A 286,655-nucleotide genomic window follows, 5' to 3' on the forward strand; every position below is an offset into this window, starting at 1 on the left:
GTGCTAATCTGGATCCTGAGTTGGTTTGTCGTGTGGTGGGTGAGGCACTGTATATCAGTGCATGCTCCTATATTGTTTCTTTGTATCAGTATACTGCTGCTGGATTATGTGAATTTCCCCTTGGGATTAATAAAGTATCTATCTATCTATCTATCTATCTATCTATCTATCTATCTATCTATCTATCTATCTATCTATCTATCTAACCTCCTCCTCCTTAACAGCAGAAGTACGTAGTGCCGAGCTCAAGGTTGCTATGATATCTGTAACCCAGCAGATGTCACTATTTTCGAAGCTTCGAGATTGGGTAGCGACAACCACTTCCATCTTTTTCTATAAAGGCGGGACTCTCAGATTACGTCACGTGCGCGGATCTGTGCGTTTGTTATTTACTTCCGGTGTGGAGAGGTTCTACCGCCACTTCCTCCTTGTTGTCGTAATCGTGTGTTTGTTAAAGAAATACATTAAGATGGATTTGTTTTTAAGGGATCTATTTAACCAGCTTCATTGTATTCACGTGTCGGAGGGTAGTTCGGTGCGAGATTTAATACGGTGCGTCGACCAGAATCAAGTGAGTAACGGGGTTATGACTTTATTTTACAAGAAGTGACTGAAATCGAGTGATTATCGGCCTTTTCTTTTTAGTGCTCCGTTAGATACCCGCTTTTCACGGTGGTTTTCTTGCAGTACGCATGTTGCTGGAATATGTTGTGCAAGTGGCTCGCACGTTTATTCAAACAGAGACTTGTTTTTCTTTTAAATTATACCTTTCTTTAGTCACCTCGTCTTTTTTCTTGTCTTGTTTTGAATTCAGAAAATCACAGTAGTGTGGTAGTGTTTACATTTATAAAAAAAAAAGTAATATTTTTATGCCATAGCCTTACATTCTTAACTCTGTCATTTGTCCTGTTCACTTTTTTTTTTCTGCGGGATTTTAGAGTTCAGGACAAATTACTTTCAGTGTTAAAAGGGTGTAGCTACTCTAGTGTCGGGCATACTATCTTTGTAATCCGGTAAATCGCCAAAACGCCTCTAAAAACCGCCCCTCTTCCCAGCTCTTATCGTCCAGTCCCTTTTATTTCTCTTAGCAGTCCAATGCTGATAGTAGCTGCGTCTTTTCCAGTTTCCCAAAATCGAGCTGCTACTGACTTGGCAAACGAGTAACAAAGGAAATTTCTCAGTCCAGTAAAGTTCGTTTTAAAAAGGCTCCGTGCAAAGTCAAAGCAAAATAATTCATACAAGAATAGAGAAAAAAGTTATTACACACGCAGGATAAAAAGTAAACATGAAAATGTTTTTCTTGTACAAGCTTAGCTTTTTCTTGTTAAACTTAAGTTACTCTCTATACTGAAAGTAGGTTGCATTATTTTTCAATTGCAGACTCGCCTATGCTTTACCTGTTGCATTCAGTGTGTTCAATGCGTGCGGCACATTTAATACGGTCAATGGGATATGATATGAAAGATGTTTGGTGTCCATGCCTTACAATTTGCAAGGCAGATCATAAACTGGGACACTCTATAGTTACAGGGACAAGCAATAATTTGAAGATTCCATTTCATTTTAGCTTGTGTGTATTGGCATTTACGTGATTCGAACCGGCAACCTTCCGATTGCCAGTGCAGATCTCTAGCCTCAGAACCACCACTCCGCCTAACTAGGAAAATACTTCTATCTATTTAACATAACATTACTAAATAACAAATGGCTCTTACACAGATGATACCCAGTTGCACCCGTTGTTCCCTCTGGCGTACCACTTGTTATCCGCTAAAATCGCTGCATGTCACACTGATATTGCAAGCTGGACGAATGAACACCTTCTCCAGCTCAACCTGCCAGAGATTGCCCACCTTGTTATCCTAGCTTGACCGTTTTCTCTGCACCCCATCACTATTCAGTTCAGCTCATTATCACGAACGCCTGCCAAGTCAGTACGCAACCTTGAGGTGGGGATGTCTGTCCTGCACTGATCATATTGAAATGGTTTATGTGTGTTGCAGGTTAACTTTATACAGTATTTGCAAGCTTGGACTATATCTGAGTATGTATCGCATCTCCTGGTCCAGGCATTGGTCTTATCACAACAGGACTACTGCAATTTGGTCATGGCAAGAGTACTGGCATGTGCCACCAAGCTGCTGCAGATGATTCACATCACAGCAGCATTTCAGGCTAGCACATCACTGCTGTCTTCACATCATTACGTTGGTTATGTTGGCTTCTTGTAGCAGCACATATTAAATTGGAGACCATCATGTGCTTGAGCTACTGAAACCTTCCACTGCCAGATGACTGTCCATTTTTAAACCTGTCCTTTGTTTGTATCAGTTAGGGCAGTTGCACCTTTCCCATGTTATTAATGTGTTCAAAAACCATTTAGCTGCAGGATGATGTCAGTTTTTTACAATAATAAGCAGATAATATTGTTTAATCAGCTCAGTCTTATGTATGCTTGCATAATTGCTTTCCCCTTCCATTTATTATTTTTTTTGTACTCTATTAGTTAACTTATCTAAAGCAGCAGGAGAATGGTGCTTCTGTTGTGAGGTGTTTCAACGTGTGCAGTCTGTCCTGCATTTCACTCAACTTGCATTGGGCATCCGAGCAACTGTCAGACGAGTAAAAGATGACAGTATACAAAATTATATAACAAGTTCAAGCAGCCGCTCTCAAGGTTAAATTTTGAACAGGTAAACTATTTCCTTGTTGAAGTCGTGCAGAACATTCCTCAGTTTTAACATTTTCAGGTTTGTAAATTTGCCAGTGCTTTTCATTGGAAAATTCTAAAACTTTTTGTTCAGTGCAATTTCTTTAAGATATCTGAATGAAAGTGTCTGACACATTTCTTTGAACACGAAGTATGCTCAACAAAATTGGTCTATGGTGACTGAGTAGTTTCATGCAGACAGACAGAGCTCAGCTTTCTCAATAGGTGCTATGCACAACACATGCAGACACGCCAAAAGAAAAGAAAACACTTGTGTGTTAATCATGTTAGTAGTTGTCTTAAGTCCTACTTCATTCATATATTCTCAGCTGCCATGATTCTCCCACATAGGTGGCAGAGTGGTGGCGCTCTTGCCTCGCAGTAAGGAAAACATGGGGTTTATGTCCTAGATCCTCCCTGTGTAGAATCTGTAAAGCGCTTTGAGTAGTGAGAAATCGCTATATAAATGTAAAGAATTATTATTAAGACATATGTGTGGTGGGTGTGGCAATGCACTGTGTCAGTGCATGCTATAACCTCATCCTCCTTCATATGCATTTGCTGTGTAGTGATTAGTCCTGTTACAACAAAACTTCAGAAACTCTGGTTCAGCTCTTAGCCTGGCTCACTTTTATGTGGTATTTTCAGTTTACCCTTTTTGTTTTTATGAGCATCCTCTGGGTAACCCCATTTCTAGGGCCCTATGGAATCCGTTTTATTTTCTCACAAATTTTTTTTTTTTTTTTGGTTTTCAGTTTTCACGGTTTTATTTTTCCTTGATTCAGATTTGATTTTTTTTTTTTTTGTAAACTGTAATTCATCAGGTAGGAACCCAGATCCTCCATGATGCTGTATGCTGCTAAATTTTCATTAAGATTTAGCTGGTGGTTGTGAAGGGACTGAAGTGCTGCCTGCGAAAAGGTGGAAAAGTTGCAGCTCTTCATAAAGATATCTGCCAAAAAGTACTGGTCTCCAGTACCTGTAATTATGCAAATTATTTCAAATTATTATTAAAAGTTAAATGTTTTCAGATTGAAAACATGCATCATTACATCTGTAGCTTCATCTACGGCATATCTTAAAAATAGTTTGCTTTTGCTTTGTAATTTAATTAATCTACAAGATGCTAAATCCGGGAATTAAAAAGAGAGACCCGCTTTTAAGGGTTCGAGAAGCCTGCTCTTCTGCCCAGGTTTGTAGGTGCCGAGTGTTTAATGGAAGAGTCAAATGTGGACCTTGTGTGCCTCGTCACCACGAGGCAAAACATTCATTAAATCCAAGAACATTGTTCTTTATTAAAAGGGATCTCGTTAACAACCAGTGCCGTTCACTAATAACATTTTTCTATGGGAAACACTTAATACCGGTTAAATATAATTTTCATGTACAGTTAGAACTGCCTACATAAAAGAATTACCATACAGCCAAATGTTTAATCACATATCAATATTCTGAGAACTATGTGTTCTTGGCTACCGGTGGTTTCATCAACTACAACATACATTTTATTGGCCTGAATCTATCGAAGAACGGCGTCTATATGTTGTTGAAAGACATGGGACAAATGAGTTTGAAGACTGCTCATTTTCTGGAAGCGTGCCTCTTTGTTTACAATGCTTAATAAAGAAAGGGCACATCTTTGTCTTTTTTTTTTTTTTAGAGCCTAATGTCTGACTCGCCAAAGTATCTTGTGTCCAGCCTATGGTATGTTGGCAAAACTTGTAGAAAAGTTCGTAAAAGTCACCGGGATATTGTTGTGCCTTCAATTTTGCAGTTAAGCTCTTGTTTCTTAAATTTTATTTATTTTTTTTATTTTTTTAACATAGAGTATCTAATACTGCTCACTTCAACATTTCTGTCTCATACAGCTGACTAGTTCATGTGCCCTTAACGAGAAAACATACAGGAAACACACAAACAGATCGAGGCTCGACCTGAATTTCTACGAAGAATTGCATTTGATCGCAAAACAACAAATTAGAAAATAGTATCTGGATGATAGAACTACATATTATTCAATCGTTTAATTTACAGTATTGGGAAGTTTTGTAACAGTCACCCCTTCATTCTCTAAATTCCACACATTTCCGCTTTTAAATCTAAAATCCGTTTTTAATGCGTCAATTCTGTGATTCCGTCCATGCTTTCCACATTGCGGAAATCATTGGGCCCTACGTTTTCTACACATGTGAAATGTTTGTGGTAGGGTGAGTTGAGTTAGTGGTCATATCTTGGTGAAAAAGAAAATTTTGAAAAGTTTCTGTACAGCTGTAAATATGATATACCGCCCCAAGATTCTTCTTTCTTGTGTGATGGTACCTGGGAAATGAGAATTTTAAGTTTCATTCCTTCCATATAACTTACCTTAATCTGTTGGAGTCCTAAACAATCAAAGAGTATGCACTTTGAAGGTCTATTTAAGTTCCTTTTTTAAGTTTATGGGGTCTTTATTGACATTTTTGACTGTTTTTTAAAATTTAATGGGGTATTACTTCTGAGATCATTTTATGAAAATATAAACTTTAAAATTAAGTTCTGTGTACAGACTAAGACATAAGGTATGACTTTTTTTGATTCAAAGTTTTAATTTTGCAGGTTATTCCAGATTCGGATTTTTATATTAAGCGCAATGGAAAACTTGCAGCAGAAGATGAACAGGTCCGGAGAGGACAAGTATATTCTCTGGAGCCTCGAATATTTGGTGGAAAAGGAGGTGAGCTAATAGTATGCAAGTTATAATGTTTAAACTTTTTTTCAGTCCAGATTCAGATCTTGTGGTTTTATTATTAAAAAGTAATGTACAGATGGTTAATGGAAAGAGATAAAAAGTTGCATTATTCTGAAATGTCCTTTATTTTTGGAAAAAAAAAAAAAAGTTTTAGTAGTTGTGTAATCCTGATGAGTTTTAAATTAACCATCACATAATTGTGTTTTCCTGCCTCGAGTTCATTGCTGTTAGGAAAGATTCCAGTCCCCAGTGAACATGTATCGGAATAAACTGGTTGTGAAAATGAATAAACAAATAGATTCTTTATCTCCTTGTTCCAGGGTTTGGATCAATGCTTAGAGCCTTAGGTGCCCAGATTGAGAAGACCACCAATAGGGAAGCTTGTCGTGATCTCAGTGGTAGGCGTCTCCGGGATGTTAATCACGAGAAAGAGTAAGTAAGAAATTAAATTAATGCACCAGCTTTGTTTCTGCTAGCTTACTCTGTTTTATTGTAGTACGGTGCATCTTACTGTCATGACTGATTTATGTTGATATTCTGGGCAGTAGCTCAAGAATGGTGGGATTTGTAGCAGCTCCAGTTTGTGATAACTCTGACTAAATGCTATGTTAAATTGCTTTGTTCAGTTTTGCTGCTCCTGAAATGGTAATTTCAAAATTCTAGTTTGTGTTTAAGTATAATGTATTTTTAGCCAATATGCTTTATAATTGTAGGTTTGCACAAACTATATTTCAGCAGATAACCTGAAATGTCCTGAATTTTTTATTTATATATTTTTTTGTACTCTATGGTAAGGGGGTGTCTGAATTCTTTACACTTGGTCTCTTGGTATGAAAAAAAAACTTATCATAAGCATAAATAAACATAACAGAAAAGTTAATTTACAATAATGAACAGCAAATATGTTAGTTCAGCAATCGGTAAGGTGGCACATGCACACTAGATGCTCTTCTTTAAGCCCCCAACTCTTAAGTGTCTCTATAGTATAAATTTGAAGCTTCTATATGGTTCATTTGTAGAGCTTGACCATAAATCTGTTGTATGTGAAAAATTGATTTAACCCTTAAGTCTTCTGGTCAAATATGACTGGTTTTTGTGTTTGAAATAAATAAAAACAATCTAAATGTATTCTGTTTATTATTCTTTGATGTTCCCTAAATTTCCTCAAAACGAAAAAGTAAAATAAATGAAAATCCCATAATTTAAGCTGCTTCTAAAAAATTTTTACCTTGCTATTTCTTTCAGGTAAGTTTTGACCCATCGTTGACTTTATTGGACTTTCAGTAGCATTTAGAATAGCTTGTTTACAAACCTTAAACATCTCAAATTTCAGATTTTTGTCAAGGAAATGCGAAGGCATTTAGCAAACTGGCTTAACTTTTTAAAAAGCAAAAAATTTGGCATGCCTTTTGAGTCAATATTATAAACAAGGTTTGAGGTGAAAAATTTGATGTCCAGGACACCTAAAAAAGGGTGGCAGAATCTGGTCAAAAAATATCTGGAAGGCATGTCAACACATTTTAAGTGTTTAATCTTGGGCATCTGTTGGTGAATGAGTTGATACTTGTAGATTAGTTTTAAATTGTTTTTTCTTTTGAGTTTTATTTCATGTCAAAAGTTGTCACAGCTCCCCTCCTGAATTCAGTAGTGTTGCTGTTCTTGAGGTAATCAAAAGGTTGCTTGTGTTGTCACTCTTGGCAGTGACATTTTGTTTACACAATTTACAAATTATATTAACCTGAGTTATAATTCACCTTATTTAAAATTTATAGTGTAACTAAAACCATTAAGATGGAGTTTTTTTTTTTTTTTTGTAAATATTAGAAGTGGCTACTACTTCAGGGCTGTCCGAATGTAATAAGCTCTTAATTTGATGGACTCCAAATAATGTTCAGCATATCCAGATTTCAAACTTGCAGAATAATGTAAAAGTGTTTCAGGTTTTCTTTCTCTAGTCAGTGCTACAAAAAGTTGCTTTTTGTTCTAGGATGGCAGAGTGGCTCAAAAAACAAGCCGAGAGAGAGGCTGAGAAGGAACAAAGAAGACTTGAACGTTTGAAACGCAAATTGGCAGACCCCAAACATTACTTCACAGATTCCAGCTACCAACAACAGTGTCATGATTTGTCAGAGAGACTAGAGGACTCTGTGCTAAAGGGTAAACGTGTATTCATTGTTTGTTTAGTTTAGATTGTAGTCCTTTGAGTTTTGAAACTGCATAATATTTACATACACAATACACCTACATATTTTTAACAAATTCTGCATAGCTTTGTTAGTTGATTCCTTTATAAAATATTGTATTGATAAGTTTCTCAAATTTAGCTAGTTTACCCTTTAATAAAATTTCAAAACACCCCTACTATATTGTTCTGCGGACTTAATTTCTTAAAAATTCTTCAACCCCAAACGTAGAGGCTTCAGTGTGCAAGTAGTGTTAATCTTAATCAGAATAATTATTTAGTTTCTATTAAAAAATATTACAGTTGCTGTCCTGTGGTTGTTTGCCATTTGTATTTTGCTGTATACCGAAAGTCTGTATTTTAGTACAGAAAAATCCAAAACTTGTTAGGGATTACAATTATTAGAAATATTTAGGTTGCATGTTCGACAAGGTATTATTTTGTATTTCTTTCTTTTTAATCCCACAGACTATAACCATTTTTTGCCTGTTAAAGTTGCATGTATATAATATGACACACAAGCCGGATCGGACAGTAATATTATGACATTAAAAATAGACTTTGGTGCAGATATTTACAATGATTTATAAAGTATCTACCATGAAGTCTTCAAATTTATAGTGATTCACCCAGACTTAAATTTCAGGGTTTATGATACAATATGAATTGTTAGAATATTCTGTGCTTTCTAGTACATTTCTTTCATTCTTATTTTAGGCCATCATTACAGCATCTTGGTGGTTCATAGTTGGACACTTAATAAAATGACTGTGTCGCATACAGTGAGAAAATTTTAGTCTTTGAATTTGCTTAGCAGTCTCTTGTGATACATTTGTGGATTGCTTAGCGATCAGTTACTTTTGTTTAGCAGTTGAAATTGTGTTGTTAATGTTGCTCTGTTTTTTGCAATTACAAGATGCCAGTTGCAGAGAGAATGTTGTAATGTAAGAAAGTTAGTTGGCAATTATGTGCATAATTGTGCACTTTGTTTTGCATTCTATGTATAATCTTTGAGACAAACTGGATGTAGCATCCACTCAAGCTGTTACATTTCAGGTAGTGTAAAAGCAAAAATTAGACATCGTTTTTTATTTTGACAAACTATTCATTTGCAAGTAAGTGAAAATTTCCAGTCATTAATAAAACATTACTAATTTTTAATGGTCAATCGGCAACAATTTAAATTATTGCATATGAGATAAATGCAAATACATGGTGGCTTTGTGCTAGTAACAATAATTTGCAAAAATGAAATTAACACTGGCAGCATTCCAACATTAATAAGATTCTATGTAAAACTGAAACATCCTAGTTTACACACAAGTCACTTTCCAAATGTATTGTCTTGTGATGCACTTTGCGCAAGGAGTGTTCTGGATATTGGTTTTTAAGTCTTGACTCCTTACAGCCCAACACACAACCACACACACACACACCCCGAACATTATTGTTAATATTGGAAGCCATTCAGCATGCTATTGTCTAACGTGGCCCCACACCATAACCAGCGATGCTACTTATGGGTCTATGCAGTCAGGGTGGTTTTGAAATCAAGTGCCATCTTTAAGGTAAACATGACTTGAGAACACCTAATTTCATTTGTTAAACCTGTCCTTGTGTAATCCTTTTACATATCAACTTGTACACACAAATTTGAATAGAACCTATATTAAATCACTTTTTTCAGTTGTTTCACAACTTACAGAATAATTTTAAATCAGAATTGCAAACTGTGATGCAAAACGGGCACTTGCATAACACCTTCTAAACCAAGTTGTTTATCAATATAAAAATCTTTTCATGGGTCTGTTTTTAACAAAAAACAAAACTTTTCAGATTATTTTAAAATCAATAATGTTTGAATGTTGCTGAAATTACAAGGTGAAATATCCATCAGATGATCAAAACCATGGTTTACATGTACTGGATGATTTCTGTGCCTTAAACTGTGAGTTTTTAATCGGTCAAGGCCGTTTTCCTTCAAATGAACTTGGTAGTTGGATGTAAATTAATGGTCTTAACATTGAGAGCAGTTTATTACCAAAATAAATATCTGCCTCATAGCAACTGTATATACACAAGCTATATCTTCACATTGCCTCCTTGTTGCAGTTATATTCATAGTTTAGGCTACTAAAGATACACTAAGGGTAAGTTGGAAGGGGACAGTTGTTCTGAGTAAGCCTGTGCAGTTTTATAGCACATTTTATTTGGCATATTTAGCAGTGCATTGAAAATGAATATAATCACAGGCCACTGGTGCTTTTGTTTATATATGGGTATGCTCAGGCAGACTTAAAAACATTTCTAATTTTTGCTAGAAAAAAATAAATAAGTTGTTAAGTGGTATTCATGTAGCAAGTAAAACGAAAGCAAAATGCTGAAGTTGAGCGTGCTCACTCTAAATTATTACGTTGAACCTCTTCTTTCCCAGAGCTGCTTGCCAGTTTACATGCCCACATGTTTCCGGTGAATTATGTTTCTTTGTATGAGCCTCAGTTACGATTGACTGACTGACTGTGTTTTCCTAGTTGCGATAATCTGATTTTTTTTTTTCCTGTTCCAGACTTGGTACTGTAGTAAATTAAACGCCAAGAAGTTGCAAATAATCACATAGCAATTCAGCATTATGTAATTTGAACAATTGTCACGTTTTTCGATGGATTGATTTTTAGTTTTGTTTTTTAAAACCATCTGATTGTAGGCATGCAAGCATCCTCTAGTCGTTTAGTAATGGCAGAAGAAGGACCAAGCAGAAAGAAGCCAAACCTCGACAAAACAGAGAAACCAAGCAAGAATAAATGTTCTTGGTAAGCATTTATTTGGAGAAGTGGGGAAAGTGTTATAATAAATTGCTTATTAAAATGTTAATAACAGTGTGTGGATGACCCAAATGATGCAATTTTTTTTTAACCTTTTAAAGCATTGTTTTAGGTTATCACTTGTAAATCTCCAATAATTAATTAATATACAAAGGCTAATACATAAATTATGTTCAACATGGTTCTTTCAGAGTTATGTTTCTGTATCTATGTTTAAGTGTGTTCATTTGTGAGATTTATACCCAGTTCTGTGGCTACCTAATGTAAAGTGCTCCATATAGGAGACACTCATACAGAGGAATTTGAATGTGAATTAAAATGTGCTTAATGGAAAGTTGGTCCTTTTTGAGATCTTAAAAATATTTCTTATAAGTTGAAAGGGTTTATATGAAAAGCATTGTTTCAAATTCTATTTTTGAAAGTTTAAAAGCTAATCTGTTTCTTTAATTGTATTGATTTTATTGTAATCATTACATACAGATCAATTTTTATGAAAAATAGGATTGAAAACAAATCAACCAAACCCCCACCCCGAGAGAGCATGGCCAACGAAGTAAAACTTAAAGCTGGTCAAAATGCATAAATTGATAAGTTTAATAGACAGATAAAAAAAGGAAGATATTCTATTTCCTCAGTGCTTTAAGAGCTTATTCTAAAATATTATTGATTAGATCCTGCCAGGTTTTGACAAACTTCTACACAGATCCTCTAACTGAGAATTAAATTTTTTCCATGACTTAAAATCTTTCTATAATATGTTTGTACTTATTCTTGTCGGTGGATATTTCACATCTTTCATTAATATTTCTCAGGACAGGACTTGATGGCCTTGAGGATTCTGCAGGTTCAGATGATAGCCTCGGCAGTGACAATGAAGAATTTCCCTCAAAATGTAGGGCAAGTCTGGGAGAAACAAGCCCAGAAAGTAATGGAACAGAAAGTGAGTGTTCACTTAAAAATGAAAGTGAGGCTGAAACATCAAGCATGCCATGTAGCTCCTTGGCAGAGAACTACTTGGAAAGTAAAACAGAAAACAAAGACTCGCCTGAAACAATAACAGAAGAAACACAGCCTGATGAAGAACTGCAACATGTTGTAAAAAGCGAGTCACCGGTTGTGCAGGAGGAGAAAGATGAGGACCAAGTCAGCCAGGTTCAGAGTAGTCAGAAAAAGGAAGAAGCTTCCGCATCCCTGCCTGAGGTGAGTATTGGTCAGATATGGTAGATGCACTTTAATAGCTGGCTTTAACCAGTTTAAGATCATGGATGTTTTTCCTTTTTTTCTCTCACTCAGATCATAAGCAAGGCTGCTTCAGTATATCAAAGTGATAAAAGTGCAGTTGCTACCAGCACAGGGCCTGAAGATATTTTGAAAATGGTGGTAAGTAACTGCTAGGTGTTTAACACTCATTTTTTTTGTTGCGCCCTTCAGTGTGTTCCTGTTGTTTCAAGTAGCTACCCAGAAGAGTGGGCCATTGCTAAGAATCTCATTCCAGAAAGTCGTACCTCTTACTGTGCCGTCTCAACAGTGACAAAATAATCACAACACAGCTTAATCATGACACTACTAATACAAGTTTATACTTGTCTTGTATTAAAGAGTCATCTTACACTATACATATCCACAGTGAGGCTTTTTGGATATCCTAGACAAGTTCACAGTGTAGCAGTTAGCCGAGATGTTCTCTCCAGATGTCGTAGGATGTGCAGCATGTCTTCCTTGGATACCACAGCTCTGAGCATGTGGCAGGATTGTGTGCATTTTGATTTGTTGGGAGGATTGGATAAACCAACTATGTGTTACATTGAACTGCTAATTTACCTTTTTCACCAAAGGTAACTGGCTGATATCACTGCAGTAGGTGGAGATAAAGCTGATGACTGGCTATGGTGGCACTCGCTTCAGTCAAGCGAGGCTAATTAGTTTCATAAAGGTGGATTGAGCAATGAAATGAAATCAACATTGACACAAGCTGGAGACTGGCGTGTTAGTATGAAAGAGGCATGCGCCGCTAGCCCATATATTTTTTTTTTTTCCTTTGCACCTTGGAGTCTCTATTTTTCAAAACTATAAAACATTCATACCTTTACTTATGTGGATTTAAATGTCTTTTTCTCAGTGCATAGTTTAAGATCAGGGTTGGCACAGTTTTTTTAAATTTTGCCAGTTGAATAGTGGAATAGCATTATGTCGCTGCTAAAATGAGTCTGAAGTGCTTTATTATATGGCTTCAGATTAATTTTCTGAAATGTAATATTTGGTGATTTGAGTAAAAGTTGCAGAGTAAAAATTACATTTACATATTCTATTTTAATTTCTGTTTTAGACTGATGCCCCCCTGGACCTAATGACAATAAGCTCCGTCTCAGACCTGGAATCCTTGGGACTGGAGAGACTCAAGATGGAGTTAACGACACTTGGACTGAAATGTGGAGGGTCTCTGCAGGAGAGGGCCGCCAGGCTCTTCTCAGTCAGAGGGCTTAGTAAGGACCAGATCAACCCAGCTCTTTTTGCCAAGTCTGGAAAGGCGAAAATGAAGCAAAACAAATAGCCGGCCACCATATTTTACCCAATAGATTTATATTTTTAAACACATTACAGGTGCACAAAAATAAAGGACCGTCTCCTTTAAAGGTTTTTTTTTTTTTTGGTTTGTCGCTGGTTAGACTGAGGGGAAAAGTCGGTGTCTTTGTCACAACTTGGCGAAATTGGGTAGCACTGTTCGATTTGAATTCTGCGTTTTGGAACCCTACCTTTAGAGGATGTTCATGTGAAATTTCTGACTTGCATTTCTTGTCCGTCTTACCGCAGGAGAATGCAGCATTAGCTGTGGTGGTCTCGGTATTCTAGTTTTGCAAGTGCTGTCAGAGCCTGAAGCAGTTTGAAGGAGGCCTGAAATTAAAAAGCCCCAGGAATGAGTAGCTGCACAGTTGTGGTGCTTCTCTGTGTCTGGGGTCCACCAGTGATGCCCGCATGTTATACATTTTCATGGCTTATGATTTGGGACAATAACTAAGCGGTGTTTGACTAGGAGACGCATCGCATTTTCTAGACATCCCTTTCTCTGTGAACGACGCACTTGTCAAGTGTTTTTCTTATCCAAGCCAGATTACAGATACAGGGTGGTCCAGATCTAATTATGAAGATCCAGATCGGCTGGATGACTGATTTATGCGGGGGCGATTCCAGTTCGGCGTGAAGACGGTTCTTCATGTCATCAGTTCGCACACTTCTCTGGTCCTGGATTTTGCGGGTGCTTTTGTATGTAATAACCTTAAGTTATAATGTAATGAATATTGCATAATTATATCTGGACATAATAATGAAAACAAAAAGCAAGAAAGTATAATGAGAAAAACAAACAATGCAACGTAATAATACAGGTCGGTCCTTGCAATTTGCAGATCCACCTCGTTGTAGGTTTGTCATAAATAAATGATGAAAATTAGTCTGTGAGTTTTGCAACCTACTAAGGAAAACCGCAGACCTCACTGAATCGGCGCTACTTAAATGGACTGCAACTTCAAGAATACACTGGGGGGAGTGAAATAAGATGAAGCCTAACTGGTTAACCAATGAATTTATGATTCCCTTTGTCCTTTTGTTTCAACACTACACTTACACCCATCAGATTGGACTTTTCCCTGGATTAATGTTTATGTTCTGTGTCCATTGTTTGTTTTTATGTCTGGGGACGTCTGCAAATCTTCATTTTCTGTACATTGCCATCACGGTAAGACAAAACTTTATATAACGGTCAGGAGGCTGTTACTTAGGATTTTCATTTCATCATCCTATACATGTATGAACCTGGACTGGGTCATGTTTATTGTTTTGTGTGAATTTCTTTTGTATCTGTAATATTAATAATTTGTATAAACATGCAATTTGTTACATTTTGTATAAAGTTACAGTTCACTAAAGAGCTGTGAGCCTGAGAGAACAGCACACCTCCTTCCCTTGGAAGCCCACCTCACCCAGAGCCATCTTACCAGCATCATAGGCCCCTGGGCAAAGCAGTGTGCTTGGGCCCCTGTTTTTGACAGCAAAACATAACGTAGGCATTGGAAACATTGTAAGGTCCATAGGCTCCTGCATCCCCTTGCCAGTGCCCATTGTGCCTATACATTAAGACGGCCCTGCACCTGATTTGCTGTGACCGTTCTCTTAAACTTGCTTGCTCTCGTCTTAATTAAGTATTAAATGGCAGTTAGTGCCCTCTGTTTGAATGACAAATATTATGCACTATTACTACTACTATGTTTGATGGTATGCCCTCTGTTGGAATAACAGAGACATACCAACTGGAAGGACCCCCAAATACACAGACCCTTGTCCTTTTTATTAAGGTGAATTACTGTCAGTGTCTGGTGAAATTCTTCTATGCATGCTGTCATCAACATGCAACAAGTTGTCACTGTCCAGTGGCATGTTCAGTCACTGCTATACCTAGAAGCTGCCACCTTCTCATCATGAAAAACTCGGCAACAAATGAAATAGATGTTTGTGATGAGCCATCTGTTGGAATAACAGAGACAGCAACTGGACAGAAGGAAGTGTTCACAGACACATTTTGTTTCATTACGATGAATGTGTTACAAAGTGCATTCCAATAGATGGTGCTCTGAAGATGTTATGTGTTAGCTCTCTAGGTACAGGTTAGGAGCACACGCTGAAACAGCGCATTGCCACACCCAGCACATGACAAACCAACTCCAGATCCCAAATTAGGAACAGTGCAGCCATGCAATGGGTGACACCTCAGCACCACCCTAGTTCAAATGGAATGGAACAAGTGTGAGGTTTTTTTATTGCTTAGCACAGCTGTAAATATTTAAACCTATCATAATCAGCCTGTTTTAAATGCCCAATGAAAATGTTAAAATGCAAATCAGTATTGTCCTATAAATCCGGGACTTCTTATCGTCCATCCATGACTCTGTTCACTTACTTTGTCTCTGCCAAGAATATCAGGACCCAGGCGGCACCAGCAGCCCGGCAAGCACAGGGAGCCCTCACTCACAATGGCCTCATTTATGAACTCATACTAATCTAACCTTAGGATGTGGGAACAAGTCAAAGGACCTGGGGGAAACCAGGTGGCTTCAAAGAGGTGCAGATGTATATGTGGAGGGCATGCTAACTCAATGCAGATCATGATGTGGTGTGGTGAAGCTGATGATAAAAAAAGCATGAACACTGCAAATGCCCATAAAAATCCCATCGAGAGCAATTCACAGTGTCCAAAATGAGAATTATGACACGTGACCGACCCTTCAGCCCATCTCACTTGAGTTCTGGGGCTGTGACCTGCCGTGGCACACACGTATGGAGGAAATTATACTGTATGCCACCAAATTGTACACAACTCAATCCTGATGTTCAAGAAAGGTTTGGTTGTGGGTGTTGTGATAAACATTGGGGTATGGAACACAACATTTTAATAGTAAAGCACTTCACATTAATTATTGAAATAAGGAACTGAATGATGTTATGCAGATTTTAAAAAAATGCATTATTGTTTGGTGGGTCCAAAACAATGGGGCTGAGTTTCAAGAGTTAATTGGGCAGCAAATTCTACATGCTGGCCCTGCCAATTGGTTTATCATCAGGGTCTCATTTGAAACATAAAAAACGACCAACATGAACTAGAAATTCGGTTTTTTTTGTGACCTAGAGGGCCAAAAATGGAGGGGGGTGGGCAAAAATGTCGATGTCTTGCATAACTAGACATCAAGACTCGTCCAACGGCACGTTATATTTGGAGCCAAAAAAACAGGTGAGTTCAGATGGTTCATAACACAAATACTTGAAACTTTTTGGTTTATATAAGGCGATTAATTTAGACCGGTTGGATGTTAATTTAACAGAGGAGGTTGTGTACTGTATGTATACTGTATGTGTATGTAAATGGTAGGCATTGCGTTCATTATCCTGACTCTTCTACTCACTCCAATCAGTAGGTAGCGGTAAAGCACCTTTTCAGTTGGTTTGCCCGCCGCCAATAAAACATGAAGAAGAAACTTCCTTTACTTCCGAGTTCAGAGGTCAGGAAGAGAAAATGGCTGCGCTGTACAAAGCGATGCCCGTTCGTTTTGAAGCGGGCCGGTCGTCACTCCGTCCTTTTCTGTTGAGTTTCAGGCGGCTCTGCAGTAGCGGTGTCAGCGAAGAGCCCGGTCCCGGGCAGACAGCCGAGGCGGTTCAATCCGAGGAGAGAAAACCCAGTGGGTTTGCGGCGGCATTCGAACTTCATCGCGACCTGCAGCAGAAACAGAAGCCCTCGGTCAAGACACGCGAGTCATTCGCGTCCCTCCTGCGGCGCTCACCGCTAGTGCAGATGGGACCTGCCAAGGATAAAATCGTGCTGGGGAAGATCTTTCACGTCGTCGAGGACGATTTGTATATCGATTTTGGGGGCAAGTTTCACTGCGTGTGTAAAAGACCAGCGGGAGAGCCAGAGAAGTACCAGCGGGGCGTGCGAGTGCGGCTGCGGCTGCTCGACCTGGAGCTCACCTCCCGCTTCCTGGGCGCGCATACCGACACCACGCTGCTGGAGGCGGACGCCGTTCTGCTGGGACTGGTGGAGAGCGGCGACCCCAAGGCGAAGGAGCAGAGTTGACTTGGACGTTTACACGGAAATGCTGGCAGACTGGACTCGTGGAGTTTGGTGTGCGTTTATATTTAAATTGCCCTCCAGTAAGAATGACATGACAGCGCGGCGTCACGGCTGTCTGGACAAACGCCGGGGTCGAGGTAAATGAGAGCAGTGGGCGCATCGCGTCGCCTTTCAGTTGCACAACTCGCAAAGTGTAAAGAATCCCAATTAAAAAAAAAAAGACGTTGCGTGGTTTTGCTAATTTTTGTGATTGTGTCATTAAACGTTTTTATAGACTTAGGTGTTCAGTTATGTAGTAGAGAATTTTTTTCGACCTTTTACTTCAACGTAAATAGACGTTTTGGTGGTGAGATCAAAAAATCAACACCGATTTAAGCTTATAGTGTGACGCCTTGATTTGAATACGATGTCACGGTGTGGAAACCAACGTGCAATGCGAACCTCCAGGAGCACAGCTGGCTCAGTGGCGGTTTGTCCATCTTCTGCACCTGCTTAAGGTAGTTTAGTGTCGTTGGGGGTCCGTGTCCCCCGCATCAGGAACAAGGCAGGGTCCATCAATGAGTACCCTCAAGGTGCCAGTGTAGATCGGCCAGTTGGCCCAAACATCCGTTGTGTTCACTAAGGGGCAACACAGAGACCCCAAACTTAACTGCACGGCCACAGTGCCAGGCACAAATGTCCTTTTATTTTTTGCATAATATATCCAATATGGGTTGCTTCTTCCACAGTCCAGAATACACAATACTTTTGTTTTCTTCCTCCTACCAGGTAAGCTTTGTCCTCCTACGCTCCCTAATCAGACTTGCCTGAGTAAGGCGGAGGGCTCCATTTAAGAGCAGGGGTGTGTCGGCTCTGTGCTGAGGAGGCACTTCCAGCTCGGGTGGAATCTCCTTCCAAAAGCACCCACCAAGGACCTCACTTGCCCCCCTCCCATGTTGCCCTGCGGGTGTCCAAACAGGAGCTACACCACAGGATTGCTGCCCCCCAATTGTACTTGGGGAAACACATGGCACATGGGAGGTGGTCATCCCCTGTTCTTCCATTAGGAATCGATGGCTGGAATGGCCATCTGCTGATGTTCTCTATCCATTATGTGTGCCTGCTGGCCCGCCCAGCCATCCCCTATTCACAATGTCTTTGGAAGTGGGGGGGAAGACTGAGCCAATTTTGAAATTGAGTCCATGTTCTTAAAGCTATGAGGTGCTCCATATGGAGACACATTTTTTAGAACCTGCTTGTGTCACTCAGCATTGTGAGGATCCCACACCTAATCTGACCGCATTGTGGCCAAAGCAGGACGGGGTACACAAGCTAACGCTGGGGCGATTTTTGGGATTCAGTGACCTCCCTGGTAGGTGAAGGCTGGTCCATAAACCTACAAGATGATATTTGTAGTATTAGTTAACCTAATACGCTTATCTTTGAGATGTAGGTGGAGATCTAAGAAAGCCCCCCATGTCAATAAGAGAGAGGGAATGCCCACATTACACAAAGGCAGTAGCCAGGTAAGAAATCAAACTGGGATGTAACTAGTGTGCTTAACTACGTTAAAATATCACCCCTTTGACTTAAAAAGTTAAATTCAGGACTTCTCAGATTTAGTCCTGAGTGCCCCACCTGTGTTTTTCCCAGTTGATTCTGGGATTCGTCAGGGGTCTGTTCTTAATCCTACTCTGTTTAGTGCTGGCATGGACTGGGCGTTGGGCAGGGTCATGGGGTCCAGTGGCTGTAGGGCATCTGTTGGTGAAGAGACATTCACAGATCTTGACTTTGCTGACGATGCTGTGATATTCGTGGAGTCGATGGAGGCTCTGATCGGGGCGCTCGAGAGACTTGAGTGAGGAGTCTGAGTGTCTGGGCTGGCGAGTGTCCTGAATAAAAACCAAGAGCCAGGCCTTTAATGACCTCATGGGCACGGCCATCAGCAGTATGTCTGTCTGCAGAGGGACTGTCGACCTCATCGAGAGGTTTACTTGCCTTGGCAGTGACATTCATGTCTCTGGTGACTCTTCCTATGAAGTCAGTAGATGGATTGGGAGAGCATTGGGGGGTCATGAGGTTGCAGTAAAGGGGCGTGCGACACTCCCGATATCTCTACAAAAGGACGAAGGTCCAAGTCTTCAGAGACCTGGTGCTTCCTGTCTTGCTATATGGTTGTGAGACATGGACGCTATCCAGTGACCTGAGACGAAGACTGGACTCCTTCAGTCCGGTGTCTCTACGGAGAATCCTTGACTTTGTGTTGCTCACGGAGTCTCGAATGAGGCCCATCACCTGCATTGTGAGGGAGCGTCCGTTACGGCACTACGGCCATGTGGCGCGATTCCCCCGAGGGTGGTCCGGTTATCCTCGTTGTTGAGTATCCCTGCAGATGGACCAGGCCAAGGGGACGGCCACATAACACCTGGCTGCAGTAGATAGAGGGTCATTTCCGGAGGGTGGACTGGACTGGGGGGCTGCCACCCAGGATCCTAAGCTGTTTCGTCGTGTGATGGGATACGCTGGACCAGCACAGAGCTCCCTAATCTTTTCCCCCTTGGCCGCAGGTTTTTGTTCCAGCGAGTTTTCTAACTGATCTCCTTTAACTAGCGGGTCGTCTTTTCTCTGTTGTGACTCCACATTCAGCAACGCACAGCACTGGGATTTTTTTTTTTTGTTTTGTGTATAAAACATTGTGAAATATTTGTTTTTGCTGTAGTTTTAAATGCTTAACTCTCTTTTGCTATTTTCTTATTAATTTGCCTTTTTGTGTCCTAGTAATGAGTAGCGTGGGTAAGCAACACTGACAGGCTGCGCCAGCTTCATTGTCGGCCCCGCTAGTAACTCCATGGTGTTTAGAACAAAGACCCATTTTCTGTGATTTCCCTCTCTGCTCCACTGTTTAAAATTACAAATTGAATAACTCAGTCGTTGTGATTAAAGTGCACACTGCAGATTTTCATTTAAGGGGGTTTGCATACCTCTCGGTCACACAACGCTATCCTACGCAGTCCTCCCGTTTCAGGACACCGTCATGTTTGGACACAGCAATGGCAGGTCTACGAAATCCGTCATGTTGAAGACTTGATCGCATATCCTTGGCATGCCACGACTGCTTGAAGTTTGTGATTCCCGGACATCAACCAGCAGGTGCTGAGGATCTTCTCCGTGAGGCTCTGCCAAGCCTCTAAAGCAGCCATCTTCAGCTCCTGCTTGTTTCGGGGGGCTCGTCCCCTTTAGTGTTCTTTTCAGCATATGGAGGTCCTGCTCGATTTGGATTTGAATCGGTTTACTGGCTCGACTCTCCCTTTATCTATTACCCCAAACTGTTCATTTCTGTTCAGGGCTGTGGGTGATGGCAGGGCATGCATTTGCAGTCACAAATCATTGTAACCTGCATGTGTTTGCCTTGAAGCTCCTACCCACCTCATCCCAAAGTGGGTCAACTCACTAATGGTGCCAGAGGGGCGATGGGTTGATGCCGATGTTGATTAGCACACACAAGTAAGAATTTCGTTGGGCTGTAACAACGATGACTGTATGAACCTATGCTGACGTGCTTCCCACTTTTGCTATTTATTCTTTTTTTGCTGTCCTGGGTATCCTAAGAAGACAATTATGTGAATTTCCCCTTGGGATTAATAAAGTATCTATCTATCTATCTATCTATCTATCATATAGTGCCTTTATCTATCTATCTATCTATCTATCTATCTATCTATCTATCTATCTATCTATCTATCTATCTATCTATCATATAGTGCCTTATCTATCTATCTATTATATAGTGCCTTTCATTTCTATCTATCTATCTATGACAAGACTATCACAGTATTCACATTGCAGTGCAGGAAGCAACAGAAGATGCAAGGAGGTCCTGATTGATCGCGTTATTCAGTGCCCAGTCAGCAAGCGCAGCGGCCAAGTGGAACACATTAGGAGTCAGAGAGGGCTTGAGAATAGAAGTGGCTGATACAACCACCCATTTTCCAAATCCACTTCTCCAGAGTAGGGCTGTATGAAAGCTGAAGTCTATCCCAGTACACACTGGGCACAAGGAAGGAACAATCCCTGGGCAGAGTGCCACTCCTGCCTGACGCAATACCAAGAGATCTGAATAACTGAACAAGAGGAGTGGAAAACCGTAGAGTGGACTTGAGAGTCTGAGTGAAGTGAATTTACCCACAAGTCTCTGCCCTAGGGATAGACTCCACCCCCGCCCCGCCCCGCCCTTGAAGTGGCATCTCTTTGCCCCGGCCACACACAGAACCTCGGAGACCTGGTTGCGTTTGGTCCTTCATTGGATGATGTTTCTTACAGCTGTATTTAGTTACCCGACACTACACTCCGTAAGTACGCTTTCATCCAAACGGCTACACACTTTTTTTCCGGCTCTCGATCATTAATGGCTCTCATTTTATCCAATTATTGTAAAACCAGAATTCAAAATCCCACCAAGATCCTCGTCAAATCCAGTGCTGTCTGCATCTGACACGCTTGTCTGTGCTCTTTGAACCCAACGTCGCCTGCACAAAGCTTATCGACTACCCGATGCCCTGAAAGACTGCAGAGTGTGTTTTTCTTTTCTTTTTATGTAAAAGTATTTTATTAATACGGAGGCTCCCACATCTCCTTGAGTAATGTGCCCATCACAGGCTTGTCGTAAAGGTGCACCAGGGTCGCTCCCAGACATTTCAGCGTGGGTACCCGTGTTGGTGTGCTCAGCCCAGGAGTGGCGTCTCCTCCAAAGCGGGCCCCTTAGTTGTGCCCAGTGCTGCCAGTCTGGATTCAACCATTCGTGTAAGAGTGAGTCCAGAAAATGGATGGATGGGTCATTCCGAGAGAATGGATGGAGTGAAGACTCTCAAGTCGTCGTCTGGAGCTTGCAGTTCATGAAATGACAATTCTGTGGGGAACGGAGGCTGGCGTCGTGTAAGGTAAGAAAACCAAACCCAGGCTGGAGTTTTATGTTTTTCTCCTTCTGAAAGCAGTTTGGCTTTAATCAATCCAGAAAATGGATGAGTTATGAGGGAAAATTAAAAAGAGCTGAGCCTTTTCAGTTTAAACAAAAGGAGATTAAGAGGAGACCTGACTGAAGTGTTTAAAATTATAAAGGGGAATTAATTAGTGCAGTGGACCGAGACTGTGACTTTAAAATAGGAAACTTGTTAAGGGTAAATTTCACACGAACATTAGAAAGTTTTTCTTTACACAGAGAACCACAGACACTTGGAATAAGCGAACAAGTCGGTGGTAGGCAGCAGGACTTTAGGGAGGTTATTTTAGAAGAATTGAGTGAATAGGACTGGTGAGCTTAGTGGGCTGAACGGTCTGTTCTCATCTATCCATCCATTATCCAACCGCTATATCCTAACACTGGGTTACGGGGGTCTGCTGGTGCCAATCCCAGCCAGCGCAGGGTGCAAGGCAGGAACAAACCCTGGGCAGGGTGCCAGCCCACTGCAGGGCACACTAGGGACAATTTAGGGTCGCCAATGCACCTAACCGGCATGTCTTTGGACTGTGGGAGGAAATCCACGCAGACACGGGGAGAACATGCAAACTCCACACACAATTCTTTCTAAAGTTCTAAAAGAACATTTCTGTTTCTTTAAATCGCTGTCATTCGCATTTCCAAATTCTGTTCAGTGGGCCAGGCTAGTACGACATCTCCCAAATTCCACTTACTGTTGAGGGCGAGCTTGTTTTCATTCATAAATTTTCAGGTAAGTTTCTAAACTTCTTCATTTTTTCCACATAGTTTGTAACAGACATGACTTCCTGCCTGTTCGTTTTCAATGTCAAATTTCAAAATAAAAATTTCTGGAGTTGTCATTTGTTGACTCCGCCGAAAAAGATTTAGCAATGAAGCTTGTGTTGGGAATCCAGAATAAGCTGCTGAAAAGCTGTAGGCACACAATTTAGGTGTCCACTAGAGGGCACACTTTCAACCTTTTCAGACATCTGCCTTCCCCTCCACTGCACACGACCACAGGCTTCTGTGGGGTCACAAAATGTTGGTAAACCTCCAGAATGGGCGGCAATCTGTCAAGTGTCAAGAAGAATCTACTGGCTGAACACTCGGTGCAGCATCATAGGGGCTGGAGCCCATCTTGGCACCACTAGGAAGAGGCAGGAACCGGTCATGCCAGTCTCACATTGGGCAAACTCTCTCTCTCACACACACACTCACTCAATTTGGAATCACCAGGTAATGCTGAATTGGATATATGAGGTCACATAACCCCTCGTTAGTCACCATCTGCAGTTGTGATGGGCCACTTTGCCACCCATTGCACCTTTATACGCTATATATGTGTGTGCAAAAAGCGGGTATTGTGTAGAATGGCAAGCCATTCGATAGAATGTGTGATGTTTTTAGGCAAAGCATGAAATAACTGTGTTACTTGGAGTTTCCCCAGGCATACAGAAATACAATCTATTTGAGAAATTCCAGTCTGGCTTTCGCACTGGCCATAGTACAGAAACGGCACTAACACGGGTTGTAAATGACATTCTGATATCCTCTGATGAAGGAAATTCCACTGTAATTATGTTGTTGGACTTAAGTGCAGCGTTTGACACCATTGACCATTCTATTTTACTGCACAGGCTAGAAAACGATGTTGGACTTACAGGCCCCGTGCTCGCTTGGTTCAATTCTTATTTATCAAATCGATTCCAGTATGTACAGAAATGTGCAGACAGGACTCCATCATTATACACAGAAGTTGAATATGGTGTCCCGCAGGGCTCAGTACTGGGACCTTTACTGTTTTCACTTTACATGCTTCCACTGGGATCTCTCATTAGGAAACATCATGTTAATTTTCACTCGTATGCAGATGACACCCAGTTATACCTCTCATTTAAATCAAATGAAGTTTCTCCGATGTTGTCTTTAATTAGTTGTGTTAGTGAATTAAAGGAATGGATGAATGAGAACTACTTGTCTTTAAATACAGATAAAACAGAGATGTTAATTGTTGGAGGGAATGACGCTGATCACAGCAATATTTTGTCGTCATTTAACTCAGTTGGAATCCCAATTAATTTTACTGAATCAGCCCGCAATCTAGGAGTTATCTTTGACTCTAGCATGTCATTTAAAGCACATATTACAAAGTCGTCCAAAACCTGTTTTTTCCATCTTAAAAATATTAGGAAATTAAGGCGCTTTCTAAATAAACAGGATTGTGAGAAATTAATTCATGCATTTATCTCTAGTAGGATTGACTACTGCAATGCGGTGTTCACTGGCTGTTCAAACTGTTCTCTATACAGCCTCCAGTTAATCCAAAATGCGCTGCAAGAATTATTACAAGAACAAGAAAATATGAACACATAACCCAGTTCTTAAATCTTACACTGGCTCCCAGTTAAATTTAGGGCAGATTTCAAAATCCTCCTTTTAACATATAAAGCATTAAATGGCCAAGGTCCGCTTACTTGTCTGAACTTATCATGACTTACAAACCTGAGCACATAAAGATCTCAAGATGCCGGTCTGCTTAGGATTCCAAGGATTAATAAAATAACAGTGGGAGGTCGAGCTTTTAGTTACAGGGCCCCTAAACTGTGGAATGGTCTTCCTGCTTCCATAAGAGATGCCCCTCGGTCTCAGCCTTTAAATCCCGGCTGAAGACTCACTACTTCAGTTTAGCATATCCTGACTAGAGCTGCTGATTAACTGTACAGACTGCATCTCTGTTGTTAGTCATTAGCACTATAACATAAGTAACATGATAATTATATTTGAATACTAACCCTCACCTATTCTGTTTCTTTTCTCGGTACCCAAATGTGGCCATTGGTGCCACGGCCCACCTGCCAAGTTGTTTGCCTGCCTATGGTAAAGTCATCCCTGATGGAGGATCACAGGAATCATGGGAAAGAGGGTCCTTTCATCGGAGCAATGTTTCAGCCGTGGCATGGCCAAATGGGGAGGCAGCTAGATGGATGAGGTCTCCAGGACTCTAAAAATATCCAAACCTAATTATGTCATATCATCTACTGTTAAACCATACTTCTAAAATTTTTATTATTATGCTGTCTTAAGGAATTGTTCTGTTGTGTATATTGTATTGTATTGACCCCCTACTTTTGACACCCACTGCACGCCCATCCTACCTGGAAAGGGGTCTCTCTTTGAACTGCCTTTCCCGAGGTTTCTTCCATTTTCCCTACAAGGTTTTTATTGGGAGTTTTTCCTTGTCTTCTCAGAGAGTCAAGGCTGGGGGGCTGTCAAAAGGCAGGGCCTGTTAAAGCCCATTGCGGCACTTCCTGTGTGATTTTGGGCTATACAAAAATAAACTGTATTGTATTGTATTGTACTTGCCGGTTTGCCTTTCGGCATTGCACATAATGCCTAGGGAATATTTGAAATTTTAACTGTTTCATTCTTCCATGTCCCAATTTTCAGCATTCTAGAAATCTCCTAGGTATTCTACACAATGCCTAATTTCACATATTGATGAGAACATATATACTGTTTGATAGCCAGCCAGTTGCGTGACACTGTCATCCCACCAGCTCACCGCTGGACGGACCCCTTAGTCCACTAGTTCATCTTCTTCTTGCCGTACTTTTTTTTTTTTTTTTCCTTCGTGGTATGAGAGCAGGCATGCGTTACGTACTATGAGACCGTCCTTCAGTGAGATTGAAGCTACGGTAATGGCTCACAGCACCAGAGTACGAGTGCTGAGCGTGTTTATTTTTTTTATTGCTTTGCATTTTCATCTGTTTAAGATATTTGTGCGCTGCCGCCAATAGAATATTTATGCAGTATTATAAAATGGTTAATAATGCTGCCTTACAGCCACTGCGGCCCAGATCTGCTGTACTGAAGACCACAGTTCTGAGTGAGTGACCCAGGCCCGTCGCGACAAGGCAGGCAAACCAAGCAATTGCTTGGGGCCCCGAGCTGGCCTGGGACCCCAAGACAACGACTGGTCAAGAATAAAATGCAGCGACAAACTGTGTGAGCGCCCCATTGATAGTGAATGCAGTAAAGTGCAATTGACACTGTTATCGGGACCCCCCTCAAGGGGGCCCCCCTCGCTGACAGCAGCCAGCCAACCACGCGATCTCTGCTGCCGGCAAAATACAAAACTTCCTCGGCAGTCATGAAGCGGAATTATGCTTCAGGAAGCCAAAAAAGAAAGAAGAGAAAGGAAGAGGAGGATAAGAAAAAACAAGACAGTGGTAAGTGATAAATTACACACATAAAATTGCTCTACTTGTCTTGTACAAATGGTGCAATTTTGCAGCAGGTAGGCTAGCAGAAATATGTATGGCTGTGCTGTGGTTCCTTTGCGTGCGTGCGTGCGGGGGGCTTCCATGTCCATTTTGCTTGGGGCCCCCAAATTCCTTCAAACGGCCCTGGATTGACCCCTGTGGTGGACGGGTGATGCTTTCTGCTCGTTTCCAACACCAGTATGGCCTCATTGTAGGAGTCTGATCCGCCGTGGTCTGGCTGTCCGGATCAGCCACAGGTTTGGGGTGGGACGCAGCGCTGCTGCTCTGGTAAAGTTCTATCCTCCAGGACCACTGAGTGGGTGGAAGACGCTGCTATTGGTGGTGAAGGACCAAACACGTCACTCTGATTGTTGTCCACCACCATAACAGATATTAGCCAAATACAATATGTACATTATTAGAAAATTACAGGAAATGTCTACCTGAAGCAACAAATACTGAAGTGTATGATGGCAGTTTGTTTTTTTTAACATGAACACTGCTGTTTTTATTTTATTGTGTCATTCAGAGTTTTTAAATGTGTGGTCACCATCCTTATTAATTTTTCTCCTTTATTTTGTTCAGAAGAAAACATTAAAACAAGCCGAGCGGAGTGATGAGCTTATTCTGTGATCGTTACCTTACAGCGAGCGACTGTCTACAAGTCGATACTCCACCCACGTGGTCTGACACGATAAACAAGATGGTGGACTGTTACTATGGCAACCAAACACCGTGCCAGCGACAGGAGAGACGAGACAGAGCAGCTGACCGGGAGAAGCACCACTAGGTGGCACCAAACCGCTCCGATTTAGTGGCCATGTTCAGCCTACACCTACCTGGTCAGGGTTGTGCTGGAAATGTAAAGTGGGGTGAATAGAAAATGATTGGGCTTTTACTTCAATTCAATACAAAATCATTTCTCTATTTGTGTCTGTCTGTAAATCCCAACAGAGTTGATACTTGAAAAGTACTCGTGCTGCACTTTCCTCATCTTGAAGGTTTGAAATCTTTTGAGGCATTTTCTTCTTTTTCTGGCTGTTTCAGGAGACGATGATCCCAAGAGTAGAAATGACAAGTGAAGTCGTGGCTCTTTCTTAAACTTTTATTGTCCTTTGTTCTGGCACTTTTTGTTTTTACTAATCCTCACTCACTCATATACAATAGAGGGAGCGAACAACAGAAAATGTTCATTAAAAAGCAGCCAAATGAAACACTGAAGTTTTAAAAAAGTCAAACAGAAATAATAAACTGTAATTATAAATTTCTATTGAATCATGTGAATGATCTGGACACGCACTACAAGCTGTCGGAACGTAAGCAGCTCTATACAGAGTGCCGTATTCTTGGGGGTCATTATCCTTCAGGTTTTGAGGACCCCTTACGTTTCTTTATGTTGCTCACAGTACACGACTCGCACTTTTCACACTTCTGTATTTTCTCCTGTGGGGGGGTTCACTTTCATCCGGTTATCCTAAACAAGGGCAGAATCGCAGAAGAAGAGCCTCCGTCGTGTCCCTTTGTGTTCAAATTCTACTCAAACATATGCCTGCCTGAGTTTCAGCTACTTTTTCACTGATAAGCAAAATGGATCCATGGAATTGAAAGACAGAAAGGACCTCATCATGGCAGCACCTCTGTTTGTAGCCGGCGCATACGGTACTGCTTCGGGGTCGCATTGACACAGAAATCGCAAATGCTTGTCCTGGAGTTAACGCGAGAGTGTGCGCTGATGGCAAAGACCAATCGTTCCTGGTCAGCATATCTAACTTTATTATTTTGTTCTGACTAACAATATGAATTGGGGTGCCAGACGTCCCTTATATACGGGACATGTCCCATATTTGATCATTTTGTCCCGTATTTAGTTCATTTCCAAATTTCGTAATAAAAATATATTTTTACTACCTTCTTACGGTACTTAGTTGTAACTTTATAAGTAAGTATACTTTCTGTTCTCGGGGCAGCAAGGTGGCGCAGTGATAGCACCGGCAGTTAGGAGACCCGGGTTCGCTTCCCTGGTGTCCCCCCTGCGTGGAGTTCCTCCCACAGTCCAATGACATGCAGGTTAGGTGGACTGGCGATTCTAAACTGGCCCTTGTGTGTGTGTGTGTGTGTGTGCATGGTGTGAGGGACAATGTGTGTCCTGCAGTGGGTTGGCGCCCTGCCCACAATTTGTTCCTGCCTTGCGCCCTGTGTTGGCTGCGATTGGCTCCAGCGGACTCCCGTGACCCCGTGTTAGGATATAGCTGGTTAGGTAATGACTGACTGACTGACTTTTCTCAGATTTTCTTGATGAAAATAACTCAAATGTAACGAGGAAATGAGTGTTTGCTGCCTGTTTGCAACTCGTTCAGTTGCTGCGGTTGGCTGAGGACATCGACACTCTTACCGTTTTGCTGTCCAGCCGCGCTGCTGTGCAGTTTTGGATCAGCATTACAACATACAGCGACTGTCGACAAAGTGTGTTGGTCCTACTTGTCACGGCCCTCTTTTCTTAACTTAAAAACTCATCCATCCATCTTAAGATGCCAAAACGTGAGTGTAAATTTCGTGAATATTCCAGAGAATGGACATTTATCAAACAAGGCAGAAGCTGTTTTGAAGCAAACTGTGGTGTGTATGTAATTGCACTTTCAGTAAATAATTTTCAAATGATTTTACTTTTGTTTTCCTCATAAACCATTAAAATCCTTGCTTTATGGTTTTAACTGATGTCTCTACTTTTATATAATATATTGGTCTGGGTGTGTAGGGAGCATTTATACATATATATATATATATATATATATATATATATATATATATATATATATATATATATATATATATATATATATATATACAGCAAAAAAAGAAACTTTCCCTTTTTCCAGGACTGTGTATTTCAACAATAATGTTTTAAAAATCCAAATAACTTTACAGATCTTCATTGTAAAGGGTTTAAACAATGTTTTCCATGCATGTTCAATTAACCATAATCAATTAATTAACATGCACCTGTGGAATAGTCGTTAAGACCTTAACAGCTTACAGAAAGTAGGCATTTAAGGTCACAGTTCTAAAAGCAGGACACTAAAGAGACTTGTCTACCGACTGTGAAAGACACCCAAAGAAAGATGCCCAGTGTCCCTGCTCATCTGCGTGAAGCGTGCATTAGGCATGCTGCAGGGAGGCATGAGGACTGCTGATGTGGCTAGGGCAATAAATTGCCATGTCCGCACTGTGAGACTCCTAAGACAGCACTACAGGGAGACAGGAAGGACAGCTGATCATCCTCGCAGTGGAAAAGCCGGATCTCAATCCCATTGAGCACGTCTGGGACCTGTTGGATCGCAGGGTGAGGGCTAGGGCCATTCCCCCCAGAAATGTCCAGGAACTTGCAGGTGTCTTGGTGGAAGAGTGGGGTAACATCTCACAGCAAGAACTGACAAATCTGGTCCAGTCCATGAGGAGGAGATGCACTGCAGTACTTCAAGCAGCTGGTGGCCACACCACATACTGACTGGTACTTTTGATTTTGAGCCTCCCTTCATTCAGGGACACATTGTGAAACATTTTTAGTTTATGTCTTATGGTGTTGACTCTTTTAGTGTTCATACAAATATTTACACGTTAAGTTTACTGAAAGTAAAAACACTTGAAAGTCAGAGGACGTTTCTTTTTTGCTGAGTATATATATATATATATATATAGTAATATCGAGAGAGATTTGAAGAGTGTCCCATATTTGTAATTTTCTAATCTGGCAACCCTAAATATGAATCATTAAGTTTTAATGCTGTATGTCTGCGTGCAGGAAGGTAAAAACTCACAAACAACAAACGTGATCAAAACGTTTGGAAGCAACGTAAAGATAAATGGTCGCCAGGTAAACACTGGTCAAACACGGTTATTTTATACGATTACCGCTTATCTGCTTTGTTTATTCTATAGTTCAATTCACTGACATTTGTCGAAAAAAAACCCGAAACAAGTTCGATGAAAACGCTCGCACACTGGCTTAGGAAGGTTAAACTTACCTTGGTAATTATGAAGGAACTCCCGTACAAACGTTTTCTACTGTTTGCCCAGTTCTGATGCTTTCGCCGTGTAGCGTTTTTCAACAATACTTCTTACATTGCAAAAAATGATTTTGAGACGTGATCCATTATTGTACCCATCGATGCGTCACCTCCAAATTTTTTGGAGAAGTGGGCCGATTAAGCCAAGGTTTCCCCTTGAAAACGAGTCCACAAGAACCGACGGGAACTAGCAAAGGGTGACGTTTAAACAAAGGTTTGAATGTTAATCTTCACGCAGGTAACCACAGACATGTAGAAAAAGTTACTGAGTAGTAGGAAGTCGGGACGTTCAACTCTCGACTTCAGTCGGCGAATGGGATCGAGGAGCTCAGTTAGGCCTGCGTCTGTCAAAGTTGCCCCACACGGTAATTCAGATTAGGGTGCATAAAAGCTGAAATCGTCACATATTTGGGGTTAGGCCTCCCGTTTATTGCTGGCAAAAGAATGACGATAATGACAACAATTTATGGACGTAATACAGCTGGCAATACTTGTTCTGCATATTTCTGAGTAAGAAAAAAAATACTGCCTTTTTGTATTTAGTGTGAACTTCTTCAAAATAATAAAAACTCTAAGAGGCTGAAAACACTGTGAGGGTTTAAAATAAAATAAAATAAAATCAAGTGCCGGACTGGACATTTCAGTATTCTCCCCGCTGGAGTTCCCTGAAGTAACTGACGTGTTCTACTAATGCTACTGAACGAATGCCACTTTTTTTGCAGAATAATTCAGCCCTAGTCTTTATACACACACACAAATGCACTGGCAGCTCGTCCTCCCGAGTGTGATGTGTGGTCAAGTGCGGATGGCCGTACGGCACTGGGACCCCAGGTCCTCACTACAGTTTCGCTACATATGGTTTGGGTTCAAGTGCAGGCAGCTACAACATGCAAAAGAGGTACTTGATTTCAAATTCAAGGATGCTACATGACGACTAATATGGGGGGATACCACTTACTGCTGCACCTTCTACAGTGTATGGAGGGGAGTCTTTAGTCTGAAAATACAAACTGACTGGACAGGTTGTGTGGGACTCATTAAAATATGGCTTACAGGTGGCTAGCTCTGTGTGGTCAAACATGAGGCCTGCTGCAGCACCATGCGTCGAAAAAGTATCATACATCCGAGGATTACAAGGAAAGGCAAATTTACTGGCAGCAAAACAATCACATTCGCCCTGAATTGTCTGTAGAAAACATAAGGCCCCAACTTCAAGTCCCGTTTGTCAAGTTTAAAGGTTACGCAGATTACTTTGGGTTAGTAGCAAGGTACAGGAGTGACGTGGCGTAGCAGGGAGGCACTTGCAGGGTGGACAGGCGGTTCGTTTCTTCTCTGCTTTTTCTTCTCTAACCACACATAGTCATCATCAGCCACTGAAACAAGAAAAAAAACAAACGTTTGTTTTTAACTGAAAGTTGCGAGGGAACATTCGTAAAAGCATTAATTCACTCACTCACTCGCTTACTTACAGTGGAACCTCGGTACATGAACAACTCGGTTTACGACCAAAAAGTTCACCAAACTTTTGCTTCGGTTCACGACCACGCACTCGATATACGAACAAGCCAGTTTCCCTTTCAGTTTGTACGTGTTCAGTCTCTCCCTGTGCAGCGAGCAAGACAGACAGCGAGAGAGCGCGACACACACACACAGGTAGTGCGAGAGACACACACACACACACACACACACACACAGTGCGAGAGAGACACACAGGCAGCGTGAGAGAGAGAGCTCGACGCATTAAGGTAGGAAGGCAGTTAAAGAACGCACTGGGCTTGATTTTGTTTGCACTTCTGTTTCCAGCGATCTGTTCGTAGCGTGCGTTGTTGCAATGTTACTTTTCTTGGTTGTTTATTAAATTACGGATTTTTTCAAATGTTCATTTTTTTTCCCTGTGCTTAAAACTCTTTTAAAAAGTGCTTTTAGCTGGCGGTTCGTAGCGCTATACTGTAGCGCAAACTCTTGCAGTGTTAGTTTTCTCTGTTATTGAATGTTTTTACATTTAGTTTACTATTACGCTGTACATTCCATGGTGTGATTAACTATATTTGTGCTTAAAAATCTTTAAAAAATATATATTTACATACAGTTTGTATGGTCTTGAATGGATTAATTAAAACGTCCTATGGGGGAAGTTGCTTTGGTTCACGACCAGAGTTTTGGAACAAATTATGGTCGTGAGCCAAGGTCCTACTGTACTTATGTATTCAATCAGTACTCTCCCAAGTCTGCTTATCCCAGTTAGTTTGTCTGAGACATGCTGGGCAGAAGGCAGTACCAACTCTGGCTGGGTGGTCGGTCTACCGCCGAGCATTTCTTTAAAATTTAAAGACGTATTCACACTACTAGGCCGTTTGCTTTGCTCCAAATTGGCGGACATTTGTTTTAAATCCCAGTTAGTTTGTTTGTGTGTCTCATTGAGAACTTCCAAACATGGCAATGACCACCCCGGATTTCTTTCATTGGGCAGAAACATTTTTTCTTCTGAAAAAGAATATCCAAGCGGGTATTGGGGCCCCACTGTATTTTCCATAATTATTAACTGGAAGACTACTTCGTCTTGCAAATGCGTACCGCCTTCACCCCCCCGCCAAACTTCATACAATGGGTGACTGAGCCTTTGCAGTCGCTGCTCCACGGCTCTGGAATGGCCTACCAGAGAACCGGAGAACACAGCAGATTGTGGCTGTTTTTTAAAAAGCAGTTAAAGACTCTTCTATTTAGGAAAGCATATTAACAAAAATTGCCTCTAATTATTGTTTCATCTTGTTGTGTCTTTGTTTAAATTTTTTTATGTGGCACTTTGTGGTTTACTAGAAATGTAAAGTGCCGTATAAAAGAAATGAATTATTATTACTTGAAAATGATGCACTTCTGAGTTTCTGCACTGAAGGACACGCTTCAAACAGAAGTCGAGCTCTGCTGACGGCCTACGCCGATGTGCTTCAGCTTCAGTCACAAAATCTTCAAATAACCGCATGATGGGATGTATTTTCTAGTAACCTCAATTTAGTTGATCTCTAATCACATGTCTACAGTCTTGATTTTCGCACAGATTTGTTATAAATGTTTAACATTTGTTTGTTTAATCTGTGGCAGAGCGACAGGCGCTGAGCAGACTCCTGTCAGTCATGGAGAATCCACTGAACAGGATCATCTCCAGACAGAGCAGCAGCTTCAGCGACAGACTGCCGATCACCGTCCTGCTCCACTGACAGACTGAGGAGACGCCACACTATGCGACTTTTCAATTCCACCCGGGGGGTAAACGTTAACATTATACAAAGTTATTGTCTGTTATACCTGCATTGTTATTACTCTTTAATTTAATATTGTTCTTTATCAGTATGCTGCTGCTGGAGTATGTGAATTTCCCCTTGGGATTAATAAAGTATCTATCTATCTATTATATAGTGCCTCTCATATCTATCTATCTATTATATAGTGCCTCTCATATCTATCTATCTATCTATTATATAGTGCCTTTCATATCTATCTATTATATAGTGCCTCTCATATCTATCTATCTATCTATCTATTATATAGTGCCTCTCATATCTATCTATCTATCTATTATATAGTGCCTCTCATATCTATCTATCTATCTATTATATAGTGCCTTTCATATCTATCTATCTATCTATCTTGAAATGCTTGACTAACACGTCAATGAATGTGTGCCTCACTTGTGCGTTTGGTGTAATCATATAAGATTAGAACGTTTGATCGGCGGTCTCACAATGCACTGCTGTTTGTTTCTTGCCACTTTTGTATGCGCTCTGATTGTCCCAAACACAAGAACATTTCTACCAAACCTGCTGAGCTGCAGTGTGTGTGTGTGTGTGTGTGTGTGTGAGGCTCGGAGACTGAATCTACTGCTGCTCAGATTGAGCGAGGAATTGTGTGCATATTGTTTGATCTCTTTTTTGTTTTTAATGCTCCACATTAACCCCGGACTGACTCCTTGTGCTATGAATGAGATTCTCAGATGCTCAGCATGACTACCATGACACACAAAATGTCCCACATAATGCACAGCACTTCATGTAGTTAAATCAGTCCCGTGTCGTATGACGTTCAGAGCTCATGTGAACCTCTCCAGGGTTTGCTTGGCACTGCGCAGAGACCACCCTTGGCAAAGAGTCTCGGGCCAGTTGTTTTGGTCCACGCTTGTGGTGTTCACATGTACCTAAACAAACTGGACCTTCATGGAATTTGCACCAGAGTTTGAAAAAAGAAAAAAAAAAAAAACACCTTTAAATATTAGTGTAGATCATAAGATTAATCATAAGTTGCATTTGCACCACAAAGGCAGTGTGGCAGAGTGGTTAAGGCTTTGGACTTCAACCCGTGAGGTTGGGTGACCCTGAGCAAATCACTTCACCTGCCTGGGCTCCAAGTGGGAAAAACGAAAAAAATTGAACCAGTTGTATCTCAAGTGTTGTAAGTTGCTTTGGATAAAAGTGTTGGCCAAATAAATAAACGTAAATATAAAGTGATCCCCACGCCCTGATCAGGCCTGGTGGTGCAGTATAACAGAAAAGCTACACCACCACAACACTGACGGGTTTACAGAAGTTAACTTGACCCACCCAACATGAAAGGCCACCCCGAGATGATCTAGACAAGTCCAATCACCTTAATTGCAGCCTGCGTGTCTGAGTGAGCAGATATGGATAACAGGATTCATGTGGCATGGCCATACATTTAAATATAAATAAATATTGCTGGTGGGTGAGTGGATTAACAAACAGGTACAGTGCCTAAAAAAAGGATTTACCCCCTAAGAAGCGGTCACATTTTATCTGAACCAGGGACGCTTGGGCACTGAGACCCTGTGCCGCCTCAACCGTGGTATTAATCTTTTTCTCTCCCAGTCCAGTTTGTTACAGGATTAGTTCCCTCTTTCCTGGCATGGGCTCTGGTCCCACTACTCACCTCTGTTAAGGTCATTTCAGCAGTGCCAGTTCCATCCGTGTCAATGTGCTTAAAAAATCCTAAAAGTGACAGATCAACAGTTTAGTCACACATGTATCCATACTGTAAATACATGTAACATAATAGTGGTTAATGAAACAAGAACGCCATTCTAATCTGCGGCTAGTGCGTCCCCTCTTAATCGTCTTCGTCCGTTTCTACAGTCTCGGAATTTCTAAGCTCATTTTACCCCGGCCATCATATTTTACAGGTTATTTCTTTCTGTCAGTATTACCTCATCTCGTCTCATGTCATCCTATGGCCCCCGCTTGTCCTGTTAAGGTTGCGGTGTCAATATTATAATTTACTTTTATTTCTAGAGATGACATTTCTATCCAAAATGGCTTACGAGTCATATAAGTGTGCAAAGACAAAACCACGGGGCAGCAGTCTGACACTAACAGACATATAATAACCAATTTTGCATACTCAGTTTTTCGTTATCCTTTTAACATGTTTTTTTTACCCCCACTAAGCTCCTGTATAACCAGGTGAGTAGAAGCCTTTTATATTAAAGTGTTTTTATAATTGAACAATTTAAATCAAGAAAACTAGGGGGCTTCCCCGCCTGCTCGCTTCGCTTGCCAACCCGCCGGCCACTTTGTGTCTCTGCCGCTCACGTATGTGGATTTCTCTTTCACTAAACAACAAATCTTTTAATTCTCACGGATACGCATCGCCATTGGGAAGAAACACCACTTTCCTGATGGCAACACAAATTAGACGATCTACAAGTCTCCGACTTAAAGTTTAAATCCGCATAATTTGTTCAATCTCTTTTTTCGCTGTTCCGTTATTTGACTGAGTAATAATTTCCATTTGTTTGCGCTAATGCGATCTTTACTATCAGTTTTTGGAGACTTTCAAATTTGAGTACTTCCATTATCTCTAACCTGCTCTGCGTGTGTATCACGCCAACGTTTTTGAATTCTTTACGATGTTCTACTTTGTCATCTACTCTTTGTCTTTTATTTCCGGCCCCGGGCTTAGTTAAATCTCTCTGAAAAAAAAGTCTGAATCTCGCCCCAAGATTTATTTTATTATAATATAGAGGCCTATTGTTCAGTAACCATAAAACGCTAAAATAAGCACATGCCTCTTAAAATATGTACTTTTTAAATTAATAAAACACAAAATAAGTATCCATGATACATATGACATAAAAGAAAATAATACTTCTTATAATTAAAAGGCACAATTTTAATATTCCTAAGATGTTTATCAAGCAAATACAAATGTCACACGTGTGTCTGGGTGACAACTTAAGGGCTCATCAAATAGTAATTCCACGCGGGGTCATGGGTTGGCGCTGTCCCATAATGCCCCTCCTCTTCCTCCCCCTTCAGAGTGGAAGATTGACAGATGAACATCCATGACTTCCCGATTCTGCCCCCGTGTCCCCAACGAACCCGCATCTTCCACCTGAAGACAGCTTGACCAACATTTTCTGGCCATCTAATAGAAGACTTGTGTCTGAAAAGACGTCTCTGCAGTATGGCATGCTTTTTAATTTTGTTTTTAAAAGCTCTTTTGATTATTTGGGGAACACCTGCTGGTTCTCCAGCTCTTTCTGATCTCTTTACATCTGCTTAATGAATTTACATGCAAAATACACAAATCAAGCTAACGGGCCTACTGTTTACTAAGTTACGATGGCAGTTAAGTTAAGTTAAATATGAGCTGCTGTACTGAACACAAACTCGTTCATTACCCAGACTGAGACATTTTATTTTACTGAACAAAATGAAATGGTTTGAACTCATTTAGGCAGCTTCTCTTTCGATTCCTACTGAAGACGCACCTCTCTTTCCTTACACTCCACACATGTCTGCCGTTCCCCCTCCAAGCACACGATGATCCCTTACGTTCTCTTTTCTCAGTTTCTTTCTCTACCTTCTTTAAAGGAAAATCCCAATATTCTGATATTCCCTTTCCTTTCATAATCTGCCTGGCTGCTCTCAGTTTATGGGGCATTCTGGTCCCAAAAAAGACACGTGCACTTCGTCAGGTACAGAGCACATTGATTAAAGGATCATGACAACAAAATCACCGTAAAGCTTACAAAAAAAAAGGGACTGAAGAAAAGCTATTTGCTGAGGTTGGCCAATTAACCGATCACCAATCAAGTCATGTGGAGTAAAAATTGTACGGTTTACATCAGTGGTCAATCGATTGGATAATTGAAAGGTTTCTATCATGCAAATACACAGAAATGCATTATTAGACTTACAGTATAAACCACTGCCTAATAAATGGGACCAATATCAACTCCTTTGCAGGATTTCCACTGATAATGCCAAATTGACGTGTGTGTAACTGGGACGGTCAAGGGCTGTTTCCTACCTTGTGCCTGATGTATCCAGGTTAGGTCCCGGCCCACCATAACCCTGAACAGAATTAAGAGGGGGTTGAGGATGTTGGTTGAAGGTTCCAGTTTATTGTAACAGTTAAATCACATCTAATGGTTTTAATATTTCTGGTGAGCATGATGGTCATAGATATTACAAACTGGCCAGGTGAAAGTGCGCCCCATTCAGTGTTGGTTCCTCGTTTGCTACCATAGAGATGACAAAGACCCGAATCCCATACAACCGTGAACTGGACTTAGTGGGCTTAAGAGTTATGTTATGTTATAAACTACCTGGGATTAATAGAAGCCTTAGCATTTGATACATACTTTGATTACAACATTCAGTATGTTCAGGGACACACATTTTTAGGAAGTCACTGTGCACTGGAGAGATTCCGAAGAACAATGGCAAATATCATCCCATTATATAAAAAGGGTGACTAGGGATCTACACTGGCAATCGGAAGGTTGCCAGTTCGAATCCTGTAAATGTCAAAAGGGACTCTGCTCTGATGGGCCATTGAGCAAGGCCCTTAACCTGCAATTGCTGAGTGCTTCGAGCAGTGAGAAAAGCGCTGTATAAATGTAAAGAATTATTATAGGCTAGTAAGCTTAACATGCATCACAGGAAAATGAATGGACAGAATTATTAAGGATAAGATTGAGCAACACCTGGCAAGGACAGGAGATTTTCTGAACAGTCAGCATGGGTCGGGTTCAGAAGAGGGAGGTCGTGTTTTACTGACATGCTGGAATTCTATGAGGAGGTAACAAAAGGATACGATCAAAGTGGAGCTTATGATATTATTTATCTGGACTTTCAGAAAGCATTTGATAAGGTGCCACATGAGAGGATGGGCATCAAGTTAAAAGAAGTGGGAGTTCAGGGTGATGTTTTTAGATGGGTGCAGAATTGGCTGAAACACAGGAAGCAGAGGGTGATGGCGCGAGGAACCTCATCAGAACTGGCCGATGTTAAGAGTGGTGACCAGCAGGGATCAGTGCTAGGGCCGCTGATATTTTTAATACATATAAATGATTTAGATAGGAATATAAGTAACAAGCTGGTTAAGTTTGCAGATAATACCAAGATAGGTGGATTAGCAGATAATTTGGAATCCGTTATATCATTACAAAAGGACTTGGATAGCATACAGGCTTGGGCAGATTTGTGGCAGATGAAATTTAATGTCAGTAAATGTAAAGTATTACACATAGGAAGTAAAAATGTTAGGTTTGAATACACAATGGGCGGTCGGAAATCGAGAGTACACCTTATGAGAAGGATTTAGGAGTGGTAGTGGACTCCAAGCTATCAACTTCCTAACAGTGTTCAGAAGCCATTAAGAAGGCTAACAGAATGTCAGGTTATATAGCGCCTTGGTGTGTGGAGTACAAGTCACAGGAGGTTCTGCTCAACTTTTATAACACACTGGTGAGGCCTCATCTGGAGTTCTGTGTGCAGTTTTGGTCTCCAGGTTACAAAAAGGACATAACAGCACAAGAAAAGGTCCAGAGAAGAGCGACTAGGCTGATTCCAGGGCTACAGGGGTTGAATTGTGAGGAAAGATTAAAAGAGCTGAGCCTTTACATTTTAGGCAAAAGAAGATTAAGAGGTGACATGATTGAAGTGTTTAAAATTATGAAGGGAATTAGTATAGTGGATCAAGACCGTTATTTTAAAATGAGTTCATCAAGAACATGGGGGCACAGTTGGAAACTTAAGGGTAAATAAATTTCACACAAATTTTAGGAAGTTTTTCTTTACACAAAGAACGATAGACACTTGGAATAAGCGACCAAGTAGTGTGGTAGACAGTAAGACGTTAGGGACTTTCAAAACTCGACTTGATGTTTTTTTAGAAGAAACAAGTGGACAGGCCTGGTGAGCTTTGTTGGTCTGAATGGCCTGTTCTCGTCTAGAGTGTTCTAATGTTCATTTGTTCATTCGTATTCCAATCAGGACCTTCTGGTTAAGGGTCACAGCAGGCTGGAGTTTATCCAACCACTATTCTGAACATGGCTGACCCATTATTGGACACACTCGCCCTCAAGCAGGGTTAAAGCAGACCTGATAAGCAACCTAACCTTCAAATGTGGAAGGATACTGGGCTACTTCAAGATATCTGTGCATATGTGCAAACTCTACGCAGGACATGCATTGGGTAGAACTTGAACCCAAGATGGTGGAGCGGTGAGGCCGCAGAGCTGATCACTGTGCCACCCCCATAGTAACAACCAGTCCTTGTATTTTTATTACGACACAACATCTGCTGTGAACAAAATAAATTCTGCACCACGAGGATGTGATAAAGAAGCACATGGAATTAACACAAGAGAAGACAAAGAACTGAACTGAAGAGAAATTCAAAAATCTTAAGGACACGAATGGAGAAATCATTGAAAAGGAGAAGGAAATAGCAAATGAGCTGAATAAATATTTCAGCCAAGTATTTATAAAGGAAGACACAAGTGGAATGTCTCATGCAGAAGTAAAAACAAATTCTAACTTCATAAATTTTAAAATCGAAGAGTCAGATGTGCCTCACGTCCTCAACGCACTTTAGACTAATAAAACCCTCGAACCTGATGGTTTGTTTTTCCCTTTATTGTGTCATTTTGTATTTAACGTCTGTGTTTGTCCACCATCTGCCAAGGGAAGGGAGTCTGCAGTTTAATAAAAGGCGAGGCGCCACAAGGCTGATCACTCAGCAAGCTGGAGATTTACCAGAAGGCTGCTTAACAAAGCGCTGGTGTTTACCAGGAAATTTGACTTTTATTTTCAGCGAAATGCTGCTGTAACCGCACAGAGTAAGAGGAGGATGCTTTTATCCAATTACTTATGTATTTTAATCTCAATATTTACGGAGGCACAGTAGTAGCTGTGACACACCATCTTGCTAGTGAAGCGGCTGAAGCCTTGACAACCTTTATAAGGCATCTGGACGAGATATTGGGACAGCTTGGCCGTTATCTCTTAAGACATTTTAATTGGAGGACCCAAATAAGAAAATGGATACCATACTGGCACCCAAGAAGAGGATTATCGTCATAAATAGACAAACAATGGCCATATAATAATAAAAAAAAACAGTAATCACTTTTGTTTTCTTTCAAGTATGTGACAGTTTTTAAAAATGAGAATTCTTAAATGTAAAAAATTAATAGATTCCTTCAGACTCGGGTTCATTTAACAAGAGAGAGAAGAACAATGTACGGTCAAGATCTTTAGATAAGATAACTGTCCAACAAAGTCCTTTGAAGTTTGTGATGAGTTTTTCAAAACAATGTGGGTCTGTGGTCAGGTTGTCTGTGTCAGTCTGAGAGATGCAAACAGTCCTCATACCTGGTTATAAAACTCTTGTCTCTGTTCAAGCCATGTTGTAATGTATTAAATTTTAACATGAGTTTGACTTCCCATTCTTTTCTCTCTTGCTGTGTTCTGAAGTTGCCCATAAGCACTGTGACTTTAACGTCCCTCTCACGGTGTCCATGGCTGTTGAAGTGGGCCGCCACAGGAACATCTGTGTTGCTACGTTAAACCAAAGATCTTGACCATACATTGTTCTTCTCTCTCTTGTTAAATTAACCCTAGCCTTAATGAATCTATTAATTTTTTACATTTAAGATTTCTCATTTAAAGATTTACCAATGTTGTTACTGGTCTTAGTGCGTATATAAACACAGGGAACTCCAGTTTCTGTATTATATACTGCTCAAAAGAATTAAAGGAACACTTTTTAATCAGAGTATAGCATAAAGTCAATGAAACTTATGGGATATTAATCTGGTCAGTTAAGTAGCAGAGGGGGTTGTTAATCAGTTTCAGCTGCTGTGGTGTTAATGAAATTAACAACAGATGCACTAGAGGGGCAACAATGAGATGGCCCCAAAACAGGAATGGTTTAACAGGTGGAGGCCACTGACATTTTTCCCTCCTCATCTTTTCTGACTGTTTCTTCACTAGTTTTGCATTTGGCTACAGTCAGTGTCACTACTGGTAGCATGAGGCGATACCTGGACCCTACAGAGGTTACACAGGTAGTCCAACTTCTCCAGGATGGCACATCAATACGTGTCATTGCCAGAAGGTTTGCTGTGTCTCCCTGCACAGTCTCAAGGGCATGGAGGAGATTCTAGGAGACAAGCAGTTTACTCTAGGAGAGCTGGAGAGGGCCATAGAAGGTCCATAACCCATCAGCAGGACCAGTATCTGCTCCTTTGGGCAAGGAGGAACAGGATGAGCACTGCCAGAGCCCTACAAAATGACCTCCAGCAGGCCACTGGTGTGAATGTCTCTGACCAAACAACCAGAAAGACTTCATGAGGGTGACCCAAGGGCCCCATGTCCTCTAATGGGCCCTGAGCTCACTGCCCAGCAGCATGCAGCTCGATTGGCATTCGCTATAGAATACCAGAATTGGCAGATGCACCACTGGTGCCCTGTGCCTTACAGATGAGAGCAGGTTCACCCTGAGCACGTGACAGAAGTGAAAGGGTCTGGAGAAGCCATGGAGAACATTATGCTGCCTGTAACATCATTCAGCATGAGCAGTTTGGTGGTGGGTTAATGATTGTCTGGGGAGGCATATCCATGGAGGGTCACACAGACCGCTACAGGCTTGACAAAGGCACCTTGGCTGCCATTAGGTATCAGGATGAAATCCTTAGACCCATTGTCAGACCCTATGCTGGTACAGTGGCTCCTGGTGCACGACAATTCCTGGCCTCATGTGGTGAGAGTATGCAGGCAGTTCCTGGAGGATGAAGGAATTGATACCATTGACTGGCCACCACACTTTCCTGACCTAAATCCAATAGAACACCTCTGGGACATTATGTTTTGGTCCATCCAATGCCACCAGGTTGCATCTCAGACTGTCCAGGAGCTCAGTCATGCCCTGGTCCAGATCTGGGAGGAGATCCCCCACAACACCATCTGTCATCTCATTAGAAGCATGCACCGATGTTGTCAGGCATGTATACAAGAACACGGGGCCATACAAAGTGCTGCGTACAATTTTGAGTTGCTGCAATTAAATTTTGGCAAAATGGACTAGCCTGCCACATAACTTTTTCACTCTGATTTTTGGGGCGTCTTTGAATTCAGGGCTCTGTAGGTTGATCATTTTCATTTCCATCAAACGATGTGGCATCCTTTCGTTCCTAACACATTACCCAGTCTATATCAGTATAGATATCCAGGAGGATTTCTTTTTCCCATTGAGATCTGATGTGTTTTCAAAGTGTTCCTTTAATTTTTTGACCAGTTTATTTTGCCTGAAGAAGGGGCCTGAGTTGCCTCGAAAGCTTGCATATTGTAATCTTTTTAGTTAGCCAATAAAAGGGGTCATTTTGCTTGGCTTTTCTCTACATTCATAATGGCACCCTAGTAAAAAGACAGTATAAATGATCACTAAATTAAGTTCATTGATTCATGGCACTGCCTAAGGAATAAAGTAGTCAAAAAAACAAACTGATGCAGTTTACTGACTTTGCCTGACATAACATTATTTTCAAATAACGTTTTTCGAAAGGGATGGCATGGTGGCGCAGTAAGGAGGCCAGGGTTCACGTCCCGGGTCCTCCCTACGTGGCATTTGCATGTTCTCCCCGTGTCTGTGTGGGTTTCCTCCCACTGTCCAGAAACATGCGGGTTACGTGCATTGGCGACACTTAATTGCCCCCAGCGTGTGATTGGTGTGTGTGCGTGCATGCGTTTTCACCCAGTGATGGACTGGCGTCCTGTCCAGGGTTTGTTTCTGCCTTGCTCCCTATGCTAGGTGGGATAGGCTCTGGCAGACCCCCACAACTATGTTCAGGACTAAGTGGGTTAGCAAATGACTTACTGACTGACTGACCTTTTTCTAATGAGCTCTACCATTAATAATATGTTGTTCTAAATTAGTTTGCAAATAGATCGACACATTCCTAAAAACATACGCACGGATTGGACTTTATACAGCAAATCTTGATGAATAATTGTAATGCTGTTGTTTAATGCTACTGGCTGACATCGTGCTGAATGTCTATAGCAGGGGTCTCTAACTCCAGTCCCGGAGAGCTACTGTGGCTGCAGGTTTTCATTCTAACCCTTTTCTTAATTAGTGACCAGATTTTGCTGCTAATTAACACTTTGCCTTAATGTTAATTGATGCCCAACTTAAGACTCAGGCCACTTAATTATTTCTTTTTTCCTTAATTAGCAACCAAACAATATTAAGACACAAAATGTACCAACACATAAACAACAACCTGCGTCCATCACACAATAACTGGAAATCAAGAAAGGTGAAGGCCTCAGTAATGTTGATCTGTTCAGGTCCATAAAACATCTTGACGGCGCTCTTAAAAAAGAAAATCAACAGTTTTGGAAATGTCTGCCATGGCAGAATAAGCGCCCTGGAATTAAATAACGGGTTTAATTAGCAACAAGAATTAGCTTCAAATTAAGAAACTGAATGAAGTGAAGTTGGTTGGAGTTTGAGGCCCCAACTTACTTGCTCCTCTGTTGGCTCACTTCACATCAAATTTAGGTTTAGGTGCCGTTTAAGGAAAAAAGAATCAATTCAGTGGTCAAAGTCTCAAGAAAAGTCAATTAAAATAAAGGGAAATAGTTAATTAGCAGTAAAAACTGGTCACTAATTAAGAAAAGAGTTAGAATGAAAACCTGCAGCCACAGTAGCTCTCCAGGACTGGAGTTGGAGACCCCTGCTCTATAGCCTGTCTCTACCTTTGACTATTTCTTAGTATTTCTAAAGTTAAGAAGGAACTCCTTACTCACTGATGAACGTTAAACTTCAAGTAAAATCTTCTTTTCATCTGTCAGAGACTTAGATTCAATGTATGCCATGACAGTGAACACACGATGAAGGACAGACCTCTTCTTCATGGCCACTGAAAGTTTGTTTTAGTAGAGAACACATATTCCCCAACTCTAATCACTCAACCTTCATAACATCCCAAAAATCTTCACCTCCATGTTCCACACTGAATCTTAAAAAGCAAGTCATGTAAACAGACAAAAGTGTGTCCCATTCACAAAATGATTTCATCACTAATTAAGAAAGTGGCTGGAATGAAAAGCTGTAGTCCCTGCGGCCCTCCTGGGTCTGAGTTATTGTCGGCCCGGCTCTAGGGGGTCCCTTCGGTCTCAGCAGCTCTCTTTTGCTAGGCTTGTTACGTCTCACCCGCCATTCCATTATTCCGTAGTTCCCAGTAACTTAGGAGTGTTTTGGCTTTGCATTCCAACTCTGCCAATCATTTTGTGAGCAGTGCTCACATCTCGTGCAGACAAATTAAATCCTGAAAAGCCCATCCAGGCTGATAACTGCTCATTTCCTTATGTTGTCGACACTCTGATATAAATTATGGATATTTTTAAACAGAAAAAACATTTAAAAATGGAAAGGGCGAAGAAGTCTCAGTTTTCTGTGCCAAATACTTCACCCACAATCATTTATTTTAAGTAGAGTTTATGTTGCTCCATCTCATCTTTGTTCATAAATTTTAGAAACTATGAAAAAGTGTCAGTAAACTGAAAGTGGTACTTAATGGCTCTACATCCTTTGTGTTTAATTATAGCTGATCAGATCTCATCAACAGAAGTCTTAAATACACAATGAATGGCGACAGACGCATAAAGTAAAGAAAAACATTACTTACTAAACATGACTTCCAGTTTCACTATGCAGCTGATAAAATTGTCAAAATCAATCATGTCCTTATCTGCATACCTTGCAACAAGAACCTGGTTTATTTTATTGTTTAGTTTGAAACCTGAAAAAAGAGAAAAACATTAAAATAATAAAGAATGGTACACTGAAAGTTAAAAAGTATTAATTAAAATAATGTAAGCAATGAATACAAAGAAAAGTCTGCATGTCAATAGTTTATTAATTTCTACATTGTGCCAAAAACACAGGACTTGGAAAATAACAACCCACTTAATTAGGCTAAGAGTCCAATTACAAAGAGAAGGTGGCAGGAAGGAAAACCTGCAACAACAGACTGGGGTCTCCAGGACAGAACCACTGAGAGAGACAGAGAGAGAGAGATAGAGAGATAGGAAAGGCCCTATATCAGGGGTGCCCACACTTTTTTGGCTTACAAGCTACTTTTAAAATGACCAGGTCGAAATGATCCACCTACATTAAAATTATATATATATATATATATATATATATATATATATATATATATATATATATACATACAGTACAGGCCAAAAGTTTGGCCACACCTCCTCATTCAATGTGTTTTCTTTATTTTCATGACCGTTTACATTGGTAGATTCTCACTGAAGGCATCAAAACTATGAATGAACACATGTGGAGTTATGTACTTAACAAAAAAGGTGAAATAACTGAAAACATGTTTTATATTCTAGTTTCTTCAAAATAAAACATGTTTTATATTCTAGTTTCTTCAAAATAGCCACCCTTTGCTCTGATTACTGCTTTGCACACTCTTGGCCTTCTCTCGATGAGCTTCAACAGGTAGTCACCTGAAATGGTTTTCACTTCACAGGTGTGCCTTATCAGGGTTATTTAGTGGAATTTCTTGCTTTATCAATGGGGTTGGGACCAGCAGTTGTGTTGTGCAGAAGTCAGGTTAGTTGGACGATCATTGATTTTTCAACAGGACAATGACCCCAAACACACCTCCAGGCTGTGTAAGGGCTATTTGACCAAGAAGGAGAGTGATGGAGTGCTGGAAATGGTCATGAAAATAAAGAAAACACATTGAATGAGGAGGTGTGTCCAAACTTTTGGCCTGTACTATATATATATATATATATACTGTATATATACACTGAATATACTTTATACATAAAATGTATGTTGTCGTACCTTGCATAACTGAATAACCTTTATGGCACAATAATTCAATACATTTATGGTCACTACAGTATTTGGATTTAATAATCGTCATGTGGGAAAAGGCTGACTCGCATAAATAAGTAGCGCAGTCAAGGAGCTTTTGAATTCAGCCGAGTGCTGTCCGATTAACTGCGATTTTAGTTCCCTCTCCTTTCTCTTTCTCAGATTGCTTTTTGGAAGGACGTCAGTTTCGCAGTTTTTATGAACAGTTCGAAAGTGCCTTTCCACATTTTCCTTCTTTGGAATAGCAATGACAGATTGACAGATCAGACAAACACACTTCGATTGTGACATTGTGAGAGAAAAAAAATCCTCTTCCAATTCCACATCCAGCCCATACTCTCCCCAAACAACTTTTTTAAATCCTATCTTTAGTCGATATAAATTGGAAGGCTAACTAGATCATAGCCAGAGTTTTGCAGTAGCTCGCTCGTTTGATTGTGCGTGCGGGATGAGCAGTGTGTTAGAAGAGAAGAGATCTCAGACTGGCCGTCCTGTATGTCAATCAAGTGGCAAATTCCATAGGGAGGATATATGATAGACTAACATTTAAAAAAAAATCTTTTTTGAATGCAACGCGATCTACCGGTCGATCGCAATCGACGCATTGGGCACCCCTGCACTATATGATAGATAGATAGATAGAAGGGCACTATGTGATTGATAAATAGATAAACGTGAACAGCACTCTATGATAACTAGATAGAGAGATGTGAGGCACTATATAATAGATATGAAATGTGTTCTACAGGTGCTGGTCATAAAATTAGAATATCATGACAAAGTTGATGTATTTCAGTAATTCTATTCAAAAAGTGAAACTTGTATATTAGATTCATTCATTACACACAGACTGATGTATTTCAAATGTTTATTTCTTTTAATTTTGATGATTATAACTGACAACTAATGAAAGTCCCAAATTCAGTATCTCTGAAAATTAGAATATTGTGAAAAGGTTCAATATTGAAGACACCTGGTGCCACACTCTAATCAGCTAATTAACTCAAAACACCTGCAAAAGCCTTTAAATGGTCTCTCAGTCGAGTTCTGTAGGCTACACAATCATGGGGAAGACTGCTGACTTGACAGTTGTCCAAAAGACGACCATTGACACCTTGCACAAGGAGGGCAAGACACAAAAGGTCATTGCTAAAGAGGCTGGCTGTTCACAGAGCTCTGTGTCCAAGCACATTAATAGAGAGGCGAAGGGAAGGACAAGATGTGGTAGAAAAAGTGTACAAGCAATAGAGATAACCACACCCTGGAGAGGATTGTGAAACAAAACTGTGGGGGAGATTCACAAAGAGTGGACTGCAGCTGGAGTCAGTGCTTCAAGAACCACCAGGCACAGACGTATGTAAGACATGGGCTTCAGCTGTCACATTCCTGGTGTCAAGCCACTCTTGAACAAGAGACAGCGTCAGAAGCGTCTCGCCTGGGCTAAAGACAAAAAGGACTGGACTGCTGCTGAGTGGTCCAAAGTTATGTTCTCTGATGAAAGTAAATTTTGCATTTCCTTTGGAAATCAAGGTCTGGAGGAAGAGAGGAGAGGCACAGAATCCACGTTGCTTGAGGTCCAGTGTAAAGTTTCCATAGTCAGTGATGGTTTGGGGTGCCATGTCATCTGCTGGTGTTGGTCCATTGTGTTTTCTGAGGTCCAAGGTCAATGCAGCCGTCTACCAGGAAGTTTTAGAGCACTTCATGCTACCTTCTGCTGACGAACTCCAACAGGACCTGCCACCTGCACACAGTGCCAAAGCTACCAGTACCTGGTTTAAGGACCATGGTATCCCTGTTCTTGATTGGCCAGCAAACTCGCCTGACCTTAACCCCATAGAAAATCTATGGGGTATTGTGAAGAGGAAGATGCAATACGCCAGACCCAACAATTCAGAAGAGCTGAAGGCCACTATCAGAGCAACATGGGCTCTCATAACACCTGAGCAGTGCCACAGACTGATCAACTCCATGCCACGCCACATTGCTGCAGTAATCCAGGCCAAAGGAGCCCCAACTAAATATTGAGTGCTGTACATGCTCATACTTTTCATGTTCATACCTTTCAGTTGGCCAACATTTCTAAAAATCCTTTTTTTGCATTGGTCTTAATTGATATTCTAATTTTCCGAGATACTGAATTTGGGACTTTCATTAGTTGTCAGTTATAATCATCAAAATTAAAAAAAATAAACATTTGAAATACATCAGTCTGTGTGTGATGAATGAATCTAATATACAAGTTTCACTTTTTGAATGGAATTACTGAAATAAATCAACTTTGTCATGATATTCTAATTTTATGACCAGCACCTGTATTATAGAAGGATAAGTATGAAAGACACTGTGTGATACTGTAGAAAGATAGATATGAAAGAAACTATATAATGGATAGATAGACAGACAGAGGGTACTATATTACACAGACAGTGTGGCGGACGGCCAGGACCCATGCCCAGCTGGGATGCCTAGAAGGACCAGGAGAGGGATTATACCTCCCTTGGGCCACAAGAATGGATCATGGAAGCTCAACCCCATTGGGTCCCGTGGCCACCACAGGGAGACGCCCCGAGGATTGCAGAGCCCTGGGTGTCAGCACTTCCACCACACCCAGAAGTGCTGTCGGAAGAGATTCCAGGGACACCCAAAGTGCTTCCGGGTGCTCATGCAGCACTTCCGCCACACCAGGAAGTGCCACTGGAAAATCATCAGAGAGCACCTGGAGCACATCCGGGTGATTATAAAAGAGGCCGCCTCCTCCAAGTGAGGGAGCCAAGTCAGGAGGAAGAAGGCAACACTCATGAGGAGAGGTGGAAAGGCGGTAGGAGAAGTCCGGAGAGGTGAGAAAAGACCGGAAGAAAGGTGTTTGGTGCAGGGACACTGTGTTGTGTGCTGGACTTTTATTAGTAAAGAGTGTATTTTTTGGAACATCATGTCTGTGTCTGTCTGTGCTGAGGCTGAACTACCACAACAGATAGACAGACAGGAGAACAGATAAAGACATCAATGATAAAAGGATCAGTGAAGGTTGTTGTTACAGATAGATGGCACAGTATAAATGATCAAACTGTGCTATGATAGACAGATTGATGATATGACGATTGTCAGCAATCATGAACGTTGTTAGGAACCAAAGCAAAAAACTCCTTGATGCTGAATGCCGACAACTTAAAAACCCTAGAAAATGTGCCTTTCTTTTTTTTAAATTTTGAAAACATTTGCAGTCTCGTCAAGCGCCCAACAAAATTTTTTAATACATGATGACCATTGATACTTTACTGATTCCAAGTCAAAATTGTAGAATTATTGTTGAAGTTCATGACTGAACCATTAAAACCTAGCAAAGCTGAACCTCTTTCTGTACAAACTGAAGTTTTTTTCCTTTGTAGAATTGCATCCTAATAAACTGCAAAAGGTGGTGACAGTTACCTGCAGATTCAAGAGCAAGACGCATTTCATAAGAACTCATGGTTCCTGATTTGTCCAAGTCATACTGCCTGAAGATACCCTGGAATTAAAACAAAAAAGAAAAACAAATCCAGAGTTTTTTTTCTTTCAGTTCTCCCCACAGCAACATCATTGAGCATTTAGCACTGTTATGGTATCAGCCCTTAAACTGTCTCAAATCAGAATATAAATCATTCTAACTAACTGAAGTCGTACTTTACCAGAGCTGTAATGGTCTAGTGCTCCATCCCTGGCTTGTTCCTGCAGGGTGCCACATGATGCTGGCATAGGGTATGGTGCCACAGAGAACTTTAACTGAATTACGGGTTTTAGAACGTTGTATTATTTTCCCACTAAATACTAGTTAATTGTGTCCTTTCCACTTAAGGAATAAAAATGTTGCACCTTACACATAAACTTAATCATGGCAGCCAGATAAACTACATTTACTCTACAGGAGACACTAAACTTGTACAAGACAGAGAAAGGGTCTGTGATGGGCTACAGAGATGTCTACAATCACAAAGACAAAGAAACCCCCTTAGAGTATTGTGGTCAGATAATAACAACTAAGAGACCGACAGAGAAAAAGAGGACTCTCTGTGGATCAGAGGGAGGCCGTGGCAGCTGCTACTGGCCAAAAGGGGGCAGCAAAGTCACAAAAAAGAGACAAGTCTGCTGTACAATTGGAGCAGACATTTTGAACTGGCCTTGCACACTTGGTGGATAGCAAGACTGTTAGTTTGTCTAGAAAGCACTGATGGGCAGGCAACTCCGTATCTGGAGGTCTAAAAGTCCTGTCAACATTCCAGATGACTTTGAAATTTAGGGAGACATTTACGAAAGGGTCATTAGAAAGAAGAACAGGTATGTGAAACTGAGCAAGAGAGACCAGGGTAGAGTGTTTTGTGGTACACAGGTGATGGGTTTTATACCGAAGCCAGGCCACTGAATGGGCTGAAATGCCTGTTCTAATCTATATTGTCTACTGGATACCAAGGGATGACAGCTGTCTATGGAAGCCTGGTGCAGCAGTAGGTTTTTTGCAATACTGTGTACTTCAGATATATGAATGCCTTTCTTTTCTGACTAGCCAGCAAAGTGACCATATAGTAAACTCAGGGGCACGTATCTGACCAACAGTAATTGCAGTAAAAATCTCTTCCATCAGGTATTCCAGTTCATTTCCTAATACAATAAATCCAGTGCCTTTCAAAAATAAGTAAATTTGACATGAGAGCAACCATCCACATCTGCCTCGCTGTACTTTTGGAACTGGCTTAATAATTGACAAGCAAGTGTCACAATGCACAAATCCAATGTACTACTGCCATAGGACGGGCTTCAAAAGTCAAAGTATTTACTGTTGCCAGGTTCTGACTTAAGGTAAAGTAAATGGGTGCCAATAAATAATTTTGCAAATAGATTTCAATCAAAATGCTATTCTAGTAAACGGCATAGTATAACACAGCACTCAACAATGACAGGATGTGATTTTTCTGACAAGACTGTCAATGGGAACTTACCAGCCATTTTCTGATCTTGTTCCAAAGAATCTGAAATTCCACCAATCCCAAACGAGCACTGCCATCTTTCTGAGAATAAACTGGTTAAGGAAATTTTTGCAAGAATGCCAAGGCTAAATAAAGTTAAATGTAGCTGATCTGCCTTCTGTGACATCAAAGTGGATATCAGTTAATTTACACTTCATTTAGTAATTCAGTGTAATGATGTAACATTCTTACCTAGAGAGGTTCAAATGTAGAAAAGGGTCAACATGACCTTACCTCATCCATTGGTATTTCAACACTCAGCTAAACTTGTGATACAAATGTATGTATAGGGTGGTCTAGATCTAATTATGCAATTTTCATTACGCTATAACTTCCATCCATCCATCCATCCATCCATTATCCATCCATCCATCCATTATCCAACCCGCTATATCCTAACTACAGGGTCACGGGGGTCTGCTGGAGCCAATCTCAGCCAACACAGGGCGCAAGGCAGGAAACAAACCCCGGACAGGGTGCCAGCCCACCGCAGGGCACACCCACACCCATCAACTAGAGATTGCACCTAACCTGCATGTCTTTGGACTGTGGGAAGAAACCAGAGCGCCCAGAGGAAACCCACGCAGACACGGGGAGAACATGCAAACTCCACGCAGGGAGGACCCGGGAATATAGTGAACCCGGGTCTCCTAACTGCGAAGCAGCAGCACTACCCACTGCGCCACCGTGCCACCCACGCTATAACTCTTAAGTTTATTACATAGAGAATTCACAAAAAATTATTTTTGTTGCCGATAGATGGCAGCACCTGCCCTGCATTCCAAAATGGCAAGGAGACGGTTGTCAGTCGAACAGCGGGTGTGATATGTCCGCCTTTTCATAATTGCATAATTAGATCTGGACCACCCTGTATGCATGAACGGACCATTATTTCCAGTCTAAAATAGACATCCGCGTTATGCAAAAAATGGGCTAACAAAGAAATGTATTTTACATTTGTTAAGGGTTAATTAACATTATGTTTACACTCAAATAATCAGTAATGTTGAACCATATTAAACTCTGCACGACAATTGTTTTCAAACATTTTGCTTACTGAATGTTTTTTGGTAATTCTGATAGATGGCTTCAAGCTGAACACAAATATATTTTCAGATTGACTGAATTACATAGGAATGTTGGGAAACATGAAATTAACTTTTATTGAATGTAGTGTGTTTAATCACTTAATGGTGCTGACACAATGCATTCGTTCAATTGAACTAAACATGTTTTGTTGCTGATTTTCATTTGTACTCAGCATCTGATGCTTCAAGTTTCAATAGTCAGCCAGTATTGACAGATTCCACTTGTCCTAAAAGATTTTCTATCGTTGCAATGCCCTGGTGAAACCTTTCTCTCTGTTCATCATTAACTACACCAAGATTAGCAGGGAAGAAGTCCAAGAGTGAATGTAGAACATGAATATTAGCAACATGTTGAACTTTATGGTTGGTATGTTTGATGTACTGTATGTTTTTAACCAGCTGGATCTACTCTGGTGCTCTGTAGTAATCAAAAAAAACCTTAACAACATCCTTGAATGCCTTCCATGTGATTTCACCTGCCCAAACTAAAAGAACAGCAAGTCACCTGTCAACAATGATTTGTGTCCAATTTGTGGACTAACAAACATGCCTTTCTTAAACTTGTCATCAGCTATTGGTAGAAACATTGGTCTCTAATACCAAAAATCCTACACCTTCCTTGTTCATCGCTTTCAAAAAATGTTTCATCGGTCTATGTTTTATATGAAGAGGGGGCAAAAATATCATTGTTGGTTCGTTTCTTTGTTTCTGCCCTTACAGTGCAGCCAGTTCTTTTTAATGTAATGAGGCTCTTCAGCACGGCTATAACTTTCACAAATGAAACGACAGCATTTGGTGTATTTCAGCTCCATTCCTAGTATCATTGCCACATTTTTTGATCAGCACACATGCTCCAGTAGTAGTTGTTGTACTGAATATGTATACACTTATGAGAGAAATTACAAAAATATGTGACTGCATTAAAACAGTAGGCAATAGGAAAATGCAAAGGTGACTTTTGTGATCAGCAGGCCAAAATCTGCCAGATACGCCCCAAAAATGTTCAGAAAGCAAAATCTTTGTTGTCCTGCAAAATTAAAAGAATACTTTTAGAAATGGGATGGACTATTATCATCAATTAAATCAGAAGAAACCATCCACGGGTAGTTATACATACTAAACTGAACAACTGGCTTCAATTACTGTTGTTTGAAAGGTGCTGGCTGTGCCCTTGCCATTCCCCACGCCCCATAAATGGTCAAGAGATGCCATGCTGATTTACAGTTATAAGAAAAAGTTTGGGAACCCCCTCTCAGCCTACGTAATAATTTACTCCATTTTCAACAAAAAAGATAACATTGGTATGTCTTTCATTTCCTAGGAACATCAGAGTACTGGGATGTTTTCCAAACAAAGATTTTTAGTGAAACAGTATTTAGTTGTATGAAATTAAATGAAATGTGAAAAACTGGCTGTGCAAAAAGGTGAGTCCCCTTGTAATTTTGCTGATTTGAATGCCTGTCACTGCTCAATGCCGATTACTTGGCTGGATGAGTTTGTTAAGCCTTGAACTTCATGGACAGTGGTGGTAAAAGGTATTTAAGGTGGTCAACTGCAAGTTGTTTTTCCCTTTGACTCTCCTCTGAAGAGTGCCAGACAACATGGGATCCTCAAAGCAACTGTCAAAAGATCCGAAAACAATGATTGTTCAGTCTCATGGTTTAGGAGAAGGCTACAAAAAGCCATCTCAGAGGTTTAAACTGTCAGTTTCAACTGCAAGGAATGGAATCAGGAAATGGAAGGCCACAGGCACAGTTGCTGTTAAACCCAGCAGGTCTGGCAGGCCAAGAAAAATACAGGAGCGGCATATGAGCAGGATTGTGAGAATGGTTACAGACAACCTACAGATCACCTCCAAAGACCTGCAAGAACATCTCGCTGCAGATGGTGTATCTGTACATCGTTCTACAGTTCAGCGCATTTTGCACAAAGAATATCTGTATGGCAGGGTGATGTCAAAGAAGCCCTTTTTGCACTCACGCCACAAACAGATTCTCTTGTTGTATGCAAATGCTCATTTAGACAAGCCAGATTAATTTTGGAACAAAGTGCTTTGGACTGATGAGACACAAATTGAGTTATTTGGTCATAACAAAAAGCCCTTTGCATGGCGGAAGAAGAACATCACATTCCAAGAAAAACACCTGCTACCTACTGTCAGATTTGGTGGAGGTTCCATCATGCTGTGGGGCTGTGTGGCTAGTCCAGGGACTGGGGCCCTTGTTAAAGTCGAGGGTCGGATGAATTCAACCCAAATTCAACAAATTCTTCAGGATAATGTTCAAGCATCAGTCACAAAGTTGAAGTTACGCAGGGGTTGGATATTCCAACAAGACAATGACCTGAAACACAGTTCGAAATCTACAAAGGAATTCATGCAGATGGAGAAGTACAATGTTCTGGAATGGCCGTCACAGTCCCCTGACTTAAATATTATCGCAAATCTATGGAATGATTTAAAGAAGGCTGCCTGTGCTTGGCAGCCATCAAATTTAACTGAACTGGAGAGATTTTGTATGGAAGAATGGGGTCAGAAATACCTTCTTTTAGAATCCAGACACTCATCAAAGGATATAGGAAGCGTCTAGAGGCTGTTATATGTGCAAAAGGAGGATCAACTAAGTACTGATGTCATATCTCTGTTGGGTGACCAAATTTATGCACCTGTCTAATTTTATTATGATGCATATTGCATATTTTCTGTTAATCCAATAAACTTAAATGTCACTGCTGAAATCCTACTGTTTCCATAAGGCATGTCAGATATTAAAAGGAAGTTCAGCCAATGATAAACAAAAATCCAAAGAATTAAGAGGGGTTCCCAAACATTTTCATATGACTGTATCTGGTTGAGCAGAATAATTCCATTTCAAGTGTCTTTTCTGGAAGTGGTTTATTGAACAATATTTCAGCAAAAATACATGTTTAAAACACAAGACTACAACTGGAAGACTTAACTTGTTGATTACCGGGAACTTCTGGTGCTACCACAATGCATAGAGGAAGTACTTCCAGGTCAGGGGAAACCTCGCTAAAATGAGCTCCCTCTGGGTGGCCCCCATGAGACCCAGCAGGGCTGGCCATTGGAACTGCGATTGTCATGATACCCTGCAGGTGTGTACATAAGGGAGACCCATTTATGAATGTAAAGCAGTCATACGCTGCCCTTAAGAGTTTTCCGCATTAATCTGAATCAGCCTGAGTGTGTTTATGTGAAACTGTTTGTCTAGAGGTTGTTTGAGAATGGTGGTCGCTGTTTTTCTTAAATTTTAAGCATGCACTAAACTTTTATTTGTATAAGCTTCACCAAGTCAAATTCAATGAAAATGACAAAGTTATATCAATAAAATAAACTTTACATTGGCACTGGCAATCACATTTTTCCTTGTAGTGGCTGAAAGCCCAGTGTTAAATGTTGGCTGCTGATCTATATTGCTCTTGATTGAATTTATTATTAACAAATATTATCTTGGTGAAGCTCGCAAATGCTCAGCAGGGCTGGGGTTACAAAGCTTGGATATGAAATTTTGTTTTAGAGTATTGGATCAAACTGAAAGACTGGGAAAAGGTATGAAGAAAATTAAACTATTGCTGTTAAGTGCCTCCGGTAGGAATTAAATTCAACACCCAAGAACTAACAGGAAACACCCAGATTGTGTTCAAATGAATTACTGAGCTGCATCAACCTGGACATTGCATCTTTGCTTACAAAGAGCTCTGATGAAGTAAAATATTTATCCTTAAAATTTTAAAGTGAATTTTCCAATATTGTTAAAAACATGCTTATATATAATAAATATATTATATACTGTGTATTGCCTGACATGCCCCTATAGAGTTGTCTCTCTCTATATATTAATATATTAAAAACAGGCTTCTCAACAGTAGTGATGATGTTTCACTTTGCCAAAGGATACATCCATAAGGTTGACCATACTTCTGCAGGACTCCATGCTGAAGCCGTCAGTCTTTAAATCCTTGTCTGGAATGAAGTAAGAAGAGGATGATGTATGAGAGGAGGCCATTCAGTCCGTCTGACTCATCTGGTTACTTAGAGGGCTACGCTGTCCCAGTATCTCATCCAGATCATTTTTAAAAGTTTTCACTTCAATCACACAATTCAGCAAATTGTTGAAGACTCCCAGAACACTTTGTGTGATAAGTGCTGCATGGTTTGCATGTAAGATGTACTTCCCCTTATTCTCCATTTGGTGAACATTATGTAAGTAATTCACTTTTTAAATGAAAAGACTCTGCTGGATTGTTTCTACTGATGCCTTTCATAACACTGTCGCCTGGATTAGGCCCTCATGCAGCTCTCTCTGCTCAGGACTAAAGAGAGGTACTTCCCTTGGCCTGACTGTGCAGGATATTCTTTAGTTCCAGGATAGACTTGGCTGTTCATTTCTACATAGCTTCTAGACCAATTATTTTTCTTATAATCCTCTCTATTAAAGGCATAACTAATAAAAAATAATTATGAATTTGACACTACAGAGCAGTATTTCCTCAACTTGGTCTTGGAATGCCAGGCTGCACCTTCTGGTTTTGGCTCTAACCAGTGTATTAAACAGTGGCAAACTTGTTCTGCTAATTTCAGCATCCATTTACAGGGGCATTTTGTTGGTTTTACATTTAGTTTGTAAATATAGAAATTTAAATTCTGAGGTGGGCGGCATGGTGGCGCAGTGAGTAGTGCTGCTGCCTCGCAGTAAGGAGACCCGGGTTCGCTTTCTGGGTCCTCCCTGTGTGGAGTTTGCATGTTCTCCCCGTGTCTGTGTGGGCTTCCTCCGGATGCTCCGGTTTCCTCCCACAGTCCAAAGACATGCAGGTTAGGTGGATTGGCGATCCTAAAATTGTCCCTAGTGTGTGCTTGGTGTGTGTGCCCTGCCCAGGGTTTGTTTCCTGCCTTGCGCCCTGTGTTGGCATGGGATTGGCTCCAGCAGACCCCTGTGACCCTGTGTTAGGATAAAGCAGGTTGGATAATAGATGGATGGATAAATTCTGAGGTTAGTTAAGCTAGGAATTGAGTTGCAAACTTGCGAGTAACAAACTGGCCGGACCTAAAACCAGATGACACAGGTGTAATCCAGGACTCACTGCCCCACAGGAATGCTGTGCTACTTTTGAAGTGTCACATTGTAGTACAGTAACGAGTAAAATGAAATAAGTAAGAAACGGCTCAAATGTCAGGCATGTGCGGTTTCTCTAGCTATAAAAAGATATACAGTATGTGCCACCGATGTGAATGAATGAAACTCTTTCAGTGGCTGGGATTAAAAATTCCAACCTACTGTACAGTTTGTTATAAAATTACTTTACAAAAAAAAGACAAGCTATCATTTTCTTAAATACTTACGTCGGCCCACAACTCTGTTGAGAATGGTTCTAAGTTCATGCACGCTGATCTCCATGTCCTGAAATTAAAAAAAAAACAAAAAACTTTTACTTTGGTTTCCCTGTGCAAACAAAATGTACAACTTGCATAGTTTACTGGATACACAAGAGTGTATTTAACCCACCAAATTCACTTTGGGTAGCTTTGGGTGCTCCACAGGCTCTTTTCTGGCATGCACTTCAAACTTTTATGTGACATTGTGGAAAAGAAGAACTGTAGGATGCATGCTTAAGCCTACTTCTAATAATGTCATCGAGATAATGAATACACATTACCCTCAATGGTGCACTGTCCAAGGTTTGTTCCTGCTTTGCGTCCTATGCTAGCTGGGACAGGCTCTGGCAACCCCACCTTAGGGGACAGAGCAGGTTAGACAATGACTGACTAACTGACTGATTTCCAGCAGGGGTGCACCTGCTAACAATACATACATAATTGTTTGCTACCTTTCAATACAAATTTAGCAAACACAGGTTTGGACCTTCTGCAAGGAAAGCAAAACACAAAATGTGTGAAATAAGAGCTTGCTTAATTAATGTGGGAGTCGCGTTAAAAGCAGAAGTTGATTCAGATGAAAGCTTCCAGTCCCACAGGACTGAACCTGAGAACCAGTGATTTAGACAAAAGCACACTCAAAATATTGAAAACTGTAAAGTACCTCTCCAGCTAACTGCTGGAACATGGCTTTAAAGGAGTCTTCAACATCATCCTCTGTCATTTCCTCCTGAAAGAGAACGTGTCATATTTTAATTCACTTCACTGTATTCTCAAATGTGACAAAAATAGTACTTCACCGAAACTGTTAACTGTTTCAAGGAATCTTCCCAGGCGTCACTTTTTTTTAACTGAAGACAGGACTTTTGATCAATTAATTAAGGGCAGAGGTGGATCTTCAGTTCAAAAAGGCAAACCCATGATGCTCTAGTTTCCTGTTTATGACATGTGTTGATTTTTCCGGAAATACCTTAGCAACAAAAGTATGAGCTTTGATCAGATGACTGGATAAATGACATGGGGATTATATGACAAATGTGATGTGATATTATTTTTTTCTCCCCCAAGGAGTGGCTTCAGGACAACTCTGTGAATGTCCTTCAGTGGCCCAGCCAGAACCCAGACTTGAATCTGATTGAACATCTCTGGAGAAATCTTAAAATGGCTGTGCACCGACGTTTCCCATCCAACCTGATGGAGCTTGAGAGGTGCTGCAAAGAGGAATGGGCGAAACTGGCCAAGGATAGGTGTGCCAAGCTTGTGGCATCATATTCAAAAAGACTTGAGGCTGGAATTGCTGCCAAAGGTGCATCGACAAAGTATTGAGCAAAGGCTGTGAATACTTATGTACTGTACATGGGATTTCTCAATTTTTTTATTTTTAATAAATTTGCAGAAACCTCAAGTAAACTTTTTTCACGTTGTCATTATGGGGTGCTGTGTGTAGAATTCTGAGGAAAAAAATGAATTTAATCCATTTTGGAATAAGGCTGTAACATAACAAAATGTGGAAAAAGTGATGTGCTGTGAATAATTTCTGGATGCACTGTACACCTCTTCATTGGGAGGCAACACTACTTTTTCCTGATGGCAACACGAATTAGACAATCTACAAGTCTCTGACGTAAAGTTTAAAGCCTTACAATATCTACATACTTCTGACATATCACTTATGTCCATACTGTATATTCGATCTGTTCCGTTATTTCACCAAGTAATAACTTCCATTTGTATGTGCTAATGCGATCTTTACTGTCTTTTTTTTTGATACTTTCGAATTTTACAACTTTCATAATCTGTAACTTGCTCTGCATGTGTATCGCACCAAAGTTTTTGAACATCTTTATGAAGTCTTTTATTTCTGACCCCAATTGGACCTACGAGGTTTTCAATTCCACTTGGTCCAGGCTGATTATTACTTTCCTTATTCTCTGAATTTGCAAATAGCTGCTCTTTCTTCTTCACTTAGTCGTTGACGTGCCATCTAGAATGTATTTAAGAGCTGGGAGCACATGAAGTGTGTCTGCCAAAAGCATTCCAACAACTGAGAGGTTAGATGTCCGTGATCTTGTTTTAAATTATTTGTAAGTAAGCCGGGACGTGCAAAAGTGACCATCTCACAGGTCTTGCTTCCAAAGGTTGTAAAGTCTAATCTCGCGGGATGTCAAAATGTCTTTACGAGAAGATCACGTCTCGACCCAAGATTTTTTTTATTATAACAGAGAGATATATAAACGCTTTCATGTTAGTTTTGTAATCAGTTTACCAACCTCATCCTCTAGATCAGCTGTGACCTGTTCATCTAGTTCTCTGTAAAAAGAAAAAGAAAAACACAAGCTTATTAGCTGCAGTTGACAAATTTAGAGATCAAAATGTCATTAACAGTATACATATTCGTTTTTGTCCACTCTAACCCATTATGCAAGCATTTAAATATTACATTTAAGAGGACATTAATATTTAATAAAATAACACAGTAAATCCTTCCTGCAGATTTGTTTATCCGCTATTAGAAAAGTGTAACCCATTTCGCGACTCCCATTGTCTAATTTTGCCTATTCATGGATAAGGTTCTCGCTGCAGGCCACGGGATGGGGCAGGGACCGACATTAGGGGGTCATATTCATAGCCATGTGTAGCAGAAATAAAAATGATGAAAGGCCTATCGTGCATGAGCGACAAGTAAGAAAGAGCAGTGGGTAAGCCATTGAACCCCATTTGTGATGGAGACTGGGGCTTGCAATTGTTCCCCACAAATGTGGAATCCCCAGTAAACTCACATTGATTAAGTCCCTACCCTTTGTACACACCACCTGTTGTTACTTCTGACTGAATGGTTTAGAGAGGTCCTAAGATCAGCCCTGCTGACGTCATTCGTGACATCAGGAAAAGCAACTAGAATACAAACTTGACTGAAGAGGAAGTAAAAGTCGTAACAAGATTTCCATAGGTGAAACAGTGGAAAATTCTTACTGAGTCTTGAAGGGTGAAAGTGGAGGGCCAGTCATGCAACCAACCCCATTTCCCATTAGTGTTCCTCCCTGCGTAACCAAACTCCATTTTCCTCACAGAATCAATGCTTCAATATCTAGGTTTCCTGTATCCAATAAGTTATTTTTGTGTATGTGAGTTTTTGATACAATTTTAGGTATTCATGACCTTTGGAGGTCAGAGTGCAGGGTCAGCCATTGTAACGCGCCCCTGGAGCAAATTTCAGGTTAACGGCTTTAATCAAGGGCCCAAGAGAGTAGGATCCCTTCTGGCAGTGATGAGATTTTGAACCGACAACCTTTCAGATACCAGTGCAGATTCTTAGTCTCAGCGCCACCACTCCGCCTTGTGTTAGTTAACGTTTAGTTAATATTTTAGTTTTATTGTGATCACAATTCATACTTACTCTGTCTCAGACTGCTTCTCTGTGAACACCCTCAGGACGAAGTCAGCTTCCTTGCTTGGTTCAAATGTAGATGGAACAATTATGTACTCGCCTGGGGGCAGACGCAAGCGCGTGCTCACCTCCCTTAAGTTGATGAATGTTTCTGAGCGAGCACAAGAGCCATGTGTCAGGAAGAAGTCCTTCTTCAAGTGGACATTCTGGCAACCCTTGTACTGAAAGACACATATATGCAATTAGAATATATCTTATTATTCAATAGAAAAAGTAGAAATATTGTTAATTTTAGAAGGAATCAGCACTAACAATATTGTTCTACAAACTGAAACAAACATTTGAAAACTTTCAATCAAATATGGCTGCCATCCATTATGTTGCTGTTAGAATTGGCTCCAGATTCCCCAAAACCCTGAATTGCATGAAGCAAATTCACAAAATGAACAGCAGACACTCCCTTTGCTACTTTTACCAATGCTTGACTATGGTGACAGTTATTACATACAGCCCTAACAACACGTGTCACATGCTGTCCATCACAGAGTATGGACACATCTCTTATGTGTCTTTACTGCCAGTAGGATTTCAAAGGCTTGTTTGCTTTATGTGGTTTACTTACTTCTATTTATAACATTTGAATTGCAAAAATCCTACATGAACTTTGCAGACTTCAAGTTGTATAAATCTAATTATAACTTACATTCAATGTAACATTGTTTAATCTATCATCATTAATGGGGTTCAGAAAAATAGCTTTTACCTGTTTTGCTCTTTTATTTGGAAAAGAACAGCTAAATTTGGTGTTGAACAATAATATTTCTTAAAACAAGTATTGTTAAATCCTTAAAAATGGAAATTTGTGCATGTTTTATATGATTCCTTGATCTAGTACTGTTGTCATTATCTGCTTATTTATTTGTATTGTTTATCTGCAGTTTGCTGTTTGTGGACTGCTTCCTTAAAAATAGCGAAATATCAATAGGAATCCATCTGCATAAAAATATAAAACTGAATGTAATGTAAAGGTTAATGTCTCAAGAAAGGCTCTTATTAGGCACATAAAGAAAAGCATTTTGTGTTAGTAATTGTAAGAATGGAGGCTCTGACCTGTATGAGTTTAAATATTGTAGATGATGTTATGTACATACCTCGTCAGGAACCTGTGAAAGGGTAAAAGAAACACACAAACATTAATAAATTAGTAAATCACGCATCCAGATTCTTCACTTTTTTTTTTTTTTTACAACAATGTGAATTGACTGTAATTAAAACTAATGGAACGCACTAACTTAGAGCCCCTAGGCAGAGTTTAAGATTACCATGAACAAAAACAACGTTATAATAGCTTAGTCTTTCAGCTAAGAAGTTTTACTGTTTTAGGGCAACAGCTTAAAAGTAAAATGTACAATTATCCATGCTGGCCTTATTTTACTGTTATTTTAATTACAATCCTAACAAACAACACTTGGAAAAGTGTATCTATTCCTGCAGCAAGCACCTGGATATACACAATATGGCCAAAGGTATGTGGACATCCCTCCAAATCACTGGGCTCTGCGGGTTTACCCGGACCCTTGTTAACAGGTTCATTAGATCAAGAACATAGCCATGTAATCTCCATTGACACACACTGGCAGTAGAATGAGTCATACTGAAGAGCTCAGTGACTTTAAAACTGGCAATGTCATAGGATGCCACCTTTTCCAAAAGTCAATTTCGGAAATTTCTGCTCAGCTGATCAAACATTTGGCCATACAGCATACATACCAAGCAAATACATCTCCCCTGAAGCATATACTGCCGATAATAATTCTGCTATAATTTTTATGGGTTAAATTGAATAATGTTATGCAAATAATCTTTATATGGGATTCCTGAAGCAGCAGTGTTTTATAATGCAGTTAAATATTAATTTAATGGACCACAACTCACTTCATAAACAGCAAATCCAATGGTGTGCATATCCTGTCCTTGGCGTCTATACCTTCGCCTGTCTTTTTGCATCAAGGCAACTAGAAAGCTACAAGCAAGTTCATTATCATCAGGGTCATCATCTTCCTCCAGCAATGTGATTTTGTACTGAGGGTTAATCCAAAACGTGTCTACGGAAAAAAATAAAATAATAAAGAAATATCTTCCTATTGACATAAACACCTGTTTTTTAAACAGCAACTTGTGGCTATTTAAAATTCATCAGTACATTCTCAAACATAAGAACACTGATGTGTCATTAAATATTCAAACACACTCTTCCCCAATACACTTCATAAATATTTACATCCATCCATCTATTTTCCATTTCTTCTAGTCAAAGAAGGTGGCCACCCAAATCCCCTTACTCTTGTGGGGGCTGCACACGAGCCAAATCATCAACAATCCCTCTTTACAGACAGATATTTAAATATTTTAATAAAGTGATATATAAGACTCATAGTGTTACTAAATCCATTCTCTTCTGCCATTTTAAAGGTCAACCTGTTAATGCTACAGAAGATCTTCCATCCACCCATCCAATTTGAAACCTTAAAATTGCATTTTCCAGCAAATTCTCATTTCCATTGTTTCTTTCAAATGCTGATGAAATTACTACTTGAACTATGCTAAAAAAAAGAAATGGACAAAAATGTGTCCTATTTTCATTATATTTGTGTAAGTGCGTAGAGATCATACTGATTTCTTGTCCAATGATAAAGACTGCCATCTGTCGATTTACATTTCCAAGAGATATCCTCTTGAAGCTGCGTGCTGAACTAGGACTGGCTTTATAAAGTTAGACTTTGAGGCATTGTGCTCTACCTGCACCTCTGCAAGTTCTGTCCACCCTCAGGTTTTTAACGACAGGAGCTTTTCAACGTGAAGTAGCTGACCGATTGGGTATTTCTCAGTCATCACTGAGTCATGCTTTGCCAAGTGTATGTGTTGATATTATCCATTTATTATCTAGATATTTTTGTATTTTAGTTTTGTTTAAAATGTGTGTTTTATCTGTTGTTCGGTGTCCTTGAGTGTTTAGAAAGGCGCCTACAAATAAATAAAATGTATTATTATTATTATATATAAGATTTCCTTACACTGTGGTTGAACAGGCAAACATCAATGCACAATTCGCAGCAAAGTCAGGTTTTCCAAATGTAATCACAGTGGTCGACTGTATGCACGTTGCTATAAAGGCACCTTCAGAGAATTAATTTTCTTATTTAAATATAAAGCATTTCCACTCTATTTACGTGCAAATTATCTATGATGCAAAAGTGCATCTCCCCTTTGATCAAAATTGCAAGTTCTCTGTATGATGAAACCATATAACACGACTACTTAAGTGACAGCAGGTACCAGCTAAAGGCATGGCTTCTCACCCCACTCGCCAACCCACTGACTGAGCGATGTTAAAATGCTGGCTATCAGTGTCTAGGCCAATAACTGCGGAAACGGTGTGAGCCCTGGAATTCTGCTACCTCCTCCAGTGGTATTGACACTCAGATGGTGGGCTGTGATTTGTCATTTCATGTTGACTTTGATGTCTGACCACCTCTTTTTTATTTCAGGCACCGTGAGACTTTCTAAACTTAAATTTTTGAATGCCTCCATCATGCGGTGCTACTCCATCAATTTCCTTCTGTTGCTTATTGCCCTGCTTAAGCCACCAAAGGTCAGGTAGGTTTTCCCTGCCTCCACTTCACTGAGCAGGACCTCCATTTCGCATTCACTGAAATTCTTCACTTTTTACATGTGCTTTTGCTATTGTCTTTTAACAAAACACTGAAAGGAAGGGGCTATTTATATTGATTTGCATATTCAAATAGACGGCGGCACTGTGGCGCAGTGGATAGCGCTGCTGCCTCGCAGTAAGGAGACCCGGGTTCACTTGCCGGGTCCTCCTAGCGTGGAGTTTGCATGTTCTTCCCGAGTCTGCATGGGTTTCCTCCCAAAGTCCAAAGACATGCAGGTTAGGTGCATTGGCGATCCTAAATTGTCCCGTGGGTGTGTGTGTCTGCCCTGCGGTGGGCTGACGCCCTGCCCGGGGTTTGTTTCCTGCCTTTCGCCCTGGGATATAGCAGGTTGGATAATGGATGGATATTCAAATAGACAAAATTCTGGGGTGGTGCTGCAGGCTTGTGCACTTGTGTTAAAAATCATGTTGTTCATGTTGATTGGGATTTATAAAGGGAAAGTGCGTAGAACTTTGATTACTCACAGTTTTATGTATTTGAATTTTTTTGAGTGTATGCACATTTCTGGTTTTATCCGTATGCCATGTTTTAGTGTGAATTCTATGGAAGGCATTATACATGGGGCTTCTGTCTAAGGTTTTTGATTTAATATTTTGTACTGAAAGTTGTTAACTTTCAGATTGCTTCTTTTTTGCATTTTATTATATTTTCTGATTTTTGCAAATGAAACTCCTTTCAATAAGTTTTTTTTCTCTCACTCATCTTTCTACAGTAATCCCCCCTCTTGGGTGATCATTTTGATTATATTTAGTGACTTTACATATATATTTTGTAACATTTAAATCCAAAGCTCATTTTGCCCAATATATGCCAAATCCAGCCTGGAAAATTCAAACTCTGTCTGCCCTACAATGTGCCTTTTCTGGGTAGATGGAGTAGAATTGTGGCCCATTTGGTTGCTATATTTTGAATGCCCCATAATACTTTGGCCATTTTGTGTGCTGCACTTATAATACTAAGATTTCATATTTAGGACATTAGGATACCCTTGCTGAATCTCTTTCTACTTGTTTCCAGATGAGAAAATCACAATGTGCAGACACTGCTACTAAATTATAATAAGTAATGTTTTAGTGATAAAAAAAGCAATAGTATTTGAGAAGTTACGTAGTACATACTGGGAAATAACACAACAAAGGTATTATTAAGAGAAACAGTTTTAGGGAAAAAAAAAACAATTAATGCACTTCCAATGCATTACACCCCTTTGCAAGATAATAATAGTGAACAAACTGAATCAGAACAATCCCAGTTTACCTTTATTCTATTTTTGAATATTAGTTTAACATGCAAAATGTGCTGTGCAATAGTTAATATGAAACTTTATAAAGGATTTGATATTTATTCTTTATCATTTTCTTCTTACTGGGGTTATTTCTGCAGCCTCCTGCTGTGCTGCCTCGCCTCCAGCCGCCATCAAATTTGATTGTGTTCCAGTAGCTAAGAGCGTCTTCTGTTAAAGCATCAGGCGTTAGGTTACAGATCTCAAGCCTTGAATACTGTGTCAGAAATTCTTTGAAAGCCATCCTGTATGGATACAAATGAATGCATTTGGAATAAATTATGATACATTCATTAGTCTTCAGAAAACAGCCAGGTGGGTACAATATTCACATCAATATGTTTAAGTTGTAACAGTTGATAAAATTTAACATGACTAGAAATATACATGCAATAAAGAACTATTATGGGCACCATAAATGCAGAAACCAGAATTTTCATAATGGCATGTTATGCTATTAACTTTTAAATTGAGAAGATATAACCCCAACTGACAATTATAAAATCTCAGATAACATTTTAGCCAATTATGGCCCACCTTTATTTTAGACTTTTAAACATTTTTAGGACAACAGATTAAATAGAGAAGGAAGCAGCCAAACTCAAACATATAAACCATGCCATCATTCCTGTCAGAGGGATGAAGAACAAATGAATAAATAAGAAATCCTGTCAAAACATATTGTCATTTTCAAAGTTAGAAGATGCATTTACTACATTTTGCAATGCTTAAATTATTCAACATACTAAAGGGAAGCACGGTGGCGCAGTGGTAGCGCTGCTGCCTCGCAGTAAGGAGACCTGGGCTCGCTTCCCGGGTCCTCTCTGCGTGGAGTTTGCATGTTCTCCCCATGTCTGCATGGGTTTCCTCCGGGTGCTCTAGTTTTCTCCCAGCGTCCAAAGACATGCAGGTTAGATGCAATGGCGATCCAAAATTGTGTGTGTGTGTGCCCTGCCCGGGATTTGTTCCTACCTTGCGCCCTGTGTTGGCTGGGATTGGCTCCAGCAGACCCCCGTGACCCTGTAGTTAGGAAATAGCGGGTTGGACAATGACTGACTGACATTCATGCCAATGAAGTTAATTCCTGAGGTCTTCCTGTGCACAGTGAAGTACATCCACACTACATGCGTTACATGCTGGTTTATCACGTGTTCAGCTCAAGAACATAAAGCCCTGCAGAGCGTGAGCTCTGGTAGCAGAGAATATGACCTGTACCCAGTTGCCTTCTGTTCAAGACATGTATAACAGGATTAATAAAGACCTCAGTAATCCTGCACACCCGCTTTTTCTCACTCCTCTGGCATACGGTACAGGACCACTGGCACTCATAACAACAACAACAACATTTATTTATATAGCACATTTTCATACAAAAGAATGTAGCTCAAAGTGCTTTACATAATGAAGAATAGAAAAATAAGAGACACAGTAAGAAAATAAAACAAGTCAACATTAATCAACATAGAATAAGAGTAAGGTCCAATGGCCAGGGGGTACAGAAAAAACAAAAAAAACTCCAGACGGCCAGAGAAAAAAATAAAATCTGCAGGGATTCCAGGCCATGAGACCGCCCAGTCCCCTCTGGGCATTTTTTTTTTTCAGTGAGAAGCCAATGTTTCATTACAGGAAATCCATTAAACATAGACAATACAGAACCTTGGCTTTCCAATAGCCCTTGTGATCACAATATTGACTTTAACCACCTGCATCATGGGTTGTACAAAATGACACCCACAGTACTTACTACAAAAAAGAAAATAGCATTACCTGCCAGAGCATGTTTTACAAACCAGCAGCATCAGGTTTTATACATATATATATAAAAAAAAAGTTATTCCTAGAATGGTCACCACCATACTAAACAAGTTAGCCACTTCTGTTAATTCATAAGTTTGTGCCCCTTTATTAGCTCTAACCACACCCACTGCAGCAGCATTAAGTGGCATATATACAGCAAATCCACTGCTAGCCCAATGCCTAGACTGTTCCAATACTAGATCTTGGCAATAATTTAGCCAAATGCACATTGCCATAGCACAAGCATCTAGCCCACTTAAGTTGGCCTGTAGAGTCTGGACAAAAAAAAAAAAAATCTAAAATAACCCCAGTTGGAGGTGGGAAAGGAAACAAACGGAGCAGTAAAAACCCTCACTCAGACAAGGTGGGTTAGCACGTACATTCTGAGGCACAATGAATGTTGGAGCTAGACGGCTTTTTCCTTGAATTTTAAAATTCAAGATGCCAATCAGGGTTATGTGAAACCATCCATATCCTTTAGTTCAGGATGGAGTGGACAGATGGTACAGTAGCAACACCACTTTACTGAAGTTATCAAACCAAAGGCAGAGAGAGAACCTCAGAGATCATTCAGTCCTCACTTTGGATCAGAGTTGTTGTAGTTGTCATTTAGACATTGAACCTAAGTCCAAATGGTCTACACATTGTTGTACCATTGGGGTAGAAATCTTGGTGTTAATGACCACCTTCTGTCTAGAAAGGAGGATTTTAGCTTCTAAACACTCTAGAGAATAGATACAGCCTCTGGAATCAGTTAGTTAAATAGAAAACGCCAGGCATTCCTTCACTTTTGTAGTTTTATTCATACAGGAGCTCAAAAAAAGCATCTGATTAAGATTACACAAAATATGATCATCTATCAAATCCTAGCTCATCATAGCAAGCTCCCATTTCAGTTTGAAACTCCTTCAGCAAATTCTTCATTGCTGTTTGAGCATCAGGACCAAAGCCATTAATCTTCTCTGCTGCCACTATGACAATGACTTCACTGATGATCTGAAAGTTGACCCGAGGGATCTTGTGCTGCTGGGCATGACTTTTTGCCAGATCACTCACAAGTTCCTTGTGTTCCTGTTTCTTTTTCAGAAATTCTGTCAGCTTGCAGACAACAATTCCCCCATGGGTCTGGAGGTCAGGATTGTTCTGCAGTTGCTCCTTGGAAAGGGCAGCAAACTTGGGGAACAGCTTCTGAACATCTGGATTGGCTTCAAACAAGCGCTGAAGAATAATCTCTCCATAAAGTTTGGGATTAGCTTCCAGGGGAGCCCAGAAATTTAGCACCTTGTTATAATCCTCAACACAGGCACACATCGTGGAGGAGCAAAGAAATAGGCACTACTCAAACTCGGTTAACAAAACAAGAACACTAACAGCTAGCGGTAACGGTAGACTCAGGGATAGCTTCAACCCACAAGTTGTGAGGTTGCTGAACATTCAATTACAAGAACAAATACTACAACATAACAAACATGGTATATATAATACTTGTTTCTTGAGCCTCACACTTAGAAAGGCAAACTGAATGAATGAAAACGTTAAGTTAGTCAAAAATCGTAACAAACAATCAAGCCTCTCTTTCATCTAATGAAAAATCGTAAGCCAAAAATTAAAGAAACAGAAGCCCAAAGTCAGAAATTATGAAGTTTACATAGCACTACTATACAAACCCACACACAAATTTGTTTTAGATACCTGCAAATCTTGTGTCTTATGCAACGATCTTTACAGTGGCGCTCCTATGATGTTTATTGTGCAACTTCAGGGACTGCACTCCACAGCACAAAAAAAATATATGTATATATAATGGGCCTTTAAAATTCATTGGCTCCACTCTCAATTTTCAATACCACAAATCAGGACTATATTAAGTACTTACTATATTTATATGTTTTATTTATTTGCACTTTTTTGGCATTGTATTTTTATCAACTGTTCTGAGGAGTTGTACAAGTAAGAATTTCATTGTAGTACGTATATGACAATAAGCTTGACTTAAAATGACTAGTGAGTGGATCTATTGCATAGATTCAGATGTAAGATTTCAAAAAGCATTCAAAAAATAGAAAATATGTTATAAAATAAATTATTATTAGTAGTTGTTGATAACTTAAAGATAAAAAAATCTTTATACATTTATTTTTCTCTATTGGAAATCTAGCTATATTTCACAATAGCCTCTAATAACAAATAAGAGATGGAGGACAGCTCAGATTTGTGAAAGTCGCTCACAAACAGCACATTTTATCCTTACTGTATGAAGATCTGAAGTTTGAGGATCTTGGTCAGCTAAGGTTGCACAGATAACCTTGATGACTATCATTTACATTTTCAGGAACTGAAGATTAATCATGTAACAACAGAAGACCTATATTCTTGAAATATGATCAGAAATATAGCAGCCTTTGTTCTGGAGAAACTTTTAAAGACAGAAGTTTAATGTTAAGTAACACTAGAGTGTTCCTTAGTTGAGAGAACATTTCTCATCATCTCTGGATGACAGCACTTGTGACAACAAAAAAGCCAAAACATGTACACATTTTTTTTACCACATTGTAAAGACTCATAAGGATGGACACATTTTTCAAAGATACCAGAGATTCTCCAGAACTTTCCAGGATAAAAACATAGCTCTGGTGAAGGTGTGCATCTCCACCTCGAGTACAAAATATACTGTAAAAGTACATTCCTTGCAGAGGAAACAAAAACTAAACCTAAATTCAACTTTACTGTTAGGTTAATTTAAAACAAGCTTTCAACAAAAAAATCCTTTTGTAGAATGCTCACCAAAATTCTCCATCTTCCATTTTTAATTGGAGATCTTCCCTTTCAGAAGGATCAACATGATTCCATTCAGAAGCACTGATAAAAAGAAGCAAGATGCATTAAAAAAGATACAGTAACATTTCCAGGAATCAAATCTCGTGTGGCATTAAGTTAAAAGACAATGAAATTTTAAGATGCTTACCACGCATCCAATTTAGAAAAGAAAAAAAACATATCTTTGATACACAATATTCAATGACCACTACAGTTATGCGCCAACTTACGTCTCTGTTTTGTACCGGCCATTTGGACTTATGTTGAATTGGCTGTATGTCTTTCACAAAGTGTACAGGTCATTGCAACTGAGGCCCTGTGGCTCTGGTGTGAGTCATCAGTATGCATACTTTAACTGTCAGTACTGGAGTAGCACAAACCGATCTTTGAGCCTCTGCGACTGCACACTGGGTCCGTTTAGGGAAGGCAGTGCGGGCTAAATCCATAACTATCCTGTTGGAGCAGCAGTGGTTGGATCAAAACAAAAATCTTGAAGGGCCCTTCAAGGGTCAGAAAATAAACAGTATGAGACCCTGTGAAATAATAACAATAATGAACGATGTATTACTATTTACAAGGCAATGCTATCTTCTTGAATGAATAATAAAGTAGAAACCATCTGCAGAGATCTAAAACAAAAAGGACATGCCAGCTGCATGAAGCGTTACTTTAAAAAAAAAATGCTGCATGGCGCGACCACTCAGTGTCTAGAAGACTGGTATTCTGTGAGAGCAATAATATGTATTTTTTTTACTTACAGTATTACTAGTTTGTGGCCATTTGTTGATAGCATCATCAATACAGGAAGGAAGATGAGAGACTGGTGCCCTGCAGCTACACCTCTGCTTCTCTCACTGCTTCTATGGAGTACGTATCATTCTAGAGCTGGCAACACTGCCACAAACACACGATAAACAAAAGCCCTATTATTACCTTATTGTTTTCCTATGACACTTGGCGGAAAAGGTGAATGGCCTCAATTTGATTGTCCATAAGTTGGCACATGACTGTAATCACTTCATTGAACCATCAAGTTAACACACATAAGCAAGGGCAGATATGTATTGTTTATGTAAGGGCGCCATCAGTAACAATATCTGCATGAGCATCAGCAATAACCGTGTGGGGCTACAGAAGGCAGGAATCAATAATGACTTGAACCAAATATAGCTAATGCATTGTGAGGCTGAGGAGGGGCCCATTAAAGCAGTTCTGTACTGAGCACTGACATGTATAATGATGCCTCTGTACACATAGGCTTTGTTTATTAATAGTGTAATTTACAAAGCCAAACAGCAAAACAAGTGTTAAATCTCCTTGTGGATTTAGTTACAAATGTTTCAATTATAATAGCCTGAGTTTGCTTAAGCAAGTTTAGAAATTTACTCAATACAATATCCACAAGATCAGATGGCATCGGATGGAGCACGTACTCCTGGCTCTGGCTTTGATCTTGTCACCACTGCAGTTCTCAGCTGGTATGTGTCACCAAGCCACTGCAGATCGTTCAAAATGCAGCGCCATGTCTTCTGTTAAACCAGCCGAGGCGGGCACACATCACTCCTCTTTTAAGATCACTATATTGGCTCCCTGGATTAGATTAAAAATCTTGGTGCTTCCGTACAGAGTAAGTAGTCAATGTGTCAAAACCTATACAGTATACAGTATGTGGAGACAGTTGTAAGGTTCTATGCTCATTCTTGACAACTCAAGTTTGCTAATGAATGGTTGGTTTCTCAATCCAGCCTCTTTTCATTGTGTAGCTCCTAGCTGGTGATATGAGTTGCACAAGTCCATTTGAAATTCAGACTCCCTCAAAGTTGTTTTAGAAGTGTATTAAGACTCTTTTGTATGTTGAATTTCAGTCTAACGTAGCTGTTAGGTTTTTGTAACCAATGAATTATAACTCGCTTGTATTTTGTTCTGAGTTCTTCACCTCTGATTACCAATTTTGTCCCCTTTTCCTGAAACACTTGTTTTCAAATAGCCCCCAAGACTGATGTTTACTAGATTATGTTGACCTCTTTTGCAATCTGCAAAAAGTATAAAAAAAAAAGATATATAAAGGTAGCTTTGGAAAACTCAATAAAAACAACAACATACCTGTCACTCCAAGCCCCAGTCCATTCCACCTGACCCCATGGGTTCCTGATGCGAATCAGTCGCTCTATACCTCCACGATAGTTTACCTACAAAATAAGACCGTGCTCCTGTGCAGTATTCTTCTTGCTTTTTTTACAATTGATCAGTCACTATCAACAAGTCAGTCCATAAAATAGTAAATTTCCTATCAGTCATTTACTAAACACAGTCCAACACTGCATTTACAAAATATACAAATAATCATTAACATTATATGTAGATAGCTAAACTTATAATTGACTGTTTTTTTCTGAATAAAGTCAATTATGCCTGTAATCCTGTATTATGTATAAATCTAAATATCTGAAATGAAGATAAGAGATCCTCTGAGAAACTTTGGTCTATTGCTCTTCATTAGGTAATTTGATGGTCTCAGAACTGTTAACATACACCAGTCATTGTATCACAGGTATCGTTTATTGATTATTCTTTATTCCATGGCGTCCATCTTTCATCATAGTAAGAACTAATTGGAGTCTTTCAAGATATACATAGAAATGTTTTGACAATTCACTGAATTTGTACTATTGAAATGTTTGCATCAGAGCTGCTGAAACCAATGTACAGGTGTATCTCAATAAATTAGAATATCATCGAAAAGTTAATTTATTTCAGTAATTCAATTCAGAAAGTGAAACTCATATTTTATATAGATTCAGTACACACAGAGTGATATATTTAAAGCATTTATTTCTTTTCATGTTGTGGATTATGGCTTACAAGTAATGAAAACTCAAAATTCAGTAACTCAGAAAATTAGAATATTACATAAGACCAATAAAAAATGGATTTTTAATACAGAAATGTTGGCCTACTAAAAAGTATCTCCATGTACACACTCAATACTTGGGGGGTCTCCTTTTGCATAAATCACTGCATCAATGCAGCGTGGCATAGAGGCGATAAGTCTGTGGTGTTATGGAAGCCCAGGATGCTTTGATAGCGGCCTTCAGCTCATCTGCATTGTTGGGTCTGGTGTCTCTCATCTTTCTCTGTATCAGGCTTAGGTCAGGCGAGTTTGCTGGCCAATCAAGCACAGAGATACTACGGTCATTAAACCAGGTATTGGTACTTTTGGCAGTGTGGGCAGGTGGCTAGTCCTGCAGGAAAGCTTGACCACAGAGGGAAGCATGAAGTGCTCTAAAATGTCCCATGAAGTGCTCTAAAATGTCCTGGTAGATGGCTATTCTGGCTGACTTTGGACTTGATAAAACACAGTGGACCAACAGCAGCAGATGACATGGCTCCCCAAATCATCACTGACTGTAGAAACTTCACACTGGACTTCAAGCAACTTGGATTCTGTGTCACTCCACTCTTCCTCCAGACTCTGGGACCTTGACTTCCAAATGAAATGCAAAATTTACTTTCATCTGAAAAGAGGACTTTGGACCACTGAGCAACAGTCCAGTCCAGTCCATTTTTTCCCTAGCCCAGGTAAGACGCTTCTGACGTTGTCTCTGATTCAGGAGTGGCTTGACACAGGGAATGCTGTGACAGTTGTAGCCCACAAATTCTTGAAATCCTCTCAAGGCTGTGGTTATCCCTGTTGCTTGTGCACCTTTTTCTGCCACATTTTTTCCTTCCACTCAACTTTCATTAAGGAGGGTGTCAATGACTGTCTTCTGGACAACTGTCAAGTCAGCAGTCTTCACCATGATTGTGTGGCCTACTGAACCAGATGGACAGACCATTTAATAAAGGCTCAGGACACCTTTGGAGGTGTTTTGGGTTAATTAGCAGAGTGGAATGTGATACCATGAGTCTACAATATCGAACTTTTTCACAATATTCTAATTTTTTGAGATACTGAATTTTGTTTTTTTTTTATACCTGTAGGCCATAATCGGCAAAATGAAAAGAAATAAACACTTGAAATATATCACCATGTGTGTAATGAATCTATATAATATATGACTTTCACTTTTTGAGTTGAATTACTGAAATAAATTAACTTTTTGATGTTATTCTAATTTATTGCGATGCACCTGTATTTAAAGTACACAAAAAGTAATTTTATTTAAAACTCATAAAGACATCTTTAATATTTCACTGACCTCTTTAACTCCTGTCACTGAGTAAGCATGGCCTTTTACCAGCTTTTTGAATGTCACAGACTCCATATCAAAGGCACTAGTGATCTGTAAAACAAAAAAGTACTGCAATTAGGAAAAGAACGAGTTTTTTGAGGCATTTTAATTTTTAAGATTGTTTTCATATTGTACTTTATAGAAGGGGTCGAACCTGGTTACTAAGCAGTAAGTCATGACATTGAAGGAGGGTGGCTGGGCTAAACAAACAATCGTTTTGGCTCAGCAGGCTAAGTCACTTACTTTACTCAACTGAACTGTGTTCAATTAATATTTGTGTTCTTGCCTTCAGTTACATTTTAATAGCACAAGATGCCCAGCTCTGTCAAAACTGTCTTCATATTGTGAAACTATGTCAAGCTTGCAAAGTGATATTCACCCTAAAAAGGGTTCAATAGATGGGAGGCTTACAGGGCACAGCTGCTGTTACATGCCTTGCATATGGATACAAAATATAGGGAGCCTACAAAAGTGATAAGAGTCAGAAGCTCTTGGATGACTATTTGCCCCACTGGTTTAAATATTGCTAAACCAGTGGTTCCCAAACTCGGTCCTGGGGACCCACCGTGTAGGTTTTTGTTCCAACCACCTTCTGTTTTTCATTGAACTCTTAGTCTAATTAAGTGAGTCATCATTTCCCAGTTTCTGTGTTTTGGAGTCAATGTAGAAATTACATACCAAGTTTGGTAGATTTTTATTAAAAAGTAATAAGCAGTTATATGGGAATATGTATTTTTTTTAGTCATTAACAGTATTTTCAATGTAATTGTCATTCTGTGTGTTTTGGTTATTTAATTGATTATTTACTAATTAGCGGGTCTGACTCTGCAGTCGTTGCTGCTTTCATCATCCTGGGTGACTGCTGTGCTGGTTGTTAATTGTCACTATTAGGGTTAAATGAAGGGAGCAAACTACACAGGAAAAAGGGAAAATAATAGGAAAACAACAAAAGAGAGTTAAAGCATTTATAGCTTTAGACAAAAAATAGAAATATTTCTAAATGTCTTATAAATGTAAAAACCACACTGTTGTGTTTTTCTGAATACAGAATAAGAGAAGAGTAAAAAAGACCAGGTAATTAAATGAGACCAGTTGTTATCGATTATTATCACCGATTGTGAATCTGGCTGGAACAAAAACCTGCAGCCACAGAGGGTCCCTAGGACCGAGTTTGGGAACCACTGGTCTAAACTATCTACTTCATTGCTGCTCATGCAACAGAATGTTTGTGTATAATGATTAGGAGGCCAACAGCATGTTTGCAGTCTGTGAGTTGCAGTACAAGGCAGACTAACATGGTGTAACTGGGACTCTTATACTTGTGTTGACCAGGCACTGGACTAAATATTCAGGGTTTCTGGCCCTGTATCTCTGTCAAGGATCACAGATGAAAGAAATTAGTCCCGTCACTGTGTATTATGTTTTACTCAGAATGAATTTAATGACGCATTAGATGCTTCCTTTATCAACGTTAAACATAAAATGTTACTGACAGTAAAAAACTTCACTCACATCAATTGAGCAGCCCATCAGAGAGCCCCTATCCAGGGCTTTCTGAATAATTTTGAAAAGATCTTTTGGTGCACGGCGTAATTCATACATCTCTGAGACACCACCTGTAAAATCCTCAAAACCTTCAGTTGTACTGCCTCCAGAAAGCGCCTCATAAGACCCATTCAACCTGTAAAGACAAAAAGGCAATTCAACATTTCAGTGATTACATTAAAGCACATACGTTTACATTTCATAGGTAATAAAATAAAATATTAAGAAAAGTCTTAGCTTTACAGTTCTGCATGTCAAATTCTTAAAGTAACGTTTAGGTAATGGTCAAGTTATTCTGTGGTGAGAAAACCAGCTTCCATAGTTTTTGTAATGTCACTCTGTCTCATATTATTTTAGTTTATTCTAGCTGTATGTAGTGTTCTTCAGCACGTACAGGTTCAAAGTAAATAACCAGAAGACATTTAAATACCTACTGTAAATGTACAGTCCATAATAACACCAAGACTGGCACTGACAATGTTTTGACTGTTTCTATTTACCAGGCCTTATTTAACAGCAATATACTGTAGAATGAATGTTTTCCTGACACTAGAAATATGAATTCTGTGACTTTTGTATGTTTACTTATTTATTATGCTTTGTTTATTTTTATCAGTTGTTTCACATAATTTTGTGTTCCAACAGTTTAACAACTGCAGCCATTTTGTGGTTGTTTTCCATGGTCATGGCAGTTTTGTTTATAGTAATTATGGCTTACAAAGTCATTGCACCATCATTATAAAAGATAGCACTACACAGTACATGATATGTATGTTTTTTAATAATTTCATTGAATCAGCGATGATGTGCAATTCTAATATAGTTATGGAAAGGATCTTTAACTAGTTCAGGGCTTCGGCTATTCATTTTTTGACATTTCTAACTAAAAGTAGGTCTTGGGTACTTGCTTGTTTTGATTTTTTTAGCTCAGACCTTTGTTTATCTTGTTGAATATTCCTTTTCTTAAATTTCTTGGCTCTTTGTCACTTTGGCCTTACTTAAAAGTATGTTCATATGGACTGGCTTTTTTTTAACAATCAATCAGGAATAAATAAGAGGCACTTAATAAGCTGTCATATTCAATAAAATCCTTATCTCATTTTTGAAATTCTGGATATCCTGAGGACTTATCCCTAAATGTTTAAAAGGTTGGCTCTGTAGTGGACTGAATTACTATTGGATGGCATAAAATTACTTTGACGCATGATTCCTGCACAAATCTATTGTCACTATTATAATTTAACTTCTTTATTTCAACTGTGGTCCTGCAAATTATTCAGTCAGTTATCCATTTCAGCTTATTTTAACAGTAGTCTGTCTGTTTCCTATTATCAGCAGTATGAAAGGAGCACTAAAAGAATACTGCTATAAAAAAAGAGGTTACTTACCCTATGTAGTTTGTTGTGATGAAAGAGAAAAATTTTAATCTCATTTTTTTGTGTGAAACTTTTTCAAAAAACTGTACTGCAGCTTGTTTTTCTTCCTGCTAACCAGTGTAATTCTTTCATTCTTTTTTTTCTTTTTCAGAACACTAGGAAATTAGTTGCTGCATGCTGCCATCTTATATTGGCGGAGCGTGATGACAAGGTAAGTCACATGGCAACAGTAAACAAGGCAGCCAAAGCCATCAGAAACTCCACAAAATGACCATGAAAACCAGCCATTCTTAAAATAGTGTTAGAGTAGTGTCACCACCAGAATGATAAAAATGTTAATGTTAAAAATGCTCAGAAATCTTCTGAAAATTAGACGTACAACATTCTGAAGGATTCAAAACAACAACAGCTCATTTATTAACATCTGTTACTCTGTAAACTTCTTTACAGTAGTGCATGCTTTTAATGCTACTGTGTGGTATAAAGACTGACTCCCAGAATTTTTACCCATAATACATACTTGGCATAAGCCTTTTCTACCAAGGCACTCCAGAACTCATTCCCTTCTGCAGAGTGGACAAACACCAGCTCTCCATCCTTTACCGGCAATCTGTCATCAATAACCACATCTACCCATTCTCCAAATTGCCAGAACTGAAAAATAAAAACAAAATTACATTTCAAAATATGGCCAGAGGGGATATAAATGTCTTTAAGTAATGTGAAGATAACATCTCTGTACCTGAAAGTGAAATATTCCACCATAGTCTCCTTCAAATGTCTGCCCATGGGGAACTACACGATGCAGTAACTTATCATTGAGTGTGAGAGATGCGATTGCAGCCAAGAGCCAGCAGTCACCTGTCACCAGAAAGAGAGATAAAGATAAAAAGCTGAACTCTCAAAAGGATTTACAAGTTGCGTAAATTACATTTTGCTTTCTTTAGCAAACCAGCACTCATTATTACCACACTTTAAACACAATATGTCATTTAATAAACCTCAAATCATTGTTCTCTACCTGATTTTTAACCCCTTTTAATTATTTTGTACAGTGTTTATTTATATCTTAAAAAAATATTAATATATTCATTATCTATACATATAAAGGAGAGTTGGGATCCGAGAGGCTGTGTTTGTGGAGGGATGGATCGTTAAGGCGGGTGGGGAGTCACGTGATCATCTCCCCGCCCAGTCACGTCATTTCATTCGCTTCATTTCGCTCCACTGAGCTCTGCAGCTGACGCGCTCTTGCCGTTCTTTCTCCTTAGTGTTTAGTCTTCTCTCCTTTACTGATTTACTGTTTACTAGACGCAGTACTTACTGAATACTATTTTTTCCTTTAGTGTTTCTACTTAGTGTTTAGTAGACGCAATGTGCCGGTGTTGTGGTTTCCTGTTACTTTCTACTTCGTTTTTGTATTTTAGTGTTTAGTAAGACTCGTACTACCAAAAATGTTGTATATAAAGAAGCTCTATAAGTCACATGTAGATACATAATTATTCCAGCTACAGCGACTGCAGCGAAGCGCACGTGGTCTGCTAGTACTTAATAAAATAAAAGGAATATACAAAACAATAGTTAAGCTAAGATTTTAGATGTAATATTTTGTACAGCCAGTCTACTATTTTTGTTAGTAATTGCAAATTTAGAAGCAAGTAAGCCTTAAGGTTTTCTCATTTATATTTTTTAGCCATTCAGATGAGGTTAAGAGCGGATTCGAAATTAACCCGGTATGACTGTGAGTGTTGCTGTGTGCGTGAGTGAGTGTCCCCTGCAAAAAGACTGCCATCCTGTTCAGGGCTGTTTTTTTTTTTACCCTCATGCCTAGTGCTACCAAGTAGGCAAAGGCCTCCTAGGACCACAAACTGGTTTAGAATGTATTATTATAAAAGATGAGCACATACCATTGTCTTACTGAAAATAAGATATTAGTTGGTTAAATCTGTCTGAGGAAATGACAAATTCTGGTTTCCTGAGTATTCTGCCCATGCTTCTTCAGGCACAGCTGTAGTAGCTGCACAAAAGTCTAGCATGTGGTCTTGTCTTACCAACATCCGGCCTAACTACTTACACTTCCTTCACCTATATACCACAGCATCAAACAACTGAAATGCCTCCAGAAACAACACTAAACCTACTCTGAAATATCTAAGTAAAGATATGTCACATTTCCAAATGTTTTCACATAAAATTGGAAGCAACAATAAATAAAATAAAAACCTTGGTTAAGGGTCAGTTATACATTCCCTTTGTTTTTCAGTGGAATCCCTAAACTGGATCTGCATATGTGTTGTTTGACCATTTAACCTGGTTAAGTATTTAAAGCATGATAGGCGACAACAATTTAAGTCGCTGTTAGAATTCTCGGTCTTGTTCATAATGTCAAATTCCACTGTATGTTCAGTGCATATTTGCTGCTTAGGAACTGGGTCTGAAACACTAACACTACGGAAGTTACTTCACTTTACCTCAATGTTAAATTATGCATGTAATGCAGTCATCACAGCTGGCGGCCTGAAAATAAAGTGAAATCCTTCAGGAGAAACTGGAATGCACTGCAGAAATGTAACATGAGAAGCTGCATATTAAAACACAATAAAATGAGCATGTTGTCTCTTTGACGTTTCCTTCGAGTATTCTGGTTGTCTTCGCACATCCCTAAAGACGTGCAGGTTAGGTTAATTAGCAATTCTGAATTAAATACAAGTGACTCTCAGCATGTGTGTGTTTGTGTGGACCCTACAAATGGTCTGACACTCTTGTCTTTCACTGTAACCCTGAACTGGATTAAGCAAGTTACTAAATGAGATAGATAGATAGATAGATAGATAGATAGATAGATAGATAGATAGATAGATAGATAGATAGATAGATAGATAGATAGATACTTTATTATTCCCAAGGGGAAATTCACATACTCCAGCAGCAGCATACTAATAAAAAACAACATTAAATTAAAGAGTGATAACAATGAAGGCATAACAGACAGACAATAATTTTGTATAAGGTTAATGTTTAAGGGTGGAATTGAAGAGTCGCATAGTGTGGCGGAGGAACGATCTCCTCAGTCTGTCAGTGGAGCAGGACGGTGACAGCAGTCTGTTGCTGAAGCTGCTCCTCTGTCTGGAGATGATCCTGTTCAGTGGATGCAGTGGATTCTCCATGATTGACAGGAGCCTGCTCAACGCCCATCGCTCTGTTGATTATTATTGTTATTATTATAATTATTATTAATTTACCATAACTGACTAGTACTGCATATTCTAATGAGTCATAGTTCAAATTTTTTCTTGCTGATCACAGGAAATGAGGTACTTTAAAGAAAAGATGTACTGATCCTATGTGTCTTTTACCTCTCTATCAAACATTTTGTTTTCAAGTAAATTAAATTGAATTAGATATTTCAACCTGATATTTTTTTTCTGATGTCGTAATCTCCTTAAGTCAGGAAGTGTTGGCAATTGAAAAAGTCAATTTGAAACCTTGCATATAACATAACTAAATATGCTGACCTCTGATGCATGTGTTAAGGCAAACTGAACTTTAAAACGCAGTAATCAATACAAGATAAATAATAAATCTTGTTACTCCGTACAAGTGGCAATTTCCTGCTTTAGACAGAACATTTCCGATACCAGGGTTAAAAACAAGGTACTGCATCAGGCAGGCATTTAATCAGCTATAATCATTGTGCATGATAACACATAAAATACTTTCACTAGTATACTTTATTGCATATATTTTAAAAATGCATTTTGTATTATGTGTTTATTTGAAATAGGGAAGATCAAACTATCCCTTGTTAGTGGTGGAGAAAGTGTCTGGTCATATCTAAAGACAGATCAAGTGATTAAAAATACAGGTCTGGCCAAAGATTCAGCATTTTCACAGATGGTGTGGCCTTGGCTGTTAGCTCATCGACAATGAGGAAGGCCAGTTCCAGCAGTCTAATTGGCAGACATAGTGACATGTGGCATGAGAAGAGGTATGTTCTTTAAAAATTAAAAAGACAGATGCTTAAATCTATTAAATAAATAATTAATTCATAAGAACCTTTAAGAGCAAAATTAAATAATTTTACCCTATGGATTGCAATTAGTAAGGTATTCTAGACTAAAAAACAAAAAAGTTAAAGTGGCACAAGTGCCATTTACACTCCTACAAGACTTTTTTAACGGCTCACTGTTTTATGAGTGACTCATATGCAAACTTGTGAAGGCATACAGACATTATATATAACTGTAACTTCAGACGGCCACACCCTGACAGCTACTAAATAGCAGACTGTATGCGTACAGATAACAGGCAGCTCCAAGTCTAACCATCCTTCTGCTTTTTGAACATTTCTTTTAAAACTCACATTGATGACACAGGAATGTTTGCTGTTTTGAGTTTAAGCAGCTGATTTCAAGCAAGTTAACAGATAATGTGGCTGATGACTCTAAATTAACAAGAAAGGCATGAATTTTACTCTGCATATGTAAATGTACCTTGCGATTGCCTGGTGCCTCGTCCAGAGTTGGATTTTCACCTTGTGCTCAGTGCTCACCATGAGCCTAAACTGAATAAGAAAATGAGTGGACACTGCATTCGGGTTTCTGACTGCTTCTGAAGTTTCTCTACTCTTTAAAATTCTGCTCATAATCCGAAATCACATTACGTAATTTCTAGCAAAGGCAGTTTCTGATTGCTTCGCCTAAGGATGTCAGATTACATGACCGGTAATTGGTGAGGATGTCGAATTATGCAACTCTGTGGCGACTTTCCAGCATAGTTTCACATTATTAAAATATCGCGAATTTGCCCCTTTTTCTGACAGGCTAATAATGTGAAGCCTGACCAAGCTGGTGTTGTATAATGCTTAACAAGTACAGAGAGTTTCAGTCATGCCACTTTTTCTTTTTTCCATTCTGTCGTGGTACATAAAACACGAGACATGAAGTCTAAAACACCCACATTCCTTATTCCTTGTTGCTGTGTTATAGGCATTGTACTTCCAGAGGAGCATTCATTGTCTGTCGCATCCCTAAGACTAAAGACAGGGTGAGCTGTAGGATGTTTGTACTGAGCCGCTGGATATGTCACGTTATGCAGCCAGCTTCACGGGGGCACACTGCCAACTGCCTCTGACTTTCTTTCTTATAAATGAAATCTGCTGCTAAAAATAGCTGGAAAAATCGTATGACATGGCCGTAAGACACTTTTAACAGTATACTAGAATATTCTATTTGTACCATGGAAGACGTTGAAGTAGAATGTCATTGCGGGGTGAACATCTGAACTGAACTCAGTGGTTAAGTAACAAACACTATGATATGAGGCTGTTTACCTAGGAAACCTAGGCTTCATATTAATAGTACTACTTAGCAATCTTCTTTAGCATCACAATACACACCATTCTCATACTCTCTTTATAAGGTCACAGATGGACAAAGCCTATCCCAGCTGCATGAGGTGCTGAGCAGAAAACAAGCCCCAGACAAGGCACCAATCCATTACATGGCCCGCTCATACAGACACAAGCCCAGAGTGACAATGACAGTGACACCAGTTTGTAAACTCCGATTAACTTAATGTGCACATTTGTGACATGGGAAGAGCGTAAATGTGAATATTGTAATTATAATGTACAAAGTAAATTGAGAAGTACATAACTAGAGCAGTGGTAGCGCTGCTGCCTTGATGTTAGGAGACCCAGGTTCATTTCCCGGGTCCTCCCTGCGTGGAGTTTGCATGTTCTCCCAGTGTCTGCGTGGGTTTCCTCCAGGTGCTCTGGTTTCCTCCCACAGTCCAAAGACATGCAGGTTAGGTGCATTGGCGATTCTAAAATGTCCCTAGTGTGTGTGTGTGTGTGTGTGCCCTGCGGTGGGCAGGCACCCTGCCCGATTTTTGTTTCCTGCCTGGCGCCCTGTGTTGGCTGGGATTGGCTCCAGCAGACCCCCCGTGACCCTATAGTTAGGATATGGCAGGTTGGATAATGGATGGATGGATGAAGTTCTCAAAATTGTTAAAATCTACTAGCTGCTCTTTATCATTTTACCCAGTTTCTTATAAAGGGGCTTCATCTTTTGATTAATAGGAAGTCTCATCTGCTGTCAATTTGTAAGGACACTAGTAGGCCTCAGCATGTAACACATTTTTGTAAAAGGTTTACAATATCGATCAGTTTGTTAAGTTGGTACATTAGCAAGTGGTAGTAATTATGTATTGTCACAGCTTTTAGAAGAAATGCAGCTTTGTACTAATTTTATTAATAGTTTTATTCCTCTTAATTATGTAGGAGTAGGGCCGGATTTTCCTATAGGCTAACTAGGCTTCAGCCTAAGGCCTCAAGATCAAGAGGGGCCTACATTGAAATTGTTAGCAATTTGAACAAACTTAAAAATGGGAGGTGAAAGGGCCTCATAAGTGGAATAGCCTAGGGCCTCTTTTCATCTAAATCCGGCCCTGTGTAGGAGTAACAACGTTTTTAAAGAAGAAGTAATCAGTAGTGTAAATTACAGTGTACTATATTCACTCAGGTCTATGTGCTTCTTTATGCTCAACAACAGAACAGAACAGAGTCTTAATAACCGAGCAGACACCTTACTTAAATGTTCAAGGAATACAAAACAAAGTCTCATTCAGTGTCACCTTGATTGGCAAACTAATTAATAGAATAAATTAAAAAAAAATAAAAATAACCAGTGCTTGCAAGTAAACTTCACCACAAGCATTGAAACCAATCATTACACAAAGTAATAATATCGGCCAATAAATAAAATATATAAATAATTATATGAATAATACTATGTGAATTTCCCCTTGGGATTAATAAAGTATTTATCTATCTATCTATCTATCTAGGGGGCTTTGCCCCCTGCCCACCCCCTCCCATCCCCCCCGGGCGTGCTACACTCCAGCCATTTCACGTCTCTGTCACTCGCGTTGTTGTGAGGGGGGTTGCCGATCGCACGCTGAGGAGATGCGGTCTGATCAGCTGCTGTTGTCTTTCTCCTGCTGCTGCCAAGCTGCGTGTTCTGCTTGTTGCGCTGCGTGTCGATCATTTAAAAGCCTGTACAGCAGCTGTCCTTTTGTCTCACTGCTTTGTCTCACATGACGTTAAAGTGTCTCTCGCGGGACGTCAAATTGTTTTCTGAGAAGATCACGTATCGTCTCCTTCCGAGCCTTCCAAGATTTTTTTTTTTATAAATGGAGAGACATTAAAACAAATTTGTTGGTTCTTAAATCACCACTGCATACGTGTACACACACACACGACAGTTACAAAAATATTATTATATTTAAAATTAATTTCCAATGACACCAATAAACACTAACAAATGACTTTGTATAACAATAGTAAAACTAAAGCTTCACTCAGACTGCTGCAGATAAAAACAGTGTAAAGCTTCGGAATCGATGGCAGCTATCGGACCTCGGTACCAGTGTTAAAATAGTACAGAAGCAAAAAAATGGCTAACTTCAAACCCAACCCATCACACAGCAGCCTTCCTGCTCCACCACATAATCACACGCCTCCCTGACTTGATGCACTCAGCAAATCAATACAAAGAGCAAGCTCCTCTTGGATTCTATGGTGAGTGTATGTTATTGTATATGATCTAAAAGCAAAGGGTGTGGGAAATTGGAGTGTTCCCTGTGGTGAATCAAGCTAGATGTAATATGTATATTTCATTGAAGAGCAGGGTTTACATTCATACTAATAAATGACTGAGTGCAGGGTTCTTCCAAACTACCATTAACCGCATTGAAATTAACAAGATGCAGATAGAGTACCATTTTAAAAATTGGGGTTTTTGGTACATTTTCTGTATCGGTATAACTGCACAACCCTAGCCAGAATTTCTCAGCACCACCCATGGCAACGCATGTACCTTTCAGCAGGCAGACCTGCTAAGGTGTCTATAAACGCTGCGTATCACTGTTTTTATTAACCAAGAAGTGAGTGTGACGTTAAAGAATCATATCACTTATTACTAAGAGTTAAAAATTCCACACTGCCTTTGGCAAAATGTAAAGAGAACAATTACTAATACCATGGACGGTACAACACATTTCAATTTTTTTTGAAAATATAGACAACAGTAGAGTTTCATTTACACATAATTATGGAAAGAATTATTAGGATTATTGTGTAAGAAACAGAAATAGTGTGTGCTTCTTAGTGGCAAGCTCAATCAGATTAGGAAGCCCGGTAACTGAGTCCTGATTGATTAACTAGTTAAAACAAAGATTTGCAGCTGCTGTGGAGCTCCAAGACCAAATCTAGCCCTGGTTTGATGTGTGACTTCTGTATCTGCAGGGCTCCACTAATCAAGTTACACAAGAATTTCCTTTGATTGTGGCAACCTGATGTTACTTTCAAAATATTCAGGATTCGTAATGAACTGGGTTGGCTGCAATCTAGCATAGCTGGGTTCAGTCAGTTAAATCAAGTTATCCCTTTAATTAAGTTAGGGAGCAATTTCCCTTTCACACAGTGACAGTTGAAATAACACAGCTTTTATGTAAAATGAACAATGAAAAGACGAAATTACCGATTTAGAACCTTTCGCATTGTCAAAAAAGCACTAGTTAAAGGAATCAAGAATACTGGAGAGGCAATCAGAATCTGCAAAGTTTAATAACTGACTATTTATAGGATTTTATAATGCTGTTTATGTACAAATTCTTTTTTGTTTCCCCCACTTCTCTTTCAATTGTAAAATTCACGAAAGGCAGCAAAATGGCAGTGTTGCTACAAGGTCAGACACTGTAACATGGCTAGAGGCATAATACTCTCAGAGGTAAAACAGATATAGTCATAAAAGATACACTTTCTCATTAAATTTGGATGTGCTTGTTTCTGCTTCTTACAGTAAATATAGTAGAAATACCTCAATAGGTCAATGCAAACCAACCAATATACAGTATGTATCATTCCATACATGTCTAACACCGGCAGCTGCTTTCTGTAAAATTAGAATTAGGGTGGAGATGATGTCATGCCCTACCAGCTGTTTCAGAAAGTAAACCTTCAGGAGTTAACTTTCAATTGTATATGCTGGCTGGCCTCTTTTCCATCTAGCAGACTGCTTTGAAGATAATGCTAGTTCAATATATGATGCTCAGGAAGAAGGTGTTATAAAGATAAAATTAAAATACTTGCAACCAAAAATTGCCCTCTTTAAAGGAAAATGTACTTCAAAAGCATTGATTCTGGGGATACAATAATTATCAAGTTATGTTCATTATTTTGCCATGACTAACACTGCCCATCCTCTCCATTACACAACGTCTAAAACCACACAACAGGCTTAGTCTACCATGGTAGTGGAGCTTCATTGCAATATTTGTAAGGCGACACTTTAGAGCAAATGTATACAGAGCATACCGAGTCTTGTACTTGTGCATTGGTTTGCACTTTGTTTTGTTACTGTTTTGCACTGCGTTTATGTTGTCAGATGTGTGAGCATCAGGAATGTCCAACAGGTTCTTGCAGAGGGAAGAATAAGGGAAAGGTTAAGGGTGTGAAAAAGGAACTCGCCACTTTCCCAATATCTAGAATGGACAAACATCCACAGGAAGATCTTCGGATGCCCCTTCTGTCCTCTTTGCCATATAAACTGTTGTTAAATAAACTTCTACAAACTGAACTGATTGCTTACCTCTGTAAACTGATTTGCAGTTTTTTAACAAACGGGAAACAGCTTGTTTGGAAGAACTCCCACCTGTCAGACTGTCCTTATATCAGCACAGGTGCCCCTCAAGGCTATGTGCTTTCTCCTCTACTCTGTTCCCTGTACACCAATATAGATTCACTGACCCTTTAGCAAAAATCTTTAAGTCAACTAATGATATCACATTATTGCAAATTTCCTCCTAATTGCTAAAATAAATGAAACAGCATAAACAAAGGAGGTGACTTGTCTTTTGTCTTGGTGTGTTAAAAATAGTTTGGCACTCAATACCACCAACCCATCCTAGTGCAGATCTACAAAGTCTTGATTTAAAGTGTGATCATGTCTACAGGGAATAGAGTTAGCTTTGCTGTTTCCTCTGTTGCAAACCTACACACATCTAGTGTTATAAGCCATGTCAAAAGTGTTGTGATTCTCAAATATTTCTAAGCACAAAGTCCCAAAAACATCAAACCCAGCTAGTAACAGGGACAACAAAAGGATTTTTGTAAAATAAAAAATGTATTCATTAGAAATGCTCTGAACAGAATGTAAGCACCATGGAGCACAAAGAGTAAAAATGGATTGGCAATCCAAGAAAAACAAGTCCAAAATCACAAATTCAAACAATGGTAAAAAAAATAGAGCACAGAAGTCAAAAATCCTGTAATACACAAAACACAAGAAAAATCACAAATCCAAGAAATCCACCACCCTTGTGCACATTCAAATGAACCACAAAGGACTATGTGTTGCCTCCACCTTCATAGGGCTGAGGTAAGTGCCTTGCAATGATAGGCAGGTGGACCTGCCTCTTGGGGGACCACCACCCACAAAACAAGGAACGTGATATAAAACGCATAAACATTGTCAAATACATGTGCATGGGAGGCAGCTAAAGGGCTTGAATGAGAGGAATTCTGAGCCAGACCGGGAGGTTGCGGAGTGCACGGACTCCTTTTCTCGCTTTTCTATAGAACATTTACGGGAAATTCCACCTGGCCCTGATGATGTCATTCCTGGTTCCTGCCCCTTTGATGTCACTTCCTATACTGGCCTTTAAAGCTGCCACCTTTCCTCCATCCCCTCAGTTCTTTTCTGGACTCCAAACTGTACACATTAGTACAAACCTTTAAACCACCTTTGGGATGGCTACCCCAAACCTTTCTGAGTCTTTCTTTTAGATTTTTGCGACAACATGAATAAACTAAATAATCAACAGTGTAAACATAAACAAGGAACAAAATAGACATAAAAATAGCATTTGAACCCCAGTAAGGGGGACATTACAAAAAGGATCACCCCTGACTCATCTCATCCAGGTCATCACTTGTTCCAAAAACTCTCCTCTAGTAAATACTTTAAGTCAGTTGAAACTAAAGCTAACAGACAGCTAAAAAGTTTCTTTTGTGGAGCCATAGCCCGCACAAACCAGTAATTTAGCCCACTTCCCTTGCTTATTCGTATGTTATTTCATTTGGGAAGGTGTGAGTGAATAATAAAAATATTTTTTTACATTTATATACATTAGTGCTTTTCTCACTACTCAAAAGCGCTCTCCATGCAGGGAGGACCTGGGATGCAAACCCACGATCTCCTTACTGACAAGCAGCAGAGCTACCATTGCGCTACGTGCATACACAGTAAACACTCACTTTTATTTTCACATCATTTGCACATCTCCTTTATAACTGCACTATTTTGCAGCTGTTTATATAAAGTAGGATAAGCATCTCCAAAGCCACCAAATTTAATTCCTGTACAATAAGTATTAGTAAATAAAACTGATTCCAATTCTCATCTAAATCTAAAGAGGAATTTGACCAGCGGTGGTTGTTCAGTGTGAACCTAGCTACCAGACGGACCTCAAGACAGCTAAGCTGAACCTGGCAAGCTTGGTCTATTTTTTTCTGTGATTTTGGACATTTGCACCTTGTTTTGCTTACATTTTTTTTTTTTGGATGTTAAAACGGGGGATCCTTAGGGACCCCAGCTCTTCATCTTTTGTTGTTTTTTTATGTTGACAGTCTGTACTTCTGCTCTGTTACTCCAGAAGCAAAAGCATAAAACAAAAAATGTCCGCAAATGTTAGGAGTAGCTAAATCCTGCCCCAACACAGCCACATGCAGAAGATGCAGTATGAATGGTGCTTGAGATGACTGCAAGGCAAAGAGAAACTTAATCCACCCACAAAAAACGGAAGCAGCTTTACACACACATAGCAGCACAATCTTCAGATTGTTAGAGGAAACACCCACAAAACGTGGCAGGCACGGCAATTCAACAGCAGCTCCTCTAGGCCAGGAAAACCTGAGAGCAAGACAATCTGAGACAAAGGCACCACCCTTCCTGAGAAGGTGCTATCCAAGAAAATTGATAATTTAATTGAATTAATGTTACTAAAAAAATTACTTTTACCCTTAAAAGAAATTGTTACTATGAATCTCATTCTCAGTGTTACTCAGTAATAATAAAACGCTCTCTTCTTTATGCAAAAATAACATAAGAAAAAAAAAACATTCACACTTAACACTCGCATTAATTTGGTATAATTTAGCATAGTATGCAAATAAAAATATATATTTTTTTATTTTCAGGAAGGATATGCATAAAAGCAGACAAACCGACTCAGGGACAGTTTCTTTCAACATGCACTGACCATCTCTCTCTGTGTCTCTCTCTTTTCTCTCTCCTTTTCTTTCTTACTCCTCCCCTGTTTACCTTTACTTGGATGTGCAATCCTTTGTGAAATAATCACAGTCCAGCAAAAATTTTTGCTCTGTCTGTCCTATGTGCAATATCTGCATTAGTTTTTTTTGTGTAATATTCATATCATTGGCAATTAATTGCGCAATATTTGTCCTATGTGCAGTATCTTATGTTATTAGTATTCTTTGTGTAATAATCATCCATCCATCCCGCTATATCCTAACTACAGGGTCACGGGGTCTGCTGGAGCCAATCCCAGCCAACACAGGGTGCAAGGCAGGAAACACGCCCCGGGCAGGGCGCCAGCCCACCGCAGGACACGTACACACACCCACACACCAAGCACACACCAGGGACAATTTAGAATCACCAATGCACCTAACCTGCATGTCTCTAGACTGTGGGAGGAAACCCACGCAGACACGGGAAGAACATGCAAACTCCATGCAGGGAGGACCCGGGAAGTGAACCCGGGTCTCCTGTGAGGCAGCAGCACTACCTACTGCACCACCGTGCTGCCCTGTAATAATCATATCATTGGTAATTCAATTGTTGTACCTGCATGATCAAAAATATTATTGTTTTATAATACCACATTTGTTGCCCAGCAATAGGCAACTATTAATTAGTATTCTTTACATTTTTTTTATTTAGTGGTTTTTATATGTAACACTTTACTGTTTCTTGTTTAAATGTTCAATTGATTTTTTTCATTGCAACTGAAAGGAGTAGCTGCTCTGTAACTTAATTATACCTGGTATAATGACAATAAGGACTTCTAATTCTAAAAAAAATCTAATTCTACAAAAAAAAACTCAAATTCACTAAAACACAGAAACAAAGGTGAGTCTCTAATCACTTATTTACCCTTCTGCTTTCACCTCTCCTTCATTAACTCTCAGTGTAACAGATGCTCATTTTACTTCAAGGAAGTTGTGCCAACCGTTTAGTTTTTATTATTGTGTAACTAAAAAATCCACCAACTGTTTTAATACCAAGTAAATGATTAATCAGATATGTAGAGTGGCCATTTCTCCTCTGTGGGTCTGTAGCCTGACATGTCGTACTATACAGTAATGAAGAAAAAACAGCAGGAGAAGCTTACTAGTAGAGCAGACTTACCCAGTGCTCCTTGGCAGATGTCGGTTCTTGTAGCACCACCAACAATGAACTGAGGACTATCAGTAAGTTCCTGCACAACAGAAAAGTGAACTGTCAACAACCACATCCTTTTAACAAATAAAGCTATGAATATTAAGTGTTATAGTACATAAGTAAATAACTCCTTAATCACTTACACTTAATGAAGAGAATTATACTATTGAAAATAATTAGTATCATATAATTAATCTGAATATTGAAAAGTCTGGAATTGTCTTTATAAATTATATTCTTTCTCTAATACAGTGCATGACTAAAACTCACTGAAATAACACAAGGTGAACTATAATCCACATTAAACTTGATATTCTCAGTTAAACATATAGTAAGCCTACTTTACTAAATGTAGAAAATGCAATGCTGTTGCTGTCTTTATTGAAAATCAACCTTTAGGTATTGTAGGAAAGTTGCAAATTTATTAAGTAAAAGTGGCAGTACTTTTACTAGTGAAGCCATATGAAGCTTCTGTGATCCAAACTCAAGTGAATACTTGAAAGAAAGTGGGAGAGTCTACCAGAGAAACAGAATGAATATCAATACAATAAAATATTGCAACAAGTATTTGAAAAGACTTCCTTTATTTAATATAAGCAGCACTGAATAGTGGCTCTTATTTTTGAAATCTTGGCAATAGCTATGATTTTAGTTAGCATTCTGTGATATGTTTTCTAAGCCAGTTTGACATTTTTCTTCTGACACTTGCTTCTGAAAGCAGACGGAAGGAAACTCTGCCCTTTAAGTTATCCTTTTAACACAAGGGGTCCACATACATACTGTAAAGTAGATATTTGGAGCTTAAATAAAATGGGCCATTGTCCTATCAGTTTAGTGAGTGATGTTACTGTGTATGAAAGTAAGTTAAGTGAAAAGGTTGCTACTTTTTTTGTCATCGCATATTGCCTTTTGCAAGAGTATGTTATTTATTTTTGCACAAACCAGGCACTGCTCATCACTTGTCCAATACAGTCCCCACAGTGAAGCATGGCGGTGGCAGCATCATGCTGTGGGGGTGTTTTTCAGCTGCAGGGACAGGACGACTGGTTGCAATCGAGGGAAAGATGAATGTGGCCAAGTACAGGGATATCCTTCTCCAAAGTGCTAAGGACCTCAGACTGGGCCAAAGGTTTACCTTCTAACAAGACAATGACCCTAAGCACACAGCTAAAATAACGAAAGAGTGGCTTCACAACAACTCTGTGACTGTTCTTGAATGGCCCAGCCAGAGCCCTGACTTAAACCCAATTGAGCATCTCTGGAGAGACCTAAAAATGGCTGTCCACCAACGTTTACCATCCAACCTGACAGAACTGGAGAGGATCTGCAAGGAGGAATGGCAGAGGATCCCCAAATCCAGGTGTGAAAAACTTGTTGCATCTTTCCCAAGAAGACTCATGGCTGTATTAGCTCAAAAGGGTCCTTCTACTAAATACAGGGTCTGAATACTTAGGACCATGTGATATTTCAGTTTTTCTTTTTTAATAAATCTGCAACAATTTCAAAAATTCTTTTTTTTGTCTGTCAATATGGGGTGCTGTGTGTACATTAATGAGGGAAAAAATTAATTTAAATGATTTTAGCAGATGGCTGCAATATAACAAAGAGTGAAAAATTGAAGGGGGTCTGAATACTTTCCATATCCACTGTATTAGCCAACATAAGGCAGAAAACGGCGGCATGGTGGCGCAGTGGGTAGCGCTGCTGCCTCGCAGTTAGGAGACCCGGGTTCACTTCCCGGGTCATCCCTGCATGGGTTTCCTCCGGGTGCTATGGTTTCCTCCCACAGTCCAGAGACATGCAGGTTAGGTGCATTGGTGATTCTATATTGTCCCTAGTGTGTGTGTGTGCACACCCTGTGGTGGGCTGGCGCCCTGCCCGGGGTTTGTTTCCTGCCTTGTGCCCTGTGTTGGCTGGGATTGGCTCCAATGACCCTGTAGTTAAGATATAGTGGGTTGGATAATGGACGGATGGAAGGCAGAAAACAACTTTGCAGCGCCTCTGCCTGTGGGATCCACACAACCTCAAGAAACTGTAAAAAATGTAAATGGCCTAATATAATATATAGCAACAGCCTTTTGTTTTAGTGGTGAAAGAATTGCAAATACTTTTCCACATATGTCATTTTATTATAGTGAAAGGTAAACTTCATCTTGTGATGGCATGCTTTGTGAAAGATGCCGTATATATTGAAGCTAGACATTGCATAAACTACCATAACATCCTAACCCTCACTTAATCAAATTCAGGGTGGTAGGAGGCTGGAGCCTATCCATCAATCATCCATCCATCCATTATCCAACCCGCTATATCCTAACTACAGGGTCACAGGGTTTTGCTCAAATTGTACAAACTGGTCTTCTGCTGCGTGTAGCATGGAAAAAGGAAAGCCTGTGTCTCTATAGCTTCTGCCTCAAATACACGGTTATTCCTATGGCTCCACTAGGTGATTTACAATGCATTCACAAAATAAAACATACCTAAAGATGAAATGGGTAAAACAGACAACTTTTAGCTTGAACTTAAATAAAAAGAAAAGCGCTGTATTTTTTAACCAGTGTTGCAGGAGCACATGTCTGCCTCAATTAACCATCTATGCAGCACATTCAAACAACCACCCCTCTCTTAACAAGTCTGAAATCTTTTACATTTGTCCACCATTTCTGTTGTGACCATGGAGCTTTCAATGGTTAGTTGACCCCTGGACAATCAATTGCATGCTCTCAAATGCAAGTTGTTGCCAAGCACTGCAGACTAAGCAGAACATATTCAAAAATGTGTAAACTGGCACTACAATGACTCAGTGTGCAATGTACTGTGCCAATGACTGACATCCTGTTCTGTGAAACTGTAACTGATGCATTCAGTATGCGCAATCCTAATCACTTTAAAATTTAGCAAATACCTACTCCTTGTTAATATACTTACAGATAATTCCTGTTATATGTATATCTGTGTCTTTTTAGGTCTGTTACTGTAACCCTCCAATTCCTTTCAGGAACTGATAACCTGATAATCTATCTAACCACACCCAGTGAAGTTCTGTAAGCAACAGACAGATACAGAAAAGTGGACGTAGAAAATAATGCTTATTTCCTGTCTTGAAGACCTATAGTAAAAGACTGCCATCCTCTTAACACCTCTGAAAATGAAAGAGGGTGAATAAAAACATTGTGGTAGATTTGTGTGAGCAGAAACAGCATCCTTTTGCTTTTAAACTGCTGACATTTGAAAACAATTTACTTTTAGAAATGTAATGCCAACCTTTCATAGACTATAATTAGCACTGTAGATCAATACGATTTTTACCTCATATTGCTTCATATTACTGTACAAATGTGCATTCTGGAGAAAAGTGGTCTTTGCATTTCTGTCTTTCTATCTCATTTTACTGGGTTCAGACTGTCTGGATGGTTTCTGCACAAATAGGTAACTGGAGCAGAAATTTTATTGGAGATGCCCTTCTTGATGCCAGTCTCCATCAGTCGCCTTTTGTGACAGACAAGAGGGACAATGACCTTCTTCTAATGGCAAGTACATTATTAAATTCTAAGCTAAGGCTTATGAGAAACCACTATAATGAATTTATATGTCACAAATTCCCCTGCTCCACCTGAGGAGGACAATTACTACCAAAAAAATGACAGTGGCAAAAATTTATTTAACATGATCTGAAAGCAGTGGTGAACTTCTACTCCCAAAAGTAATCATTTGGTTCATGGCAACATATTGTGACGATGAGCACATCATTTCACTTGCCTCTGCTCCAACTGGGAAAAAAAGAATGGAAGTTTAACCAATTCTACCTCAAATGTTTTAGGCTGCCATGGACAATGGATAATTTACTGTATCCTAATAGTGGGGTTTTCCTACTCATTTTTGATACATTTTTCTTCAAAATAATTAAATATTTTCAATTGAAAGATATGCCTGCGGTGGTATGGCGCCCTGCCTGGGGTTTGTTTCCTGCCTTGTGCTCTGTGTTGGCTGGGATTGGCTGTGACCCCTGTGACCCTGTAGTTAGGATGTAGTGGGTTGGATAATGGATGGATGGATGAAAGATATGCCACTTTGTATAATAGGTTTAAAATAAAAAAAACATCCCCTCCACTTTTACAAGTGTATTTAATCTGTTGTACAAAGTACTACAGTATGTTAAATTTGGCAAAACAAGGAATGAAATATGTTTCAGTCACTATAAAAATATATATCAACTGCAGTTCAGAAATACATAAAATGCTTATATAGATGTTTTATTGCTCTTATAAGTGATGTTTATAACCTTATTCACCCCCAATAATGGCATAAATAAAGCAACACAAATAACAAGAGGCACAGAGCAGGATATCCTGAATCTGAGCCAATAAGCTTCTGCAGTAATTACTGGGAGTGCAGCAAAGCAAAGAGTAATGACTTCAGTGCAAAACAAGCCTTTGAATTAGCAAGAACCATTTCTTTGAAATCTACTTTAAATATTAATACAAGAACAAGTACAGCACCATAAACAAATAATTTGCCAGACTATAAAGTCATTTTGACACACCTACAATCTACTGCTATTAGCCATCTGTTTTCAGTCCATTTCTTCCATTTAACGACTGCAAAGGGATGGGACCTATCCTGGCAGAATTGGGTGTAAGACAAAAAATGTCAAGCCTAGACATGGCCTCAGTCCATCACAGAGCACAATCACTTATATAATGTCATTTTAGAGCAGGGGTGGGCAATGTCGACCCTGGAGAGCCGCAGTGGCTGCAGGTTTTCATTCTAACCCAACTGCTTAATTAGAAACCAATCCTTGCCAATCTCAGACCTTATTTTATTTCATGGCTTGTTAGTCTGTGTAATGTAAGTCTCTTATATCGTAGATTTTTGTCATTTCCAAGTATATCCTCCAAATGATTTGAAGCCTAAACAGATAATTTTCAGTCTGTCACATTTTTCTATTAAGTGTTTTATTAAATCATACAGTGAATGATGAACACACACAGATGTAATTGGAAAAAAGCTAGCTGGAGAACTGCTGGCTGCTTTGTCATTTACATCTTATTGCTAATAAGGAGCCATTAAAATACTGAATGCAGCAGTTTAAGATTGAAATAAGGAATTAAGGGTGGAGAACCTTAACAAGTGAGAATGAAGTATCAAAATGTCACTTAAGCAATAAGTGCGTCATCAGCAATAATTGACTTCTCATTAAGAAACTGGGCTGGAACAAAAACCTGCAGCCACTGCGGCTCTCCAGGACCGACATTGCCCACCCCTGTTCTAGAACAACAAATCAACCTTAGATGTTTTTGGGATATTCATTTGTCCATTGTTAACTGACCATGCACTTCAGGGTCAGAGGGGCAGCAGCCAATCTGGTAACATAACTTATGCTCGTCCATAGAGTACATGCGCACTGAGCTGGTTCAGAGTCACAAAGGAACCTAAACTACACATCTCTGGGATGTGAGAAAACAAGCCAATGCCACATATATAGTGCCTAGTATGGCATGTCTACTCTGGATATTTGACAGAGAGACACTATTTCTAACCATTCTACTTCTAATCATAAAGACTACTGTTACATTTAGAAGAAGCGACCTGTCCAGACCTTTCAAGCCTTCGGTGAAGGCCTAAGAAAAAAAAAAATCGGAAGTGATCTCCCCTAGACTTTCTCGTATACTAATATATGGAGATGGATATTTGAGGAGTAAACTGTAAAACAATGATAATATATTTTTATATTATGTACATTAAAGAATCATCAACAACAAATCAAATAAAATTAATAATATATTGAACAATTATTATAAACATAAAGTTGAATAAATCGTGCTCTGCAGCTGCATGAATAAAAAAGTAACACTTTTGGTTAGCAGAAATAGCTAAAAAGTTGATAGAAATCTATGTTTTGTACCTAATACTTGTATGCAAAATTTGGTTGACCTAACTGAAAGCGTACTAAAGTTATCAAGTTTACACACACACACCAAAAATGGTATTTTTGGACTCAGGGAGATCTAAAACATCGAGATTTATCAAAATCTTGAAATCGAATTTTTGGACAATTCCGAAACTTTCCCTATACGAGAAAGTAAAGAGCTTGGATTATAAAGTCTAAATCTTAATATAGACAAATTTTAATATTTATTAAATTAATACAAACTGCAGTAGCAGGCATGGTTAAGCTTTAAATCTTGTTCTTTACTTTGTATTTGAAAGACTTGCAGGGAAAAATTAAATGCATAATGAGTTTTCTTTTGTCAGTCTCTGGTGTGAATAGTCTCATTTAAGTTTGCACCACAAGGATGGATCAAAGAGACTGAGAATTTTCAAGCATATTAACAAAGATTCTGGAAAGGCACATGGATTAGCCAGTCACATTTAGATCTGCAATCTGTTGGATTTATTGTATGTCTTTATAATCCAGCCACTTCTAATGTCCCTACACTGACCCACGGACATAAAAACAAAAGTGAAAAAGAAACTAACTTCTAAAGGGATGAGACAATGAGCTTCATTCATTTAATATTTTTCATTCTGACTGCTTAATTATTTATAGTTTTATTCTGTACTAATTGGCGTAGTTCTTGACGACTGTGACTGACTTTTTTCTCTTACAACTGATCATGGTTCACCCAGAAGTTCATTTTTGCTGCTGACTGAAGTTTTTGTTTTTCTCTCCTTCGCTGTCAATTGGCCATAGTTCAACAATTAATTAATGGACACATATTGTTTGTTTTTATTTATGTTAATCAGTTTCTACTTTGTTTTCTGTGTGTTTAAACAAATCTATGTCCTTATGTTTTCTAGTTCTGTATTTAGTAATTTGTAAAATCTATACACAGTACTTGCATTTTCCCCGAGAACTTGTCACAGACCCAGGGCCGCCGAGAGAAAATCCGGGCCCCGGTGCAAAGAAGGTGTGTGGGCCCTTATTCAAAATTCTACACACATGTATGTGTGTATATTATTATTTATTTCTAACAATCATAGATTACATTGATACATTTAGATAAGTATGTATAGGTATAAATGTAATAGTAAAGTAATATATTTGTAATAGTAAAAGACGTTTATAATCGCATTTATTGTCTGCTGAACATAGGTGCTTTCCTGGCCTTTTTCTGGCGAAACTCTGAATTACATAATCATAATTAATCAGTTTTGCTAGATCAGACTCAATACCGAGTCTTACCAATTCTACTATTTTTGAAACTAAACAGGCTTGCAAAATAAAAAAAATAAAATAAAAATTAAATGAACTAAATAATGTTCAAATTATAATAAAAATTATGGGACGTGTTGGGCTTCATGGGCCCCCTTGTGCTTCATAGGCCTGGGAGCGATGTACCGGCTGCACCCCCTCTCCTCGGGCCTGTACACAGCACTGCACCTGCACTCAATGAAGAGCACTAAACAAATATAAACTAAATGCAAATACTTGTTATAGTCTACTAGCTATGTCGTCAGAAATAACACCTCTGAAAGTTAGCTTCTTTTAGCTATTTTATGTGTTAACTATGATGAATGATAAAAAAAAAAATTTAAAATGCTTGATCTTTTAAAACAATGCCCTTGGTTAAAATTTGAACGTGTTGTATTTACAGTTTTTTTTTTTGTAAATCCAAGTTACTACCAGAGGAGCATGAATGAAACAGACAGCATGTGCAATCATGAACAAAAATCGGCATATGGTGGAAATTATGCTTCCTTTCAGAAACCCGCCAGGTTAATAAGTGTAGCTACAGCTAACTCTTGGGAATGGAAACATCAAAGTCATTTTGTGTGCTGTCGTGACTTGGTATAACATGCTGGCTTAATATAGCAGGGTGAATGTGCTGGTCATTCTTTGGATTGTTCTGTGCTTAATGTGGTGTTTCTGTCTTCTAAGATGTTTTATGGGATTTCTGATCCTTCTGAAAACCTGGGTAAAGTATTCTTGTATCACCATCAAAACTTAGCTCTTTGTAGCCATGATTCAAGTGTTAATTTCTCTGTTCCGAAGCCACCCTTCATTAATTTTAACATTTGCAATCTGTAATACACTCCTAACAGGACTATCTAAGAAAGACATGACTTGGTTGCAGTTTGCTCAGGATACAGTAGCAAGAATCTTACCCAGAAAAAGAAAATCTGAGCACATGCATCACTATACTGGCTACCTGTACCTTTTAGTATTGATTTTGATTATTCCTACCTTGCACCCAATGCATGCTGGCATAGGTTCCAGTTTCCCTGTGACCCCTGATCTGAATTATATCCATCCATTATCCAACCCGCTATATCCTAGCACAGGGTCAAGGGGGTCTGCTGGAGCCAATCCCGGCCAACACAGGGCGCAAGGCGGGAAACAAACCCCGGGCAGGACGCCAGGCACGCACGCACACACACACACCCACTAGGGACAATTTCGGATCGCCAATGCACCTAACCTGCATGTCTTTGGACTGTGGGAGGAAACTGGAGCACCATGAGGAAACCCACGCAGACACGGGGAGAACATGCAAACTTCACGCAGGGAGGACCAGGGAAGCAAACCCAGGTCTCCAAACTGCGATGCAGCAGCGCTACCCACTGTGCCACCGGATCTTAAGTATATAAATTATATCATTTATAAAGATGATTTCCAGGCTTTTAACTAGTTTTTGAGGGACATCATTTATTTAACTATACATGTATGCACACATGAAGGCATACGCAAGCACATGCTCAAATAAATTTATAAGTGAAGACAGCGGACAGTATGTGCGTCTTGAGAACTGCAGGTCTGACATTGTGGTCAGCAGCACTGGAGCGCCGCAGGGGACTGTGCTTTCTCCGGTCCTGTTCATCCTATATACATCAAACTTCCAATACAACTCGGAGTCCTGCCACGTGCAAACATTTGCAGATGACACTGCTATCATGGGCTGCATCAGGAGTGGGCAGGAGGAGGAGTATAGGAACCTAATCAAGGACTTTGTTAAATGGTGCGACTCAAACCACTTACACCTGAACTCCAGCAAAACCAAGGAGCTGGTGGTGGATTTTAGAAGGCCCAGGAACCTCTCGGACCCCGTGATTATCAAAGGTGACTGTGTGCAGAGGGTACAGACCTATAAATACCCGGGAGTTCAGCTGGATGATAAATTGGACTGGACTGCCAATACTGATGCTCTGTGCAAGAGAGGACAGAGCCGACTATAGAAGACTGGCGTCCTTCAACATCTGCAATAAGATGCTGCAGATGTTCTATCAGACGGTTCTGGCGAGTGCCCTCTTCTACGCGGTGGTGTGCTGGGAGGCAGCATAAAGAAAAGGGACGCCTCACGCCTGGACAATCTGGTGAGGAAGGCAGGCTCTATTTTAGGCACAGAGCTGGACAGTTTGACATCTGTGGCAGAGCAACAGGCGCTGAGCAGGCTCCTGTCAATCATGGAGAATCCACTGCATCCACTGAACTGTATCATCTCCAGACAGAGGAGCAGCTTCAGCAACAGACTGCTGTCACCATCCTGCTCCACTGACAGACTGAGGAGATCGTTCCTCCCCAACACTATGCAACTCTTCAGTTCCACCCAGGTGGGGTAAACGTTAACACTACACAAGATTGTTGTACCTGCCTTACACTCTCCACCTTGCATTTTTTAACTTGCACTGCGCTTTTATTGCTCTTTAATTAATATAGTTTTTATCAGTATGCTGCTACTGGAGTATGTGAATTTCCCCCTGGGAATTAATAAAGTATCTATCCATCTATCTATATCTAGTATCTTTGCCTTACCAAAGCACACACTGGAAGATTAAGAGAAAGAAATGAATGCAAACACACACACAAACACACACCTAGATCTGTAAAGGCTGATGCACACAGAGGCATTACGTAAACACCTGTACCGATCTATCTTGTCTATGCAGCTCGGTTGCTTCATTAGACCTAATGTGTTTAGTTTCAAATTAAACATTATGTAAGCTGTCCACTTCATTCTGTTTCCTCTTCATTTTAATCTACATTCATTTATGCACATCATAAATATTATACAAGATAACACTTATTCTGCAATGGACAGGCACCTTGTCCTGGGTTTGTTCCTGCCCCATGCTGGCTAGGATAGGCTCCTCTGGATTGAGCAGGTTAGAAAATGAAATGACGTGTACTTGATACTGTATTACCATACAATACAAATCAACTACATAGTATTGTAAAATCTTCCGTTGAGCGATTTCCTGCAGTATCATTAAAGTGACATTTACTTGAAAGTAACGCCTGGACGTTTCAATGCCGATGCGTTTTTCATTCATATTCTTATCTGTTCTAATTAGTTTTGTTTTTTTCTTGCAACATTTTCTTTGACATCGTCTAAAGCACTTTGCGCTACATTGCTTGTAAGAACATGTGCTATTGAAATAAATGTGGTTATTAAAATAAATATTTTATTAGTATACTAATACTTGTGCAATGAAACTACAAAATATTATAATTAAGCGGAAGTAGTCACAATACTAAAAAGATAAGAAACATGACTTGACCTGGCTTCCTTAAGTAAACACGAAGGCAAATACACTGTTAAAAGATAGCAATTATAGATTTTAAAACCCAACTGCTAATTATGTATATTTTTTCTTTAAGCAATAAAATAAAACCTACAAAAATAGGTGTCTGTGATGACTGAAACGTCTCATAACAATTTTGACGCACTGCACAGGATAGTATACTGATCAGAAATGGTAGGTGGAATAATATGATAGGAAACCGAGTAAAAAAAACACATACATTAATTAGTACACATATGTAAACTGACGTAAACTTTCGTATATTCAAAGTCATTTTCCGTTATTCAAAGTTAAACAGTAAAACTAATACACATTTTTGTAATGTATTATTGGATGCGAAATGAAGCGGCGATGAAAAGCTTAAGCAAAGCAACAAAGTAAAGCTGACAAGAAAAACGACAACACAATTGTAGTAATCCGCTTTGAGGACTACAGGTGGCACAGACTGACTTCACAAGTAAGACACAACTGCCAGGGGTGTGGATGGCTGCCCTCGGAAATCTGTCCGCTCACTTACGTATTCACAATGCAGTTGTGCGGCACAGCGAGCAAAGCCCACTGACTGTCAGCATGCAGGCAGGCAGGCAGGCGGGGCCAAGCTTACTTACCGTCGGTCGTTTCCAAGTGACTCCCCGAGTTTTGGACGAGTGGGGCCCGAGCTCTTTAAATCCCAAAGACGTCGCAGCAGCAGGGAACATGGGATCTTCAAAAAGAATGCCACTCTCCACACATTGCTGCTTCAGGGCGTCGTAGTCCTGGTTCAAAAATTTCAGTGCCTTGTCGTTGGAGCCCATGCCTTCCGCCTTCAGCCTGTCCTTGTACACCCGGGCTGCAATCCCTCCAGACACCAACATGCTGAAGCTGATAACGGAGAGGAGAGGGGGAAAGGGGGCGGAGTCAGTGAGGAGCAATGCGTATTATTAGCAGTTTCAGTCTACCCTGATGTCAAGCCCGCCAGCTTCTTTTTAACTGCCCACAGAAAGAAAGCATTTAAAAGACCTCCGTGGGATTCTACGAAAAACAATGCAATTTACCTTCACTTCCTGCCTCATATCCCCCTGAGATTACATCAGTACAACACTGATAAACACAATTCGATCAGACCAAAACATAGCGCATGAATGTTTCAAATCTCACAAGTGGTTTTCACCAGGATGCACTTTTGACTTGTGCAGTGGTGCTCTCTGCATGAAATTCAACTATGTCATTCAATTCATTTCAATCTCATTATTTATACTACACATTGAACTCTGCCTTTTTCATAACATTGTGATTATGGCCAGAAAAAAAAAATAAAGTGGTTAAAGGTGCAGAGCCTTCCTCCGTTAATCCATCGTTAAGATCCCCAAGGTCCCTGTTAGTCAGTCACCGGCAGAGAGTTTCAGCAGTTACACTGCAGAATAAACGTGTACCCTCGGTATAAACAGATTTGGCACTAATGTGTATTTTATGTAACTTAACATTAACAGAAAACACTCAGTCTTACAATACAATACACGGAACTGAACTAAAAATGAAACACATACTGTTTTTACTTTTATATTTTTCACATTTTTTCTTTTCAGATTTTAAGCTGATGCAGTAACTGTCAAGAATTATTAAGCTATGGAAAATAATGAAAAAAAAAATCTTAAATATCCCTATTGTGCTCACTGCCTGGTCTACATGTTGTGACACTGAAAGAACACGCAGACTACACACGCTGCACAATTCCAACACGATTGATTCTGTAGCTGTCCACTCCATGTACTTATCTGGGCCCTCCATGGTCTGGAACCCCTGCAGATTTTATTTTTTCTCTCCAGCCATCTGGAGTTTTTTTTTTGTTTTTTCTGTCCACCCTGGCCATCGGACCTTACTCCTTTTCTATGTTAACTAATGCTGTCTTATTTTAATTTCTTATTTTGTCTTTTATTTTTCTTTTCTTCATTATGTAAAGCACTTTGAGCTACTTTTTGTATGAAAATGTGCTATATAAATAAATGTTGTTGTTGTTCTTATTCCTACCGAGGGTTACAGAGTATCGGTGTTATGTTAGAGCAAGGGTTTTTTTTTCAGTCAGTCATTTTCTAGCCCAGTTTGTCCTGCACGGGGTTGCTGGGGTTTTCTGCAGCCTATCCCACTTGGCAAAGGCCACAAGGTGGGGAGCAAACCCTGGATAGGGCACCAGTGCATCATAGGGCACACACACTCTCACACACACACACACACCAAGCACATACTAGAGCCAATTCAGGATTGGCAATTAGTTTTTTTTTCTGTTTTAATTGCTTTTTTCATTTAAGAAATGTTGCAAAGCTGAGTACTATTGTGTCTAGGGCTAAGATAGAGATGCTTATCCACACTTTTATTTCCTCTTGTTTGGACTTTTGTAATGGAACTTTTATTTATCTGAAAAAGTCATTGTTGGACCGCCTTCAATCAGTCCAAAATGCTATTGCAAGGCTTTTAACAAGATTGCACGGAAGGTCAATTATTTCTTCCTTTTTAATGGCATTACTTTGGCTTCCATATTAATTTCAGAGTTTATTGTAAATCTCCTTTTCTTACATATCTTTCTATGCATCACCAGTCTCCCAAATATGTGGTGGAACTTCTCTATCTTTACTCTCCAAGTCGATCTCTTAGGTCCTCTGCTCAGGGTCTACTAATTATCTCCAGGACCCTTCCTCTGACCCTGTGCTCCAAGAACACTAAAAATAATCCTAAAAGAAAGCTAAAGACATATCTATTTTAAACAGGTATTTGGTTAATTGTAGGCTTTATGTATTTTAGATCTTCTAACTATGTGGTTTTTGCAATTTTTATGAGTTCTTTAATTATTGGTTTTATATAGGTATATATGTGTGTATGTACATATTTATTGAATATGTGAAGCACTTTGTGACTTAATGTCTTTGAAAGGTGCTATAAAAATAAAGTTTACTCGCCTACTTTCTATTGCTATTGTTTGTGAATTATTACTTTTCATGTGATTATTATTTTAGTATTTATGTATTGTGTATTCAGGGAGCGGCACGGTGGCGCAGTAGGTAACGCTGCTGCCTTGCAGTTAGGAGACCCGGCCTCCCTGCGTGGAGTTTGCATGTTCTCCCAATGTCTGCGTGGGTTTCCTCCCACAGTCCAAACACATGCAGGTTAGGTGCATTGGCGATCCTAAATTGTCCCTAGTGTGTGCTTGGTGTGTGGGTGTGTGTGCCCTGCGGTGGGCTGGCACCCTGCCCGGGGTTTGTTTCCTGCCTTGCGCCCGGTGTTGGCTGGGACTGGCTCCCCTGTGACTTTGTAGTTAGGATATAACGAGTTGGATAATGGATGGATGTGTTCAGGGGCACAAATAGGGTTAATGCGGAGGATGCGTTGCATGGGGTCCCATAAATAGCCTCACTGTCCACTCAAAACCATGTAGATTAAATGAACTATCTTCAAGAACACAGCTCTTCCCCATAAAATGAATCACATCAGATTACTGATCAGATTCAAGGGGGACAAAGCACTGCTGTACCCCCAATGATGGTATATTAAATTATAGAGCTCTCTGTCACATTGAAGTACGGCAAAGGGGGATGACCTACTTTGAAACAGGTTGTTGAACCCCTGGTGTGTTTAAGTTTGGATCTATTCCTTGTAATTTGGTGGGTGAAACCCCACAAGGTGGGGCCACCATGATGTCACTACTTTGGCACTGGCCTCCACCTTTATATTGGAATTGTAGAGAATGTCCCAGTAGTGTGTCACTGGAATTTTTGGAGTAGAGATCTTTCTTGTGAGTTTTGTTTTCTTGGGAATTATATAGTTTTACCAGCTCTGCTTACCTGTTAAAGACAGCTAATAGGATAAACTGAAAAAAATTTGATATATGACCCTCAGTGTTCCTCCTAAGCCTTTCCTCTGTGTTCTCATGTGTCTTAGTCTTTCTTGCCCAGTGCTTCCTCTGGTCAACGTATTTCTGTATATTCTGCTTCTCAGACTCTGTCATGTTTGCCTCCTGTCCTCTTTTTGAGTACCACCAATGTTAGGCAAGACCCCATTACTCGCTGTGAAAATGTGATTCATATAATTCACAAATAATTTCCATCTTTGAAGGCAACTCAGGTTGTGCCTCATCAGTATTTGGTGACCCAGTGTTGCTCGGCAAGTGATTTACTTTGTTGTTGTTGTTGAAATGACCCATTTTAACTTCTGTTTTTATAAAAAAAAAAAAAAAAAAGATTGTTTTCATACCCCTAAAGTATCACATTGTCATCTCTTCCACTGAGGCACCAAAGCCAAACTGACCAATCAGAATGATTGCAGGGACCTCACACACACACACACACACACACACACACACACACACACACACACACACACACACACACACACACACAGATCATACTGTTTCAATATATAGGAGATTACATTTTCCTTCAGGTTAGTGAATTTGGCTATTTGATTGTTGATTAGGACGTGTTTGCCTTGAATTTCCTTTTTAGGCAAATCCTTTGTACTCACCTTTGCCTTTTCTATACCCTAATTATGTGCAGCTGATGTGAGTGTTATGGGCAAACATTCCTAGCAGGTTTTCTACACTTCCAGACAGTGCTTATCGAAAGGGCAGATTCTGGGTTCCTTGCACCCTTTCATTACATTAGGCTGGTATGGAAAGTGAATGACTTTAAGAGGCACATCTTTTTCTAATACTAATTTTACACTTAAAGTCAGGACTGAAATTTGCTATCTGGAGTATAATTTTCAGTAAACATCTGAACTGTGTATTATGGAATTTTTCCAATATCTGATACATGAACGTTGTTAGGATATAAAGGTCTAAAACATACTATGTTGTGATTGTAATAAATCATGCCATAGGAATTTCAATGCATGATATTTTGATATACAATATTGAACCATACTGCATTTCTTCTTCACTCTATAATCAGAAGGAAAAAGAAGAAAAAATATTAAGATATTTAACAAGTGGCAAGATTTTAGAATGATTTAGCATGGTATGCATTCATTCATAGTGCAAGAATCAATTACATATAGAGGCTGCTATGGACAATAAATAACAGTCAGCTGACAGCTGGGAAAAGTCAATTTGCAATGCTATTAACTCCCAGGGGATATCCCTTAAATCAATTTTGTCATCTTCTGAGTGCTCACAATAAGCAAACTAAACGCATAATGAAACATTAGTGAATTTCATGGTTAGAGAGGGGATCCCATGTGTTTTGTATGAAGGGTTGGATGTTGCTAACATGTAGAGTCGTCACCTGCAGTGAGTATATTGAGAAAGACAAAGAAATGAGTGTTGTAATAGTGGTCTAAAGAAGGTTTGACAATAAATATCCACATGATATAGTGTCTACACTATATATATATATATATATATATATATATATATATATATATATATATATATATATATATATATATATATATATATATACACATACTGTATATATATATATATATATATATATATATATATATATATATATATATATATATATATACTGTATATTGTGAGCGATAGGCGCCTCGCTCCCTTGAACCCCTGTCCACGACTCCAGACACCAGGTAAAAGTCCTCAAGTTGACTTTATTTTCTTGCCACAGTGTACAAAGCACACTCTCCTCCACAATACTCATTAACAACAATAATACAACAATAAACCAATCCTCCAGCTCCCAGACGCGTTGCCACCCTTCCACCCAGCTCAGCTCGTTGTCTGGGAGTTCCCATAGTCCTTTATACCTCCTGACCCGGAAGTGTTTCTGCCCAATAGTCCACAAGTCCTTTTCCTTCCGGGTCAGGGTAAATAGTCCCTTTCTTCAACCCGAAGTCCGTCGCTCTTCCTGTGACGAACCTCCGGGTCACAGGGCACGAAAAGCCCTCGGTCCTCCCTGCAGCTCCCTCCTGTGGCCCCACGGCATCCAGCAGGGCTTTGCATAAAACTCCAATGTCCATGATGCCCTGCTGGTCTTCTGGGGACCTCCACGCTGCAAGGAGGGCTCCACCTGGCGGCTTGGGGTATTGGCGGGATAAATGGCGGCCATCCATTACAGTATTCCCCAGCGACGAATTATTATGCGGAGCGGCCTGCCCCGAGAGGGAAGTCTTCCTCCAAGAGGACGTCCTGGTTGAGCCTTGATTAAAGCGAACATCTTGGTCCCTGGAGAACCTAGGGGAATATTATTCCAAATTGACATCTTGTCCCCCTCTCTCCAAGGACAGTTCCGCCAAATATGGCCCAACCTTCGGCACCCGTAACATTGCCTCTGTCCTCCTGGTATTCTTCCCCTACGGGACTGAAAACAATAAGGAACTGTTAGGTCCGCCCCTTTTGCTGGGAGAGAAACCCCTGCCGCCTCTACTGGTGCTTTTTCTCTTTTGACTCTTTCCCTTTCTTGTCAGGAGACCCCCGTTTTATCTTAGAGCCCTCCTGTTTAATCTGGGGCTTATATACAGTCTGGGTCTCTCTATTACAAGAAGAGAGCCCCTTTACTGTCTGCACCCCTCTTGATTTATAAATTACCGGCGGCATCTTCAGGGCTGCCTCGCTCCGGGAGTCAGCACTGTCTAGCTGCCCCGGATCGATTAGCCCTTCCGCCGACCACTCGGTTAACGTACCGACCTCTCTTGTAGGGTACGCCGTGTATTGGCACCGCTACTTATTAAATGCGGGCCCGGATCACACGCGTCCCTCTATTATATACGATACGGGTCTCGCTCACCTGTATCGCCGCATCATTCATTACGGGAGGCTCCTCACCAAATCGCCGCACGTAGGCCCTCACCTTCTCCAACGGCTCTCTGGCTGCCGCTCCCAAATCCCGACGATCTTTTCAATGGTCGTCAGGACCTGCAAAATACTCGCTACGGGCTCGATTAGTTTTTCGAGCTCCCGTAAGTTTAAATAATTATTCATTTCGACCGGCAGTACACTCATTTCCTCATTCGTGTTACCTGCCGACCGGGAGCCAATGAGCACGCCCGCTTCAGGCACGTGCTCTGACGGGTCTCGGAGGCTTCTGGGATTTGGAGTTCTCGGAGGGTCGAGTTGCCTTCTTCGCAAACTGCGGTCTGTCTTTAATACTTTAGCGACATCCCGATCAGCTACTTCCCGACCCTCCTTACCTTCTTGTGGTTTGAGCGATGCCTCGCTCGCCTCCCCCTTCCCCTTCGGAAAGACCAAGTCCGTTTCTTCGGGCTCGAAGGTGCAAACAGCAGGACGCGGAGCTCCTCCTTCCCAGGATGCACCGGGTTTGCTACCGTGTCCCTCGTCGGCTGCCATCATGCGGAAGTCGATTTCTAGGTGCTCTGGCTTCGACAAGAGAAGGCCGTCGTCTTCGGGGCAGTCTCCTTTTCCCTCGGAGCCTCCAGGTGGTCATCTCCAAGGTACATGCACGGGACAAGGTGAGAAACAATAAAAGGATTTTTAAAGTCGTTCCCGGCACGTACCTTAGAGGGATCGTTGCTTCCTGGAGGTTTCTCCGGACTTGTAAGGCCTCTCCTTAACTCCTCCCGAGCGTCGGCCATTGCACCTACGGCACTCCCGCTGGCGTTGTCGCTTTGCTTGCCCTTCTTTTTCCCATTTTGGACTCGTTTTTTTCGGGTTTTGGCGATGCTGTGGCGATTCCTGATTCCGCAGTCTTCTCGGGTTTGTTATCCACAGAAATATTTGATTCAGGTCCTCTGCAAACGACGCTAGAGTATCCTGCCGACTACGCCACTGTGAACGATAGGGGGCCGCCTCGCTCCCTTGAACCCCTGTCCACGACTCCAGACACCAGGTAAAAGTCCTCAAGTTGACTTTATTTTCTTGCCACAGTGTACAAAGCACACTCTCCTCCACAATACTCATTAACAACAATAATACAACAATAAACCAATCCTCCAGCTCCCAGACGCGTTGCCACCCTTCCACCCAGCTCAGCTCGTTGTCTGGGAGTTCCCATAGTCCTTTTATACCTCCTGACCCGGAAGTGTTTCTGCCCAATAGTCCACAAGTCCTTTTCCCTTCCGGGTCAGGGTAAATAGTCCCTTTCTTCAACCCGAAGTCCGTCGCTCTTCCTGTGACGAACCTCCGGGTCACAGGGCACTAAAAGCCCTCGGTCCTCCCTGCAGCTCCCTCCTGTGGCCCCACGGCATCCAGCAGGGCTTTGCATAAAACTCCAATGTCCATGATGCCCTGCTGGTCTTCTGGGGACCTCCACGCTGCAAGGAGGGCTCCACCTGGCGGCTTGGGGTATTGGCGGGATAAATGGCCGCCATCCATTACAATATACACATACTGTATATATATATATATATATATATATCCATCTGTCCATTATCCAACCCACCATGCAGGGGCACAGGGGTCTGTTGGAGTCAATCCCAGCCACCACAATATATATATATATATATATATATATATATATATGACTCTGTAGTTAGGATATAGTGGGTTGGATAATGAATGGATGGTCAGATATATATGAACTGCTAAAATAAATTAAAGGAACACTTTGAAAACACATCAGATCTCAATGGGAAAAAATATCCTGCTGGATATCTATACTGATATGGACTGTGTAATGTGTTAGGAACAAAGGGATGGCACATTGTTTGATGAAAATGAAAATAATCAACCTAAAGAGGGCTGAATTCAAAGACACCCTGAAAATCAAAGTGAAAAAATGATGCGGCAGGCTAGTGTGGTTTGTAGAAATTTCATTGCAGCAACTCCAAATCATACTTAGTAGTTTGTGTGGCCCCCACGTGCTTGTATGCATGCCTGACAACGTCCGAGGGGGTCATGCGCCTAATGAGATGATGGATGGTGTCCAGGGGGTTCTCCTCCCAGATTTGGACCAGGGCATCACTTAGCGCCTGGACAGGCTGAGATGCAACCTGGTGGCGTCTGATGGACTGAAACATAATTTCACACCCAGAGGTGTTCTATTGGATTGAGGTCAGGTGAGTAAGTGTGGGGGCCAGTCAATGGTATCAATTCCTTCATCCTCCAGGAACTGCCTGCATACTCTCGCCACATGAGGCCAGGCATTGTTGTGCACCAGGAGGAACCCAGGAGCCACTGCACCAGCATAGGGTCTGACAATGGATCCAAGGATTTCATCCCAATACCTAAAGGCAGTCAAGGTGCCATTGTCGAGCCTGTAGAGGTCTGTGTGTCCCTCCATGGATATGCCTCCACAGACTATACCTGACCCACCATCAAACCGGTCATGCTGAACGATGTTACAGACAAAAAGACAAAATAACATTCTCCACGGCTTGTCCAGACCCTTTCACATTTGTCACATGTGCTCAGGGTGAACTTGCTCTCACCTGTGAAAAACACAGGGTGCCAGTGGTGGACGTGGTATTCTTTGACAAATGCCAATTGATCTCCACGGTGTCGGGCAGTGTGCACAGGGCCCACTAGAGGATGTCGGGCCCTCAGGCCACCCTCATGAAGTCTGTTTCTGATTGTTTGGTCAGAGACATTCACACCAGTAGCCTGCCTGCTGGAGGTCATTTTGTAGGCTCAGGCAGTGCTCATCCTGTTCCTCCTTGCCCAAAGGAGCAGATACCGGTCCTGCTTATGGGTTAAGGACCTGCTACGGCCCTGTCCAGCTCACCTAGAGTAACTGCCTCTCTCCTGGAATCTCCTCCATGCCCTTGAACTGTGCTGGGAGACACAGAAAACCTTCTGGCAATGACACGTATTGATGTGCTATCCTGGAGAAGTTGGTCTAACTGTGCCAGCTCTGTAGGGTCCAGGTATCGCCTTATGCTACCAGTAGTGGCACTGACCGTAGCCAAATGGAAAACAAGTGAAAAAACAGATGAGTAGGGAAAAATGTCAGTGGCTGTTAAACAATTCCTGTTTTGGGGGTCGTCTCATTGTTGCCCCCTAGGTCACCTGTTGTTAATTTCATTAACACCAAAGCAGCTGAAACTGATTAATAAGCCTCTCTGCTATTTAACTGACCAGATCAATAGCCCACAAGTTACAGTGACTTGATGCTATACTCGGATTAAAAAGACCTCCTTTAACTTTTTTGAGCAGCACGTATATATATATATATATATATATATATATATATATATATATATATATATATATATATATATATATATATATATATGTGCATATACATATATATATACTAGCCGTGTAAGGCCGGGCTGTAAAAAGTCTGGGGTCCTAAAAACTATAGAAATCGTCAGATAAAAAACTGAAATGTACAGATGACAGGTAATTGAAAGGAACTACTCTGGGCGTCTCTCTCCTAGGAGGATTCATTTTGCAGACGTCCTCGCATCGCTTGTGAATTAGCGGTGGAAGGAAAAGTAAAAGGGATACCATTTCACTGATGTTAGAGGCTAAGCAGCTTTGTCTTACTTCTGAGGTTTCGTTTTGCTGACATGCTGGCCCCGCTTGTGTTATTAGCGGCTAAACGAGTTTTCTGTTTCCTTGGAGGTGAAGCCCTTACCCCGACTCCACCTCACTTTCGGGCTGGACAGACACACATGCTATAGGAGCCCTTGGTCACCGCCAGGGGGTGCCCCAATGCCTATGCAGCCCTGGACCTCAGCAATTCCGCCACATCCGGAAGTGCAGGGTGGAAGAGGATCAAGGACACCCGGAGTGCTTCCAAGTGCATGGCCAGCACTTTCGCCACACTGGGAAGGCCCTGTTCGGGGCCTGGAGTCGGGTGAGGAGAACGACAAGGTCTTGGAGAGGCAAGGAGGTGGCCTGAAGAGAGTGAGGCATTTGATAGTTGGCCTGGACTTTTGGGGACTTTGGGGTGTGTGTGCACGATTGTAAATAATAGGATTGTTAATAAACGTGTGTTGGGTGTAACAACGATGTTTGCCTGTCTGTGTCCATCTTTTTCCTTTAAATTACCAGAGTGCTGTTCGATTCCCAACTCTGACTCACTGTGTGACCCTCAATAAGTCATCATCACACTATATAGGAAAAAAATATCAGAAGCGACGGTAATGCATCCTGGTCTTGTCACTCACCTTGGGTTAAGGCATATGCCAAATATATGCTTATAGTAAACACAAATAAAACCCTTCTCAGCCACAGAATACATAAACACAACTTAATCATTAGCTAACCAGACAGGTGTGAAGGCCTCAATGTCTCATCGTGTTTGTTAAACTTATTTTATTCTTATATTTTAATGTCCTTGTGTGTCAGCCTTGTTTTTGGGTTCCTGCTTTTGATGGGGGACACAATCGAAAAAAAATATTTTTTACATCAAAATGTAACAAAACACATTCCCACTCAGTTGTTTTTTACATACAGAAAATTTCAGATAACTAAACCATAAATAGAAATGATTTTGTTTACATTCATCTTTTTGAAGCTTAGATGGCTGTAATGTCTGGATGTAATGGGTATTGTAAGACCACTAAATTAACTGCCATTCTCGGTAATCCTAATAATGAAAATCAAAATTAAGAATAGATTTGAAAAACAAGAAAGATCTGTCTCAGAAACTCACTAAAATTTCAACTTCTTTCTTTTTGATCAGGCAGATAATACTGCAGAATCAATCATCAGGGTCAAAGGCAGCTTCTGTCCTCAATTGGTATGTACAAACTCTGATCATAGTACCTATCTATATAAACTAAATGATAAGTGGTTTGTTCGGCTGCTAATTCCCAATTTTCACAATGTTTTACAGGTTTTGCAAGTTTTTATTGCAATTGGTCACATTTAAAATATAGGCTACATGGCGTATCAGGAGGGTGGCAGGCCAAAAGCCAGCACCGACACAGGAACTACAATTCCCATCAGGCAGCGGGTGTGTACTGGGCCTGATGGGAGGACATTGTCATTAGAGAACACAAATGTTTGTGCCATCCAAAGCAGGATCTCATGTAAGACTACAGGTACAGCATTTTCTACACTTTTGCCAATCAACAATGGTAGACACGTCCCATTAATCATTAAAAACATCAGTTGTATTATTGACAAATAACTCTCATCTTTGAAGGCAACTCGGGTTGTGCCTCATTAGTATTTAGCAACCCGACGTCAATTAATAATTGATTCACTTTGTTGTTGTTGAAATGCACAATTTTAATTCCTTTTTTGTAAAAATAAAACAAATAATTAATTTGGATCAAAATTCAATTGTCTAGCTAGATCATAATTTTTGTCTAAGAGGATGTGTTTTATTCTCATCTTGGGTTGTCTTTTGCCAGGTTTAATTTGCAAATGACAGTTTTTCCCCATTTATTTATCTCAGTGCCAGGTACTTCAACTAGCTAGCCTTAATAAAAGGACAAGTGTCTGTGTGTCTGTCTGGTTGTTATGTCTCTATCATTCCAACAGATAGTGCATCACAAAAAAATTGTAGCAATAAATGTATTGCATTTGTCATTCCAACAGATGGCTCATCACAAACATTAACACTATTTTTTTACAATTTCAATAACAAACTGCATAAAACAGAGACATATGCATTATATTTTTCATTCCTTCAAATGAAGGATCGAAAAGGCCAGTTTTTAAATAGATAATTTCCACACTTGCGGCTTAAAGAGATAGTGTGGCCGGAGCGGTTCATGGATGCTGCGTGAGGTGGGCATTTCCTTGGTTATGTGCACAAGTGAGGAATCGTCCGCATCTATAATTGAAGCCAGGAGCTGGTAATCGCCACACGTGAGCCCCCTGTAATAAATAGCAGAAGTGCGAGGTGGACGGAAAAAAAAAGAATTGTAAAAGAAATGAAGAGGCATAGAACGAGAGAGCATCATTGGGGGAAAGAGTGGTCGAGACAGCCCGCTGTGAAAGAGAGAGGTCAGTGCGGTCAGGGGTCCCAGATTGAGTGAGTGGTCGGCACTCATGGAACAGGATCGCTCCCACTGAGGCTTTTAATAGAGTGGGTACGATCGGGGAAAAGTTCGCCAAATCCAAGGGATGACCGAGTGCCAGAAGGAAGACTGGAGGACAACCGACCCCAAGCGGTCAGACAGACCCCGGTGGAGGCAGCCATGACGGGGGTTGGTAGAATGTGGACCGCAGTGGCTGAAGTCTCTCCTGCTGAATATACCTTGGGTGAGCTGGAGAGACTGGGAAGGAGCAGAGCTTGGCTGGTGTGACCCCAATGTTGTCAGCAGGACTTTAGTCTTGTTTTAGCCTTGTTTTAGTCGTCTGGGATTTTTACCTGTTTTAATGGATTATTCATTTAATGACTGCAACACTGCACTATTTATTTGGACACTGTTTTTGGTTTTGTTTTAAATAAAACCACTTTGCGCATTTTGCACCATCCCCTTGCTTCGTTGTCTTCACTGTCTAGCTCATCCAGTTACATTACAGATGGTGTCGGGTTCAAGAGCTCCCAAACTTGAGACGGGATCCTGGAGCAGAACCCGCATCGTCACAGAGAGATACAATGCATTTCATTGCCACGTGCATTGCAAAACACATTCTAGTAGAACGTTAACGCTGAGGTCTACATTGATTACTTAGATTTCAACCCGTTTTAGAGGGGTAGCACAGCTAGTTCAAAATAAAAAGGCAGAGGCACATACATCACTTGTTTTATACATTATTAATATTATGTTGCTTAATATACGTAATGTAATTTTTAAGTACATTTTATTATAAAATAAAAACAATTAAGATTCCAATGTACTGGTAACACTGGTCAATAAAAACTGAGCTTTCTTGAATAAACCAATTTCCCTTGCTGATACGCACATATTCTTTAGCTTTTTAGAGATATTAAAATATTGAGAGCTATTATGGGGTGGTGTTGAGGAAATAAGGGGACAACACACTATGAGAAATTCTCTTACTTCCTCAAAGTAATGTGCTTACACACTGAGCTCAAACAAGCTGCCTGAATCAGCTCTTCTCTATAAATGGAGACCTGACCAATCAGTTACATTCTTGTCTGAGTGCCAGACCTAATAGATGAGGGAGACACTGCCGCGTGTTTACTTTCAGGATGTTGCCCTGCAGGAATGTGGAATGTGTGTCTGCCTCCACAAGAGAAAAACAGAATCCTCCAACAGCAACAGTTCTGACCCCATGCACTTTAGCCTGGAATGAGTCACAGAGATGGGGGAACATGTTAACAGAATATGATGATGAGTACAGCAAACCAGGGGACAACACAAAGGAAAAACTTAACATTTCTCTAATAGATAAAAGGGTTCTTAGTGACTGAATGAAGTCCATCACATGAACTTTAAATTACAAAAAATGTAATTATACTCTTTTATACTGTATATGTTATCTATCCTGGCCAGCACAGTGGCAAAATGGTTAGAACTGCAATGTCACAGCTCCTGTCAGGATTCAAGAAACAAAATATCCATCCATCCATTATCCAACCCGCTATATCCTAACTACAGGGTCACGGGGGTCTGCTGGAGCCAATCCAGCCAACACCGGGCGCAAGGCAAGGAAACAAACCCCGGACAGGGTGCCAACCCACCGCAGGGCGCACACACACAAACACCCACACACCAAGCACACACTAGGGACAATTTGTTTTGCTAAATTGAATGTTCTTATTGATAATGTAACAACTGTCACCATTTTGTAGAAGTGGTTGTTATGATGCTCTGTTGCTAGGCACATGAGACAGGTATGGCATGGCATGGCATTTGATGACTTACTCCTAATCCACACTACTACATTTTTGGATTAAAATGTAGACATTAGTCTCCGTTTTTGCCTTTCATCCACACCAGCCTGGCGTTTTTAACCCTTGTAAACAAACACTTTTGAAAAGGCCCTCTAGAGTTGTATGCTTCTAAAAATCTAGCCTCGGCATTGTAGTGAGATTGGGTGAAATCATGCTGATTTGTTTATGCTTATTATGTAGCCCTTCCCGGATTGGATTCTGAACACTGCAATATTTCATTCCCAGATTGGTCACCCATCATGGAAGAAAAGCATATTCCAACATAGCAGGCATATAGGATTTGCTTTCCATGGCACTTGTTGTGTTATTTACCTGTAAAACATCTAAATTGCATTTTGTACAGTTTGAATGCTGCACTCATGTGCAAAAGGAAAATAATTTACCAGTTGTTACAGTCGTGAGACAAAGTCCATGGCTGACAGCATTACTAGCCCTCTAAGGATCACTGGTTTTGGTAAGATGTCTATGCTGCATGCATGCCCTGTGTAGGCAGATGACCATATCACTGCATTTTCAGTCATTTTAGTCTAGAAAGAGATATTTCCAGAAATGACATGAAAATGCTAGTGTGGATGGAGATTATTTTCATTTAAATACACAATTTTTAAACGAAAACTTTATAGTGTGAACGTTAGCCTTAAAGACTAAGTTTGGTATTTTTCAAACCAAACTTGCTTCTTCACAAATATGGTATATTAGTATTTGCTACGTGAAATTGCATTCTAAGGTTAAGCATTTTCTATACATTTTAAAAAATATTTTGCCCTCCCTGACATTTTACAACGGAGGCTATGGGACAAGAAGCATAGTCGGAAAATAAAAGCTTAAACTTCTACTGAATATGTCCATTTCTCAAGACAAGACAGTTATCGAGCATTGATCCATCTCTTGAGATAACACACACGTTGTAAAATTGCTTGTACATGTCATTTTTGAACAAAAAAACACCAATATCATGAGATTCAGCCATTTTTCAAAGAATACCACCTATGCATGCTCCTTCAGTGCTTGTCCTCCTCCACAATAACCTTTCACCCTGAGATGCATGGTTCCCCTAAAAAGACCAAATCACACTAAACTGTTCGTGCCATGTGCTTAATGACATGTTGATTTAACTCCTTATTTATGTGAGAACTCTTCCCATGAAGGCCACTACTATCACATACAGTAAACAAGTTGGAAACGTATCCTTATCTCAAGAAAAATAGTACTAGGAATATGGGATAAAATGATTATTCCCAGATCCTTTTATTTGTCCCAAACATTTATTGGAAACACGGAATGCATGTTTTCTTATACTGTAGCAAAACTTTTGCCCATCAAAGTGGACATATTCAGTAACTTTAAGCTTTCATTTTCCGGAGGTGCTCTGTGCTCATTAGCCTCTATTATAAAACACCAGTGTGAGCAAAATGTTTTTTAAAACTTATAGAAAATGCTTAACTGTAAAACACAATTTCACATGGCAAACATATATAGGTCATGTTTGTGAAGGAATAACTTTGACTTGAAAAATACCAAACATATCCTTTAAGAGCCAGTTTATACATTGAGAACGTGAATGCACAGGCATGATGGCTGCTACACATTTCCAGTGCTCTTTTGATGCCTCTTCTGAGCATGTCATCAGAAACTAATGTGATGCGTGCGGGATTTGCGTCACCAGCCAAAATATGGGTGGCGTGTATGTACAAGTTTTGGTACGTGACATCAGCATCTTTGTTTACTATCAATATGTGATGGCTGCTCCAACAGGATAAATCTATGTGCTTCGATAGTTGATGAATAGTTCAATGTGGTGAAGCAAATCATCAGACTTAAATGCTGACATGCAAATGTGTTCATGGTGCTTTTTTCATCCATTTCTCGCACAGGCAATACAAGCATAGCATATTTCCTATTGTAATGACACGATACATTTAAGGATCTGTGTCAAGTTTTTTTGCACCTTCACAACAGCATCAGAATGCAAAGCATTTTTATCTTTAACATCTTTCTTCCCTCAGCTCACAACACTGCAACAGTGCAAAACTGGATGTTTTTTTCTGGCCATGATGATTTCTCGCACTGACACCTGGTGAAATCCTCCAGATTTACTTAAAGTATGTGAACAGGTATAGTCAGTACACTGCTTGTGTAGCAGCAGCAGCATCCTCAAGCTCATGCATCGCATAGCGTTAAGTATATCCCCAGCCTAAAGGGTAACCCATATGTGAGAAGGCATCCAAACTTTGCTTATATAAATGAAAAAACTTGTGAAAGACAAGCAATTCTTGAGCAAACCAATTTAAAGAATAGTTTCAGGGTTTAACTACTGCTTGTTTAACAACCTCTACAATACATCCTATCACAACAGTTCTCCTAGTGCGGGGAGCACAAGGGAAATTTGTCAGGCTCCAAAGGGGGCACGACACCTATATAAAAGTGTACTATAGGTATATTGAAAGTGGCCATGTGTTGCATGTTGGTATAATACACATGTCTGGTAACAACCATGAGTGCATTTTACTTAAAACTGGTTGAGAACAATTAGACGTCTCACTTACGTTACATTTCAAAAATATCCAATGACTCATGAAGGTGGCGCTCAAAATAGGGGCTGTGATTTTGAACTGCAAAGATCACAGGTGCTTCTCTTTATAATGAACTAGCAAAATACCCGCAGCGGCGAAGTACTGCCTTAAAATTTTTATTAAGAAGAAAATTAAACCTTTTTAAACTGAGGGAAAATATACCAATAATTATTTGTTAAGGATCTCTTTGTATACCACATTGTCAGTTCGGCCCTCTGGTTGTAATATGACCAAGCTGTGCTCTGATGTTACTCTTGAGCATGCAACGTACAGTTGGCCATGTGAAAAGTAATCTTGTCTGAAATCTCACAGGTTGGATTGCTGCTGTCATAATCGGTTTGAACTTCATGGTTTGTTTCAATTATGACAGTATTTGCAGTATTTGTTGAAGTGACATTCGGCATCTGTCAAGCGTTGTAAGCATACAACCGGTTTCATCAATAACTTCACATCCAGCTTTTGAGAGTTTAAACATTCATAAACAAAGTATCCACTACTGAAATCATCACCTGTGAATCTAAGATGTTTAAGAGGCATTGGTGGTTGTCGAAAGGTGTAAAATATTTGGCCATTTCAGTACACTTGAAAGCGACAACTGAACAATTCAGCAGCAGCCACCAACTCACATGCAGAACCATATGAAGGGCTTAAGCATTTCACTCTTCTAGTGCTCCTGTGTAGTATAATTATCTCCTGTACCGTCATCAGTCCACACCTTGAACCTGTCCCAGTCATTCAATACATAAGACACAATGTTCCTCCGGATATCAAGAGTGAGCCTGATATGGCCGTGCAATATGTAACAAAGAGAATGGAAAAGGTAGGTGCCATCTCCAGGCATGGAAACCACTCGGTAAGTGACAGTTCCTTGACTGATGGTGGTCATCTCGATAGACATGTTAATGGGGGTACGGTTGGAATGATAAAGGAATTGGGTATCTGAACAATGTAAAGTAAGTCTAAAATACCTACACAATAACTATAATCGTAATAAACGAACAATAAAACAGCAGAGAAGCCGTGGATTAAATAAAAAGGCTGTAGTTATCAGCAGGGAGACGTGAATCCCGTGGCAAAGCATGGAAGGGAATGTAGAGAGCGGAGCGAAGGACGGCCTTATATAGGCATGCAGCCAACAACGTGGGAGGCGTTGGGATGGGGGACCCAACGCTGCCTCACACGGTGACTGAGCTGCAGGCTATGGACGTATATATGTACATAAGTAGGATTCAGTTAGCGTTGGGAACCCGCGTACCAAATTTCTTGAAGATGGGCCCATAAGTAACAAAGACCGTTGAAAAGTTCAATATGGCGGCTGACAGTGGCATCTTAGCACTGAAATAAGTACGTACATTGGTTTCAGTTAGCGCAGGGAAGCCGCCTACCAAATTTCGTGAAGATGGGGCCATAAATAAGAAAGTTCAACATGGAGGACGTTGTCGACCATTATGACCGTTACGTGTAGAATTTCGAAATGAAACTTGCTTAACTTTTGTAAGTAAGCTGTAAGGAACGAACCTGCCAAATTTCAGCCTTCTACCTACAAGGGAAGTTGGAGAATTAGTGACGTTGGAAAGTTCAATATGGCGGCCGACAGTGGCGTCATACCACTGAAATAAGTAAGTACATCAGTTTCCGTTAGCGCAGGGAAGCCAAAATTTCGTGAAGATGGGGCCATAAATAAGAAAGATCAACATGGCGGACGTTGTCGACTGTTATGACTGTTACGTGTAGAATTTTGAAATGAAACTTAACTTTTGTAAATAAGCTGTAAGGATTAAGCCTGCCAAATTTCAGCCTTCTACCTACACGGGAAGTTGGAGAATTAGTGATGAGTGAGTGAGTGAGTGAGTGAGTGAGTGAGTGAGTCAGTAAGGGCTTTGCCTTTTATTAGTATAGATCATCTGTAGTTGAAACAGCTCCTAATAATACCCTATTAGACATATAAATAAAAATAAACATAACCTGTTTAAAAATAAACATAACCTAGCAACAAATCTTTCTGTAACACCAGATAATACATTGAAATTCAACAGCCTCAGTAAATGTGAATGATATGTTGTTGAAAGTGCTGTTTTACAACGATAGTGTAGGAGTTGAGGTAAGCTTGAAAGAATTGCCAGGTATGCATGTGAAGAAATGAACTGCAAAATATGCATTTGAACTAAACGGTATGTCACACTCCATCAAAATGACTGCCGTTAAGACAGCTGATAACAAAGAGCCCCAGGAGATGCAGATTTCAGTACTCAAAACAGCCAAATCAACAAATCTGCCTAACAACACCAATAAAATCAGTAAGAAGGTTGCACAGCATCCATCTTCTGATTGCATGTCTAAACGAATAACTAAAGACATTTAACGTTACTGACTAATCATTTTAACACGCTGTATATCCTTAGACCACAACGCGTATCTAAACTCTGTTTGCTGTTGTTATGTCGTATAGTGATGTCATCGCTAAAATGACAGAAAGATACCATAACAGACAGAGACATGTGGAGCCCCGTAGCTGAGGTGGTCTATGTGTGTTTGCATGCATCTGTCTGTCTCTACTATCACAGCGCACATTATGATGTGCAAATTAATTTTTAAACTTCAGTTGCCTTGTACTACTGAGCTACAGGATTGACAACAGCAGTTTTAACTTTTTATTTTCTCTCAGTGGCAAGTCTTTTATTCAGTATCTTTTGACCTTTCCCTGAAACCCTGATGATGGTTTAAAATGCACGGACCTGAGAAATTGTGGGCAGGTGCTTTAAGAAAAAGCCCTATGGGTGTAGCCTTTGCAGTGCAGGATTTCATTGTTATTCACTTCACACATTTTTACAGGTTTTCCCCAGATGTGTAATTTTGTTTGAGAATCACTTCTGATCTCAAGACACTACATGTTGGTAGGACATTTAAGTAAGAATTTCACGCCAACTACTAATGGTAGTAGAATGTAACAGCACATAATCTCCATAGCACTTTTTAATATCAATACACAGACATTGTAAAGATGATGACCAAATCAACAGGAAGATAACATTTCACCTTTAAGTGTCATAGCAGATCAACTGGGAGTGGCAAATTGTGAAGTCAGAGGTATTGTGATAAGAATAAGAACTCATTAGAAGAGAGAGTGAAAAAATGAAAATATCCAGCTAATTTTCTGCAGTACAGATTTATGTGATTGGCTACTGAAGGTGAGATCTATCAACAGTGAGTTTTCTGGTCAGAAGTCCGCACCCATGACAGCCTGGAATCTGTTAAAACAGAAGCGACATTTAGAAACCAAGCAACCCACACACGTTAAGAAAACATTCAAGTTTTTCCTTAGTAGAGAAGACGAGTTAAATGATCAGCAGGAAATCAAAACTAAGGAAAATAAAACTCTGGATAAAGCAGAAAGGGTATTATAGGTGCCAACAGCCTCACACAACTTTTAAGAGCCTCCTTTCTCCCATTGCTGCTGCAGTGACTAAGGTTGTATATGGTGATAAATTTGCTTTCCAGATTGAATGCTTTCTGAAGCTAGAATTGTGTGACACATCATTGTCATGGCCTAAGACATTAACGGTTAGTAGACTGAATGTTCCTTGCAGAGTGAAAATCCTAATCAACAGATATAATTGAGTCAGATCAGCTACTTCTATTTGTGACATAATGGGAATTGTAGTAAGCATGAAGAAACGTGTACTCACCAGGAAATACTGATGAATCCATGTATTTGTACAGGCTGAATCAGGTAAACTGTTGCTGTCTGTACTGAAAGTTTAAGTGCAATAATGGGAAACAAAAAGGAGTGAAGACAAGAGATCTTAAAGTAGAACCCCATATTGATTTTACACATTGTTTGATATGCAGGAAAGCCCTGCCTGTAAATTCTTGAATGAAGCGCTGACAGCTATAAGATTTGAGAGCCATGTAAATGCATGCTCCATCAATTCAAGACTAGTAGGTGTTTTTTTGGCAAAGAATGAGGTCCTCTTTCCTAAGATCGACAACCAATTCTTTATATTTTCTGATGTTAAAAGAGAACTTACTAACATGGCAGCAGACTACCGGGTCATTTACCTCTGCCCCTAGGAGCAGACTCATAGGTTGCTAGTGAACATGTTGCCTTAGTACTGTAGTATTAGTAGCAGCAAGAAGATCAAATTAGAACTGAATAAGAGTGGAACCATGTATATGGAGATATGGGTGGAAGTTAAAGACAAGTGTATTTAAGACTGAAGCCATGATGCGCTGCTTCATACAAAGATTTCAGGGAATCTGGAACAAACTACCTTGCAGTCATATGGTTAAGTGGGACCTTTCACAAATGTTAAGAAGTTTTTGGATGAGATATTGGGATGGCAGAACTATTAGCTAACCAAATGAGCCCGATGAACAGAAATGCCTCCTCTTGTTCATCAGACTTTTATGTTCTTATGTCTAGCCGCACAGTCAGGGGATAAACAGAAAGCAAAGCAGGGGTTAAACATACACTGCAAAGAGAGTTCAGTTCCTTTATTCAGGCTCAGCATGGAAGAGAGACTGATGCAGATTTTCACAGATCTGAATATGTCAACAAGGAAAAGACAGAGAAGTGCTGAGATCATGGACTGTAATCTTCATGATTGGTTTTAATTAACTATCGAACATCCATCCATTCATCTCTAGTATGACTAGACTTGGTCTCTTAATTCAAAAGGCTTTAATTACTGTACCTGTTTCTTATTATTGATGAAATAAGCAGAAATGATGCTACAGTTGACACAATGAAGGTCATGTCATTTTTCTAACTTTTTTAATCCAGACCATGGTCACGGGGTAGGGGTACTGAAACATATCCCAGCCAGCATATGGTGCAAAGCAGAAACAATGGACAGGGTGCCAGTCCATAGCAGGGCATTGTGACGATGCGGGTTCTGCTCCATGCTCCCATCGCTGTTCGGTAGCCCTTGAACCTAACACCGTCGGTAATGTCACCGATGAGCTAGACAATTGAGCAAGGGCATGGCATAAATGTGCAAAGTGCTTTTATTAAAAGAGTCAACAAAAACAGTGTTCAATAAATAGTGCAGTGATTCAAAGTTCAAATAAATAAATAATCCATAAAAGAAATGTGGAGATTAAAAAAAACAATAAATAGAACAATCCTTTAAAAACTAGGTTAAAATGTTCCTTAGGAAGCAGTCTTCTAAAAGCAACAATAAGCACCGTGCTGTTCTCCGCTAGCATCTCACCTGCTTCTCCCGACTAGGCTTTGCAGCAGGTGAGACGCTCTCTGCAGCTGCCCTTTTCAACTCACACACAGGTCTGGAGACCTCCCGATCCTGGCTTTGGTCTGGCACTCATCCCAGGCCTGAGACTTGGACTCCTTAGTCTCCAGGACGCTCACACCAAGGACTGTAACACCAAGCCTCGCGACTCCTGCTGCCTTTCCGGCCTTCTGCGGCCAGTCGCCTTCCCCTGGTCACTCCCACTACCTGCTCGCTCAGCGGGAGCAACTTCCAACTCCAACGCCTGGGTGTAGGCCTAACACCCAGGCCCTCGCTGCTGCCCGCGAGCGCTCGGTTGCTCACCACACACTCCGTGTGTCTCTCTCTCTCGCACAGACCTGCTTCCTCTCTTACTCCCTGTAACCTCCGTCCTTTTCTTTCTCTCTTTTCCCGATCTTTTTCTCTCTTCTCTGATTTTTTTCTTTTCCTTCCTCTCCCAACTGACTCACGCTTCTTTATATTGCGAGGGGCCATAGCAGCTGCAGCACATTAGCCACGGGAACAATCACGGATGTGGGCAGTTCCTCACCTGTGCACACGGTGAGAAACGCCCACACCGCAGATCGCCCCGCGGCTTGCTACGACCACTACGCCCCCTCATGAAGCCGCCTCGAGTGCGGTGATTATTTATTTAAAAACAAACGGCCTTTGCTCAGCGAGCTGTGGACCCATAACACCACAGGCATACTCATATAAACACACCCAACACCCATTACGGCCAATTTAGCATTGCCAAATCACTTGCACGTCTTTGGACTGTTGAAGCAAACTAGAGAATCTGGAGGAAGGCCATGCAGACACGGGGAGAACATACAAACTCCACACAGGGGCGACCACAGATGCTAACCCTGGTCTCCATATGACAAGGCAGCAGTGCCACCACTGTGCAATTGGGCTGCCCACAAAATGAATGCATACATAGTAAAATAACAGCCTGTTTAAGTGAAACAGAAGTCCTGGTAAAAGCAGAAATTAAAATATGAAGCCACTGCTGCTCTCAGTGACTAAGGTTGAGCTCTGAGATGAATGAGATAGAATATGTAATTTGTAACAATACATTAGCTAAATGCTTTTCTTTAGATGTATTTTTCTTGTTTGAAAAATTCTTATCTATTTTTACATTTCAGAAACTCTGTTTAAGTACCTATTCTACTAGCAACATTTTACTCCATTCATATCCTGTTAGTGCACATATAGTGGCAAGAAAAAGTATGTGAAGATTTGGAATGACCTGGGGCCTCATGTATAAATGGTGCATATGCACAAAAATGTTGCATAAACCCGTTTCCATTTTCAAATCGCGATGTATAAAACCTAAACTTGGCGTAAAGCCACATACATTTCCACGGTAGCTCCAAATTTGGAGTACGCAAGTTCTCTGCTAGGTTTTGCAAACTGGCGGCACCCAGCGTCAAAGCAGTGTTACTGTTCCAGTGTGGTTTCCCTTTCTTTTTTAGATCCACATCGCTGATGCGGCTTTATACTGTAAATACACTGAAATTAACTGCATACTGTTTATTAGTTTAATGCATCTGATTGTAATTAACCTGTAACAATATAATGGTCCAAAGAATGGTCAAACTATTCTAAATACCATAGCTGCTTTAGCTTTGTTCCTCTCCCTGCACCCTTTTTCTTCTTCTTTTAACTGCTCCTGTTAGGGGTTGCCACAGCGGATCATCTTTTTCCATATTACTCTCACTGCACCACTCGGAGTATTTATATCACTGTATCTGAGTGTGAATCATAGCTGTACAGCAGCTGATCGACAAGAGAATTATAGGTATACAGCATCAAGCACATGCTGCCTCAGCCATGCTGTCTATTGAACTGCTCTCACACGGCAAACGCTTCAGAGTCTTTCCTCGCAGTTCAGAAACAGTTTCATCCCAAGAACTCTAAATGCACTCCATCAGTCCATCAAGTGCTCCTTGTAGAACTGTCTGTACTTATAAGTACAATTACCTCACTGTAAACTTGCGATACAGTTATAATATTGCACAACCTGAGCCACTTTATAATTTACATATGATGACAATATAATTTTTAAGATGAAATGCAGCAAAATATGTTTATTATATTATACAGATAAAATTTTAACTTCATTTAAATAATCTATATTGTGAATAAATAAACATGTGAGGACACATTGTCACAGGGCTAGCAAGGAGCTGGCGCTCCGTTCACGATTGTTCCTGCCTCGTGCTGTATTCTTGCTGGTGCTGGTGTGACACTGGAAGGATAGATGGATAGAATAATTACACATGTACTATGAAGATATTTCAATGTTCCTTAAAAGCTTTGAAGAATCGGCTTCCTAAGCTTACAGATGGCTTAACGTCTATTAAAGAGCTGATTGTGTGGCAATTGGTTACTTGGAGAAAGAAAAGGAAGGACAGGAATTGGAGGTTAGTACGTTTGAAAGAGACAGTACTGCTGCAATAAATTATGTCATCAAAGGTGCATGCATGGTGCAGCAAGCATCTTACGTGAGACATGAACAATCACTGTGCCACCATGTTCCCATGTTTAATAACATACTTTAACTCCTATCATCATGAAAATGATATCAAATATACATCTCAGTATTTTAATTATTCAGAGAGCTGTAATATCACGAATGTAATGGATTCTATGTCCTGTCAGAGGAAGAGAAAGCCCGTTTAAGAAGCATGTAGTGATTCACACACATAGAGCACAAAGAAGATCAAATACAAAACAAAGCATTTAACGTGTTACATTAGTTATGATGGGATTTGAGAAACTACTAAATTAAACGATTTTAAGATGAAGTTCATGATGTTCTACTTTAATGACAAAATAAACTATGTGATTGAAGTGGAAATTTAGAGATTAAAGTTGACATTTCATGCTTTTTTCCCCATTGTGTGCCTATTTTTTTTCTCTGTACATTAATAAGCTTACATATGACACTCAGACAGTGGGCTACGCCTCGCCATTTCACAGAGACTTTGATATCTGACAACTTCTTTTTTATTTCAGGCACTGTGCGACTTTGTGAACATGAGCTTTCGAGTTTCTCCGATACTCTGTGTCACTCGATCAACTTCCTTTTGTTGTTTATACCACTGTTTAAACCAACAAATAGTACGTTTTTCCTTGCCTCCACTTGGTATTTGCTGAAATTCTTCTATATCCCCCCGTGCTTTTGCCATTGCCTTTTCACAGAACGCTGAGCTTAAGGGCTATTTATATTGATTTGCATATTCAAAGAGGCATAATTCTGGGAGGAGACGGGGCGGGACAGCAGGCGTGTACATGTGCGTTACTTTTCATACTGACCGAGTTTTATGTAGCGGAAGAACGTGGAAGTTGGCGTTCGCACAGATTTATGCATCTGGATTTTTTTGTGCGTACGTACATTTCCGCTCTTGTCCATATGTCATGTTATAGTGTGAATTCTTTGCACGGTGTTATGCATGAAGCCCCTGGTCTTCTGCATTAATTTGTCATAAAATGTGATCTGACCTTCATTAAAATCACAACTATTGACAAACACAATATGCTTAGTCTAATAACACATTCAACATTAATCTTTCATGTCTTTATTGAACTCACCCATCAAACATTCATTGTGTTCTGTGGAAAAAGCATGTGAACCCATGGATTTAATAACTGGTCAAACCTCAATTGACAGCAGTAACCTCAAAGAAGCATTTTAGTTAGCTGCAGATCAGACCTGCACACTGTTCAAGGGTAATTTTGGACCATTCTTCATTGCTGTTATTCTTTGAATGTCTGTTGTGAAAAGCTCTATAGCTGTGATTCCACACCATCTCTTTTTTGTTAAGGTCTTGGTTCTGATTGGATGGCTCAAAAAGCAGGATTTTCTTTTTATGGAGCTTTTCTGTATATTTAATTTGATGTTAAGGGTCATTGTCAAACTGCATCACCCAGCTTTTACTGAGCTTCAGCTGCTCGATAGACATTCTGACATTATCATATAGGAGTCTTTGATGTACTTGGGAAATAATTTTTCCCTTGATGATGACAAGCTGTCTAGGCCCTGAGTCAGCAAAAAAGCCCCAAATCATAATGCTAATTCTATCATACTTTACATTTGGGATGATGTTTTCTTGTTGGCATGCGATGCCCTTTTCACCCCATACATACTGCTGTGCATTCTTCTCAAACAGCTGTTAGTTTTATCAGTACACAAAATATTTTTCCAATGGCACAATGCAGTGTCAAGATGGTATTTGGCATATATTAGACATGCAGATGTTCTTTATTGGGAGCAGTGGCTCCCACCTTGAAGTCATGTCATGAACACCATGTCTGTTCAATGCTTATGACTTGTATTGAAATAGTTGAACATTTGGCTTCTGCTGCTGACATAAAAGCAACTACTACTAAATCCAAATGTAAAGTGCTTGGAGACAAACTAGCTGTGGAGGAAGACAGATATAGAAGAAATAATATCAGAATTGAAGGTCTTCCTGAAAATGGTGAGTAAGCCCAAACCCAGTGAAATTCATCACTGAACTATTCTCTCAAATAATTGGAGAGGACTTCAAATCAGCAGCTTACTGCATACGTGTATCGAAAGCCTCAAAACCTTGAGGCATCATTGTGCGTTTCAAAGAATTACAGACTAACATGAATCTGGTGGTGTTTCTCAGACTGAAACAAGAGATTATATTTGAAAATAAACACATTCGCATTTTCGCTGATTTTTCATCTTCACCAGCTGCTAAATGTGCTGCATTTTACAGAATTAAACAGTGCTTATTCAAAGCCAAACTTAGATACAGCCTCTTGTATCCTGCTAAACTGAGATTGGACATTTAAGGCAAGTTCCACATTTCTAGTTCTCCAGATGAAGCAGAAAAAGAGCTAAAAAAATTGATCCTGACACTTTTTGAAATATGATTGTGATTCACATCATGTCCTGGCAATGCAAAGAAGACTTTACCTGCAATTTTGCCTATTTGCAGTGAGACTTTTGCTGTAATTATACATTTTATTTCCTTCCCTGCTACTTTAACATTTTAATTACAATTATAATTATATTTGTATGTGTGTAATTAAATATATATATGTATATAAATATATTTAACATACCTGTATATGCATATGTATGTATATGTATACTGTATGTATACATTATATATATATATTTAACATCACACAATTGGTTTATTGTATTAGGATTGCACTATCATACGTTATCTGCATCTCCATCGGTACTGTTTAACAACATAACCTGGGATTATTTTTTCGAGCCTGTTCAAGATTATATTCTAGGTTTATATTATTTGGACTGTACTGCCGATAGATATCTCTACTCTGTTCCTTATACACTGCTTCTTGGGGGATTGTTTTAATAATAATAATAATAATACATTTTATTTATTCGTTGGCACCTTTCTAAACACTCAAGGACACTGAACAATAGATAAAACACACATTATAAACAAAACTAAAATACAAAAATTAAAATCAAACAGAGCAATTGTAATCAAAGAGAAAATGCAGTCTTAAACATCCATCCATCCATCCATTATCCAACCCGCTATATCCTAACTACAGGGTCACGGGAGTCTGCTGTAGCCAATCCCAGCCAACACAGGGCGCAAGGCAGGAAACAAACCCCGGGCAGGGCGCCAGCCCACCACAGCAGTCTTAAACAAATGAGTTTTAAGTTTAGATTTGTAAAGTGAGAATGATTAAATATTTCTAAGCTCAGATGGTGTTCTGTGTATTATACTGTATTGTATTGATCCCCTTCTTTTTGACACCCACTGCACGCCCAACCTACCAGGAAAGGGGTCTCTCTTTGAACTGCCTTTCCCAAGGTTTCTTCCATTTTTTTTCCCTACAAGAGTTTTTTTTGGGGGTTTTTTCTTGTCTTCTTAGAGAGTCAAGGCTGGGGGGCTGTTAAAGCCCATTGTGGCACTTCTTGTGTGATGTTGGGCTATACAAAAAATTAATTGTATTGTATTGTATTGTATGGTATTGAGTTCTAAAACTAGGAAGCAGAGCAACTGAAAGCTCTGCTTCCCATGGTGGTAAGACAGATGAAGGGGATGGTCAAGTGGATGGAGGAAGAAGATCTAAGGGTAAAGGAGGGACTGGCAACATGGAGGAGGTCAGACAGATATGGAGGGGCAAGGTTGTGGATAGCCTTAAAAGTTAACAGAAGAATTTTGAATTGAATGCGGAACTTAACTGGAAGCCAGTGAAGCTGCTGCAAGATGGGAGTGATATGGTGAATAGAGGGGGTTCTAGTAATGATGCGGGCAGCTGAATTCTGGACCAGTTGAAGCTTATAAAGAGATTTACAAGAAAGACCAAAGAAATGGGAATTGCAATAATCCAGACAAGAGGTGACCAGGCTATGAACAAGGATAGCAGTGGTGTGGGGAGTGAGGGAGGGGCGAATACGATTAATGTTACGCAAGTGTTCTGGGCATGCCCTGTCTCTAGCCATGTTAGAGGACTGGGACTTAATGAAGTGTGGTCTAGCCTCACTCGGGGAGACAAAATTGGGAGGTGGGGGGTCTGGGGGAGGAAAGAAAGAGAGCAAGCTAGTTCTGATCTATCCTTTCGATCCCCACAATTGTAAGTGCCAATGTTGTATGTCTGGTACACTCATGAACAGAGATGTTAACCTGTTCCAATAATTACTTCAAGCATTTAGCTGTTACTCATGGGTGCTTTTTTTACTTCACTGACCATTCTGTGTGGTGCCTTTCAAGTCATTTCTACTGGGAGAGTAACCACGGTACTAAATTGTCTTCATTTATGCACAGTTTGTCTGACTGTGGACTGATCGGTCTTTGAAATGACTTTGTAATCAACAATCCTTGCTCACAGATCTTCTGAAATCTCTTTTTTGCAAGGCATGCTTCACATTATCAACTGTTTCTTGTGAATGACAAACTGAAAATGTCTTTTTTTAAAGGTCAAAGTATCTCTAAGCCACACCTCCAATATTATTTCATTGGTTTGACTCCAGGTTTGGTAACTCCTGACTCCAATTAGCTTTTGTTGAGGTCATCAGCCTAGGAGTTCACACACCTGTGAATGTTTAAATGATGTATCCAATACATATAAGAACAATAAAATAATTCACATGTTATTTACTAAAACAGATTGTGTTTGTTCATTATTGTAAGACAAATTTTAAGAAATTTTATACATAAATTCCATTTCTTCCAAAGGATTCACATACTTTTTCTTGCCACTGCATACTGTATGCATGACATGTCATGCCCTTTTTTAAAGATCTAAAGAAATTAATATTTCTTCTGCAAAATGTGTTTGTGCTTATAATCCTAATGAGACAGTATGAAAACAAACCTTTTTTGATTAGCAGACAACAGGACATACATTTAATTAGTGTGGACAGTGAGAGGGAGAAGCAGCTGACAGTGCTCAATTTAGAGCTTGTGTGTGTTGGCTCAGCTTGTTAGCAGAGCTTCTCATTGTTTCTGCACTTATAAACGTGAAATGATCCTTTATCTTAATAGACCACTGTTGTTAAGATGTTTGATTTGTTGGCAACCAGACAATAGCTCCATTTGACCTATGATGGACACCAAAGCCAGTTATTTTGTGGCAGTAGTAACAAGAATAAGTGTAATTTGGGATCATAGTAGATACTTGGATAAAGAAGCACAGCAAATGTGGAATTATTGGCAAACAACACCGCATGCATTCCAGAGACAGTACTTACTAACAGAAAGAAAGGCATGGAGACAGGCTGGCTAACAGCTGAAAGGTATGACAAGGCAGAGTTGCATGGGATTAGAACTTAAAAAGGGCCTTTTACTGGATGAGTCAGGGAAAAAGGAACTCACGTGGCATTATAGATTTTCCGTCAAAAGCGCATTCAGATGCAACTCAGTAGTGCTCTTTACTTCAAGAAATCCTTACACCCCCCCTTTAAGTATCCTCTTTATCCTTTACCGCTGATCATAACCAACGAATGTGTGACAGCTGACAAATGCTTGTCATTTTCTTCTTCATTTTCCCCCAATTTATTTTATTCTTGAGGGTGCAGAGTGAAGCAGCACGACTCTGTTTTTTTTAAATGTGGTTAAATATTTTTAAAAAGCTAAACAGATGATCCCGTAACCTCTGGAACCACTCCTTTGTGGTGGGCTGTCAGGAAGTTCGCCTCAAGCCATTTTCAAGCAATAACATAATTACAGAAACAAAAAGCACAAAGCTCGGATACAGCAGCCCCCAACGAAACAGTGGATGTCGAGTTTCTGACGTCTCGGGGGTTCATCACTTTTTAAAGATTTTGTCTTTTAGTAGAGTTACAAAATTACAAATACGTCTCTGATTTCTGTGGTTCTTTTCCACGTAACGTCAAAAATGAATTTTCGTTACACACCGCGGATCACAGCGCCCCCAGCCCATCCAGCAGTACATATCGTATTCCTGAGCCCAGTTTTCATCTTAAGCTATGCATGTCGGCGAATCTATGCTGCGACTTTAAAAAATGCTGCTTTGCTGTCCTTCGACAGCTACCAATTGCTGGCCCGGAGTCGTCACTTTATAGAGCCTTATTGTCACTCCGAAAGTCCCGTTACCTTTCTTTTCTGTTTCTGAAAATGCAACTAAGGCGTGGCTTCCATCATAATTACGAGCTTCCATTTCAACAATGACACAAACTTAATCGCCAAAGCGAACCTCATAAACCACAGGACGGCTAAAATAATTACTTTTCCAATTAATGTGTATATGTATTCAATTTTAATGAAAACCACACATTTGAAAGAGCTTTAACCGTTGTATAAATCACAGCAACTGCGTCAACAGTAAAGAAAAAAGTATTTTCCTTGTTTCTTATCTGCTCTCTAATAATGAAGCCGTACCTTCGAGTGGTGATGTCCCTTCAATAAGCTCAATTCGTGATTTTTTTTTCCGCCACTTGACAAATTTGAAGAACGTCTAGTAGGTGCTCACTTGCGCACGCGCACCAAGTCTTGCCTCGCTGCAGAACGTCGCCGCGGGTTCATACCAGCCTTCCAGCAGCCCCGAAATATTAGAATATGGGCGTGGTATCTGACAAACACTGTAATGTAGGCGGAGAAGCGGCTGCAACTTCAGTAACCAATCATCTTCAGGGATTACTGCCTATGGCCACATTTGTTTACCGTTGATTGAAGGGGCAGCCAAAAATCTCGTTTTCAGCTTAATATAAAATTAAGTTCATCTTTACTGTCATTCGAAAGAGTTTTTCACCACATAGGTAAGGATTGTACAGCTAAAGTAATGTATTGCCGTGAAAAACAATGTACCAAAGAAAATGGTTTATACACTGCATACTTGTTGAAGTGGTATTATTCCTCCTTTATTTCTGTAGATCTCATTTATTAAAGGACCGCTAGCAGCCAGATCAAATGTGTGAAAGAATCCACCCTGGTTCATTGTACTATTTTAACAATAACTGAACTTTGGAGTACCTGATGATAACTCAGAAACATGTAAGGAACATAAAAATGCCAGATAGACGGTGCTTGGCCTAGGTGCAAAACACCAAGCCAGTCAATTTCAGTCACTTACCATATGCGGTTGTATGTGGTTAAGCAGGCAAAACAGAAGTGTCCCTGAAATTTGTTGTTGGTTGAAGCAGCCATCCATTTTCTAACCCTATTTTACAGTCGGGGAAATAGGTTTTCAACATGTCAACAATTTTCTCTTTAAACATATTTCCGATGCAGCTGTGCATTATATGTAGACCATACATTGGTAATAATCCAATAAAACAACACAGCCAAAGAAATCATAATATTCCAACCGACAAAAAAGTTACATGTGATAATGTGGAGTGACACAGAAAAATGTATTCAATACGTTAACTGAAATTTTCATTTTGGTTGGAGAATGCTTTATTTGCAATGACAGCTTCAAGACACTTTTAGGACATTAAACACAATCTCTCAATGTGTTCAGGTGGAATTTTTGTCATCTACACAGACAATCTTTAAATCTTCCTGATTCCATGGGGCCTGCAGGTGAATCTTGATCTTCAGTTCCTTCCACAAATGCTCTATTGCAGTGTTTCCCAAACTCAGTCATGGGGACCCACTGTGGCTGCAGGTTTTTGTTCCAACCAGAGTCATAATCAGTGACAACACTAAATAACACTGATCTCATTTAATCAGCTAGTATTTTTTTCTGCTATTCTACATTCAGAAAAGTGCAGTGGTGTGATTCTTACATTTATAATCCATCCATCCACTTTCTAACCCGCTGAATCCGAATACAGGGTCACGGGGGTCTGCTGGAGCCAATCCCAGCCAACACAGGGCACAAGGCAGGAACCAATCCTGGGCAGGGTGCCAACCCACCGCAGGACACACACAAACACACCCACACGCCAAGCACACACTAGGGCCAATTTAGAACCGCCAATCCACCTAACCTGCATGTCTTTGGATTGTGGGAGGAAACCGGAGCGCCCGGAGGAAACCCACGCAGACACGGGGAGAACATGCAAACTCCACGCAGGGAGGACCCGGGAAGCGAACCCAGGTCTCCTAACTGCGAGGCAGCAGCACCACCGTGCCTCCCTCTTACATTTATAAGACATTTAAAAATATTTCTGCTTTTGCTATAGATTTAAATGCTTAACTCTCTTTTGTTGATTAAATTTTATTTTGCCCTTTCTCTGTGCAGTTTTCCCCCTTCATTGTATCTTATTAATGACAATTAAAAACGAGCTGAGCAGACACCCAGGCAAACAACATTGAATCATAAAGGGCTACATCTACTTTAGCGTCAGACCCACTAATTAGTAAATTATGAATTAATTAAACGATTAGAATAACTGGAAAAGAAGAATGATAATCAAGATGTAAAAATTGTTAAAAACAGCAAAATACATTATTCCCATATAACTGCTTAGTATATTTTAATGTATTTTTTTTTTTTACCAAACTTAAGTTTTCTAGTTTCTATATTGTTCCCAAAACACTGAACTTGGGAAATAACAGTTCACTTAATTAGGCCAGCAGTCCAATTAAAAACAGAAGCTGGTTGGAACATAACCTGCAACTACAGTGGGTCCCCAGGACCAAGTTTTGGGAGCAGTGCTCTATTGAGTTCAATTCTGATCATTGACTGGGCCATTCCAACTGTTTTCATTCTCTGGAACCACTTGAGAGTCTTCTTTGCATTATGTTACATCTTACGTTTTCATGGCATACAGGAGTAGAGAAGGGCAAAATGCCTCCTGATTCAGGTTTCTTCAGTTCAATTGTGCTAAACCAACAGTAAATAAATGTGACTGCACACTTTTTAATATACACCTTTCAAAAAAAGTATTAAAGTCTTTGTAAATTCAAAGAATATATGATAGAACACAAATATAAATGATATCAGGTGTACATTTCTTATTTTTTAATATACAGAATAAAAAATTCAAATTCAATTGAATTAAGTTAATTTTTTTCAATTCAATTTAATTTTATTGTCCCAGGTGGAAAATATTGTTTGCCAGCAGATTTTACAGGGAGACCATGATGTAACATTAAATACACAGCAATAAAGAACACATCTATCAAGCAAAAACTTAGTATAAGTAACTAATGCAGTAGTCATAAATGGTAGAGATCATATCCATCTATTATAAAAAAAAATCTTGGTACAAGACGTGATCTTTGGAAGAGAGACAAAGACACTTTCATGTTCCGTGAGACGGACAAGTCACGTTATACTTACATTCTTTGGAAGCAAGTCCCGTGGTACACATGCAGAGCAGGTTAGGTTAGGTTGTGGCAGTAAGTTTAATTTAACTGTACACTCTTAAAAATCACAGTTCTTTAGTGGCATTTTATTTTTCTTTACTAGGGTGTATGGATCCTTATAGAACCAATACTTGACAAAGCATCATTTCATTATGGGAAAGGTTCTCTACATACAGTATGAAGTTGGTTCTTTGCGCTTTGAAAAACTTCCTAATATGAAGAAAAAAAAACAAAAATCTTTAATGAATGGTAGGCTAAACAGCTGAACACTAACATATTATAAACACATGGATTTAGCCTGTGTTACTGAATGCAGCAAAAGTCCTTCTAAAATCATGAACTGATTGGTATTTCACAAATCAGTTATCATCTATTGGTTATTTACTGTATGGAGCCTTTTACAGATCTAAACAAATAAAGGTTCTCTCTGGAACCTTCATGTAGATGGGACTTTTGGTATTGCTCTAAACTAAAACTCTGGCACCTTTAATTTGAAGACTGTATGATGTTACGTAAACTGCTCAAAAAAATTAAAGGAACACTTTGAAAACACATCAGATCTCAATGGGAAAAAAAATCCTCCTGGATATCTATACTGATATAGACTGGGTAATGTGTTAGGAACAAAAGGATGCCACATCGTTTGATGGAAATGAAAATGATCAACCTACAGAGCCCTGAATTCAAAGACGCCCCAAAAATCAGAGTGAAAAAATTATGTGGCAGGCTAGTCCATTTTGCCAAAATTTAATTGCAGCAACTCAAAATTGTACGCAGCACTTTGTATGGCCCCTGTGTTCTTGTATACATGCCTGACAACATCGGTGCATGCTTCTAATGAGATGACAGATGGTGTTGTGGGGGATCTCCTCCCAGATCTGGACCAGGGCATCACTGAGCTCCTGGACAGTCTGAGGTGCATTGGATGGACCAAAACATAATGTCCCAGAGGTGTTCTATTGGATTTAGGTCAGGAAAGTGTGGTGGCCAGTCAATGGTATCAATTCCTTCATCCTCCAGGAACTGCCTGCATACTCTCACCACATGAGGCCAGGAATTGTCGTGCACCAGGAGCCACTGTACCAGCATAGGGTCTGACAATGGGTCCAAGGATTTCATCCTGATACCTAATGGCAGCCTAGGTGCCTTTGTCAAGCCTGTAGCGGTCTGTGTGACCCTCCATGGATATGCCTCCCCAGACAATCATTAACCCACCACCAAACTGCTCATGCTGAATGATGTTACAGGCAGCATAATGTTCTCCATGGCTTCTCCAGACCCTTTCACTTCTGTCACGTGCTCAGGGTGAACCTGCTCTCATGTAAAAAGCACAGGGCACCAGCGGTGCATCTGCCAATTCTGGTATTCTATGGCGAATGCCAATCGAGCTGCATGCTGCTGGGCAGTGAGCTCAGGGCCCATTAGAGGACATGGGGCCCTTGGGTCACCCTCATGAAGTCTTTCTGGTTGTTTGGTCAGAGACATTCACACCAGTGGCCTGCTGGAGGTCATTTTGTAGGGCTCTGGAAGTGCTCATCCTGTTCCTCCTTGCCCAAAGGAGCAGATACTGGTCCTGCTGATGGGTTATGGACCTTCTATGGCCCTCTCCAGCTCTCCTAGAGTAACTGCTTGTCTCCTTGAATCTCCTCCATGGCCTTGAGACTGTGCAGGGAGACACAGCAAACCTTCTGGCAATGACACGTATTGATGTGCCATCCTGGAGAAGTTGGACTACCTGTGCAACCTCTGTAGGGTCCAGGTATCGCCTCATGCTACCAGTAGTGACACTGACTGTAGCCAAATGCAAAACTAGTGAAGAAACAGTCAGAAAAGATGAGGAGGGAAAAATGTCAGTGGCCTCCACCTGTTAAACCATTCCTGTTTTGGGGGTCATCTCATTGTTGCCCCTCTAGTGCATCTGTTGTTATATTCATTAACACCACAGCAGCTGAAACTGATTAACAACCCCCTCTGCTACTTAACTGACCAGATTAATATCCCATAAGTTTCATTGACTTTATGCTATACTCTGATTAAAAAGTGTTCCTTTAATTCTTTTGAGCAGTATATTTACTCCAATGTAGCTATATAAACGTAACCTCAATTATGATTACCTGATATCACGTCTACTGTCTTAACTCCTATAAATATTCGTTAATGTTCATTTTGAAATATATGAGTAACATTTACTGTATACAGTATATCAAAGTTTAGTGTAATCACATCATGCCAGAAAATAAATCACATTGTGAGGACACCCTGTATGGCCGCCTTACTTTAATGTCGTAACATTATGGGGTTTGATCCTCTGTCCCGTTACCTATGTATGTGAACAGACCCCTGCCCATCACTGGGCACACACCAACTACAGACAATTTAGGATCGCCAATGCACCTAACCTGCATGTCTTTGAACTGTGGGAGGAAACCCACACAGACACAGGGAGGACCCGGGAAGCGAAATCAGGTCTCCTTACTGAGAGGCAGCTGTTGTGCCACTGTGCTGCCCTAAGATTGTGGTGCCCCATATACATTTAATTCAAAATATAAACAATAATAAATCGTAAATATATATATATATATTTCGAAATTAAACAAAACAAGCGAGCAAGATTGGAAACAATATTTATTTTGCAGTTTTGCACCACGGTTTCCATGGTAAATCCGACAATTGAAACTTTCTGTGGTATACCCCCCTTCCCTTGATGCCCTAATGAGGTAATTAATGGTTAATCCATCCATCTCATTAATACCTAATTGGAACTAAAGGGTCTCGGCCCGGGTCGTTCGGTCCGCACCCGAGTACGACTGGCGTGTTCACATTTATAAACGAACCGGACATTCGGTAGAAACCGTACCACAGCTCAAAAAAGCTGGTCCAGACGAACTAGGTGTGAGAACGCCGTAAGAAAACATCTGTCCAAAAAGAGCTGGCAGCCTGGCACATACAAAACGAGAAAAGTAGCGTTCAATAAATTCTGAAGCTAATTTATAGAACATCCGAGCATTGCTTATATCAATGAACCTGCTTAGTATTTTATTAGCCAGACAGTATCTGTGCACTTTAAATAAAAAAGAAAACATCTAACGGATGTGAGACTACGCAAAACCCTAAGGTGTGTTTCTGTAGCGCAGACAGAAATCGGTTATAGAAATTGGAGAAAGCGGCTTGGAAAAGTGATACACCACCACACAACAACAACGAAAAAATATATCGTATGATTAAAGAAAGGCAACAGTTGCCCATTTCAGGTTTCTTCCGTCCACTTCCGTGTACCATAAATCACTGCGACCACACGCGCGCTTTCCTTCACTCTGCTGGCTCTTTGGATTATTATTGGACGAGAGGCTGGACAGAGGAGGGCACGTGACGCAAGGTCGCGCGAGGTACAACTCGAGATAACCGTGTGAGCTTCCCCGGGTGTGTTAGGAAGGTGCATGTTTTGGACTGCAAGTAACTTTTTATTACAATTATTATTCGGTTTAGTAAGCAGACATTACAATGGAAATTTGTATTTTCATTTTTAAAACTCGTTAATGTATTACCACCACTCCTCTTCTAACCCTGCCAAACCAAAGAAAGTGCATCAAACCACCGTTACCTGCAAGCCGACCCTGACTCGAATGAACGATGCTGTGTCCGAGGTCAGTTCTGGGATTGTGGTCTGTCCGCATTGCAGTGGAGGGTCTTGTACAGAAAGCGGACGCCACTTGGTTGTTTCACAATAATTAAGATGCGATATTTAAGTAGGTTTCACATTTCTGTTATCGCTTTAGCCCTGGAATATTGACTTAACATCAGGGACGTATTTTATTGACCGACAGACTCCTGTCACTGTCCTGCTCCACTGAAAGACTGAGGAGGTCGTTCCTCCCCCACACAATGCGACTCTTCAATTCCAATCGGGGGGTAAACGTTAAAGTTATACAATGATATTGTCTGTTATACCTGCCTTGCACTCTCCTCCTTGCATTTTTTAACTTGCACTGCATTTTTATCACAATTTAATTAATATTGTTTTATCAGTATGCTGCTGCTGGAGTATGTGAATTTCCCCTTGGGGATTAATAAAATATCTATCTATCTATCTATCTATCTAATGTTAGTGTTTGGGCGAGAGGGAAGGCCGTCTTAAGTGGCGTCCGCTTTCTGAACAAGACCCGCGAAAACTGTGACGTTACAGGCTAGGTCTGGGTGAGATACTGGGACAAGTTAGTTATGACGAGCTTGACAGGTGGAATGGCCACAGGCTTGTGCTCATACATCATGTACACACGTTTACCTTTGCACACTTATATATTAGTTGACCCATCCATCACATGATAGTATTTGACACTGTTTAGGCATTAAAGGGGCATTAGGGGCAGCAGTAGCTCAGTCGGTAGAGCGGGTTGTCCAGCAATCGGAGGGTCGCAGGTTCGATCCTGGCTCCCACATGTTGTGTCCTTGGGCAAGACACTTAACCTACCTTGCCTGCTAGTGGAGGTCGGAAGGATTGGTGGCGCCAGTGTTCGGCAGCCTCACTTCTGTCAGTGTGCCCCAGGGCACCTGTGGCTACATAGTAGCTTATCATCACCAGCGTATGAATGTGTGGGTGAATGACTGTTGTGTTGTAAAGCGCCTAGGGGGGTTCTTGAACTCTAGTTAGGCGCTATATCAAATACAAATACAGGCCAAAGGTAATATGAAAATGTGTGGATGTACCGCTGTCGTTTGCCCTGTAGATTCATGGACCCATCGTCGTGTGTTTGAATGATGTGTGAACTTTACATGTTCTCCCCATGCAGATGAAATTTTCTCCGTCTATTACGCTTGTTCTCCCACATCACCAAAGACGTGTTGGTTAGGTGAATTGGCCATTCTGCTGTGTAAGTGGATCCAGTGATGAACAGGTGTATTCTTCCAGGTGGTTGTCTGCCTTATTCCCAATGCTGCCTTGATACAGGTACTGCTGCAAACTGTATCCAGCAAAAACAGACCCAGAATCTGGATTAGTTAGGTCTGGTGTGTGTTTTAAAAATATCAATTGTACTGGTTGTAAAACTAATTGAGTCTTTAATATGCAGCACAATTATACAAAAGAAGGCATGCTTCTTTTTATTTGTTTTAACTTCAAATAATGTGTAATTTTATTAGCGTTGCTTACCTGTCGACTACAATTAATAGGGCAAGAGTTGTTTTTAAATGTATTCTGTGTACCTTCAGTGTTCTTCTTATTCCTTTCCTTGGTATCCTGGTGTGTCTCAACCTCATGTATGGTGCTTTCCCTCTTAAATTTGATCCCATAAATCATGCTTCTTAGGTTTTTGTCATTTTGAGGCATCTTGCTTGCCACATGTCTGTTTTTTGGCTATCACTGATAGTAGCAGGGCCACCTCTTGCCTTTTTAATAGACTAGGCAAAAGTGTAATTGTTGTGCCCAAACCACAGAGTCATGAAGGCAAGAAACATTGTCCTGAAGCAGAAAAGAGATGGTCGCCAGGTTTTCCTGCCACTTTTCCCTGACTAACTTTCACAAACACCAAAGCAAATTACTGTGACTATTGACCAGTTATGTGTATCTCAGCATCATAAAAAATTGCGTCATGGCAGATATGATTCGAACTTCTTGAATTCGTTACAGGGAATTTTATTTACCATACCCAAGAGATGGAAATTTTAAATAGGTACTTATTCAACCCTGACTTTAAAGTTCATATTTTACAATTTTTTGTTTTGTTCACCTCTATTCTAATAATGGCCATCCGGCTATTTTTAAAAATTGGAGTTAATCATGTAACTGATAGGTGTCCGTTATTATTTAATAGTGAAACAGATTTTATCATATCAGAAAGTATTTATTAGAGACAAAAGATTGTTACAGATGTACATTTTTTATTAACATGAATTTTATTTTATTGTGTCTATAAATTAAATGTTCTTGCATTTTTTTTTACAAATTTAAGTTTACATTATACATGTTTGGAACTGGGTGTTTAAAATGAAATAACTCCAAAGTTTTTATAGTTTTAAAAAGTAAATAGAAGCACATTACCAGTGCATCAAAATTAAAAAAGTGTCATTTAAAAAGAACTGGGCAATAGTGATAACAATATAGCTGGTCACATTTTAAAAGCTAAATTAGCAAACAGCAAACCTTAATTTATTCTGTTTTGTTAATTACAACCATGTTACGACTGTACGCCATAAAACTGCAATTTATTTTTTATGTCATGTGCTATCTATCCAGTTGTAACAATTTGTTAAGAATTGTACCCATCTTTTAAGTGTTGTCAGACTTAGCAAACTGGACTACCTTTAGGTCAACTTGAGTAGTATTTCTTTTTCTTTGGGACTGATGATCATTAAATTTGCACGTTAATACGGTGCAAACAGGAGCGCACACTGTCAAAGCAATGGGTGGCCTAATGTTACCCAAATCACTACCAGCTTCTTGCTGGTGCTGGTTTAATAGCGCAGTAATACGGTACATCAAGGAGATCAGTGCCCTGTTTACTGATATTGTCAAGCAGGGGTGCGTTTCTTGAAAACGACCAATTTTAGTGAATAATGAATATCGCAGGTAAAGAATGAGCGAGTTTTACGATTGTTTCCTGAGGGCCTTTATTATTCGACATTTAATGAGTTTAAAGTACTTCTGTGTTGGACTCCTCCAAAGTGTCCATGTCAGTAAAAGCAGGCTGTTGATAACAGGAACATTGATCCCACTTATTTTAGCTTTTAAATATATATTGTCACACCAGACATGTGTAAATGTTAAAAGAAAAAAAAAAATAGAAAAATCAATTAACATTCAAACAGCACAGCTTAAATTAAAATTTTGACTAATAGGTAAAATAAATTTAACCTGTTAGTTGAAAATCTATAAAAGGGCACAAAATCTGACGTAGTTTCCTTGACAAAGAACAATGGCAAACAGTGTTTGGGAAAAAAAACAACCCTTCAAAAAAGAGGCTCTCCCCAGCCACACTTTTTGGAGAAGATTCAATACTGATGTTGGCAGATATTCCCAAAAAAGATACCCATTATCTCCCTTGTCATTGGACACTGGACACAATCATCATGACTACTCCTAGGCCACAAAGTCTGTAAAAGTCTGTGATGGTCGGCTGCATACCACATGAACATTTAAGACTGCAAACCCTTATCAACAGGTATTTTAGTGTCATACAAGTCATTACATTATTATTATTGTTATTATTATTATTTAGTAATTTGGCTGACACCTTTGTCCAAGGCAGCTTACAAGATTTAACACACAACTGGTTACATTTCTTTTGTTTTTCCAGTTGGAGCACAGGCAGTGGAAGTTAATTGCTCATGGTCACACAGTGTCAATAGCAGGACTTGGGCCAACAACATCAGGTCTTTTTGCGTGCATGGGGTAATAGTAATCTGGTCCCTAAATGCACAGATTTGGACAAAGAAGTCTTGCGTAGGCCATGTGCATCACTGATGGTCAGCAGGACAGAAATGTGAAGCAGTGGAGAGCTGTCAGCAGCTGTACACTTTGACTTGAGGACAAAATTCCCAATATAGTTCCTTTCGAGAAATGCACCCAGGTCATCTACTCAGGAACGCCTGTGTGACATTGGCACTATCACCTTCCATAATGGAGAACTTGCCAAATTTCAGAAGCCACATAGTGGCACCTGTATGACTCAATGCTGAATGATGCATAGCTGATTAGATTGTCTACTATAAGGTTCTTATTGGATACTAATGACCCCCATGTATCACATATTCTGAACCAATATATTCCTCCTTTGCTCTGATTTACTGAATTGTTTCAGTCTTTCATGTAACCCGTTTTGTATGCCAGTTTTTATGCAACTGAGACCAATACTTCAGGGAGAAAATATGCAGTAATTTAGTCATATACTGTTAAACAGATACTCCTCTAAAGTGTTTCCTAGAATGGCCATGTATGTTTGCTAAAATAATTAATCATAATAAGTAGAAATATATATTATTGATACTGGTAAGAGACAAATGTAACACATTAATGCATGTATAAAGTAGCCTTGATGTATTAGGGGTAAGGAAAACCTATTTGCGATTTCATGGTGTTGATGAAGGTAAGAAAACTCAAAGCATGCCATCATGTTTCATGACTGATCATTACCTTTAAACATTTTATTGTAACAAATGTACAGTGTGTAATAGTCCTGAATACTTTTTTTAAGAGATTAGGTTTTTGCCTTCTACACTTTGACATCAGCCTGTTTCAAACAGAATTATAAATCATACCCTGTCTTGGTTGTTTTAATACATTATTTCCTTTCAGTGGCATGAACTAGCCTTACCTTATTATGAATAATTTATTTAGATATATCTGATTATATGACCTTGTTTTGAAAAATGTAACAGAATGCCCATCTCACAAAGAAATTGGTAACAGAAGCAAGAAAAGCAACATGTAGGCTTGTTTTGTATCAGTTATAATTCATTACAAACTGAAGGAACCAAGAAATTTGGGATACTAAAAGGACTTGTAGAAAAATAATAACTTTGGATGCATCCAGTGGGAGTTATTACAGACACAAACAGAAAGTGTTGCATTAAGTTATGCAGATATTTTCCAGGTTCCTGCAAAGATAATACGGCTTCCAAAGTGCCAAAGCAAGATGCAACCTCACGTTCTGCTGAGAAGAGGTGACTGTCTTCCCCAAAGAATGAAAGTCAGTGAGACTATGTTAGGGGTACAAGTAAATGCAGTAAAGGAGAAAGAGAGAGAGACAGATATAGTAGGGCTTTCATTAAATTTCCTTCCCGGTTTAGGAACAGGGAACAAGATAAAGTTTTATATATGTAGGATGGGGGCATGGGTGGCAAGTGTGTGTAGCAAGAGCTGTATAGAAAGTTATGGGTAGGTCTGGCATAGATGAACAGATACATAACAAATATTTTAATTTCTGTTCAAATAACCCATGGCCTTCCTATTCTAAGGAGAATGCCTAAGAGAAGCTCCAAAATGAAAGAAAGTCTATCACTCTAGAATGGCAACTTCCTAGCCTTGTATTGGAGTTTCATATCCCCTAAGACTTTTAACAGGGTTTTGGCGCTAAACTCTCCAATACAGTTGAAGGGCAGCTCATGTAACAGTTGGCCTAGCCTGCCAAACAGGGGTAATCAGTAGGTAAGGAACATGCCTAGTACAGTTTGTATTATGCACATTAAGTTTGTACTTGTAACTGAAGTGACCCTGTATATGACAGGGTGTAAACTGCCAACACAAGGTAGTATGCCAGATTTGTTTTGAGCCCTTAGGATGTATGTTCTGTTGACACCGAACTGAGAAACGTCATTGGAGCAGGCATAATATCAAGGAAGTTCACTCAAGTAATATGTGGCAGCAACTTGTCCATCCATCGATTATCCAACCCACTATATCCTAACTACAAGGTCATGGGGGTCTGCTGGAGCCAATCCCAGCCAACACAGGGTGCAAGGCAGGAAACAAACCCCGGACAGGGAGCTAGCCCTCCGCAGGGTGCACACACACACACCAAGCACGCACTAGGGACAATTTAGGATCGCCAATGCACCTAACCTCCATGTCTTTGGACTGTAGGAGGATACCGGAGTATCCGGAAGAAACCCACGCAGACACGGGGAGAACATGCAAACTCCACGCAGGGAGGGACCAGGAAGTGAACCCAGGTCTCCTAACTGCGAGGCAGCAGTGCTACCCACAGTGCCGCCCGCAGCAACTTGTTCCAACACAAAATAGGTGTAACACTACTATAGTGAATATTAAAGACAGGTTTCATTTGTTTTCTAGTAATTTGATACTTTTTGTGGTCTGTATATGGTCAAACCTAATATTTTTTGATAAGTATGTTGACTTTTTTGCTTTATTAAATTAAAACACAAGAATTCCCCATAACATGTTACACCATTTGTTGTATACTTGGAAAAGTGCATTAGCTTATACTGTATATTCATTTTTTCAAATGTGAAAAAAATATGACAGTGTGGAAGGAAATAATACACTGAGCACTTCCAGGAAAGCTGAACACATTTAATATAGAAAGAATAGATGAACTGAAAAAATAACACTGTACCTTTTTGTTCTCACCAAAATGAAGAAGCTGACCTCCCAAAATAACATTATTTATGAACAATTGCTCATTATTTCTGCACTTTTGGTAATAGTTGAGTTACTATGGGATCTTGAAATCTTTTTGCCTGAAGGTCATACATTGTCTACTATGTTTTTTAATATCAAAAACAATCTATGAGTATATTGCAGAATTCCTTGGAGTTGTATTGTTGCATGTCACTGTATTTTGTACTCTGAACACGATTGAATACATTTTCAAATTAATTAATTACAAAATAAATAAAAACATCAATGTATTGACAGGATGAAAAAATCATGCTAGCCATTTTCTTCTTTCTACTGCCCTACTTAAATTTGTCTTTCTCACATTGTTGTTTTCACTCAGTAAAAGAGCAAATAATAAACAAACTGATTTGACAATGTTTCACAAAATTATAATTCTAGACAGCTGTTATTTCTTATAATGTAAGCCCTTTAAAATGTCCTAGTTCTGAATAGCACATTAAGGGTTTAAGCTAAATGATATAACTGAATTGTGTAAAATGAGGAGATAACATTTAATTTCAAGTTCAGTATGACAACTGCATCTTTTTAGCTGGGCATCAACACCATCATAAGCACATCTTTGATATTATTGTTGATACTTGCCTTCTAACACACACAAATCGCACATGACAGTTAGTGGAAGGAAGAAAACAATGACAGACCAAGGGTGGTCTGTGTAAAAACAAATCATTTTGTTCAGTGTACTTTTATTTAATTAAACATTTAGTATTACATTATTTTAGGAACATATAGAACAGACTAAAGGGGTTGAGCACCATTTCAATAGACCAGAAGGTTTAATTCTTCTTTTATTGTACATTTCTCTCTTTATAATTATAATATGTTGATACAGTACAGTACTGGGTGATATAAAAAGGCACCCATAAACCAAAGAACAATTTAGCACTTCTAGTCAAACTGACTTTGGTCTATTAGAGTAAAATAAAGTATAAACAAAAAACTCAGGTATCTGGATGGGTGAAGCATGCAAACTTCAATTGCAAGACACTTGAACTAAGAATCAAACCTGACATTAAAGAGCTGAGATGCTGCACTGGTGCTGATCTGTCTAGTTTCTTATAATAGCAGATATGGCAACACTATTGCTATGCACCTTTCACAATAGCGAAGAAGTGATAAGAAAACAGAATATTCCTTAAGTAAGCATAAGGACTACCCAAAGTACATAAATGTGGATATTGGCATAATCAATAAATGCAAAAATGTTTAGGAGCAAAAATCGAAATGATTATCACCCAAAAAAATAATGTTTATTACTTCAGCCCATTTAAAAAAAAAAAAACAACAAAACAAAACAAACAGTAATATAATGCAAACCAAATTACATTCCCACGCACTGTCACATATGCATGTTTAAAAGTAGTGGTTATGTTGGGATCTAAAAAATGTTGCTTTATTCTCAAATTAAATTTGTATCAGCAGTTCCCCTGATTAGTCCTCTAGATCAATGTAAGGCTGATCCACTGTAACAAAAGAAAAATGGGAAAAAATTAACATACTTTAGTTTTTAGAACGGTCCTCTTACATTCCAGTATTGTATGAGTTAGGTTATTGAGCAGTTCTAAAGCAGGCAGATGTGCATGAACCTGCGAAGGACTGGCACCTCACCCAGAGGTTGTTTCTGGGTGATGCCCACCGTTGCCTAACCATGAATTAGATTAAGAAGCTCTGAGAATCTCATGAACAGGCCTAAGAAAATATTTTTTGTAAAACCCTGTTTCTACTTATTACAATCAATTAAACAGTCATATTTGATATAACACCCTTTATACAGCACAATAACAGAAACCTTTCACAAGCATGGGAGACCTTAAAATTTGCAGCCAAAATGTAGGAGATATGCTGCATAAGTATTGACTGTGGCAAGCAACAAATTTAATTTGCAACAACCATTCATTAACCGAATCCACTTCTTCCACTACAGAGTAAAAAGCAGCAGAAAAGAGGAGGCAGGAGAAAACCTGGATAAGGCGCAAATTCACAACAGTACATTTCACACAGTGACACACACTGGGTCAATTTAGTGTTTAAATCTGCATAACATCGGGATGGAAACCAATGGAAAATGATCAATGGAAGAGCCCCTGGTTAGCAATTGAAGTTAAATATATAGGACTGTGAAGCAGTCTACACAATGTCCACTCAAATTACAGAAATGGAAGTAGAAGGCATTGAAAAATGACAGTATAAACATTTAAAGTAGCTTTTATTTCCTGAGAAAATATCTCTTGTTGCATCGGTCTGGATTACCGATAACAGTCTGGAAGTTTAGAAGAATCTTAAAATCTGATTTAAGTCAAGCTCAGTGGAATACATTTTAGCTTAAATAGCAAATCCCTTGTCATAGTACAAAGCTGTCTAACTCTCTTTTGTGAACAAAGAGCAGCTGAAAATCTCTGAGCGCTGAAGGTGTAGATGGATAAAATTATGCAAGTCTGACTGAATGGAAGATATCAAAATGGTGATTTAGTGAAGGAGCTGTTGTCTTTTTTCAGTCTTCCCTTTTACAGGTGTAGTGGATTTTATGTAAAGTTATAAGAACTGCTGTGTCACAAGTCCAGTGAAATAAGTCTGAATCCTTAATTTCAGCTAAAAGTTGAGAGTCTTGATTATCACTATAGTGGTAGTATAAGAGAAAATTCTAATTTAAGAGGTCATAACTTTACCTGGAAAAAGTTTAGCTCCACAGTTCCAGTCTTTGCACTGTCCAGCTGTTGAAAGATTCCTACGATAAAACACAATTTTGGTATCAATGACATTTTTAACATTTTAGCATCATAGAAAATTATCTATGTCCTCATGAAACAACTTTGCTGCCAGTGGACTGAATACAATGCAGTTATTCTTCAAAGAAACACAAAGAAGATACATTTTATGTGAAATATCTTGAATAGATCATACTGTACACATTTTAAAAATTTCAGAAACTCACAATGGAATGTATTACAGAATTTTCAAAGTCATCTATATTAAGAGAGAGAAACATTCTGTGTGAATTTTACAAATTGGTTTACTGTTTCAAATTTACCTTGAGAGAGGTTATTTCAGTGTGTCTATTTTGTATAGTTTCCTTTTTAATTTATCCAGTTGCTGCTCCTTATAGCAAAACAGATTCCCAATAAAGTTTAGTGAAATGCCTGCCGAGTACCCCAGATAACAGAGGCTTATACCTGATGCAGCCTATACTGTATAAGCAGTAACTTGATTGCACCGACTCACTTGTCATGCTGCTTGAATCATGCCAAGTAAGCAACATGATATTTGTTACCAGAAAAGTAAAAAAATGCAAGGAAAGCAAAAAGTCACTTTAACTTATCTAGAAACTAATAAAATAGGAGAGGAACTATGCAAGCATGGTTCTGTAAACACAGAGTGAATACACATATACCCGCTTTTTATGTTACACCAAAAAACATCCTCATGGCTGCATTAGTTGCAGATTATAGTACTTCAATATATAACTGACACTATATCATTTATAGGCAAAGCAACACAGTGACCTGCTATTATATATATTCCATTGCAGCCAACAATTTTAACTTGAATCAACAAATTTTAATTCTCCAATGGATACTTATTTAAAAATGCTTATGCTTAGGAAATATAAACTACATATAGCCATAAAACATTTACAACCAATAAATAAAAATAGATAGATAGATGTAGCTTTATTTGTCCCCATCGGAAAATTTGGCCTTTTACTGAAGATCTTTAAATAAATAAATACACACACACTTTGGTCTGAACACACACCAGAATGACTATAAAAGAAAGAAAAGTTCTGACTTGGATGTCACAGTCATGTGAGGCATTATGTGGGCATATTGCTGTTGGTATAAAGGAACCCCAGTAGCGTTTCATGACACACTTATGCTGAATAATTTGTTGACTGAAAGCCCTTAGTGTTAGTGTGTCAGAGGGAGGTTATACACAAAAAGTGCAATTTTTACATTACCTAAGATGAAATCCGGTGTCTGTGAAATTCCATTTCAGCTGCCACAAACCTACTTGGGCTTAAGTTTTCAACAACATGATGTTGTAAAGGGCTATTACCAAACAAAAATGTATCATGTGTACTATACTAATACATGGAATTACATTTTATTATTACAGTTATTTTAACCTGAGTTTTTGTTACAAAAATAAAAAAAGAGACAAAAATGTGAGATATGTCTCTTTCATAAGTAAATAAAAAAATGAAAATATTCTAGCTTTCAAAGCAGTTGAGTAAGCCCCCAAACACACCTTTTCTTTTATCAAATTGCTCCTGTTTTTTAATGCTGTCTTTTTTTCAGCTCTTGTTTTTCCCTCTATTTCTATGGTCTCTCAGTATCTTTATACCTTCCAAGCCCACTGCTGCTGTCTACCTGGAAGTGCACATGGGTGCCACATTTTTTAAAACATTAAAACCACATATTGTAACACTGAATATTGTAAATATTCATATCTACAGTAGAGCAGGAAATTCCACAATATTCCACTGGCCTACGTTTTTATCATTTGGGAAATTATACAAGACATTGCAGTTTGAAAATAATCTTTATACAGTTCATTCTGATTTCAAAAGCCCTAACATGCTTAAATTGTGTTGAATTGAGGACCTGTTTAAGGAGAGCACACATGTCATCATTCCTCCTATACATCTCACAGCTTTCTACCTTTTCTCATGGCCATAAAATTAATTTTGCAGGTTTTACTTTAATATTTAATTTCACTGTTTTTATTAAAGAGTTTTAAGTCCCTTTAAAATCGATATAACTTTAGTGAACCAAGTATTCCCAAAAAAACTGCACATTAGAATTAAGGTGAACAGGACATTTGCTGTGTGTCAAATGTAGTACTCACTATAATTCTGCATAACGGTCATGCTCTTTTTTTCCAAAGTTTCCTTTGAAACGCCTCTGGTAAGTGTAGTTTTAACTCAAAGGGACAACTATAGTAACTTTATAGTGCAGTACAGTTTTTCTTTAGGGAGATCTCATTGATGTGTACTCTTTCACATTTTAAGAAAAAAATATAATGGAAATGGGACAACAGTAAAAGGTAACATGAGACAATAGTAAAAAATACAATGAGAGAAATATAATCACGTCAATTAATTGTTTTTGATTAAAATCTAAAAGTATCCAGACTTTTTTGATTTAAATGTTTAGAAGAGTGAATGCACAATTAAAAACGTATTTAGACTAAGTAAAAGATGGGTAGAACGGTAATATTCAGACTTGTGCATGTGAAATTTACTTATCAAGATCATCACATTTAAGATATATTTTAGATTCTTCAAGGTGGACTTTAAGAATATAAATATGACAGATTTTTGTTTCAAACTGCCATGGTCAATATCCCTTTTTTGGTTCCTTTTGGTAAACAGTAAAGCACCATCATTGTGACATGATGTCAACAATGTTGAGTATACATGACTGAATCTTTTAAAAATTAGATTTTGGTGAAGTTTTACTTACTAAACATATGCTCAAGGCGAATTAAAGAAAGAACAAAGCTGTCAAAATCCATGGTTAGGTCTGCTTCTGCATATCGTGCAATAATAACTTCATGCATACGTTTGTTCAAGGTAAAACCTAAAGTGTGGGGGAAAAAAAATACTCAATAAGTGTGACAAATTATTATTTATTGTATTATTTGGCTGACTTGTTTAATCAAGGCGACTAACAACAGTGAGATACTGATGGTCACACAGCATCAGTAATGGGATTTAAACCAACAATCTTAAACCCACACTGCAGAGAACTTACACCATTTGTTCTGTTGTAGCAGAATCTTTTTCCTGAGTTTTATTTAAATCTACAAAAACATATCAATAAATACCACAACTCCGCAAAATGATAAACTCAAAGTTGGTTGGTCTGAAGTGAGCATTTAATATAGCTTATTTAATTTAGCTTTTGTATATTAAAAACCAAGATGTATACAATCCTCATTGGTAATAGAGTAGGCCTAATGCCAGACATGAAAATTAATCTACAATATGTGAGATGTGTCTTGTGTTATATCAAGAGCCTATAAGACAGTATTACCTTTCTTTGGCAACAGTTTTACAATAAATACAGTACCTGCATCTCTTAAAGCTCCCCGCATTTCTGGTGTGCTCATGGTACCAGAATGGTCCAGATCATTTTTCTTATAGATTTCCTGCAAAATGAATTTCAGTGATTTTTGGATGATGGTCATAGCTTTATATGTTATTAGACCATTATGCATCTAAATTGTTTACTTAGTGTTTGAAACAAATTATCTAAGACTAACAATGATAAGCAATAAGACAGAGAAATTATGTTCATAGTATGATAGATTATGGTGACAAAAGAAGTGGTAAAGTGACACAGAACAGGCAGCACATAGAAGAGAAAATCGGCTAGATGAAGAGTCTATCCTAATGTCATTGTAAGTAGAAGGAGGTTGTGGAGGGATGAGAAGCTGTGGGATTACAATTTGGGGGGACTGGAAAGGAATTCATCAAAGGTAACAAGAATTTCTTAGCAAAAAGCCTATGATGCTGGAGAGTATGCCTTGCCCAGTATTAGTTACCATCCTACAACAGATACTGCTGGGACAGACATTGGTGCTCAGCTCCCTTATATAATACAAAGTGAATACAGCTACTGGATGGATGGATAATCAAGTGTTGATGAATATATAAGTTTGACATGCTTTCAACTTTTGGACTCATCCTAAATTCATTCTTGCCTTATGCCCCATGGTGCAGGAACAGGCATCAATTTCCCATAACTCTGTAGTGAGACCAAACCTGTGCAAAACTGGATTGATGGATAGGTTGACAGAGCTTTTACAATAACGTAGCCACCTGCTTTCAGAGAACACTTTACTTTATTTAGTGAACATGTTTAGTTTTTGGAAAAGGGACATTTTTTTTAGTGAATTAATTAAGTCAGAATTAAAATAACAGAAACAAGAAATTCCTCACCAGGTATTTCTGGATTTTCTTCCACAATGTTGCAAATTCCTGCAGTCCAAGTTTACCGTTTCCAGATGTCTTTTTATGCGTTAAGGTTGATACGTTGTTGCATTGCTGTAACTGCAAAGTTTTATGTCAACATGTTTTTCTTTTCTACCAACTTACTTAAATGCTCTGTGTGTAGTTTTTGACACTAATGGAAAGTAACAACTAGTGTTTAGAGCAATGTCAACCTCATTTGTTTTCTTTAGTTAATGAGGGATCACATTTAAAGTCTTGTAGGATATCAGAAAAGAAATACAAAAATCCCAGTTTTTGTATCTTTTGATTTTTTAAATTTCTTTCTTTTCTAATTTGCATTTGTTTACTTTTACTCAAAATCTAACACATCCTGCCTTTACACTAAAGAAAGAACTGCATAGCAAAGATACATATGGCACACCAGTTTCGCCAACAAATGATGCTGAAACAAAACAATGCATAGAGACTAAAATAAACAAAAACACCATTAAAACCATTGACAATATGCTCAGTCATCCCAGATCCCAACTTATCCTTATGTCTTCAGTCCCTATAGATGAGCTTAAAGAAATATGGCAGTGGTAGCAAAGATGTGATGTGTGATTGCATAAAAGCCATTCCTGTAGTTGTCCACCTAGTTGACATTCAAATAAGCATTTCTGGCACTGATAATAAATATTTAAGCATTCTTGATCCCTAGCTTTCAATAAAAATATTCCCTGAACTATTTTTCAACTGTACATGCCCACCACATCCTGTCCATCTTTTGCAATCAACATAGTGATCCTGAACCAGCAGTTCATTCGTTACATCCTTATTGTCCATCACACTTACAAACACATTTTTTATCATCTGCAACTGGCAGATATTCCTGTTTCACTTCCCACTTTCTGTTCAAACCAGAGACTTCAGAAATGTAATTTTATTTGCTACTAATTTCGATTATAATTATTTTCTTATCTTATTTTCTATTTCTTCTCAGTTAGCTCCCAGTTTTTTAGCCTTAAGTTGTGTTTCCTCTAAAGCTTCTACCATACTAACACTTTTACCCAACCTTTTTTGTTTCAGTGCTAACCTGGACATTTGTTAAATTTATCATTACACTTGTAAAAGTGAGTTGGATCTTTCATATAGCAATAACAACACATTGGGCATGCTCCACTAAAAGCAGAGAAAATGTGATGATTCTCTTCATGTATAAATGGTTTCTGAATTTTACTTTGAACTCTCACAGATTGTTGTCCATGTCGTTTTTAAAGGTGTTAACCTCCATGTGTTTCTAGTGATTGATTGATAAACTGTAACTATCACTTTTCACATCACCTGCCCTGATCAAGCAATACAGCAGAGAATGTTTGTGCAGACCAGTGTAATGATTCTTAGTAGGTACTTTCACAACCAGAGAGTAATTTGTGGGTTATGCACTGGACTGGCATGCTATTGTGTCTTTATTCTTTTTTTGTGCCTGTAATCAAAAACGTTTTTTAGGAAAGCCATTTTTAACTTCAGAATGTGAACTGCTGAATTAATTTCATTTTCTTATGATAAGAGTAATAGGTTAAATAGTCATTTCTTAAATCATATTAATTGAATTGATTCAGCTTAGTTACATTATGAATCCATATTCTTTATCAAGTTTTTTTGTTATCACTAGAAATATATATATATATACCCAAAAAGTAAGCAATATAATTTAAAATACCAGACCAAAATTTAGGATACATCCATAAGATTGACCATAGTTCTGCAGGTGTCCAAACAGAACCCATCTGTTTTGATGTCAGTGCCTGTAAAACATAATAGTGTTGTAAAACAATGATGTATAACTCAGAAAGGAAAAAAAAATAACAATTGCTTTGATTTTATAATCTGATACAAAATTGGGAAAAGTCAAAATGTACATAATCTGATAGCTGACTGACATGTCTGTGTCAGAGGGTTTATCCATCTGTCCATCCATCTACTTAACCTGCCAGGTATGGGAATCTGTTCTGCTAGCATATTGTGCAAGGCAAGAATCAGGACTGGATAACAGATCATTTTGACTATAGTAACATCCACAGATGGAATAGGGAGAACAGGGAAACTCCTCAACTAGACTGAAAGGATTCAGAAACTACCCTAGACTCCTGGAGCTATGAGGCAGAATATCTGATGCATGCAGCAGGCCACAGAAGCCAGTATGTTGTTCTACGCTGCAGTCTCCTGGGAAAACAACTTGAGCTCAAAAGAAGCACAATGCATGAACATATTTATCTAGAATGCCTGCTCTATCACAGGACAATGTTTGGACACACTGGAAGCTGTAGTGGAAAAGAGGATGATGGCAAAGTTGAATGTCATCTTGAAAAATCCCCTCTATCCCCTATCTTCGATCACTTTAAAAACCTCATGTTTAACCTTCACCTTCACAGTGTGCTAAGAAGTGCCACTGTTTTTGTTTTTTTTTTCTTTGCCCAAATGCTATGAGGCAATTTAGTGTTTCCTCTGGATGTACTCTTTAAACTCATTTTGAAATATCTGAACAATATTTATTTATTGATTGATTGGCTGCATGATTTGTCCTGAGATTCTGTATCCTTGTTTAAGTTTCTGATGCTGTATGCATCTGAATTTTCCTTTAGAATTAATCAGGTTTATATAATCTAATCTAATGTAATCTAATCTAATTCATATCGTGTAGTTAATACCCAAAACAATACTTATCTCCAAAGAAATCAACATTGTGTACCACGTGAATGTTTTCATAAAAAATAGTTTGCAATATTTCATCACATCACAAAAGCAGGATTAGTGTACTAACAGATTTGTTTTGCAAATCCCTTACATTGGATTAAGTAGGTTTAGCAAATGGATGGGTGGACACATGGTGTGAATAAAATATGCCCAATGACTGACTGAAAACATGCAGTCCTTTTCTATGGCAGTTACTACACTTTTTAAATTTTGTTTTTATTTTAATATAAGGTGCAGTCTAATGGATTAAGTGGGTATAAAAGGTGGTACTTAACATTAGGCTACAGAAACATCATCTTGTTTCAGTAATATTGCATCAGAATTTGATGCGCTGGCCTGTGCTATTCACTGTTAATAATTTCACCTCTCCTTTCTCATGTATATTCTGCACTTTTTTTCCTCTGTTGTCTTCTGGGTTTTAAAGCTTTAAAAACCTTAATCGTCATAATGATTTTTTTAAAATTGTAATGAGTGTCTTTATGAGTAAATATATGTTAGACATGTTTATGTAGTAAGGTTTTTGTTGGTGTTTTTTGGCTTTGTTTTTTTTTTGTTTGTTATAATATTAATACATCTTTATAGCTGTTTGTTCACCGTAGAAGGCATTATGAATGAATAAACAAAGAATAAAGCTGAATTGAATATTGTGAAAATTGGACTTGGCAGGAAAATATATATTGATACTATTTCACAAGTCAGCTTTGTTTAAAACAAGTAAAAACTTACGCTTTGATACAATATTGTTTAGTATAGTTTTGAGTTCATGTGGAGAGATTTCCATGTCCTGTAAAAATTGAGAACAAAAAACACTTGACTAAGCTATACATTAATGAAAAAAGTTCCAATAAAAGTTGACAACACTGAGTGTAGTTTGGTAATTAAAATACAAAGGCTGGTTGAATATAGTGTTAGATATTATAATTTAGGTCACAAAAATTAAAATGCAGTAAAAAGAAAGAAACAAAATATTGAAAAAGAAAACAAAAAACTAAAGTGAATGATCACACTGAATAAATGTCTTGTAAAAAGTACTAAGTTAACTTACATTGTTCCATTATATAGCATATATTTATCTGAGAGATTTAAATCTCACTTTATGGAGGTATTTTGACTGTCAGTATTTGCACACATTACCTCCCCTGCCAGCCTGGAAAACAGATTCTTGAACTGTACATCAATTTCACTCATTGGGACAAGATCCTAATTGGAAAAAGAATTAGAAATGAAAATCAGTCAAGTGGAATGTACTGCCTTCCTTTAATTACTGTGGCTGAAACTTTTAAAATAGACCTGATTAGAATTTGTGAGTGGTTGCTAGAGTTAAAAAGGCCTTGGTGATGGAAATGGCAAAAAGAGGTTTGGCCCCCAGTAACTGGCCTAAAAGGAAATGTGCCCTGTCCATGACTTAAAAATATTTCCTACAAATCTCCTACAAAATCACAAGTAGAGAGAGGTGATAGGAACTGAGTAAAATCAGCATTATTCCCTCAAGGCACTAGATTGCAGCAAGTAAACCATTGTTGAAACTGATCATAGAGTTTGATACAAATCAAGGAATATAAGGCTAATATTGTATAACCTTATAGTAAGATTGAATTTGGTCAGTTACAAACACCACAAAAAGGAGCAACACTAGAAGCTGTGCAGAAAAGGGCAGCTACCATTGTCTTTCCAGAACTAACGAGCTTGTCCTCTTCTGATAGGCTAAGGGATCTTAACCTCTTTCCTTTTTAGTAAGGTCTATCGCTATAGTAAGCTAATCCAGATCTTTTGCATTTTACAAGAGAAAATTAATATTGATCTAGCAGATTTATTCAGTTAAATAATGAATCATGTATTTGAGGACACTGGAAAGTAGAAGAAGAGCATTTAAGATAGAAATCAATAAGAAAATTCTCAGACAGATTTGGGGATACCAAAAAAGGCTACCATGCTTTTCTGATGGAGTGGAAATCTCAACAAATTTAAAATTTCCTGATTAGGTACCGGGCAGTGTTATCATTCAATACCTAAAAGAACTTGAGTTAACTGAATGGTTTCTTCTTGTATGTTTTCTTCTTCTTCTTGCTCTTCATATTTTCGCACTTCTAAGTGGGTTCAATGTGCTTGATCAGCCTTCTCCAACCAGCTCTGTCCTTCACCTCCTCACTAGTCAAGCCCTTTTCCTTCTTTTACTTTATCCATCCACCTCTGCTTTGGCCTCCCTCATTTTCTCTTCCCCTGTACTTCCAATCCCATTACTCATTTGCCCACATATTCACTGTGTCTCCTCATCACATGTCCATACCACTTCAAACTATTTTCCTTTACCATCATAGATATCTCTCCCACTTTTGTTGTATCACTGATTGTGTAATTTCTTATTCTGCCCTTTTTTTATAACTCCACACATGTATCTCAACATTCTCATTTTTGCCACGTCTAACTTCTTCTCCTGAGCTCCTTTTACTGCCAATATCTCAGCTCCATACATCATTGCTAGTCTTAACACTGTCTTAAAAACCTCATGTTTAACCTTCACCTTAATTCTTTGATCACAGAATGCTCCTGATACCTTACTACAATTGTTCCATCCACACTGCACTCTATAGGTTATCTCTGCATATAGTTTTCCATCCTGGGCTACCACTGATCCTAGATATTTAAATTTATCCACTCCTATCAATAGCTCTTCCTGCAGTCTAACATCTGAATCCAAAAATGACACCTTTTATAAATACTATATGGTTATTTGGAACACTTGCATTTCATGTGTGTTCTGTGTCTACAACGATCTATGTAAACACATTGTTAAAACAGAAACATTTTTCATGTTTTAGTAATAATTGACAAAATGTAGACATGAAGTGTATAATGTGTGAAGCCTGAATTCCAAATATCAAAGAAACACTTTCACAAATGCTACAAATATAACAGAACAAATGCGCTTTTATTCAAAAATATAACTGCAGAAAAAGAACCCGCATTAGGATGCAACATTGACACGTATTTGCTACAACCGATTCGGTGGCGCAACAGTGTCAACTGCTGACTGGTAATCAAAACTTCACGGGTTCAATCCCGGACGAGTCAGTTTTGAGAAGTGAGCTGCTTGTATTCTTACTAATTTAGAATAAAAACATTTGATTCCAGTCTGTAACAGCCGGTGTATTTTATGATACTTGTAAAGGTTAGCTTTGATTTTTTTTTTATATAGTTTTATTCTATCAGCCGCATTCACGATCCCATGGCACTTGACACTGCTGTTTTCACATAGACGCAGTATAACAGAGGTAAACTCAAATCATGACGACGGTTCTACATCGGATCAAGAATGCACTTTTGCCATCGCTGTATTTTGTATATGTACATGGGAAGCTCTGCATTCTACTTGTGACTTTACACTGTAGGAAGTAAGTAAATAAATCAAGGTAAATAACATTCGACAACTCTAAGCAACTGACATGCAGGTAAACTGACTTGAGCTGAGAAAACTGTGCAGGGTGGAGGGATGTGATAGCAGGCTGCTTGCTGCTTATCCACACATTTACAGGACAAAAGACACTGACGAAGAGATGCAAAGCAATTTAAGGTGGGACGGATCTATGAGTTTTTTCGTAGGCTCTGGTAATTCTAGTGTTAAAGAAGACCCCTGGTGCTGATCTACTCTAATTGAAATCTTGTCTGTTACCCCGAACACCTCACTGCCTCATAATATCCTGGAAATCCTCACATACTTCTCTGATACACCTTACTTTGTCATGCACCACTAGACCTCTTTACGTGGCACTTTATCATAAGACTTCTCCAAATTAATAAACCCAATATGCAAACCTTTTCTGTTTTTCTCAATGATACTTTATTAGCTGTCTCAATGGAGAGGCTGTATTAGTTGTTCCTCTCCCTGGCAAAAAAAACTTAAACTGCTCCTCAAAATGTATCCCAAACCCTGAAATTGATTGTAGGAAAGACTCACTAGAGGGCCCATAGATACGAGGAAAGGGAGAAAGAGAAAGAAAACAAGAGGCAACCTTTAGCTAGTGTTGGGAGTTGGGAAAGTGGGAAGTCACCAGCAAAACATGTTAAGTTTTAGTCTCAGTAGAACTGCAGGACTTTGTTTTCCTTCTCTACTACTTTATATTTTAAATGTATTCCTCCTTTGTTATGTTTTATAAAACCCATTGTTGTAGTAAATATTTTTGCTTATTTTTAAAAGGGCTGGCATGTCCCTTATGCTTCTACAAAAAGTTAAACATTTAGTTACATCAGTTAAAGACTGAAAAAGATGGCATCTTCTGCTATTAAAGAAGAAATGCAGCCGGCAGATTGGCAACATTTTCTATATGATTAATAAAAAAACAAGTGTGCAGAGAATCTCAAATAATTTCAGTGAATATCTGGTAATAAATTAAGCATTTTTTTCTTTCCATTTACCTGATCATCAAGCTTGGCATCAATAGGATCATCGCAGGCCCTGAAAAATAATTTTCAGTTACTTATGCAGCCTAATATCTGTTATATACATGGCAAAGTTACCTAGTTTGCCTAAAAACAGCATTTTTAGAAACTTTAAATCTCAATTTGAGATTACAGTAGATCCTTGAAACTATCAACAGGTACCTTGGAGTTCTGTAAATTGCTAAACATTACAAATCAGCTATTTGACATTATCGTAATCAGCTGAGGGCGGTACGGTGGTGCAGTGGGTAGCGCTGCTGCCTCACAGTTAGGAGACCCGGGTTCATTTCCTGGGTCCTCAAAGCGTGGAGTTTGCATGTTCTCCCCGTGTCTGCGTGTGTTTCCTCCGGGTACTCCAGTTTCCTCCCACAGTTCAAAGACATGCAGGTTAGGTGCATTGGTGATCCTAAATTGTCCCTAGTATGTGTTTGATGTGTACGTGTGGGCTGGTGCACTGCCCAGGGTTTGTTTTCTGCCTTACGCCCTGTGTTGGCTGGGATTGGCTCCAGCAGACCCCCATGACCCTGTAGTTAGGATATAACGGGTTGGAAAATGGATGGATGAATAATCAGCTGATTTAAGGCAACCTCTTATGTTATTATCCAAGCTTTGCAATCATGTACACAGCATACATTTATACAGCTCTGGTCCCAGTGCACAACAAAGGCACAACGTAACGCCCTTGTCATAATCTACAACCTTACACGACCACTCAAGAAAAAGAACCATGTGCTGCTCCCCATCTAAAATTTGAAATACACTGCAACTCATGAACTGAGAACCTGGAATGAAATTTAAGTGAAAATGAGAGGCAGTTTTTTGTCTGCTGAATCTCAAATTGCAGTTGCTATAGCCAAACCAAAAACAAGGATTAAGCAACTGTTAACTTTTGGTGATAATTAAGTGCAGAGTAAAAGCATCATAGTAATTGAAGCCCTGTTTTTTTATATATAAATAAATAAATATAAATATAAATTGAAATTCATACTGGAATGTCTCAGAACCTTTCTAAGAATAAGCAACAGCATACAGCTGAAACTAACAATGTTAAAATGACACATTACTACCACATCCACAACTGCAGCCATCATTGATCTGAAAAGTCTATAGAAATTACTTTTTCATCCTGTCATGCATAAGTTGAGGCAAACCATGTAAGCGAATGAAACAGCAAGCTGTGATATTAGCACAGGTAGTGACCAAGGTTTGAACCTGAAAGGTGCTGCTTGATGAATTTAGGGAGCTTTAAGAGTATGAAGTATTTTGAAGGCAGCAGGAAACTTTCTACTAGTTTATGTGGAGCTTCACAAGTCACTGGCAGTTGTTATGGAATCATTATTGAATACAAATGGGCTTCTTTAAGTTATTGTAGGAGGGTAGCCTATCTGGAGTTCACCTTTTTATAGTCCATGATTGTCAGAAAAAGCTGTAATCAATAGAAGATGCTGTAGACATTCAGCCTGAGGACTTCTGCATGGCATGTAGAACCAGTGGCCCACCAGGTACAGTATTTCCTGACAAAAGCTTAAAAGTGAGGAACTTGAAGTGAGGAGTTAAGGCAGTGGTGAGGAGTTAAGGCAGTGGCAATGTTTCCATCAGGGGAAGGAAGAAAGGCTGGAATGTAGAGAAAGAGTATAGGTGAGATGACGCCATCACTGATCAGTGATCAGAAAGCTCTACAGCGAATTGTGTCAAGAGCGCAGAGGATTATCGGGATACCGCTTCCAGCCCTGAAGGACATTTATGGCACATGCTTCCTCAAGGAAGGCCACCAGCATCTGCATGGATTCCACTCACCCACGCGCACACTCTATTTAAACTTCTCCCATCTGGCAAATGCTTCAGAGTCTTTCCTGCATGGACCTCGAGGCTCAGAAACAGCTTCATCACAAGAGCTATAAATGAACTCAATCAGTCTATCAGGTGCTTATAATTACAATTACCTTCCCTGTATATACATGCACAGTATATTGTAGTTATGCTTTCATATAGTTTATTTTTCATTTTTTAATCATATTATTATTTTATAGGAAAATAAGTTAATGGAGGAGTTTCATATTGAATCTCATTGTACCATACGATGACAAAAAAAGAATTAAATTTAACTAAATAGAAGACAGCGCATATTTGCAGATGATTATGATTGGCTTCTAAGTTAATTTAGATTTTCAAGAGCTTTCCTTTTGGAGCTATGTGCTGTTAGAATACTAGGGTGTATACTTGGTGTCATTTTTACGATGAAATGCATTAACAATCTATCTGTAAAATGTAATATACATAATTTAACTTCATTTAAATAATGTATACTATTAATAATTAAACATGTGGGGGAACAGTCCCGCAGCCATAGCAATGAGGTGGCACTCTGTCCAAGGATTGTTCCTGCCTCACACACTATGCTTACTGGGACTGGTGTGACCCTGGATGGATGGAATAATTAAACATGTATAACAAAGATTTTTCAGTGTTCCTTAAAATTTTTGAAGAATCTGTGTAATGAGCTTATAGCTGGTTTTACATTTTGTAGAGAAGCTTATTATGTACCAATTGGTTATGTGGAGAAAGAAAATGTAAGGACAGGAAGTGGGGATTGGTATGTTTGACAGAGACAGTACTGCTACTTTTCCATCCTGGGTCGCACACATCCCAGCAAGCATCTTGCAGGAGGCAGGAACAATCCTTGGATGGGACACCAGCTGATCGCTACTGCTGTGCCACTGTGCTCCCACATGTTTAATACATGCTTTAATGCATTTGTTCATGAAAATGATATACAGTCATGTGAAAACATTAGGACACCCTTTGAAAGCATGTGGTTTTTTGTAACATTTTTAATAAATGGTTATTTCATCTCCGTTTCAACAATACAGAGAGATTAAAGTAATCCAACTAAACAAAGAAAACTGAAGAAAAGTCTTTTCAAGATCTTCTGTAAATGTCATTCTACAAAAATGCCTATTCTAACGGAGGAAAAAGATAGGACACCCTCACATGTATTCCCTCTTAAATTGGCTCAGATCTCACACAGGTATATCACACCAGGTGCACATAATTAGTAGATCGTTACTCTGCATGTTGAATGAGGCTTGCCCTATTTAAACCTCAGACATTTAGTTTGGTGTGCTCCTGACTGTTGAAGTGAGAGTGAGCACCATGGTGAGAACAAAAGAGCTGTCAGAGGACTTCAGAAAAGATTGTAGCAGCCTATGAGTCTGGGAAGGGATTTAAAAGATCTCAAAAGATTTTGAAATCAGCCATTCCACTGTCCGGAAGATAGTCTACAAGTGGAGGGCTTTCAAAACAACTGCCAACATGCCCAGGACTGGTCGCCCCAGCAAGTTCACCCCAAGAGCAGACCGCAAGATGCTAAAAGAGGTCTCCAAAACCCTAAAGTGTCATCTCGAGAACTACAGCAGGCTCTGGCTACTGTTGATGTAGAAGTACATGCCTCTACAATCAGAAAGAGACTGTACAAGTTTAACTTGCATGGGAGGTGTGCAAGGAGGAAACCTTTGCTTTCCAAGAGAAACATCGAGGCCAGACTGACATTTGCCAGAGATAAAGTTGACAAAGACCAGGACTTCTGGAATAATGTTCTTTGGACAGATGAGTCCAAAATTGAATTATTTGGACACAACAGCAGAGGACATGTTTGGCGTAAACCAAACACAGCATTCCAAGAAAAGAACCTCATACCAACTGTGAAGCATGGAGGTGGAAGTGTCATGGTTTGGGGCTGCTTTGCTGCAGCAGGACCTGGTCAGCTCACCATCATAGAATCCACGATGAATTCTACTGTGTATCAGAAGGTGCTTGAAGAACATGTGAGACCATCAGTTAGAAAATTAAAGCTGAAGCGGAACTGGACCATGCAACATGACAATGACCCAAAACATACTAGTAAATCAACCAAAGATTGGCTGAAAAAGAAGAAATGGAGAGTCCTGGAATGGCCAAGTCAAAGTCCAGATTTGAATCCCATTGAGATGCTGTGGGGTGACTTGAAAAGGGCTGTACGTGCAAGAAACCCCTCAAACATCTCACAGCTGAAAAAGTTCTGCATTGAGGAGTGGGGTAAAATTTCCTCAGACCGATGTCGAAGACTGGTAGATGGCTACAAGAACCGTCTCACTGCAGTTATTTCAGCCAAAGGAGGTAACACTCGCTATTAGGGGCAAGGGTGTCCTATCTTTTTCCTCAGTTAGAATAGGCATTTTTGTAGAATGACATTTACAGAAGATCTTGAAAAGACTTTTCTCAGTTTTCTTTGTTTAGTTGGATTACTTTAATCTCTCTGTATTGTTGAAACGGAGATGAAATAACCATTTATTAAAAATGTTACAAAAAACCACATGCTTTCAAAGGGTGTCCTAATGTTTTCACATGACTGTAAAGTATACATCTTAGTATTCTAAAATTTTCAGAGATCTCTAATATCATGAATGAAATGTATTCTGTGTGGCCATCACTGCCTGCATGCTCCTGTTGGCGTAAAAGAAAGCCGTTTTAAGACGCACATAGTGATTGATGACTGGGTCAGGGAACACATAGAATATGATGCATTTAACATGTTACTTTAGTTACGATAGGATTTGAGAAACTCTAGTAAATTAAACATAGATTTCAAGATGAAGTGTATGGCATTCTACTTGAATCAAAAAATAAACTACAAGATCCATCCAACCCGCTATATCAGGGGTCTGCTGGAGCCAATCCCAGCCAACACAGGGCACAAGGCAGGAAACAAACCCCGGGCAGGGCGCCAGCCCACCGCAGGGCACACACACACATACCAAGCACACACTAGGGACAATTTAGAATTGCCAGTGCACCTAACCTGCATGTCTTTGGACTGTGGGAGGAAACCGGAGTACCCAGAGGAAACCCACGCAGACACGGGGAGAACATGCAAACTCCACGTAGGGAGGACCCGGGAAGCGAACCCGGGTCTCCTAACTGTAAGGCAGCTACCACTGCGCCACCGTTCCACCCAACTACAAGATTGAAGTGGAAATTTTGAGTTTAAAGTCAACATTTCGACTTTAATCTCAACATAGATTTTTTCTTCACTGTGTTTTTATTTTTTTCCCTCTGTGGTCCAAATATGCTTCTTCTGTATGACACTCAGACACTCGCCTTTCATGTCGACTTTGGCATATGACCACTTCTTTTTTTTATTTCTGGCACTGTGCAATTTTCTGAAATTGAACTTTTGTGCCATCCCATCAGCTTCCTTTATGTTTCTCATACCACTGCTTTTTTTCTTTGCCTCCACTTCGCAGTTGGTGAAATTCTTCTTTTTTACATGTGCTTTTACCATTGTCTTTTAATAAAACACTGAACGGAAGGGGCTATTTATACTGAATAGTGTATTCAAATACGTGAAATTCTGGGAGGAGTAGGGGTGGGGCTGTAGATGTGTGCATGTGTGTTAAAAATCACATTAATTGGGGTTTATAAAGGGGAAGTGTGTGGAACTGTTTACGCCCAGTTTTATGCATCATCAAGTTTTAGTGTGATTTCTACACACTTTATTACATTTTAATAATGACTTTATGACAGATGTGCTGGAGAAAACAAACACTTTAATGAAAATATGTTGTTTTGATCTTAGTTTCTTTGGTTGACTTTGGTTTAGCCCTTTGTACATTAATGATTGTTAAAACTTCTTGTGAACTGGCCCTAGCAAATGTCTTTTATAAGCTTTAAAAGAAAGTACTATTTACCATTCAAACATAACACATACTGTATCCATCATATTACTGCACGTTAATTAAAACCAAGAAAAAATAATTTAGTACATTGCCCAGTTGCCACATTTTCTAAAAACTATTCACTAGTAATATTCAGTCCTCAAGGGCATATTTATAGTTATAATAGGGTTGTTTGTGAAATTAGTCTTCTTGGTTATTTTTTTTGTTTTACTTTTTTAAGTATTTATCAGTGTGATTATTTAATTAAATTCAATGTAAATTTATATAGTGCATATGTCTTTGCCATGTTGTAAAGTAAATCTCTTGTACTTGAAATTATTCTAATTTTTAAAGTCACTCTGGGTATAAAGACACCTGCTAAATATAATAATAATAATTACACTGAATATATGTAGCTACAGCATTACTTCGGAATCAAATTTACTCATGGCTGCATGCACTATAATGTATATAATTTCTTTTGAAAACATTTAAAGATGCAACTTACACTGCAGTGGACTGCTTTTCTGAGAAGACACGTAAACAGAAGTCTCCATCTTTGTTAGCATCAAAAGTGGAAGGAACGACTAAGTACTCTCCAGGAGGCAGCTTGAAACGGTTGCTTATTTCTCGCATGTTAATGAAGGTCTCGGATCGGGCAGTCTGGGCATGAGTCAGGAAGAAGTTCTTGTCTAAATGGACGTTCAGTTGACCATGGAACTATTAGGATAAAAAAAAGACACCCAAAAGAAACTGAAAAAGTATAATTTTTTAAAAATGAGAAAGAATATTTTATGGAACAAGTATAATGGGAGAACAGCGGTAAAGAATATGATAATTTGTATCCTAAATCTGCCACTTGGAGTTAGCCCTAATTTCTGGTCACTCTCTTGAATTTTTCAACAGCATTTTAAATTAACTCTACAGTATGTAATTCATCCATTCATATTCTGCACCCTTTTATCATTAGCAGGTTCTTATAGAACAGCGCTTCCCGATTCATTTTACTCTCGCACCCCTTGTGACGGACGAGGCCGATTTCGCACCCCCTTGGTTTGAGAAGTATGAAAAAATATGAGGTTAAACGCAGAAAAACAGATCACCAATTGAAGCTTTATGAATAATGGATACTTTATTCTCCATTAATAATTGTTTTGGTAAAGCCATACTCAGTGTAATCCTCCTTCCATTTTCTAATTTTTTCGCGACTAGCCATGATTAAATGAACGGTAAAAAAGTAAGAGCGAAGCGACGGTGACTTATTGAGGCAGGCAGGGCGAGACCACAATAGCTCGCGGGCTCGATGTAGTGCGCGTCAAGTCGATCTAAAATGCGCGATCAGATTCGAAAAATATATCTTTTCAAGTTCTATTTGGATATAAGTAGGTTCTATTTAGTCGACAGAAATATCTTTGGTAGGAATGTAAGTTGAACTTAGTCTTTAAATTTCTATGGTGAAGAAAAATTTATGCAAAGAAAAATTTATGCAATGATGACTAAATTTAACTTACATTCCTACCAAAGATATTTCTGTCGACTAAATAAAGCTTACTTATATTTAAAATTTAAATAGAACTTGAACAGATACGATAGTTCATAATACCCACGGAGCATTAAGTGCTTTTAAGAGTGGAAGTCATCCGTTTTAACAAGCAGCGTATTGCACTGATACGAAATAGCCTGCCCATTTAATAATTTAGGAATGGATAGATAAATTAAGATTTTGTTCAAATAATGTTTTTCATTTTTCTTCCTCGATGGATTCTGGCACCCCCAATCCGGAAGCGCTGTTATAGAAACAGCACCTATCTCAACAGCATCCTGTGCAAGGCAAGAACTTTTCCTGAACTGGGTAATGGTACAACACACACACTTAAAGTCACTCCAACTGAAATAATTTAGAGTTGTCCATTAACTTAACTTGAATGTCAGAGGAGAGTCAGAGTACCTGGAGAGAATGCAAATAAATATAGGGAGAACATGCAAGCACTACATAAACAGTTAATTGTTTCCTATTTCAACCTAGGTGCCTGGAGTGTTACAATAATATTATGATGTATTTAACTGAAAAGGACTACTCAGTGAAGTACCAAAGTTACAGAGCACTGATTATTTTTAGTGTTGCTTTATTATGTATTTATGTATGTATGTCATCTCTCTGGTTTTGGCCAATCACACAGTAATGTAGCCAATATTGGATAAGGTGCAAATCTTCACAGACTGGGTTTGAATCCCACACTGGGGACTGTCAATGTGTAGTTTATACATTCTTCACATACATCTGGGTTTTCTAGTTTTCTCTCACATGCTAAATAAGGGTGTGTAGGATTATTGGCCTAGTGTGAGTAAATCTTTGTCCCAGGCAATGGACAGGTTTCCTTTTGTCTTCCTCAGGCATGTTTTTTGCCGTAGAACCCAGGCTAACAAGAGTGGCTTTCTCTTTTAATTGTATTCTTAATTTCTGTATTATTTTGGCATTATATGAGGTTGCCTGGCTGGCAAAAGGGGGGTGCAAGAAAGGGGTAAGGAATGAGATCTCAGTAAGAAAGAGAAACCTACGGTGGTAGTAGGACAGTATTTCTCCAAACTAATATAGATAGGCGGGGAACATTATGGCCTGTTAGTATAAACATTGCTCATAAGTTAAATTCATTGAGGACATTAGAGTAAGAGAAAGACAGTGACACACTTAGAGAATCCTAATACTTTCTGAGGATTCTGTAGCATATCATACCTGACCATCCAGCCAAAACTACAAAGTTGCAGCAGTCTGTGACAGCATGGGGTTATTGTGAACCTGATGTCTTGAAAGAGCAGCCACCCTAAAAGCTACCTTAGAGGCTTGGCAAACCTCCAGGGGAAGATTACACCAGTGGCTATCAGTGAGCAAGTCTACTCATATATATCTTGAGCCCCTGTTATCTTGCTGTTCCAGAATGTCTATGCTGTCTGTTTTATAACCTAAGACCTGTTTTATTCCACCAGGTAAATTATATTTGAAAGTTGCTTAAATAGAGATCAATACTCTGTATCCCTTGGAAAAGCATTAATTTGGTCCAGCTACACTAAAATGTCCTAGATGACATACTACATGTGCCACAGACACTGTGTATCCATATTCATGGAAGTAGCATTGATGGAATTTCAGGGAATATTATTTCACTGCTGTTTCTTATGTTATCCTGGATAATAATCTTTTCAGGTTGGATTCGGGCTCAGGAGACACTGCAACTGTTTACTTCCCATCGTTGATGCATACCTGTTTGGGGACCTGAAATAGAAAAAAGGAAAAAAAAAAAAAAATTTCTTTCAGATTAAGTAGAAAATTGAATAACAGCGTAAAAAAAAATCAGCTTTTTGTTAATGCTATACTGAATTCTGTGCCAGCCCCTCTTCTCACATGCTGTCTGTCCCTTATATGCCTTTTCACTCTTTACCTTGCTCATCTAATTGTCATTTTAACTCTGTTGAGGTGTTTTGTTTTTTCAGTATTTGCCTGAGTGTGTATAAGAACTACTATGCAATTTCTGGAGGTGGATCCTCATATATTATTAATAACCCTCAAATTCTGGTTCCAGTTCTTCTACTGTTGAATACATACATTCATATCTTCTTAGGGTGGAATTTGTAACCATGTACCATTAAATCAGAAGGGGTCTCTTGTGTAAACAACTAATGCATGTACTGTGCTAGCACCATAATAGAAACCAGCACACTACCTAAGGTTATCAGGGCTGCAAAGAAAAGAACATTAAAAAAACCTCAATTTTAAGTTAAGAAAAGTTTGGAAAAATGTCCAAAGTGCTCAAGAATAAACGTAAACAGCAGAAGACCTGAAAACCTTATTTCAGAATATTTCTCATTTCCTTAAAGCTATTTTTATACTTTTACATACTGCTGCCCAAATTTTTGATTAGACAACCTGTAGCAAAACCAGTACATCGAATTGATAACATACTTGAGCCAGCAAATTTTCTGCTTTGTTCAAATAAAAGCAGACCAAGAAAATTCAAAAGGAGAAATTACTGGATCAAATTTCCTGGGATGTTAGTCTCTGGCTTTCTTCACACATGCCTCTGATCTTGTAATTTACTTGTGAATCTGTAAACAGTATCATCAGCATGCCCTGTACTGTTTCTAAATATGTTACCTGGGTGGCAGTTTTCTTCTGTTTCTGTTGATTTTAAGTGAAGGTCAAGGTGTGTTTTCTAATCAAAAAGGACACGTTCAGCGTTTTTAAAGTTGATTGTTTTCCCCAAAACAGTCATCTGCTGTCATTATCCTAGATGCTTGTTTTTTACATTTAATTTAGCAAATTTTCCAGTCTTACTGTGAGATTTACATTAGAGCCATTGCTGTACAGGTGGAAGAAAAGCCTTAAAACACTAAATCTGTCTCATAATTTAGGTGGTCTGCAGATATTTGCATATGAAACAGCCAAGTGTTGCATTTTCTAAACCTTATTTTACCATAAAGGGATGCAGAGAGACAAAGCTTATTCTACAAGTATCGCATATGTGGTAGTAATCATTGGGATGACATTAAATCAGTGTGCACCAGTTTAGTGTAACACAGGGGTAACTTCTCATGGAAGACACCCCAGCAGGGAAATATATCAGGGTGTCAAAACATTGTAAGGGGGCAATGTCACCTGCCAATTCAAAAATGCTGCACATCAGTCCTTAGGTTTAAAAGAATTATTTCCTCTGCTTACCATATAACCTCAAATTAATTATTTAGCAGACTTGTAAATTGTGTTGAAGAGGTAGATTTTGCTTTGTTCCTGTAATGACTGGATTTATAAAGTATGCAGAGTTCAATGTATCATTGCAAAAATAGAAAATTCTACTATCTGTGTAGTAGAAATGTTGGCATTGGAACTTTTAATACTGTAGTTTCTACTGCCTGGAACTTTGACCATGATTTACATGGATGTTCTCACAGAACGTCATTGTGCATACAACAGTACACAGATAGTTTGTGCAGTTGATTGGGTGCATTAAATTAAACAACTACAAGTGAGTATGTCAGTAATAAACTTGCATCAAAAAAGTCTTACATTAGAAAACGTTCACAAAATGGGTAGATGAATGCCACAGATGAAACTAAGTAGTGTAAAGATGTATCACAAATGCAAAGCCTGTTGTGCCACAAACATTACATAAGCAGCCTCAAAATCGTACAGATATTTATATTCCTACCTCATAGATGGCAAAGCCAATCGTGTGCATATCCTCACCCATCTTCCTCATTCTTCTGCGGTTCTTCTGAATGAGGCCCACTATGAAGCTGCATCCTGAATTATTGCCATGGTGTTCATCATCCTCCTCTTCTAGCTTAATCACATACTGGGGGTTCATCCAGAATGTATCTGACAGGACACAATCAAAAGGGCTTCTAAACAAAAAGCTGCTTCAGGAAGATGATTAGAAGACATTACTTAATTTGAGAAAATAATTTTTACACTTTTGATTTAAATTTTTTCTGATATTTTTTCTAATTCCATTCAAGTCCAGAAAAAGATGTAAGGTTTTACTACAGTGAGCAGTATTTATTTAATATAGTTTTAGAGTAAAGGTTGCTCTGCTTGTTCTTCAAGATTATGTGTCTCTAATCAGACCAAACTGTCCATGGCATGTCTTCCAAGGGTTTTCTTTTGGCTGGATTTAGCCAGGCAGGCCCACATGTAAGTTACACCCTTAATTGTTCCTTTATTATGGGTAAGGAACGGAACTGACTTTTCTATCAGCAGTGTGCTCAGGTTGTATAAAAGTAAGCCTTGTTAGCAACACAATTATTCACAACAAAATGTGAATAAACAGAAAATCTAAATGGTTAAAAAAGTTTAAACACAGTGCAGTCAATAAAACTGAGATTTTATTTTCTTGATAAAACTAGTGATTTATCAAAGATGGTAAGTAAAAGATGTTAGATTACAAAAAGTGTCCTGTATTTATTATGAGTTATAAAACCAAGTTGTGCCAGACTGTCTGTCCACCTCAGCCTGTATTGCTTAGTTTTAGATCCCTGCTGACCTTTGGCTAGGCTTACCTTGCATGCTGTAGGGGAAGTGGAGGGAGTAAAGAGCACTCTGGTCCTCTTCATCATTCTTCAACAAACAATAGGCATGCCTTTATCCTAAGTGTATTTTACGTTTAGCTTTATATACAGTAGTGCTAGAAAGCCATCTAGCCATAAAAATCATGCCAAAACCTTTAAAACATTGACCCACATAGCAGTGGGAAAAGATGATGAAATTTGTGAACTCCTTTAGAGTTTTCTCTGTTTCTACATAAATATGACCCAAAACATGATCAGAGTTTTACAAAGTCCTAAAACTAGGTAAAGAGAACTCAACTCAATAAATATCACAAAATTAGTATACTTGTTCATTTATTTATTGATAAAATGATCCAGTGGCATGTATGTGTGTGTGAAAAAGTATGTGAACCTTTAGAATTACCAGTTCATTTAAAGAGGAAATTAGCGTTGGGTGCGTCAATGAATGGGATGACAATAAGGTTTGAGTTTGGGAGGCCCTGACTTATATAAAGGGCATAAGTCTGGATCTTAAGCTATCAAAGTCTGAGGTTTGTGGAAGTGTGTTATGCCTCGATCAAAGGAAATTCTGAGGACCTTAGGAAAAAAAACTGTTGATGCTCACCAGGCTAGAAAAGATTACAAAACCATTTTGTAAGAGTTTGGACTCCACCAGTCCCCTGTCAGGCAGATGTGTACAACTGGAGGAAATTCAACGCAATTGTTACCCTCACCAGGACTGGTTGACCAACAAAGATAACTCCAGGAAGTCACAAAAAACAGTATAACTTGTATGGATTTTAAGTCCTCTCTTGCCTTGGCTGATGTCATTGTTCTTGAGTCTACCATCAGAAGAACACTGAATGTCAATAGTGTGCATTACTGGGTTGCAAGAAGTAAGCCACTACTCTCCAAGAAGAACATTGCTGCCCATTTAAAGTTTGCTGAAGACCATGTGGAAAAATAAGAAGGCTATTGGAAGTATGTTCTATGGGCAAATGAGTCTAAAATAGAATGTTTTGACTTGAATGATAAGTGTCCCATTTGACAAAAAAGCAAACACTGCATTCCAGCATAAGAACCATCTGGGAAACATGATGGTGGCAGTATCATGAATTGGGCCTATTTTGCTTCCTCTGGACCAGGACAGCTTGCTGTCATTGATGGAACTATGAATTGTTAACTTCAACTCAAGAGAAAGGTAGGCAACTCAGTCAAACAATGACCCTAAACACACAAGTAGAAGAAACTTAATATTTTGGAATGGACAAAGTCCTGAACTTAACCCTACAGAAACGTTGTGAAAGCACATAAAACAAACTGCTCATGTTAAGAAGTCCACCAATATCCCTGATTTGAAGCAGTTCTACAAAGAGGAATGAGCTAAAATTCCTCCAAGCTGATGTGCAGGACTGATCAGTGTGTACCAGAAACGTTTATTTGTACACAAGGGGGTCACACCAGTTGCTGAAAGCAAAGATTCAGATCCTTTTAAACACACAAATATGCAACACTGGATCATTTTGCTTAATAAATAAAAGAATAAGTATAATGTTTTGTGTTATTTTTGAATAATTGGGTTCCCCTTTATCTTGTTTTTGGTGTAAAAATCTGATTACATTTTAGGTCATATTAGTGCAGAAATAGAGAAAATTCTGAAGGGTTCCCAAACTTTCTTCATCAATGTAGCTTTTGTTCAGTATGTTTGCAGAATGCTTCTGATGTACTATACCAGCTTTTCTATCCTTAAATGATATATTTCATAAGGCACACTGTGCTTTTGGTATTAGATTATTATTATTTGGCTGGCACCTTTATCCAAGGTGACTTACAACATTTGAGATACATTTCTTTTGTTTTTCCAGTTGGAGCACAGGCAGGTACAGTGACTTGCTTATGGTCACACAGTGCCAGTACCAGAAGTCCAAAGCCTTAACCACTATGCCACACTGTCTACTGTCACTGTCTAGATCACAGTTAATCAGCAATTTGCAGGTTCCTCTTTCAATATTTTTTTAGAGGAAAGGAATGTTGTGAGTGGTTCACACACCTTTCAGAAGACACTCACTGCCTGTTGGTGACTCAAATGAAAAAAAAAAGTATTTTTGAAGATACTTAAAATAGGTGTTGTTTTCACTGATTAAACAGTGGATTTATCAAAAAGGTAAATTGTGCTGCACATAACATTTTCTATAAAAGCTGAGAATTTAGCAGCAAAATATTTCAAGGCAATACCTTTTATGGGGAATGAAATGGAAGAATTGTATATTGTTGCTGCACTTGGGGCACAAACATGTTCATAAAAATAACATCATTATGTCTGCAGAAAAAAAAACTACTGCAGTGATTTTGCTCAAAATATAGGCTCATAGCATTTAGCAATGATAATAAATGCCAAATTTAATTGAGACAGAGTGAAACATTTTTTTTCCAAAGATCTTGTGTACCTCATTCGCAAAATTGTTTCTTATTGCACAGTAAAACAGACATCATTCCAAAAGTGGTAAAAATCCCATGGATGCCAAAAATGTGTACATCCATTGAACATTCAAAGAGAAACTTTTTATTAACTCACGATATCTTTCCTATGTTATATGTAGTGAATTCAGTATCATCCATAATGACAAAACTTTGAAATATGATTTTATGTATCACCATAATAGCAAAACTCATTATGTATAAACCTGTAACAGTTACAAACATACCAAAACAAGACTCAAAAGGATCTTACATGGGTTGTTCCTGCAGCCACCAGCTGTTGAGCCTCTCCTCCAGCTGCCATCATAATGGCACACACTCCAATTTTTAATTTCATCACTGGTTAGTGTGTCTGGAGTTAAATTGCAAATCTCCAAGCGTGAATAATGCCTCATAAAATCAGTAAAGGACATCCTGACCACAAAGGAAAAAAGATGTTTATTCATTATAATGAAGCAATTTTCATACCTTTATTTCAGTTCAGTTCACTTTATCATTATATAGCACTCTTCTTAGTACTTGCACAGTTTTACAAATGCAAAAAAGTTGCAGAATGTTAAGTATATTTGAATATATGAGCACATATATCTGATTAAATAACAGTAACTAAGAGATCCTTAAACTTCAGCTTCAGTGTAATGGAAATCATACAAACAGAAAATCCCAGAAGTAACTGCTTAACTCCACTCATGGATAAAATAAAATTCTGAGTCCATGCTCTTTTGGAATAATCAATGCCAGAGTTTGGGTGGCCTTGACCAAATGGATGCCCTTTAACCCTACCAAACATACTACACTGCCAAACCTCACTTGTGCCAATGATTGTAGTATATTATGAACACCTGGTACTTAACTTTGATGCTATAAGTTCTCTACAATATAAAGAATCGATGACTTGAGGCATTAAGCTTTAATTACCTAATCCAAAAGTTGAACAAAAACGGCTTAAATGATCTTGTTCTAAAGCACTCAATGAATTGTTAATATTGCAATGATTTGGAAATCAGGGAGTACACCTAAATCTACCACTTCACTGTTCACAACTTTTACAATTTTTGATATAATAAGAGGGTGCCACATTTCCCTGTGCTTTAGGGTCTTGGAAGAAAAATTTTTCCCATCTTCTAAAATAGTTGGCCACTGGGGCATAAAGCTAATTCTACAGCATCTGAAACAAGCCAGGAACCAGACGTGGTTGGGCTATTCCATTTACTTACAGTGTGAGAATTATTATCAACTTTTTATGACCCCATTGTGAGTTTATACCAGCTAATTTCTTAGATAACTACAAGCATGCTGCTGCAAAATATCCATCCACACAGCACAGCAGACAGTTCATTTTAAGGATGAAGTCAAACCCACCAAAACTCTCCATCGTCAGCTTTAATGTTTTGCCGTTGGGATGGCTCTACAGCGCTCCATTCAGATGAGCTGTGGTAGAAAAGGACAGAGAGTGAACAAGGAGAGCTACCAGTTCCTTGCAGAGGAAAACTATAAACAAATTAGCAGAAAATGAAAATGACACTATAACTGAGCTACAATATTTTAATGGCAGAATATTTAATTAATATGTCATATCCAACTACTATAAAATTACGGGGTGAAAAAGTATACATGCCTGATAACTGCAAAGGTTTGCTAGGAGCAAAGACAGCATGAGGATGGCCCAGCATGGGTCCCATGAAGTTAATTAGAAAGAGATATATTCTTGGAGCTTCAGAACTCCTATAACATGCCAGTGTAGGCAGAAAAAAACCACAAAGTCAGTGTTAACCCAGTTGTGTCATGACCCAGATCAAATGCTGCCATCACATTTTACCTTAGATTGCCAATCTATATTTGCTTCCTGTCAGATACAAAAAAATCACTCAGAATTTCTTATGCTGTTAACATTTACAACCTTTTGTTTAACTTGTATAGATCTGCAAAACAACTAAGATTTCCAGGTGAACATTCATTAAGGTCTGAAGATTTTTCATCCTATATCTATCTACCAAGATATTCATGAATATCCCTTAGCTGTAACATTTTAATAAATGGTAAAGCACCTTTATTTTGTAGATCATTTTTTGTAGATAATTTCCTCCAGCATTACCCCTCTGAAAGTGAACTGAAATTGTTTTACTTTCATACTTCTTCCACATTCAAATGATTGCTCTCTTTCAGCAGTACACTGTTCTGTATTTTGATAGTAGGTACTTTTAATCCCAAAACTGCATTTTTGCTTCATTTGTTTATTGTATGTATGAATGATCTGTTTTGATGCCATCATTTTATTTGCACTATATGGTGCCTCTATATTTTGAACATTACGGATGACACTTTTTGCAGTAATGAGGTTGACCGATAGTCTCCTGAACATGAATTGTCTTGGATTACCTAATTTAAAAGAGAGAGAGAGAGAGAGAATTTCTTGTGGACTGACTGTAAGCTCACATTATTTCTCCAGTAAAGTAGGTGGCAGCTGGTCAGCCCCTCAACTGGCTGATGTGTCTCTGCTTTATGTAAAAGGAGGCAGGCTGTCCATAAACTACCACCAGCTCTTCCTAGTTAAGAGAGAGAGACTGGTCTTAGGTCTATTTTATGAAGGTCCAATAGTGGGCACTCTGCCTTGATATCCCTAGAATTTAGTACGGGTATCTGCTGCATAGTTTTGAGTCTGGAGTTGGGAGCTCAACCAAATGGAAGGTTCACCTGGAAGCCAGAAGTGAAAGAAAAAGTTGGTGGTAGTGTGTTTAATGGTGGACAGTGTGGTAGAACACATCCGCCTAGTAGAGACTGATAAAATGTGTGTCAGACAAGTCCAGTGGGAGTTTTATTTGTGTTTTTTGATGTTACTTTAATTCTTCCTTGTAAATATATATATTAAACCATTGTATTTTTTATAATATTATAAGCTTTTCTGCCATATTTATTCTGAGATGCAGTGACTCCTCGTGGAAGCTCATGTTACAGTGCCTTTTCTAAATGCCAGTGTTTTCTTGAATCGCATTACACTGAGACATCAGGGAGGAAATCAAGAAAATTGAAAGTAGTCGATGTGTCATATGAAAGTAATAAAAACTTTCTGTTTAGTTCCCAGTGTAGTTTCACATATCTCAGTAGTCTGCACTATACCAGGCTCCCGTTGCATTTTTTACCACACTGAGCAGCAGGATCCCATCTTTTTCACATAGGATCGCCTTGCTACTCTCTGCCAATCTCAGAGAATTTCACAGACCTCCCACCAGTCAGTCATGGCCTCACCCACTTTGTTGGTCAGGCACCTTTTGTATCTGTTGGGTTTCCTGCCCCTGCAATAGACATCTGGGTCCAAATGTTGCCCTTTTGCATTGGAACACCTACAAGTATATTTGTAAATCTCCATCTCATTAGGGTGCCCTCAGAGAAATTACTTCAGTAGCACTAAATACATCTTTCGTGCATGGTTCCCCCATTTGGTCACAGTGATGTGCAAATTAAATGGAAAGACTGTGTGTATTTGCTTCAATATATGGCAAACTATTTGTCTAGCACCAATATGATACCATCTTTACCCCAGCAAACCTTTGTCAGCTGTCAGCATTAGTTTCCCTTTTTCAATGCCTACTTGTCACTCCATGCTCCAGTCCACTCCACCTGTCCCCATGGGTTTCTTATTCGAACCAACTGTTCAGTGCGGCCTCGATAATTTACCTAAAAAAATATAAAAATGTTAAAATCAGCTTTGGAATGAATTAAAAACTAGACATATTTTGACTCTCTGTTACATAGGCACCAAATCTTATCTTAAAGCAGAAATCAGGTCTGTATAAATTCCAGTTCATCACAGAGCATGTTCTAGAGCATTTTGGATCTGCCATTTAACTAGATCCTTGCTGACATGTGGAAAGTATACATACTCAATAGACATTGTAACCAGCCAGCGCATCCCACTGTGCCACAAAGCAACCTCATACTGTGATGGACACCCGATTTCTGTACCTGCTTTTTCCAGGTCACAGACCGCAGCAGCAACAACAGGTCAGAATCCAACCCTTGAATGGGACAAGAGATACCTAACTTGTGTGAAAAGTATTGATTGGCCTTTAATCTCACAGTCTGTTTTTTTCAAACTGCCTGTTCAAAACAATATCCTGGTATGAAGCAGCAACCAGTCTTTGATAAGACACCAGGACATTACAAAGGTAGAAACACTTACATTGGATCAATATAAAATGAACTGTTATCCTATCACACCACACTATGGGAGGAATCAGGTTTCCTTGGAAAACACCTATATGTGAAGAGTGAGAAATTACCTGACAGACTGTTTCAAGGCTGGGAACTAAATCCATGTTCATGGATCTATGGTACTGCTCTGCCAATGTGCTACACCATGCCCGTGTCATATTGACTTACATTTACAGGGAGGGGTAACAATCACATTTAGTCCACAGTGTTTTCTTTGACTCAACTCCATTTTAACTTGAGGTCTGCTTGTCTACCGGAAGAACTGCTTACCATCTCAGCTAAAACTGCCCTTTCATATTTAAAAAGAAGAAAATTTAGTACAGTGAATTTGAACTTTACCTCTGTTGCTCCAGTCAGTGAGTAGGCATGGCCCTTTACCAGCTTCTGAAAGGTGACTGCCTCTGTTTCAGAAGCACTGGTGATCTGCAGGGAGAAAACAATTTTAACAGCTACTCCAGCGTGTCCTAGCAGTGATGATTTGTTAAAAGTGAAATACTGTATATGCAAAATTAAAATAATGGAAAAGTATACATTTTTGCAACTGAATGAGCAAGTTCAAAAGTCAGCCTTGGTTTTTATTGGTCACTCCAAACTCTAAAGTCCAAATGTTTTCAGTTAAACTCATCATTTTAAAGAATCGGAAACATAGGAAAGAGGTGGAAAAAATTACATCAATAGAGCATCCCAGAAGAGATCCCCGGTCTAAGGCTTTCTTGATGATCAAAAAGAGGTTTTTGGGGGGTTTGTGCAGCTCGAACATCTCTGAAATACCACCAGTAAAATCTTCAAAGCCTTCAGTGGTTGAACCACCAGACAGAGCCTCATAGCAACCGTTTACCCTGAAAGACAGATTGTCAATTAATGGGAATGGATAAAATTAAGCTATGAAGCCACCATTTTGCTTTTCCTACTCATTTACTCCTTACCTGTATATACCATGGATATATAAATTATACAGGAATAATACTGTGAAGGGTCAAAATGTTGACTTTGTGTTTTCAATAGATGAACATGTTTAAAGCATCTCTAAACATGATTTGACCCCTTTATGACTGATATTTGGCCAGTGTGTGTATGTGTGTATGTGTCTGGGAGGATATGAATGTGGGGACATGTTTTTCAAAAATGAATCCTTCAGTCTGACTGGAACTTGGTCCAGCTACTATCATTGTAAAATGCTTGAAGCGTTTTGATTTTTGACAACAATGCTCCAGTAGGTTCTGTTCTGCAAAGATAAATATTTTGTATTTTCTGCACACATTTGTACCCCAGTTGTAGCCAAACTGGAGAAGAATAAAATTTATATATGTTTATATGTTTTAGGCATTCCTGAACATGATCTGACCACTTTTGTAGTGATGTCTGTCTGTTTGTCAGACAGTCAGTCTGTGGATCAGGTAACTCAAATAAATCGTGTAAACCCAATTAAATCTGACAATTATTAGTACTGAAAAATGTTGTAAGAATGTTGAAGTTCTGAAATAAATGACTCCAGTAGATTTACTCTACAGAAATAATGATTTTAAGCATGGTTGTGCCTCAGCTGCAGTATAATTGGGAAAAGAGAATCTAATTTTTTCACTAACACATTATTTTTCCATTTCATTCCACTTAATAAAATTCTGTCCTGTAATGTTTTATTGCAAAAAATGAGTGCTTTATGTAAAAAGATTATATGCTGGGCACCAAAGACTCTCCTTATACATTTCATTATATACATCAAACATGTCCATATATGGGAGCAATAGCAATCATGGTATCTGACCTGATTAAATAATCTTAATTTTATATTATGCCTTTCAACAAGTACACCACCACAGGGTCCATTTAAAAATAAAATTCATCAATAGAGTCTTTTCTAGTAGCATCGGATAAAAGTCAGGGAACACTGTTGGATGGTACACTGCAATGGTTAATCAAGAGACAAAACAAAATTAGAGACAAAAGTGAGCTTAGTACACTTGTCAATGAGGCAGGGGATGATACATACACGAAAACACACCACACAGATAAATGTTTGTATACAGTATATAAAATTTTAAACTTTTCCCTATGCAATGATTTTCTCCTGGTGTTCTGGCTTCCAGCTTCATCCCAGTAATGTTCACTTTAGGTTAATTAGTCATTCTGAAATGACCCACTACTAGTGTGGGCAAGGCCATGTTCTTTAAACCTGGCCAAGCAAAGGGCTCTAGTTAATGTTACCCTGTAATAGAAAAGGCAGATTCAGATAGTGAATAAAAGCTTTCATGTTGTTTTAAATTATATTTTGTCAAGACTTATAAAGGTTTTTTATGACGATAACATTTATAAAGCACTTCGTGTGATCTCTGAAAGGTAAGAATGAATGTTTATGGGGCAGTGGTTAGAGAGGCCCCAGCGCTAAATTCTCAACAGAGCCATTTATTTTTAGTTACTATAGGTAAACAACTGTTTTTGACTTGGTGTTTTATAACATGACTATGAATCCTGGCTCCTGTTTGATCTGAATACACAGTGCTATGACACAAGATGATGTGTATGTGTGCTGAAATGCTTTGATTTTTTTCAACATCAAAATCCCTTGTAAGTGGAGAGGATGCCTTAATGAGTCAGATGAGACAATTTCTTTGATATTAGTCTGTAGTGATGAAAGTCTACTTGTGTTGTTGTTTTCCATTCATACTGTTAGACTTCTACTATCAGTTTCTAAAAATTCAGTTGTGTCCGACATACTTGGCATATGCCTTCTCAAGAAGGGCACTCCAGAACTCGTTTTTCTCTGCTGAGTGTACAAACAGCAGTTCTCCATCCTTAGTGGGCAGCCTGTCATCAATTACGACATCCACCCACTCGCCGAACTGCCAGAACTAAAACAAGAAAGAAGAAAATAAAGGAATCAGAACATCAAGAGTCATTAAAGAAGGACTGCATTTAGGACATTAAAAACATTGAGATAAAATACTACTTTAAATTATCAATACAAGATATTGAAGCATTTTGGAACATTGCATGACACATAACACAAAATCATTGAGATTTCAAAATATTACTTCACTGTAAAGAGATGGGACAAGGGTGCAGTAACTTAGTATTGCTATGTTATAACTCCAGAGGCCTAGATTCCAATCCAATTGTGGACACTGTCTTTGCGTTGTTTGCAGTATTGTTCTTCTTTTGCTGTACACCATTATTTTATCTTGGATCTCATAGATCTAGCATGTTAAGTTAACTGGTGACTACACTGTCCTAATGTGAATGAGAGTGTGTGCCCTGCAGTGAGCTGGCATTGCAGTTATTGCCTTGTGCCTGATGCTTCTGGGATAAAGTCCCACTCCCACCAAATTGATAAACGCAGGAGAGAATAATGATGAAAATATGGATATGTGTCAACAACTACAGAACAAAAAAATGAGTATTTAATCTTGTAACATAAGTAATGTGTGTAACATAAATTAATCACATTCCTCCATTTCATGAAGTTGCTTTGTCTCATTTGGGAGTTGTAGGAGCTAGAGCCTGTCCCAACTGCTTTGGACTTAAGAAAACAGAAAACAACCATGGAGAGTATGCTGTCTCCGTAAATAAATCCACACTCCCTCATTCTGTGTCAGTTTAAAGCTGCCATTCATTTTAACTTACATGTCCTTAGGACAGAAAATGCAACATCCATGTAAATACCAAAAGGACTCAGGGAAACGAGAGCAGTGTCTTTACTAATGGTTTTAATGTTGAAGAAAATCTAAATGTTTCAGCCACACATTATTTATCACCTTGTGTGATAGCACTGTGCACTCAGAGCAGAAGTGGGCCAGGCTTTGTAATAAAATAAGGACAATTTGCAAAACAGACTTATTTGTTCTCTCTCATAGTGTATCTGTCTAATGTATACATAATGCAAGAAATTATTTTTGTCATTTCTTAAAAAGTCGTTCCATCTTACTATGTGGCTTGAAGTAAGACACTTATCCTGCTTGTTCTCCAAGTGTAAACAACAAATTTTAGTGTTTACCATTGGTAGTATTGTTGAATCGTAATTAGGAGACCTCCAGGTTCTCTGGTTTCTACACATAGTCCAAAGACATGCAGTTTAGGTGGAGTGGTGATGCTTAACTGTCCCCTGATATATATATGTTTGTGTGTGCGTGTGTGTGTGTGTGTTTACCTTGCAATGGACAGACACCCTGTCTGGGGATTGTTCCTGCCTTAAGAAAATGGATGGATCGAAATAATAAACTAACAATAACACCCAACTTGGATAAACAGTTATTTGATTTCAAATTGTGTATTTATCTAAATCTGGAAAAAAGACATTATTTCTTATAGTGTGTGTTGAAAATTTCTCTAGAACAAACTACAGGCCATTAATCCTGGGAGTCCTATCCGCTTTAGATATTTATAAGGAAGGCTCACATGTTCTGAACTAAATACTATATGGCACTTCAGTTCAGTATATTTAATAGTGCTCTGCTCACTGGACACTCAGATGTTTGTTCATTCATCCATGTTCTAATTTTGCTTATTCACTTCAGAATCAGAAGATGTCAGAATTCAATTGGCAGTGCTGAGCTCAAGGTAGAAGCCAACCTTGGACAGATTGTATTCACACAAACACAAAGTCATATTTGCCAATTTAGAACTACGTTTCATCTTATCCTGCTCATCTCTGGGAGTGATAGGGTTACATTTAGAATCACAAGAGATCATCCAAACTACCTACTGATAATGACCAAGCTGAGGTTTATACCCAGTCTCTTGGAGCAATGAAGCAGCAGCAGTAGCACTCAATGCTCTATACAGAGCTGCACATATCCTGCAGTTTAGCTCCAATAAAATACGGCACATAGGAAGAGCTTGACATGATGGATAATTTTACCTGGAAGTGAAAGATTCCAGCATATTTATCTTGAAAGCTCTGGTCACTTGGTACAACCCGGGCCATGACATCCTCATCAAGTGTCAAAGAGGCAATAGCAGCCAAGAGCCAACAGTCACCTGGAGAATAAAGTGGAGAGGATTGTTAAATATTAGCTCACTTCAGGATAGTTTTCGATGGCAAAGATAATGTCTTTTTTAATCCAGGAACAGTAAATGTAGTGACTTTACTTTACTAATAGATAATAAGTTTTATCCTTTATTTTCTGAGGTCTTTTTTCTCTTGCTACTAGTGGGAAGCCAAAAAAAATCTTTAGAGCAAAGATCACCAGTTAGCAATCTGCTTTTAAGCTAGTATCTGTATAGCTTGATATTTTAAATTATTCATGTATACTTCCACAGTTTGTGACCTGAGATGTCCCATTCTGGACTTGTCCCTTAGGGACAATTAGCAATTAGATTAAGCAGGTTACGGAATGTTTTGAGACTATTTCAGTATGCTATGTTACTATCACACTTCTCCTGGCTGCTTTGTCATTGTTGCGGTCATGTTTTGTGTTTCTTAATGTGCTTTTTACTGTACTGATCACTGTTTCTATTTGACACTATATTTTATTCTTGTTTGCCCTGTCATAGTAACTCCTAAATGTGCTATATCAATAAAAATGGGTTTAAACATTTCTCCCTTACATTTTTGAGAAGAATGTCTGTGTGACACTGACCATTTTTTGTCAGTAAATTTTTGATCCATTTATAAACTGCCTTGCTGATTTCAGTTCAGTTCATTTACAGTATATAAGATAGCTACAAATGCAGGGACCAACCTTAGACAGAGCGTCAGTCTCATTGAACACACACTGAGTCACCAGTTAACCTAATAAGCACCTATTTATGAAGGCCTGTACTAGGATCAATACCCTAAACTCTGAAGCTGTGAGGCAGGAGTGCCAGCCACTGTGCCGACATGTGGCCCCGCAGTACTCTTGTTAACTCTATGAAGAGCCTTATTAGAGTGAACAGCCATTTCAATACAATATTTACATATATTTAATGAAGATGGAGAAGCAGCAAGTTGAATTTCTCCAGGTCACGAGGTACTAGTATGTACATTATTCAAGTGCTGAACTGGATCAAATAATTTACTTATGGATTCAGATCAGTATGATGAGGTGTCATTTGCATTGTCTTTGAAGTAAGTATAGACACTCTGTCAAACCATAGCCTAGTAGAAACCCATTGACCAAAACTCTTAATTTGTTTCAAGGCATAAATATAGTACATTGACATTTGTGCAAAGGGATGGACAAGTACCCCATCCAGGGTTGATTCCTACCTCACACCTTATGAAGCTGGTATAGGATTAACTCCAGCTCTCCACCTCAGCCCTGAGCTGCATTAAGGAGGGCTGAAAACATAATGCATAGGTCATTCCTATTTACTGTTTAAATAAATTCACTCAGTGGTGATCAGTCAAAGGAAACCCAAGGGGGTGAAATCAATACTTATGGAGCTTGCATGTTTAGGTTGGATACAAATTAGTGTATAGTTAAATGGTAGCACTTGATCTGGATTTATCCAGGGAGTGTGCCATGCTGCTAAAGAGGCATTGTTTTTGCTGCTAAGAGAGAATCTGAAAAATGTAGATCTATCTAATCCAAATTCAATTTCAAAACAAAAGGTGTACACAGAAAGAGAATGGATGAGGTGATACGTCGCTTCAATATATTTGTTGACTATCTGTTAGCTGCAACTCTAGTAAAAACTGTCAAATTTTTTATGATGTCCCTAGTCTGTAGGAATTATAAACATGTTGTATCTTTCTCTCATTGTATTTTGAGAAAGAGTGGAAAAGAACAGCACAGACCTGCATAAAAGTATGACACAAAAGCATGTTTCATCTGTCATCTAAACCATTATGGGAGATTCCTGCCTCATTGCACTACCAAAGTTCCTGCAAATAAATATGATTAAATGCTGAATTTAACTTAAAGATGCTCCCCATTTTCTTTTAAAAAAGGCAAACGATACATTCTGCTTTCTCCTTTATGGTGGTGGTCACTGGAGAGATCTAATCTTTAAATAAAAATCACACACATGCCAAATTGAAAATCAGAGAGGTATGGAAGGAACTTAGCTTCTGAAATCTTTAAAAATAATGCAGTCCTCTAAAATATGAAACCAAAGCCACACTACTAGAACCAACCACAGTGGAAATGGGCCGTGTTAGTTGTGGTGTGAACCGATTCAGCTTACTTGTAGATTAAACCCTAATACTATAACAATTAGGCCACAGTGATATCCTGGGGTTATCATTAATCCATCCATTCATTCTAAAAATTGCTTAAACCAAGTCAGAGTGACAGGGTAGCCAGGGTCCTCCAGAACAGTAGGGCACAAAGATGGCACCCACCTTAGTCTAAATTTATTTGTATTTAAATTAAACTTGTAAGTTGCTTGCAATGAACATAATAGGTACATTGTCCATTTAAGTAGTTACTGTATCAGGTTAATCTAGTTTGGAGACACAAAGGGAAGAAGCCTATAGCGTTATGAGCAAAGCAATGCAGGAACTGTCCTTATATTAAATATCATTCAATTGCAGAAAATACTCACAAGCACTGGGCCAATTTACATTTAACTATTAACTGCACACACATCCTTGGGAAGTGGAAAGAAATCTGTTCTACCTGGAGAAAAGCCCACATACACACAAGGAGAACATTCAATCTCCATACAGTGACTGAGACCTGTGTGATGTCAGTACTGAATACTGGACCTCCATGCGGCCCATAGCTAGCACATGACATTTCATTTTTAAACTCATTTATTTCATTACATGGTTATTGGGGACTGGAGCTTGTCCCAAACGGGGTCCCATCCATTGTGGTGCTGCAATATTTAATTACTGAAAATTACAAGCTTGTCAAGGTTTCATAAGTACAGTTTAACTCTTTGTCACTTGACAAATGACACTAAACAATGTACAGCATGTTTACTAAACTGTGCTGAGTGTCATTACAAAGGATCTTGTACTATAAGTTCTTTTCATTCTGACAAAATTTCATATCTCACTTTACATAAACTATAGCCCAAAATAGAGATAGTATGAAAACCCTGTAATGTCCAGGCCTTTCTTCTAAACACTGTGGGTTTCATACAAAACAGAGCGTATTGATTTGCCTGGCAAATCTGCTTTTCAATATCTTCTAATAAACAATTCATATCTCACGTTAGTGGATACATGGTCATGTAAAAAAAAAAAAAAAGCAAAAGCACAAGGACATAAATCACAAGAAGCGAAGGACAAATTAATAGTAAGTTAAATGATACAGTCAATTAATAAAATATACAGTTTAATAGATTAATAACTGCTGCCTCATGTGTGGAGTTTGCATGCCTATGTGGGTTTTCTCCACAAAATCATGCATGCTGCATTAAGTTAAATGATAATTCCTTATTGTGGAGGCCTACAGTATGTTAGTGAGCTTTATGATGGATTTCTGCCTTGTGTTCATTGATGCAGGGATAGTTTGTGACCCCCATGACCCTAAATTGGCTTTTCTGTTGAATAATAGTATAAAACAAATATCCATTTGAATTTATCCATTTCAGAACCTGCATTTTGCAGTTGTTCAGTGGCTCAAACCCATTCTAGCTATACTGGGAACAAGGCAGAATCAAACATTGCACAAGATGCCAGTTCATCTCAGTAAATGTTGGCTTTAACTGGCTCACCATTTGGACTAACACGCACATCTTCAGGTCGAAAGAGTAAACAGGAATACCTGGATAATACAAATGGGGACTTCTCACAAACAGATTCAGATATTAGCAGCACTCGCCAGTGGGAGCCCTGAATGATGAAAACCATTAATCCATTAATTTCTGAACTTCTGTATCACAGGGACCCACAAGTCATTTAAGCACAAGTGCTTATAGTAATACAATAGTACTAAACCTAGGATGTGCTGTGTGTCCATTGTAGGGGACACACTGATGGTAGGCTAATTTAGATTGTGCAGTTTACTTAAGCATATTGTCTTTTGGATGTGAGAGGTGACTACAGCAGCTATAAAAACCCATGTCATTTAAAAAGTAAATTAGCTGAAAAAAATAAATTTTATATTTATATATTGTGAACGCTGGCCCCGGCACAGACAGACGGACATCATATTTTGCACCCAACACACTTTATTTACACTATGTACAACAATATAAACAGTCACGTGCACTCACAAAACCCCAGTGCCTTCTGCACTGATTCCCCCAAGTCCAGGGCCCACAGTTCTGTGCCTTGCTTCCTGGCCGCCTCCTGTCCTCGCTCTCCAGCTCAGTCCGCTTCCTCCCGACTTCCACCAATGACTGGAGGGAGGCGGCCCCTTAAATAAGGCTCCCGGATGAGCTCCAGGTGTTCCGTCCTTAGCCACGCCCCAGCGTGGCGGAAGTATCGGCTGTCTTCCTGGCAGCTCTCCGGGTGCCACACAAAGTCTTCCCCCCGGCACTTCCTGGTGTGGCGGAAGTGCCGGGCTCCCGGGATAATTAGGCATCGGGGCGCCGCCTGGCGGTGGCCACGGGTCCCTACAGGGCTGGGCTTCAAAGCCCTGTACCCGAGGCCCCTGCCTAACCAGGACGGACGCCCCACTCTGTCTGGAGGAGGCACTCGCCCTCCTCCGGTCCTCAAGCGTCCGGCGGGCTCCAGCCCGACCGGCAACGCGCGGGATAAACCGGCATCGGGCGCCGCCTGGCGGTGACCACGGGCCCCTACAGGAAGGGCTTCCATGCCCTCAACCCGTGGCCCCAACAGAACCAGGACGGGACCCTCGCGGTCTGGAGGAGGCACATATATATATATATATATATATATATATATATATATATATATATATATATATATATATATATATATATATATAAAAACTGATGTTTATTACAAATATCAGAAAATTGCTTAGGGCTACCACCTCACCGTTGAAGGAACTGTGTGGAATTTACATATTTTCTAATCGCTCACACATATTTTCTGTAGGTACTCCATTTTTCTCCTTTCATAGCCTAAAGATGTGCAGATTAGGTTAAATGATAATTATTTGCTTTTTATGAGTGACTCACTATGCACTGACATGGCCTGGATTCCTGTCTAAGCTGAAATATACATCTTGTCAGTATCTAAAAGAAGTTTGCGTGTTCTCCCGGTGTTCATCTGGATTTTCTCTCTATACATCAGTTTCTTTCCAAATCCCAAAGATGTGCCGGTTTGATTAAGTGATGGCGCTAATCTGAGTCTTGATATGGATTGGGTTTACTGCTGCTGAGATACAATTCAATTCTCAGTAATCCTCTATTGAAATACACAGGTTTAGAAATTAATGAACAAATGAATGAATGTTGTTCAGGAAAAGACAAGTCATTTTTTCTGAAAAAGTTTCATGTTTAGAGGGAAACTGTCGTGTAATGATGATGTTTAGTTTCAGAGACAACAGAGCAGTTTTCTGTGCAGTATAAGAAGAAGGCGAGACCACTAACAGATTTTTTATTAATATGATGATGGTACCTTGCAAAGAACTAAGTGGTTTAAGGAAACTGATAGATGTTAATTCATTTAATATATTACGTTTAACGTACTGATCAGAGATACACAATTATTTTGCCTTAATTAACATCATAAATTCAGTAGTGTTGCTAATGTGTCACTTTTTTATGTTGAAAATATTGCTCTGTACACATGTAAAAAAGATATGCTGAAACACAAGGTCAGTATGAATATGTGTGAAAGAGGGCCTGGGTGCCCAGTCCAGGGCTGATTGCTACCTTGCTGTCAGTGTGACTGGTATTGAGTTTGGCTTAAAATTGAATTAAATGAGTCTAAAAATGTTACAAATGTGAACTTATATTGAACATTTTGCTAATCCATGCTAAAAGGATAAGTGTGTGTGTCTGTCTGTGTGTCCGTCTAGTTGCTATTTCTGTTATTTCAAAAGGTGGTGCATTTCAAACATTTGTAGTAAAAAAATTAATTGTATTTCTCATTCCAATAGATAGCACATGATAAACATTAACAAATCCCATTTTGCAAATCCCGTACCAAAGGGCATATGACAGAGACATATACATTACATGGTGCACTGCAAACGTTAACTCTGAGGCTACATTTGTTACTTAGATTTTAAACCATTTTAGATGGGTGGCACAGCTTGTATATTAATAATCCCTCTGATCCTGACCTGGATAATGCAGGTAAATATAATGAACAAGTGGGTGAAATGATAATAGTTGTTAGCTTGTGTTGAGAATCTCCCAGATTTATATTTGATTAGCAGCACACCCATGTCCTTTAAAGACCCTTATAATTTTCACTGAGAAGAAAACAGCAAAGGTAGCTTTTTAAAATAGTGAAGTACTAATCTAAAGGTTCTCATCTGGCGCAGTTCAGGGTTGTTTTGAGGAACACTTAAGAAACCATGAAAATTCATCTTTACTGATAAACAATGCCCGAAAAAATGTGTGTCTTTTCTCGATTTAACCCTTTACTGAAGACATGAATTATTCTTAACAAAAAGCTGCATCCTCATTCTGACTCCTGGCAGCCTGGTGTTCAGTGTGTTTCCTAATCCCTGTTTTTGGCAGAGCACATCCACTTTAGACTGGTTCAGGGCAGCCTTACTGTCTGTGATGGAGTGGGACCTGTCCAGTGCTGCCCAGATAACCTCCAGCCCATTGTGATTGTGAGTTGGGTCGAGTGTGTTTGAAAATGTTGCATCACATTAAGTTACATACAGTAAGAATTGGGCCATCATGGTAGACAAAGTCTTGGGGGAGGACAAAGATTTTTTTAAATATCAGGTTGTACTCAAATTACAGAAGTTTTGTTTCTCCACTCAGAACATTGGGCTTGTAAATTAGACCAACTTAGAAACTGGCTTGAAGGCGGAGCAGGAATGCACAATGGCAAGCCACAGCAGAACAGGCCAGCAGTGAGTCATAGATGTGGCGCCGCCTTGCCTGCAGGTCCTAATTAAGCTGTATTCTCCAACTGTACAACTCAATGTTAAAAGAGTCGCTTCTGCTTTTCCTTTGAAACACTGTTATTATTGGTCTTCTTTTTTTCATTTACAACAAGCTTGGTAGCACAGAGAGTTGCAGGGACACTGATTGTCTACCAATAGTTGTGCTGGCAGCTCCAATTTTATATTATTATTATTACTACTATTATTATTATATTAGCATTCAATCATTTTGTGAGCCTAATTTTTATTATAGGCTTATGGTGATTCAACATTCCAGTTTCAAAGCAGGGACCAAGTCCAGATTGGATGCCAGTTCATCACAGGGCACCTGACAAACACATTTTTAGCATACTGCAGAAAAACACAACACCCAGAAGAAAGCTTGTGGAAAAAACACCACACAGTGACTAGGATGGAGATGAACCTGGATCCCTCATGCACCAATCAGTCTGCCAAATGCCTCCTTATTATGCTTATTTTTGATCCTGGCTATTCAAATACAGGTTTACTGGCAGCTGTAGACTATTGAAGCTAAAGTGGGTGCAAGGCGGGAACCAGTTTTGGGTAGGATGCCAGTTCACTGTCAGGCAAACACACATACAGTTATTATTTTCAATTACTCAACAAATAGGTGCCTGGCATCTTGAACAACCTGCAAGCCAATGTATAGAGACATATGGACAATGACCATGCCAAAAGTAGGATGGGATTTAAATCCAAGTCTCTTGAGCATTAATCACTGCCGCCATACTGCCCTATTATTATTGAAAGCTATTAATACGTCATTCTCTTATCCACAGAAGTGTTTTCAGAAGTCTTTTGTTGCAGTTTTATTGTGCGTGATAAAGGCGTGTAAATATTGTGACATGTTTCTTTAAGACAGATCGGCCAACAGCAGGAAAAGGGTGTGGCTTCACTGAACAAAACCAGAGCCTTCATGAGATTTATTGTACTCATGTGGCTCAATTTTTTTTTTACAACCTGCTGATATATTTTGCAAAAGGGTAACAGAACATTTAAGGAAATAAAAATAGAAGCAACAAAGTCACTTTGAATGTACGCGAAAGAAGCTTGTTGGATCACTCAAAAGGAAAAGAAGTATAATAGAAGATTATCACACACTACAGACAGAGTATGAAAGTGTATTACACCTTATGAAAATAAAATTTAAAAAATCCTAAAGAGAAACATTTATGACATAAAGACTTAATCACCACTTCATCATAATAACTAATCATAGTGGCTCTAAAATCCGTACTGACCCCAACTCTCTCTTCTGTTTCTTTTTCCGGTTACTTTGTGGTGGCGGCCTGCGCCACCACCACCAACTCAAAGCATCATATTGCACCAACATTGATGGACTGAAAGCCAGAATCTACGTGACCATCATCATCAGGTCCTGCCATAAAACCCTAAATACAAAGAGGACTGTTTGACTTATGTTAGGTAGATTGCCCAGAGGGGACTGGGCAGTCTCATGGTCTGGAACCCGTACAGATTTTATTTTTTTTCTCCAGCCTTTGGAGTTTTTTTTTTGTTTTTTCTGTCCACCTTGGCCATCGGACCTTACTTATTCTATGTTAATTAATGTTGACTTATGTTTATTTTTTATTGTGTCTTCTATTTTTCTATTCATTTTGTAAAGCACTTTGAGCTACATTTTTTTTGTATGAATATGTGGTATATAAATAAATGTTGATTGATTGACCACTTGTTTACCAAAATCTGGACACAAAGAAACAGACTGTGTGGTCACTTTCAGCAAAGCAGAGAGAGAGAGAACGAGAAGGAGATGAAATTTCTTTTCTCATGTTTCAGATATTGAGAAGTTAAGTGAAAAGTGACTTCCTAAATTTGCTAAAGAAATTTACTTAAAAAAAAGCTAACACTTTTATGGTAAAAGTGCATATCATAGGGTGGCATGGTAGTGCAGTGGTAGCGCTGCTGCCTTGCAGTAAGGAGACCTGGGTTTGCTTCCCGGGTCCTCCCTGTGTGGAGATTGCATGTTCTCCCTGTGTCTGCGTGGGTGTGCTCTGGTTTCCTCCCACAGTCCAAAGACATGCAGGTTAGGTGCATTGGTGATCCTAAATTGTGCTTGGTGTGTGTGTGTGTCCTGTGGTGGGCTTGTGCCCTGTATTAAGATGTAGTGGGTTGGATAATAGATGAATAGAGTGCGTACTATTTGTTATGTTATAAAAGACTATAAGAATTCCTTTAAAAGTGACTAGTGGGCTCTGCCCCTTGCTTACTTTGCTCGCAAACCCCCGTGCAGGCCTTACGTGCTAGTCATTTCCCGGATCTGCCGCTTGCCACAAATCGTGCTGTGCTTTTGGATAAACACGAATATCAACTCTGTCTTTGATTTCCCCGTCTTTCTAAACTATTATCACTGACAATTTCTCACATGTTGGTTTATTATATATGCAAGCGTGATCTTTCGGATTCATATAGAAATCCACAAAAACTTTTTTATGTTTTTCAGATAAATTTCCTGTAAAGTGCGATACTTTGGACGTATGGATTTGTATCCATTATTGGCTTTAGAATTTCTAATACGTCCAGTTGTTTAACTCTTTTGATTCTATGTTGCATCGCTTCTCAATTATCATAAACATAAACTTGACTGAATTGTGGTTTCTTTGAAATTAAACTTGCAGTTGCTTTAATTTTTGCGGGACCACAGATTCTCATAGCGTATGGTCCTGAATCATGTAAATCTACGTTTTGAGCATTGAATGATGCAAACGTGAAAAGATTATTGTACAGTAGATTCTGATATTGTGCCTGTAGTGTTTGTTTATTTCACTTTCATCAAATAACAAATGTTTTACTTCTTGCGAATACGCCTCTTTATTGGGAATAAACGCTACGTTTCCCAGATGGCAACACGAATGAGAGGTTATTGGATCATGGGCTTGTTTAAATCTCTTGACAGAAAGTCTCATCTCGCGGGACTTGAAATTATCTCTGGAAAAAGTCTTGTCTCGTTTCAAGATTATTATTTTTTTTTTAATAGAGAGATATGGTTTGATTTTCATGGGCATCCCCTGAATGTAAAGAATGTCTGCATTTCAATGTGAGGCTGGCACAATGGCATGCTTCTTACAGCTCCAGGGTCTTGAGTTTGCATGATTTTTCCCATTTACCTGGATTTCCTACCTCTTCCCAAATACATCAATGCTAGGCCAATTGGGGATTCTGAATTAATCTATTATGCAAAGCATCACAAACATCCTTTATTTTATATATTATTCTGAATGTTTTCCCTGGGTAGTTTACAAAAACAGAACTTAAGTACGATTGCTTTCTTGTATTTTTTAAATCTAAGGCAGAGGCAAGAACTGAAATAAAATCCTTGTTTTGTAAGCAATGCCTAAGCCACAAAACCACATTATATGTGGTATTGTGTGAGAGTGTCCTGCAAGAATTGGTTCTAACTCCCTGCTGTAAAGTGATGGCATAAGCATAAAATAAATAAATGAATGCCAGTTTGAACACCAAGCCTTCTAAAAAAGTGCAGTGGAAATAGTCAAAGTAACCTGGTCCACTGTGCTACTTAAATTGATTTTCATTTGCTAGACAAAACAGCCTACCACTGAATGCTTTGGGTCACAAACAAACAGCAAGGATGCTGGTTCTATCCCCATCACTGAATTATTGTGTCACATATCCATAATCATGTGTTCAGTACATCTCAACTCTAGAAATAAATGTATGTATGAGACGGCTGAGGAAAGTGACCCTCCCTTCCTTCACCTTTACCACATTTTACAGGAGTGTTATAGAAAGTGTGTCTATTACTGTGTGGATTGAGAACTTCAGCATTAATAATTGTAAGATGCCGTAGAGGAATGCAAGGACAGCTGAGCACATCATTGGTATGTTTCCGCCATCTCTCCAACATATCTTTAATAAATGCAGCCGATTCCGCCCAACCTTCACTTAAATTTTTTTGTCCTCCTTCCTTCCGGTAAAAGGTACTGCTGTATCTGTGCTCAGCCAACCGGACTGCTTGATATTGACATAGAAGGAATAAAGGACACTTCATGTAGCACCTGTCATCTGTGCTGAAAGAGCAACTGGTGCAGTTCATTCAAAGTCTTTCTGGGACTGGCTGGCAGGCAGGCACAGGAATTCTGTTGCACAGTCACAAGTCAGTCTCCCTTTAGTTAAACTGGTTTCTAGCCAGCCAGTATAATGTTTTAACATTTCTGCTTGCAGATTTGTTCAGCTAAAATAATGATAGCTTCTTAAACACTTATTATATGTTTACCATTGTTAGAAGGAAAAACCTGCTTAATGTGTTACTTATTTATCATTTAATTCTTTGCTAAAAATACAGGAAGTCTTGCCTACCTGTTTATTCAGAACTGACTAATTGCTAGGTGTGTCCTCCATGCCTAGAAAGCTGTTACACCATTCACAGACCTTCACATTTTAAGCGCCTGAGTCATCTGTATCAGCAGGTTGGTGTGAACAAACACCCATCTTACACTCACAGCCTTCAATTCAAAATACACTAATTCATACAATTTCTTTTTCTGCAAACTGGCAGACTAATAACAGCACATTAAGAAAAACCTAATAAAATATATGTCATTTTATTCTTGGTCATATAGTATTTATTGATTTTGTGTTGAGGATTTAAAGGGGAAAAAATCTTATTATAGCACTAATGCATCTGAATTGATGCAAAAATATGTTAATTAATTGTATATTTTACAAAACTTCAGCTACACTATATTATTAGCACTGTGTGCAGGTTAAATTAGCTGGTGACTCTAAATTGACTTGGGTGTGTTAAGAGTGTCTGTATGCAAAAGAACAATACTATCTCTGCATAAAAGCAAAATTTATCAAAAGTAATATGTTGGCAGTGTTTTTTTCTGATGTCTCATAGCTCCAGAGATCTTAGTTTAATTATGTTGTCTGTCTAGTCCTTGCAAGTACTTCAGAAATCTATGTGGACTCTCTGGAGAGATTGTGGATTTAAGTTCAAATTTAAGTTTAAAGCTTGGAAAATTTACATGAAAACAGGCCATTTTCCCCAAAAAACGTTTAACCATCCCATTCACTTAATTTCTCAAAAAACATTTAGTTGAGGTTTTAATGTCTTTGAAGTTCTAATCCTACCACTCTCCTTGGTGACTTATTCCATGTTTTTATTATTTATATAGTTTTCTGTGTAAAGAAAAAGTTTCTAATGCCTGTTTGAAATTTACCCTAAACAAGTTTCCGTCTGTGTCACTATGTTCATGTTAACACTAGAATTACCAAAGCTTATGAAAAAACGTATAAATCCGGCCCACCTTAAATCAGCTTGCACCTCTCCGTCAGCGTCTTTTGTCTTGTAAATGTGTGGATAACTCCAAGCAGCAAGCAGCCCAGCTATACCATCCCCCCCACCGCTGCAGAAATGACAAAAACCTCTCCCAACTGAAGCCTTGTTTATCAGGGAGTCAGGTACCTAGGGCTGTGTAGGCTAAAAAATATATTGTTATTTGGAACACATGCATTTCATGTGTGTTCCATGTCTACAAAGATCTACTGTTTATGTAAGTGTAGGATGACAGAAATGTTGAACACATACCTAAAAGGCAAACTTTTTCCATGTTTTAGTGCTAACGACAAAATTTTGACATGAAGTGTATAATGTGTAAAGACTGAAGTCCAAATATCAAATAAGCACTTTCACAAAATGTACAAGTATAACAGAGCAAGTGCACTTTTATTCAAGACTTTAATCGAAGAAAAAGAAATTGGGTTAGTGTGGCTTGTTGTTCTTCTTTGGTAGTACAGCTGTGTAAAACTACTGACTCCTATTCAGAAAGTCGCGGGTTTGAGTCTTCACGTGTCCCAAAATAAACGTTTTGAGTAGTGTGCTGCTCTTATTATTACTATTATACAATAAAAATATACATTTGATTTGAGTCTGTAACAGCTGGTGTAAATGTATGGTACTTGTAAAGGTTAGCATTTTTTTAATTCAGTTGTATTCTCTCAGTCGCGTTCACGCTAGAGATGAGCTGTAACAGAGGTGAATCCAGATCGGAGAAAGAGAACAGAAGCCCTCCCCGCAAGAAACATCCACTCACATATAAGAACAATGCAGCTGTACCAGGCTTAAAGGCGAAAGACAGCACTGTTTCGATGCACGACGAGGTCCGGCATCATCCTGCCAAGCAGTCTGTCCCACACCTGTCCTTCAAAGAAACAGCATGGCTTACAGAGCTTGCCAAGGTATCATGCAAAGTCCTGTTTGTGATTATGTTTTGTGATGGTCTTTGCATAAGAAACATTTATATGTTACTTATATAAAAGCCAGATCGAATGTTATTTACCTTGATTTATTTACTTATCTGAAATGTATGTGTTCTAAATAACAATATATTTTTTAAACCTATACAGCTCTAGGAACCTGACTCCCAAGACTTCAGTTTGGAGAGGTTTTTGCCATTTCTGCAGCGGTCGAGGGATGGTATAGCAGGCTGCTTGCTGCTTGGGCTTAATGAAACATTTACAAGACAAAAGACACTGACAGAGAGGTGCAAGCAGATTTAAGGTGGGTATTTCGTAAGCTTTGGTAATTCTAGTGTTAAATTTTTATGTGCCTTTTCCAGGTCTTCCATAGCCTAGTTATTGTAATATAATGCAAACAGCAGACAATGAATACAACACTATACAGCTTTATACTGTACAATTAACTCTTACATACAAAGGAACAGTGCATGTGCCCAAAACATTAACATTTATATGTTACTTACATAAAAGCCAGATCGAATGCTATTTACCTATTTACCTTTATTTATTTACTTACTTCCTACAGGGTAAAGTCACGAGTGCAGAGCTTCCCATGTACATATACAAAGTAGAGCAATGGCAAAAGTGCATTCTTGATCCGATGTAGAACCGTCGTCATGATTTGAGTTTACCTCTGTTATAGCGCGTCTATGTGAAAATAGCAGTGTCAAATGCGGGGGGGATGGGGGGTTAGTTAGGATCGTGAACGAGGCTGAGAAAATAAAACTGAATAAAAAAAAAAACAAAGCTAACCTTTACAAGTATCATAAATTACACTGGCTGTTACAGACTGGAAACAAATGTATGTTTTTATTCTAAAATAGTAAGAATATGAGCAGCTCACTTCTCAAAACGGACTAGTCCGGGATCGAACCCGTGAAGCTTGGATTACCAGTCAACAGTTGATACCGTTGCACCACCAAAGCAGTCGTAGCAAATGGGTGTCAATGTCATACCCTAACGCGGGTTGTTTTTTTGCAGTTATATTTTTAAATAAAAGCGCATTTGTTCTGTTATATTTGTACCTTTTGTGAAAGTGTTTCTTTGATATTTGGAATTCAGGCTTCACACATTATACACTTCACATCCACATTTTGTCAATTATTACCAAAACATGAAAAATGTTTCTGTTTTAACGATGTGTTTACATAGATCGTTGTAGACACGGAACACACATGAAATGTGTTCCAAATAACGATATAGTATTTATAAAAGTTGTCATTTTGCTTGACTTCTCACTCTATACAACTCTAATCAACTGACACGCAGGTAAACAGACTTGAACTGAGAAAACTGTGCGGGGTAGGGGATGTGATAGCAGGCTGCTTGCTGTTTGCTGCTTATCCACACATTTACAGGACAAAAGACGCTGACGGAGAGGTGCGAAGCGTTTTAAGATGGGACGGATCTACGAGTTTTTTCGCAGGCTCTGGTAATTCCAGTGTTAATATGATATTGGACATTAGAACAAATTTGATGAGACCTACCCATTTGATCCAACAACACCTGTAAATCCTATTACCCTAATGTCAAAATACAGCATCAAACTAAGCATAATTATGTAAGTAAAGAAAAAAAAATGAAATTCCTGCTGAATATTCAGCCAGACATAAGCCTCCATAATGGTTATAATTTATAGGTCATTACCTTACAGCTATACATGAAGGCATATTAGAACAAATAAGCTCTTTCACAAGAAGATATGGGATTGCATTTACAATTGTGGAAATGTGTGCACTCTTCCCTAAACACAGCCTTTTATTTACTAAATATAACAGTCATATTATGACCTATGGCTTGTGGTGTGCTGAAATTAGACAATAGTTAAGAACCAACAATCTACCCATTTTCTGATTTCAGTTTAAAGTTGCAGGGAATTGATGCCTATTTTCATTGTTATTGGTTCAAGACAGTATTCTTTTTGGGATGCCAGCGTATAGCAGGACACAAGAGCCACATCCACATATTTCTCAAATTCACTTAGTTCATTTCAAAATCTTGGGGATCTGGAACCTTTTGTGGCAGCATGAGGTTTAAAGCAGAAGCCATCCTCAGATGATACACCAGCTAATCACAGGACACTCTCACTCATACCACCCCAGTTTTGGGTTTTTAATTTACCTAATACATGCATTTTTAAAAAATCCGAGGAATGACATGGAGACAGCATGCGAGTTGAACCAATGTTTTAGGAGCTGTAAGACAGTAATACAAACCACGGCAAGAATACATAAAAAAGAAATGCAGAAAAAATGAGATACTGTTGATATGGACCACACCAACCTTATTTGACTTGCATTAGTATGTGAAATGTGAACTAGTGAAAAAGGAAGAGAAGTAAGATTTCAGCATTTAACATATTGTTCATGCTTAAAGTAAGTCAATAATGCATGTACAGGTCTGTCCTAAACTACAACACATCTATGTCATGAATTCATGGAGGTGACGCAGTGGTAGCACTGCAACCTCACAGTAAAGAGATTGTGGGTTTTGCTGGGTCCTCAATGCACAGGCGCTTTGAGTAGTGAAAAAAGTGCTATATAAATGTAAAAATTATTATTTATTATGTTTACCCTCCACACAGCAACATTTATTTTTATAGCACATTTTCATACAAAGAATATAGGTCAAAGTACTTTACAAGATTTCAAAGAGATAGTTATAAGAAAAGAAAAACAAATTAATGTCCTTATGTCCTCTGACATTATTATATGACCCATCCCACCATTTCTGAACCTGTATATTCCAGTTTAGGGCCTGAAAGTATTAAAGAAGATATTGAACTCCCAGCCATGTTTTTCCATGGTCTTATCTGATGTGTAAATGGGGTTGTTTTATATAGTGGTACAGATTAACGTCATACCCAGGACAGAGCAATTGCAGGTTAAGGGCCCTTGAGCAAGGCCCTTAATCTGCAATTGCCCCGAACATGCAAACTCCACGCAGGGAGGACCCGGGAAGCGAACCCGGATCTCCTAACTGCGAGGCAGCAGTGCTACCACTGCGCCACCGTGCCGCCCCAAATCGAGATGTATAAAACCTAAACTTGGTGTAAACCCATGCACATTTTCATGGTAGTTCTCCGTTTGCAAACCCGCAGCACCCAGCGTCAAAGCAGTGCTACTGTTCCTGTGTGATTACCCTTTCTTTTTTAGATCCACATCCCTGACACGGCTTTATCATATACTAGCATTTTTACTTGCTTAGACTTTGTCAGCTAACGCGTCTCTCTTGAAAATGACCCTATCACCAGTCCATTTGGTGAATATCAGGGAAAAATAATAAACTGAGGAGCAAAAGAAGAAGATACTGAAAAGGAAAGCTAGCCTGGAACTAAAAGTCTTCAAATTAAATGCAGGTGATGGTTGACAGTAAAGAGGCAGGAGGTACTGGAGAGGTACGGTAGGTGCATGACCATGCAATGTGAGTAAAGGTGTTGACAGAAATTCAGTCAGACGCGTAGATTGTCAGAAGTGGGGGCATATAAGATGTAGTGGTGTGGTAGTGTGCATGCGGTGAGTCCAATCTATGATCACGAAAAATGTGTAATAGGGATGTACGATGCTGATATAGTGAGTGCAAATTTAGATATTACATTGGACCTGTTTAGGATTTAAATTGGTGACGTTCTGCTAGTTAGGTGGTAGTGGTAGTACAGGTGAGAGATGATTGGAAGATATTCCAGGAGCTCCCTCTAAAGAAGACTTTGAAAGGAAACATGAAAGTTGTATGACGATCAGTGATGATAATAATAATGACTAGATTCATAAATGAAAAGGCATTCTATAACAGCAAACTCACCACTATTATGGAACAACTTGGATTTCATGGTCAAGTTTCTATTCCCTTTATTTATTTGTTTTGTTATATTTTGAATATAATCTTTTGAATATAATTTAGGAACTTATGGTAATAATAATAATAATAACACATTTTATTTATATAGCACCTTTCCCTTGCTCAAAATGAACACCACGGCAGATACAACATTGGATACAAATAATATCAGCATAAAACACTAAATAAACATAAATAAAGGAAACACAAAGCTTTAAAATTGAATACCATTTGGAATGGAATACCATTTAATGCCTCTTGATGATTTTTATCAGATTTTCTTTGAATGATTTTGTAAACTCTAGACTTATTAAGAAAGTATGTTTGTTGCCCTCTCACTTTGTGAAATTATAATGCGTTTTTCAGCTTTAGCTACATTTTGCCCTATGTAGGGCATGAAGCCTGCTTCCTAAGTTTAGGTCTGGGCTGATCCTAGATTCTTGATTTTTGTTTCCTGTTCTGTAGGCCTCGCTGGAGCCTTGAGACCTAGTTTTTGGAGGCATTGTCTCATCAGAGTGTTGATAGCCCTGCAGAAAATTGTAACAGCCACTGTCTCTGTTCAGTGTTGTCCAGTTACTAACTGCTGTTAATCCCAAATGGCTTTTGGTACTCTTTGAGCACATGTAAGACCCTCCACAATACCAAGAACATGGTTGTATCATATCAGAAAATGTAATTCAAGTGTATAAAATCTTTGTGAGATAACAATACATTCTGGAAATGATGGCCATACTGTAAGTGGGACACCAATATGCCGTATGGAACATTAAACTGCTGCAAGTGAAGCCAGAAATAAGTGAAAAAGAAAAACATAAATAACAACAAAAATCCTGCAGTGGGCTGGCACCCCCCAGGGTTTATTCCTGCCTTGCGCCCTGTGCTGGCTGGGATTGGCTCCAGCAGACCCCCGTGACCCTGTGTTAGGATATAGCGGGTTGAACAATGACTGACCGACTGACTAAAAACAAAAATATATTTGAAAAATCAGAAGTAGATGGAAAGAATAAAAAAATGGCTATAGAGAAGGAAATAAGATAAGAAAATAAAGAACAATCAATTGAGGTGGTAAATTCGATAAGCTAATTAGAGACTTGAGTAGGTAATCATAACTCTCATTAAAACCTGTGAGCTTCTTTTGCATGACTGTCCAGGGTAAGCTGAGTTAAAAAATGGATGGCTAGATGGATAGGTGAATTCTAAAGTGCAGCCTTAGAATTATGTCAGTTTTGCATTTGCCTTTAAAGTAGATTTATTAATAGCCACTGAATTCCACAAAAGACTGGACTGTCAGAACTTATTACCATTGTTTAATGGAAATGGCGTAATGATCCATTTTATCCATCCATCCATTTTCTGAGCCTATATTTTCTTTTACATGGTTTCACAGAGCCAGATCCTGACAGTACTAAGCAAAGCTGTTGTAAGTCAGAGAGGGAAAAAATTGAATTATTTGCTATGAATATAGCTTTGTGTTATTTAGTGTGTCAATTGGGGTAATGGGGCAGCATAAGTTTAGATCATGGAGACCAATTCTCCCAATCACACCTCTGCAGGTTTCACGGTCGTTGCTGAAGTGATTGTTTAAGTCTCCCAGCAGGACGATAGAGTCCCCAGGTGCTGCGCCTCACAGCGCTTCTTCCAGGGACTCCAAGAAGGCCGGGTACTCTGAACTGTCGTTCGGCACATAAGCGCAAACAACAGTCAGAGTCCTTCCCCCAACTCAAAGGCGCAGGGAAGCAACCCTCTTGTCCAACGGGGAGAACCCCGTTGTGCAGGCCTCGAGCTGTGGGTTCATAAGCAAGCCCACTCCTGCTCGACGCCTTTCACCCACAGCAACTCCAGAGTGGAACAAAGTCCAGCCTCTCTCAAGAGGAATGGTTCCAGAGCCCAGACCGTGCATAGAGGTGAGCCTGACTATATCTAGCCAGTACCTCTCAACCTCTCGCACCAATTCAGGTTCCTTCCCCGCCAGAGAAGTAACATTCCATGTCCCAAGAGCCAGTTTTGGCAACCGATGGTTGGAACGTCAGAGTTCCCGCCTTCTGCCACCACCCATATCACATTGCACCCGACCCCTATGGCCTCTCTTGTTTGTGGTGGGCCCACGAGTGATGTTCTGTTGTTGGAGTTCTGTGCTGGTCATGGATTGTCCATAACGAATACCATGTTCGAGCATAAGAGTGTCCATAAGTGCACTTGGCGCCAGGATGCCCAAGTTCGTAGTTTGATGATTGACTTTGTAATCGTGTCATCGGATCTGAGACCTTATGTCTTGGACACTCGGATGAAGAGAGGTGCTGAGCTGTCAACTGATCACTATCTGGTGGTAAGTTGGATCAGATGGCGGGAGAGGCTGCCGGACAGACCAGAGAGACCCAAACGTATAATGAGGGTCTACTGGGAACGTCTGGCGGAGGACTCGGTCAGAAAGATCTTTAACTGCCACCTCTGGCAGAACTTCAACCTCATTCCAGGAGAGGCAAAGGACTTTGAGTCTAAAAGGGCCATGTTCCGAGCCTCCATTGTCGAACCAGCAGAATGGAGCTGTGGCTGCAAGGTTGTCGGTGCCTCTCTTGGCGGCAATCCACGAACCCGGTGGTGGACACTTAAGGTTTGAGAGGCTGTCAAGTTGAAGAAAGAGTCCTATTGGGTGTGGCTGACCAGTGGGACTCCAGAGGCAGCTGAAGGGTACCAGCAGGCCAAGCGTGTGGCAGCATCGGCTGTTGCAGAGACAAAAGCTCGGTCATGGGAGGAGTTTGGGGAAGCCATGGAAAACGACTTTCGGTCGGCACCAAGAAGGTTCTGGCAAACAGGAGCAGGAGCTTGGTCCGCATTTCCGGTAATAAGTCAGAGTCGTTTCCTGTTGAGTTTGGACTCCGCCAGGGCTGCCCTTTGTCACCGATTCTGTTCATAAGTTTTATGACCAGAACTTCTAGGTGCAGCCAAGGAGCAGAGGGGGTCTGGTTCGGTGACCTCAGAATCTCGTCTCTTCAATTTGCGGATGATGTGGTTCTGTTGGCTTCATCGGACAGGTACCTCCAGCTCTCACTGGAGTGGTTCGCAGACGAGTGTGAAGCAGCGGGGATGAGAGTCAGCACCTCTCAATCCGAGGCCATGCGTTGGAAACACATTACTGCCTCAAGTAGAGGAGTTCAAGTATCTTGGGGTCTTGTTCACGAGTGAGGGAAGAATGGAGCGGGAGGTTGACAGACGGATCAGTGCGGCATCCGCAGTAATGCGGGCTCTGCAACGGTCCATCGTGGTGAAGAGAGCTGAGCCAAAAGGCAAGGCTGTCGATTTACCAGTCGATCTACGTTCCTACCCTCACCTAGGGCCACGAGCTTTGGGTAGTGACTGAAAGAGCAAGATTGTGGATACAAGCGGCCGAAATGAGTTCTCTCCGCAGAGTTGCTGGACTTTCCCTTAGAGACAGGGTGAGTTGTTATCCGGGAGAGACTCGGAGTAGAGTCGCTGTTCCTCCCATTGAGAGGAGTCAGTTGAGGCGGTTCGGGCATCTGGTCAGGAAGCCCCCTGGACGCCTCCCTGGGGTGGTGTTCCGGACATGCCCCACATGGGAGAAAGACACGGGGCTGACCCAGGACATGCTGGAGGGATTATATCTCCCGGCTGGCCTGGGAGTCCCTCGGGGTCTTCCCAGAGGAGCTGGAGGAGGTGGCTGGGGAAAGGGAGGTCTGGGCTTCCCTGCTTAGGCTGCTGCCTCCGCAACCTGACCTCGTATAAGCGGTGGATAATGGATGGATGGATGGGCAGCATAAGTCATGGCTGTGTTTGTATTGCTGGATTATTGACATCAAGTATTGCATTTTGTTTGTTAAACAATACCATAAGAAGACACCTTGTCTCCAGGATATTCTGTAAAGGAAGACTTAGCCTGGAAATAAATAAGCATAACTATTAAGAATGAAGACTTGTCTTGCAGGTTAAGTCAGTTCAGGGGTACTAATTGTTTCAGTGAGTAGTCTGAACACATTCCAGGCACTAAGCACAAGTGTGGAGACTCTCAGAATTTAAGAGCAACTGTAAGCATTTTTGTGACATGGATGCTATCCAGTGACCTGAGATGAAGACTGGACTCCTTTGGTACTGTGTCTCTCCGGAAAATCCTTGGATACCGTTTTTTTGACTTTGTGTTAAATTAGCAGTTTCTTACGGAGTCCCGAATGAGGCACATTACCTGCCTTGTGAGGGAACGTCAGTTACGGCACTATGGCCATGTGGTGTGATTCCCCGATGGTGATCCAGCTCATAGGATCTTCATTGTTGGGGACCCGAGTGACTCTACCAGGCCAAGGGGTCACCCACATAACATTTCCGAAGGGTGGGACTGGACCGAGTGTCTGCCTGGGAGGTTGCCAATCGGGATCCCGAGCTGTTTTGTCATGTGATGGGTGTGGCAACACACTGTACCAGTCCATACTTGACTTGACTTGTACTTTTCTAGTCAAGTACAGAGAAAGCTTTAGCAGGATAATGAGAGATCTTAGCCATTGTGCTTAACTTTCTTAAAGGATTGCTGAAATCTACCAGGTTATTTTTTTTGCTGATGCTTTTTTCAAGACCTGTTTACATTGGAATTGTTTACAGATATTTTTTATTACAGGAGAAGCTCAGACAGGTTAAATGAGTTGGCCGGGGTCACACTGAGGCAGCAACAACAACTGTACAGGCCATGTTAGGTTTTAAAGTTCACTGTTTTAGCCAGTACACCACTAGTTGCTTATATCAAGAAAAACAACCGGCAACTTCAAGCCAAAGTACAAGAGTAGTATGAATTTAGTAACCATAATACAGATTAAGTGTTTTTGACGATGCATAAATGGATGAATCTGTGGTGGGCTGGCACACTGCCCAGGATTTGTTCCTGCCTTACGCCCTGTGTTGGCTGGGATTGGCTCCAGCAGACCCCCGTGACCCTCTTTTAGGATAAAGCGGATTGGAAAATGACTGACTGACTGATTGACTGTGTGAATAAATGGATGAATGGTTAGAATAAACGATAATGAATTGTTTACCAGCATTTGAGAGTAGTTTTTAATATAACTGATACTATGGACTGACAACCAATACAAATTCATTTTTTATTTATTAATGCATACTTAATATACACTATGTACACCTATGCATATGTAAATGTGCATACATTTGTCTATTCATTTAAATTTATAGAACTGCTGTCTTCCTCTCTGGTGCTATATAACAATGAATTGAATGTTTTTTCCTGGTATCCTGAGCAGGGTTTTTTCTCACCTATTGTCCCATGACCCTCAACTGCATTACCTATTTTTGATAATGGATCTCTGAAGAACTGGAGCTAATCCTAGCTCAGGGTGCAAGGCACAAATTGACTATGAGAGCATTATAGTCATCCACTGATCACTTACAAAATAATAGATAGTAATAAATGTCTTATTGATTTGGAAGGATAGCAGCATACCTTTGTAAAGTACTTGCAGATACATTGAAAACATGCAGAGGTAATAGGCGGGAATTTGAATACTAGAAAGGAGAGTCGGCAGTGCTAACCACTGTGTCCCTCTCTCTCTCTCTCTCTCTCTCTATATATATATATATTTGTATATGAAATTTTTAGATTTGTTATTTTCATGTAGAACAGAGTGTCATGCATCCGTGTTAGAGGGTCACACTCTGGGCTAGTCTAAGATAAGAATTTCCACCCTGGGGGCACAATCGATGACTGCCTTGTTTCTTTTTCCACTCACAGCTCCAAAAAGACACCTAATGAGGGCAACTGACATTGCCCCTTCTCAGCCAACGGCTATAAGAACAGGGTGGTCCTAGAAAGAGGCATCTCATTCTGGGTATGACCAGCTCGCTGATGTAACTGCGATCCTATAGCATGACTGCTCTTCACAGTCTTATATCTCCAGCCAATGGCTGACTCTGCCGTTTTGTTCCTTTCATGCCCATTGTGCACCTGTTATTTTTGTTTGACTTTATCATTTCAGTAAATGGGGTGGCTAGGTTGGCACACCAACATTCTATTTGGACTTAACATATTTCTCTTTGGTCGATGACAGGAGATAACCAACTTTCAGATAGAATAGGTGTCTATTGTTACCAATGGTCTACAAGAGCAAACACTATGAAAAAATCCTTAAGAAAATCTTGCATTATTCATGACTCATAATCCAAACACATGTATTTTTAATGTAATATTGTAAAATAAACAATTTCCAGAAAATGGTACTGTGAACAAAAATTTAATATGCAAAGTGAAGTGTATAGACTTGCCTTCCATTGTTACTGTTATATTCATAGTGTGGTGGATGGCCGGCCGTTTATCCTGGCCAATACCCCCAAGCTGCCAGGTGGAGCCCTCCTTGCAGTATGGAGGTCCCCAGAAGACCAGCAGGTCATCATGGACAATGTAGTTTTTATACGCAGCCCTGCTGGATGCCGTGGGGACCACTAGGGAATGCTGCAGGGAGGAATAATGAGTATTTTCCCTACGCCCGGAAGCACACGTGGACAAGAGGAATGACGTGCTTCCGGGGTGAACAACAACAACAACAACATTTATTTATATAGCACATTTTCATACAAACAGTAGCTCAAAGTGCTTTACATATTAAAGAATAGAAAAATGAAAGACATAATTATAAAAAATAAATCAACATTAACATCGAATAAGAGTAAGGTTCAATGGCCAGGGGGGACAGAAAAACAAAAACTCCAGACGGCTGGAGAAAAAATAAAATCTGTAGGGATTCCAGACCATGATACCGCCCAGTCCCCTCTGGGCAGCCCAGTCCCCTCTGAAGAAAAGAACTTGTACCTGACCCGGAAGTGATTGAGAGTCACATGGACTGGGGATGGAGAACACTTCCGGGTCAGGAGATATAAAAGGACTATGGGAGCTCTTAGACGGCGAGCTGAGCTGGGTGGAAGGGTGGCAACGCGTCTGGGAGTGGAGGATTGTATTTGTGATTAGTGATTATTATTGTATGAATATAGTGGAGGAGAGGGTGCTTTGTGCACTGTGGCATTTGAATGAAGTCAACATTTGAACTTTTATCTGGTGTCTGGAGTCGTGGACAAGGGTTCAAGGGAGCGAGAGCGCCCCCTATCTGTCACAGTGGCGTAGTCGGCAGAATAGTCCAGCGTCTATTGCGGAGAACCTGTATACAAATTGTCTGTGGGCAGAGAACCCCGAGAAGACAACAGCATCAGGACTCACCACAACATCGCCAAACCCTGAAAAATCCAAGTCCAAAATGGGAAAGAGGAAGGGCAAGCAGAGCGACAACGCCAGCACGAGAGCCTTGGGTGCAATGGCTGACGCTCGGGAGGAGTCACGGAGCGGCCTTACAAGTCCGGAGAAACCTCCAGGAACCAACGATCGCTCTGAGGTACGTGCCGGGAACATTACTGAAAATCCGTTTATTATAACTCACTTTTTTCCGTGCATGTACCTCGGAGATGATCACCTGGAGGCTCCGAGGGAAAAAGGAAACTGCCCCGAAGACGACAGCCTGGTCCTGTCGAAGCCAGAGCACCTAGGAGACGACTTCCACATGACGGTAGCCGATGAGGGACACAGCAAGAAACCCGCTGATTGCTGGGAAGGAGGAGGTCCGTGTCCCGCTGTTTGCGCCTTCGAGTCCGAAGTAAGGGACTTGGACATTCGAAGGAGCGGGAGGTGAGCGAGGCATCGCTCACCCCACAAAAAGGTAAGGAGGGTCGGGAAATGGCTAGTTGGGATGTTACAAAATTAAATAGAACAGATCACAGCCTGCCGAAAGAGGCAACCCGACTCTCTAAGGACTCCAAATCCCAGAAGCCTCCGCGAGACACTCCAGAGCACGTGCCAGAAGCGGACGTGCTCATTGGCTCCTGGTCGACAGGTAAGACGAACAGGGAAGTAAGTCTCCTGCCGACCGAAGTAAACAATAATATTGACATGCGGGAACTCGAATGTTTAGTCGAGCCCATAAATAGTTTCTTACAGGTCCTGAAGACCACTGAAAATATCATTGAGGAGTTGGGAGCAGCAGCCAGAGAGCCATTAGAGAAGGTGAGGGCCTACGTGCGGCGATTTGGTGGGGAGCCTCCCGAGATGAATAATGCGGCGATACAGGTAAGCGAGAACCGTATCGTACATAATAGAGGGACGCGGTGTGATCCGGGCCCGCGTTTAATAAGTAGTGGGTGCCAGTACACAGGGTGCCTTACAAGTGAGGGTGGAATGATGACGGACCGGTCGGAGGAAGGATCGATCGAGTCGGAGCAGCTGGATAGTGCTGGCTCCCGGAGCGAGGCGGTCCTAAAGACGCCGCCACCGGTCATCTTTAAATCTAAAGGGGTGCAGACAGTAAAGGGTCTCTCTTTACTTAATAGAGAGACTCAGACTTTGGACAAGCCCCAGATCAAACAGGAGATCCCGAAAATAAAACGGGGGTCTCCTAATAAGAAAGAAAAACAAGAAAGAGCACCGTTAGAGGCGGCGGGGGTTTCTCTCCCAGCAAGAAAAGGGGCGGCCCTAACATTTCCTAATTGTTTTCAGTCCCGCAGGGGGAGAATGCCAGGAGGACAGAGGCAGTGTTACAGGTGCCGAAGGTTGGGCCACATTTGGCGAAACTGTCCTTGGAGAGAGGGGGACAAGCTGTCAATGTGGACTAATATTCCCCCTAGATTCTCCAGGGAACAAGATATTCGGATCAATCAAGGCTCAACCGGAACGTCCTCTTGGAGGAAGACTTCCCTCTCGGGGCAGGCCGCTCCGAATTATAATTCGTCGCTGGGAGGGGAATACTGTGGTGGATGGCCGGCCGTTTAATAACCCCAAGCCGCCAGGTGGAGCCCTCCTTGCAGTATGGAGGTCCCCAGAAGACCAGCAGGGCATAATGGACAATGTAGTTTTTATACGCAGCCCTGCTGAATGCTGTGGGGACCACTAGGGGATGCTGCAGGGAGGAATAACGAGTATTTTCCCTACGCCTAGAAGCACACGTGGACAAGAGGAATGACGTGCTTCCTGGATGAAGAAAAGAACTTGTACCTGACCCGGAAGTGATTGAGAGTCACATGGACTGGGGATGGAGAACACTTCCAGGTCAGGAGATATAAAAGGACTATGGGAGCTCCCAGACGCCAAGCTGAGCTGGGTGGAAGGGTGGCAACGCATCTCGGAGTGGAGGATTGTTTATTATTGTTATCTGTGATTATTTAATGAGTATTGTGGAGGAGAGGGTGCTTTGTACACTGTGGCATTTGAATAAAGTGAACATTTGGACTTTTACCTGGTGTCTGAAGTCATGGACAAGGGTTCAAGGGAGCGAGAGCGCCCCCTATCTGTCACAATAGCAATGAACCACAGCTAAAGTACCTCAGGATTATTTAGTGGCAGTCTGTGAAAACTGCCTTCTGCTTGTTGAAGCATCTCGGATATGCACAAGTCTGAGTCAAATTCTCTTCCTGATAATGTTTTCACTCACTTCTCTATAACTTTTAAACTTTAGTTGTTATATTTCTCACTGCCCTTTGCAATGTTAATAGTAAGTGAATGACAATATTAACCAATTAATAAACTGCTAATGTGCTGGACTCCTGACCAATGAATAATGAGGGGAGGCATTCTTTATATTGTTTTCTGTTGTCTAGCATTAGTCACCAGGGACACTATTCTATCAGAAACTTTGTTATTTCCATTCTGCATGAGATTAAATTTTTTCTCGGCCATCACTGTAAACTACATGGGGTAAGTAACATTGATGAAAAATGTCATGTCTGGATTGAGTATACCTTTAAAGCTAGTAAAGTAAGGTAAGGTAAGGTAAGGTAAGTAGAGGAAAGAAAAAAAGCTTTTGGTAAACCTGGCCTTAAGATAACCACAGAACCCCGACACACACATATACACTGCACTGTACTGCTGGCTAGAGTCCATCGTTGTAGTGGAATTATATGATGGCCTGAGGTCAGTCTAAGTATTATGCATTTTCTTCTTTAATATTGTTCAAAATTCACAGAGTAGAAGGTACACCTAACACCCTTACAATGTACTGGGGAAATAATCCATGAAAACAGGTAGGCAGAGCTTCCAAAAAGGGGGCAACTATAGTATTAGATTTTTTTTTATGTAATGAGAAGTCAAGAAAAATGACACCTTTTATTGGCTAACTAAAAAGATTACAATATGCAAACTTTTGAGGCAAATGAGGCCCATTTCTACTTTTGCCTGAAGAAGAGGCCTGAGTCTTGCTTGAAGAAGGAGCTTCAGTTGTATTGAAAACTTGAATATTGTGATCTTTTTAGTTAGCCAATAAAAGGTGTAATTTTGCTTGACTTCTCATTACATCCATAATGGCTACCATGGTACAACACCCAAGTGATACAAAATTTTTTTCATAAATTAAAAAAAGAAGATTGGACTGGTTCTGTTAATTTTTCACTTTGTCTAAAGTATTTTACATGGTGTAAACACTGATAATAATTCCCTGCCAGTTAAATCATGATGTGTGCTGCAGTTAATATCTAATGATACCAGCATTCGAGCTTCACTTAGCTTATCACTAATGAATACAGCTTGGGATTTTTGAAATTTTCAACAACACTGCAATGCCCTGCAGTGATGAAATAGTCATTCATCTCACGAGAAAGGCCTTCATTAAGTTTTTACAAAGTTTTGCCATAGGGATACTTTATCCAACTGCAGAGCACCTGGTGGGCTTTATTTATTTCATGCACAAGAAACAAACCAACACTAAATAGATCATTCATAGTGTTCCATTTAAAGGGACATGCCCCATATCTGTGTCGGTTTTCCTCTGGGTACTTTGTTTTTCTCCCCACATGCATGTAAAATTATTTAATGACTCTAAATTGTCCTAATTGTAACAGTGTATGCATGAATGAGTCCTGAGATAAACAGACATCTGGTCTTGGGCCATTTACTGTCTTGCACACTGCACTACCAGTATGAACTCCAGCAGCCCAAGACCTTGAATTGGATTAACTACTATTAGGAATGTTAGGTTATGTATTAACAATATATATTTCCTGGGCTAGCAATAAAAAATAAACAACTTGCTAATATTAATAGTCTGAAAGAAACCCTTAATCAGATGTAAAAAAAAATGCCACTTACCCAGGGCTCCCTGGCAGATGTCGGTCCTGGTTGCTCCTCCAACAATAAATTGGGGATTGGAGCACAGTTCCTACAGAAGAATAAGAAAAAGGCACAAATATAGTTTCTTAGTTCTTTATATCTTCCTTCTCAAATACAGTTGATCCATCTTTCCATTTATCTTCCAAACATGCTTATCTAGAGAAGGGTTGAGGGAAGTTTCTGTCCCAGCAAGCATCAGGTGCAAGGCCAGATCATATCCCTACTAGGGCACAATCAAATCACCAGATGAGGTGAACACACACACATCAGAAGCAAATTTAACATCACCCATCCAACTAAAGGCCATGTCACATTATGTGACTTTTCCAGCAACTTTCAGTCATAGGCTTCACTTACATGATCTTAGTGTGTCAGAGGCATGCGGCCACGTACTCCCATGAAATCAGTCGTATAATGTAACAAACCAAATAGGGCTAGAAGGGCCAGAGCTTAGGAGCAGCGCTGGAGGTAGGCTGAACTGCTGGATAGGTGCCTCCTTGGCTGCAAGAACCTGTTTTGGGTTAAGTCAAGGAGGTGGCCAGCTTTTAAAGAACCGCATTGGGGCTCAGGGATTTTAAAGACAGCTTCCTGTGTTTTAACGTTGTTTTTATGGATTCTTTACTTACTGGATTTTAACCTCCACTGAACACTTCATTTTATGGATTATTTATTTATTTATTTAATATTGAAGCACCATACACTTGCTTTGTGTATGCTTTGTCCTCATCTGCTCAGCTCATCCAGTTACTTTATCAATACTGTTGGGTTCAAGATGCTCCTCAGACAGTACAGACTCTGTTAATCAGCACTTTATTGGCTGTCACAAAAAAAGGGCGAGCGCACTGAGTGATTTTCAGTTGTGTAAACTGACATGATTCGGCAACAAGATTATTAAATGCAGATGGCAAATCTGACATACCCCATGACTTGAAGTTGCATAGTATGGCGTTGGCTTAATACTGCATGTGTTTGGACTGTCTGTAAACTCAACAAAGCAGCAAAAATATTTGCAATGAAGTCAAAGATGAAAAAGACTAAAGGTTTCAAAAGGAGGAGGAGGACAATTAAATATTACTATTGAAACTGAGAAACTAGAAGAATTTTGCTTGTTAGTTGGCTTTATCATGTAAAATGGATGTTGTTCTAAAGAAGTCAGAGTTCGAACTGGAATGATCAGAGAAATATTCAGAAAGAAAAAAAACAACGTAACACTTTGATAAAAACTTTAAAAAAAAACTAATAATAATGAGTTACATCCAGACTTTGGCAGCACTATGCATGTGAGTCGTAGACAATGAGAATGGACAAAATAAACAGGATGAAAACTTTTAAGATATGGATCTGATGAAGGATGGAAAAAAATAATTTAGATGGAAACAAAAACAAGAAAAGAAGTACTATATCAGGTCGAGGAGAAGTGCAAAATGATTCTTAAAAACAAATATTTATATATACACTGTATGCGTTTTCCATAACAAAAATAATCTAAATAAAAGCTACTTAGCAAAATTTAAAAATAACAGTTTTCCTAAAGACAAATGCACTGCAATTTTGATTGCATAACTTCTACAGATTTCCAGAACCACCAAATTCAACTGTTCTAATGGTGAATCCGGTGGTTTTAACAACTGCCTTTGTGTTTGCATGTTTTAACCTGTGCAATATCACGCATCAACCTTACTCTAGTTTAATTTTTTTTTACAGTGAAATGATTTTATAGCTAAAAATTAAGTGAACATGTTATTTAATGACAGTATTTTAGTAGCCCTGTTAGCTGCATGCAGTGTTATACTAAACTATTAGCTTATCGGGCAAACTTGGTAAAATGTCTTATATTGCTATATAAAAAACAAAGGCAACATGGTGTTCACTGCTCGGCAATTGTGCATCACAGGTCTGAAGTCGTATATTCTAAGGTTAACCTGATCACAGCACTTTCAGGAACTTGGTTTGATTAACACTAAAATCTTCTGTGAAGTTTATAATTACTCCATGTGTCAGACTGCATTTCTCTGAATACTGCCTAAATACTCTCTATGTGTCCACTAGATGAGCATGTTAGGTTAAATGGTGACTCATAATTGGTCTACAATGAATGAGTGTGCTCGGTGAAGGACTAGTGTCTTAACAGTGGCTAATTCCTATCTTGTGACAACTGCTGCCTGGGTTAGCTCAATATTTAAAAGGCAGTTTCAGAGAATATGTGGATAGACTGATGAAATAATGGGAGGACAACAAAGATTAGGAGGGCCATGCTTTCTGTGAGTTTTGCTGCTATGGAGTAAATAGATTAATGACAGCACATGCCACACTCACACAGTAGCTCACAACATGATAACATTTACTGTTTTGTTGTTTTTTTTGCAAAGCTGGTCAGGTCAGCACATAGTTCCTGTGTAGCACTACTGCCTCAAGGCTAATTAGTCCTTGATTCAAATCAATGCCTGGTCAATGCCTGTGTGGAGTTTGCATTGACTATTTTGCTCAGGTGGAATGTTTCCAAGTCTAGCATTCTCCTATATCCCAAAAATGGACAAATCAGGCAACTCAAATTGTCCTTGTGTAGGTGTTTTCACATTTGAGTCCTGCAATGGTATGTGGTGCTGCCCTGAGACACTCCTAACTTTTAGGTGAGGCTGCTCCTTTCTGAAAATGAAAGGCTGAAGTCAGCAAAACTTTAACCAGAAAGTTCAGGCAAACAGATCTGCTGGTGTATATGACATGAAGTCATAGATCTTCAATATGGAACCTTTTTTTCAAAATTAAGTCTACAGCAATGTGCTTAACATGTTCACAATGTTCTTCACATACCTTATGTTTAGACACAGAGGAGATACTAAAAAATCTTTCAAGATACTATCTATCCAGTAGTGTTTGTTATAGGCAGACGTTTGATTATTTGAATTATTAAGTCAAATATGGCACTGGCTGACTGTGAGGGTCAAATTACACCGGATAATCCAGCTTTGCTCACAGCAATACCTGTGTTCTTATTCTATGACTGATTCTTCTGTACAAGTTGTTCTGATGCTGTTTATCACCCTTTACTGCCAGGCTAGTCATATGTAACAATTTTATCTATGTGCGGAAAACATTCTTTTGTGTCCCAAGTATTGCCTAGAAATGTAAACCATCATAAAGTCTCCAATTCATTACTCACCTGGATTAATCATAGATAGATAGATAGATAGATAGATACTTTATTAATCCCAAGGGGAAATTCACATAATCCAGCAGCAGTATACTGATACAAAAAACAATATTAAATTAAAGAGTAATAAAAATGCATGTAAAAAACTGACAATAACTTTGAATAATAATAATGACCCCCCCGGGTGGAATTGAACAGTGTGGGGGTGGAACGATCTCCTCAGTCTGTCAGTGGAGCAGGACGGTGACAGCAGTCTGGCACTGAAGCTGCTCCTCTGCCTGGAGATGACACTGTTCAGTGGATGCAGTGGATTCTCCATGATTAACAGGAGCTTGCTCAGCGCCCATCGCTCTGCCACAGATGTTTAACTGTCCAGATGCTGCCTTAACTACTTTTCCATGTATTTCAATAGCTAGGATAACCATTTTTCTTCTACTGAAATTTTGAAAAAGAAATCATTGTAATATTTAATACAGTTTAATGTTTCATCTATCAAAATATTCCTGTGAGGTAGTGTCAGAGTGTAAAAACCCTAGGAGTGTTATTATTACCAGTATATTTATAAAACACGTGGGTCAAAGATGAAGTTTGGCATGCATGTGCACTGAATACATCATTGCAGGGCTTCTGTATTAAAAGCTTTTAATGTTGAACAAGTATCTTTTCATCTCACTTGCTGGCTGCAAGTCAAAATTAAATCGTACAACCACAGAATAAGTCTGAATCAGCCCCGAGTTCTATTGAGGTCTCAATTGGCAGATGTGGCTGAACAGCTCTGAATGCAGTGCGGAAATCTGCTAACAATATCTCTCCTGCACACAGTCCTTCAATTTATCATACTGTCACCGTAAATATAGAAATCACTCAAATTTAAAAATGCCTTGGCAGAGAAAACAGTGTAGGCTTAACATCATTATCAGAGCAGTCAACAGTTAGGCAGGATTTTCATCAATTTTCTTCATCATTTAGACTGACACCATTTTTGCAAAACTGAAACATTTTTTAGGGCATTGGATACACTATATGGCCACGTGTTTGTGGACACACATCCAAATGAATAAATTCAGGTGTTTCAGCCACATCCATGTTAACATATTTAAAAACAAATAAATGTCCCTTTTAGACATTGGCAGTAGAACGGATCATACTGAAAAACTCAGTGACTTTATAAATGTGGTACTGTCATAGGATGCCACCTTTGTCACAAGTCCATACTTACAATTTCTGCACTGCTAGATCTGCCCTTGTCAACTGTAAGTGCTATTATAGTGCTATTATTTTGAGCTAGAATTGTTGAGGGGCAACAACAGCTAAGCCATGAATTGGAACACCACATAAATTCACAGTCTGTGGCTGCTAATTGCTGAAACATGAAAAAATGTCCTATCTCCTGCTACATCACTTAAAAGAGAGCTCTAAACTGTTAACATCAGCAATTCAGGTTTGGTGGATGCTAAGAGAATGCTACCTTCTGGACTGCATAGTGCCTACTGTACAGTTTAGTGGAGGATGAATAAGTGTCTGGGGCTGATTTTCAGGGTTTGGGCCTGGCCCTGGCCCATTGGTTTCAGTGAATCACACTATTCATGCTACAAAATGCAAAGACATTTTAAAAATAATAACTCTTTAAATTTATAGACAATTGTTAACTTCCAACTTTGTGGCAACCGTTTGGGGAAGGTCCTTTTGTGTTCCTGTATTTCTGTGCCACTGTGCAGGAAGCCAGGCCCACAAAGATAGTGAGGAACATGAGTGGCCTACACAGAGGGTGTCCTCAACCCTATGGAGTACATCTGGGATAAATCTGACTGCCATTTGTGAACCAGGCCTGCTTTTCCAACATCAGTACCTGACCTCACAAATGCTTTTTTGATTGAATGGGCATAAGTTCTCACAGATGCACTCCAAATCCTTGTAAAAAGCTTTCCTAGAAGAGTGGAGAGTTATAGCTGTAACAGAGGGACAAGTCCATTTTGTATAAATGTGATGTTCAAGCACCCAGAAAGTTTTGGCCATATACTTTAATAGAATCCTCACTATCAAGCATTAGTTTTGCCTCTAATTAATCACTAGACTCAGCAGTAAATGTTGGCAGCCTTATTTAAAGTGGATCCATAAACAGAAGAGAGGCAACACAGGCAAGAAGGGAGGATGTAGCAGAACACACACTAGTTGGCAGACAGGTAGCAGCTAGATAAAAAAGGATTGTTAAAGAAGGGCAGTCATTCCTTACAATAACATGGATAAAAGAAAAGGAAGAAAAAGATATGTCAAAGAAGTATTGAGTCAAAGCAGACAGAGAGCTAGAAATAGAAAAATTGTAAAATCTAAATAACATGAAGGAAAATCTAAAATCAAGGGTGAAATGGAGGTCTGTTTGAAATATCCTGCTTAACCGTGAACTGAGTTCTGGTTTATGTGTCAGATAGTATCACCAAGCAGCAGGGGACAACGCTCATGAAAAAGAGGCACCGCCAGTCGGGTAAAGAGGCATATTTGAATTCTTTTCAATTGCCTTCACAATCTCCATCAATTTCTTTCTTTCTCTTCCAGCTGAACAAAAGGCTCCTTAGCTGAAATAGTTTACTTTTTCTCTTTGTATTGTTTAATATGAAATTAACCCATGCTTTCAGCAGAGACAGCTACATAATGACACAGCTATTATTCACCCATATATACTTTTCTCTTTCCATCCCATGCTTAGAGATGATCCTGGCAGCACATAAGGCAGTACCAATCATTGAATAGCACGCTTGTCTATCACATACGTGCTTCACAGCGAGACAGTTTAGAGCTGCCAGTCATCTCAATCTGTATGCCTTTGGGATGTAAGAAGAAAGGTACCCAATTAAGCACTTTTCCATGCAAACATAATTTTTATACAGCACCTTCCAATAATGAGGACCTTCTTAAGATGTTTTCCAAAAATGTACAAAGTGATCGTTGCCTTGTTTTAAACTATTTATTTGTGATTCAGGAACATGGACTAAACCCGTGAGCACATGCTTTAAAGTCCAGTGTCTTAGAAACAATTAGCCCAAGGTTCAGCAAGTCACCCTGTATGTAAAAAAAAACAGCAGTAATTTATACAAAATGTTTTTAACTGAGGGAGTGGAGGGAAAGCCTTGATTCTATGGCAACACACTCCAGCAAAGGGAGAACATTTCAACTTGTTCAAGACTTACAGCAATTTTGATTTACGACTGCTGTGTTGCAAGGCAATGATGTTATCTATTGAGCCAACCCTGTACCTCTCTAGGTCTCTAATATTTACAAAATCTGCAAGGTCTTTTAAATTGAGCTCATGCTGGAATATTAATGTAGAATTAAAATGACTGAAAATGAGTGGATGGATTAATACATCTGAAGCATAGACTAAACAAGCAAATAAACAAGTGAAGATGAGCAATTCAAGGCTGCACTGGTAAATGGTGCGTGTCAAGACAAACCACATGTCTGCAGAAATGAAAATCGACAAGTTTTGTTTTAAACCACAAGCTTCTAATGTGCATCTGTAAATAAAGAACAGACATGACCAGGCAGAATAGTAAGAACGAATGTTTCAACATGAAGAACCTTTCACTTTGGCTAAAGGTGTCTCCTTACTGGCTCACTTTTTGCCTTATCTTCCACAGTATTTCATTATGGGTGCCATGAAATTCTTGCTTGGTTACTCAGTAATAACCTGAGGAGTATATGGACACTCCCAAAGGGGCTTGGCATGCACACAAATTGTCGTTGTCTGCTTTAACTTCTCTTCAGGAAAAAATCAAATAGCATGTATGTAAATATATTCTTTATCACCCTAAGTATAGAATTTTTTATGCTATAGCTACTATGCCCATTATGAAAGACTGGACGTTAGACAGATAAATATACAGAACTTTATTTGTATCCAGGGGAAATACGGCTTTTTCAGAAATTCATTAAATAAATTAATACCATTTACTTTCAGATTAAGGAATTCAATTCTAAATTCTTCTAGTCATCTAGTTTGATGCACCATATTGTAGATTATGGAAGCCAGGAATCCAGTCATTCAGTAGACACACACATGCTCACAATGGGGAATTTAGAAGACCCCAATAATCTATCAAAAGGTGTTTGGCTTGTGGGAGGACACCAGAGCTCCATGAACACACACAAACACAAGGAGGGATGGGGTGCACATGTGATTTTGATTGAGAATGGTGTGTTTTTTTTTCCATCACACAGGAGGTAGTCTGGGGTCCTCCTTGACATTTCTACATACTATTTCAATAACACTGTAACACATCTAAGGAATATCAAATGGCTACTTATAACATACTGTACAGAAAAGCGGGGAGTTACTCTAGTTACAGCATAACATGTGACAAAGCTTAGTTTGTCTTAGTTGCGATTTGCCCATATTGATGATTTTTGATCATAAAGTGGTGGAATTATTTGGCAACATATAATTATAGCATCTACCAAATGCACAAACAGTATCATTTGCAATGTGACCCGCTTGTTGATCTTTTTGACAAACTCAATGTTTTTATTTACTATTTAATGTCATGTTTTCGTGCAGAAAGTACATAATAAAGATTCTAATAAAATGGGACCCAACAGTGACCAACACTTTACAATATCAAATAATGTGAAAAATGTCCATGGAAAATATCCATGGTAATAAGAAAAAAAAATCTCACATAACTTGTAGCGCATAATCCACTTGCATGCTTAAAATCAGTCAGTGCTTCTAAATTGAAAATGCACCTCTGATCTTTTCTTCACTGCTAAATACTAATGCCTTCAATTCGAAATCACAGTATTATGGGAATGTTCTTTTCTTGTTTAAACTGTATGCTGTGATTTTCCTAAGTAAGTAGTACATTAATTATATTTTACCCAAAATGCATGCATTCTGCACATTTTAAGTATGGATAATGAATGTGTAGATTATGTAACACGAGTTATGTGAGGATTTTTTTTTTTCCCATGGACGTCTTGCACGTTGTTTGAGGCTGCCTATAATTGGTCACTATTAGATCCTATTCTATTAGAATCTTTCTTATGTACTTTCTTCACAAAAAAGTAATTAAAAATGTTCCCCAGCCACAACTACAAGCTACATGGGGGTTAAGCATTGTTAAAAGAATATCATTTTCGGGTGGAGTATATCTTAAAGGAATTTTGGGCTACTTTTTTTTATTTAATCCTTCTCCCAGGCTTTTTTCGTGTCCATGTGGTGTTGCTACATTCCTCTCCTGTTACATTATGGGTTTTTTCTAGGGACTCCAGTTTCCTCCCACATCCCAGTAATGTGAAGTTAGACTAACTGGTGACTCTACATTGATCTGGTGTGTTTGCATGTTAGTGCTCTTTGATGGGCTGCCATCAACAATATGAAAAGGACTTGGCTTATGTCTGATTGTGCTTGGTATAGGTTCTAGCTTCTTATAACTTTGCTGTAGAAGAAAACAAATTTTGAAAAATTATGGATAAATAAATCTTGGTGAAAACAAAACAATAAAAACACATCTTTATTTTACTTTAAATATTTTTTCAAGTAGGTGTCAGAAAAATCTGAAAAACACTTCGGACTGGAAAGCCTTGTCATTGAAATCAGGGTGTGTCAAAGAAGAAAACTGGTTCTCCTTTAATTCCACATGTAAAATTTTGTTACTCAAGAGAAACCCAACCCTATAAAGGTTAGACAGGCATGTTCAACCTGTTTTATGTAGAAACAATGGTGGGGCAGTTAGAGAACCCTCACTTTTCCTAAAAATAGCGTTAGAAGTGACAGCAGTGCAGTCGAGGTACAAACAAGGACTACCAAAATGTGTAAAGACAGACAAAACCCTATAGAACTACCATGCACCCTACACTTAAAGATTCTGGCCTTCACAGGTTCTTCAAAGCAACAGAGTTAGAGGTGTTATTTCTAACAGGACTACATACAAGTTCATACAAGGCTACAAGTTCAGTGGATTTACAAGCCTCAGCCATAGCAGGACTACAGTCAGGCCTGGCACTTTAACTTCAAGTCCTGACCTGTAATCAGAATCAGGCTTACAGTATGTAAAGAATACTATAAAAATTGAAAGTGGGAAACAACCCTAAACTGGGGCCAGTTCATCACAGGGCAACACTCACACACACACCAACAATCACTCATACTAGTTCAGTTTAGAGTAATCAATTAACCTAACCTGCTTGTCTTTAAATGTAGGAGGAAAACCCAAGCAGACATTGAAAGAACATGTAAACTCCACACAGGCAGTGCCCAGGCCAGCAATGTAACTCAGGACACTGGACTTGTAAGACAGCAGTACTAACAACTGCTGCAGTATGATCCTCCTTGATGCAAGTCTGTTATATAAAGATTAAGTGATTTTTGTTATCAAGTTAGAAAATTGATGGATGGATGCCTGAAATGGATTTGGCAAGCAGGGTAATGCAGTGGGCAACACTGCTGCTTCATAGTTACTATGATGTTACATTTCCTAGTACTGCTAGACCATCCAACAGAATCCAAGGTCAAAACGCCTATGGATGCAATAATGGTAAAACCTATACAAAATGTATTTCAGTGACAAAGTAGAATTTCTCGTTCTGGCCTCTCATGCCAGAGATATTAGCTTAAACTTATTAAACAAACATTTTCAAAAGTCCCAAAATTCAAAACCTGAACAGACAGTGTAGTCACAGAACACCAGGCTGTGAAACAGACTATGTATGGGTCTCAGCTGGAACAGAATAGGATAAGTGCAGTCAAAGATTTGGTCCAGAAAAACAGAAAGAAACTTGAGGGACACATCTCAAGAACATCTACAGTTGTGTGATATTTGAAATTTTAAGCATAAAAAACACATAAGAGTGAAAAGGTGCAGCCTTAACCAACCAAAAGAAAAAGTGTGATCACCAGTCCCAGTTACCAAATCTAACTAATTCCACGCTCTAGGTCAGATGCTGCCTCATAGCTTCATGAAACCCACATTTGATTCCTAGTCCAGTCACTGTATTTGTGGAGTATGTACTGTGTGCTCGCCCTGTGCCTGCATATATTTTCTTTGATTTCCTCACACATGTGATGCTTGTGTTGGGGGAACTGGCATGGAATAAAAGGGTGCATGAGCATGCCATTTTCTGTACTGGCATTATATTCTGGATGTATTTCTACCATGCTAAGACTGGAGGCAGAAAGCATTTCATCATGCAATGATTTGTTGTGGGAATCTGCAAAAAACTACACAGTGATGTGGGTGAACCAGAAACCATGAAACCTTTAAAAAGTATTTGTACAACATATTAAGACAACTTAGTTGTTAGCTAACTAAATTACCTTGATCGACTGAATATTCTCCTTTTGTTTGTCAAACCTATTTTCTTGAGCAACAACACGCTTGCTGTAAGCATACCACTGAATTGTCTTTCCTAGCAACAAAATGCCCTAGGCAGGAAAAACACACCTAGGCAGGACACCAGACCATTTCATGGTCAAGCATGCACCCACACTCACTCACATGTAGTAGGATATCCTCTAAATGTGGAGAAGACCAAATACTTGCAGAAATCCTATAGAAATACAAATGAAAAATAAAATGAGATTGCTAAATAAATAATGAATAAATTGCAAAATTACGAGCATGAGAATGGATTGACTCTAGAGGAGAGCCCTGTTCAGTCTTTCAAAAGAAATTTTCTAAGAGCAAGAATGAGTCATTTTAATTATACATTATCTATTCATTATCCAACCCGCTATATCCAAACTACAGGGTCACGGGGGTCTGCTGGACCCAATCCCAGCCAACACAGGGCGCAAGGCAGGAAACAAACCCTGGGCAGGGCGCCAGCCCACCGCAGAATTATATATTATATTTATTTTTATATTGTAATGCTATCTCCTCAGGACAAAAGGTGTGAAGTTTGGATAACACTACTAATGCTATTGTTCCATTTAATTATTGGTTATAATTATCGAGGAGATTTAGATAGATAGATAGATATCCAGAGGTTGCATCATGTATGGCTGAATGCTTGATAACATACAGTATAACATTCTCAAACAGGATTAATCTAAGTTAGGGGAGTGAGCGGTGGGAACCTATCCATTTAGCATTCACAAGGCTGGAATCTACCCTTCACAGGTAACCAATGCATCTTAAGACCCTCCTCAAACACAAACACTTACATAGGACCAACTGCTTCAAATTTACCTGAGTAGCACGTCTATGGGGAGGTTTGTGGATGTGGAACTCAAAGAAAACCCCAGAAAGACACTGGGAGACTGTGCATACATCACAGCTTGGGATTCAAACCCAAGAATCTAAGTTTGAGTAAATTAATGAATGTGAATCTATGTTATCCTGAACACAATGATTGATGTTAAATTAATCTCAATCATCTATCCATTACATGAACTTTCTTATTCCAAATCAGAGTCACAGGCTGTCATGGCATATTTTGGTAGCACTTAGATGGAAAGCCATTCAGTTACCACACATAAAAGACACCAAAGACATGTCCTTGAAATGTAGACTAGCAGCATGGCTACTCAACAAACATAATAGTAAGTAAACAAACTCATAATCAAGGCCCTGGAACTCATATTGTCATTTAGCTCTTGTATTATCAAGGCTTAGGCACCTGTTTGATATTGGGCTTTCAGTCATCTCCATCACAGTTCATTATTCTGTGAACAATGAAACATAAGAAATTTGACAAACAAGACAAAACCATTCTGTCCATCAAGCTTGTTTAGTTAATAGCTCAGATTCTTAATAATTTTACTCAGGTACCACTTGAAAGTTGCCAAGGTTTCTACTTCAATTCCATGTCTCTGTAATTTGTTTCAGGCTCCCACAAGTATCTTGAGTAAAGAAAAGCTTCTCCTGAAAATGGTTCCTCTCTCCTATTGCTCTTAAAAGCCAGTTTTGAACAACAGTTATTAAAAATGTAGGTCCAATTTGCGTGCATGTGAGTCTGTGTGTAAGTGCGCCTGTGATGTACAAGCATTCAGTCCACGGATGGTTCCTGGTTTTGCCCGCAATACTGCTGGGCCACGCTGCAGCTCCAGATATGTTGTGCTATACAGGTCTGATAATGACTGGGTAGATGAAAGCAATAAATGTACTCTTAAAAATAAAGATGGCAAAACGGTTCTTCAGAACAATGCCATAGGGGAACCATTTTAGTTTTCTAGAAGAATGATCCATATGAAGATTTCAGAAAGAATCTTTTATTTAAATTTGTAGCTGGCCCCATAAATAACATAACAGATGTGTTAAATATAAATGGTTACTGATGTTAAAAAGAATCTTGCTGTATACAATAACACTGGCTTAGATCCTTCTTCCTTGATTTGTTTCCATCCTGTAACATTTCTTACTATAACATAAAAAGAGTTCTGTTTTGGCCCTATATTAGGAACCTTTTCAAACCCCAAAGAACCAATTCCATATCAAAAGAACCTTTCTTAGAATTAAACAATTTTTTGTCAAGCAGTGGTTCTACAAGGCATCTCACAACCCAGTGTACTCTCATTAAAGAACTGTTATTTTAACAGTGTCGTTTATTATTCTCTAAACAGATCAAACTTTATTTCAGTTAAAGTAACTTAACTGGATGCACTATAGCATAAATATAACCGTTTTAGATACACCACTGCTTTCCTGGTGATTTATCTATCCATCAATGATTTTTTAACTGTCTGACGAGAAGGAGTTAAAAATAATATCCGCCCACCCATTTTCTTTCCTCTTTGGGGCGGAGGCATAATTTGTAGAAACAATTAAAAAAACAAGAAAAGTTCAAAAAACGTTCTTCAAGTTAAAATTAATTGTGCAGCTCTAAAAATCAACGGCATCTTGAAGACGTGAATTACATGTATTATTTCGCATTTACGAACGAAACTTGTACACATCAGTGGTATGCGATAGTAACAGCCGAAAATGAAAACCGCACTCTGCCGCGTTTTCTAACAATAGCGCCCCCTATAGAGATTCTGTAACCAGATACAGTATGAATATTCGCTGTATGTCACTTCATTTTAAAAAAGGCGAAGCTTAGGACCAAAATAAATGTGCGCAAACGGAAGCAATTAAACTATAACAATAATTCACATAATCATTAGTTTTTAGTCCTCGTTATACTCCACGGCCTATTACTTCACAAAGCGGCCACTTTAAAACAATTTCAACTTCAGTAAAAGTCTATAAAAACGAATCGGTACGAGTCCGTGCAGACCGACGAGGATCTTCCAAGCCATTGCTCCTCCTGTCCCGAAAATGGAATTATTCTCACGACAGATCAGCAAACGTTATGAACATCCATTGTGCATATTTAGTGGGTACGCTTGCAATGTTGAAGTCATTATCATACAATTATAACTGACATTCACACAGGCTTCATCCCTCCTTCCACTTTTCTTTTCTTCTTTTTAGAACGCAGTTGAAACATCTGCATTACGCGCAGTCTCCCGCTGTTGCGCAACATGCAATACTTTTTTTCTACGCAGTACTTACTTTTGGTCTTTTCCATACCACTCCTCGGGTTTTGGAAGAATTCGCTCCAAGTTCTTTAAAACCTAGGGATTCGGGAGCAGCAGGGAAGGTTTCATCCACAAACAGCCTCCCGGCCCCAAGATACTGACTCCGGAGCAAGTCGAAGTCCTGATTGAGGTACTTCACCGCCTGCTCGTTGGACCCAATCCCCGCTGCCCGTGCCCTGTTTTTTGCGAGTTGCGAAGCCATCCCTGTCATAGTGGACCTACTGTTGTGTTCCTTGTTACTCCGAGAATTTAGGTTCAACCTGAAAAGGCGTGGCGACAAACAGACTTCAGATGAGCCCAATGTCAAGCTCTTTCACGCCCTGCAAAATACACACGAAAGCACAAACACACACACACATAAATCGAGGCGTGGTCTGCGTACAGGTCTGCACTAGTCACCCGGGGAGCGCGCGTGTGGCATTGCCTTCTGTACATCAGACGACAGCTTCTGAACAACGAGGAATTTGACAAGAACTTTAGGATTCACAACACAGGTCTGCTAAATTCAACTCAGGAAGATGTTTTACATGTGAAGTTATTTTTATTTGCATTCATAAGCACTATTAAAATATAATTAAAATGTTTCAATCACGTCACATTCAAGCACGAAACTGTAAGCAAATGTAATTAAAATTTAATAGATTCCACAATTTATTAATTTATGAAATATCTTTCTAAATCAGTTTAACGTGCAAATATTTAGTCAAGCCAATTTTTTAAATATATGTATATACACAGTATGGCCTGATCATACACCAGAATGAATAAAAAGGAAGAAAATGTAAAAGAAGAAAAGGTTTTGACTTGACAGTTATAGTGACAGTGAGGCATTGTGGACGCATATTGCTATTGGTATAAAGGAGCCCCAGTTGCATTTCTTGACACGCATCTGCTGAACATTTAATTGGCTGAAAGTACTGTCTGTTAGTGTGGCAGAGAGTTATTCAAAATGCTACCGAGATTATTACCTCCTGGGGGTCCAGAGTGAGTCCCATAATTGAGTCTACCTTCTTAATTAAAATGTTGCTTTATTAGTCCTCTCCTGAAGTGATGTTACTGGCTCAGCTCATCACAGCATATAAAATTGCACTGGCCATCACAAAGTTGTAGAAGATGTGAAGGTTGTCACTGCCCGCATTAAAGGAATGCAGTTTTCTAAGGAAAAAGAGCCAGGTCAGCCCTTTTTCATATAATTTCTCTGTGTTAAGAGACCAGTCCAACTTGTCATTGATGTGGATCTCCAAGTACTTGATGGAGTGTACCAACTCTCTATTCACTCTCTGAACAGTGACCAGATATAGAGGCTCTTCGGTGCAGTGAAAGTCAGTAACCAGTTCTCCACCTAACTTCTATACTCTTTCTCATCTTCTTTATTAATGCACCACATAAGTGCAGAATCATCTGAGAATTTCTGCAAGTGATATGGCCTGGTCTAACTCTATATGTATAGTCTGAAGTGTACAGTGTGAAGAGAAAAGGAGAGAGGACTGTTCCTTGTGGTGTTCCAGTGTTGCTCGCGTCAGTGTCACAAACACAGTCTTTGAGTCTCACAAACTGACAGATAGTCCATTTGATGTGATACTGGAAAACTGTCCAAGCATAACTGTGTTTTCAGCTGGTGTTTGCACTACTTTCTTGGAGTGCCACAGTGTGAGGCTTACTGAAGAATACTTGCTCTGATATCTGCATCTCTGATATTTTTCCACCTGAACAACCCCAAGCTGAATGGTTTTAAAACTTGGTAGATTGGCTCTATTAAAACTTTCATCTTTTCCCAATATGAATTTTGCCTTTATTCAGGGTATGTTTATTTTCGTGTGATTTATTAAATAACATATGTAATGAACTCATTAACAACAACAACAACATTTATTCATACAAACAGTAGCTCAAAGTACTTTACATAATAAAGAATAGAAAAATAAAAGACACAATAAGAAAACAAAATAAATCAACATTAATTAACATCGAATAAGAGTAAGGTTCAATGGCCAGGGGGGACAGAAAAAACAAAAAAACTCCAGACGGCTGGAGAAAAAATAAAATCTGTAGGGATTCCAGACCATGAGACCGCCCAGTCCCCTATTGTTAAGAAGAACAAGCACTGAAAGGCCAAGATTAAAATACCAAATGGATTCAAAACCCCAAAAAGCAAAATTCAAACTTGAACTCCAAAAATTTAGACCTTGAAGATCAAACCCTGTCTAGTAGCTTTTCTCTACCTAAATTGCTATCATAATGTTTGTTTATGAAAAGCTTTTCTCCAAAGTTTGGAATTTTGTGACTATTGTGCCCACATCACAATGTTGACATCATGATTTCACACGGAGTAACGCCAGCCCTATGTGATTGGCAAGAGCAAGGCTTTGTGATGGGTCCTAGGCTGGGGGCACCAAGTAAATTTCGGAATGAAATGTAGCTTGTGGTGTTCTCCTTTACAAACTGGAAATCTGTACAAAGTTTGTGGAGATCAGTTAAACAGTGTGGATTTTGCAATTTGAATTCAGCTTTATATGATATATATCTGAGGTGGGCTGGTGCACTACCTGGGGTTTGTTTCCTGCCTTGCGCCCTGTGATGGCTAGGATTGGCTCCAGCAGAACCCCGTGACCCTGTAGTTAGGATATAGCGGGTTAGATAATGGATGGATGGATGGTTGTTATATATGGGTGAAACCACAAAATCGTGACTCAAAATGACAGTGCCTGTTAGACATACAACAAAATGCCAGCGTGATGACATCATGAAGACATAGGCGGAGTGGTGGCTCTGAGGCTAGAGATCTGCAATGGCAATCAGAAGGTTGCTGGTTCAAATCCTGTAAAATGCCAATAGGGACTCTGCTCTGTTGGGCCCTTGAGCAAGGCCCTTAATCTGCAATTGCTGAGTGCTTTGAGTAGTGAGAAAAGTGCTATATAAATGCAAAGTATTATTATTGATACATTTAAAAAAAAATCTAAGATGAAAATGGACAAAATTGTCCAGACTAATTCTATGTGCATTCAAACGTGGATGATCTTTGCTTCCACTACATCCATCCATCCATTATCCAACCGGCTATATCCTAACTACAGGGTCACGGGGTCTGCTGGAGCCAATCCCAGCCAACACAGGGTGCAAGTCAAGAAACAAACCCCGGGCAGGGTGCCAGCCCACCACAGGGCACGCTTCTACTACATGCTATGTTAATTTATTCCAAATTTCTACACCACTTTGTAACGGCCGACCCCTTATTCCCAGCCGGCAGCTACACCTCCAAGACCTGTGGCCTGGATAATTGACTGAGAAACCTTTTCCTGTCAAGCCGTACTCCTACACAGGTTAACTTTCCCCACAATCGACGGTTTGAAAAGCAAAGACAATAAGCAGAATGTAAAATTAAACAAGAATAAATGTATTAAATGGGACAAGACACGCCACAAGACAAATGTACACTCAAATATTACGACACCCCAACAATCCCACAGCAAAACCGACAAATATATATATATATATATATATATATACACAAATCCCCTCCCTTGTCCACGTTACATATAACACACACCACACAAACGACAAATGGCTGGCAAACGGAATGATCATGAACTTGAGTCCGGCACGTGAAATAAATGTCCTGAATACGGGTATTGATTAATGGCGATAGTAATGTTCGTATTTCCCGGCGTTTGGAATAACCTCACCGTGTTTCCTCGGCGTGCGGCGAATGATGATTCGACCCCGGGGTCTTCAGCGGTAAGCAGGTTGAAAGGCAGTCCGGATGAATGAAATACAAACTGGATGATAGCGCAATGGAATGAAACGGCAGGCAGGTTGAAATCGTGAATGCGTTGTTGGTTGTTGGTTGTTGGTTGTTGGTTGTTGGTTGTTGGTTGTTGGTTGTTGGTTGTTGTTCTCCTTCTCTCTCCTCGTGCTGGTCTTTTCTTTTCGTCTCCTCCTCTTCTCCTTAAATAATCCGTGACGGCAGTAATTGATTAATTGATATACAGGTGTTTTCCAGGTAAGTGATTGTGAACTCCTCCCATCATCCGTCCTCCTTTACGGGGACAACATTAACTGATACACACAACGCAGTCAATGGGACAATGAAAACGAGACACACACAGCGCTGACATTTAAACACTATGTGGCACCGCTACAACTTCATGCAAAGAAGTGCTTCCTGGCTTTCATTTTGAACACACTCTTATCCTCAACTATGGGAGTCACTACATAGCTGAAAGAATTCTCCTTTTTTTCTACTCATTTTTATTCATATCATTTTCAGAATAGCAGAATTCTATTTGTTTTTTTTCAGTATTTTTATGTTTTTGTCTTGTTTTCTGGTTATTTTATTGTTGATGATCAGTCCACCAGACAGACAGATACCTTAGGGTATTTAGTCAAACATATGCATACATGTATAAGATATCATGGTACACATCCACCTGGGTGTGCCCTCATGGCAGTAAAAGAAAAGTGGTGAAGTTAAGTAATTGTTGGCTCTTCTGATTATATTAAACATTCACATTACATTTACTTTTTTCACGGATGTCTTTATCCAAGGTGACTTACAGCATTTAAAATAAAATGTGTTATGTTTTTTTTTTGCTTTTCACTCGGAGCACAGGAAGGTAAAGTGACTTGCTCATGACAACACAGTACCAGTAGTATAATCTGAATCCACAAACATGGTGTCTGAGGTGTAAAACCTTAACCACTATGCCACACTAACAGTAAAATTTAGTTTGATATTTAACTTCTCTTCATGTTTTTTGTACTTTTATTTTTTTTTTATTTTACAGATTTCAGCAGCATTTTTTTGAGCAATATTTTTTTTCCCACAGGTGCCTCCATAATGGTGATCTCTGTTGACAGTTGCTACAGTGTTGCCAGGCTTGGACAACAGGAAATGCATGGTGCAGAATGCCATGGCGCAACAGGTAAAACTCAACACCAACCATTTTAAAAATATCCAGGTCTGCAGGTCTACCTCAAATTTTTGTAATGTGTTGAACAATTCATTTAGTTTTTAGGATTAACAAATTTAGTGTTTTAAAATTTTGAGTACTGTTTGGGTTAGTGCTTCAGCACTGATGACAGATCGGACTGACTAGTGTTTACATTCATTGTAGTGGTTACACCTGCTCCCCTGACCCCTTAATGAAAAAAAAACAACTTTTGTTTTGTGGTAGTACATGAACCTTTTCTTTTTGTTTTGGCTGTGTATTTTAGTCATCCCACTGTCTCTGTTGGTTTGGTCTTTTGGCTTTTAATTTGTTCATGCCTTTTTAACCATTGTAGATTTGTATATACACTTTAGGAGCTAGGTTGTTTCAGGCAAGAGTACGTGTCTCTCTATCAAGGAACAGATAAAAGACATAGTCATAATGGCCCATCAATAAGACCTTGGTAAATAGTTCAATTTTTTTTTAGCATCAAGTCTATAAGGTTTTTTTCAACATGTGATATTTATATTTCCTGTTTTCATGTTTCTTTAAATCAATTTTGACTCATTGGCACATTATCATTATATACTATATTATTTATATACTTATTTTATCTTGTTTGCCTGGTGTTTGGGCTAACTGATTGCTTACCAAAATATAAGGACCTGGACTAAGTTCCCACACAGCCCTTAATTTCTAATTAACCTTTATGTTAGAGGATCATGTACTGATGCATTTGGCTTTACTCTTCTCCATTCGGTGTCTAGTGTGGTTATGTCTGGTTTTATATTTTGTTGAAAAGACATACATTAGTCCAGGTTTCACTAATGTAAGGTGAGAGCGAAGATAAAGGTTTGACAAAGGCCTGAACATTAGAGATAGAATGAGGTCAAAAAGGCACGAAGCCCAATGCATACACCCGAGACCAACTTTCAGAATAAACATTCAAAAATGCCCAAATTACACAGGCATAGTGACCTTAAACAGCATTGGCTGTTGCCATGCAAAAACACTCAAAATTGTAGCACTTGCTATCTAAATCATAATACAAAATAGCATCATGGAAACATCATAAAGATGATAATAAAATTAATAACAACTGCAAAGGTGAAAAAAACTGCAGAAAATAATAATAAAAAAAAACAAATATCTATATTTAACAAGATCCCACTTACTACAAGAATTCCCACCTCCTGTTTTATATATTATTTTATTTTTTTCTCCGGCCGTCTGGAGTTTTCTTTTGTTTTTTCTGTCCCCCCTGGCCATTGGACCTTACACTTATTCTATGTTAATTAATGTTGACTTGTTTTATTTTCTTACTGTGTCTCTTATTTTTCTATTCTTCATTATGGAAAGCACTTTGAGCTACATTCTTTTGTATGAAAATCCATCCGTCCATCCATTTTCTAACCCACTGAATCCGAATACAGGGTCACGGGGGTCTGCTGGAGCCAATCCCAGCCAACACAGGGCACAAGGCAGGAACCAATCCTGGGCAGGGTGCCAAACAGGACACACACAAACACACCAAGCACACACTAGGGCCAATTTAGAATCGCCAATCCACCTAACCTGCATGTCTTTGGATTGTGGGAGGAAACCCAGAGGAAACCCATGCAGACAACATGCAAACTCCACGCAGGGAGGACCCGGGAAGCGAACCCGGGTCTCCTAACTGCGAGGCAGCAGCGCTACCACTGCGCCACTGCGCCACCGTGCCGCCAACTTTGTATGAAAATGTGCTATATAAATAAATGTTGTTGTTGTTGTTGTTGTTTTGCTGAACCTTTTTTGGTTATGTTTTTCAGCAGGTGTCTAATCAATGAGTGGTTAAGGCCCTGGGATAGGCTTAAACTTCCCACAACCCAATATGGGACCAGAAAATGAATAAATGGCTATAACATGAAATGTAAAAATGCCCTGTGGCCACTAGGGAGTGTTTCAAAGCCTCAAAACCTTGACACAATTGCAAATAGACAAGTCTAGAGAATCTTAGTCCCAACAGATCTTTGATTTTGAGAAATACTTTTAAGACGGTTTCTCCACAATAAACTCCAGGATTATTTTCTTTCTTTCTTTCTTTCTTTCTTTCTTTCTTTCTTTCCCACTCCACCAAGATGAACTATTTCCTCCTTCTCCTCTCCTGGCTCTAGCTTGACTAAGTGAGGTAAAGGGCTCCTTTTTAACTTGGACCCAGAAGTACTTACAGCACATCAGCATGGAGAGTAGGAAGCACCTCTGGCATCACATGGAACTTCCCTCTAACAGGGGAGCCTACCCCTAGCAGCCCCTTCCTACATGACCCGAAAACCACAACATGGCTGCCAACTGTAACTACAACTCCCATTCATTCCTCTGGGTGTCTAAATGAGAACCATATCAGAGGGATGCTGCTACCCAATATATTAGGGGAAGAAATGGTAAGGGTAAGATACACCATTAATTCCAGGATTGAAGCCAGTCCATGTGTGCATTCCATTATAGCCCTTTTAATATTTTATTCAAGATATATTATTATATGGTACAGGGAGTAGCTTTAATGCATAATGTAATTTTTACTCAGATGGAGAATTTTTAAAAAAAGCCATTTACTCTAAACTTTATCAGTTGTTCTCTTTAAATGTAACAAGCTAACATTGACTGTATTTTTTGTTCTGTATACACACAATAGAACCAAATCACTGGTTAAAGTAATTAGGTTCTTGATTTTCATGTTTGACAAGTATTAAACAACCTACACATTTGAAAACAAAAGGCACAATTAGTGGAATTTTTTTCTAAGGAGGAAAGTGCAGTCAATTCTGAAATACTGAATAAGAAATAAAAATTGATTGAGGGATGAGACTTCTTTATTTCTAAATAATGTAAGTTAATATAAATTATTTTTTATCGTAAGGCATTCTCAGTTGCCTTAATTCAGCACTTTTTAAAATTGCTTCTTACTCATTTCATACAAAATATTTTTGCTTAAGAACTAAATGGGTATTTTTTATTATAGTTAATTTGAGCCTAATTATGTAGTGCTTATATTTTAGTTCTTTTTTTCATTTGATGAATTATAGTTAAGTAGTCCATTCAAGCAGGTAAGAGGTTCTCTTTTTTAAATACAGTCTTATGAAAAAGTTTGGGTACCCCTCTTAATTCTTTGGATTTTTGTTTATCATTGGCTGAGCTTTCAAAGTAGCAACTTCCTTTTTATATATTTTACATGCCTTATGCAAAGAGTAGTATTTCAGCAGTGACATTAAGTTTATTGGATTAACAGAAAATATGAATCATAACAAAATTAGACAGGTGCATAAATTTGGGCAGCTCAACAGAGATATTACATCAAAACCTAGTTGATCCTTATTTTGCAAATATAACAGCCTCTAGACACCTCCTATAGCCTTTGATGAGTGTCTGGATTCTGGATGGAGGTGTACTTCTCCTTCTGCATGAATGCCTTTGTAGATTTCGAACTGTGTTTTGGGTCATTGTCTTGTTGGAATATCCAAACCCTGCGTAACTTCAACTTTGTGACTGATGTTTGAACATTATCCAGATGAATTTGTTGATATTGGGTTGAATTCATCCGACCCTCAACTGTAACAAGGGCCCCAGTCCCTGAGCTAGCCACACGGCCCCACAGCATGATGGAACCTCCACCAAATTTGACTGTATGTAGCAGGTGTTTTCCTGTGCTTTTTGTTAGGACCAAATAACTCAATTTTTGCCTCATCAGTCCAAAGCATTTTGTTCCAAAATAAATCTGGCTTGTCTAAATGAGCAGTTGCATATAACAAGTGACTTTTTTTGTGGTTTGAGTGCAGAAAGGGCTTCTTTCTCATCATCCTGCCATACATATGTTCTTTGTGCAAATTGTGCTGAATTGTAGAACGATGTACAGATGCACCATCTGCAGCGAGATGTTCTTGCAGGTCTTTGGAGGTGATTGGTGGGTTGTCTGTAACCATTCTCACAATCCTGCCATATGCCGCTCCTGTACTTTTCTTGGCCTGCCAGACCTGGGTTGGTTTAACAGCAACTGTGCCTGTGGCCTTCCACTTCCTGATTCCATTCCTTACAGTTGAAATTGACAGTTTAAACCTCTGAGATAGCTTTTTGTAGCCTTCCCCTAAACCAGGATACTCAACAATCTTTGTTTTCAGATCTTTTGAGAGTTGATTTGAGGATTCCATGCTGTCTGTCACTCAGAGGAGAGTCAAAGGGAAGCACAACTTGCAATTGACCACCTTAAATACCTTTTCTCATGATTGGACACACCTGTCTATGAAGTTCAAGGCTTAACAAGCTCATCCAACCAATTTGGTGTTGCAAGTAATCAGTATTGAGCAGTGACAAGCATTCAAATCAGCACAATTACAAGGGGACCCACATTTTTGCACAGCCAGTTTTTCACATTTGATTTAATTTCATACAACTAAATACTGCTTCACTAAAAATCCTTGTTTTGGAAAACACCGCAGTACTCAGATGTTTCTAGAAAATGAAAGACATACCACTGTTATCTTTTTTGTGGAAAGTAGAGTCAATTATTATGCAGGCTGAGTGGGTTTCCCAAACTTTTTCATATGACTGTAATTTAGATGTGAAGGAAGGTCTGTCCAGTCACTGTTTCCCCCTGTTTGTGTGGATTTTCTCTGGCTTTTTCATTTTTCTTTTGTCATGCCAAAGATATGTATGTTTAGGTAACTGTTATCTGTAAATTATCCCTTAATTGCACTGAACTGGCACTCCATACAGCATTCATTTTGCCTTGTGTTTTCCTTTTTTTCACCTTTATGTATGTTTTTAGCAAATAATCACACCTTTTTACATTTTTGGATCCTATTTGATCTTGGTGTAAGGGGATATATTGGTGATCAGCAGGATGGTAGTGAGATCCTGAATCCAGAACAACACCAGGTAAACTCATGTGAAATGAAATAAGGTGATTTATTAAAAAAATAATAAATGCACAAGGGTAAGGAAAGTGGAAGGAGTAATACTTAATAATAAAAAATAACAAATTCCCATGCCATTCAGACACTTAAAAAAGCAAATCAAATTTTATTTGTCACATGCAATTATACAAATAGTGCAAAGTTGTAGTGAAATGCTTAGTTACAAAAGTTAAAGATCAAATATAAAACGTAACTTTTTAATACAAATAAATGTTCCTGACTGACCTGCGGGGTGACTCGTCCACTTTTTTATGCCACAAAACAAACAACATACTCCTTTTTAGCTCTTCCAAGGGAGTCAATACTTGTCATAGGCCCTCACATCTTGTCTTTTGCTGGCATCTGCCTTGCTCCAAACAGAACTGAAATCAGTTATTGATTATGACCTGTACATAAAACTGCCAGTTGTTTATGGCTTAGTGACTGAAAATAAGTACTGTAAGATGAAACATTGCATTGGATGGGCAACTGGTGCTAATATGTGTTCTTAAGAAGTTCTAAAAGCTGACTGGATAAAAGTGTAAACTCCAGTTAAAGCTTTGCTGTTTTGCTGAAATTCATTGCCTCAGTTCTGTAGCAATATTTCATTAATAACTGGTGTCGTCACTGTAACATACAAGCAAATTCTTGACTTTAGCGCTGATAGTGAGTGACTTTTTGGTGTCTACTACATTAATAGATCTCCATTAAGGTCACTTCACTACATATTTCTGCTAATACCAACAAACCTTAATGCAACAGCCTGAAACAAATGTCAGCTCTGTCATAAAGAAATGAGTTATTGACCATTCTCAAAGCTGGCATTAAATATTACATGAAACATACATACGTGGCAGTATTTTTTCATAATACACAGTACTAATTAGACCTTTTAGTTATTTGGACAATACATAAATAGCATAATATAGATTCACAAGCCTGCTTAATCCAGCTGAAAGTCTATATGGGGCCTATCTGGGGATCACTGGGTATAAGGCAGGAAACAGTCCTCGACAGAGCAATCGCTCATAGCAGACACCCAAAGTAATGGAAGGCATTTTAATAGCTAAGGATGCTACACATTTTTAAATATTTGTTGCCTTTTGTATTTGTACATAGTAGTTTAATATCTTTGTTTAGTAATTTTAAGATCAGATGATATCTGTTTAAAAAAAATACTCCAGACCATGTTAGAAAGTCACACAGGGCAGTGTGACATAGTGGTTAAGGCTTTGGACCTAGAAATTCAAACTCTGAGGTTTTGGGTTCAAATCCCACTACTAACACTGTGTAACCATGAGTAAGTCATTTCACCTGCCTGTGATTCAAATGTAACCAATTATATCTCAAATGTTGTAAGTCACTTTGATAAAAGTGTCAGCCAAATAAATAAATAAGTATACATATACAGTACAACAACTTCAACTGAAACATCACTGGTAATATAGCTACTGCCATTAGAAAACCAGCTTGGACAGACCAGGTGCTGCAAATGGAACAGCCATGCTAAAGAGTCTTGTTACATTAAATAGAAAAGTGTGGCATATAAACCACTTGTTGACACAACAAAGATATTTTTGCCTCCATGTCATAAAAAACTTGGACTAATGAAAAACATTGTGAACGCAATGAACAAGGAGGGTGAAGGATTTTAATATTTGAGACAGATGTTTCCACAGATTAAGAAAGGCATTTTGTTGATCTATAAATCAAACACATCATCATTGACAAGTGGTTTGAATATCTACTAGTGGGGCTGGAAGAGATTGAATGGAAGGTAATTAAGGATATTGTTGAGAATTTTCTTCCCACCTACAGAGCACCAGCCTACATCTAAATGGTTGACAACATGCACCAAGCACACAAAACAATGAAGTGCAACATGTTGATAAAGATTCATTTTCTGGGCGTATAAAATCTGTCAATGCTGGCCGACTATTGTTGAACACTCAAACTGGAAGTATCAGAGGCTGAGTACAAATGAAGATCAGTAGCAAAACAATTTTAGCTCGATCGAACTAAGGCAATGCATCAGCTTTGTTAAAGCACTAAAATGCACTCAATTCAATAAAAGTTATGTTCATCGTTTTCCAAACTCTTACATGATACAGTCAATCAGAAATTATATTTATGTTCATCTTGAAGCAAATTTCAAATAAAATTTGCTGTCCAGAATAATCAATTGGCTCTGAATGCAAACTACATCAAAAATTTTGGTGCTGGTATGTCTTAATGCTTATATTTCTGATGCAGTTCACCATTTCTTCTTCAGCAGTGAATCTTAAAAGCATGCCAGTTGTTGACTTATTGTGCTGAAAACTCTCCGCAAACCTGTTCACACTTAAAGTCATAAAAGTCTGGAATGTGGCGCCACAAGAATCCAGTAAAATGGAGACTTTGTAAAAGCAGGTTGGGTAACAGGATCCTTCATGGTGGTCACACAGAGGATGGCTGATATCTAAAATCCTGTTCCTTGCACAAAACAGATGAAAGGTTCCTAATAGTTGTGTGGAAGTCAGGGTGACCTTTAAATGGGCGTCCACCATGAAAATCTTGAGTGACAAGCCGCAGAGGGTCTGCTTTGGTCAAGATTGACATCAAGCTGACATTCTGTTCTGTCTGCCCATATAGTTTGTGGCAAGCCAGTTTGGGGCTATTAATAGATCCAAGGGCATACTGAGAATGTTTGCATTGGGGAGCACAGGCACCAATACTACATTTAAATAAAATGTTTTAAAGAAGAGCATATTTAAAAAGTATTTTCATCCATCAATTTACTGAACCTACTTTTTCCAGTATAGGATCATGGTAGCAAGGCTTTAGGTGCAAGGCTTGAAGCAGCAATAGATGGAATGCCTCTCTGTAGCAGAGCAAACTCACCCCGGACTTGGACAGTTTAGACTAAATCAGTAAGCTAGCACACATATCTTTGGGATGCCTTCACACAGACATAGAAGAATGCGCAGATGCCACACAGACCAAGGCAAGGCCCGACTCACACTGCTGACCTACTAGAGTGCCCTTCAGAACCCTCCTAAAATGGAAGATGAAAAGACTGTTAACTGTTTGTCATGAGGTGCAGTTGAGGCTGGAGGACAAGGATGAGGATCTTACTAGTCTGGTTTACTTGTCACCATATGCAGTAATTAAAACACATTACTTTCTATAAAACAACCCAGATACTCAAATCTTCTCATTTTTCTAGATGAACCTGTGTGACTGTCGTCTTGAAACCCGTTGAGCTTTAGAGTTTTCTCTTATTGTTCAAAGTGCATTTTGTTCTTGATTAGCTCTTTTTACTCTTTCATGATGTGCAGGTTAAAAAACTCACTCCAGGTAACATGATGAGTCACTTGTGAGGCGTGAAAAAAGTAACTTTATTCCATATAGCACTTTTAAGTCCAAATACTTGAAGGCCTGTTGTGAGTGCGAATATGTGTATGTAATTGGAGCTCCATCACCCTGCCTGGATAAGCTCTGGTAGCTCACGATAACCCTTACATGAAAAGAGTGGATTTTTAAACTCATTCATCCAAACATTTTATAACCCAGTAATCTAGTTCAAGGGCAAAGGAAGCTGCTGCATAATTCAACAACATTGAGTGGAAGATTGAAACCAATTCTGGTTGACTGCAAGGTACATTTACACACACACACAACCCTGCTCACATTATCTAATACTAGGATAGTTTAGGGACTTCAATTAGCATAAATTGCATATCATATGCAGTGGTAGCGCTGCTGTCTGGCAACAAAGAGAGTAGAGTTTACACCCTGTGTCCTTCCTACTCGGACTTTTCATGTGCCCCCTGTGTCTTTGTGGGATTCATAGCATACTGTTGCCTCCGCCATTCTTATATCTTCTCATGCTCAGGGCTAATTTATAATTTGTTGCATGTGTATCTGTGGAGGGTGGCTTCTAGTGCTTCTCCATAACTTGAAAAAATTCCAACATGCCATTAATGCATTTTAAGAATCTTATTGTTGTTGTGGTGTTTGATACATCCAAAACCACAATATTATCATACTGTTTTATTTTATTAAACTATTGGGGCAGAGGAGGTAAATAAGGGAAAATAGAAAATACCAAAGACTGTATAGAGAACAGAAGCCTTGTAACCCTGGTGAGCATACCTTTGCAAGCATCATTCCCCTCCTCTGTTAGGAGTAGATGGCTTCCCCACTTTCCCATCTCCAAGGTATTGCAAACGTGCTCTCATCCTCACTTTCTGTCTGTCTGTGTCTCTACTGACTTGTCCTTCATTCGGTCAGTAACCCTTTATTTGTTCCATATCACTTTCCAACTTTAATACTTGCAGAGAGTAGACATTAAACCACACGCAGACTCCATAAAGTGCTGCTTCTGTAGAAAACATCCTGTATTTTTCCTGTTCTCAAAAAGTAGATGTCACTTTACCTAATGACCACAGGCCAGTGGCCCTTACATCCTTGGACAATATAAATATTCTTGTGAAAAAACATTTGGTCCCATTGTAGTTTGCCTATCAGACAAAAATCGTAGTGGAAGAGACAATTATCTATCTGCTCCACAAGGCTTATTTGCATCTACACAAAGCTGGCATCACTGTGAGGATTATGTTTTGTGATTTCTCCAGTGCCTTTTATACCATCCATCCATTCCTTTTAAGGAGTAAGCTCAGATGTACTGTATTTAGGTGGGTGAGCCTGTGATATTCTGGATAATGGGCTGTCTGTCTGGAAGAATGCCGTTTAAAAGGTTCAAGGATTGTGTGGGCAACACTGGAGCACCACTAGGATCACTACTGTCTTCGTTTCTTTTCACTTTGAACACATTGAACTATAAATATAACACTAGATCCTTTTTCTGACAAATATTTTCAGATGAGTCAGCACTAATGGGGTTTATTGAGAAGAGGATAAGACAAGAGTATAGGAGTCAGGTGAGGAACTTTGAGAGTTGTCTGCAACTCAGTATTAGCAAAACCAAGGAAATGCTTATTGACTTTCACCTCAACATACAAGAAAGAGGAGAGCAGACTTTTTTTTTTCTTAAGAGATTACACTTCGATAATGTGGGCAGTGACATCCTTCACATATTGTACAACTCCTTGATGGCCAGTGCGATTTTCTAGTCTGAGGTACACAGGACCATTAACATTAATTGAAGTGAGGCCCACCGAATCAACAAGCTTATTAAACATCTCAGAGGTAGTAGCGAAGGAAAGAATGCAAACAAACCCAAGTGCCATTATGATCAATGCTGCACATAACTCCTCTGACACATTAACACTGAGGTCTTTCAGCCAACTAAGGAGTCATTCAACAGAAGTGTGCCAAAAAACACTACTGGGGCTCCTTTATATCTACATCAACACACAAACACTACTGGGGCTCCTTTATATCTACATCAACACACCTTTATATACCTTTATATACCATCACAAGCTCTCTATGCCCAAAAGGCAGCTCCCACTCACAGTCCCTGGTATTTCTGCACTCTCAAGGCTTGATTTGACATTAGAGACCAGATCTTCCATCCATTTTCTGCACTGCCTGTTTTATCTAAAATAACAAGCTCTCAATTATCTCAAAGAGAATCTCTCTCCTGCCACCTACTCTCAATCAGGCCTTTCATTGGTTGCCCGCTTTTTCCCTCCTTTCTGTTGTGTTGGCATCCTTAATGGATTTTCTTTCTGGACACTTGATAAAATGAAAGAGGAATTCCCATTCTGGTGTGCAGCGGGACCTTCCATTTGCAGTGAGGGTTTTGTTACATTTATTACTTTGTTTTACTCTTATCCTTTAATGCTCAGATTCCTGACCATCCCCTTCAAGTTCCAAGAAAATACAGTCTGCCTTCAACGTGCATCAATGATGAATTACTTAGAATTGTTGACTTCAGGTGCTCAAAGTCCATGTGCCAGAATGCCGAAGCAGTACCATATTAAAAGTCCCTCTGAGTTTGGCTTTATTTAGTGTGTATTATTTTTTGTTTAGCTTCATGTGTCTGTGTGTGTTTTCCATCAGGTTATCTGGTTTTTCCTCCCACATCTGAATGACTTTGCCAGTTGGGTTAACCAGCCCTGTAGGAGTGAGTGTGAGCATGGCTGAGTGTGTGAGTGGTGCTCATCAACGTTGGTTTGTACCTTTTGCTGATAATTTTGGGGTAAGATTCATTCCCCAACCCACCTGAAATGGAATTATACAGTTTTAGAAGTTTGACTATTTTTCAGCTCTGTTCAAGAGCTTTCAAAAATAATCAAAGTAATGTGCAGGTGCATACAGACCAGCATCTCTCATAATTATAAGCTGTCCTGTTCACATGAATTTTGACTGAAGTTTGGAGTTTTATTTTTTTAAGCAGACATCATCTGATTATGGAATCACTCAACCAGAATGTTAATTACTGTGTACAAACACAAAGGCCAACAAATATTTTTAAACATATACCGTCCTTAGCCCCAAGGTTCAACAGACTGGCTGTTTAGGTGGTCCTAAGGGGCTCATTTATATATGCCTGCCCTTGTGTCTAAAGAAGATTGGCCTGTTTTTCTGCATATTTTCTGCATATTGTGACATAAGGTAAACATATCTGAGTGAAACAATCTTAATTCAGATGCCCAATTATACCTTAAGTTTAGATAAATTAAACATGTTGGTAATATTTATGCTTTGGAAATGTTACTTTTTTTATTCCAAAGCCTTTGTACTTATTTTTGCAAGTATAAATGTATTCTAGGACCACCTCTGTGGGGTACTCTGGCCTGTGCGATGAAAGCTTATTTTAAAGCCATTCCACAGTTTAAAATGAAATAAATAATTTATGAAAAATGATACCACAGTTCCAAGGTTTTCTTGCTTTCAAGAGCCTCTAAAGGAACTTCAAAGTACTCTTCAGCTTAAGACCAAATCTAATAAAATCTTAAGACCATGTCATATTACACAGCTTTCCAGCGATTTTCAGTTGCAACCTTTGTGTACATAATCTAGCGAGTCGGAAGCAGACCCTGTGCCCCTGTAAAGCTGGTTACATAATGTGACATGCTCACTGACTCACTCCAACTACTACCTGACTCACACCAATAAAACCAAACAGGGTTCATTTTGTTTTACATCATAGGGGTGAGCACTGTGCATATGAGAGCTGACAGCCAATGAATGTTCATCTCGAAGAGCAGTTCATATAATCCAGCAACCAGGAGTAAGGAGCTTGGGGGCTTTGTATCTCACAAACACACCGAGGAACCATCCTTTCTCACCGACTTGATTGTATACAAGCACCATACGTGATGAACTGAAGATTTAAAATTTTGATTCATCGCTCCATAAAACTTTCTACCAGTCTTCAGTAGCTCACAGCCGGTATTTCAAGGCCTTATTTTTTGCCCTTCAAAGAATGGCTTTGTTACTGCCACTTGCCCTGTCAAACCCGCACCATCAAAGTCTCCTCTTCACAGTGAATCTGAGACTTGCTTTTTTTGACCACCGTTAAGCTGTGGCTGAAGCTGTTATGCTACGAGGCGCATATCACGCAAGCTGGTAACCCTCAGAAACTTGTCTTCTGATAGGGTTCTGGCTTTGTTTCAGTTCTCTTCCTATCAGAATTATTTTTTTATTTGTCTTTACATTTTTTTCTCATTTCAATCACCTCTTCTGGCTCCCTAAGGGTGTCCCCACCTGGCGAAGTCTCAGAATAATGACTGTGTCAATATCAAATGTGATGCCAACTATTCATTTTCATCCTTCCATCCATCCATTATTATCCAACCCGCTATATCCTAACTACAGGGTCATGGGGGTCTGCTGGAGTCAATCCCAGCCAACACAGAGCACAAGGCAGGAAACAAACCCTGGGCAGGACGCCAGCCTAACGTAGGGCGTGCACACACACACACCCACACACCAAGCACACTACAATTGCCAATGCACCTAACCTGCATGTCTTTGGACTATGGGAGCAAACCGGAGCACCTGGAGGAAACCCACGCAGACATGGGGAGAACATGCAAACTCCATGCAGGGAGGACCCAGAAAGCTTCTAACTGCGAGGCAGCAGCGCCATGCCACCCTATTCATTTTCAAAATCCACTTTATACCTTAGAGGTTTTTGGCTAACCAAAGCCTTCCTTGCACAAACCTGATTTGGATGACTGTCCACATTCTAAATGAAATCTTTCTAGTTAGTCTTCCCTTCTTTTTCTTTATAAAGGGTTTAGTTTGAAAGCTGAGTACTGACTGAATGCTGGTCCTCAAAAAATGAATGAGATCTGATTAGATTGGCTTCTATTCATTTTTAAGGGTTTGTGTGCGACACACAATGCATTGTCTGTTCAGTGCAGAGCTTGAGATAAACATCTGTTTTTATTTTTGGCCTACAATTTCCCACTATACTTTTTTTTAGTTTTTTCCATTAATGATCATGACAAAGATGCAACCGGTAAATTCCAGAGTGGACCTACTCCCCCATGGCAGGGGGAACTTATCTATGTTGCACTAAGCTCTGTTATTTCATTATTTTAACACTTTGTCCCACTTGAGATGTAGAGAATAGGCAACATAATGCAACTTTAGCAATGCAGTTCACATTTTTAGCAGGATGTAAAAGCTGCTGCTATAAGACACTGTACCACATCAAAAGCCTGGCTTCCTCGCACTGTGCCTTGGAGTCACTTAATGAAAGAAAGATTTTCAGAAGGTTCTAAATAACAGGATGCGTGACTGGCAGCAGTTTTGCTCACATGGGAGGGCTATAGCTTGACACATCACAGGGCATATTCACGTAACGCCTTTTGTCATTTTTATGGACTTTTCCCTTTTTCCCATAGACATCAAAAAAGCTGGATTTCACAGCACATGGAAGAAAACAAAATTATTTTTAAGGGTAGAATTTTAAAATGCATAGGATTTGTGTGCATATTCAATTCATTTTATTTTTGTTTAACTCTCTACAGTGAGTGTGGGCACAGAGTGCTGTGACAAGTTCTCAGATAAAATGCATGTATACATTTTGTAAATTACTAAGTAAGGAATTAGTACACATAAAGACAGAGAACTGTTTAAACACACAGGGTAACAAATTAGTTGCATATCTTTGTAATACATTACCATCGCAAACACTACTTTTTTTTATCAAACATGAGTAACCACCAGTGGGCACAGATAGAACTGAGTGTATCTGTGAAACAGCCCTTACTGACTGGAAAGCCTGCTTGCTGCCTGATAATGCACCCTTCTCTCCATCCATCCATCCATTATCCAACCCGCTATATCCTAACTACAGGGTCATGGGGGTCTGCTGGAGCCAATCCCAGCCAATACAGGGCGCAAGGCAGGAAACAAACCCTGGACAGGGCGCCAGCCCACCTCAGGGTGTACACACACACACACACACAAACACATACACATACACAAAGCACACACTAGGGCCAATTTAGAATCACCAATGCACCTAACCTGCATGTCTTTGGACGGTGGGAGGAAACCGGAGTACCTGGAGGAAACCCACGTAGACATGGGGAGAACAGGCAAACTCCACACAGCGAAGTGATCCTGGGTCTCCTAACTGTGAGGCAGCAGCACTACCACTGCGCCACCATGCCGCTCCCCATCTCTCCATTTATTTTCAAATTCTCTTACCCACTTCCTGGAGTTTACCTTCACTGTGTTAGAAGCAAGAAAAGATTAACCCCGAAAGTGGTGCCAGTCCATAGCAGGGCATACTCTCACATACACAAACATTACATTACACAATTACACAATTTATTACATTATTGGCATTGCATTTAGCAATACAATTAACTTTGCAATGTAAAAGGAAAATCAGCGCACTTCTGGGAGGAAAGGTGCAGAATCTGCACAAGCAGTGACTGAGCCAGGATTCAAACTGAGGACTCATGAGTTGAAATGCAGCCACTGGAACCTCTGTACTGACCTTAACAAAACAAAGTTGATGTTGACACCAGTGTCTTTGTGCTAAACCCTCCACCCTCTAATGACTGCTTTATCTTGTATCTTCTTCTAGCAATTAAATTTCAAGTGGCCTAAAAACAAGCAAACATAAATATTAATAACCACAACTATCCATTCATCCATTATACAACCCACTATATCTGAGCACAGGGTCATGGGGGTCTGCTGGAGCCAATCACAGCCAACACAGGAACAAATCCCAGGCAGGGCACACAAACACAATTTAGAATCGCCAATGCACCTAACCTGCATGTCTTTGGACTGTAGGAGGAAACTAGAGTGCCCGGAGGAAACCCACGCAGACACGGGGAGAACATGCAAACTTCACACAGGGAGGACCCAGGAAGCGAACCCAGGTCTCCTTACTGCAAGGCAGTAGCGCTACCACTGTGCCACCGTGCTGCCCTCCACAATTGTAACCTTTAAATATTAAATGAAATAAGGATGTCTATGTCAATGTGACTTTCAGTTATATAATTAAAGCTCCTCAATACTCTAGCAGGAGATGTAAACCAAAACATTTTTCTTAGTTGTTTGTCATCTACTGTATGTAGACGAATATCCAACCATCCACCCATCTTACAAACCCTCCTGAGCAGGGTTGTGGGAGCCTATCAAAGCAAGCAGCAAAAACAGAGTGCAAGACAGGAACAATTTTCTGGACAGGACGCTCATCCATCGCAGGGTGAACACAAACACACACACACACAGGGCTAATTTAGCAGCACTTTACCACCTAACCTGCATGTCTTTGGGAGGAAACCAGAGCAGCAGGAGGAAACCCACACAGATATGGGGAGAACATACAAACTCCACATAGGGAGAATCCAGGATGTGATCCCTGACTTCCTTGTTGTGAGGCAGAAGGGCTCCCAATGAAACACCATGCTGCTTATGGAGGAATGTTATCGAGTAAAATAAGGAGTGAGAATCACATACTGTGATATTAAAATGAAAGAGAACATGAACACTGTAGCAAAACACACAGTAGTGACATTGTTTTTTAGGAGATTCAGGAAGCTTGTTTACAATGTACCTAGGGCCTTTAAAGAGAAGCAAATATGATCTAACTATCTAATATTTCAACTGTCAAATCTATCTAATTCTCCACAGTATCTGTTAACTAATAATTTAACATGTCATTGGCAAAATATCATCAGATGTTTCCACTGTTATCCAAAACGCACACCTTTTTTTCTCAGGGAGATGGCATTATAAACACCTGTCCAAGTTCACGTTTGTTCTGCTTTACATGGGAGCACACATTTGCTTATGTGTTTTCACTGCAGGTGTACAATTCATTTGCATCTCTTGTATTCATGAAACACATTTTATCAAGGGGATGGTAGCAAAACTGGATGCCAACATAAAAAATCCTGTCCATCCCCTCCAGGAGGCTCTCTGCTGGACCACTTTTAGCCACAGGGTCATTCCACCCTAGTTGTTCAAGAAGTGCCTCAGGGGGACTTTTCTCCTTGCTGATATCAGACAACTTAATGTGGAAGCATTAAAGTCACATTAAAGTCCTGAAGTCCCAAACCAAATACATAAATTGTTTAAGTTCTTTTTTTCTATTTCTGCACAATAGACATATATTTTTTTTATCAAATCTATTTATTGATTATATTATTTGTCTTATTAGCCAGTATCTATGTTTTTTGTGTTTCTGGTGCTGCATGCGTCTACATTTCCCATTGGGATTAATAAAGTTTATCAAATCTAAACTAATCAAGTTAGCGTTAAATGCTTGAGGATTAGATTAAGGTCTGATTGTATTGGAAAATGCAAAAAAGGCTGTTAGTGTTTAAAAGGGAGACCAGATCTTTGTTGTATTACTGTAGATGGACTCATTCTTGCTCTCAGAAAACTTCTTTTGAAACTCTCCTCTAGAGTCATTGCATACATTCTCTAAATCTGTATTTTGTGAAACAGGGCGAGCAGAAACTATCCTGACAACATCAGACACAAGGCAAGAACTCACCTTGGAGAGAATACTAGCCCTTCACAAGGCACTTTGAATGCACTCCTACACTGAGTTAATCCAAAGGGGCTTTTGAAGAAAATACAGCACCAAAAGAAAACCAAACAAAAGGAGACATCATAGCATCTGAACACAGGACCCTGGTGCTGTGAGATAGCAGTGCTAGCCATTACTTCACCATTTCTAACAAACGCTGTAATTTGATTGAAGATTAAAAGTCACATAACCTATGCACACAGGGTTAATCTGGATTCATAGATCAAATTACAACATGCATCTTGGGGGATGTGGAAGGGAAAATCACAGCATCTTTTGGAAAATGTACACTAGTACAGGAAGACCTCCACATGGACAGTGACCAGGTTTGGGAGCTGAAACCCAGATACGGATCCATGAGGGTCTAACATAATAATATAACATCCTCCTGGCCTCTAAATCCAACCATTACCTTAAAATTCTCACTCTCATTTTATCCAGGTACTTAACAAGGCCAAAAATAACCCTTGATACAGTATCAATCCTCAGCAGTGCCACTATAGCACATCCATCCCCCATGGGGTTGGGAGGGTTAGAATAGCCAGTTAGAATAACCAGTTAGCCCAATACATACATCTTTAGAATGTAAGAGGAAAACTCACACTAGCAGAAAACCCCCAAAACCCCACAAATAATCCCCACACAACCACAGAGAGAACATGCAAACTACAATAAGACTGAAAAAAGTTAATAACATTAAAAATGTTTTGAGCCTTTAAGCACTGACTGTAATGGCTATATCCTTCAAACATGTTCGCTATCTATCTATCTATCTATCTATCTATCTATCTATCTATCTATCTATCTATCTATCTATCTATCTATCTATCAAGACAACAAACTGTGCGTTCTGGTATGCCTTTTTTAACACCACTTGTGAAATCAATAATTTATTGACTTCACATAGTGAAGTTCCTCTTAATCTAAACTTGAGTTGGCGACATTAAAGCTGTATTTGCTATATGTCTAATTCAGCAGTTTTCAGTCTAGATCCAAATCTCTGCACCATGAAGTTGCTGATCTCTATTTGAAGTAGACTTATAAATTCTATTTTATGTTGATGGCCACCCATACTTTGATGATCTTGTTTGCCTTTCTTAAGTAATATGCAACCAGCTCTATTATATGCATTTCTGTTTATAGGATTTAGCCAGTTACTTGTTATTACCTTAATATTTATATTATTTATTTGATTTTTAATAAACAATTAAGACAAATAGTTTTCATCTTATTATTTTTTTTTATTTCTGTTTTTTTTCTTCCCTGCTGGCCCGTAACCTCAGCATGTTTGAGTTCTGCCAGGTCTGAGCTTCACCTGTTTGTAGACAATAAATGAATGTTTTTGAAGTGACTGCCTTGTTTGTAGCACTGCCATTTTGTGACACTAGATGACACTAGAGATTTTTGCATTGAGCTGAAATATTTTCTTTAAATTCAAGGGTTGCTGTATGATGCAGATCAAGTTTACAGAGTTTAGTGAAATTCTTGCAATATTAAAGCTATTTTTATCTGCAGTATACACCATAGGTTACTTACTAATAACATTCTCACACTTTAAAATATAATGTGCCAAATAGCTGTCTTTCCCTTAACAGAACAAGAGTCTTAAGTTTAGATGTTTAAGTGTTTAAACAAAATGATTAAGCTTTTTGCTGAATCTGCTTTACTAATAGAGGATTTTTGGAAACTGGATTCTTCTTCAGTTGGACGCAACCCTGGATTTGATGTCAGCTTATCATAGATGCCTTTTTAGAGTGAAAGGCACTATATAATAGATAGATAGATAGATAGATAGATAGATAGATAGATAGATAGATAGATAGATAGATAGATAGATAGATAGATAGATAGATAGATAGCAAAACAGGGAAAATGTTTGAAGGATATAGCCATTACAGTCAGTGATTAAAGGCTTGAAACATCAGCACTTTTAATGTTATTAACTTTTTTCAGTCTTATTATAGTTTGCATGTTCTCTCTGTGGTTGGGTGGGGATTTCTTGTGAGGATTTTGGGATTTTCTGCTAGTGTGAGTTTTCCTCTTACACTCTAAAGATGTACAGTATCTCGCAAAAGTGAGTACACCCCTTGCATTTTTGTAAATATTTTATTATATCTTTTCATGGAACATCACTGAAGATATGACCCTTTGATATAATGTAAAGTAGTTAGTGTACAGCTTGTATAACAGTGTATTTGCTTTCCCCTCAAAATAACTCAACACACAACCATGTCTAAATGTCTAAACCACTGGCAACAAAAGTGAGTACACCCCTAAGTGAAAAATGTCCAAATTGTGCGCAAAGTGTCAATATTTTGTGTGGCCACCATTATTTTTTAGCACTGCCTTAACTCTCTTGGACATGGAGTTCACTAGAGCTTCACAGGTTGCCACTGGAATCCTCTTCCACTCCTCCATGACGACATCACAGAGCTGGTGGATGTTAGAGACCATGCGCTCCTTTTGAGGATGCCCCACAGATGCTCAATATGGTTTAGGTCTATTGACATACTTGGCCAGTCCAGCACCTTTACCCTCAGTTTCTTTAGCAAGGCAGTGGTCGTCTTGGAGGTGTGTTTGGGGTCGTTATCATGTTGGAATACTGCCCTGTGGCCCAGTTTCCAAAGGGAGGGGATTATGCTCTGCTTCAGTATGTCACAGTACATTTTGGCATTCATGGTTCCCTCAATGAACTGTATCTCCCCAGTGTCGGCAGCACTCATGCAGCCCCAAACCATGACATTCCCACCACAGTGCTTCACTGTAGGCAAGACACACTTGTCTTTGTACTCCTCACCTGGTTGCCGCCACACACGCTTGACACCATCTGAACCAAATAAGTTTATCTTGGTCTCATTGGACCACAGCACATGGTTTCAGTAATCCATGTCCTTAATCTGCTTGTCTTCAGCAAACAGTTTGCGTGCTTTCTTGAGCATCATCTTTAGAAGAAGCTTCCTTCTGGGACAACAGCCATGCAGACCAATTTGATACAGTGTGCTGTGTATGGTCTGAGCACTGACAGGCTGATCCCCCACCCCTTCAATCTCTGCAGCAATGCTGGCAGCACTCATACATCTATTTTCAAAAGACAACCTCTGGATATGACGCTGAACACGTGCACTCAACTTCTTTGGTCGACCATGGCGAGGCCTGTTCTGAGTGGAACCTGTCCTGTTAAACCGCTGTATGGTCTTGGCCACCGTGCTGCAGCTCAGTTTCAGGGTGTTGGCAATCTTCTAATAGCCAAGGCCATCTTTATGTGGAGCAACAATTCTTTTTTTCAGATCCTCAGAGAGTTCTTTGTCATGAGGTGCCATGTTGAACTTCCAGTGACCAGTATGAGAGAATGTGAGAGCGATAACACCAAATTTAACACACCTGAGACCTTGTGACACAAATGAGTCACATGACACAGGCTAGGGAAAATGGCTAATTGGGCATAATTTGGACATTTTCCACTTAGGGGTGTACTCACTTTTGTTGCCAGCAGTTTAGACATTAATGGCTGTGTGTTGAGTTATTTATTCACACTGTTATACAAGCTGTACACGGACTACTTTACATTGTGTCAAAGTATCATATCTTCAGTGTTGTCCCATGAAAAGATATAATAAAATATTTACAAAAATGTGAGGGGTGTACTCACTTTTGTGAGATACTGTATGTATTGGGTTAACTGGTTATTCTAACTGGTGTGGAACGGGACCCGGACACAGACAGGCGGACATCGTTTTGCACCCAACACATGTTTATTTACACTATATACAGTAAACAGTTCAGTGCACAAACCCAGTGCCTCCAGCACCGATCCCCCAAAGTCCAGGCCTCACAGTCACTCAATGCCTTCCTTCTGGCCACCTCCAGTCCTCTCTCCAGCTCCGTCCTCTTCCACCCGACTTCCGCTCTCGACTGGAGGGAGACGCCCCCTTTTATTCCACCCCAGATGGGCTCCAGGTGTTTCCCGGCACTCCTCCTTGGACACGCCCCTGTGTGGCGGAAGTGCCGGCTGTGCACCCAGAAGCCCTCCAGGTGTCTCCTGTCTTCTTCCCCTGGGCCCAGGGTTCCTCAGGCACCGGGGCGTCACCTGGCGGTGGCCACGGGCCCCTACGGGGTTGGGTTTCCAAGCCCTCTACACGAGGCCACCAATGAAACCAGGGCGGTCGCCCCCTCGTGGTCAGGAGGAGGCACCAGCCCTCCTCCAGTCCCCTCAGGCGTCCTGGCTGGGCTCCACCCTCAGCCGCATGCCACACTGGCTATTCTAACCCTCCCAATCCCATGGGGGATGGATGCACTATAGTGACACTGCTAAGGATTGATACTGTATCAAGGGTTATTTTTGGCCTTGTTAAGTACCTGGATAAAATGAGAGTCAGAATTTTATGGTAATGGTTGGATTAAGAGGCCAGGAGGATGTTATATTATTATGTTAGGTCCTCATGGATCCGTATCTAGGTTTCAGCTCCCAAACTGGTCACTGTCCATGTGGAGTTCTTCCTGTACTAGTGTACGTTTTCCAAAAGATGCTGTGATTTTCCCTCCCACATCCCCCAAGATGTATGTTGTAACTTGATCTATGAATCCAGATTAACCCTGTGTGCATAGGTTATGTGTTATATCGGCCTTTTCCTGCCTTGTACCTAGTGCTGTGTGGATAGGTGGTGGCACCACTATGATCTTGAATTAGATGAAGCATGTTCAAAAAATAGTATGAAATGCTCCTTTAAATGTTATTTTCCGTGTGAGCACTAGATGGCAGTAGGAAACCAAAAAATGGTATGAAATGCTCCTTTTAAATGTTATTTTCTGTGTGAACACTAGATGGCAGTAGGAATCCTAAAAGCCTGCCACACTTTACCTCTGACTGAAGTTGGCTGAAGTTCTCTATTTTCCTTGAATTCTGATGTTGAGGAAATGAAGAAAAAAAAATAGCATTGCCTGGGAAAGTTCACCTAATTTGAGACGCATAATATCAGGTCTGATGGTGCAGAAAGTTTTACCTGCACCCCTCAAATCTGTATCACTACACCTAAATATAGATGAGAAAAAAGTTTACTCTAGAGTTCAATGGCAACAAAACATTTGTCTACAGTAAAAATAAAAAATGAAATTTGAATACATTTCCAATAAATAAAGGACAAAGTAATTCAATCTCATTAGGCTTTAGTTTTGTGTTTATGATGTGTGCTGATTATTCTGGAAGTAACCACTTAAATTTAACATGATTCCAAGATATCTTGGATGCATTTGAGATATCTCAAAATGTATTGGAGATATCTTTAAATATAAAAGAGCATATTTTGGTATTTCTCAAAATGAGTTTCAGATATCTTAAAAATAAACTGTATGTTAAAATATATGAAATTCGTTTACCGATATCTCTAAATATTAAAATTGCTTACCATAGTTGAATAAATTAGTCACGAAAAGAAATCCTAATAAGAAGCTGTCCTCCATCAGAGGCAATTCTAGAGCGCTCTATAACGCTCTCCAAGTCACCCTCCCCTGAGTCCCGATATGGTAAAACTAGCTGAAATACCCAGCGTTGCCCGGGAGGAAAACAAAATGTTTTTTTAATTGTTTGAGAAAGATATACTGTAATTTAAAAAACACAACTTTAAAAAAAAAAAAATTAACAAACAATGAAGACTCATTAATGTGCTTGTTTTACGGTCTTGTATGTATGTTATCATCCAGTTGATGCTCAGAACCGCCCAACTCTAATCTGAAAAGCAGCAAGGGCGCTGTGCTGCTTAAACATAAAGAATGCTGGCAGTCGCCTGGTATATGCTAACTGTGTAAGCCCATGTTGTTAAAAGCACGGGATCCTAGAAAGTATTGAAATCGTCAGGACTGCTCTGGGCATCTCTCTCCTAGGATGATTTGTGCTGCCGACGTGCTCACATCGTTTGTGCATTAGTAGCTAAGTGACTGTCTTTCTTAGGAGGTTTCCTTTTGCTGGTGTGGTGGCCTCGCTTGCTTGCGTATCCTCGGAGCTGGAGCCTTCACCCCTACTCTACGTCTCATTTCTGGGCCGGACAGACACACACACTTGCACACATAGAACTCTTATTTAATTTCAAAAGCAACAGGCATTCGGTGCTGGTGCTCATACTGAAAGAATGCTGGCAGTCACCTCCAGTTCGCCCTCTGGTGGTCGTTCTGAGTGTCAACTAAATGATAATATGCATACAAGACCGTAAGATCACCGCCCACCCTACCCAGAAGGGGATGGGTTAGTGCTGATTTCACCCTACAGTATTTTTAGTCGACCACTGAGAAACACATGTACCGAGTTTCATAAAAATCGCTCCAGCTGTGTGAACGTAGATAGATAGATTTCCATCCATCCATCCATTATCCAACCTTTTATAGCCTAACTGCAGGGTCACGGGGATCTGCTGGAGCCAATCCCAGCCAACACAGGGCGCAAGGCAGGAAACAATCCTCGGGCAGGGTGCCAGCCCACTGCTGGGCGCACACACCAAGCACACACTAGGGACAATGTAGAATCGCCAATGCACTTAACCTGCATGTCTTTGGACTGTAGATTTATTACCATTATTTTAATGCAACATCAAAATTAATAAGATCAACAGGGAGAATTTAACAAACACAAATACTTTATTTTAATTCTGTAAAAAATTATATGTAGAGATAAAAGCACACAATCAATACAAAATTTATAAAGAAAATAGAAAATAATAAAGTAAATTAAAAAATCTAAATAAGTAAAAAAAAATGAAATAAAATTTTAAAAAATTTAAGGTGCACATACAAATAAATAAAAATTACACATTTATAAAAATAAAAAGAAAAAAAACTGTCTCAAAGTTATGACTGTACCTTTCAGAATCAAAGTTTGCGAGTTTAAAACCTAAGCTGTACATCAGTCCGAACACACAACAATCAAACATTTGAATTTACGCTTAGTGCTGAGCTCATTAGTGATTTAAGTTGTGTCTGTGTGTTTGTAATTCTGCTGCTTCAATGTGAGCCACTTGCATTGAAGTTTTCACCAATGGTTGGATGATTGCCTTTGGGCCATTGGGTTCTTCTTCTAGTCATATTTTGGCTTTTCTTCCAACCTTAATGTTTGTGTTACTGATGGATTTGATTACTTTTTTTGCTCCTCAGATAAGTTATCAGCGATTTTCCTCTGCTGATATAAATCATTCCATAGTTTTGTGTAGAGTGTGTGTGATACCCCAGTACTCTTGATTCTGCAGTTTAACTCTACCCCCCCATTAAGTTATTTGGTTCAAAATTACATATTCTCTACTACTTTCCACTGTCCTACTTCTTCTTTTCCTCTTGTTCTTGTTTTTATTCACATTTTGCCTATAAACATGCACACCCTCTTTATGATTTATAAAATGGCACTCATTACATTTAACATTACTAAAAAATATTATTCATGACAATCACACTCTCGCTACTGAGGTTGGGCTTCTCCTTTTGAGGATTTCCAATTGTTTCGTTTGTCAATTCTGTGCTTCAAGTAGAGTTCCAATATATTTGTTATTGCATTGAGTACCTACAGTATGTAAAATAGACACGTTCGTGAGCCCAGGTAGCTGCCTACCTTGCCTGTCCTGCAGCGACACCTCTGTTTCCGTCAATACTGTTTAATGCTGTTTACCTGCGCTTTGTTTGTCATTTTGTCTATAATTTTCACAAAATTAATGATATTAGAAATAATATAGTACATCTCCCCAATACTAATCCTATTAAACCCTGGTATTCCATTTTAAACAAGTTTTAATTCTTTCACCAGGGTAGATTTACCTGATTTATATAAAATTATTTCTCAACTAAGACCCTCCACCTGCGTCCTTAACCCAATACCAACAAGTTTTTTCAAAGTATCCAGTGTGCTAATTGATAGTATTCTTGACACAGTAAATTCATCATTAGATACGGGGGGCTTCCCAGACTGTCTTAAGACTGCTGTAGTTAAACCCCTACTCAAGAAAAATAATCTTGACTCCTCTGCTTTTGAAAATTTTAGACCTATTTCTAACTTGCTTTTCTTAAGTAAAATCCTAGAAAAAGCAGTCATTATGCAGCTAAATGATCACCTGAATACACATTCTGTTCTTCACAAGTTTCAGTCGGATTTCAGAACAAATCACAATGCAGAAACTGTGCTCGTTAAAGTAGTAAATGACTAGCAGGTTAATGCAGACAGAGGCTGTTTATCTGTTCTCATCCTCTTAGATCTGAGTGCCGCATTTGATATAATTGATCACAATATTCTTAGAAATCGCCTCTCAGGCAGTGTCTTAAATTGGTTTGAGTCTTACTTAATAGATAGAAAATTCTTTGTTAGTTGTGGTAATTATGGTTCAAAGACACATGATATTCTATGTGGTGTTCCACAAGGATCTCTCCTGGGTCCGCTGCTCTTTTCGATCTCCATACTTCCATTAGGTAAGATTATCTCAAGACGTAACGTAAGCTGCCACAGCTATGCTGATGACACACAGCTGTATTTGTCAATAGCGCCTGATGACCCTGACTCTCTTGATTCACTGACCCAATGCCTTACTTGTGTTTCTGAAAGATGAGCAGTAATGTTCTCACTAAATAAGGAGAAAACAGAAATCTTAGTGATTGGTAAAAATGGATATAATGAGGGTATTAGAAATAAACTTGATCAATTAGGCTTAAAAGTCAAGATGGAGGTAAAGAATTTAGGGGTAACTATTGACTTTGACCTAAATTTTAAATCACATATTACTCAGATTACTAGGACAGCATTTTTTCACTTAAGAAATATAGCAAAAGTTAAATCCCTTGTAACTTTTCGAGAAAAATTAGTTCATGCTTTTGTTTTCGGTTGGCTAGATTACAATAATGCACTTCTCTCAGGACTGCACAAAAAAGACATAAATCGATTGCAACAAATGCAGACTGCCTGTGGTGGGCTGGCGCCCTGCCCAGGGTTTGTTTCCTGCCTTGCGCCCTGTGTTGGCTAGGATTGACTCCAGCAGAGCACAGTGACCCTGTAGTTAGGATGGATGGCAGAATGCAGCTGTCAGAATCTTAACTAGGAAAAGAAAATCTGAACACATCTCTCCAGTTTTGATGTCACTACATTGGTTACCCGTGCCATTTAGAATTTACTTTAAAATACTGCTAATGGTTTACAAAGCCTTAAGTAATCTCGCTCCATCCTATATTTCAGAATGCCTTTCACCATATACACCAAATCGGAACCTTAGATCTTCAAATGAGTGTCAAATGCGACTCTTCAATTCCACCCATGTCAACGTTAACATTATTCAAAGTTATTGTCTGTTTTACCTGCATTTTTATCACTCTTTAATTTAATATTGTTTTTTATCAGTATACTGCTATTGGAGTATGTGAATTTCCCCTTGGGATTAATAAAGTATCTATCGATCTTTTTTCCTGCAAGAAAAGAAAACACAACACCTGGAGTTATATAAGGCTGCCTTATAAACTGTAAAATTTTACATTTTAAGCATTCCTTTCTTTGTGTTTGTGCAGATTTGCATGCTTTTCAAAGTATCTATCTATCTATCTATCTATCTATCTATCTATCTATCTATCTATCTATCTATCTATCTATCTATCTATCTATCTATCTATCTATCACATGTCACTTACCTGTTTTCCTCTTACACCTGAGGAAAAAGACCTGGATAAAGTCCAGTGATGCCACATCTTCTCAAAATAACATTCAAAAACTCAGACTCAGAATGGAAGGAGCACCATTGGCACCATACTGTTATTTCTTCATTAATTCAAGCCTAACTTCAATGACTCTTAAATGGGGCTACCTTTAGTGCTTCAACCATGTGCTAAATCTAAATGGAAATGGAGGAGGTGCTTGTTCATTTTGTCATTTTTGTTCTGGTTTTCTGTGGAATCCTGTTGTCCCAGGATTTCTTACATATTTCCAGCATGTGCATGTGAGGCTAGTTGCTCTAAATTGGCTTAGGGTGAGAAGATATATCTTCAAAAGAAAGCAGTGCTTAGAGTGGACATCTGCTTTGGTGATTGTGCACGGATGTAGCTTATGTCTAAAGACAACCGTTTGGTTTGCTTGTGCAGAGCTATTAGGTCTCTTTGATTGAAGCAACTATCCATGTGCAGGTAAAGCAGTACATGTGGGGTGATACACTCATGCAAACAACATAATTAACAATAACCATAGCATAGGTGAACCAAAATAACAAACTCTGGAATCTTCTTTATAATATAATCAAGGTATAGTGATAAGAGCACCTGATGTGGGTGACTGCCACATTACCATAAAGGTTAACAGCTGACGAGGGATAACTCAAGTGAAAAGCAGCAAAATGGGTGGGCACCTGCTTTGGTGATTGGCACAGGAACAGCGTAACTGTTTGGTCTTCTTAGGCTGTGCGAGTAAGTCTCTTTGCTTAAAGCAGTCATCCACATGCACATAAAACTGTACTTTTAGGGAGCTATAAAGCAGGTATATTAAGGCAAAATTCCACAATGATACAACTACAAATTTCATTAAAATGCCTGGCACTTAAGAGCTCTTTGATTTATGTTTCACACTGTTTTGTCTTGGTAGAGTAATATTTTACTGTACTTTCCCCTTTTGTATTATTAATATGTAGCCTTTGTCAGAATGCCTCCAATCTCCCAGACTTACCACTGTTTATAACGTATTGTACCATATGGCTTCTCCCCACCTTCACTTCTACATGTATAACCTCAGGCAATTAGGTTTAGTAAAAGAATTTAATTTACACTTTAAATAATGTATTATCAATAATATTCATAAATAATAACAATATGCAAAGTACATTTGAATATTGTCAACCATACAACCTGATAAACTGTGATGTGTAGTTTTCTGGCGGCAGACAAACTTGTTAGTTACTTATAATGTCTCTAGTTAAGTCCTCATTTTGTGGTCAGCTTTCTTCAGAACAGGCTGCATGCCTGTCTCAATATGGCTGCCGAGCTGTGCTCTTCATTGTGTTGTCCTTTTCAGTTCATGTTGTGAGATGGTCTTTCATCAGTTTGGTCAGAGAGAGAGAGAGAGGGAGGTAAAGCAAGCAGATTTATAGGTTTTCTTCCAACCCCTGGAGCCAATAGGGTGTCATGGTACTTAAAGGCCTTTGATACAAGACAGTTCCAAACAGCCATACTTCAGACCAATGGGGGAACAGAACAGCTTCACACCTGCCACCCCCCAAACCATTTGTTGTTAGGCAGCCTGACTTTCCTGTGGGGGTTGACTGAGAGTCCTGGAGAGAAAAACGTACCAAACTTGCTTGAGGCACTTCGCCCAACCCTATCGTAAAATTCACTTTCATGACTTAGTCCTGGTGGTAAACATGAATGCTTCTCACTAATGTAACACTAATATTACATTGCTTTGTCTAAGTTACAAATAAAGACATACAAAATATTTATCAACTTGTATGCAAACTTTAACAACACACACATTGTACATTTATTGTTTATTCAGGTTGCTCACGCATCTCTGTGTGGCATGCTTATAACTTAACGTTATAATACTATAAAAATATATAAATATAATTATCTTAAGGTTTTATCACTTATCACATAACTGTAATTGCCTGTCTTGCTACTTGCATAAACAATACTGGTTAAAAAGCAATAATTATTTTATTAGCAACTATTGGAAAGGATTAAATATTCAGTAACACTGGCTATACCAAGGGTTAATGTTGTGTTTTTAATTTTTTTCTAAGAAACAATCAAGTCCAGGTGCTCCCTTACTGATCCCGGTTCAGACATGAAAAGGAGCCTGTTGCCTCTTGACTCTGACTCCTCGATGTGAGGAAGGAAGGAAGAAGAAACTAGTTGATTTATTGGTACTGTGGCTGATCTTTGGGAGGTTCATTATTTGTGAAGGTGCTGATGTTTAATAAATATTTTTTATTTAAACCAAAAAGTGTGCGGCGCATTACATGAGGCTATAGTTTGGGTCTTAGTGGCGCCCAGTGGTGGTTACAACTCTTAATGATATAATCATAATGTAATGTAATTACCCAGGTGGTGGACACAAAGCAGAATGGAGTCAGTTCCCATGGTGGTTGTGATTCTTTAAAGGTCAGCTGATTATTCCATGGCTGAAACTGGCGTCTGTTTATTCATCTGCCTTTCATGTCACTTCCACTCCCACAGCTCCTTAGCTGAAGCTGCACATGCTCTCATCTGCTTCATTTTCTGCCTCCACATTTACACTGCCAGCTCAGCCAGGGACAATGTGAAAGTGGTGCAGAGCTACAAGTATCTGGGGATTCACATAAACAACAAATTGGTCTGGTTGGACAACACAGTGGTGCTGGACGAGAAGGGCCAGAGCAGAGTGGACTTCCTTGGGAGACTCGGGTCTTTTGATGTGTTCAGCAAACTGCTGGATATGTTCTACTTGTCCATAGTAGCCAGTGTGGCGTTCTATCCTGCAGTCTCCTGGGGAACCAACCTGAGCTCTAAAGCAGCATATTGCCTGAACAAACTTATCAGAAAAGCCTGCTCCATCACAGGGAAAAACACGCTGGAAGCTGTTGTGGAAAAGAGGATGGGGCAACATTGGATGCCATCATGAAAATTCCCCTCTAGGAGGCACATTCTAGGAGTACTTTTAGCAACAGGCTCATTCCAGCACAGTGTGCTAAAAAGTGGCACTGGTGGTGTTTTCTGCCCACTGCTGTCAGGCAACTCAATGCTTCTACCTAATGTACTTGTTAAGTTTTTTTTTTCTTATCAATCAAATGATTGATTGGCTGTATAATTTATTCTTTGAGTTTTTGGTCTTGCATTTTATATTTCTGCTGCTTTATGCATTTGAATGGGATTAATAAAATGTACTGTATCTATCCATCCATCCATTATCCATCTATCTAATCTAATCTGAAATAATGTGCTTTTCTAAAATCTGACATTTTTTCATCAAAAAATGTAAGTGGTGTATTGCTTTAATATTTCATGCAGGAAATTTGTGGAAATGCAAATCATAGTGTCAGTAAGTCATTGTACAACCCACTATATTCTAACACAGGGTCACAGGGGTCTGCTGGATCCAATCCCAGCCACCACAAGGCAGGACGCCAGCCCAACACAGGGTACACACATACACACGGGACAATTTAGGATCGGCAATGCACCTAACCTGCATGTCTTTGGACTGTGGGAGGAAACCGGAGCACCCGGAGGAAACCCATGCATACACGGGGAGAACATGCAAACTCAACGCAGGGAGGACCTGGGAAGCAAACCCGGGTCTCCTTACTGCGAGACAGCAGCAGTACCAATGCGCCACCGTGCTGCCCCGAATCATAGTGATCCAACCAAACTTCAGATTGAACCAGTGATTCTGAGATTGACAATAAAATGTTACTATTGAGATTTTTTTATTAATTAAAAGCACCAATCAGCAGGAATCAAGGTCTAGTGAGAAGTAAAAGTGTCTCAGATTTTACCAGGAGATCTTGTAAGACGCAATCTCCAGAAGAGATTAGCCTGGCTAAAAATAAATTTGATGCTCATGCAGTTGTATGAGAGAAAAATTTGAGGGTAACATAGTTTGTGCATGAAGTGTTTTGGTTTGCAGTGTATTTGTTTTCAAAAAACATGAAGAGAATTAGTGAAATGGATAAGTAAATAAAAGACAAGAATATACTAGGAGATTTTTAAAAGTTCAGCAGATGTCCTGTAAAGAATAGTACTGGACAGTTGTCACATATGCAGAGACTTCAAGGGTAATAGCTGAAACTAAGAGATATGAGAACAAGAGTGTAGTCTTTTACTTGGAAGAGTTATTTGAATGTAAGCCAATAAACCAATCAGAGTAAATATATGCACTAATTAGCACTGTTATGTAAATGCAGTTGTTTATAAAATAGACCCCTCCCCTTATTTTTTTTTTTTACAATTCTTTAACAGACTATTGTGATGAATGTTCTCTTTTTAGCATTTGCTGAAAAGATATTAAAGATGCAGTGAACAGGTCTCCTTCTGTCTGGTTCCTGACTCATAGTGGTTTTGTCAAACTTGTCCAGTACAGGATAAGCTTCTTGCTTTAATTAATAATGTTGATTTGTTCAGCAGTTTTTGATTTCTACCACAGTGCAATGCTACACACAATGTCAGTTTCGGCTGCTTCTGTTAGGGGGCGCCACAGCGGATCTTTTTTTTCCATATCTTTCTGTCCTCTGCATCTTGTTCTGTTACACCCATCACTTGCATGGCCTCTCTCAACACATCCAGAAACGTTCTCTTAGGCCTTCTTCTTTTCCTCTTGCCTGGCAGTTCTGCCGTTAACATCCTTCTCCCAATATACTCAGCATCTCTCCTCTGCACATGTCCAAACCAATGCAATGTCACCCCTCTGACTTTGTCTTTAAACTGTCCAGCCTGAGCTGACCCTCTAATGTACTCATTTCAATGCAAATCTTAACACCTTTAATTCTGCTACCTCCAGCTCTGTCTCCTGCTTTCTGGTCAGTGCCACCGTCTCCAACCCATATAACACAGATGGTCTCACTACTGCCATGAAGACCTTCCCTTTCACTCTAGCAGGTACTCTTCTATCACAAATCACTCCTAATACTCTTCTCCACCCATTCCACCCTGCCTGCACTCTCTTCATCATCTCTCTTCCACAATCCCCATTACTCTGTACTGTTGATCCCAAGTATTTAAACTTATCCAACTTCACCAACTCTACTCCCTGCATCCTTACCATCCTCTGTCTAGCCCACAAGTCCTTTTCTCCCTCCTTAGTGTCCAGCCTCTCCTAAAACTCATCATACGCCTTTTCTTTAGCCTTCGCCACCTCTTTCTTCACCTTGTGCCTTATCTCCTTGTACTCTTGTCAACTTTTTGTCAACTGCAGGTGGAGTGGTGGTTCTGAAGCTAGTGATCTGCACTGGTAATCAGAAGGTTGCCGGTTTGAATCCTGTAAATGCCCAAAGGGACTCTGCTCTGTTGGGCCCTTGAGCAAGACCCTTAACCTGCAATTGCTGAGCACTTTGAGTAGTGCGAAAAGCGCTATATAAATGCAAAGAATTATTATTAACTTTCTGCATCATTCTGACTACTCCACTTCTTCTTTGCCATCCTCTTCCTCTGTATACTCTCCTGTACTTCCCCATTCCACCACCAGGTATCCTTTTTCTCCTTCCTCTGTCCAGATGTCATGCCAAGCACCCTTTCTGCTGTCACCCTTACTACTTCCGCTATAGTTGCCCAGCTACCTGGTAACTCTTCATTGTCACCTAGGGCCTATCTTACCTCCTCCCAAAACTTATCCTTGCCGTCTAACTTTTTCAACTTCCACCACTTGATCCTTGGCTCTGCCCTCACTCTCCTCCTCTTCTTGATCTCCAACATCATCCTACAGACCACCATTCTATGCTGCTTAACTACACTTTCCCCTGACACCACTTTGCAGTCTTTAATCTCCTTCAGATTGACTCTTCTGCAAAGGATATCATCTACCTGTGTGCATCTTCCTTTACTCTTGTCCTTCACCTTATGTTCCTCCCTCATCTTAAAATACGTAAGTGTAGGCTGGATGCAAGATCACACGTTTGAACTCTCCCTGAACTATATTTTATGACAATCCCTACTGACTGATTATAGACAAAATTATAATTCATGTACTTTCTCATCCCCCCACCTTGCTTCAGTCCTCACACATCTAAATTTGTCCACAACAGGCTATCTGACATCTTTGGAGATTTTGGGAATAAAAAAAACAGAATACCTGAAAAAACAAACAAACAAAAAAAAAAACAAAAAACAAAAAAACAGAAAAAGATAACTTCTTACAGACAGTGTGATTCAGGACCAGTGCTGTGGACCTGTGAGACAGCAGCAGTGACGTCTATATCACATGGCTGCCTACATTTAGCATTTTATATTTTTTTACATTTTTGCTGAGTAGTGAAACTGATGCACTTGGCTTAATTTATGAAAAAAGAGGCCCGTGAAGGTATAGTTATTGAGGGAAATGAGTCTGTGAGAAGAATTTCAAAAATGTTCAGTGACATGCATGGCTTCATTCAGTTGTTAAGTGCAGTGATCTCTCTGTTATCTCAACATTTAATTGTCAAGCCAGAAAAAGGTGAAAATGAATCTGCCAAACTATACAATGGGAAAGACACTATTAGGTTGCTGGCAGTTTTTAAAACTACTGCAGTTTTTTCATTAAAAACCAGAAATGTTTCTTTTTTTCTTGGTCATAACCTCTTATTTCCTAAAAATGCACAATTATGTCTAAAATCTCTCTATTAAAAAAGTTTTCCATCGTGTCCATGTTATTCAGCCTTGACCACTCCCTTTCACACCACTCGCCCAATCACTGTGCACAGTACATCCTCGCACATTTAATTTTTTAAGTGTCTGGAAATCAAGGTGTTTCTATTTTTTTGTCCAGAATCTTTTATGTTGCATAATTAGAAAAGAATATGCTCTGTAATGCATGTTTGCTCAATATGTGTTTTTTCCTGCAAGTGTAAAAAAATAATAAAATTAAGTGTTATATAAGGCTGCCTCATATTCCGCAGAAGCAATTTTGGTTTGGCAGACTCTCCTATAATTACATTTAATTTAAATTTCAGCATTCCTTTGTGTTTGTTGAGACTCACATGCTTTCCAAATTTTTTTGTTTTTTTTTATACCGTGGGTTCCACTGCTGCTTACAGAAAGTGATTGTATTTAAGAGATGATATATAGAAGAGTATGTGGGGCACGGGGTGAAGATGATTTGGTCCTTAGTTATTATAGACAGAAAATCAGCTACTTGAGTCTTTCATTACAATTTTAAATACGAATGAATAATAAAATATAGTAAAAAGTAGAAGTAAATAAGTAAAAATTAATAAAAAGTAAATACAAAATTAAATTACATTAATCTTTCATCAAAAAAAATATTATGAATTACTTTATCCTCTAACTTAAATTTTATAAGCGTTGCTTTTTTGCATTTCTGTTTGCATATTGTTTGGGGTATTTTTCTCTTTTTCATTTATTGGATGATCCTCTTTGTTCTTGATTTTTATTATATTCAGCTCTTTTTTCTTCATTTTCTCTTTTTTGATGTTCATTATCAGCTCTTGCTGCTCTTTTTCTATTGCAATCAAAAGTTTTGGAGTAGATAATTTGCTTTTCTAGCCTTGCCATTATAACCAACTGCATTGAAGGGTGAGTTGGCAGCACTGAGAGTGTCACAGGGTGGTACGGAGCGAGGATGCACAGTGATTGGGCGAGTGGTGTGAAAGGGAGTGGTCAAGGCTGAATAACATGGACACGATGGAAAACTTTTTTAATAGAGAGATTTTAGACATAATTGTGCATTTTTATGAAATAAGAGGTTATGACCAAGAAAAAAAGAAACATTTCTGGTTTTTAATGAAAAAACTACAGTAGTTTTAAAAACTGCCAGCAACCTAATAGTGTCTTTCCCATTGTATAATTTTTCAGATTAATTTTCACCTTTTTCTGGCTTGACAAGCAAAATTACATTTGCTTAACAGCTAATAATTATCTGTTTTTTCCCAAATATTACAGAAGTATTTAATTTTCATATGTTTATAATAGATACAACTTCTTCAGTTGTTTAAATATACAGTATATATGAGCTTTTTTTGCGCTTTATTACTATATAAAAGGTCTGGGACATCTAAATGCAAACCCCGTATATTGTAAGGAGTGCAAAAGGCGTTAAAGGAAACCTGTGTTAATATAAGGTCGGACTACTCCCATTGTTCAGGTTGAGTCTGCCCCAAGATGTCGGTGTTTCCGTTTATGGTGGTGTCTGGGAGGAGAGGCAGCCACAAATGGGCTGGCTCCGCAGGTGACATCATAGATGGTGGCACTTCAATCTTCCTTTCTGCAGAGGGGAAAGAAGAAGAGATACCGATATTGCATAGTGCCCTCAGTTGTTCCTGGGTAATATTGTCATCATCTAAGCCCGTAAATTGTTCCCCAAGCAATATAAACAATATAAACATCCTGGGGTGGAACTGCTGACCTCACTAGATCCAGGAAGGTGGTCCCTAGATCTGCATGCATGACTGATACATATATATATATATATATATATATATATATATATATATATATATATATACAGTAATCCCTCGCTATATTGCGCTTCGACTTTCGCGTCTTCACTCTATCGCAGATTGTAAATGTAAGCATATCTAAATACTTTGTATATATCACGGATTTTTCGATGGTTAGCGGATTTCTGCGGACAATGGGTCTTTTAATTTATGGTACATGCTTCCTCAGTTTGTTTGCCCAGTTGATTTCATACAAGGGACGCTATTGGCGGATGGCTTAGAAGCTACCCAATCAGAGCATGTATTACATATTAACTAAAACTCCTCAATGATATAAGATATGCTTCCCGCGCGGTGCTTCATTGTTTGCTTTTCTCTATCTCTCTCACTCTCTCTGCCTGACAGAGGGGGTGTGAGCAGAGGGTCTGTTTGCACAGAGGCTGTTTGTCTAGAGGATACGGACGCTCCTCTACAAAATGCCGCTTTATCGCGGTGCTTCGGTATACTTAAAAGCACGTATTGATTTTTTGATTGCTTGCTTTTATCTCGCTCTCTCTCTCCGACATTCTCTGCTCCTGACTGCGCTCCTTTGAAGAGAAGATATATTTGTATTCTTTTAGGCCTAATTGTGAGAAAGAACTGTCATCTCTGTCTTGTCATGGAGCACAGTTTAAACTTTTGACTAAAGGGTGTTATTTCATGTCTAGAGGGCTCTAATAATGTTAACAGTGTGGGAGAGTTTATAAGGGCTTAAAATATATAAAAATAACCATACAAACATATGGTTTCTACTTCGCGGATTTTCATCTATCGCGGGGGGTTCTGGAACGCAACCCCTGCGATCGAGGAGGGATTACTGTATATATAGTAACAAATTTACTCCAGACAGTCACAAAGGTTTGGGGCAGCCGCCCGTATAATAACAAAACAGAACAGATTACGTGGAGGTAAGATAGTGGTTTTAAGGGCTAGAAGAGGAAATTATGTCATCCATGCCTGGACCGGAAGTGATGTCTTCAAAGGTGAATTGACGTCATCAGAGGTGCCAGAACTGGAAGTAACTTCATCAGAGGCCCCAGAACCTGGCGGGATTTCCCGGGAATGATCTGCAAGAGACTGAGAGAGACAGTCAGCACACTCTGCCACCTCCCTGGTCTTAAGAGAGCCCTTACAATGAATAAGCGAATACTTACACAGTTGAAGATCAAGAAACCATCTGGTGACCCGAGGATTTGACTCCTTGTGTAGGGCCATTCACTGTAAGGGTGCATGATCCATCACAAGAGTGAATTCCCGACCCAACAGGTAGTATCTCAACTGTGTATTCGCCCATTTAATCGCAAGTGCCTCTTGTTCCACTGCTGCATACCTGCTCTCCCGATCCAACAGTTTCCGGCTCAGGTACATAACGGGGTGTTTAACACCATCAACGTTTTGGCCTAGCATGGCACCCAGGCCTGTGTCCGAAGCGTCGGTCTGGAGAATGAAAGGAAAAGAAAAATTAGGAGCTTTCAAAATTGGTGCTGACGTAAGGGCCTGTTTTAAGTCACTATGACTTAAAACAAAATAAACCCTGTTTGGTTTTATTGGTGTGAGTCAGGCAGTAGTTGGAGTGAGTCAGTGAGCATGTCACATTACGTAACCAGCTTTACAGGGGCACAGGGTCTGCTTCCGACTCGCTAAGATTATGTACACAAAGGTTGCAACTAAAAATCGCTGGAAAGCTGTGTAATATGGCATGGTCTGAAGATTTTATTAAAGATTTGGTCTTATGCTGAAGAGTATGTTGAAGTTCCTTTAGAGGCTCTTGAAAGCAAAAAACCTTGGAACTGTGGAATCTTTTTACATAAATTATTTCATCTTAAACTTTGGAATGGCTTGGACATAAGCTTTCATCGCACAGGCCAGAATACCCCACAGAGGTGGTCCTAGAATACATTTATGCTTGCAAAAATAAGTACAAAGGTTTTGGAATAAAAATAATGAAAATTTCCAAAGCATAAATATTACCAACATGTTTAATTTATCCAAACTTAAGGCATAATTGGGCATCTGAGTTAAGATTGTTTCACTCAGATATATTTAACTTGTGTCACAATATGCAGAAAATATACAGAAAAACAGGCCAGTCTTCTTTAGGCACAAGGGCAGGCATATATACTCAGCAAAAAAAGAAACGTCCCTTTTTCAGGACTGTGTATTTCAGCAATAATGTTTTAAAAATCCAAATAACTTTACAGATCTTCATTGTAAAGGGTTTAAACAATGTTTTCCATGCATGTTCAATTAACCATAATCAATTAATTAACATGCACCTGTGGAATGGTCGTTAAGACCGTAACAGCTTACAGAAAGTAGGCATTTAAGGTCACAGTTCTAAAAACGCAGGACACTAAAGAGACTTGTCTACCGACTGTGAAAAACACCCAAAGAAAGATGCCCAGGGTCCCTGCTCATCTGCGTGAACGTGCATTAGGCATGCTGCAGGGAGGCATGAGGACTGCTGATGTGGCTAGGGCAATAAATTGCCATGTCCGCACTGTGAGACTCCTAAGACAGCGCTACAGGGAGACAGGAAGGACAGCTGATCATCCTCGCAGTGGAAGACCACGTGTAACAACACCTGCACAGGATCGGTACATCCGAATATCACACCTGCGTGACAGGTACAGGATGGCCACAACAACTGCCCGAGTCACACCAGGAACACACAATCCCTCCATCAATGCTCAGACTGTCCGCAATAGGCTGAGAGAGGCTGGACTGAGGGCTTGTAGGCCTGTTGTAGAGCAGGTCCTTACCAGACATCACCAGCAACAACGGCGCCTATGGGCACAAACCCACCTTCGCTGGACCAGACAGGAGTGACAAAAAGTGCTCTTCACTGATGAGTCACGGTTTTGTCTCACCAGGGGTGATGGACGGATTCGTGTTTATCGTCGAAGGAATGAGCGTTACACCGAGGCCTGTACCCTGGAGCGGGTCGATTTGGATCGATGGCTAGGGCCATTCCCCCCAGAAATGTCCAGAAACTTGCAGGTGCCTTGGTGGAAGAGTGGGGTAACATCTCACAGCAAGAACTGACAAATCTGGTCCAGTCCATGAGGAGGAGATGCACTGCAGTACTTCAAGCAGCTGGTGGCCACACCACATACTGACTGGTACTTTTGAATTTGAGCCTCCCTTCATTCAGGGACACATTGTGAAACATTTTTAGTTTATGTCTTATGGTGTTGACTCTTTTAGTGTTCATACAAATATTTACACATTAAGTTTACTGAAAGTAAAAACAGTTGAAAGTCAGAGGACGTTTCTTTTTTTGCTGAGTATATAAATGAGCCCCTAAACGGCTAAATGTGTTCTCTCCAAAGAGACCTATATAGCTATAAGTCTGTTGAACCTTGGGGCTAAGGATGGTACATGTTTAAAAATATTTATTGGCCTTTGTGTTTGCACACAGTAATTAACATTCTGATTGACTGGTTCCATGGTCAGATGATGTCTGTTTAAAAAAATAAAATTGCAATCTTCAGTTGAAATTTATGTGAACAGAACTGAAAAATAATCAAACTTTTAAAACTGTATAATCAAAACTGTATAATTCCATTTTCAGGTGGGTTGGGGAATGAGTCTTACCCCAAAATTATCTGCAAAAGGTACAAACCAATGTTGATGAGCACCACTCACACACTCAGCCATGCTCACACTCACCCCTACAGGGCTGGTTAACCCAACCTGCAAAGTCATTCAGATGTGGGAGGAAAAGCCAGATAACCTGATGGAAAACACACACAGACACATGAAGCTAAAAAAATAATACACACAAAATAAAGCGAAACTCAGAGGCACTTTTAATATCGTACTGCTTTGGCATTCTGGCACATTGACTTTGAGCACCTGAAGTCAACAAATCTGAGTAATTTATCATCGATGCACGTTGAAGGCAGATTGTATTTTCTTGGAACTTGAAGGGAATGGTCAGGAATCTGAGCATTAAAGGAGAAGAGTAAAACAAAGTAATAAATGTAACAAAACCCTCACCGGCAAATGGAAGGTCCCGCTGCACACCAGAATGGGAATTCCTCTTTCATTTTATCAAGTGTCCGGAAAGAAAATTCATAAGGAGGCCAACACAAGAGAAAGGAGGGAAAAGCAGGTAACCAATGAAAGGCTGATTGCCAGTAGGTGACAGGTGTGAGATTCCCCTTGAGATAATTGAGCGCTTGCTATTTTAGATAAAACAGGAAGTACAGAAAATGGATGGAAGATCTGGACTCTAATATCAAATCAAGCCTTGAGAGTGCAGAAATACCAGGGACTGTGAGTGGGAGCTGCCTTTTGGGCACAGAGAGCTTGTGATGGCACTTCACTTGTAAAGATAGATAGGTAGATATTTTAAATGAACTATGCCTATCAGGGGACGGCACGGTGGCGCAGTGTTAGAGCTGCTGCCTCGCAGTTAGGAGACTTGGGTTCACTTCCCGGGTCCTCCCTGCGTGGAGATTGCATGTTCTCCCCGTGTCTGTGTGGGTTTCCTCTGGGCACTCCGCTTTCCTCCCACAGTCCAAAGACATGCAGGTTAGGTGGATTGGTGATTCTAAATTGGCCCTGGTGTGTTTGTATGTGTCCTGCGGTGGGTTGGCACCCTGCTTGGGATTGGTTCCTGCCTTGTGCCCTGGGATTGGCTCCAGCAGACCCCTGTGACCCTGTGTTCGGATTCAGTGTTTTGGAAAATGGATGGATGTATCTATCAGATTAATTAATTGAAAATATGGCTGAACTGTACAAACTGAGGTCAACATTAAATTTTGTATTCACACCTTGCAAAAACAGCCTTTTCTTTCTTGGAAACCATTTCTGAATTAAAGTGCAATGTACAAATATAATATTTTGCAAAAAACATATGTTGTCTGCTTGTTGTGGTATATTTACAAACTGCCCTTTACAGATTTGCAATTAGCCTGAATGAAAAAATAGCAAAACTAGCTCAGTGCATTTAGCTCTTTTTAAATGTGATTTTATTAGTGTTTGGACATGTTTTAAAATCAGACACAGTGTCAATTCAGTTTAATAATTCATTTCTGCTTTTTAGTGCATTAACATATTCTAAGAGTCAGTCAGCCAATCAGTCATTATCCAACCCTGCTATATCCTAACACAGGGTCACGGGGGTCTTCTGGAGCCAATCCCAACCAGCACAGGGCGCAAGGCAGGAACAAATCCCTGGGCAGGGCACCAGCCCACCACAGGGCACGCACACACACACCAGGGACAATTTAGGATCGCCAATGCACCTAACCTGCATGTCTTTGGATTGTGGGAGGGAACCCACGCAGACACGGGGAGAACATGCAAACTCCACGCAGGGAAGATCCGGGAAGCAAACCCGGGTCTCCTAACTGTGAGGCAGCAGCAATACCACTGCGCCACCGTGCCAGCCCATTCTAAGAGTTATTCTGAAATTATTACCAGTATTCATATAGAGAGGTACTGGTTTTTAGCCTTGCTCTTCACTATATACTGTAGAAGTATTTCAAAAACAGATCTCTTGTATCAACTCAAAAACACAATCTTGAACACTGTCCTAAATTAAACAAAGTGTTAATATACTGTTTTTGTAACAGTTGGAGCTTTTCATGCTAATCAATCATAAACTTAAAAATGACAAAACAGGTTGTATTTGCACATTAATCAAGTACAGTACTAAGTGGAATTGATAGCTGTTGCTTCCTTTCTAAGACCTGACATCATCTCAAGTTGTTGAAAATAGAATTGTGGTAATCATCATAAAGATCTTGACCTTATTCTCATTTTTTTAAATATCGCATCCTGATGTTATTCAGAAAATAACCATTATGACAGAAACATATTGCATTTTTAAATAAATTATCATTTTCATGTATGTTACTGACTTTAAGCTCTGTTTTATACTCTATACCTAAAGTAAACAAGTAAACAAAAAAGTAATAAGTAAACAATATAACTAGTATTATACTGAAAATTAACCAAGTAAATTTTAGAAATTCTCAAAAGTTATTATCAGTACATTATTCACCTATATTTAGTGCCTGCTTGTCCAGTTAAAACCTTATAAATGCAGCCAAGATCTGATATCTAGTATCGTCTCAGAAGTGTTCAGAAATAAACTTAAATTTTGGAAGCCCTGATAAATGAAGTACTGTGCAATATTCATATTCAGTCTTAGTAAAGAGGATCATCATAACAACATCAAAAACATAAAATGATGCCAGTGATTTCACTGATAGAATTTCTTAAAACAGGAAAAAAAAAGAATGAATAATAGTTCTAGACAAATGATAAAAATTGATCAAATGCCTAAAACAACTAGCTCCTGCTGAGCATAACTACTATCAGTGAGCAGCATTCCTTTCTTCCACAGTGCTGGAGCAATGGGATAATTCTAGATGATAAAAAATTTTAAGAGAAACTGCTAATCAAGGAAGCTGCATCCCTTAGTATTAACACTAAAGCTCTAGAAATTCCTGAGGCTATCATCTGATTAGCCATAATCTGAGATAGCAGGAGAAACAGGGACGCTTTAAAGGGAAGGAGGAGAAGGACACCCGACTAACTGGAAACACTAAATTCCACTCCCTCCTGTGGCCTGCAAACCACAGGGATTCCATCTTAAATGCAAATTGCAGTGAATAAAAACTAAATCAAAGGTCAAAATGAACTCCACAACCCCTACAATCCGAGTAACTTTGGTATGCCTGCTGGAACCATCCATAAAACAATGAACATGTATTCGAACATAAAAAGTGCGGCTTAGTGGTTAAGACTTTGGACATCAAAACTGATATTGGGGGTTCTAATCCCACTACTAACACTGTGTGACCATGAGCATGTCACTTCATCTGCTGTGCTCCATTTGGAAAAAAATAAAAGAAGTGTCTTGGTTGACTGCTTCAGCCAAATAATAGGCAATAAAAATCTTTACCCACAAAAAAATAAAATAGATCTTTCCTGTGCCTCCTCCAGACTCATGGCAACAGATAAGCGCACAAAAGTAGAGCAAAAAATTCTTAACACTGTTCGTAAGTATACAGTAATTGACCAGATGACAGTGTGCTGGATTTTTAAATCAGTGCCTTTCAAGTAATTACACTGTAATTACCGGAGTAACAGAGTGGCCACAAATATACAAAGGTCAGGTGGCAGCTAACAGGTCCTGCATGGAACAGGTGGCACCCTGTTGTCTGTTGTGGTGGGCAAAACTCGCCTTCCTAAGTTTCTAGACAAGCATGGGAAGAAACTCAGGCCAACAGGTGTGGGAATCCTCAGAAGTTTACTTTCCATAACTTTCACAACAGACACAACCATTCTGAAGGCGTAGGTGTCAGACTTAGTAGTGCTCCTCATATCTGTTACAATATATTCACTGATAAGCAGAGACTCTCTAGGAAATCTTTTCTTGTTGTTGTTGTTGAACCTGTTTATGAAAAAAATGAAAATTAATTTGTAGCTCCTCTCAAGTCAAGTTTGGCAGGTGTGGGCTGTAGTCAAAGGAACTCCTGCCAACTGAGGTTTACTTCTCCTTCTATACAATCAAAGTACATGGCTACTGATTGTGCTTACTAGGTTTGAGGAGTCAGAGAATTTCTAACGCTTTGACATTTGCATCACCTGAGGTTTCCCTAATAATGTCTGAACAAACCATAGGCCTAATGATCTAATGGAGGTCTGAGATGTTGGGAAAAGTTATCTGAGACCTCAAATATCTTGGGGTGCTCAAGGTTTTGCATGGTGCTCCTTTCCTTTATTCACTGTACAATTGCACAAAACAAAAACAATACACCAATCTAGCACAAAATGCTGAAAAGAAATACAGTATGTCATCTTTAACTTTATACCTTTTGGTGATCAGTTCATCTTCTGCTCAATTAACTATTCACAGGAACAGACATTTTAAGTAAGGGAGCCCAAACTTTTGCATGCCACTCTAACTCCTTATACATATCCATCCATCCATTTTCCAACCTGCTGAACCAGAACACAAGGTCACGGGGGTCTGCTGGAGCCAATCCCAGCCAACACAGGGCACAAGGCAGGAACCAGTCCTCGGCAGGGTGCCAACCCACTGCAGGACACACACAAACACATCCACACACCAAGCTGCACATTAACAGCAACCAACTGCTCAGCCATCAGCCCGCTCTATGTCTGGTTCACTTTGCACACTAACCCTGTCTTTCAAATCTCTGTGATCGATCCGAAAACCTCCTCCTCCTCTGGGCACAACCAGACTTATAAAGACAACTCAGTTCTCCCATATAGCATGCATACACACAGAGAGACATCATTTCAGTCCTGCAGAGGGAATTGCACACTTCAAACAAAGCGTCAAAAATCAAAATAAACATAATCAATCACTAACTAACATAACAAAACACAATTCTACCTACGGTAACCTTGAAGTTACTAAGAGAAAAAAGATAAATGTATGTCTACTACTAAACAAAATGGGCTCCCCTGTGTCTGTCTTTCTGGATTCCCAGACATCTGCGAAAGCACTTAACATTAGCATCAACTTTAAAACACTGTCCGGTAAACACTGCATACTACACGCAAGAGGCCAGTAGCTGGAACAAATGGTGGCATGTCTGAAAAATAACCTGTCAGTAAGTCCCAAACCTTGTTAAATATGTTTTTCTCCCATTGTAAACTCTCTGGCCGTTATTAATTAATTAATAATTAATTTCTGCTCTCTTTTTGGTGTATTGGCATCCTGGTGAGGTTATAGCGATACACACACACACAGGCAAACAATGCTTGACATCACTTCCAAGTTTTGGGTACCTGAACCCACGTTTTCCACCTCATCATTTTCATAACTGGCACCACTGGCATCTCTTCCCAGTCTGGTCGAAGATTCCTGTCTGTAAAGACATCCTTTTTATGAAAGATTGTTTGCTAAACTTCATAATATATGGAGATCATCATTTGGTGCCTCAACCATTTACCTTTTTTGTGTTCTCTTATTACAAATATATATGGTGTGGAATAAACACAGTACACAAGATAAACATTTGGGGTATCTACCCTGTATATTTGAAATACGTAATGAAATAGTGCAATAAAAGCAGACTGAGTTCACACCAGAACTCAATACAAATGGTCAAAATGGAGTTTAAATAGAGGGCTGACAGTAAGGGGTGTGTCCAGATGGATCAGAACCAGAAGTGGGGTCTTCCAGGCAGGACTTCCTTCTGTAGGTCTGCAGTGGAGGAAAGAAAGAAGGTGGTAGTGGACAGCACCATCCCCTGATCCTTCAGGACAAATACAATTATTTAAGCTCATCAGCTGCCTCCCATGCATACGTGTGTGAAAATAGTCATACACAGATGTTTTGGGGGCATTTACAGGCACTCTAAGCTATGGGATGGTGCTGTCACTGTGATTTCTCCTCCTTTGTGTTCTCAGTATGACAACTGCAGCTTGAAAGATTGCTGACATCACTTGTACCCTTCTTACTGTGCTGTGTGCTTCTTTATTGGGCTGTACTGTGTTCACCAGGTGGGAAACTGAAGAAAAGAGTTTCCCACTTTAAATAAAAATGTGTTGTGCTGAAACTTATGTCTGGTGTCTGCCTGTGTCGGGTTTGGATGGTTGGTATGCCCCATGCAGGCCTCTATATATATATATATGCTATACAGTATATATATATATATTCATGACATTCATAGTCTGAATCACAATCTGATTGTATGGGTGGTTACCTACCAGGTAACGCTTGTGGTTGGTCTGCAAGTCGGCAAACATCTGCCATGGTGCAATATTTCAGTTACGAGAAGCAGACCATAGAATGGTTGAATAATTTACTGTCAAATAATGCAAAGAGTACGCGATACGTGTTTCGTCCTAATTCTGGGCTCATCAGGTGTACACACTCACTGCACCCCCTGCGGTACTATCTGTTGGGTGACGGGAATTCATCCTGGTGATGGATCATGCCGCCCTCCAGTGGATGTCCCTTCACCGGAACTCGAATCCTCGTGTCACCAGGGGCCTCATGTATAACGCCGTGCGTAGAACTCGCACTATAACATGGCGTAAGCACAAAAGCTGAAATGTGCTTACGCACAGAAAAATCTAGATTCAGGAATCTGTGCGTACTCCAACTTCCACGTTCTTCCGCTACATAAATCCCGACCAGCGTGAAAACTAACGCGCACGCATTATGTAATGCCCCAAATCCTCCCAGAATTACGCCTATTTGAATATGCAAATCAATATAAATCGCCCTTAAGCGCAGCCTTCTGTGAAAAGACAATGGGAAAAGCACGGGGAAAATATAAGAATTTCAGCGAATACCAAGTGGAGGCAAAGGAAAAACATACTATTTGTTCAAATAAACCGTGGTATAATCAACAAAAGGAAGTTGATCGAGTGACATAGCGTGTTGGAGAAACTTGAAAGCTCACATTCACAAAATCGCACAGTGCCGGAAATAAAAAAGAAGTCACATATCAAAGTTGCCGTGAAAAGAAGAGTTGTAAGCCCACTGTCTGAGTGTCATATGAAAGTTTATTAGGGTACAGAGAAAAAAGGCACACGGTGGGGAAAAAGCACGAAATGTCAACTTCAATCTCGACATTTCCACTTTAATCACGTAGTTTATTTTGTCATTTAGTAGAACATTATAAACTTCATCTTAAAATCATTTAATTAAACAGTTTCTCAAATCACATCGTAATTAAAGTAGCACGTTAAATGCTTTGTTTTGTATTTGATCTTCTACTCGTATGTGATCTATGTGTGTGAATCACTACTTGCTTCTTAAACTGGCTCTCTTCCTCCAACTGGACACAGAGTCCATTACATTTGTGATATTACAGCTCTCTGAATAACTAAAATACTGAGATGTATACGTGATGTCATTTTCATGATGATAGGGGCTAAAGCACATTATTAAACATGTGTTTCATGAGCCTCGTGCTCATGACAAGCATTTATCTTTTGTCGAAATTTGTCGCTGCGTTTTTAGCTGTGTTGTTATTTTCTCTTTCTGTTTTATATTCAATATATATTGGCGTGGCCGCCCCAAGAGTCCTTGCTTTTCTTTTCCCAAGTAACCGATCGCCATACAATCAGCTCTGTAATAGACGTTAAGCCATCTGTAAGCTTAGCGCCGATTCTTCAAAACGTTTAAAGAACATTGAAATATCTTCGTAGTACATGTTTAATTATTCTATCCTTCACGACACTCCCAGTGAAGAATATAGATTATTTAAATGAAGTTAAAGTTTTATGTGTATAATTTAACAAACATATTTTGCTGCATTTCACCTTAAAAATGATATCGCATCATATGTAAATCGCGCTTTATAAAGTGGCCCAGGTTGTGAGATATTATAACTGTAGTGCAAGTTTACAGTGGGGTGATTGTACTTATAAGTACAAACAGTTCTACAAGGAGCAATTGATTGAGTGCATTTAAAGTTCTTGGGATTAAACTGTTTCTGAACCGCGAGGTCCGTACAGGAAAGGCTTTAAAACGTTTTGCAGTGGCTGAGACAGCGTGTCCTTAAAGCTGTATACCGATAATTCTCTTTCCGATCAGCTGCTGCTGTGATTCACACTCAGATACACTAAATACTCAGAGTCGTGCAGTGAGAGTAATATGGAAAAAGATGATCCGCTGTGGCAACTCTTAACGGGATGAGCTGAAAGAAGAAGAAGAATAAGAAGAAGAAAAAGAAGTGAGAGTAACAACGCTAAAGCAGTTATGGTATTTGGAATACTATGGCTGTTCCCTGGATCATTATATTGTTACGAATTACAACCAGATGCATTACACTGATAAACAATATGCGGTTAGTTTCTGTGTATTTATAAAGCCGCGTCATGAAAATAATGAGTAATCACACAAGAACAGTACCATTGCTTTGACGCTGGGTGCCGCCAGTTTGCAAAACCGAGCGGAGAACTTGCGTACGACAAGGCATGAGGTACCGTGGAAAAGTGCGTGGCTTTACGCCAAGTGTAGGTTTTATACATCGCGATTTGAACGTGGCAAAGTTCTTACGCAACATTTCTGTGCGTACGCACCGTTTATACATGAGGCCCCAGGTGGTTTTTGGACCTGCAGCCATTCAAGTTCACTGTCATTTATCGCCAAGGTAATCTGCAAGCCAATGCTGACGCACTCTCTTGGGGTCATGACCTCTAGGTTTGGGACACCCAACCCGATGGGTCTGGGCTAAGGTGGGGGTCCTGTCACGCACGAGCGCTTGGGGAGCAGCTTAACGATCCATTTTGGATCGCAACAAGTCCCGCTGGGGGGCAATGGCAGCATACTAACTTCTCTCTTTGCTTCCTCAGAAAGATCGAGACACTGCCACCGTAAAGATCGCCCAGATGACTTTAAGAGACACACGCTTCTGGGTTCTCTTCTACCCTCAGCTTCCCCATTGATGACATCATACTCCCATACTCCACCACAATTCTCCCAGCATCCCACAGTTTAATTTCCGGTCCAGCAGTATAAACTGTCCGTCCTCCCTCCTATCAATGTCTTATGAGTTTTGTAAAATGAAAGATGGATTTTTTGTTACAGTGTACAGGGCTAAAAACCCCAAACCTTTATCTGAGTATTGTCTCTTTATTACAATATATATATACTAGACATTAAGCCCGTTACAATAACGGGCGCTAGAACAGTAGTGCATAAACATTAGTAGGAACAGTCTATATTAAATGGCAAGGGACCTTGTATGTGGCTGTAATATGCGTCACTGTATTGTGTGCCTTTTGTGTGCCAAAAAACCGTGGTTGTAACCCGATTTGGTTGTGAACCGAAGTAATTTCCCCTATAGGATTGTATGTACAGTAAATACAATTAATCCGTTGCAGACTGTATGAACTGTATGTAAATATATATTTTTTTAAGTTTTTAAGCACAAATGTAATTAGTTATACCATTGAATGCACAGCATAATAGTAAATTAAATGTAAAAACATTGAATAACACTAAGAAAACCTTGAACAACAGAGAAAACTAACACTGCAAGAGTTTGCACTATAGCCTTACAACCCGCTCACTAAAAACACTTTTTTTAATGAGTTTTAAGCACAGGGAAAAAAATGAACATTTGAAAAATCCGTAATTTAATAAACAACCAAGAAAAGTTGCAACAATGCTCGCACACTCCTGTGTGTGTGTGCGTCTCTCTCGCGGGCCTGCGTGTGCGTGTATGTCTGTCTCTCGCGTGTGGGTCTCTCTTAAGCGTGTGCCTCTGTGTCTGTCTGTGTGTGTGTGTGTGTGTCTGTCTGTCTGTCTGTCTGTCTCTCTCGCGCGCGTCTTTGTGTGTGTCTCTCTCTCGCGCCTGTGTGTGTGTGTCTGTCTCGCGCCTGTGTGTGTGTGTCTGTCTCGCGCCGCCTGTGTGTCTCTGTCTGTCTGTCTTGCGTGGGCCTGCGTGTGTGTCTGTCTCTCACGTGTGTGTCTCTCTTAAGCACACGCCTCTGTGTCGGTGTCTGTGTGTGTGTGTCTGTCTATCTCTCTCTCTTGTGCGCACCTGTGTGTGTGTGTCTGTTTCTTGCGCGCCTGTGTGTGTGTCTGTCTGTGTCGCGTGCACCTGCGTGTGTGTGTCTGTCTCGCGTGCCTGTGTGTGTGTGTCTGTCTCTCGCGCGCCTGTGTGTGTGTGTGTGTCTCACGCACGCCTGTGTGTGTGTGTGTCTCACACGCGCCTGTGTGTGTGTGTGTGTCTCGTGTGCGCCTGTGTGTGTGTGTGTGTGTGTCTGTCACGCGCCTGTGTGTGTGTCTGTCTCGCGCGCGCACGCACCTGTGTGTGTCTCTCACTCTGCACACACAGGGAATGCACAGGAAGAGACTGAACACGTGACGTGTGGCCCCGCGCATGCGCACTTCAGCAGAAGACACACACACGGACACCTGGACGCATACAGGGATTTTATTAAAGAGGATGTGTGTGTGCAAGAGAAACCAACACATATTACAATATATATCTGTATTGGTTTCTCTTGTACATTTTAAAGGTAGTTAGATTAATGGGTGATTCCAAATTGTGTGTGTGTTAAAGACACTATGCCCTGAATGGATGGTTATTTGTTTAACTAGTTATACAAGGCGGTGTAATGAAGGTTCCTTATATAACCAGAACTAGGTTACAGATTGCTCTTGAGTCTGATTGCAGTTTGGTAGAAACTGTTCCTGAACCTGGAGGTATGTGTCTGAATGGACTTTAGTCACTTCCCAGATTGGAGGAGGGTAAAAATGTGACAGTTCAGGGCGGCTGGGGTCCCGCCTGATACGGTTCACTTTCCTGAGACAGTGTGTAGTGTGGATGTCATGGAGCGCAGGGAACTGTGTGCCCGTGATCTGCTGTGCTGTGTTCACCACATACTGCAGAGCTCTGCAGTCGTGAACTGAGCAGTTGCTGTACCAGAATGTGATGCATCCTGTCAGGATGGATTCCACAGTACACCTGTAGAATCTGCACAGGGTTGTGGGGCACATCCGGGCTTTACTCAGTCTCCTGAGGAAGTAGAGGCGTTGTTGGGCTTTCTTGACTACTGCTGCGGTGTGACTTGACCATTTAAGGTTATCATTGAGGGTGACTCAGAGGAACCTAAAGCTGCTGATCTGCTCCACAGCCTCACCTCCGATGTAGATGGGGCTGTGCTGTATTGCCTGTTTGCAGAAATCTGCAATCATCTCCTTAGTTTTGCTAATGTTGAGGCTGAGGTTGTTGTCCTGACACCATTGTGCCACGAGTCTGACCTCCCACTTGTAGGCCATCTCACCGTCTTCGCTGATCAGACCTATTACAGTGGTATCATCAGCAAACTTGAGGATAGTGTTACAGATGTACTTAGCTACGCAGTCATGAGTGTAGAGAGAGTAAAGCTGGGGGCTCAGCACACTGCCCTGAGGGGTGCCAGTGTTGATGGTGATGATGGTCCAAAGACATGCAGGTTAGGTGCATTGGTGGTTCTAAATTGTCCCTAGTGTGTGCATGGTGTGTGTGTGTGTGCCCTGCGGTGGGCTGGCACCCTGCCTGGGGTTTGTTTCCTGCCTTGCACCCTGTGTTGGCTGGGATTGGCTCCAGCAGACCCCCGTGACCCTGTATTCGGATTCAGCGGGTTAGAAAATGGATGGATGGATGGATATAATTTTTGAGTAAAAACTTAAACTTAATGTCCAATCATTTCTTACTAAGGGTTGCCGAGTATCGGTTTGTTCATTCCTTGTCTGGTCAGAGTCACTTAAGGGCACAAAAGACATGTGGTGAAGTCCACTACTGGTAGTAAACTGGGTTGAAGTAAAGGAGTAAAGGAGCAGCCTGCCATAGAGGTTCTAAATGTTGAATATGCAAGGCACAATATGGACAGTGAGACAGATAAGAAGTTACAGGTAACAGTTGTATTGATCATTTTGTCATTGATGAGTGATCCGTGGCACAGGGTGACTTTTTAAATAAATAGTCAGGTCAGCTTACCATGCCAGCCAGCTTGGGACAGGGTGCTGGTGTGCAAATGTTCTTTGCTGCAGGACTGGTTGGGTTGCCTGGCTGGGCGTGCATATACAAGCAAATGTGAGTGTGATTCATAATTTGGTATGCTTGAAGCTTGTTGTCAACTAGCTGAACATAATTTGGTGTTCTGTAGTTGCCAAGAAAATTCTCAACAATGTCCTTGAATGCGTTCCATGCAATGGCCCCAGTAGCAGATCTTCAAACTCCTTATAATCAATAACGTGTCTGATTTGTGAACCAACAAAAATGCCTTCCTTAATCTTGGCATCAGTAGTTTGTGGAAACATATGTCTTTTATATAATAATACTTTACCTTTCTTGTTCAACCCTTTTACAATATTTTTCATTGACAGAAAACTTCCACAATAGATCACCACAATTTTGTTTTTATTTACTCACTACATATGAAATTTGATAAAAATTGCTGTAGTGGATTATCTCAAAGTCACTGATGTCAATAAAAATGTTCAATGCCTTATAGTTTTTGTGTTATGGAGGAATGAAAATTAAAGTTCAAGTTCAAAATTAGGGGCCGGAAGTTTAAATTTCATTGTAGATCTGCCCCTGTTTAGAATGGCTGCCCCAATCGCAAAAATGAAACAACAGGACTTAGTCTATCTGAGCTCCATTCTTAGTAGAAGTTTTACTCCTTTTAGATTACCACTGATATTTCTGTTGATGTTGTTGTCCTACAGAGAGGGCCAAAAAATGTATACACACTTCAACCAAATAAAAACCTATATTAAAAACGTGATATTAAATATATGCAGATATCAAAGGGTGAATTAAAATCACTTTTGACTGCTACTTTTACCACAGGTGCTCAAAATCATTACAATGAACGCCCAAACACTTTTGATTATGGTGAATTACTGCTTGAGCAACATTGGCCAAAGTGTCCAGTGCGACTGATGTGCATGACGTTTCAATTCCTTCTTAAAGCATGGCCAGTGTGTCTGGCTTCATTCATGTGAGTAACAACATCTTCTGAGATAATGTCATACGACACATCGTTGACGTAATTCCATTCAGCTTCGGAAAAGTCCAGAGATAACAACTGTTAAAGTGTGCATACATTTTCTCTGTATATACTTTATATATATTTAGAACTAGGGGGCTTTTCCCACCCCATCCCCCTAACCCTGGGGCACGACACATGCCAGCCATTTCACTTCGGACGGATCACCTGCTTGCTTACTGCTCCTCCTGCCGTGCTACGTGTTCTACTTGTCGCGCTGTGCGTTGATCATTTCAAAGCCTACACAGCAGTTGTCCTTTGGTCTCACTGCTTTGTCTTGCGAGATGTTAAAGTGTCTCTTGCAGGATGTCCGGGCTGATTATTACTTTCTTTATTTTCTGAATTTTATTATTATTGTTCTCTTGTGCATCTGTTTTTGCCCTCTTTTCTCTCCAATGCTTTCGTGTCTCTTTTCAATGCGCTGCTCTTTCCTCTTCCCTTAGTCGTTCACGTGCCATCTAGAGCGTATAACATTTTTAAGAGCTGGGAGCACGTGACGTGTATCTGCCAAAAGCATTCCAACAACTGTGAGGTGACGTGCAAAAGTCACTATCTCACGGGTCTTGCTTTCTAAGGTTGTAATGTCTAGTCTCATGTGACATGAAAGTGTTTTTCTGAGATGATCACCTCTTGACACAAGATTTTTTTATGTAATAGATAGATATACATGTTATACTATATACTGTATGTATATTTATAATATAACAGATAGAAAGAAATGTGTTTGCAATAAAATGGTGCAAGGTTGGAAAAATGTACTGGAATTTTTTTATCAGCAGGGCAACATCCAGAAGATATATCCAAAACTGTGCAGGAAGAAAAATCTTCATTGTTCAGAGTATTTAAAAAAGCACTTGATACATCTGAAAACCAAGAAAGAGGGACACAATTTAGCTTCATTTGTAAAGTAAAACCTAAAAAATTTCTAAGTTCAGGATACTTTCTCAAGAAAGACTGTTTTGCACTCCAAAATACCTACTTTCTCAAAATGTACAGCCGCTGGGAAAACTAACCTATTGATATTTTTGAATCAAAAGAGCTGTGCTGTGCACATACCAAAGTTGCCCCAAAGGCAACACGTAACTGTCAAGAACAGAAGGATGTTATATGAAAGGAGACTTGTTACCAGTAACTAACTGAATCAACTGCTTCAAGTAATTCCAGTTTGTCACAGATTCTTTTGGCTGCTTTTTGAGAAGAATTTCTTTTTTTTGCATTTTTAAGTGCACTTATCGTTTGGCTTGTTTTCCTTATTAAGCAAAGCAACCTTATTTATATAACATATTTCATACCATTAGGCATTTCAAAGTGCTTTACATGATAAGGATAAAATACAATAAAGAAATAAAATTCAACCAAATCAGAGACACAGTAGCTGGAAGTCACATAGGGTAAGTCGGGGTGGGCAACGTCGGTCCTAGAGGGCCACAGTGGCTGCAGGTTTTTGTTCCAATCCTGTTTCTTAAAGAGAATGATTGATGATGAAGCACTTCTTGCTGAAGTGACATTTTGATGCTTTATTTTAGTTGTCTCACATGTTAAGGTTCCCACCCTTAATTGCTTATTTCAATCTTAAACAGCTGCATTTACTGTTTTAATGGCTTCTTAATGGCAATAAGATCCAAATGACAAAGGAGCCAATAGTTCTCCATCTAACTTGTTTCCATTTACACCTGTGTGGATTGATCCTGGACTATTTGGCTTAATAAATCACTTAAGAAAAAAATGCAATAGATTGAAAATGATCCGTTTCAGGCTTCAGATCATTTAGAAGATATCCTTGGAAAGGAAAAAATCTACCATATAAGAACCTAACATTGCAGATTAACAAGCCAATAAATTAAATTAGGCCTTATATTGGCAATGATTGGTTTCTAATTAAACAATTGGGTTGGAATGAAAATTTGTAGCCACTGCAGCTCTCCAGGTCTGACGTTACCTATCCCTGGGGTAAGTTATCTAGTAGGGTGGTGTAATGTAGGCCTTTGGGGTCCTTCAAGCTCTACTTGATGTCTTTTTGGAGAAATTGCTTGAATAAGGCTGATGAGCTTTATTCATCTGTTCTTGTCAAAACTGCTGTAATGTTTTAATCTACTGGATTCACTTTGTGGATGTACAGCCCCAGCTATAGTCTTTTTTTTTTTTTACTGAACATCTTTTGCTGGGGACGGCACGGTGGCGCAGTGGTACCTCTGCTGCCTCACAGTAAGGAGACGCTCGCTTCCCGGGTCCTCCCTGCTTGGAATTTGCATGTTCTCCTCGTGTCTGCGTGGGATTCCTCCCACAGTCCAAAGACATGCAGGTTAGGTGGATTGGCGATTCTAAATTGTCCCTAGTGTGGATGTGTGTGTGTCCTGCGATGGGTTGGCACCCTGCCCGGGATTGGTTCCTGCCTTGCGCCCTGTGTTGGCTGTGATTGGTTCCAGCACACCCCCGTCACCCTGTGTTCGGATTCAATGGGTTGTAAAATGGATGGATGGATGGATCTTTTGCCGGGGTAAGCCTTGTGTTGATTGTGTTATTATTGGCTCAGTACAACTTGACTTTAAACAACATCGTATCCTCTGAGTGCAAGAGTTCTACTTTCGTTTATTAAAGTTTCATCAAGGCACAGTGATTGGAATTTCACTTAAGGCTGTAAATTCGGTCTCATTAGTAAATTATAGGTGTCAGTAACATGGCATAAAAAGAAGTTGAGCGTGTAATCCCAGGTACAAGTTCACTGTCTCATTATTAAGGAGTTCCCTCCAGTTTTCAGATTCCATTACAACTACAGGTTATTCTCCTTTAGCTTTAATGTCAAATTGCACTTTAACCTTTATTCTTTACAGTTAGAGTTTGGCAGTATGCCACTTTCTTGGGGCAAAGACAAAAGAGCAAAGATGTCATAACTTGCTCAGCTTCATCAAAAATATTTCACAATTTGCTATTGAGTGTTTTTCAAGAAGAGATGCCCTACAGCACACTACATGTGTTATCTTTGTTTTGTTACCTTTGGAGCTTTCGGTATGGGCAAGTTTACCAACCACCCCATGAGTAGAGAATTTATTGTAATAAATGGCCCACAGAGACTTTGAATTTATTGTGTGTTCTAGTTATTTCTTCAGGGTTTACCTATGCATATCTAGCTGTTGTTGTTAAGAAATACATTTGTCATTTTACCTGGGCTTCCTTTTTGCTATTCAGGTTATGGAGTCGACTCGCGAGCACCACAAGTACAACCTTTCATCCTTCAAAGGGTTAATATGCTGCACGGAGTAAACACAAGGTAAAAATGTTGTCTGTTCACATTTAAGACTCCACTGGCTTCATGACAATATCCCTAGAAAAAGACAATTACAATGAAACTTAAAAAGTGCATACAGCCTGGGAGTGTGCAGCTCGCATATTTGAAGCTCTTTCATAACCACCCATGTCAGGGACTGACTCCAGAGGGGAGCAGTGTATTTTGTATAAAAGTCAACCTAAAGTTTACAAATGTGTGCATTCCACAATCAGTCATAACAGCAAGTGTCTATGAGCAGTATTGGTAAATCAACCTTCTTCACTGTCCTTTTTTCATTTTGTTCTGTGTAATATTACAAAAGCTAATTGTCAACCTATGTGATTGTTACTTTATGGTATCAGTGTTGGCTTTATATATTTATACAACCCTCAAAAATTGAAGGCAAACAAGTGAAATGTCTAAATCTACTCGCCCCTACTTCTAAATATGTGAAAGATATGCTCAGTTTTCCTGGGTATTCACCCTTAGTTGATTGTTCATGTGGTTAATCTGGCACTGCTTACCATTAACTTCAGCCTCTTTTAAAATATGCACGGTCAAAATATGTGCTGGACATGGGGGAAAATAATGTAACGGTCGACCCCTTACTCAAACCGGCCACTACACTACCAAGACTTATTCCATACTGCCAACATTCAAAGTTCCTACCCTCATTTCCACTCTCTTTACTTTCCTCCTCTCCTCCTGCCTCCGGACACTTCTCTCCCCCCTCTTCTTCTCCTCCTTCTTCCTCTTCTTCTTTGGCCAACAGTAGCCCAATTTCTGCCAGCACCCTGTTGTCTAACAGTACTGGTGGTGGTTGTTGTTAACCCAGGGCTCAACCGATCCGGTATGGAAATTTGTATTGTTGCCCGCATATTGATTTGGCAAAATTTTACACCGGATGCCCTTCCTGACGTAACCCTTCCCATTTATCTGGGCTTGGGACTGGCACAAAAAAACACACTGGTTTGTGCATCCCCTGTGGCTGGGTTAGTGACTAATTACTCTATATAAGACACGAATATACA

The 286,655-nt window shown here is 39.4% G+C and overlaps 4 protein-coding genes across 4 annotated transcripts; 2 read left to right on the top strand and 2 right to left on the bottom strand.

Annotated features, from left to right (window-relative positions):
* The first annotated feature begins 386 nt into the window (after positions 1–386).
* sde2 (SDE2 telomere maintenance homolog (S. pombe)) lies at positions 387–14,380 on the top strand. The gene is made up of 8 exons (XM_039738085.1): positions 387–571; positions 5,306–5,423; positions 5,759–5,870; positions 7,426–7,595; positions 10,325–10,430; positions 11,255–11,642; positions 11,736–11,822; positions 12,769–14,380. The coding sequence occupies exons 1-8, from the start codon at positions 470–472 to the stop codon at positions 12,991–12,993; spliced, it is 1,308 nt and encodes a 435-aa protein (XP_039594019.1). The 5' UTR covers positions 387–469; the 3' UTR covers positions 12,994–14,380.
* A 2,084-nt stretch (positions 14,381–16,464) lies between these two features.
* mrps28 (mitochondrial ribosomal protein S28) lies at positions 16,465–17,285 on the top strand. The gene has a single exon (XM_039738086.1). The coding sequence runs from the start codon at positions 16,504–16,506 to the stop codon at positions 17,059–17,061; it is 558 nt and encodes a 185-aa protein (XP_039594020.1). The 5' UTR covers positions 16,465–16,503; the 3' UTR covers positions 17,062–17,285.
* A 13,456-nt stretch (positions 17,286–30,741) lies between these two features.
* On the bottom strand, positions 30,742–133,738 carry LOC120516974 (calpain-1 catalytic subunit-like). The gene is made up of 22 exons (XM_039739015.1): positions 133,580–133,738; positions 102,860–103,112; positions 91,695–91,764; positions 78,941–79,059; positions 78,719–78,852; positions 76,790–76,958; positions 75,245–75,328; positions 73,149–73,234; positions 71,013–71,087; positions 66,516–66,676; positions 63,351–63,520; positions 62,567–62,578; positions 61,425–61,636; positions 60,298–60,337; positions 58,692–58,757; positions 57,995–58,052; positions 56,553–56,617; positions 51,521–51,589; positions 49,977–50,055; positions 45,331–45,444; positions 35,277–35,335; positions 30,742–31,711 (listed from the first exon to the last, which is right to left on the bottom strand). The coding sequence occupies exons 2-22, from the start codon at positions 103,103–103,105 to the stop codon at positions 31,685–31,687; spliced, it is 2,115 nt and encodes a 704-aa protein (XP_039594949.1). The 5' UTR covers positions 103,106–103,112; positions 133,580–133,738; the 3' UTR covers positions 30,742–31,684.
* A 13,516-nt stretch (positions 133,739–147,254) lies between these two features.
* Positions 147,255–226,299, bottom strand: LOC120516907 (calpain-2 catalytic subunit-like). The gene is made up of 21 exons (XM_039738912.1): positions 225,921–226,299; positions 212,259–212,328; positions 183,994–184,112; positions 181,854–181,987; positions 179,809–179,977; positions 179,478–179,561; positions 178,516–178,601; positions 176,289–176,357; positions 175,180–175,340; positions 171,611–171,780; positions 169,669–169,680; positions 166,918–167,129; positions 160,693–160,732; positions 157,414–157,479; positions 157,006–157,063; positions 155,266–155,330; positions 153,532–153,600; positions 152,660–152,738; positions 152,051–152,167; positions 149,255–149,313; positions 147,255–148,051 (listed from the first exon to the last, which is right to left on the bottom strand). The coding sequence occupies exons 1-21, from the start codon at positions 226,155–226,157 to the stop codon at positions 148,028–148,030; spliced, it is 2,100 nt and encodes a 699-aa protein (XP_039594846.1). The 5' UTR covers positions 226,158–226,299; the 3' UTR covers positions 147,255–148,027.
* Between the last annotated feature and the right edge of the window lie 60,356 nt (positions 226,300–286,655).

The sequence above is a fragment of the Polypterus senegalus genome, chromosome 16 (assembly GCF_016835505.1).
Source record: "Polypterus senegalus isolate Bchr_013 chromosome 16, ASM1683550v1, whole genome shotgun sequence".
NCBI lineage: Eukaryota > Metazoa > Chordata > Cladistia > Polypteriformes > Polypteridae > Polypterus > Polypterus senegalus.

What these genes read in the sequence shown, in the direction of transcription:
- mrps28 (XM_039738086.1), top strand. Translation starts at nt 16,504, where the DNA reads ATGGCTGCGCTGTACAAAGCGATGCCCGTTCGTTTTGAAGCGGGCCGG.
- sde2 (XM_039738085.1), top strand. Translation starts at nt 470, where the DNA reads ATGGATTTGTTTTTAAGGGATCTATTTAACCAGCTTCATTGTATTCAC. An exon ending in AATATTTGGTGGAAAAGGAG is followed by an intron (nt 5,424 to 5,758) that starts GTGAGCTAATAG and finishes TCCTTGTTCCAG; the next exon opens with GGTTTGGATCAATGCTTAGA. An exon ending in GATGTTAATCACGAGAAAGA is followed by an intron (nt 5,871 to 7,425) that starts GTAAGTAAGAAA and finishes TTTTTGTTCTAG; the next exon opens with GATGGCAGAGTGGCTCAAAA.
- LOC120516974 (XM_039739015.1), bottom strand. Translation starts at nt 103,105, where the DNA reads ATGTTGGTGTCTGGAGGGATTGCAGCCCGGGTGTACAAGGACAGGCTG. An exon ending in ATGGAAGATGGAGAATTTTG is followed by an intron (nt 66,677 to 71,012) that starts GTGAGCATTCTA and finishes GTATCCATACAG; the next exon opens with GATGGCTTTCAAAGAATTTC. An exon ending in CAGCTGATCTAGAGGATGAG is followed by an intron (nt 58,758 to 60,297) that starts GTTGGTAAACTG and finishes GTTCTCTTTCAG; the next exon opens with GAGGAAATGACAGAGGATGA.
- LOC120516907 (XM_039738912.1), bottom strand. Translation starts at nt 226,157, where the DNA reads ATGACAGGGATGGCTTCGCAACTCGCAAAAAACAGGGCACGGGCAGCG. An exon ending in TGGTATGGAAAAGACCAAAA is followed by an intron (nt 212,329 to 225,920) that starts GTAAGTACTGCG and finishes ATTCTTCTGTAG; the next exon opens with GAACTGTGCTCCAATCCCCA. An exon ending in GGGAGCTTTAAGAGATGCAG is followed by an intron (nt 152,168 to 152,659) that starts GTACTGTATTTA and finishes CCCACACTTTAG; the next exon opens with GTTTTACCTTGAACAAACGT.